Source organism: Balaenoptera borealis (genome assembly GCF_965194805.1).
Source record: "Balaenoptera borealis genome assembly, chromosome: 17".
Taxonomy (NCBI): domain Eukaryota; kingdom Metazoa; phylum Chordata; class Mammalia; order Artiodactyla; family Balaenopteridae; genus Balaenoptera; species Balaenoptera borealis.
The window spans coordinates 53,663,224-53,948,190 of NC_138876.1; the positions used below are offsets into that span (position 1 = coordinate 53,663,224).

Below are 284,967 nucleotides of genomic sequence, written 5' to 3' on the forward strand. Positions count from 1 at the left end.
CTTGGTACATTTTACTTTTCTTACAAAGTACTTCTTAAATAATAAGTGAGAATTCCACAAGTGTGTCTCATGAGCAAAATGAATTAGAAGAAATCCACACTTCACAGTTGAAGAAATCAGCTTATTTAACTGCACACTCCAGTGAAGCTGATTTGAGTGGGGAGTTGTTTTGAAGTTCATGGAAATATTCAGGGCAACATGCCAAGTATAAAGTCTGTCCTCAGTTTAGTCACTGCAGTCTAGACAATCAAACTGAAAATACTGGTAATTAATTATTTATTTATAGGGTACTATTAAGTTTTCTATATCTATGTTTACAAATCTTGAGCCCAATTTCCCAAACCACTGGTAAAGAGTCAGTTTGGGTTTTTTTATGGCATGTGGATTTGGGCAGCCGGGGGTTTGGGATAAAAGTGTTTCCCTCTCATGCAGTGATTTTCTAAAACTTCTTCAATGAATACAGTACAAATGATTGAGCAGGGAGAGGTTCATAGCAACAACTGTAATGTTTCTGCCCAGATGTTTTCCCAGTTACACAACTCTAAGATCACTTCCAATCAACATCAGTTGCAACCTAAGCCGTTCTAAAAGCTACATAAAACCAAAAGGATATAGACAGAATGCTGGAAGACTTATCATCACCTTTAGTTTATATTTTTATTTTTCTAATAATAATGGTGATGATGATGATAAAAGTGATCATTTACTTAGCACCTATTAGGTGCTGGAGACCAAGCTAGGTGTTTTATTGTCTCATTTAATTTACATAACAATCTTAAAATATGTTATCATTCTGCAATGAAGATAGGGACACTGAGGCTTAGAAAGATTAAGTAAAATTTCCCAAAGTTACAAAATGGAAGAGAAAGAAGGAAGAGAGTCTCCAAAGTAAATCTTTGCAAACTGGGAGCCATATTGACAAATTCTGGTCCCCTCTTTCTAGCTGCTGGAATTTTATACTGGCTGATCCCTTGGCCTAAAATATTCTCCAGCAAGCTTTTCCCACAGATACATCTTTCTCATTATTGGGGAATGTCTTTTCAGAGAGAGTTTTTTCTTGGCCTATGGTGTCCTCTCCTATTGTACCTCATCACCTTACTTATTGCCCACAATGTACTTATCAGTGTCTGTGAGTATCTTTAGCTTTTTTACTTGTTAAATGTCTATATCTCCCTCTTGAATGAAAGCTCCATGAAGATTGGGACCTCACCTTTCTTTTTCTCTATTGTATGTCCAAAACTGAGCATACTTCTTGATACATATGAAAAGTGTCTAAGAGTAAGGATGGCCCTTAAGGCCAAGACAATGAGACCCTGTATCCAGGATATCACACTCATGGGGTATTCAAACACAAGTTCAAATACACAAAGCAAAGAGGATGGCTGAACAAAAAGCTAGGTTTTCTTGAGCTACCTGACTGACGAGCTTGATATTTACGGAAGTCAGTCTCCTCTTTGTGGGACTATCCAACCACGAAACATGAGATGAGCAGCCCTTGAAGTTTCATACCACAAGGAAGACTTGTTCATTGCATGAGCACATAGCCCCCAAAATCTGACCCCAGTGTCAGGATGCATAGCAGTTGACCAGCCGAGTAGGTAGGGAGCAGAAATTCTCTTGTTCTCTTAGGCTCACTCCTGTCCACGTGTGGTCTTCCAATTATAAACCTCACATACTCATAAAACTTGTTTGAGCCATAACCCCTGTGGTTCAATTCAGGATCAATATTCCATTTAAAGAAGTACAGTCCAAAGATGCAAATAATAACATTACTAATATCAATAATTAATAAAGCAGAATTTCAGTCTCCCTCGTGTCTCTCCAAAGGCATTAAAGGAACACAGGTCATATCACTCACTAATCCTTTTTCTTCCAACATTTTTCACCCTCCCCACACACTCTCCAGAGACTCCTGTTTGTCAATTCCTCTCTCTCCCAAACACTTCCCTACTCTGTCTTCTACCTAGACTGCCTATGTAGTGTTTACAAATATCTTCTCCCTATCCTGTTACTGACAATTTCAGGGTCAGCAAAGCTAATAAACTATGATCGGTACAACATCAACAAATTTTAGCCTATCACACTCACAAAAGTACAATTTTCCCTCCAAGAACAATAGTGGGAAGATCTGTTTATAGATAGCTATTATTCATACAGGTATTCTATCATCTTTTTTTGTGACTCTCTTTCTAAATCCATTAGGAAATAATATTTTCTCTGGGAAATAAAATATATTTAACTTCCGTATGTTGATAGCTTTGACAAGTGTAAATTATTAAATATTTGTAAATTATTTATTATTTAAATAATGGTCAGTGTCAGGAAAATAGTATTTTTTTCTACAAAAGGAACTTTATTATCCCCCAAGTATCAGCAGTTCTGTATGTTACCGTGAAAGTTCTTGAGGTATGTGTCATACTTGGAAAACCATCATTGGTACAAGCAAAGAAGAATCATATGCCTGTAAGTAACACTAGTAAGTTATTTCAACGTTCTGATCCCAAAGTTATAGTCTCTCCCTAAAGCAAAAGGAATAGTTTTAAAAATGATTTGTATTCATCATACGTTCCTTTCAAAAATAAAACTCTTTCAAGCCAAAATATTTCCCTGAGGTGAGTTTTTGTCAGAGTATAGCCACACCATTTTTTTCATTTGAAGAATTCTTTCAATGGCTCGAATATCATGTTCTCTCCTACAGGATAGTCTAATGAATAATTACTCAAACTACTGTTCTTGGCAAAATCAGAACTGTATTATGCATAGATGAGTTACATACTCAAATCACCAGATGAATAAAAACACCCAGGAGGATTTTTTTAAATTAATGCAATCTAAAATAATTGGTGAAAATAAAGGAATTAAAAGCTGTGGAAATTGTTATGTATTAGATTGTCGTTAGACTCCTGGCACCATTTCTGCCCACCTGCCCCACGCTCTCCTTGGTGTTGCAAAGCTAGAAGCCCGGAAGCTACATTTCTCAAAATTCCTGTGAGCAGGATTGCAAGCTAGAGAGTGCCAGCCAGGAGCACTTGCATAAAATTTGAGAGGCAAAAGAAAAGCAGAAACCATGTTATTGTTTATCCACTGGAGGCAGACAAAGCCACAGAGCTTCAGTAGATGGGATACTTTACATCTGCCTTTGGGTATTTTCCTGGGAATCACCGAGTCAGCTCTCGAAGCAGCTGTGAACATAACCTGTAGTTTCCTGTAATTCCAGAGATTTTCTGAAAACTACAACACCTGAGAGTAAATGGTCCTGTTCTGACTTTCACTCTTCCAGCTCTGCTAATGGTTTTGTAAGCATCTAATTACCTTCATTATCTAGTCTAATCTATTAAATTAAATGTGTCTAATTTAATTCAATTCATCATCTGATTTATAGAATCCTTTTCTGATTGAAATATCTTGAGTGGTTTTTGTTTTCATGACCAAACTTTGGACAACGTATGCTATACTTTTCTGAGATGACATATGGCTTGTTAGCAGATTTTATAAGTTCAAAAAAAATTAATGGAAATGTGTCCTTAGCCTTATATCATTCATATCACATTTGATTATGTCACAAAGCTTTGGTACTGAGCTTGTGGGTGGTGTTATGTGTTCTTCTGCTGCTTCGATTGAAGTACCACGTAAATACATATGTATGGACACTTGCTAGGTTTGTTGGGCTCTTCTTTTCCTGCCAAATAACAGAAAAATGAGAAAATGCTGAGGCCCTTGCCCTCCAGATGCACAAAACCTAGTAGGGGAAGTAATAGTAGTATTCATTAAAAATATTGATCAAAACAAGACAGAACATTCAGAAAATGTCAAGGAAAAGACATAGAATGTCTTTTTACTCATCCATACCATTTCATCCCATCCCATCTTATCAGCAAATTAACTAGATGGCAGTCTCGAAGGTAAGCCTTTAATGGCATAACAGATTTTCTAAAGGCAAAGAGGAACAAGACAAAGCACAAGGAACAGAGTAAGAAAGTGGACTGGGAAAAAGGTCACAGGGAGAGATACTGTGGGCAGAGACACATTTCCTAATCGATAATCTTGCTTGGAGGAAATGTCAGATGTAGGGATTGAAATGCTTATCCCTGAAGTCTAAGAAAGCCCAAAGATTACAAAACATCAGAAATGGCATTAAACAGGTTCCCTGGAAGCCTGGATTTTGATCTCATTTCTGCCACTAAATCTGACTTTTTATCTCTTCAACTCATTATCACTAAAATTATGGCCTGGACTGGATTATTACTAGAGTCAATTCCAGCTCTCACATTTAAGCATTGGAACAACAGTTTATCCAGGGTGTGTGGGATCTTCCAGTATTTTCCAGGTAGTCACAGAATTCCCCTGGGCACCAGGCAGTATTCCATTCACTCTATGTGGATATTTTAAAAATAGATATGTCAAATTTCAAAATTCAGATATTCAATATTTGAAGCATTATGTGCAATCATAAGGAATAAGAGAATAAATTATTTTTGTGCATTTAAGGCCAAAGCATCCTGATCCATTCCATTTGACTCAGGAGAAAAACTCCCTCACTGCCACTCACTACCTTTTAAATGTACAGAAAGCAAGAAAGACATATTCCATAGCTCTCCCAGAGCTCCACCATGGGGAAAAAGATTAACTATTCCCTTTATAAGAAATGTGAACATACCTTATCTTTAAATACAGCCATCTAAATTTAGAGACTTTTTCTCATGAATATTTAATTAATCAGTAATAGTAGTAATCATTCTCACTTTATAATTAAAGTAGATGAGTCATTTTTAATTTAGGATTGGGTTTTCTTCCTCTCTGTTAGGCAATCACAGCAATTCTTGATGAATGTGTGCTTTATCTGGTAAGAAATGTCTACCAAAATAAAAAGTCACTCTGCTTTGGAAAAAAAAAAAAATTAGTGGATTAAATCATGTGAAATCTTTTGGCTATAATTAAGATGATGTATAATTTTTAAAAATTTCCTACTATGGATATACAAGCCAAAATATGTAACATTAGTATACACACCTGCAAGAATTCAATTCAGTGCAAAATAGAAGTGTGAAATTGCCTTGCATTCATGAAGGAACCCCATTCTTTAACCCAAGTCCACTTTCACTTTAACTACTTTTCCCACTCACTCCAAAGCCTGTTCTTGGGCACTATTCCTGCAAATTAAACATTTTAATGAATATACACAGTTTTTATATGACTTCACCCTGACATGCAAGAAGAAGAAAAGACTTACATTAATTTCTCTTTTCCTTAAAAAGTAGCTGTGTAAGTTCTCTTTTCCTTAAAAAGTAGTAGTAAAAGCATTAGTAATAATTTTTTTCTGTGCTTGGAACACTTTGTTCCCAACCAATTGTTCTAAACCAAGGTAATGCCCTCTAGGGTAGACTGTACTTTATACTTGGAAGCAGGTGATTGGTAGAGGTAATATCAGTCCTTCCTACTCCTTGATTCTGTGTCTGTTGACTTGGCATCATGTGGATACTTCTTCCAGCATAATCCGAGTGTGAAGAGCATCCTTTAATATAAAGTCCCATCATAAAGTCTTCTACTCAGCCCTTGTCACACCCTATTGTACCTGTTGAATACCTGGCATTTCCACAAGGTCTTACATTCCTTGAGGATAGACACCATGCCTAACACATGTTCTTCTCCTAAGCACTTGTATAACTCTTTGCATATAGTAGTGTTCCAGAATGAATAACTCTTCATCAACATAAAGATTGCCTAAAACTTGGCTCAAAATAAACCACCCCATCTGTCACTTCTTTTTCTCTGCTTCCCTGAATTTCTCAGACATTGAAGCATTTGTCAAGTTTTCTAGGCACATAACGTGAATTATTTTTGTTAACCATCTCCCTGTCATTCACAGCTATTGGATGGCATGGAATATTTATGTTGGAAGGATCAGGGAGACATATGTGAAAAGGTAAATTGGGGTTAATACAAGTTAAAAATAGCAATAAAGCCAAATAGTGCCTTCTCTTTTTATAGTAGTTTCCTTGAAATATGTTGTGGGGTTTGGTGGGAGGTTTTTTTCAATTATTTTACCAATTTATTTGGTATCATAAATATACTCTGAATGAGAAGTAAAGTGACATCATATAAAGGTCATGGATTTCAGAATCCAAAATGCCTTGGATCAACTCAAACTCAACCTCTTTCATCCATCCATTAAATACACCTCTTCTGAGTATCTGCTCAGAGGTTGGCCCCGGGCTAATCATCAGGAAAACATTGATCATTAGCACATGATTCCTGTTCTCAAAAAGTTTGAAATACAGAAGTAGTGAAAGAGGCATAAAAATGTAAATGCAATACATTTGTGGAAACATAGAGGAAGTGAGCTTAAACGTGTGGGGATCCAATGTTACTATATATGGAATGTGCTTTGTAAACTAAAAGCTCTGTATAAGGATGAGTCATTTTATTTCTGTCCTTAGTTTAATGACATAGAACACGGTTGAAAGTAGGAGCGGACAGAAGAATCAAGAGATAGTGCAAATATCTTCCTTTGAAGAAGAGATTAGTTGCATCCAACTAATTTTAAACTGTATATGAAAAGCTCTTCCACTTCTTTGTATTGAAAATCTGCCAGTGCTTACTTACCAAGGAAATCTCCAACTACTTTATTCTAAAAACTGTAAGAGTACTAAAAAAGTTATAAATATTATATAAGTATAAATTATTGAATAACTGGTTTGACTTACCCATTTTAATGACCCAAATGAAACATTTTAAGACAGTAATTGACACTAATGTCTTCATTCATTTTCTAACCATTAAATATCTTGTGCAAGGAAACAAATTATAAAACCCATATCAAATAAAATATTCTTCCTGAGAAAACGTGTGTAGAGCAATTAGGAGTCAGGTCAGAAAACCAGAAGCCAGTCTAAAGTAGTTCATGCAGAAATAAATTTAATAAAATGAGGTTTACAAAACCATTAGAGGGTTGGGGCAGTGCAGGTCAGGAAAAGCCTCTGCTGATTTTCAGGAGGTGAGGAAGTGCAGACTTACCACCACCAGTGAGCTCAACTGCCCACAACCTCAAAGTGGGTGATTCACAGGAGGATGCTGGAAAGCGGCTGGCAGGGTTTCACATATGCCCCTCTGCTGAAGCCCATGAACTTGCCTGCAGGAGCATTAATGGCTTCTGCTGCTCTTCCACCTTCCAAATCTTGCACAAGATCCTCTCATCAGTGGAATCTAATCCCTGTTGGCATAAATTTGGAAAAATATTACCAAGAATTCAGGAGAAAGCGTAGGAGGGGAAAAATGGTGTTGAGTTTCCATCAGACCATCTGGCACACATTTCTTAAATGTCAACACTCTTGCTTATTAAGAATAATTTTTCCAAGTTCATATTTTTAGAAATTTATAAAACTAGCCCTTATCCTGTTTCTCATTCTGTGCCATCGTATGAAGCTTATCCACATGAGAGTTACTCCCTTCTTTTCTCTCATTCTGGACTTACTGGAAAAAAAGAATAATCAAGGTAAAAATGAATATTCTTTTCTAATGAATACACCAGAAAGGAAACAATATTTAACTTCTCTAACAATTAATAAATGCTCAGTAAATTTTCCCTCTCCCATAATTTTATCCAGAAACTCCTAATAAAACTTTCAATAATATTAAAGTTCATTTAAGTAAACAATTTGTTATCATGTTTAGAGCAGTACTAAATTTTAAAATTTAATAGCATACTATAGTGTATAGTAATTTTTAACATCCTTCAATAAGCATTAAAAAAATAAAAATACAATGTGAGATTAAACGTGGATGAGTGTCAGCTTCTGAAGCCACATTATCTAGATTCAGACCAGTTCTGATGCTACTAGTTGTGTGAGTTTGGCAAGTTACATGGCCTCCCCCTGCCTCAGTTTTCTCATCTGCAAATATAGAGAGGATGAAATGAGTTAATATACTTAGAGTTTTTAGAATAATGTCTGGCTCATAGAAAGTATTTGATCAATGTTTCCTGTGTGATTCATAGAAGTAAATTTGCCAAGTCTTTCCTAGGATCCTTTCATTTAACAAGTGTATATTGAGCATCTTTGTTATGCCAGACACTTCTACACCTGGTGGTAAATGGTATTGAAGTCAAAGACTCTGCTATTCTAGCAGAAAAAGTAGAAAACAAATGAACAATAATGTGATGTCAAGAGTGGTAAGCACTAGGAGGAAAAAATAAAACAGTAAGGGTAAGAAGGGGATAAAAAGTGATGGAGGCTGATATTTCAACTAGGATCATCAGGAAGGCTGTTCAGAGAGGGTGACATTTGACCAGAGATTTAATGAAGTGAGGAATTAGGCCATTCCAATATCTAGGTGAAGAATGTTCCAGAGCTATGAAGCAATAGCATGTACAAAGGCACTAAAGCAGGACTGTGTCTGGCATGCTCAAGAATCAACGGATTGGCCAGTGTGGCTTGAGTGGAGTGAGCACAAGGGAAAGACACAGAAGATGAGGCTGGAGACACAATCTGGCAGGGCCAGGTCTGGGATGAGGCTAGTGAGGTATCAGGTGCAGGAACCTAACACTGAGTGACTCCTTAAATTATACTCCCTTTGAAGTTTAAGCTCAAAGCCCTTACCGGACCTACAATTTACTGCTTGATCTGGCTACTCCTCCAAATATATCTCCTACTGCTCTCCTTCACTCACTCTATTCCAGTAAACCTGGCCTCTTTCAGCACCTTCAAACACACCAAGCACACTCCTACCCACACTTGCTATTCCTCCTACTTGTCGAGAGCTGCAGACTTCACTCCATCAATTCACTCAGGTATCAATTCAAATGTTACCTTCAGAGGAGTCTTCTGCTATGCCATCTAAACTAGCAGCCTCCTACTCTACCCTCATCCCCATCCTCTGATCTGCTCTATTTCTCTCCATGACAGTTACCACTATTGGATATTACATTGTATTTTTAATTTATTGTCTGACTTCCCCAGCAATTCCCCACATTAACTACTTAAATGTTGACATTTGGTCTGTTTTGTTCCCTGCAATATCCCCAGTGTCCAGTGACTCCCTGGCACTCAGCAAATACACAATATTTGTTCAATGAATGAATGTGAAAGAGAAGATAAGTGACTATTTTGAAGCATAAAAAACTAACCAAACTGGCTAGAGTCACAGGAAGATATATTTGTTAGGATTAAGAGACATAGCCATGATTTGTTGAGGTACCCAATCTATTCAATTGACAACAGATTATAGGTTACAAGTAAGAATTAATCTCAGACTTTCAGGATAAGTATAGAAAATGTCACTCTACAAAGCTAAAGTCAATAATGAACAAATACTGGACACATATCTACACACTAGACTATACATAGACATATGTTAGACATATATAGAAGCAAGGCATGGCCCCACCTCACCCTTACCCAGTCCCTAAAATGGCTTGTGCAGGCCTTGCTCTTTGTACTGGAAAACAAATAACATACTGGAGAGGCCAATCTTTGCAGCTGAAAGTTCTAGATTTGAATTTGAACTCTGCCATTTCCTACTTGTGTGGTCTGCTGGGAGAACCTCCCTTCCTTCCTCCTTTCCTTTCTGTTCCTTCCCTTCCCTCATTTGACTATATTTATGGAATGATTTCTTTGAACCAGGAGTTTGCCTGGGAGCAGGAGGAGAGTGCATAGAGTGGGGACAGGAAGGTCATGAAGCAGAGGGTTTGAAAGGAAAGGCAGTCCAGGCTGAGAGAGGATAAGCAATATCAGGAAGGTGAGAAAGAGTGGACCCTGTGAGAAGAAGTATAACTACCAGATCTCTATATCTATCCAGACAGCTAGTAGTTCAGGAGAATATGTTCAAATCCAAGAGGAGAGTATGAAAAGTGTGAAAAGAATGAGAACAGTTAAGGTGAAGGAATAGCAAGGGACACAAATAAGCAGCACTCAGAGAGCTCTGGGGACAAGTAGGAGATCCTGGCCTAAAGAAGTAAGCAATTAGAGGGAAAAAACATAAAGAGTGCAAATATACCCAGTAATGATTAGGCTGAAAAATACACACCAGACAAGGCAACTAAGAACTGCAGGAGAATAAAGGAAGCAGAAATCAGATCACACTAGGTGAGGAGGGAGAAAGACACAAGATTTCCCTGAGCAACAGTTAGTCATCTATTAAATGCTGGAAAAGAATACTTACCAAATAGGGACGCTGTGGCACCTAAAGTTGAAATAAAGATGATAGATGATAGAGAGAGAGATGATAGATAGATTAATAGATAGATAGATGTAGATAGATAGATAGATAGATAGATAGATAGATAGATAGATAGATAGGTAGATAGATAGATATGATGGAAGGAAGGAAGGGAGGGAGGAAGGAAGGAACAAACGAAGGGAGGGAGGAAGAAACTTTGCAGAGATGTACAGACTTGGCACAGATACCTAATACATGGAAATGATGACAAAAGTATTATCCCTTCTATAGAGAGTGAAATCCCCTTAAGTATGCCATTGTTCTGACTCTATGCTCACAAAGTAATTTATTTTAAGCCTCAGTTTATTTACACATCTGTCTGAACAGTGTCCCTCTTCATTCATTTGTGTATTTATTGCCTTTCTCAATCCTATTTCCCTAACTTCGCATAAGTATCCAATCTAATATGTTTAATTAATGCATACCTTTTTACTTGTATGTGTAAAATATAAAATGTCCCATCTTTTTTCTCTGACAATTAGTTTTCCTACTCCTAGATCTCTATTCTTCCACATAAATTTTAGAATTAGTTTATCATGTTCCTCAAAAAAAAAACTAGATGAATTTTTATTATGATTGTATTGAATTTATACTTTAATGAGAAAATACATGCATTTTTAATGTTAAGCCACCCCATTAAGGATATGGAAATCTTTCTTTTTATTCTGATCTTTTTCGCATACTTTAAAAGAATATTTAAGTTTCCTTCTTAGATGTCTTGTGTATTCTTTGATATATTTATTTCTATAAGCTTCATGAATTTTGTTGCTATTGTGAATATTTTATCTCTGATTGTATTTTCTAGATACAGTGTAGAGGAATGTCACTGATTATTAAATATTGATTTTTGTGTCTGACAATGTTGCTGAAATTTTATATTCATTCTAAATTCATCTTTTGATTCTGTTGGATTTTTTATTCTATTCAGACATACTGAATTAGTGTTCTCAAAAAATTCATATTCACTTAGAATGTCAGAATGTGACCTCATTTAGAAATAAGGTTGGTGCATATGTAATTAGTTGACATGAGGTCATACTGAATTAAAGAGTGCCCAAAATCCAATGATTGTTGTCCTTCTATAAAAGTCACGTGAAGACACACAGATGAAGAAAAGGCCATGTGATGATGGAGGCAGATTTTGGAGCAATGCAGCCATAAGCCCAGGGATGTCAAGGCAACCAACAGAAGCTAGGATAGGGGCATGGAACAGATTCTCCATTAAAATGTCCAGAGAGAATCAACCCTGCTGATTTTGGACCTTGATTTTGGACTTCTGGCCTATTGAACTGTGAAAGAATAAGTTTTTGTTGCTTTAAGCCAACCAGCTTGTGTTGATTTGTTATGCCAGCTCCAGGAAAATAATACAATAAATAATCATATATCTGTAAATAATGACATGAATTTCTCTCCTACCAATGCTTACGACTCATCTCTTTTTTTTTTTTTTTTCTTTATTCATGGTATTGGTCCGAACATCAAATATTGTGTAAAACAGTGACAGTGAGAGTAGAAATTCTCATCTTATTCCTGATCTTCAAAAGACTATGTTTATTTTTTCCATCAAGTGTGCTTGCAATAAGAATTTATATATAACCTCTCCAAATTAAGGACCTTCTCTTCTATTCCTTGTTTCTTAAGAGTATTATAATATATAGAATTTATCAAATGTCTCTTTCTGCAATTTTAAGATAACTATGATTTTTTACCTTTGGTCAATTAATGGATAAATTAAATTCTTAGGTGTTTTAATATATTCAGACATCCATGCATTTCTAGATAAAATCTGTTTCATAATGTATTATTTTTATACACTTTTGAGTTGAGTTGGCTAATGCTTTTTTATTAAGGAATTTCACATCTGTGTTAGTAAGTAATGTGGGCATCTTTTCTTGTGCTATCATTCCCAGTTTTAGAATCAAGCTTAAGCTAACTATATAAAATAGGCTTGGCATCTTTTTCTACTTTTTATGTTTTGGAAAAACTTTTATAAGTTTTGAATTAACAGCTTCTTGAAAGTTTGGTAGAATTTTGGCCCAGGTTTCAGAAAGAGGAGTCTTTGATTACCATTTCAATTTATTTACATGTTTATTAGTCTATTCGATTTTCCATTTCTTCCAATTTTGTGTCCTTTTATATTTTTTCAAGTATGTATATATTTCACATTGAATTTTAAATTAGCTATAGTTGTTTTAATTTTCTTTTAGTTTCAATCTCTGTGTTATTCTAACTTTTCCCTTTTTCGTTCTGTATTTTGTCTATCTGCATGTCATTTTCTTTTTCTTTTTTTTCTTTATCAATCTTGCTAGAGATCTCCATATCTTATTAATCATTTCAAAGATCCATTTTGAAATCTTCTTTATTGTTTTTGCTGGTGTTATTTTTGTACTGTATTTCACGGATGTCTGGCCCTTATTATTTCTTTCCTTCTTGCTTATTTGGGTTTGCTCTATTGCTCTATTTCTAACTTCATGAGCTGAATGCTTAGCTGGTTTGTTTTCAATCTTTCTCATTTTCTGATAAAATTTTTAAAGCTATAAATCACCCCCTCCCTAGAGCTGCTTTAACTATTTCACATAGGGGGAAGAATGGTATAATGTGACTCCATGTGGAGCTCGCCTCTGGTTAGAGAATGTGCCAGTCAGGGGTTGAAAGTGCAGGATACCTCCAGACAGCTCATCATTAACAGTCAGATATCATTAATGTAAGGTATGGAAAAACATGAAGTAGAGAATGGAAAAGCATGAACTGCTTAGGTTAACCCATCCATGTTGGTGGCTAAGTGGGGAGAGAAGCAAGCTGGAGGCAAGATAGATGCTGACTTTGAGATATTATTAGAATTTTGGTCAGTAGGGCCACTAGCTTTTATAGGATAGTTCTTCTTACAATAGGCTCAATAAAATATTTCACTGGTTTACCTACTTTCTTTTCCTTCCATTCTTACCAAGTATCTTCTGATCCCCAGTGAGATTCGGTGAGCCCTTACTATATGCCAGGCACCATGCTAAGAACTGGAGAAATAATAGTGTAAAGGGTCAGCAGAGTTCTTGCTCTCTAAGTGTTAAATCTATAACATCTCAGGAAGAGCACCAGCTATCTTTTCTTAAATATCTTATTTCTAAGAAAACATTTGAATTCTTGTTAATTTTCCTGTATTCAACAAATATATTCTTTGTTCATATGATAAGCCCCATAATGTTTTGAAGCTACATTGATTCTGTCTCTCATAACCACAGTGAATAGACAGATGTTTTATTGGGGTGAGAAATGGTAATCTTCTGACTTGGGCAGTAGGTAAAGGAGCGTTCTGGTCCCTCCAATAGAAAATATATAGAAGGAGTAATTTGGGGAAAGAAAACTAGTTCAACTTTTTATGATCGAGTTTGTGTTTTCTTTATGAAATCCAAATAGAAATATGTAAGAGTAGGTCAGTAGATATATAGGTCTAGACCTCAAAAAAAAACTTAAGCTGGGGAAAAAGGTTTTGGAGTCGCATTTTAATGAATGTCCAATAGACATTCATTAAAATCATGGGATGGATGCTCTCACCCAGGAAAAGTGTACAGAATGAGAAGAGCACAGGGCCAACACTAACTTCTTCGCCCTGAGCTATCAGTCCTAGTACTCACTTTCCATTTTCTACAAACCTGATAGATGACTAGTCAGTACTTGTTTATTCTGCTTCATTTTCTGTGCTTTCTTCCACCTTAGGCTAAATAAAACTGTCATATTGGAGGATAACCAACGTTCTATTTATTTCCAATTATATAAACCTTTTTTTAGGATACGAACTAAGCTTTTTTTTTTTTCTATTTCAAATCTACAATCTCCTGGTTATTTTTTTTTATATATATATATATTTATTTTTTTGGCTGTGTTGGGTCTTCGTTTCTTTGTGAGGGCTTTCTCTAGTTGCGGCAAGCGGGGGGCCACTCTTCATTGCGGTGCGCGGGCCTCTCACCGTCGCGGCCTCTCTTGTTGCGGAGCAGAGGCTCCAGACGCGCAGGCTCAGTAGTTGTGGCTCACGGGCTTAGTTGCTCCACAGCATGTGGGATCCTCCCAGACCAGGGCTCGAACCCATGTCCCCTGCATTGGCAGGCAGATTCTCAACCACTGCGCCACCAGGGAAGCCCCTCCTGGTTATTATTTATTTATCCTTACAGTGAATATTTATTGAGTACCTACTATATGCCTATTACTGTTCTAGATATTAGAAATACAGCAACAAAGAAAACAGCTATTGTGCTACCCAGTGGAGATTACATTCTTCCAATTATCTGATCTCTTCTCCATTTGGTCTCTGGATTTGCTTCTTCATCTAAATGTAGGTGTACTACATAGATCTTTCAACTTTTTTCTTCTAAGAACATCCATTGCAAAATCAATTATTGTAACATATTCCCAAATCTGCCTCTAGTCTTTACCTTTTTCAAAATCTCTGGACCAAAACCAAGCAAAAGTAATTAATTCTGTAAAGTATTTTGATGTTTACTATATATATATGCATATATATGTATGTATATGAATATTCTCATCCTTATTTTAGAAATTAAGAAACTGAAGCTTTAATAGGTGTAGTAACTTCCCTAAAGTAACAATTTATTAAGTAGAATAACCAAGTAATAAGCATAAGTTTTCTGTCTCCAAAATCAGTGTTTATGCCATTATTCTATGATAGATAGATTGCCCCTTAAGAGGAACAGACTTATTATATATAAGTAGAATGTATTAAGTCCACCTTTGAAATATTTCTCCTATGAATATCAGAGTCATTTTCATACTTTCCCCTCCCTCACACTGCATCAAACCATCATAAAATTCTTTAAATATTCTACAGTCTCAATCCACCTCCTCCATCTGACTTCACTGACATTGCCATAGTTTATGCCCTTGTTACCTCTCTCAGTGCCACTCACTCATACAAACAAACTCATCTGATCAACACTATCAATGCTTTCCCTATGGACAATCATACAAATTTTGTCACCATTCCCCTAGCTTGTCCTACATACATGTCTCAATATCTTTGCTCAAGTTGAAATTTCCTTCATTTAAGAAATATTTATTTAGCCCTTTTCATATGCCAAACACGGTATCCCAGGTGCTGGAGCTTAGATTGTAGTAATAGTTATCATGGAAATTTATTGAAAGTCTATTTGGCACAAATGTTTTCCCACTAGTCTTCCCCAAAATCTGTATAGTATTCATAGTATTTTTCTATTATTTAGAAAAGGAAATTGAGATTTAAAGAGTTTATGAACTTAGATCATGGTCAGAATTGAGAAAACCCAAATTTGAACCTAGTCTGTCTAAATCCAACATCCTCACACTTAATCTTATGCTGTAAGACCTCTCCTCCTGATACTCCTCTTATCTGCCTATTGGATTTTTCTCTTCCTTTAAGATGTAACTCAAATCTTGACTTACCCAAAAAACCTTTCCTTATCAAAACTAAATTCATCTTATCCTCTCAATGCTCCCAGAAAACTTTCTTAAAATTTTTCCTTGTCATAAGTTGCTTTTTTACTAGCATTTGTTATATCTACATGGGTATAACTTTAGTGCATAAATTATAAGGCCCAGCAGGAAAATAACTCTGTTCTGTTCCTATTTATATTAAAGCAACAAGATGAAGAATGTGTAGATAGTAGGGGATAAATAGGTAGGAGGGTATGTTTAATTGAAGAGAACAACAGCTTACTAAAAGCTTCATTCTTACAAGATGCTAAATGAGAAAGCTTATATATATATAAAATATATATAATGATATATAAAATCATCATGAACAGCTTGCAAGAAATATCTATACACCTTTAAGTGGGGAATTATTTCATAGAATATTTAAATCTAGTCATTTCAAGATATATTATTAAAATAAAAAATGAAGAATATTTATTAAAGGTAGAAATTATCATTTGGAGAAAAATTATATCCTTCAGTAAGTGTGGAAGTTCAGAAAGAAAGAGAAGTCAACTATATTTCAATTTAAAAAAAGAAAATGAAAAAAAGCATTTTACCATCTACTTATGGTATATCATGGTTGCATAAACTAGTTCTAGTTCTAGTTTACAAACTAGTTCTAGTTCATGAATGGTATGAACTACTTACTTGTCAACAATTCCATATGATTATATAGACTCAAGATTAAACAACTTTCAAAATCTGATCTTTATTCTTTTGTCCTTACACAATCTGTTTGAGTCTAAAGTTCTCTAGAATGATTAATAGCTCCAGATTTCCAAAAGGCAGAAAAATACACAGTGGGTATGTTTCAGAGTCTTGCCTAAGAACAAGTCAGTGACAAGGGTCCTTGTGGTTCTTTTCCTTAAATCTGTATGAGTGGTGAAGAAAACTGTATCCCATTATATATTATTATCATCTTCATTCTTTAACCTGAAAGATAGCACACTTTATTTTCTAGTATATCTTGCATACAAGCAACATATAATTAACCCCTGAAACTTTTCTTTCTCCACACATTTTAATTCCCTGTTTGTATAAACACAGTCTAATAATCAAAGTTCAAGGTAACTAGGACCAGTTTTAGTAAGTTTTCATTTCATTGTAAACTGTTCAACATTAAGGAATTTAATTAATTTGTTAAATTCATACAATTATTACAACATTGGAAATAAGGTTGTAGTGTAATATTTACTGACACAATGATGTTCATGATGTGTTATTACTAAATAAAAAAGTATAAAACATGTACTCTATAATCCCAAATATTACATCTATTTATCAATTGATATCTATATTCATATCTACCCATATGAAGAGAGAGAGAGATTGATAACTAAGGTTTTTACAGGAATTAGCTCTGAAGGGTAGAAGCCTGAGTTAGTTATAGCCCTTTCAACTTGCTTGTGTTTCTAATATTCACGTGTATTTATGCACTAAACATGCTTTTGAATTCACCTTAAATGCTATTTATTTAAGAAGCCATATTGCAAAGCTGCCTGCTTTATACCTTGTAAATAACTATCAAATTTTTGTGTTAATTTAGTTCCAAAATACAGCAATGAAACGGAAGTAAAAGTTTATTATTGGCTTTTTGCTAAAATCTCAAAAAGACCTGCTGTCCTGTAACCTTGTAATTATACAACAGACAAGCTTCACAGACATCTTTCAAGAGAACCAGTTGAATGCAGTAGTGTAACATTACACATTAAGGTAAGCAAATAATATCCAAGTAGGGTCCCAGTTGATGCACAGATAAGTTTCCATCCAAATGTTTCAAAAAGATAATGATTTGGGCTAAAATAAAGCTGCCTAACTCTTTAATAATGTAATTACAATAAACCCACACTGTTTTCAAATTTTGAATTTCATATGTAAATGACCACCTGATTATTTTGTTTTTTTTTTTTTTAATTTTGACTATTCCCGTTCCACCCTTTGACAACCAAGTACCACCTATAACTAGCTAATGTGATTTTTATAGTGACAAGCTTTAAATATTCACAATAAAAGAACTGGAGTCAGTGTCAATGCAGAATAAAGAAGTATTGGCGAAGTGCAGACAACGAGAGAGAGTTAAAGAATACATCTCTTTGATAACATGGCACATTTTAGCTTCCCAGGGAGCTACAGGTTACTAAAGGTCGATGCAAACAACAGGTCTCCTATTTTCATTCTCTACGGAAAGAAAAATACATTATTTTTCTTTCTTTGATGTGTAAGAGCCCTGAGGCTTACAGGACCTTGTCCACAAAATGGATGTGTATTTTTCCCCCAGTAATTGTTGACTCTAAATATAAAAATATCTGAATAGAAAAATAAATTAACAAGGATTATCCAGTCAATTTGAGAAAATTAAATCTAGTAGATATTATATGGGTTACCTTTCAGCACGAATATTATCCTAAAGATTTTGAAAGACATAGTAAAGTTCAGAAGGATACATTTTTCATCAATGCATGACATACAGGTCAAATTTGCCCAGAAATGTTACAGAATTTCAATGAGCAAGGCATTTGGTAACACAAAGGGGGAAAAATGATTCTATGAAAATTAAAGAGGCATTTAAGATCTAGAAGCTTTCATGTGGATGAACTTGAATTTTCCTATGCTCAATATTCCAACTTTTTAGTGTTTTGACTATACTGTAGCCACAAACCACTTGAGAATCTGCCCAGAAAAAAATATGAAGTAAGCAATCTAACATTTCCACACTAAACTGAATCCACATCCCTGTTTTACTCCAGCCAAATTAATTTGATGGGCTTTTTATCTCTGGCCTTAGACCCTGAGCCACTCTGTAGGACTAGCAACTGACTCTACCTGATGGCATTGATGGCAGTGCAAATATCAAATGTAAGAAGCCGATCCAAAGAGCCATGGAAATTCTGGAGAAGTGAGACCTATGACTACAAGAGAGTAGGGGAAATTGTTATTGCTGTGTTGAGAATGAATGTTAAAATTATTTTCACAAACTGGCTCTGAAGACATAGGCTTGATCTGCCATCCTGAAGTCTTCTCCCAGTCTTCCGTATTCCTATCTCTGCAGAGTCCAAGAACTCTCATCATCTAAACATAACACTAAACTTATAATCTCAACTCCACTGCCATCTCCTTTCTTTCAGGATAAAAGAGTGAAAAAACAAAGGGTAGGAAAAACCTAGAATTTAATGAAATAATTACCATATTTCATTAACCTTAATGCACACACATTTTGTTCATATTTTAACATTCTGAAAGTGACTTACATCATTTTAAAATCACTCTAGGCCAGAGATAATAAACATAAATGTGCATATTGTTATTGTTTCAACTGAATTATGTGCACTATTGGTACTAGGAGTGGAATTTAAAACGTCTTAGACTGGGGCTAAAGGCAGACTCCCAGAAGGCTCACACCAAGGAGTACTTCCCAGAACTTCTGCTATCAGTGTTCTTGTCCCCACGGTGAGCCACAGCCACCTCCCACCTCTGCATGAGATCCTCCAGCACTAGCAACTGTATGGCTGACAGGGTCTTGCTGCTCTGGCTGGCTGTCAAGCCTGAGCCTCGCAGGTGGAAGACCCGAGTTCAGGACATTGGACCACCAGAGACATCCCAGAACCACGTAATATCAATCGGTGAGAGTTCTTCTGGAGATTTCTGTCTCACTCAGATGCAGCTCCACGCAACGACCAGCAAGCTCCAGTACTGGACACCCCATTCCAAACAACTAGCAAGACAGGGACACAACTCAAAGCATTAGCAGAGAGACTCCCTAAAATAATGTTAAGTTCAAAGACACCCTAAAACACATCACTGGACACGATCCTGCCCACCAGGAAGACAAGATTCAGCCTCATACACAAGAACAGAGGCACCTGTACCATCCAACAGAAAACCTACACAACCCACTGAAACAAACTTACCCACTGGGGGCAGACACCAAAAACAACGGGAAGTAAAACTTGCCACCTGCAAAAAGGAGACCCCAAACACAGTAAGTTAAGCAAAATGACAAGACAGAGAAATATGCAGCAGATGAAGGAGCAAGGTAAAAACCCACCAGACCAAACATATAAAAAGGAAATAGGCAGTCTACCTGAAAAAGAATTCAGAGTAATGATAGTAAAGATGATCCAAAATCTTGGAAATAGAATGGAGAAAATACAAGAAACGTTTAAAAAGAACCTAGAAGAACTAAAGACTAAACAAACAATGATGAACAACACAATAAATGAAATTAAAAATTCTGTAGAAGGAATCAATAGCAGAATAACTGAAGCAGAAGAACAGAGAAGTAACCTAGAAGATAAAATAGTAGAAATAACTACCACAGAGCAGAATAAAGAAAAAAGAATGAAAAGAATTGAGGACAGTCTAAGAGACATCCGGGACAACATTAAACGCAACAACACTCAAATTATAGGGGTCCCAGAAGAAGAAGAGAAAAAGAAAGGGACTGAGAAAATATTTGAAGAGATTATAGTTGAAAACTTCCCAAATATGGGAAAGGAAATAGTTAATCAAGTCCAGGAAGAAGAGAGAGTCCCAAACAGGATAAATCCAAGGAGAAACACAGCAAGACACATACTAATCAAACTGTCAAAAATTAAATACAAAGAAAAAATATTAAAAGCAGCAAGGGAAAAGCAACAAATAACATACAAGGGAATCCCCATAAGGTTAACAGCAGATCTTTCAGAAGAACCTCTGCAAGCCAGAAGTGAGTGGCAGGATATATTTAAAGGGATGAAAGGGAAAAACCTACAACCAATATGACTCTAAGCATCAAGGACCTCATTCAGATTCGACAGAGAAATTAATATTTTACAGACAAGCAAAAGCTAAGAGAATTCAGAAGCACCAAAGCAGCTTTACAAAAAATGGGAAAGGAACTTCTCTAGGCAGGAAACACAAGAGAAGGAAAAGACCTACAATAACAAACCCAAGACAATTAAGAAAATGGTAATAGGAACATACATATTGATAATTACCTTAAATGTAAATGGATTAAATGCTTCAACAAGAGACATAGACTAGCTGAATGGATACAAAAACAAGACCCATATATATGCTGTCCACAAGAGACCTACTTCAGACCTAGGGACACATGCGGACTGAAAGTGAGGGGATGGAAAAAGATATTCCATGCAAATGGAAGTCAAAAGAAAGCTGGAGTAGCAATACTTATATCAGACACAACAGACTTTAAAATAAAGACTATTACAAGAGACAAAGAAAGACACTACATAATGATCAAGGGATAAATCCAAGAAGATATAACAATTGTAAATATTTATGCACCCAACATAGGAGCACCTCAATACATAAGGCAAATGCTAATAACCATAAAAGGGGATATCAACAGTAACACAATCATAGTAGGGGATTTTAACACCCCACTTTCACCAATGGACAGATCATGCAAAATGAAAATAAATAAGGAAACACAAGCTTTAAATGATACATTAAACAAGATGGACTTAATTGATATTTATAGGCCATTCCATCCAAAATCAACAGAATACACTTCCTTCTCAAGTGCCCACGGAACATTCTCCAGGATAGATCATATCTTGGATCACAAATCAAGCCTTGGTAAATTGAAGAAAATTGAAATCTTATCAAATATCTTTTCCAAACACAACGCTATGAGACTAGATATCAATTACAGGAAAAAAAAACTAGAAAAATTACAAACACATGGAGGCTAAACAATATGCTATTAAATAACCAAGAGATCACTTGAGAAACCAAAGAAGAAATAAAAAAATACGTAGAAAAAATGACAATGAAAACAAAATGGTGCCAAACCTATGGGATGTAGCAAAAGCAGTTCTAAGAGGGAAGATGATAGCACTACAATCCTACCACAGGAAACAAGAAAAATCTCAAATAAACAACCTAACCTTACGCCTAAAGCAATTAGAGAAAGAAGAACAAAAAAAAAAACCCAAATTTAACAGAAAGAAAGATCATAAAGTGCAGATCAGAAATAAATGAAAAACAAATGAAGGAAATGATAACAAAGGTCAATAAAACTGAAAGCTGATTCTCTGAGAAGATAAAATTGATAAACCATTAGCCAGACTCATCAAGAAAAAAAGGGAGTAGACTCAAATCAACAGACTTAGAAATGTAAAAGAAGTAACTACTGACACTGCAGAAATACAAAGGATTGTGAGACATTACTACAAGCAACTATATGCCAATAAAATGGACAAACTGGAAGAAATGGACAAATTCTTAGAAATGCACAACTTTCTGAGACTGAACCAGGAAGAAATAGAAAATATAAACAGACAAATCACAAGCCCTGAAATTGAAACTGTGATTTAAAATCTTCCAACAAACAAAACCCCAGGACCAGATGGCTTCACAGGAAAATTCTATCAAACATTTAGAGAAGAGCTAACACCTATCCTTCTCAAACTCTCCCAAAATATAGCAGAGGGAGGACCACTCCCAGACTCATTCTACAAGGCCACCATCACCCTGGTACCAAAACCAGACAAAGATGTCACAAAAAAACTACAGGCCAATATCACTGATGAACATAGATGCGAAAATCCTCAACAAAATACTAGCAAACAGAATACAGCAGCATATTAAAAGGATCATACACCATGATGAAGTGGTGTTTACCCCAGGATGCAAGGATTCCTCAATATATGCAAACCAATGTGATATGCCATATTAACAAAATGAAGGGTAAAAAGCATATGATAGTCTCAATAGATGCAGAAAAAGCTTTTGACAAAATTAAACACCCATTTATGATAAAAAACCCTCCAGAAAATAGGCAGAGGGAATTTACCTCAACATAATAAAGTCAATGTATATCAAACCCACAGTCAACATGGTTCTCAATGGTGAAAAACTGAAACCATTGTCACTAAGATCTGGAACAAGACAAGGTTGCCCACTCTCACCATTATTATTCAACATAGTTTTGGAAGTTTAGACACAGCAATCAGAGACAAAAAAAGAATAAAAAGAATCCAAATCAGAAAAGAAGTAAAACTGTCACTGGTTGCAGATGACATGATACTATACATAGAGAATCCTAAAGATGCTACCAGAAAACTACTAGAGCTCATCAATGAATTTGGTAAAGTAGCAGGATATAAAATTAATGCACGAAATCCCTTGCATTCCTACACACTAATGATGAAAAATCTGAAAGAGAAATTAAGGAAACACTCCCATTTACCATTGCAACAAAAAGAAGAAAATACATAAGAATAAACCTACCTAAGGAGACAAAAGACCTGTATGCAGGAAACTATAAGACACTGATGAAAGGAATTAAAGATGATACAAACAGATGGAGAGATATACCATACCGTTGGTTTGGAAGAATCAACATTGTGAAATTGACTATACTACCCAAAGCAATCTACAGATTCAATGCAATACCTATGAAACTACCAATGGCATTTTTCACAGAACTTGAACAAAAAATTTCACAATTTGTATGGAAACACAAAAAACCCTGAATAGCCACAGAAATTTAAGAAAGAAAAATGAGCTGAAGGAATCAGGTTCCCTGACTTCAGACAATACTACAAAGTTACAGTAATCAAGACAGTATGATACTGGCACAAAAACAGAAATATAGATCAATGGAACAGGATAGAAAGCCCAGAGATAAACCCATGCACACACTGTCATCTTATATTTGATAAAGGAGGCAGGAATATACAATGGAGAAAAGACAGCCCCTTCACTAAGTGGTGCTGGGAAAACTGGACAGCTACATGTAAAAAAATGAAATTAGAGTGCTCCCGAACAGAGCTTCACGATGATGGAAGAGTAAGACGTGGAGATCACCTTCCTCCCCACAAATACATAAGAAATACATGTACATGTGGAACAACCCTTACAGAACGCCTACTGAACACTGGCAGAAGACCTCAGACCTCCCAAAAGGCAAGAAACTCCCCATGTACCTGGGTAGGGCAAAAGAAAAAAGAAAAAACAGAGACAAAAGAATAGGGACAGGACCTGCACCAGTGGGAGGGAGCTGTGAAGGAGGCAAAGTTTCCACACACTAAGAAATCCCTCCACGGGCAGAGTTTGCAGGTGGCAGAGTGGGGAAACTTCAGAACCATAGAGGAGAGCACAGCAACAGGGGTGCAGAGGGAAAAGCAGAGAGATTCCTGCACAGAGGATCGGTGCAGACCAGCACTCACCAGCCCAATAGGCTTGTCTGCTCACCCGCTGGGAAGGGTGAGAGCTGGGAGCTGAGGCTTCAGGTTCGGAGGTCAGATCCCAGGGAGAGGACTGGCGTTGGCTGTGTGAACACAGCCTGAAGGGGGCGAGTGCACCACAGCTAGCCCAGAGGGAGTCCGGGAAAAAGTCTAGAGCTGCCAAAGAGGCAAGAGAATTTTTCTTGCATTTGTTTCCTGGTGCGCGAGGAGAAGGGATTCCAAGCGCTGCTTAAAGGATCTCCAGAGACGGGCGCGAGCCACGGCTATCAGGGTGGACCCCAGAGACTGGCATGAGATGCTAAGGCTGCTACTGCAGCCACCAAGAAGTCTGTGTACAAGCACAGGTCGCTATCGACACCACCTCTCCTGGGAGCCTGTGCATCCTGCCACTGCCAGGGTCCCGTGATCCAGGGACAACTTCCCCAGGAGAACACATGGCACGCCTCAGGCTGGTGCAACATCACGCCGACCTCTGCCGCCCCAGGCTCACCCCGCATTCCATACCCCTCCCTCCCCTTGGCCTGAGAGAGCCAGAGCCCACAAAGCAGCTTCACTTTTAACCCCGTCCTGTCTGAGCGAAGAACAGACGCCCTCAGGGGACCTGCATGCAGAGGAGGGGCCAGATCCAGAGCTGAACCCCAGGAGCTGTGTGACCAAAGAAGAGAAAGGGAAATATCTCTCAGCAGTTTCAGGAGCACAGGATTAAATCTCCACAATGAACTTGATGTACCCTGCATCTATGGAATGCCTGAATAGAGAATGAATCATCCCAAATTGAGGAGGTGGACTTTGGGAGCAACGATATATGTATATTTTTTCCCCCTTTTTCTCTTTTTGTGAGTGTGTATGTGTATGCTACTGTGTGTGATTTTGTCTGTATAGCTTTGCTTTTACCATTTGTCCTAGGGTTCTGTCTGTCCATTTCTTTTGTTTTTGTTTGTTTTTTGGGGTTTTTTGGGGTTTTTTCTTAGTATAGTTTTTAGCACTAGTTATCATTGGTGAATTTGTTGATTTGTTTTTGGTTTGGTTGCTCTCTTCTTTCTTATTTTTATTACTTATTAAAAATTTTTTAATAATTATTTTTACTTTTTATTTTGATTATTTTATTTTATTTTATTTTATCTTCTTCTTACTTCTTTCTTTTTGTTCTCCATTTTATTCTGAGCCGTCTGGATGACAGGCTCTTGGTGCTCCAGCCAGGCATCAGGGCTGTGCCTCTGAGGGATGAGAGCCAAGTTCTGGATACTGGTCCACAAGAGACCTCCCAGCTCCACGTAATATCAAATGGTGAAAATCTCCCAGAGATTTCCATCTCAACACCAAGACCCAGCTCCACTCAACGACCAGCAAGCTCCAGTGCTGAACACCCTATGCCAAACAGGAACACAACACCATTCACTAGCAGAGAGGGTGCCTAAAATCATAATAAGGCCACAGACATGCCAAAACACAACACCAGACGTGGACATGCCCACCAGAAAGATAAGATCCAGCCTCATCCACCAGAACACAGGCACTAGTCCCCTCCACCAGAAACCCTACACAACCTCTGAAACAACCTTAGCCTCTGGGGAAAGACACCAAAAACAATGGGAACTAGGAACCTGCAGGCTGCAAGAACGAGACCCCAAACACAGTAAGTTAAGCTAAATGAGAAGACAGAGAAACACACAGCAGATGAAGGAGCAAGGCAAAAACCCACCAGACCTAACAAATGAAGAGGAAATAGGCAGTCTACGTGAAAAAGAATTCAGAATAATGATAGTAAAGATGATACAAAATCTTGGAGATACAATGGAAAAACTACAAAAACGTTTAACAAGGACCTAGAAGAACTGAAGAGCAAACAAATGGTAATGAACAACACAATAAACGAAATTAAAAATTCTCTAGAAGAGATTAATAGCAGAATAACTGAGGCAGAAGAACGGATAAGTGACCTGGAAGATAAAATAGTGGAAATAACTACTGCAGAGCAGAATAAAGAAAAAAGAATGAAAAGAACTGAGGACAGTCTAAGAGACCTCTAGGACAACATTAAATGCAACAACACTCAAATTATAGGGGTCTCAGAAGAAGAAGAGAAAAAGAAAGGGACTGGGAAAATATTTCAAGAAGTTATAGTTGAAAATTTCCCTAATAAGGGAAAGGAAATAGTTAATCAAGTCCAGGAAGCACAGAGAGTTCCATACAGGATAAATCCAAGGAGAAACATGCTAAGACACATATAATCAAACTATCAAAAATTAAACACAACTAAGAAATATTAAAAGCAGCAAGGGAAAAACAGCAAATAACACACAAGGGAATCCCCATAAGGTTAACAGCTGATCTTTCAGCAGAAACTCTGCAAGCCAGAAGGGTGTGGCAGGACATATGTAAAATGATGAAGGAGAAACACCTACAATCAAGATTACTCTACCCAGCAAGGACCTCATTCAGAATTGACAGAGAAATTAAAGCCATTACAGACAAGCAAAAGCTAAGAGAATTCAGCCCCACCAAACCAGCTTTATAACAAATGCTAAAGGAACTTCTCCAGGCAGGAAACATAAGAGAAAGAAAACACCTACAATAACAAACACAAAACAATTAACAAAATGATAATAGGAACATACATATCGATAATTACCTTAAATGTAAATGGATTAAGCGTTCCAACAAAAAGACATAGACTGGCTGAATGAATACAAAAACAAGACCCGTATATATACTGTCTACAAGGGAAACACCTCAGACCTAGGGACACATACAGACTGAAAGTGAGGGGATGGAAAAAGATATTCCATGCAAATGGAAATCAAAAGAAAGCTGAAGTAGCAATTCTTATATCAGACAAAATAGACTTTAAAACAAAAACTATTAAAAGAGACAAGGAAGGACACTACATAATGATCAAGGGATCAATTCAAGAAGAAGATATAACAATTGTAAATATTTATGCACCCAACATAGGAGCACTTCAGTATATAAGGTGAATACTAACAGCCATAAAAGGGGAAATAGGCAGTAACACAATGATAGCAGTGGACATTAACACCTCACTTTCACCAATGGAAAGATCATCCAAAATGAAAATAAATAAGGAAGCACAAGCTTTAAATGATATATTAAACAAGATGGACTTAATTTATATTTATCGGGCATTCCATCCAAAAACAACAGAATACAATTTCTTTTCAAGTGCTCATGGAACATTCTCCAGGATAGATCATATCTTGGGTCACAAATCAAGCCTTGGTAAATTTAAGAAAATTGAAATCCTATCAAGTATCTTTTCCAACCACAACACTATGAGAGTAGATATCAATTACAGGGAAAAATCTGTAAAAAATACAAACACATGGAGGCTAAACAATATACTACTTAATAACCAAGAGATCACTGAAAAATTCAAAGAGGAAATCAAAAACTACCTAGAAACAAATGACAATGAAAACACAATGACCCAAAACCTATGGGATGCAGCAAAAGCAGTTCTAACAGGGAAGTTTATAGCAATACAATCCTACCTTAAGAAACAAGAAACATCTCAAATAAACAACCTAACCTTACACCTAAAGCAATTAGAGAAAGAAGAACCAAAAAACCACAAAATTAGCAGAAGGAAAGAAATCATAAAGATCAGATCAGAAATAAATGAAAAAGAAATGAAGGAAACGATAACAAAGATCAATAAAACCAAAGGCTGGTTCTTTAAGAAGATAAACAAAAATGATAAAATATTAGCCAGACTCATCAAGAAAAAAAGGGAGGAGACTCAAGTCAATAGAATTATAAATGAAAAAGGAGAAGTAACAACTGACACTGCAGAAATACAAACGATCATGAGAGATTACTACAAGCAAATATATACCAATAAAATGGACAACCTGGAAGAAATGGACAAATTCTTAGAAAGGCACCACCTTCCGACTGAACCAGGAAGAAATAAAAAATAGGAACAGACCAATCACGAGCACTGAAATTGAAACTGTGATTAAAAATCTTCCAACAAACAAAAGCCCAGGACAAGATGGCTTCACAGGTGAATTCTATCAAACATTTAGAGAAGAGCTAACACCAATCCTTCTCGCACTCTTCCAAAATATAGCAGAGGGAGGAACATTCCCAAACTCATTTCCATCACCCTGATGTCAAAACCAGACACAGATGTCACAAAGAAAGAAAACTGCAGGCCAATATCACTAATGAGCATAGATGCAAAAATCCTCAACAAAATACTAGCAAACAGAATCCAATGACACATTAAAATGATCATACACCATGATTAAGTGAGGTTTATCCCAGGAATGCAAAGATTCTTCAATATATGCAAATCAATCAATGTAATACACTATATTAACAAATTGAAGGAGAAAAACCATATGATCATCTCAATAGATGCAGAGAAAGCTTTTGACAAAATTCAACACCCATTTATGATAAAAGCCCTGCAGAAAGTAGGCATAGAGGGAACTTTCCTCAACATAATAAAAGCCATATGTGACAAACCCACAGCCAACATCGTCCTCAATGGTGAAAAACTGAAACCATTTCCACTAAGATCAGGGACAAGACAAGGTTGCCCACTCTCACCACTATTATTCAACATAGATTTGGAACTTTTAGTCACAGCAATCGGAGAAGAAAAAGAAATAAAAGGAATCCAAATCGGAAAAGAAGAAGTAAAGCTGTCACTGTTTGCTGATGACATGATACTACACATAGAGAATCCGAAAGATGCTACCAGAAAACTACTAGAGCTCATCAATGAATTTGGTAAAGTAGCAGGTTCCAAAATTAAGGCTGAAATCCCTTGCATTCCTATACTCTAATGATGAAAAATCTAAATGTGAAATTAAGAAACCACTCCCATTTACCATTGCAACAAAAAGAAGAAAATATCTAGGATAAACCTAACTAAGGGGACAAAAGATCTCTAGGCAGAAAATTATAAGACACTGATGAAAGAAATTAAAGATGATACAAATAGATGGAGAGATATACCATGTTCTTGGATTGGAAGAATCAACATTGTGAAAATGACTCTACTACCCAAAGCAATCTACAGATTCAATGCAATACCTATCAAATTACCACTGGCATTTTTCACAGAACTTGAACAAAAATTTTCACAATTTGTATGGAAACACAAAAACCCCGAATAGCCAAAGCAATCTTGAGAAATAAAAACGGAGTTGGAGGAATCATGCTTCCTGACTTCAGACTATACTACAAAGCTACAGTAATCAAGACAGTATGGTACTGGCACAAAAACAGAAATATTGATCAATGGAACAGGATAGAAAGTCCAGAGATAAACCCACACACATATGGTAAACTTATCTTTGATAAAGGAGGCAAGAATACACAGTGGAGAAAAGACAGCCTCTTCAATAAGTGGTGCTGAGAAAACTGGAGAGCTACATGTAGAAGAATGAAATTAGAACACTCCCAAACACCATACACAAAAATAAACTCAAAATGGATTAAAAACCAAAATGTAAGGGCAGACACTATCAAACTCTTAGAGGAAAACCTAGGCAGAACACTCTATGACATAAATCACAGCAAGATCCTTTTTGACCCGCTTCCTAGGGAAATTTGAATAAAAACAAAAATAAACAAATGGGACCTAATGAAACTTAAACACTTTTGCACAGCAAAGGAAACCATAAACAAGATGAAAAGACAACCCTCAGAATGGGAGAAAATTTTTGCAAATGAAGTAACTGACAAAGGAATAATCTCCAAACTTTCCAAGCAGCACATACAGCTCAATATCCAAAAAATAAAAAACCCAATCCAAAAATGGGCAGAAGACCTAAATAGACATTTCTCCAAAGAAGATATACAGATTGCCACAAACTCTTGAAAGAATGTTCAATGTCATTAATCATTAGAGAAATGCAAACCAAAGCTACAATGAGATATCATCTCACACCAGTCAGAGTGGTCATCATCAAAAACTCTACAAGCAATAAATGCTCTAGAGGGTGTGGAGAAAAGGGAACCCTCTTGCACTGTTGGTGGGAATGTAAATTGACACAGCCACTATGAAGAACAGTATGGAGATTCCTTAGAAAACTAAAAATAGAACTACCATATGACACAGCAATCCCACTACTGGGCATATACCCTGAGAAAACCATAACTCAAAAAGAGTCATGTACCAAAATGTTCATTGCAGCTCTATTTACAATAGCCAGGACGTGGAAGCAACCCAAGTGTCCATCAACATGTGAATGGATAAAGAAGATGTGGCACATATATACAATGGAATATTATTCAGCCATAAGAAGAAACGAAATTGAGTTATTTGTAATGAGGTGGATAGACCTAGAGTCTGTCATACAGAGTGAAGTAAGTCAGAAAGAGAAAAACAAATACTGTATGCTAACAGATATATATGGAATCTAAAAAAAAAGGGTCATGAAGAACCTAAGGGCAAGATGGGAATAAAGACCCAGACCTACTAGAGAATGGACTTGAGGATACGGGGAGGGGCAAATGTGAGCTGGGACAAAGTGAGAGAGTGACATGGACATATATACACTACCAAACATAAAATAGATAGCTAGTGTGAAGCAGCCGCATAGCATGGGGAGATCAGCTCGGTGCTTTGTGACCACATAGAGGGGTGGGATAGGGAGGGTGGGAGTGAGGGAGACACAAGAGGGAAGAGATATGGGGGCATAAGTATATGTATAACTGATTCACTTTGTTATAAAGCAGAAACTAACACACCATTGTAAAGCAATTATACTCCAATGAAGATGTTTAAAAAAATAAAATAAAATAAAACAGACAAACAACAAGGTCCTACTCTATAGCACAGGGAACTATATTCAATATCCTGTAAATAATTATAAGGCAGACACTATCAAACTCTTAGAGGAAAACATAGGCAGAACACTCTATGACATAAATCACAATCCTTTTTGACCCACCTCCTAGAGAAATGGAAATAAAAACAAGAATAAATAAATGGGGCCTAGTGAAACTTAAAAGCCTATGCACAGTGAAGGAAACCATAAACGAGATGAAAAGACAACCCTCAGAATGGGAGAAAATTTTTGCAAATGAAGCAACTGACAAAGGATTAATATCCAAAATTTCCAAGCAGCTCATGCAGCTCAATATCAAAAAAAGAACAACCCAGTCCAAAAATGGGCAGTAGACCTAAATAATCATAATCACTAATCATTAGAGAAATGCAAATCAGAACTACAATGAGGTATCACAAAAGACCCCAAATAGCCAAAGCAATCTTGAGAAAGAAAACCGGAGCTGGAGGAATCAGGATCCCAGACTTCAGACTATACTACAAAGCTACAGTAATCTATACAGTATGGTACTGGCACAAAAACAGAAATATAGATCAATGGAACAGGATAGAAAGCCCAGAGATAAACCCATGCACACTGGTCAGAATGGCCATCAGCCAAAAATCTACAAACAATAAATATTGCAGAGGGTGTGGAGAAAAGGGAACCCTCTTGCACAGTTTGTGGGAATGTAAATTGATAGCACCACGATGGAAAACATTATGGAGGTTCCTCAAAAAAATACAAATAGAACTACCATATGACCCAGCAATCCCACTACTGGGCATATACCCTGAGAAAACCATAATTCAAAAAAAGTCATTTACCACAATGTTTATTGCAGCACTATTTACAATAGACAGAACATGGAAGCCACCTAAGTGTCCATCAACAGTTGAATGGATAAAGAAGATGTGGCACATATATACAATGAAATATTACTCAGCCATGAAAAGAAACAAAATTGAGTTATTTGTAATGAGGTGGATGGATCTCGAGACTGTCATAAAGAGTGAATTAAGTCAGAAAGAGAAAAACAAATACCGTAAGCTAACACTTATATATGGAATCTAAAAATATAAATGGTTCTGAAAAACCTAGGGGCAGGACATGATTAAAGACTCAAACCTAGAAAATGGACTTGAGGACATGGGGAGGGGGAAGGGTAAGCTGGGACGAAGTGAGAGATTGGCATGGACTTACATATACTACCAAATGTAAAATAGGTAGCTAGTGGGAAGCAGCCGCAAAACACAGGGAGATGAGCTCCATGCTTTGTGACCACCTAGAGGGGTGGGATGCCAGGTGCAGTGGGGAAGACACAAGAGGGAGGGGATATTGTGATATATGTATATGTATAGCTGATTCACTTTGTTATACAGCAGAAACTAACACAACAATGTAAAGTGATTATACTCCAATAAAGATGTTAAAAAAAAATAAATTAAATAAAATAAAATGTCTTAAAAAAACTAGACTATGATTTATCACTAAAACTAACATATTAAATGTGCAGAAAGACATAGAAATAGAGGAGTGGGTGAAATGATTAAGTAAATAATAATCATTGTTGGAGGAATTACTGGAAATCCATATTTTCTTGCAAAGGAGCAATCAAGAACATTACAGAAATTAAGAAAGGAAGAGTCCCATAAATGGATAAAGTTGTAATGCATTGCAATGCATGGATAACTTGAATCATCTAGGCATCTTGTTAAACATGGAGGTTCTAATTCAGTGAGTCTGGGTGGGGCCAGATATTCTACATTGCTAATGAGCTCACAGGTGATGCTGATGTTGAAAAGTGCTATATTCCCTCTCCATACCATGCAGTACAACTGAAGGCGGGGTAAATCGCCAGTTCCCTCCAAGTAAATGGAAAAAATTCAAAGCAATGAAAGAAAGGTGGTGTGATCAATTTATATGTTGCATAAGACTATCATTGGTCAAAAGCTTCCTGCTGAGACAAATACTGTATGATTTCAATTATATGTGGAATCAAAAAACAAAACAAATGAGCAAACATAATAAAACAGAGTTATAGATACAAAGAACAAACAGATTCTTCCCAGTGGGAAGGGGGTGGGGGAAGGGAAGAAATAGGTGAAAAAGATTAAGAGGTATAAACTTCCAGTTGCAAAATAAATGTCCTGGGCATAAAATGTACAGTGTGTAGTATAACTATTAACTATGTAACATCTTTGTAAGGTGACATATGATAACTAGACTTATAATGGGGATCACTTTGAAATGTATAGAAATATCAAATCACTATGTTGTTTAACAGGAACTAACATAGTGTTGTAGTTAATTATACTTCAAAAACAAATAAACAAACATAGCAAAAGAGATCAGATTTGTCCTACCAGAGACAGGGGCTAAAGGGAGGGAGAATTAGACGAAGGCAGTGAAAAGGTACCAATTTCCAGTTATAAGATAAATAAGTGCTAGGAATGTAATGTACAACATAATAAATATAATTAATACTGCTGTACATTGTATATGAAAGTTATTAAGAGAGTAAATCTTAAGAGTTCTCATGACAAGGAAAATTTTGTTTCTATTTCTTTAATTTTTTATCCATATGAGATGACGCATGTAAACTTACTGTAGTAATTTCATGATGTATGTAAGTCAAATCATTTTGCTATGCACCTTAAACTTACACAGTGCTACATGTCAATTATATGTTAATAAAACTGGAAGAAAAACAAAACTTCCTGCTGTCTTTGATGATAAGCTCTTACCTTCCAGCTACTTGTGATTCAATGGAGGAAAAAAAGTATAATTATGAGTAGTCAGATAGAAAAAGATCAGCATCAAAACTTATAAAATGAACAACAGGGTCCTACTGTATATCACAGGGAACTATATTCAATATCCCATAATAAACCATAATTAAACAGAATATGAAAAAAATATGTATATGTATAACTGAATCACTTTCTTGTACAGCAGAAACTAATGCAACATTGCAAATCAATTATACTTCAACAAATAAATTTTAAAAAAAAACATAAAATGACTACCAATGGAGCACCTTTTAAATAAACACTGCATTATCAATGTTTTTGATGGCACTGATGATGATATTGTATTGAAAACACACCTGTCAATGGCTCTAAGTTGAAAAATGATTGAGAAGAATAGGATTCTATTACTGAGCTCATTTTAAAATATTTTAATCAATTTATGTTTTATATTATTTCAAGTACAGAAAGAAGTTATATATGATATTTTTCAATTATGTTTAAATGAGTCTAAAATTGCTCTTTCTATAAATATAAAATAAAGGGTCTAAGTGCTAAAGCATTGTGTCATGACTGGCAGAGCTTTTTCCTTAGTACTACAGTACATTTTTTCTCGATAACAGTGTCCTAGATTTGATAAAACACAGCATAATGACAGTCAAATATCTTATTCACCTCCATTTCCACAAGCAAGCATGCACACACACACATGCACATTCAAAGTATACTTTGAACATAAAATGAAAGTATAGAAAATCAACATGCAATAAATTAGAATAGTTTTCTGTAAAAATCATCATCATCATCATCCACCCTAAAAAACAGCCTATAAACTGGTGACTGGGGAATTAGATAAATTTCAGATTGTATTCATTGAGATTAGTATATAGCCTCAGCAGACAAGGACTATTAGAACATATAATCAAACAAATTTCATTGTCTCCATTAAGAAGAGAAAATATATTAATAAAAAGTGAATGATCAAAAAGCAGAAGAGGATGGGGACTCTAAAGAGAAAGCAACCAGGATGATCCAGAGAAGGGAATATCCTGATTTTAGAAATAAGTACCGGTTCACCTCATAAACATACCCCAAGTGAAAGAAAGATATAATAGACATTTATCATTCAATTCATTCCCTCTGGACTGGCTCCTTGCTCACCAAGCATCCTTTTAATTATAATTTGTCTTTTCTTGTAGCTTTGCTGAGAGGAAAGAGAATTCACTCTACCCTATCTGAAAGTTAAATATTTAAAATGATAAGTTAATAAGTTAGAACTCTGGACAACACACTAGTCTCTTAGGAGTTTGGTGTGGTAAGACTGCCCAGAGGATGTCACCAAAGGGCAGGCTTGAAAAATTAATTTCTCAGCCTGCAGAGCTAAGAACCAGACCTGGTAATGTGGTGACCTTATCAAATAATGATTCCAACCTTGTCTAAGCCACCAGCTAAATTCCCAAGTGTTTATCTTCCTAACTGCAACAATTACTGTAATTCACATAACAAAAAAAGTCAGAAAAGTAACAGGAGACTAGATTTTATATACTAGTTTTTACCTCCCGACTTATTCCCCAGAGGTATTTTCTTAATCAAAAGCTATTCTGTTTTCCTACATTTTAGGTTAATTAACTAAAATATTATCAGCCTATTGGTAGATGATTAATTATTCATAATTCCTATGTGTGTCTCATCAAGGGAAAATGCAGTATAACACTTAAGACGATGCAGTCTTGTACAAACCAAATCTATTAGCATGAATTTACAAGGGACATATTGAGAACTTATCTAATAATGTCGAAAATTAGATGGGTAAAATACAGAAATAAATACAAAATGTAACCTAACAATACTACTTTTCAAAAAGGGGGAAAATCATTTGGGCAAACTAATATTTAACATCAATGACTTCAAAATAAAACTTATATACAAGTGAGTTTTGGTAATTGCCTAAGATCAGTGGTTCTCAAACTTTAACATGCATCAGAATTACCAAGAGAATTACCAATTGAAACACAGATTACTGGGCCCCATTCAGGAGTTTCTGATTTAGTAAGCCTGCGTAGGGTCAAAGGATTTCCATTTCTAGCAAGTTTCCAGTACTGCTGATGCAGTCGGTGGTCCATACTTTGAGAACCACTGACTTAATCATTCAAGGTATATTTAACTTAGTGGAAAAAGTCTTGTTAAGACAGCACTTGTGAACACTGACTGCAAATTGGAATCCTCTGGGGAAATTTTGAAAACTAGATTTCCTGGGAAGTACCCCAAACTAACTAAATCATGATTTCTGAGGGACGGAGTCTCATCTTTCACACATTTTTTTTTTAAATTTATTTTTGGCTGCATTGGGTCTTAGTTGCAGCACGCAGGCTTCTCTCTAGTTGCGGTGTGTGGGTTTCTCTCTAATTGTGGTGTGTTGCCCCGCAGCATGTGGGATCTTAGTTCCCTGACCAGGGATCGAACCCGTGTCCCCTGCATTGGAAGACAGATTCGTAACCACTGGATCACAAGGGAAGTCCCATCTTTCATACTTTTTAAGTTTTCTTTAACCTTTTTTTTAATAAAAGCTCAGTTTGCAGAGTTTGGGCAACAGTGATGGACCTAGCTCAATACCTGCATGTAGTCCATCACCGGATGCTGCATTGATAAATGACTTTGACGTTCCTGAGTTCTTTATGTGAATTCATGAATCTCACTGCAGCGCGGTGGTTAACAGCATAGACTCAGACCCCACTTCAGCCTCCCTTTGCCTCATACATGCCTCATCTGTAAAATAACACCTACCTCATAAAGTGGCTCAGAGATTATATGGGTTCAAATACATATAACGCATCTAGGGCAGCCCCTCGCATGTGGCAAATGCTACATAAACATTTGCTATTAGTAGTATCTCAACTGTATAACACTCAAGTGCCCCCTCTAGTGTCACAGCAGCATCTCAGCCCCTCTCAAAGGCCTTTCCTTGATCTCTGATTGTCCCAAAAGTGGTACATCATAATAAAGACTGTCAACAGAAGTAATTCAGCCTACTCCTTATAAGTTATCCCCTGCTCTGGCTCACCCTTATCCCTGTGCACTGTTACAAAAACTGCCTATTTCTTCTTACTGCTTCACTCTGCCATTGCATTTCATGACAATTGCATTGTCCATGCCTCAGACATGGATGGACTCTAGATTCTCAAGGTGAGAGAGCTCATATGTGGAATCATGCAGACTTTGTTCCCTGGGCCCCAGCATAGCCCTCTTTGTGCCGGTCCCACAGAACCTCCTGCACAGAGCAGGTTCTGTCCCTCCCAGCCAACCACAGATGATCATCTCTACTTCATATGGCCAGACCAAGAGGCATTTCCACAACTTCCCCATTTTTCTACTTTTCCTTTCCCTTTTATCATTGCAGAGTGGAGGTAGGGGGAGCACTTTCTCTCAACCAAAATCTCTTCTGTCTTTATTCAGTTAAAAAATAAAACCCCTTACGCACCTTCTTATGCATCTGAACTGTAGCTAAGTTAACAAATGGCAGGGGTTACATTTGGGGGTCTACACTAAGAAGAATTAGTCCAAAAGCTTGAAAAATATTTTTTTTTGTTAATATGTTATCTCATAATTGTTACAACATTGTAAAAGTGCTATTATAGCTCTCATTTTATATGAGAGAAAACTGAAGGTAAGCGAGCAAACCCTACCAAATGAATTTGACCAGGGAGGCTGATTAGCATATGAAAAGTACTCTCTTGGAAGTATTGAAAAATAGCTGACAAATAGTGGGAAATTGTCAGGCCAAGTTTGAGGAGAAAATGGGAATCTAGAAGAGTAAACAAACTCAGAAGATACCTTTACCTTGAAGGTATTTGTCTATGCCAGAAAATTTGAAATTTCATTTGGATGGCTTCTCTGGGTGGTCAAGATCAGAACCCAGGAACCACAATAAACTGGGACACAGAGACCATGCCTTGGTGTAAAGGTGAACTGTTAGAGAAAAAAATTATTCATGACACTGTTAAAATTGTAAAGCAGACTTTGTTCAAAGGAACTGTCATGATAGGTAGAGTTTTGCAGTAGGGGAGAGACATTAGGCTCAGTTCCAAATATAACAAGGAAAAGTGGGGATTGTATAGTCAAGGAACAGGCTGGGGGAGTCAATGGATGGAAAATTACTAAGAGGGTAGGATAATTCTTGCTAACTGATCTAACAGGATTATTGGTGAAGGAAGGCCAGAGTGATCAGATACTACCTGGAGGACAGTGAGGGACGAGGAAGATGATCAGATATAAAGATAATCAGATATTGGAGGCGGGGGATTCTGGCTAAACTGACTTAGCAGGATTCTTGCTAAAATTGGGCTCTTGAAAACGTGCCTAAGGCCAAGGTCTACTTAAAAAAGAGCTCAAAGGAGCCTGACTAAAATTTGGTCAAGGAGAGAATCTTTGTCAGTACGAGAAGTAGAATAGCTCTTCTTCTCAGGTTCCAGTCACCAGAGTCATCCAAAGAATTCAAGGTTTGAGTTTAGTTTAAGATGGTCCAGGACAGAAGCAAAGCAAAAGCAAGTCTTTTCTAAAAGAAGTAATTTCATCATGGGCCTCAAATTAGTCCTACAAAGTACTCTTCAAAAACAATAAGAAACTCACAGATAACCAGGAACAGCACAAAGATAACCAGGAAAGTAGATCCCATGAGCAAGAAGCAGCAAAATCAAGAAACAGTGTACCTAAAACAACGCACAAAGTCTTCAGACATTGAGTACATGCAAAAAATAGTTAACATAGCAGGCCTGAGTGCAATTCTCTGAAGACCTGCTTAGAAGGTTGGCTTTTGGATCCTGTCCAGAAATTTGGATTTTAGAAGGGTTCCCACCACCATTAATTTATAAGAGGAACTCACTGTGCCTAAACTGTTTGTGTAAACAATATGGCTTAAGCCAAACTCCTGTTCTTTCTAGGAGTGTCAGTATTTGCCAACAGAAGGTGCCCGTATGATCAGCCCCCAATAAAAGCCCTGGGCACGGAATCCTTAATGAGCCTCCCTGGTTGGCCACATTTCACAAGTGTTGTCACAACTCATTGTTGGGAGAATTAATCTCGTCTTGTGTTTCTCCACTGGGAGAGGATCCATGGAAGCTTGAGCTCGTTTGTCTCCAGACTACCCCATGCATCTTTTCCCTTTGCTGATTTTGCTTTGTATCTTTTTAGTGTAATAAATATTAGCTATGAATACAACTATATGATGAGTTCTGAGAGTCCTTCTAGTGAATTACTGAACCTGGGGGTGGTTCAATGAACCTTCAACACAGACTATAAAATAGTTTTGCTTATAATAATACATATATACTAATAGCACAAATAAAATACAAAATTAAAGATATCTACAGAAAAAAAGGAAATATAACAAGTGACCTAGGATACTTGAAAATAGAATAATATAAAACTTCTAAAATTAAAATTTAATTAACAAAATTAATATTTTGATCATTCAGTTTAAAAACAGATGAAACACAGCCGAAAATGGAATTTGTGAACTGAATGTTAACATACTTTATTTTTTTAATGGAGTTATGTTTTATTTTTTTATTGAAGTATAGTTGATTTACAATATTGTATTAATTTCTGCTGTACATCAAAGTGATTCAGTTATACATACATGATATTTGTCTTTCTCTTTCTGACTTACTTCACTTAGTATTATAATCTCTAGTTGCATCTATGTTGCTGCAAATGGCATTATTTCACTCTTTTTTATGGCTGAGTAGTATTCCATTGTATATATGTACCATTAATCTGTCAATGAACATTTAGGTTGTTTCCATGTCTTGGCTATTATGAATAGTGCTTCTATGAACATAGGGGTGCATGTATCTTTTTGGATTGTAGTTTTGTCCAGATATATGCAGGGGAGTGGAATTGCTCGATCATATAGGAATTCTATTTTTAGCTTTTTGAGGAGCCCCATAGTGAGAATGGGCACTTTTTTCCAGATTTTAGCAGAAAGGCTTTCAGCTTTTCACCATTGAGTATTATATTGGCTGTGGGGTTGTCATAAATTAGCTTTTATTATGTTGAGATATGTTCCCTTTGCACCCATTTTCCTAAAAGTTTTTATCATGAATGGATGTTGAATTTTGTCAAATGCTTTTTCTGCATTTGACAAAATTTCTATTGAGGTGATCATGTGGTTTTTGTCTTTTCTTTTGTTGATGTTGTTTATCATGTTGATTGATTTGCATATGTTGAACCATACTTGTGAACTTGGGATGAATCCCACTTGATCATTGTGTATGATCTTTTTTATGTGTTGTTGGATTTGGTTTGCTAATATTTTGTTGAGAATTTTGCATGTATATTCATCAAAAAAAGAGAAAATTATAGGTTAATTTTAAAAGAAATATTTTCCACTTCAATATCTTTGAAATTGTATATACATTTCATCAATGTGATAAGAAAACATTTTGTCAGACTTTCTTTTAAAATCAATGGTGTCAGATTTCATGAGGTCCAGTAAGTCAGAAGAAATTATCTAGAATGCAGCACAATGAGACAAAACAAAATGGAAAATAAAGAGGGAAAGAAATAGATTTTTAAATGAGAGGATCAAAAGAGGCAAGAGAACAGAGCAAAACAGGAATATTAGAAGAGATATAGTTGGGAATTTTCCAGAAATTATGAAAAACATTGTACTAGTTATCTATTGCTGCATAACAAATTACTCCAAAATTTGGTGGCTTAAACAACAAACATTTACTATGTCACAAAGACAAGATCAGGAATCCAGAAGTGTCTTAGATGGGTAGTTCTGGCTCACAACATGTCATGAGGTTATAATCAAGGTGTCTGTTGGAGCTGCAGGCATCTGAAAGCTTGATTGGGGTGGAGACTCTGCTTCCAAGATCATCAGCATTGCTGTCAATGAAAGGCTTCAATTCTTCATCACATAGGTCTATCAGGAGGGCTACTCACAATATGGTAGCTGACTTCCCCAGAGAAAATGATCCAAGAGAGAGAAAGAATGATATGGAGAGAGGGGCTAAGGCATAATCTCAGAAGTAACATTCCATCAGTTCTGCCATAGTCTATTGGCCAACACAAGCCAACTTGGTAAATGTGGTAGAGGACTAAATAAGGGCATGAATACGAGGAGGCAGGGACCACTGGGAGTCATCTTGGAGGCTGTCTGTCACAGACACTAATCCATAGTTTCAAGATGCCCAAACAATCTCATAAAAATAAATAAAAAGGTGCACCTAGATACCACATTGTGAAGCTGCAGAATAACAATACGAGATAGAAGATCTTTAAAGATTATCTTCAAAGGGCAAGATTTAGAATAAAAGTTTACTTCTCAGAAGCAACACTGGAAGCCAGGGGATAACAACCTGTCAATGTGCTGAAAGAATATATCTAGGAAAAATTTTTCTCAAAAATGAAGGTGAAATAAAGACATTTTCAAATAAATGAGAGAATTTGCCTTTAGCAAACTCTCATGAAAGGAACTTCAATAAATGTACTTCAGGAAAAAGAAAATTATGTCAGATGAAAAGTCTAAGATGCAGGAAAAATTGAAGGGCCAAACATGATAAATAATGTGTGTAAATTAAAAAGAACTTTGAATATGCAAAATAATAATATGAATAATGTTTCATGGGGTTTTAATAAAAAGATGAGAGATAAAACAACAATAACATTTATGTCATGAAGAGAGTAAGTGTAGTTAAATATTCTAAGGTCGTTGTATTGTCTTAGAGAGGAATGAAAGCATTGTGTAACAAAGTTTGGTAGATTGAGGATAAATGAAGGAATGTTTAGGGTAACCATAAAATGAATAGAAACAGAGTGAATATCATCCAAACCATTAGTGGAAAAAAAAGAAAGAAGGAGAAGAATATAATTTAAAAATAGTACTAAAAAATATTACAAGGTAAATGGATGTATCAAGGAGGAAGGGGTGATACGAGTTGACAGGCTCTTATGGGCAACAAGAGGGCTGTATTGTCTTTAGATAATTAAAAAATAATAATTTTATTTTTATCATATACTGACAATGCTAAATAATAATCTATAATAAAATAAAGTCCTCACCAGCAGAGCAAACTGCTCTTGCTACTCTCCTTCTCCGTGGCAAAGAAATAGGTAAATAAACAAAATAGGACAAATAGAAAGCACAAAATAAGATGGTGCATTTCAAACTAGTATATTGCTAATTTACATTAAATATAAATACACTAAATGGTTCAGATAAAAATTGTTAAGACTGGATAAAAAATAATATCCAGCTACTGTATATGCTGTTTATGGGAGACACATCTAAAACATAATGATACAGATAGTTGGAAGTATAAGAAAGGAAAATATATATTATGCAAAGCAAAAAAAAAAAAAAGAAAGAGGAGAAAAGAGGAGAGGAGATCAAGATGGCAGAATAGGAAGATGCTGAGCTCACCTTCCCCACCATGGACACATCAAACAGACATCTCCATGTGGATCAATTCTCACTGAAAAAAAATGGGAGACTGGCAGAAAGACTCTTAACAACCAAGGCTATAAGAAGATCCACACAGAGTCAGGTAGGAAGAGAAGAGAAATGATCAGGTCAGGACCTGTGTCCCTAGAAGGGGACACAGAAGAGGAGGGGGATTACATGGGCTCAGAGATTCCCTGGGAGTGAGCAGTTTGAACCACATACTGGGTTGGGGTCCTGGGGTCCAACGCCAGGAGGATGAGTCCTCTTAGCTGGTTTAAAAACCAGTGGGACTGACAGTGGGGCTTTAGAAAACCTAGGCTACACTCATGAAGAGTACACACGTGCTGACTTACTCCCCCAAAAAAATGCAGAGGAAACAGACTAAAACTGCTCTGTGGCCCTGAGCAGTTTCCTGCAATTGCCCTAGCACCCACCCTAGCCCAAGGCAAGCATCTACTCTGGCCCCTCCACAATGCAACTCCACACTAGGGTGAAGGCTACCATGGACAAAGAGAGTGCACAGTTGTGAGGGACAGAGCCATCTTGGACCTGGCATAGCATCCAAATGGGACAAGGACAGACATCACTGGTGCTCATGGAAGCAGCAGACAGGGAGCAGTCTGGAATTCTGACTGGTGTTCTAGGAATACCCCAACATGCACCGCAGCCTGTATAGGGCACCTGCTCTGGCCTCTCTTGCTCCAGCACTACTCTACACTGGGGCGAAGGTACCAATGCTGGGAGGGGGGAAAACACACAACTTAGAGGGAGCAAGGTCAGCTCAGACTCAACCTTCAGAGCTTCTGCTCCAGCAACTTGGGACCTGACCTCACCCCTGACAGGATGGTGTTGCCACTGAGCAAAGAAGAAGCCCAGGCTCATACCTGGCTCTGGCTCTAGCCACTCTATCTCTAGCCCCATTGCCTGCCTAGAAGATAGCTGTCAGCACACCCTGGGGGAAGACATGACTGATGCTCACATCAGATCCAGCTCTCCCACCAAAGCCAATGGGCACATGCAGAATGCATAAAGATGCTCCCAAACAAGGACAATCCTCTGAGACCAGGATAGGTAATGGTTTCACCTAATCTCACCAAAACAGAAAAAATTAAGCAAAATGAGAAGACAGAGGAATTTGTTTCAAAACAACAAAAAACCTGGGGAAAAAACTAATGAAACAAGAGATAAATAATTTACCATATAAAGAGTTCAAAGCCTTAGTAATAAGAATGCTAACTGAACTAGGGAAAACAATAGATGAATGCATTGAGAATTTTAACAAGGAAATAGAAAATACAAAATAGAACCAGTCAGACCTGAAGAAAAAGATAACTGAAATGAAAAACATGCTAGAAAGAATTAACAGCAGACTAGGTGATATAGAAGAATGCATAAGTGATCTGGAAGATAGAAGAATGGAAACCACCCAATCAGAACAGCAAAAAGAAAAACAAATTTTTAAAAATGAGAACAGTTTAAGGGACTTCTGGAACAACATCAAGCATACCAACATTAACATTATAGGGGTCCCAGAAGGAGAAGAGAGATAAAAAGGGGTCAAAATGTACAATATTTGATGAAATTATGGCTGAAAAATTCTTGAACCTGAATAAGGAAACAAATACCCAGGTGCAGGAAGCACAGAGGGTCCCACACAAGATGAACCCCAAAAGACCCACATGAAGACATATCATAATAATAACTGCAAAAGTTAAATATAAAGAAAAGATTCTAAAGGCAGCAAGAGAAAAACAGTCACATACAAAGGAAGTCCTATAAAGCTATCAGCTGATTTTTCTGCAGAAACTTTGCAGGCCAGAAAGGATTGGCATCATATATATGAAGTGCTGAAAGTGAAAAATCTACCAACTAGGATACTCTACCCAGGAAGATCATCATTCAGAATTGAAGGAGAGATCAACAATTTCACAGACAAGCAAAAATAAAGAGTTCATCAATACTAAACTGACCCTAAAAGAACTGTTAAAGAGTTTCTCTAAGAAAAGAAAAAGATACAACCAGAAGTAAGAATCTATAGGAAAGGAAAAATCCTACTAGTAAAGGCAAATATATAGTAAAGGTTGTTAATCAACCACTTAAATAAAATAGTACAAAGATTAAAAGACAAAAAAATATAAAACCAAATATAACTACAATAAACAATTAAGGGATAAATACGAAGATGTGAAATATGACATCGAAAACACAAAATGTGGGAGAGGGAAGTAAAATATGTAGATCTCTTAGAATGTGTTTAAACTTAAATGACTATCAATTTAAAATGAGTAGATATAGTTATAAGTCAACATAGATGAACCCCATGGTAACAACAAATCAAAAACCTACAACAAATAAACAAAAACTAGACAGAAAGAAACATAAGCATACCACTAAAGAAAATCCTCAAAACATAAGGGAAGAAACTAAAAGAAGAATAAAAACAGAGAAGAACTACAAAAGCAAACAGAAAACAAATAACAAAATGTCAGTAAATACATACCTATTTGTAATCACTTTAAATATCAATGAACTAAATGGTCCAGTCAAAAGACATATGGTAGCCGACTGGATGAAAAAACAAGACCTAACTATATGCTGCTTACAAGAAGTTCACTCCAGAGCTAAAGAGACACACAGAGTGAAACTGGAGAATGACAGGGCACATGCAAGAGAATCAAGGGAGCCAGATCAACATCTTACCAACCATCAGACTAAATCCACCAGCTGCCAGGGCCAGCTGACCACCTGTTGACCACAGATGCATGAAAGAGCCCAGAGATCAGTCAAACCAGCCCACAGAATTGTGAGATAAATTAAATGATTGTGGTTTTAAGGCATTAAGTGCTAAGGTGATTTTTGTATCACCTTAAAAAGGTAACTAATTCAGAGATTTAATCTGCTTTCTTTAATAGGACCAAAAAACAAATAGGAAATTTAGCCCAGAAATGCAAATTCTAGAGGGTAGCTTGATCTAATCTTCATTTATATTCAGCTCAGTCCCTCACAATTCATAATCATCCCTCTTCTGCCTGGAATGCTCCCCCTCAATACCTCCATACAACAGAGTCCCTCTTTACGTCTCTTCCTTGCCCCTACTTGACTTCCCCACAAGTCTGTATTCAGCCATCTAGAATCAGCTTCTGGGAAAACTTCTGAAAACTTCATGCAACAAATAAGTAAATCGTTCCATCCTTTGTGCTGTCCCTGTACAGTATACATCCCTCCATTGAAGGATTAGTATAATTGAATATCTACAGCTGCTCCCTCACTCTCCACCTCCACTAGGATGTGACCAGAGTCCAGGAGTCTATCTGATTAATCCAGACAGAAATGTTGCCTCAAAGAAAACAGAACTCAATATAGATATAAATGTAGCTCATAGTACTTTATTGAACTATAATTAATATATAATAAAATGCATATATATTAAAAGTAGACAGCTAAATTTTGACAAATACAAAAACCCCATGTAAGCATCACCCAGATCAAGATATAGAACGTTTCTGTCACCCCAGAAAACTCCCTCCTGCTCCTTTCCGGTCAACTTCCCCCCAACCCCCAATCCCACCCCGCCACCTAAAGGCAACTGCTATTCTAATTTGTATCAGCATAGATTAGCTTTGTCTCTTCTTTCACTTCATATAAATGAAATCATTAATTACATTATTATTTTGAATACAATGGTTTTAAGATACATTCGTGTTATTGTATACATCAGTTGTCTGTTCCTTTTGACTGCTTTGAGATATTTTTTTGTATGACTAGGCCACAATTTTAGCTATTTTCTCAATGGACATTTGAGTTATTTCCAGTTTTGAGCTAATTATGAATAAAGGGGCTCTGAACGTTACCACACAAGTCTTTATGTGGACAAGAGCACTCACTTCTCTTGGGTGTGTTTCTAGGAGTAGACTTGCTGAGGCAGAGTACATATGTAAATCAAACAGTTTTCTAAAGTGGTTGTAACATTTACACTCCCATCAGTAATATATGAGTGTCCACAGCTTCACCGCAATTCTAGTGAATATGTAGTGGTAACTCACTGTGGTCTCAATATGTGTTTGTAGAATAAGCTACTGGTCTTCAATAAATACTGAGCAAATCTTGGTGAAAATGATGTTAAAGTAATTATCTTGATGTACTTTAATAACAAGGGTTAACAAGATTATCCATTAATCAGTATATATATATGTATACCAGAATAACCTATTTTTAGTGTTCCTGATATAAGGTGCTCAATATTGTGCTAATTTCTATTTTTAACCTATTGTTTACAATTACCATTAAAACTTCTATTGTCAAGCATTTTCAAAGTTGCAGATTACTATCACAAATATATTATTTAATTAAATATCAAAATATTTAATTATGGATGGAAATATTGTGAAGGAGGCACACATCTCCTTTGTACACAGGAGAAAATTACAGTTCATGTAAGCTGTGAGTTGCCAAAATCCACACAGTAAGTGCTGGAACTGGCTCTTCAATCCACGTTCTCTAACTTCAAATACTCTATTTTTCCTGCTAGGTCAGGTTGCCTCTTTCTAATGATTCATGATGATGTTTCAACTTTATGAAAATAATATGTACTAAATATCAAAATGTTAAGAGAAAGCGTGATAGATTTACAGATTTCCACAATAATACAGACAAGTTTCTTTTGGGGACGCAGCCTAGGAAGAAAGGAATAGACTAATTGACATTCATAAACCCTTTAGTTACAACTATTCTGTGAAATCAGAAATGGGCATAACAGAAACTTTACATAACTTTACATAACTGAAATTACATAGCTGGTATTACTGTATAGAAATAGAGTGAGGAGTAGAATTTGGAAAGTATTTTATGAATTAAATACAATAATTTAACTCAATATAGACTCCCACAAGAGGATTCATTTAATAATTTATTATACAAATTTACTAGTAACAATCAAAATTCTCTACATTTTTGTCTGCCTGTGTAGACACAGTTTGCAACTACTCATAAAAGTGTCAATTGTTTCAAAATTACATACAGTTTTAAATGTAGGCTATTTTCACTGAATATTGAAATTAAAATATACTTCACATTAAAATGGATTTGCAAATCTTAGGTATAATTAAGTAACTAAACAGGGTGTTTTTTAACCCCTTCCCATTAATGCATTTATTTATTTAGCTGGGTATACTGCATGCCTTCATATTAGAGAGTGGTGCCAGGGCTCAAAATGGATGAATTATATTCCCCGCATCTAAATACTTACATTATTCATCTGCATGCCTGTGTCCTCCACTAAGCTGCAAGTTTTTGGAGAACAGTGTGTCTCAATTTCTACAGCTCCAATGCTCAGTAAATAAGTTCTTGAAAGCATTATAGCTTTGGCATCAGAGTCCCAGCTTTACTGTTTATTAACTATGTGACTTTTGGCAAATTACTTGATTCTTGTAAGTTTCGTTTTTTATTTTTTTATCTGATTATTGGGGCCAATAATAAAAACTATCTGATAAGGTATCCTGAACATTAAGTAAAATAACACATGTAAAGTGACTGGCCTTCATTGTCTCTATTGCATTTACTAAATCATTTAATGACTGAATAAATGAATCCATAAATCAACAAATGGATGAACACAAGCATAATTTGTGGCAATATCTAATAAATGACATGAGTTACAAAGGCAACTTTGGAAACTCCTTGACGTCCAAACTCAACTGTAAGCATAAGAGAGGCAGTGTTTTGATTTGGACTGATACTATCTGAGAGATTTGATTAAACTTTTTAGAAATATTAATTGGACAGTGTTGTATAAAATAGATGGTGCCATTCTATGGAAAGACAGGCTGGTACTTTTTTAAATTGTCAAGGCCATGAAAGACAGGAAAAGACAAAGGACTCATTCCAGATTTAAAGAGACTGAAGAGGCATGACAATTTTTTTTTAATAAATTTATTTATTTTGGCTGCATTGGTTTTTCTTTTTTTATTAACATTTTTATTGGAGTATAATTGCTTTACAATGATGTGTTAGTTTCTCCTTTATAACAAAATGAATCAGTTATACGTATATATATCCCCATATCTCTTCCCTCTTGTGTCTCCCTCCCTCCCACCCTCCCTATCCCACCCTTTTGGCTGGTCAAAAAGAACTGAGCTGATCTCCCTGTGCTATGCGACTGCTTCCCACTAGCTATCAATTTTACATTTGGTAGTATATATATGTCCACATATACACTACCACTCTCTCACTTTGTCCCAGCTTACCCTTCCCCTCCCCATGTCCTCAAGTCCATTCTCTACTAGGTCTGCGTCTTTATTCCTGTCTTGCCCCTATGTTCTTCATGACCATTTTTTTTTTTAGATTCCATATATATGTGTTAGCATACGGTATTTGTTTTTCTCTTTTTGACTTACTTCACTCTGTATGACAGACTCTAGGTCCATCCACCTCACTAAAAATAACTCAATTTCTTTCTTTTTATGGCTGGGTAATACTCCACTGTATATATGTGCCACATCTTATTTATCCATTCATCTGTTGATGGACACTTAGGCTGCTTCCAAATCCTGGCTACTGTAACAAGAGCTGCAATGAACATTGTAATACATGACTCTTTTTGAATTATGGTTTTCTCAGAGTATATGCCCAATAATGGGATTGCTGTGTCGTATGGTAGTTCTATTTTTAGTTTTTTAAGGAACCTCCATACTGTTCTCCATAGTGGTGGTACCAATTTACATTCCTACCAACAGTGCAAGAGGGCTCCCTTTTCGTCCCACCCTCCCCATCATTTACCATTTGTAGATTTTTTGATGATGGCCATTATGACCGGTGTGAGATGATATTGCATGGTAGTTTTGATTTGCAGTTCTCTAATAACTAATGATGTTGAGCATTCTTTCATAGGTTTGTTGGCAGTCTGTATAATTTCTTTGGAGAAATGTCTATTTAGGTCTTCGGCCCATTTTTGGATTGGGTTGTTTGTTTTTTTGATACTGAGCTGCATGAGCTGCCTGTAAATTTTGGAGATTAATCCTTTGTCAGTTGTTCATTTGCAAATATTTTCTCCCATTCTGAGGGTTGTCTTTTCATCTTGTTTATGGCTTCCTTTCTTGTGCAAAAGCTTTTAAGTTTCATTAGGTCCAATTTGTTTATTTTTGTTTTTATTTCCATTTCTCTAGGAGGTGGGTCAAAAAGGATCTTGTTGTGATTTATGTCATAGAGTGTTCTGCCTATGTTTTCCTCTAAGAGTTTGATAGTGTCTGGCCTTACATTTAGGTCTTTAATCAATTTTGAGTTTATTTTTGTGTATGGTGTTTGGGAGTGTTCTAATATCATTCTTTTATGTGTAGCTGTCCAGGTTTCCCAGCACCACTTATTGAAGAGGCTGTCTTTTCTCCAATGTATATTCTTGCCTCCTTTATCAAAGATAAGGTGACCATATGTGCATGGGTTTATCTCTGGACTTTCTATCCTGTTCCATTGATCTATATTTCTGTTTTTGTGCCAGTACCATACTGTCTTGATTACTGTACCTTTGTAGTATAGTCTGAAGTCAGGGAGCCTGATTCCTCCAGCTCCATTTTTCTTTCTCAAGATTGATTTGGCTCTTTGGAGTCTTTTCTGTATCCATACAAATTGTGAAATTTTTTGTTCTAGTTCTGTGAAAAATGCCAGTGGTAGTTTGATAGGGATTGCATTGAATCTGTAGATTGCTTTGGGTAGTAGAGTCATTTTCACAACGTTGATTCTTCCAATCCAAGAACATGGTATATGTCTCCATCTATTTGTATCATCTTTAATTTCTTTCACCAGTGTCTTATAATTTTCTGCATACAGGTCTTTTGTCTCCTTAGGTAGGTTTATTCCTAGATATTTTACTCTTTTTGTTGCAGTGGTAAATGGGAGTGTTTCCTTAATTTCTCTTTCAGATTTTTCATCATTAGTGTATAGGAATGCAAGAGATTTCTGTGTATTAATTTTGCATCCTGCTACTTTACCGAATTCTTTGATTAGCTCTAGTAGTTTTCTGATAGCATCTTTAGGATTCTCTATGTATAGTATCATGTCATCTGCAAACATTGACAGCTTTACTTCTTCTTTTCCAATTTGGATTCCTTTTATTTCTTTTTCTTCTCTGATTGCAGTGGCTAAAACTTCCAAAACTATGTTGAATAATAGTGGTGACAGTGGCAACCTTGTCTTTTTCCTTATTTTAGTGGAAATGGTTTCCGTTTTTCACCATTGAGGATGATGTTGACTGTGGGTTTGTCATATAATGCCTTTATTATGTTGAGGTAAGTTCCCTCTGCCTATTTTCTGGAGGGTTTTTATCATAAATGGGTGTTGAATTTTGTTGAAAGCTTTCTCTGTTTCTATTGAGATGATTGTATGGTTTTTCTCCTTCAATTTGTTAATATGGTGTATCACATTGATTTGCGTATATTGAAGAATCCTTGCATTCCTGGGATAAACCCCACTTGATCATGGTGTATGATCCTTTTAATGTGCTGTTGGATTCTGTTTGCTAGTATTTTGTTGAGGATTTTTGCATCTATGTTCATCAGAGATATTGGCCTGTAGTTTTCTTTCTTTGTGACATCTTTGTCTGGTTTTGGTATCAGGGTGATGGTGGCCTCGTAGAATGAGTTTGGGAGTGTTCCTCCCTCTGCAATATTTTGGAAGAGTTTGAGAAGGATAGGTGTTAGCTCTTCTCTAAATGTTGGATAGAATTCACCTGTGAAGCCATCTGGTCCCGGGCTTTTGTTTGTTGGAAGGTTCTTAATCACAGTTTCAATTTCAGTGCTTGTGATTGGTCTGTTCATATTTTCTATTTCTTCCTGGTTCAGTCTCGGCAGGTTGTGCATTTCTAAGAATCTGTCCATTTCTTCCAAATTGTCCATTTTCTTGGCATAGAGTTGCTTGTAGTAATCTCTCATGATCGTTTGTATTTCTGCAGTGTCGGTGGTTACTTCTCCTTTTTCATTTCTAATTCTATTGATTTGAGTCTTCTCCCTTTTTCTCTTGATGAATCTGGCTAATGGTTTATCAATTTTGTTTATCTTCTCAAAGAACCAGCTTTTAGTTTCATTGATTTTTGCTATCGTTTCCTTCATTTCTTTTTCATTTATTTCTGACCTGATCTTTATGATTTCTTTCCTTCTGCTAGCTTTGGGGTTTTTTTGTTCTTCTTTCTCTAATTGCTTTAGGTGCAAGGTTAGGTTGTTTATTCGAGATGTTTCCTGTTTCTTGAGGTAGGCTTTTATTGCTATAAACTTCCCTCTTAGCACTGCTTTTGCTGCATCCCATAGGTTTTGGGTCGTCGTGCCTTGATTGTCATTTGTTTCTAGGTATTTTTTGATTTCCCCTTTGATTTCTTCAGTGATCACTTCGTTATTAAGTAGTGTATTGTGTAGCCTCCATGTGTTTGTATTTTTTACACATCTTTTCCTGTAATTGATATCTAGTCTCATAGCGTTGTGGTCGGAAAAGATACTTGAAACGATTTCAATTTTTTTAAATTTACCAAGGCTTGATTTGTGACCCAAGATATGATCTATCCTGGAGAATGTTCCATGAGCACTTGAGAAAAATGTGTATTCTGTTGTTTTTGGGTGGAATGTCCTATAAATAACAATTAAGTCCATCTTGTTTAATGTATCATTTAAAGTTTGTGTTTCCTTATTTATTTTCATTTTGGATGATCTGTCCATTGGTGAAAGTGGGGTGTTAAAGTCCCCTGCTATGATTGTGTTGCTGTCGATTTCCCCTTTTATGGCTGTTAGTATTTGCCTTATGTATTGAGGTGCTCCTATGTTGGGTGCATAAATATTTACAATTGTTATACCTTCCTCTTGGATCGATCCCTTGATCATTATATAGTGTCCTTCTTTGTCTCTTGTAATAGTCTTTATCTTAAAGTCTATTTTGTCTGATATGAGAATTGCTACTCCAGCTTTCCTTTGATTTCCATTTGCATGGAATATCTTTTTCCATCCCCTCACTTCCAGTCTGTATGTGTCCCTAGGTCTGAAGTGTGTCTCTTGTAGGCAGCCTATATGTGGGTCTTGTTTTTGTATCCATTCAGCCAGACTATGTCTTTTGGTTGGAGCATTTAATCCATTTACATTTAAGGTAATTATCGATATGTATGTTCCTATTACCATTTTCTTAACTGTTTTGGGTTTGTTATTGTAGGTCTTTTCCTTCTCTTGTGTTTCCTGCCTAGAGAAGTTACTTTAGCATTTGTTGTAAAGCTGGTTTCATTGTGCTGAATTCTCTTAACTTTTGCTTGTCTGTAAAGATTTTAATTTCTCTGTGAAATCTGAATGAGATCCTTGCTGGATTGAGTAATCTTGGTTGTAGTTTGTTCCCCTTCATCACTTTAAATATGTCCTGTCACGCCCTTCTGGCTTGCAGTGTTTCTGTTGAAAGATCAGCTGTTAACCTTACGGGGATTCCCTTCTATGTTATTTGTTGTTTTTCCTTTGTTGCTTTTAATATTTTTTCTTGGTATTTAATTTTTGATAGTTTCATTAATATGTGTCTTGTGTGTTTCTCCTTGGATTTATCCTGTATGGAACTCTCTGTGCTTCCTGGGCTTGATTAAATATTTCTTTTCTCATATTAGGGAAGTTTTCAACTATAATCTCTACAAATATTTTCTCAGTCCCTTTCTTTTTCTCTTCTTCTTCTGGGACCCCTATAATTCGAATGTTGGTGCATTTAATATTGCCCCAGTGGTCTGTTACATTGTTTTCAGTTCTTTTCATTCTTTTTTCTTTATTCTGCTCTGCAGTAGTTATTTCCACTATTTTATCTTCCAGGTCACTTATCTGTTCTTCTGCCTTAGTTATTCTGCTATTGATCCCTTCTAGAGAATTTTTAATTTAATTTATTGTGTTGTTCATCACTGTTTGTTTGCTCTTTAGTTCTTCTGGGTCCTTGTTAAACGTTTCTTGTATTTTCTCCATCCTATTTCCCAGAATTTGGATCATGTTTACTATCATTATTCTGAATTCTTTTTCAGGTAGACTGCCTATTTCCTCTTCATTTGTAATGTCTGGTGGGTTTTTGCCTTGCTCCTTCATCTGCTGTGTGTTTCTTTGTCTTCTCATTTTGCTTAACTTACTGTTTTCAGGGTCTCCTTTTCACAGGCTGCAGGTTCATAGTTCCCGTTGTTTTTGGTGTCCACCCCCAGTGGCTAAGGTTGGTTTAGTGGGTTGTGTAGGCTTCCTGGTGGAGGGGACTAGTGTCTGTGTTCTGGTGGATGAGGCTGGATCTTGTCTTTCTGGTGGGCAGATCCACGTCTGGTGGTGTGTTTTGGGGTGCCTGTGACCTTATTATGATTTTAGGCAGCCTCTCTGCTAATGAATGGGGTTCTGTTCCTGTCTTGTTAGTTGTTTGGCATAGGGTGTTCAGCACTGGAGCTTGCTGGTCGTTGAGTGGAGCTGGGTCTTGGTGTTGAGATGGAAATCTCTGGGAGATTTTTGCCATTTGATATTACATGGAGCTGGGAGGTCTCTGGTGGACCAATGTCCTGAACTTGGCTATCCCACCTCAGAGGCACAGCCCTGACGCCTGGCTGGAGCACCAAGAGCCTGTCATCCACACGGCTCAGAATAAAAGGGAGAAAAGAAAGAAAGAAAAATTTAAAATAAAATAGTTATTAAAATAAAAAACAAAAAAATATTTTAAGATTTTTTTAATAATTAAAAAAAAAAAGAAAGAAAGAACAACCAAACCAAAAAACAAATTCACCAATGATAACAAGGGCTGAAAACTATACTAAAAAAAAAACAGAAACGGACAGAGAGAACCCTAGGACAAATGGTAAAAGCAAAGCTATACAGACAAAATCACACACAGAAGCTTACACATACACATTCACAAAAAGAGAAAAAGGGAAAATATATATATATATCTCTGCTCCCTAAGTCCATGTCTTCAATTTGGGATGATTCGTTTTCTCTTCAGGTATTCCACAGATGCAGGGTACATCAAGTTGATTGTGGAGATTTAATCCGCTCCTCCTGAGGCTGCCTGGAGAGATTTCCCTTTCTCTTCTTTGTTCGCACAGCTCCTGGGATTCAGCTTTGGATTTGGCCCTGCCTCTGCATGTAGGTCGCCTGAGGGTATCTGTTCTTCGCTCAGACAGGACGGGGTTAAAGTAGCAGCTGCTTCGGGGGCTCTGGCTCACTCAGGCCGGGGGAGGGGAGGAGTATGGAGTACGGGGCTTGCCTGCAGTGGCAGAGGCTGGCGTGACATTGCACCAGCCTGAGGCATGTCATGTGTTCTTCTGGGCAAGTTGTCCCTGGATCACGGGACCCTGGCAGTGGCGGGTTGCACAGGCTCCCAGGAGGGGAGGTGTGGCTACTGACCTGTGCTTGCGCACAGGCTTCTTAGTGGCTGCAGCAGCAGCCTTAGCGTCTCATGCCCATTTCTGGGGTCTGCCCTGATAGCCGCCACTCCCGCCCATCTCTGGAGCTCCTTTAAGTGGCGCTCGGAATCCCCTCTCCTCACGCACCAGGAAACAAATAAGCAAGAAAAAGTCTCTTGCCTCTTCGGCAGCTCCATACCATTTCCCAGACCTCCTCCGAGCTAGCCGTGGCGCAGTAGCCCCCTTCAGGCTGTGTTCACGCAGCCAACCCCTGTCCTCTCCCTGGGATCCGACCTCTGAAGCCTGAGCCTCAGCTCCCAGCCCCCACCCATCCCGGCAGGGGAGCAGACAAGCCTCTCGGGCTGGTGAGTGCAGGTTGGCACCTATCCTCTGTGCAGGAATCTCTCTGCTTTGCCCTCTGCACCCCTGTTGCTGTGCTCTCTTCCGGGCTCCGAAGCTTCCCCCCTCCGCCACCCACAGTCTCCGCCCGCAAAGGGGCTTCCTAGTGTGTGGAAACCTTTCCTCCTTCACAGCTCCCTCTCACTGGTGCAGGTCCTGTCCCTATTCTTTTGTCTCTGTTTTTTCTTTTTTCTTTTGCCCTACCCAGGTACATGGGGAGTTTCTTGCCTTTTGGGAGGTCTGAGGTCTTCTGCCAGCATTCAGTAGGTGTTTTCTAGGAGTTGTTCCACATGTAGATGTATTTCTGATGTACTTGTGGGGAGGAAGGTGATCTCCACGTCTTACTCTTCTGCCATCTTGAAGCTCCTCCGAGGCATGACAATTAATTGCAACACATGATTCTGTATGGACCCTGGACCAGGAAGGGAAGGGGAAATGGTTGAGACAGTTGGCAAAATTTAAATAGTCTGTGGATTGGAGGGCAGGGTTATATCAATGTGGAATCCCTGATCTGGAGGTTTGGACTGTGGTCATGTAGGGGAGAATCTTTGGGAAACATGCATTGAAGACTGAGGAGTGATAAGGTATCATGTTTGCAGCTTGCACTCAAATGGTTTAGGAAAAGAATGTGATAATTAGTATATATACAGAGAAACACTGAGACAGGGAGGGAACAAATGTAGTAAAATGTATTCCAGTTGGGGAATGTTAATGAGGCACATACTGATTTACCTGTAGTGTCCTTGTAACTTTTCTGTAAATTTTAAATTATTTCAAAATAAGTTCATTTTTAAATTTCTACTGAGTGCATTGGGAGATTCAATGAGAGATATTTATAAATCAATTTTAGAACTTATATTCAAAGAAATCAGTGACTTCTTTGAAATTACAGAAAAATATGGATAACATTGCTCCAATAACTGTTCTGTGGGACTCTTCATTACCTTTCAGTGGTGGGATTCTCCCTCCTCCACATACACAAGCTAACCATCTGGACTCCAGACGCATTACTCACAGCTTCCACTGGCCAACCCAGAAGTTATTACAATAATAAAGCAATCTCTAAGTGTTTAGATACAATGGTGAAAATGGGAATGAAGTAGAAAGGATAAGAGCAGAAATTGTAAAGGAGGAATTAAAGAAACGAGTAAATAATTCACATAATTAGGATAAGGGAGGAAATTAAAATAATGATACTGCCTTTAATAAAACAGGAAATCAGAAGAAGCTTTGGTGGTAAAGAAGATAAATTCGTTTTTTAAGTAGATTGATCATGAAATGCATATAGGCATTTCAAATTAAACATCCAGCAAACTGTAGGAAACATAAGGCTAAAACCCAAGCATGAAATGGATTCTGGCTTCTAAATAAAGAACTAATAATCATTCTCAGAAGATTTTCAAATTGCTATATATTACATTCATCCCTCAGACCTAAGCAATCAATAAAGTTTTCACTGTTGGTAAATTTGAGTGTTGAAAAGTAGTAACATCTTCGTGTTGGGTCAAGGATTAATATATTTGCTTTTAGTATTGAGGTAACCAACAGCTATTATTCATAAACCAACCTCCACCTCACTAGTAGCTGGATGTATTTTTTATTAGGATTAAGAACATCCTAGTAGCTCGAAAATTCCTAAAACATTCTGTTTAGATCACCAATAAATTTAGAATATAAAAAACCAAAAAAATCCAGTTAAAACCAGCTTAGCTAGGGAGCTAATTGTATATAGACAATCTTCTTTATGAAATGCACTATTAATCTCCTTACATAACAGTAGATCATTATGTTCAATTAACTGAAGTGCTTTCAGTTAGCTCACTTGATGATAAAAAATAAATAAGTAAGCAATGATAGTCCATAATTAGAACCAAATACTGAAACAGGCTAATCAACTTTGTAAAAGACTGTAAAAGAATGAGGAAACTTCACATAGTTACCCCATCCATATTCACATAACAAATCCATCATGACCTGATTACTGTTTATAAAATACCAACATAAGGGTTTTTTTCAAAATATTTATTCTATTAGTCACATTCTAAACCAATATAGCTTTCAATAGTCACAGATGCCACTAGTTATTAACAATTTCTTGAAGGTATTTTTACCCTTAATATTTGTTACATTTGCTGCTCATGCATTTTAATTATAAATTAGAAGCAATGAAAATACTATAATCAGAGAAACAGAGAGCATTTCTACTCACTGAAATACTATATTTAAAATCACATAAGTTGGAGAAATTCTTCATGTCAGCTGAGTTGCATTACACCCACAGGTGATCGAAAAAAATACCTACTCTAACTTTGTCATCACATAAAATCACACTGGCAAATTTTTCTAAATAGTGTTATATATATATTTTATGACGGAAAATTTTCTTTAAATTAAGTTGTTATAAATCTACTTTGATAGATCATTAAATAGTCAATGTCATTAACTCAAGAAAAATATTTGGAAGTTTTCTTTGGATATTTATTCTTTTAACTTAACGTTTTGCTAACCCTACAAAAATGAAAAGAACATAAAATCAGTGTCTTTGGTCCCCCTTGGAAATAATATGGACTATGGCTAATATTTAATGTAAAAAAATTGTGTACACTGTCATATTTATTGTTAATATTCACCAGTAGTTTAATAAAGCTTTGTTACATGTCTACTAAGGGCAATGTGTTGTCCACATTAACTGCCATTTACTGTAATACCTTCATTAATTGATGCTGTCTCTACGTCTGGAGTGTCTCATCTTTCCACATCTAGTCAGTGAATTCCTCCTCCTTGAAACCCATTGTGAGCATTAACTCCTCTGCAAAGATTTACTCTCCAGTTTATTGCCCACTTACACCTAGGCAGACTCGGTCACCTGCTCTTCTGTGCTACTATAACATGACTCACATTCGTCCATTAGAGAAGGCGAATTGAGATTGTTCATATATTTCTCAAGAATCTCTGTGTGTCACAGGGTATATGTGAGTCATCTCTATATACCCCACAGCAGCTAGCAGAGTACCTGAAACACAGAAAGAACTCAAATGTTTAGTGCACAGTAAAATTATATAATTCAGTAAGCAGAGCATTTTAAATCTTAGTGCTCTCCAGAAACACGATTTGTTTTATTCAATTAACAAATATTTGTTGAGCACTTTAATTTTTACCAGGTACCTTTTATATGTTATCATATTCCTTATCTTTTGTAATCTTCCCCAAATCCTAAAAGCTTGTTGTTCTATCTTCTGTTTTGTGGATGAGGGCCAAAACCGGCTTCACAGGTGACCTGACAATGTGCCCAGTACTTTTTCCTCTAAAGTCTTATAAGTGAAAAAAACGCTCATAACTTACCTACTTCCCTGCCTTACTAAATATGATGTATTCAGTGCAGTGAACTTTTCAGGACTTAGTCAAAGTTCAGACTTATTATCAATTTATGATCCTCTCCTAAAAATAGAACAGCCCCCAAAAACTGGAGAGAAAAAATTTATGGTTGTTTCCATTCAAGTTATTGCTTGAGGTTATCTACTGTAAACTAGTCATTCCCTTTATAACTTAGTGGCTACTATTCTCCTATTGAAATAATACTCAGATTATTTAAATTTAATTCAGAATTATCTCAGAAAAATATCTAAATGTTACTTTCTTTGGTAGACATAAGGGAAAATATAACCTTAGCTGTTTTGGGGGTTTTTTTAATCTTTTTTTTTTATATTGGAGTATATCTGATTAACAATGTTGTGATAATTTCAGGTGCACAACAAAGGTACTCAGCCATACAACCTTAGCTGGTTTTGTACTTTATTTCCAAGAGTCTGCTGAAAGAAAGGAAGGAAGGAAGGAAGGTCCAACCCATCCCCCCCTCAGGAGCAAAGGAAGCTGTGACCTTAGAACTACTAGGAATTCCTCCTCATTCAAAATCACTCTTCAATGGGAATGTCTGAAATCTGATCAATAAAGATTCCCTCAAAGAAAATTAGAACTCAAACTTGTTTTCTATTAAGTGGAAGTTTTATTATGGATGCTCCATCGTTGATTTGAATAATTTTATAGGAATAAGATGTAAATAGGTTCAAAACTGGAACTAGATATAAACTCCATTTGCCTGTATCTTTTATATAACTATAAAGCTAAAACCTATTTGTAAACTTAACATAAAACTCAAAAATCAGTAAGATTAATGCAAACAACATTGCTATGATGGATAATGTTCTGTTGAAACTAAACAAGAAGAATATGGTACTAGTTGCCACTGATGATTCTTTTTATTTTAGTATGGCTTTGTTACCGTCTGTGTGCATGTGTACAATTACATATATTTGTATAGATATATACAAATATACATGTGCAGAAAGACACAAAACCATAGAATTTAGAGTTATATATAAAATATTACTGTGTTCCATTTATAAACCATATTCATCGAATCTAAAACACCATTTATTGTAAAATCCACCATTATTTTATGCATGCTTCTCTTAACCTAACCCATTCTCAGCCTAAAACGAAGTCTTGTATACAGTGACTACTGATAAAAGTTAACGAGACCATAACATCTCTGTCCTCCAGAGAAGTTTTCTCCACTTCTTACACGCTGCCTCTGCCACAGAGAATCTCTTTATTATTAATCCTGAACTAAAAGATTGTCTAAACCATCATTCTCTCATCATTAATTCAACCAACATGCATTGAGTACCTAGAACCAGACAAAGGGGATATGAAGGTGACCAAAGCATAGTCTCAGCCTGAAGAAGCTTACTCTCTGATAGGAAAAAGAGATCTGGAAATGGTCTTAAAATGAGAATTGATAAAATGCAGGTGTGCATATGGCACAAGCTACAATCAGGACAACAAAGAAGGGATTAAATACATACCTGTTGAGAGGAAAGGGGGAAAAGGCGGGAGAAGAAAATACCCAGCTTAAGCTAGATTCACAAGGAGTGGAACAGCATTTTAGGCAGGAGAAGTACTTATGAGCAAAGACATGGATAGAGGTAAGACAAAGCAGAGTAACTCAAGTTACCACAAGTTAATTTCATTATGGTAAGAGCTGAGAGTGGGAAGAAGTGCGGTTATAAATGAAAGAGAGTTAGGCAAGGGTCAATTATAAAGGGGCTGAAATGTCATGGTAGGAGTTTGGACATGATGCCAAAAGCAGGAGGAGTCACTGAGGGCCTTCATCTAGACACATGATCAGATTTATATTGGAGAATGGTTGCTTTTATTCATGTTGGCAGTCACTGCTGCAGCAATGTAGTAACTTTGCACAAAAACTTAGAGTGAGACTGGTGAAATTCTAGTAGCCACTTCACCCAAAAAAACAACCCTCTTCTTTCCCTTGTCTTCTTCTTGCTCACTGGAAAGCCTCTCTGCAGAACACAGAATCACAAAATTTAGAGTTAGAAGGAAGCTTAAATATTATTTTGCCCACCTTGTCATTTCCAGATTAAGGCAAGAGATTCAATTTAGCTCACACATCCATCCAGTGAAAAAGAATGAGCTAAAATTCACATCTCTCATTCTAGAATTCTTTCCAGTTGCCCATTTTCTGAACTTTCAGGCCCTTGATCTAGATAAAGTGAAAGTATTCATCCGTAATTTTAATGCCCATGTTAATACCAATCTACTGACAAAAATAAAAATGTTGGAAGTACTTTAAGCCATTGATAAAGATGCTTGAATTAATATCTGTATCATTTTTCTTATGACCTGTGATAAATCCTAAGGGATGAATTGTCAAAGCAGACTCCCCCAAAATCATAGAGCTTACCTCACACCAAACTTCATTAATGATTCAATTGATGCAGGCCACTATCAGACATATAGATAAAATATCCTTTTTGGGAAAAACCCAAAGCCATCAGACACAGCATTTAAAACTATCCACCTTCTCCTGCATTTTGGCACACTTTGGTTTCAGATGTACAAGGAGTTTTTGAACATAGTATGCAAAGGTATTTCTCACAAAAGCAAGGCAGTTTGGATTGAGGACATCTCCATTTTACACGTCCTTGCAAAGCTTACATACTATTTCCTTCCCCCATCTCCAGCCAGCCATGTCACATAAATCCATAAATTGCAGGCTTATTTGCAATAAGCAATCTAGACAGACCAAAAATGTCCTACTAAACACATTTCATATATAGGGACTCCCTGGTATCTTTCCATGAGTAAATACCATGATCAGATTTACAAAGAGGTCTGATGAGGACTTTTATTCCTCTGAGGGTCCCAGGAAGGGAGAGAATCAGTCACAAGCCTGATGTTAACTTTTCCTTTGATGTTTATATCCTAAATTTAAAAATATAATCAACTATAGGCTTAGAGGATTATCTGAGAAGTTCCTAAAATGACCCCATACATATTTGATAATTCATTCAGAATTATTTCTGAAGCAACAATGTAACAAAAAAGAAAACTTTGCCTTTTAAAACAATGAACACCCATATTTTAACAAAAGTAATTTTGTATTTTCAAGACATACAAATCAAATTATATTCATAATCAATCAAGTTATTTATTATATGTTTCTTTTTGAGGAAATGATTGAATCTAAAATTAAAACTTCTAATTTCTTTTAAAAATCAGTAAAGGACTTATGATTTTGGTAATATGAAAAACTAAATTTAAATTCTTCCTTAATTTTTTTTCCTCTGTATTTTTTTCTACAACAAATGTACTTTAAAATGCATAATTATTTTTTAAATTTTATTGAAGTATAGTTGATTTACAATGTTGTGTTAATTTCTGCTGTACAGCAAAGAGATTCAGTTATACACATATATATTCTTTTTCATATTCTTTTCCTAAAATGCATAACTATTATCTTAAGGAAATCTCCAGGTTGCAGAAATACAGAGGGAAGAAGTATTAGATGAGTTAACTCAGGCTGCCCTGGTGTGGAGGGTGTGGAGGGTGGTCTTGGTGCTGAAAGTCTTTCGTTTTAATTGGAAAGTGCACAAGAGAAGAGGTCCCATTAAAAAAACAAACAAAAACAAAGACAAGACTCCCTTAAAAAAGTGCATCCTTGTTGGACTGAAAAAAAAAATCTGTCCAATGGCACAGAGCATCAAGGAAGTTTGTCCGGGCTCTGGGTAGGAAAATTAAGTTCTCCTTAACAATTCTTAATGTTGAACTTGTGTCTCACACAGGTTTGGGGTCCAAATTTACACACACAGAAAGAACAGAATAAGCAGAGTTTTTTAACAATGCAGAAAAAACCAAACAATGTAGAAAAACCAAAAGTAACTATAGTTAACAGTACTGTATTGTTAAGCTGCTACGAGAGTAGAGCTTAAATGTTCTCACCATACTACACAACTAAATGATAATTATGTGAGGTGAAGGATGTGTTGTTTAAGTTTATTGTGATAGTCATTTTGCAGTATATACGTGTATCAAATCATCATATTGTACACCTGAAACTTACACAATGGTGCATGTCAATTATATCTCAAAAAGCTGGGGGAAAAAAGGAGTAATTCAAGTCAATTTTACTTTTTAAAATAAGGCAAGTTAAGGAATAAGATTCCACCAATTAATAGGGCTGAACATTGACAATTCTTGTCAAAATATGCAAGTATTTTTATGCCCCCAACCGCAAGCCTGGATTTTTTTTAAAGTAACTTTTTTTACATTTATATAAAATATTTATTATCCATAAAAACAAGTAAGATGTAATTAATTCATTAGTATTTTAATGTCCTTGGAACTCCATGTAGTAAGCAATATCTCACTTTAAAAAGATTTTCATTTCATGGAAAGAGCATTTTCTATTACATAAATTGCTTCAATTCTTTTTTAAAAGAGCAGAATAAATTTCTACAATTGAAATACACATTTTATCTTTTTTTTAATGTTTGATATTTTTTATAAAGCTAAATGGTTAAAAGATAATACTATGACTCGATATTTTGTATTGTAGAAGGACATTGAATCCTGACTGTCCAGCTGGGTCTTTGAGATGTTCTGGAAAAAGGATCTATTAAAGATAAGAATTGGTGATCTATAAACATTTGTATGTTTCGACCTACAAGAGATGGATTGTGAAGAAAAACTAGTTTACAACAAAAAGTAGCCATTCCAATGATCTTATTGCTATTGCTGGATGGCATGTAGAGCTAAGGTATGCAGACAATCAGAGGTTATCTCAACTCCTATTCTCTCCTTGTGTGATAACTGTATTTTAATAATCAAAATGCTGTTAAGGTCTCACACTGGGATCTCCTTGCATCTAGTAGATATGTCACTACCAGGATGGAAATGAGAGCTCCATGGCTCTCCTAGAGACTGTGATCCTACCTTCCTCTACTCCTTCCTTGATCTTGAACTTCCAAAAGGAAAAAGAGGAATTCTTCACTGCAATTTCATAGACCTCTGCTGTAGACTCTGGTGACTTGGACCTTTACAAGATTTTGAGTTTCTCAGAACTCTAATATTTTTTCAAAAACAGCTAAATGTTAGCCAGTCAAATTGTGAAAGAAATATTAGAATACACTACATATCTGTTTAAAATGATACAGATACAATGAAAGGATACTATAGTAGATGACAAGGTGATACTAAGAGAAGTGACAGAGCAAAGGTTCTGATGGTAATGATCTTTCCATCTATTTAGGGAGAAGACACAGATATAGGAAAACATTAGTGAAAGAAATGGCATATTGTGGTGCCAAGTATTAAGAAATGCGTAAACTTAAATGCTGCAAGTGTAATATATTTAATTAGTTTTGAATTAAAGCAGAGATATAAGTGAGGACTAGAGTTCTCAGATCTCTTAAAGAACTTTCAACTAAATTCTATTCAGCAGAGGCTTGAGTTTCTCTCCATATAAAGGCGCTGTGGGGGTAAAATAAGTGATGCATGGTGTCCTCCTTCAAGGAGTTTAGGCTTATTGGTTAAAGGGTGAATCAGAGAAAAAAATTCATGCTGGAAAAAGATACATTTTTTTTTTACAATTTATGAAATTAATAATCCAATAGAATTATCTAGACTTATAAAACTAGTAATCACATATATAGCTTTCATAATATTTCAGCAATTTGTAAGAAAATAGTAAACTTGTAAGAAATTTTGGAACAAATTGCTTCTGAGCAATGAATTACATTTCCTCAAAGTGATATTCATCAAACATACTGCCTCTCTGTTATGGGCTGAATAGCAACTCTTCAAAAATTCATGTTGAAGTTCTGATCCCCCTACCTCAAAATGTGACCTTATTTGGAGATAGAGTCTTTAAAGAGGTAGGTTAAAACAAGGTCACTGAGGTGGGCCTTAATCTAATATAACTGGTGTCCTTACAAGAAGAGGAAATTTGGACACAAACATGAACAGAGTAAAGACACTGTGAAGACACAGGAAGAAGACCATCTACAAGCCAAGAAGAGAGACTGTTCCTTTACGCACAGCTTTCAGAAGAAACTACCCTTGCTGACATCTTGATATCAGGCATCTAGCCTCCAGTATAAATTTATGTTGTTTAAGTCACCCAGTCTGTGACTTTGTTATGGCATCCCTAGCAAACTAATACTCTCTCTCTGCTTAATTCTAATGTAATCATCATTATGCATCTGAGGTGGATGTTTAGGCTATTGGGAATGGGAAGCATTATGTCTCATTTTTCACTATATTTTCTAAGAATATCATTAATCTAATCAAATGGTAAAATACTAATTTAAAAAAAAAAAAAAAAAGAATCACCAGAAGAACAGAAAAAGGAAAAAGTAGTTACTTCACAGTGCAGAACTACATGTGGGGACTTTGGGAGAGTTGCTTTATATTATATGCCTTCATGCACATTTTGTTTTTTCAATCATTTGCATGTATTACTTTGACAAAATTTAGATAGAAGAGATAGGTGGGTGGGTAATTAGAAAGAAAGAAAAATAAACAAACCAATGGGTAATGTGATCACATTTAAACAATCATTTAAACAATTTAAATCAACAACGGAGTTTTGTTTAATTCTCACTTATAAATTATTCACAGGGGTATTTTGACTCTCTAAAGTTCATAAACAGAATTCGAAACATCCAAGCAGAAGTAATTTGCTGCTTTTAAGCCAAAGCCCTGACTAGCTCGAGAGTTGCCTCTAGGAATTAACCAGAACGAAATCCTGATTAAGCAACTAATTGGCTTGTCTACTAATGAAAAGAAAAACAAAGTACATTTCTCTACCTCGAGACATAGAGTCATAAAAACAGAAGTTTTCAGAACCACCTTTAAGATGTTTAAATCGCTGACAGTAAGATTCAACAAGGTGAAGCCTAGTGAAGGGAACAATGAGAATAAACAAGGTTCTGATCCAAACAGCGAGCCACAGCAACCCACGAGACAGGTACGCTCCCCACGTCCCAAAATCAGTCTTGATTCTCATCATTTCTTGTCTGGGGAGGGATTTTAATAAACACTATGATATGTGATTTCTCTGCAGTTTTACCTGCTACCATCTGGGTCGTGGACTGTTTGTCTTTGGGTTTTATCCCTATCATTTTATACATACTGCATGCATTGGCTTTAGAATGGAATAATAAATGTTTAGAAGACCCTATTATGATTTGGAAAAACAAAGACTTCTCCTTGCTGATTTTCACTTCTACCATCATCCAAAATGAAATCATTTCTCAAATATTAAACTGGTTATATGATCTAGTTCCAATAGAGAATGTCAAACATCCTGGTCTTAGGAAACTGCATTTTAACAGTAATTTCTCTAGACCAGGAGTTTTCAATAGGGAGTAGTTTGTGCTCAGGACAATCAGCAACATCTGAAGATATTTTTGGTTGTCACAGCCCAGGGGTAGGGAAGTTACTGGCATCTAAAGGGGAAAGGCCAGAGATGCTGTTAAATGTCCTAGAATGAACAGGAGAGCCCTTTACAACATAGAATTCTCCAGTTCAAACTTTTAATATTGCCAAAGTGGAGGAACCCTGCTCTGGACAAATATTTTCACAAGTTCTAAGTCTGTTCGTCTATACAATGAGGATGATACCTGCTTTGTAGCCTTGGTATACAAACTAGAGACAGTACAAATAAATCATATAGTAGGGAATTCCTAAGTGGTAATTATTATCATCATCATTATTAATAATCTGTGTTCTTATGACAGATTTAAGTCCAAATGATAATTATATGATCAATATTCACTTACAGCTATTTATAGAACAATTTTCATGAATTGCTCACTAGATTTACCTAAAAGCACTGTGTAAGATTTTTAGAGCAAGAATTATTTTCTCATCTAAGAGAACTGGATGAGAGATGTCAAATACAAACAGGAAGGTACCTCAAGGACTAGCATAGCATGGTCTAATGATTCAGGTTTAAATGAGCCTAAAGTATAAAAAATACCAAGATTACCTAATGTTGGCCCGAGAAAATTTGCCTTCCTTTTCTGATTAACACTGACTGTTTTTGCAGTGGAAAGAAGTGGAGAATGTTCTTTATGAGAGTGCCCTTGACTTTTCTAATACTTGTGTCAAAATAAATAATCTCACACTTTAAAAGTTATTTATATGTTTAAAAACTTATAGAATATCACAAATGTTGAGCTGGGTACTTCCCTTCAACTAGCCTTGTTGTGTTTTTCTCTGGGAAAGTCATTACAGTGATGTATGCCAACTTACCATCATGATTATTTTCCCGCAGAGCACATAAAAATAGCTAATACATTATTCTCTTGGAGAACATAGTAGCTAAGAGCAAATACTATGTGCCAAGCAATGTGTTATCCCTTTCGAAGCACTGCTGTATTGAATTCTCATGGGCCCTGTTATAATTTGCTACTTACACACAACTTACAAATTTCAGAGTCTGGATCAGAACCCTGTTCTATCTGACTTTAGTGCCTGAGAGCTAAATCACTAGGTTATATCGCTACAAACAGAAGGCAAAATGAGCAGAAACTCCTTAAAGAGTTGTCTTTCCTTCAGAAACATTAATATTGGAGAGCTACTCAGACTAGACACAGGTAGGGCAGCTCTTAGACACATCCTGTGCCATTCCTGACAGCCATAATTTGTGGATGTTAATCAGGAAGTCTGCTGGCATCACATATCTTAAAAGTCATACTGGGGAATTTTTTGCAACTACTCTTTCCAGTAACATGTTGGTAAAAGAAAAATAGTTTTTCTCCAGTTTCAAATATGCTAAATGTTAAAAATGACACAAAATTAAAACCCTATTTTCATCTACAGAATATAACCTTTTAAAATGACATTTAAACAACATGTTTCTGAAATACAAATAGATTGAGTCCTATAAAAAATCTATGAATGAATAAATCAATTTACATTGTATTTTAAGTGTCATTTAAATAGTTCTCAAACCAAAATATCATATGTAATTCAAATTTGTCAATAACCATGAAATCAAAAACTGCAAACTCAGACTAGTACAAACTCTCTCTCATACTCCAGAATTAGACACTATTCACATAAAACTACATTTATGTACACATAAACCTATGATGGAAATGTTTCTGAATAACATGATGTAAAAGTATTTGAAGTCAGAAGGTTTTATCACTACTTCATAATCTATCCAAGGATCCATACTTTTCTAGCCATTTAATCAATTTCCTATTCAATAATATAAGAATAATAATAGCTTATTTGCCTGACACATATGAGGCTTAAATTAAATCATCTGATTAATTTGCTTTCCAGTTTAAAATGTTTCCGACATACAGTGTCTAAAAATAATGTCAAACTCCACATCAAGGCTTAAAAGACTCTCAAAACCCCTTCCTACTTCACTAGCCTCATCTTCTCACCCTTTTTCCCCTTCCAAGCACTTCTGTAGTCTCCCTTCACCTACATATACCTTAGGCTTTTGCTAAACATACATCCTCTGCCTGGAATATTTTCCATGCCTGTCCCTCTGGAAAACAAAAATCTCATCTTGATTTGTAAATCCAGGAGTCACTTCATTTTTAATAGTGTCCTTCCTTTCCCTTCAACTCCAGAAGAACTGACCACTCCCCTTTATGCCCCACCTCTAGCATCTACAAACATTGTGTCATCACCGATAACATTTCGTGTCAGTTGCATTGGTGTGTGTTTGTTCCCCCTATGAGACTGAGCAGCTTGGGAGCCAAACTTTCTATGCTCTAACCTTATTTTACCCTGTCCCCATGGGAAAATCTTCAGGTATACACTGGCCACATCCAGTGAGATATACTTACATTTCAAAGGAAAGCTTAAATGTTAAGATAAATGATGAAGTAGAGACAAATGAAATCATGGAATGTAAAAAGAAGAGAGCTATGAGTAAAGACACCAAGGTGCTTTCTTCTTTCCATCATTTTACATTCTACCTCTAAAGACCTAGACTGGGACCAATGCTCTGGCGGTAGGAAGTAGAACCAGAACTGGGAGAAACATATGCCTGGGAGATGCAGCAACCACAGTGAAAATAACAGACCATGGTCAACAAACTGTGGAGGTTGAAGTTGATTATTCAATAGTAGGGCCAAGAACATTCATTTAAGTGCAAGAATTATCATTTTTAGTATATCATAAACAAATGATCAATTTTAATGACTGGCTTGATAATGGAATGAAAAACTCTTATATTTTACATTCAACTTCATTTTATGTAAAATCACATGTACTATCTCTATTTTTTCCTCAAAGGGAGAAAACAAAAATGAAAAGAAGTCTCTCAAAACCAAGATGCCTCCAGTTTCAGCTGAAGAGTCATACATCACAATTCAAGGTAAGAACCCAAGTCTGTAGAAAAAAAAACTAAAAAGTAAAATGTATATTTCTCTGAAATGTATTGTCTGATGAAACACCTTCCCTTGGCTAGGTAAATTACATAGGGTCACACTTGAAATTATTTGAAGATCTGGATATTTATAAAAATTATTTCTTCATTCAGTCACTTATTAAATAGATGCCTTTTTGTCACCTACCACGTGCCAGGCCCTGTTCTGTGGATTGGAGATACAGTGGTAAAGAATATAGGCCAAATTTGTGTTAACATAAGTGTATAGTGAACAATGAAATTTCAGGTAAGTGTTATAAAAACATTAAAATAGATATGGGTTGTACATGTTTAAAGGTTCTGTTCTCTTCTCCCTTGAAACTCCATTAGAAATCTTATCTACTCCTAAGGCTGCCACATTCACTTCTACATTGATGATTCCAAATTCATATCAGACCAATTTCTTTTTTAAGACCCTGTCTAATATTTTCCAAGTAACCACTGGACAAATATACCTGTATGTTCTGCTGCCATCCTAAAGAAAGCATGTCTAAAATTTAATTCCTTATCTTCCCCTTCAAATAAGCTCCCTCTCCTGATTTATTTCTATTCCTGGTTCTATTATTTTTTCAGTTTCTCAAAACCTAATTCATGTTTTATTCCTCTATCTAGGCTGTCCTATAAAGGAAATTAGTCACCAAATCTCTTTTCATAATGGCCCTAAAACTCATTTCATTCCTTTCCAATTCCACCACTAATACCATCCTTATTAGTAACTCATGCCTACACGACTCCCAGGCTCTAAGTGATCTCTTCTGATTAGGACTCTTTCACCCAATCTCTCCCTTTTTCATCCAGCCCCAACAGTATTAGCAGATTACTTTCCATTAATCATTATTTTGATCTCACGTCTCTGCTAGTCTCTTCTAAAGAGCCTTAAGTGCCTCAATATTGCCTGCAGGACAAAATCTAAATTACTTCATCTGACTTGGTAGGATCTAATGAAATCTATTACCAGCTTTTCTCCTATTTCTCCTGAGTATTAACACTACATTATCACCAAGAAAACATAAAAATGATAGAAGAATCACTAAAACAGAATATGCTACTGTTAAATAATGAAAAATACAATTATTGTTACAAAACTAGAGTAAATGTTTTTGCTTTTCATCTATTAGACAAAGGTAAATGTATGATAACTTTTACTAGAACGAATTTTGGGGCTGAAGCACAATTGAGTTTCTGCTAGCGAGAATTTCTATCTCTAAGGAGGAAAAATAAGAAACATGTGAAAATTACAAGCAAGATTGTAAAGAAAGGAGCAAATCACAAGAAAGGTTGTAAGTAAACAAATTCCTCTGTAGGAATATCCCCACAATCAAATACTGAAGAAATATTCCCATTGTCATTATACTTGACTGCTCTTATTTAAAAGAAAAACAAAGAACCTATGTGAAGAAAATAACAATTTAACAGAGAAATGTAGAATAATCTTGAATAACTGGAGGAAAATAATATGTTCCCAGTTTGGAGGGTAATATTATAAAGATATAGATCTATTTTTGTAAGCAATTCATATTTCTATTTTCATGATCTCCTCTCTACCTGCTTTCAACAATATATTTTAAAAAACAAGGGAAGAAAATTCACTTTAGTTTTCTTGATTTTATTTATTTATTTATTTACTTATTTATTTGGAAGTACAGATCTAGGTTTTTATTGTTCTGATTAGAATGTAGAGAATACTTACTGTGTCTATAGAGATCAGCTGTTTTTTTTTTCACTTTCTTTTGCATTTTCATCTCAGCCAAGAAGACAGCAAAATAGTGTCTTCCAAACAGTCATCATTTACTTACGTGAGGAGAAAGAAAAAAAAAGCAAATGTTCTGCAATGTTTTTCAACATGAATGCAGTTTAATATTACCTCCTAACTGATTACTAAAGCTAGGCTCTTCAATTGTTAGATTATCTGATTTAGAATGTTTACAATGATGTATCACTGAAAGGGAAGCATTTAATAATCATAAAGGCTCCATTTCTGGTAAATGTTCACACACATATATTACTTCCACAGATAGTAAGACTCCTATACCAAGAGGATATAATAAAAAAATGTGTTCTTGACATTTTTTCCCTCCCACCTTAACAAAAACAAAACATCAACCAAAAGACACCTCTCTTGATTCCACTTCCTCTTTGGCTATTGCCTCATTCCCATATTCTCCTTTAGAGTGAGACTGCTTGAAATGCTACCTATACTTGTAGTCTCTGATTCCTGTTGTCCCTTTCTCTTTTTTATTTTTTTATTGAAGTATAGTTGATTTACAATGTTGTGTTAATTACTGCTGTACAGCAAAGTGACTCAGTTATACATATATATATACATTCTTTTTCATATTATTTTCCTTTATGGTTTATAAGATATTGAATATAGTTCCCTGTGCTACACAGTAGGACCTGTTTATCCATTCGGTATATACCAGTTTGCATCTGCTAATCCCAAACTCCCAATCCGTCCCTCTCCCATTCCCTCCCCCTTGGCAACCACCAGTCTATTCTCTATGTCCCTGATTCTGTTTCTGTTTCATAGATAGGCTCATTTGTGTCATATTTTAGATTCCACATATAAGTGATATCATATGGTATTTGTCTTTCTCTTTCTGACTTACTTCGCTTAGTATGATAATGTCTAGGTCCCACCATGTTGTTGTAAATGGCATTATTTCATTCTTTTTATGGCTGAGTAGTATTCCATTGTATATATGTACCACATCTTCCTTCTCCAGTCATCTATAGATGGACATTTAGGTTTTTTTCATGTCTTGGCTATTGTGAATAATGCTATAAACATAGGGGTACATGTATATTTTTGAATTACAGTTTTGTCTGGATATATGCCCAGGAGTGGGATTGCTGAATCATATGGTAATTCTATTTTGAGTTTGCTGAAGAATCTCCATACTGTTTTGCACAGTGACTGCACCAACTGACATTCCCACAAACAGTGTGAGAGGGTTCCCTTTTCTCCACACCCTCTCCAGCTCTTGACATCTTTTTATCAGCAGCATTATTTAATCTTCAAATTTTTCAAAAGGAGTAGAAGGTTCTTCTGTAGATCATATAAGAATTTTCATTGCATACACTGAACTGTTGGTTAACAAATGGAGGTATTGAGGAAGAGAGAAACACCCTACAGTAGAAATCAAATCTACATATCCAAAGGAAGAAAAAAACACAGAATTGTCAAGATAATTCAAACTATAATTCTGTTTTATTTTGAGTTATTTTAATTTTTTTATTGAAGTATAGTTGATTTACAATGTTGTGTTAGTTGCTGGTGTACAGAAAAGTGATACAGTTATACATATTTATACAAAAATAAAGAATATTTCACATTCTTTTCCATTATGGTTTATCACAGGATATTGAATATAGTTTCCTGTGCTATACAGTAGGACCTTGTTGTATATCTATTTTATATACAGTACTTTATATCTGCTAATCCCAAACACCTAATTTATCCCTCCCGCAGCCCTTTACCCCTTTGGTAACCATAAGTTTGTTTTCTACGTCTGTAAGTCTGTTTCTGTTTTGTAATTAAGTTTATTTATGTCATATTTTAGATTCCACATATAAGTGATACCATACGGTATTTGTCTTTCTCTTTCTGACTTACTTCACTTAGTATGGTAATCTCTAGGTCCCTCCATGTTACTGCAAATGGCATTATTTCATTCTTTTTTATGGCTGAGTTGTATTCCATTGTGTATATATACCACATCTTCTTTACCCATTCATCTGTAGGTAGACATTTAGGTTGCTTCCATGTCTTGGTTAATAGTGCTGCTGTGAACATTAGGGTGTGCATGTATCTTTTTGAATTAGTGTTTTTGTTATTTCCAGAATTGCTGGATCATATGGTCATTCTATTTTTAGTTTTTTAAGGAACCTCCATACTGGTCTCAATAGTGGCTGCATCAATTTACATCCCCACCAACAGTGTAGGAGGGTTCCCTTTTCTCTACACCTTCTCCAGCATTTGTTATCTGTAGACTTTTTAATGGTGGCCATTCTAACTGGTGTGAGGTGATACCTCATTGTAGTTTTGATTTGCATTTCTCTAATAATTAACAATGTTGAGCATCTTTTTGTGTGCCTATTGGCTATCTGTATGCCTTCTTTGGTGAAATGTCTATTTAGGTCTTCTACCCATTTTTTGATTGGGTTGTTTGTTTTTTCATTATTGAGTTGTATGAGCTGTTTGTATATTTTTGAAATTAAGCCCTTGTCAGTCACATTGTTTACAAATATTTTCTCCCAGTCTTGTAGGTTGTCTTTTTGTTTTGTTTATGGTTTCCTTTGTTGTGTAAAAGTTTGATTTGGTCCCATTTGTTTATTTTTGTTTTTATTTCTATTGCCTTGGGAGCCTGACCTAAGAAAACATTGGTACGATTTTTGTCAGAGAATGTTTTGCCTATGTTCTCTTCTAGGAATTTTATGGTGTTGTGTCTTATATTTAACTCTTTAAGCCATTTTGAGTTTATTTTTGTGCATGGTGTGATGGTATGTTCTAACTTCACTGATTTACATGCAGCTGTCCAACTTTCCCAATATTACTTGCTGAAGAGACTGTCTTTTCTCCAGTGTATATTCTTGTCTCCTTTGTGGAAGATTAATTGATTGTAGGTGTGTGGGTTTAGTTCTGAGCTCTCTTCTGTTCCATTGATTCATATGTCTGTTATTGTACCAATACCACACTGTTTTGATTACTGTAGCTTTGTAGTATTGTCTAAAGTCTGGGAGGGTTATGCCTCCTGCTTTGTTCTTCTTCCTCAAGATTGCTTTGGCAATTCTGGGTCTTTTATGGTTCCATATAAATGTTAGGATTATTTGTTCTAGTTCTGTGAAAAATGTCATGGGTAATTTGATAGGGATCACACTAAATCTGTAGGTTGCTTTGGGTAATATGGCCATTTTAACAATGTTAATTCTTCCAATCCAAGAGGATGGTATATCTTTCCATTTCTTTAAATCACTTTCAATTTCATTTATCAGTGTTTTATAGTTCTCTGCGTATAAGTCTTTCACCTCCTTGGTGAGGTTCATTCCTAAGTATTTTATTTTTTTGATGAGATTTTAATATTATGAGTTATTTTATAATAGTGATGGTTTCAAATCTGTAGTTCTCACATAAAAATACAACCTTGATGGAATGAAACCAAGAATCACATCTTTGGGATTACAAGTTTATTCTTATTCTTGTTATACTCTATTCAAAGTGTGTGTGTAATCTTAATTTTTCCTGGCTGGTAATAAAAACTCTTTCATGGAAACTTCATTTAATAGAGGAGCTATTTGAGTGGAAAGGAAAAAAAATAGTTTCGTTTAAATTTGCAGACTTAGCATGTCTTCAGAAACTTTAATAGGAATAACAGTTATATTTGAGATATTTTGTTTTGAAAAAGCAAAAGCAAAATTATTACTGTTTAAATATAGCCTCTTATACATGGTTGGTATTTCTGTGTTCTTCACTTCAAAACATGCAGGTGCAATGTCATAATATCTGCAGATGTTGATTTCTGATTATAGAATTCTTATCTTCTGCAGAGCCTGGTTTAATTTATATCTGCCATAGAAATGAAGAACGCAACGTATTTTTGATTCAAATAAAGATAACTTACTAAAGTCCTCTTTTGATTACAATCATCTTTCTTAGGCTTCCACTTCACTTATATTACATTAAATATCTCTTTAAATTAATGTTTTGGTACCAGCATAGGATATGTAAATGACTTACCTAGTGATTTATGATGCCGTAAAGTGACTCTATTTGTGTGGAAGTGGATCAAAGTTAGGTGCCCATAACTAGTTTGGCTTGGTAAGATCAATAATGCCCCTCAAGGTATCCATACCCCAACTCTGCAAACCTATGAATTTGTTACCTTACATAGAAAAAAATTGCTGATGTGATTATATTAAAGATCTCGAGATGGTAAGATTATTCTGCGTTATCCGGGGGCCTCAATGTAGTCAAGGGTCTTTATAAGAAGAAGGCAAGAGGGCCAAAGGCAGAAGAAGGAGATGGGGTGATGGAAGCAGAGGTTGGATTGATGCATTCTGAAGATGGGGGAAGGGACCATGAACCAAGGAATGCAGGCAGCCTCTACAAGCTGGAAAAGATGAGGAAACAGATTCTCTCCTAAAGCTTTCAGAAGGAATGCAGCCTGTCTTAGACTTCTGACTTACAGAACTGTAAGTGAATAAATCTGTGTTGCTTTAAGCCATTAAATTTGTGGTAATTTGCTACAGAAATAGAAAACTAACATATATGACTTTAAAATACTCCATACTTTCAAAGTCACAATTAGGAAAATGAAATTTTCAGTTCAAACAATCATACAATTAATACTAAAGGCAGTATTTTGTACTAGAAAAAACAGAGTTTGACATCCCTGAATTCAAATTATTACTCTGCTACTTAACTAGTTTTGTGTGACCTTAGTCAGTCAAGATATTTAACATCTCTGACTCTTAGCTTGCTTGTGTATAAAATAAGTATAATACTGTTATCACTAGGTTGTGGGTATGAATTTAATTAATATACATAAAGCATTTAGCCTCGAGGTTGGTAAATTCCAATGTTGACAGAAGTCAGATAGCTTAAATGAGGATCACGTATGCCCTGTCTAAAGAGCCAGAGGTCACTCGGCTCCTACCAATCGCTGCCATGTGGGGAAGAGGGTTAAGTGCTGCCAGACATTTCATCTTCAGTCTAGAGAGACTGCAAATACAAATCTTAACTTGAAATTTCCCAGTTTTTAAACGTTGACTTTTTAATGTTTAAATATTCCCTTATTTTACATCATTGAAAGAAAACTGAATTCTTGTCAAATTTAGCCCACACTACCATTCTGTGGCCTCTAACCAACCACATGTAGGTACTCCATGTAGTTCAAAGCTGTGGACATTGACAGCCCTTGACAAGATGTTTTTAGTTATCCTCTTAGTCTTCCCTTCTTCTCCAGTCATATTCTCCAGCCCAAACTTTGTGTTGCAAACAGACTACAAGTGTGGGCTCCTCCCTGCACCTTCTGAGCCAAATAGCTCTCCACAGCCAAGATCCCAGCGTGCCAGGTTCACCACAGTTCCAGGTCTGCAGAGGCATCACAGGCCTTGCCAGTCCCCCACCGTCTATCCAAACTGACCTAGCCTTCATCTCAGCCAACTCTTAGTTTGAACAGACATCCAGAGAGCTAAAAAACAAACAAACAAACAAAAACTGCTCTAGAGCTAAAACTGCTCTAAAAAATAAATTATATTAATTTTTTAAATATAGACAGAAAAAAGGAGGGAAAATCCTAGCTTGTTTAAACAAGAGACCACTCTTTAGTCCTTGGTAGTAACAGTTAACTTACTCAACTTAACTTGTCTTATGTGGAATAGGAAAATGGGCAGACTATCTACTGAAATTTAATTTACAAGTATCAGTAAAGGCTTCCCTATGTAAAAGCAAACAGCTGGACTGGCAGGCATAGTATAGTCCACTCTGTGACTATTGGTCCTATTCACCAGCCAAGGGTTAAGGTGGGAATATAGAAACTACATCAACAACAAAAAAAGAATGAAACTTTTTATCAAAATTACTCAAGCATATTTCTCTGCTTCATCCCAAAAGAAAGTCTTATACAGTATACAATTAGAAGTATAGAACTCAATAAGAAATATTCATTCAAAAATAATACCTAATGTGATGATGAACAAAAGAAATGAGAAATGAATAAACTTGGCATGTGAAATTTCTGAAAACTTAGTCTAGAAAAAAGATAAGTAACATGGGCTTTACAGTTTGAAACGATGAAGAAAATTCCCAACCATGCTGAGTTGGCAAGGGACATAGGCATAATCAGGGCACCTTGGGTGGCAAGGGCTCATCGTAAGAAAACTTGTGGATAACTGGAACTGAAAAAATGTTCAGGGGATGGAAGCAGCCATAGGAGCTAATTACTGTCTCTGACTCTTGTTCACAGTCAACATGGCTTCGTTTCTCAAGACTGTTGTGTTTCTCTCTATATATCTACTCTGGACTGCTCTCTTTCCATCTACTCTTTTCCCAGTCCATATTCCAGAGAGAGCAGTCTATCTGACTTAGATAACAACCATTGTTCCCATGAGGCAGAGGCTTCATGGTGACCATATATATCGGTCACCAGCCAGCATGGATTGCTACCTTCTTCAGGTCAGGTGCCCAGCTGTGTGCACAATCAGGAACCATTCCTGCATGTGATACAGCAGAGATGGAAAGAGCAATATCAGCTAAAAGAAGAAGTTAGGCAGAGAAATCATACACTGTTTTAATATCAAACAGAAGAGGAGACTATGATAAAATACCTCAGTGTCCACTTATTTTTTTAAACTAGAAACTTGAGACTCTAACCAATGTGGGTGTTTTCGTTTTTTTCTTTTTTTTTTTTTTTTTGGATAAAATGCCATTTCTTTTGCAGTTTGCATGATTTAAATATATTTGCATAATTCAATTACATCAGACTCTGTGTTTTTAGGCTTCTTTCTGCTAAAGAATATATCTGATTTGCAGGAAATCACATTCTGCTTTCTTGATCCCTGGAACTCTTTTAAGTAAATAGAAGTTCTTGTATGCCCCACGTACATCAATGCTGTGTAGAGCTGAAGGAGTTAATGTATATTTTTTGAAAAAAAGATCATTTTAATTTACCCTAGTCTGGCTGATGGAACACTTTGTATTTATATTGCATTTTTCTCAAACAGAGTCTTTATCTAATTCTCACAGAAATCCCCATGACAAAAGTATTCCTCATTTTATGGATGAGGAAACTGTTATAGAAAAGCGACTTATCCAGAGTCAACCAGAGAATTAGTGATGTTAGGATTAGAGCTCTCTCTTCGGTACCCAGCACCAGTAACTCACCACATTCCTTAATACCTGTACATAAAATGCATCTTCTAGATGAATTAATCCCAACAAAAAGGTCTCTGAAACCAAGCATGCCATTTAGAGAGGACAGGATTCCTTGATCCTGACACAGTACCAAAGCTACCTTATATGGATCTGTATTCTTTTTGCTTTGCAGTTATTCATTTCTTTACTTGTGATGATGTACCTTAAAGCAAAATCTGCCTAAATGTAAAAATTCCTTCAGGACTTTTTAGCATGTTAAGGCTGCCTGGAGGAACTCTAACCTCTGACTAGGTTCAAGGACCCCATCCTAGCTCTCTTGGCACAGGCTTCTGCCTGTACACCTCCAGCAATGGGGTTTTCACAGCCTCACAAAAATGTATGTTTCACTGTTAGACAAGTTGAGTTGTTAGAATGTTTGGGGTTTTGTTTGTTTTTCTGTTTTGTAAATCCCATTGATGGATCCCTCTTCTGCCTTCTGGAATACATGAAATAATTTTATTTTCCTGTCTATGTAACAGCCCTTCAAAGAATTGGAAATAACTGCTAGGTCGCTAGTTAGTCTTCAATACCTTAGCTAAAGAACATAAGTTCCTCAACCATTCTTCTAATAGGATGGTTTCCAGAACTCTCACCTACTCTGATTCCTTCTAGATTTTTATAGATTGCATGAGCACTTCTTAATATAAAGTACTCCATTTTTCTATGCTATGGCATTTAAGGCACTCCATCAGATTCCATTGTGTATGCACTGCTACAATATTTGTCAACTTCCTCCATGTCATTTGACAATCTACAAAGATGTAATAAAATATCAAGTGTGATCAAGGTGCTGTAATTAAAATTATTCTAAGAACACATATATTCTAGCAACTACAAAATTAATCACAAGCTGAGTCAAAAATACAATCTTGGGTGCCAGAGAATAATCATTAATCATACATTTCTTAAAACTGTGTTATTCATTTTTTTAACTCCAAATGTTCATTCATTAAGATGAAAATAATAGTATCATTTATGTATCTAATCAAAGTACTCAGACTTAGTCTTTATTAATTCATCTAACATCTAGCACTCAGGTATTGTTGGTGTCTAATAAAAGGAGATTTGTTTTTGAGACAGAGCCCACAATGTATTTGGTGTTTTAAGAATTAGAAATTTAACTAAGTGATACCATCACCTGCACAAAGTATTCCAACCAATGAAAGCATTTTTAGGTCTTCTTTTTACATTCATCCAAAAAAGGGCCAATTGAACCAATGCCTAATTAACAACCTTATTCCCAAATTAATTTCTTTCCTTGAATCCCTCCTTTTCCAGCAATTATTTAGTGCCACTGATAAAATATGGAAGGTTAATAGCTTTCTGTATCAATTATTTCCTCTCTTAAAGAGGAAAGCATGTGTTTCACACCTGTGCAGGCCTCCACCATGTGCAGTACCATGGGGTCAAACAGTCTGAAAGTGTATTACAGAGGCCCAGAGTGAGATGCTGCCAGGCTGGAGACAGAATCAGCCAGGTGTGTGGAGAGCAAACTCAGTACTCACTCTTGCACATTAAATAAAAGCAACCATATCAGAACACTTTGATCTGCCACGGGCACACATTCCAGGGCAGAATTTGACCAAGTGCACTGATGTGATCTGGCAATTGCTACACAATGTGCAAAGAGCACAGTTGTCAGAAAGACTTATTCTATTCATTTGGGCAGCAACAAAAAAGGGAATCCTGCTGTCCATGTGTGAAGCTGGGAAGTACCATGCGCAGTTCACAAAACTTTACCCAGATGCCAAAGCAAGATTTGCCATGTATTTTAGATTTCTGTTTCATGATGAGGATGATGCAAACAATCTGACCATCTGTTCCCACAAACAAATAACATGCTGCATGGATAAAAAGACACCCATACTGACGATAGTTGATGGAGATCCTTTTGTTTTAAGTCCTCATGGATATTTTTTCAAGTTGTTCTGCCTTGAATCCAAGAATGGAAATAACTGGTTTCTCATCTTCATGGGAGTTTTAACTTCATGGGAGAATCACAGATTGGAATCTGCCTACCAGAATCACCTAATTCTGAAAGTGTTAGTGTTCAACTTTTTAAATTGCTTTGCCTCACTCTTCTACATTGTCTTTGTCCTGAGGGATATGAAGCTTTTGCGTCAGAGCTTAGCTACTCTCCTGATTACCTCCTAGATCCTTAACCAATTGTAGAATCTCTTCTTTCTTACTGGTTCCAAAAGAAGCACCATGTGCAGGTGAAGAGGAAGGTGCAGGCTTTAAAGGCAGTCATCGATGCTACATTATATGAACAGGTCGTTCTGGAAAAGGAAATGGGAACTTACTTGAGCACCTTCGATGATTACTTGGAGTTATTCCTGCAGTTTGGTTATGTGAGCCTTTTCTCCTGTGTTTACCCACTGGCAGCTGCCTTTGCCATGCTAAATAATCTCACCGAAGTTAATTCAGATGCCTTAAAAATGTGCAGGGTCTTCAAACGCCCATTCTCAGAACCTTCAGCTAATATTGGTGTATGGCAGGTAATTATTTGAGAAAAAATTATTTCTTTAAAAAAAAAAACAAAATGAGGCATTGTGATTTTTTAAAAAAGCTATGATAGAAGAATTATTTTATAATAAAATGCTTATCCACAATGCAAATTAGGCTATAATTAATTTCTAAAATAGCCTAGATTTGTCATAATCATTTTAGAAGGGCTTGGTAATGTCTAGAGGAGACCTGGTAAGGTGTGAAGATCTACTTAAAGTTAGTTTAATCCAAATGTTATGAGAATAAACAAAGATTACTTATTAGAATGGAAGAAAAGAACTATTGCAAAACAATTGGTCATGTAATTGGTACTAGCAGAAAAGTAACACAGCAAATGTAATACATATGCTGTGGCTTGAATGAGCGATGGAAGAGGACGATGCAGCTTATACTCATGTGCCTCTATAAGAAACAGTCACTAAAAGCCTCTTAAGGAATACTCTGTTTTACACATTCTGCCTGTTTTATATTCAGGAGGGTTTTTTCTGAATTATTTTACTCATTTTTTCATGCTCTATTTCAATCCTAATATTCTTTTGGGGACAGGTGTCCCTAGAAATGTATATGTGCACAAAATGGCTCATAGCCTTTTTTTTTGGTCAGACTCCTTTGAGGAGCTCATGTTAACCCTAGATCTTCTCCATGGAAAAAAATGCATATACAGCATACAGTCTCAAGTGTTCCAATCCATGATTGTACAGGACATCCATGGCCAGAGGTTAAGAACTCTGCTTTAAAATATCGTACAGTTATTGGCCCCAATATTTGTAGATATAGGAAAAAGATTTGGCTATCACTTTCTTAGGCAGCAATACATGGAACAATGTCAAAAATCTGAAAAGTGATTGGGGGGGGTGGATTAAAAAAAATGGAAAAATATAGCTTTATCCAAATACACAGGGAAAATTCTCTCATTTCTATCAAAACCCTCTTCGTAAAAAATGACATATGGAAAGTGTGTGTTTCCTATCTTCCAGCCAAAATTAGTATAATTCCAAAATAAAGGTAGATAAGAGATGTAAAATGAAGAAAACTTTTTGGGAAATTCAGGGGTTTATTCTTTCTTATTCATAATTTTTTTTTAAATGGTAAGTAATGACTTGACTTTATGATTCACTTTATTCTTGAAACATGTTCCTGAAAAGTTCAGTATATTGAAAACTTTTAGATGGATCATAGAAATTTTCATATTAAAGGACTTGTATGGTGAAAACTTTTGTAAAGTAAGTGATCATCCCCTGATTTATCAGTTTTGTAAGCCCAGACTTTTGATACTGTGTTGGCTTAAGTTTTAAAAATTATAATGTACTACAATAAAATAAGAATTATGATTTGGGCCTTCATTTCAACTTTCTAAGCACAGTACATCCAATTAAAAATAAATTAGAAACTGTGGATAATGGATTAAATTGTGTTCATTGTATTTCTTTGCTCCCTCTATATTTTCTTTTTAGATTAAGTAATTTATTTTCATTAAAATCTTCTCTAAAATCCAAATATTTAGCAGTGAATTGATTATTCTCTGGGTAAATTACAGTTTAAACTATATTAATTGGAAATTGTATTTGTAGGTTTGAAGGAAAAAATTCAATCCTTGTACTGAAAATGAAGCTAGTACATATTAGTTTGCATTGCTTCTTCAGAAAAGATGTCACAGCTGAAGATGATCAAAGGAAAAACAAAGATTTTTATCAAAAAACGAAATTAGAATGCAAAATTTGAAAATAATATCAATGACATCATTTCTGCCTATTTTATTTTTCTGAATTTTATGATGCATCAATTTCAGCCATAAATTATACTTTAGCAGAACCAAAAATGCCTTATGAATGATGGCTCCTTATTAATCTCAGCCTTGCTAATGTCAAAAAGAAATATACCATGTGAAACTTTTGTTGCACAATACACCAAATTTAAGCATATTTTTTCATCAGTGTGAAGGTGTCTGCAGGTTAACTCCTCCTGCATAAGGTCTTACTTTGTTTAGAGGAATCCTAGGGGAGGTGTTCCTGAGAAAACTATTCTGGAAAAACAAGCAGCATCTCTGCAACTTATGTTGTCCAACATAGCAGTATTAAGAGTGGCATATAGGGACTTCCCTGGTGACACCGTGGTTGGGAATCCGCCTGCCACTGCAGAGGACAGGGGTTCGATCCCTGGTCCACCAAGATCCCACATGCCGCGGAGCAGCTAACACCGGCATGTAGCAGCTAGCCACAACTACTGAAGCCCGCATACCTAGAGCCCGTGCTTTGTAACAAGAGAAACCACCGCAGTGAGAAGCCCGCGCAGAGCAACGAAGAGTAGACCTCGCTTGCGCAACTAGAGAAAGCCCGCTCACAGCAACAAAGACCCAATGCAGCCAAAAATAAATTAATTAATTAATTTTTTTTAAAGTGGCATATATTCTTCTATCTATATGTTGTTTCTTTTCCATAGATAAAATCTGCGAGAAAAATACACTCGAAGACAAGACCACAAACCCTGACTCTCAAAATCCAGCAGAATCAACTGGAACAAAGCCAGAGCAGAAGGAAAAGGGGACTGGGAAAGAAAGCCTGGTCAGGTGAGAACTCAATAAAACACATAATACTGCACTTAAAAATTCAAACACCTATCGCCCACTTTAGCTGAGTAAAGGTCAGGAGAACTACAGTAGTCACATAACATAAGGGATGTGGGCCAGAACTAAAAGGTTGTTTCTGTCCAGTTCATTGTTCCTTACCAGCCTGCTATGGCCACTAACTAGGATCTCTAGGCAGCCATTTGGCCATAGGCCATAGCACACCAACAAAAACATTGTAGTCACATGTCTGAGTCATTAGTATCAGCTTGAAAACAGCTTACATATTTACTAGGCATGAATTTTTTAAAAAGGACTTGAAGAGAATGTATGATTCTTCTCTGAATTCACAAAGAAATGGCTATTCCAATTCTGTAAACATCTTATTGTTCCAGAAGACTGATTATTATTTCCTTTCATCTGCTAAAGAAAGTGTGGTATGATAACCAAGAATAATTACAGAAACAGATAATCTTTTTGCCACTGAAGGAATACAGTTATATAAATACTTCCTACAAAATTACTGGAAATAACACAAAGGAGATGGCAATGTCAGTGTGAATCAGTGAATCCACAATAAAACCCAACAAGAAGCTCCTTCATTTGGCCACTTCTTGGCATGTTTATGTGCCTGCTGATCCAATTTGAATTGCTTGACTATAGTTAATATAATTGCAATAAGTGTACTCTTCTTATTTAATAGGCAAGAGGAGTTGTCATTTATAAAGCAGTTAAAAGTACCTATTCCTCCCCCTTACCCCCCATTCCCACTTCTCTCTCAGCAGCTCTACTGTATTAAACTGTGTGCTGCCAATAGGTGTCACCATGACCCGGTGTATTAGGTTGAACAATAGGCATCAGAAAGAGTGCATTTTCAATAGGTATATATTTGACTATATGAAAATAAACACAAGCTCACTCTACCGCACATACAAAAAAAAAAAAAGTTTGACAAAAATTAAGCCTGACATATTATTTAGGCAGAGGGAAGGTACTTAAACTCCGAAGTAAAGATTAGACTCTCACAACTGGGGTAAGTAATTATATTATTTCTATAACTGTTGGTGATTACAGATGATTTACAGTCCTGTTAGTGAGTCATTGTTATCTTTACTCCACAGATAAGCAGCCAAGGCACAAAAAGGTTAATTAGTTTGCCTATAATCATAGGTCAGCTCTGCCAAGATCAGACTGCAAAAGACTCAGATCCCTGAGTGGAACTTTTTCCTCGCTCCCACCAATACACTCACTTTCCATCAACATCTTAACCTTCTGAACTGATCTCTCTTTCTAGCATTTATTTTAGTATATTTAATTTTTTGTAACAACCAGGGTGATACATAGGTTTTCAAAGGACTGAAGTGGAAGCCATAACTAACACTTTTAGGGATGTATTCTTCTTAACCCAGTATAGTACTTTCACTCTTCTGAAATACGAAAATGCAACCATTTCAATTACACAGAAAATGGGTCATATCTCAAAAACACAAAACTCCTTGACACAGCCTTGTATGCTTCCCACCTGTTTTTACTTTGTCTTCCCCAACACACAGTTCCTTCCCTGTTTTCCCATCTCTCTGTTCCAGTCATACCTGTCCTATTTCAGACTCTTGTACTCATGAATTGATTATTCTCTGGAATGTTTGATTATTCATTTTGCAATATAGGTAGCAAAGTCGCTTGAGAATTATTGACAAACTGAGTAGACGCAAGTTAGTTTAAAGCTCTGGCTTTATGGCTGGCCACACTTCTCCTCAAGATTGAGGGAGAACCAGCTGCATTGAAGGAGCAACTTAAAAGGGTCACTGGAAGTTCCAGTGTCACTTTTGACTAATATTACTGGGAATCTTAATTTCCAATACCATGGAGGACTTACCAAAGCCCTCCTGTTTTGATTTCATGGGTATCAATGATACCACATCTTGAATCCTAGAGAGCAGAGTTTCTATACATAACTAGAAAATATCAATGATAAAATAACTTTCTATTAAAAGTGTTATTTCACAATACTCTCAATGAGTAAAGATGATTTTGGTATTTGCAGTTATTAAAAATCAACAATTTTAAACTTGGGCAAGGCCAGGTTTTAAAAAGCTCTTTCTCCTTGAAAAACATTAAGGATTTGATTGATTGCAGGTACTAAATACAGATGCTGTGTGAGCGACTGATTCTCACTTCAACTTTCTGAAGTAACAAAAAAAGTTAATTATTACTAAATAAAATTTAAAGGTAGGTCTTTTATTTTAAGTGCATTTACATTATCCTCTGACCTAAGCCATGGCTTGAATAGGAATTATGTGTTTAGGATGATCAATATGTATTGGGGAGAATGCATGTTGTGGATTTTGCAGTCTCTGTGTGTGAAGTGCAGTGTGATATTATTGATTATGCCTTTAGTTTCTGTCACACTCAGCAGAAGATAGGCAGAGGTAGATACCAGGAGAACCAACAGGATATAGGTATAGATAAAGATATAGATATAGATATAGATATAGATATCACAACAGGATATATTTTTTTAACAACAAGATTATATATATAAAGAGATTTATTATAAGGAATTGGCTCACATGATTGTGGAGGCTGGGAAGTTCCTAAGATCTCCAGTCAGCGAGCTAGAGACCCAAGAGAGCCAATGATATAGTTCCAGTCTGAGGCTGCAAGTCTCAGAATCAGGAGGACTGATGGTATAATTCCAGTGTGAAAGCTGCAAGCTGAAGACCCGAGAAGAGGCAATGTTTCAGTTCGAATTTGAAGGCAGGAAGAGCTCATGCCCCTGCCCAGTCAGGCAGGAGGAATCCCTCTCACTCATGGGAGGGTCAGCCTTTTTGTTCTATTCAGGCAGGCTTTCAACTGATTGGATGACGACCACTTACATTAGAGAGGGCAATCGGCATTACTTAGTATACAGATTCAAATGTTAATGTCATCCAAAAGCACCTCACAGACCCACCTAGAATAGTTGGCTTTTTTTTTTTTAACGTATCTCTGTTGTATTTTATTGCTTTGGCACAAAGATTATTGCAAAGTGCACAAGGAAAGATCAGCCATGATGTAATTTTCAGTTAAAATGAGTTTCTGCTTATAACATAACAATTTTCTAGAGGGCATTAAAAAAAACAATTATCTGAGTCATGTAAAAGCATTTAACTTTTTTTTAAATATCTTTATTGCAGTATAATGCTTTACAATGTTGTGTTAGTTTCTGTTGTACAACAAAGTGAATCAGCTATAAGTATACATATATCCCCAAATCCCCTCCCTCTTAAGCCTCCCTCCCATCCTCCCTATCCCACCCGTCTAGTTGGTCTCAAAGCACTGAGCTGATCTCCCTGTGCTATGCAGCAGCTTCCCACTAGCCATCCATTTTACATTTGGTAGTGTACATATGTCAATGCTACTCTCTCACTTCATCCCACCTTCCCCTTCCTCCCCTGTGTCCTCAAGTCCATTCTCTACCTCTGCGTCTTTATCCCTGCCCTGTCACTAGGTTCATCAGTACCGTTTTTTTAGATTCCATATATGTGCTTTAGCATACGGTATTTGTTTTTCTCTTTCTGACTTACTTCACTCTGTATGACAGACTCTAGGTCCACCCACCTCATTACAAATAAATCAATTTCTTTCCTTTTTATGGCTGAGTAATATTCCATTGTATATATGTGCCATATCTTTTTTATCCATTCATCTGTCAATGGACATTTAGGTTGCTTCCATGTCCTGGCTACTATAAATAGTGCTGCAATGAATATTGTGGTACATGTATCTTTTTGAATTATGGTTTTCTCAGGGTATATGCCCAGTAGTGGGATTGCTGGGTCATATGGTAGTTCTATTTTTAGTTTTTTAAGGAACCTCCATACTGTTCTCCATAGTGGCAGTATCAATTTACATTCCCACCAATAGTGCAAGAGGATTCCCTTTTCTCCACACCCTCTCCAGCATTTACTGTTTGTAGATTTTTTGATGATGGCCATTCTGACTGGTGTGAGGTGATACCTCATTGTAGTTTTGATTTGCATTTCTCTAATGATTAGTGATGTTGAGCACATTTTCATGTGTTTGTTGGCAATCTGTGTGTCTTCTTTGGAGAAATGTCTATTTAGGTCTTCTGCCCATTTTTGGATTGGGTTGTTTGTTTTTCTGATATTGAGCTGCATGAGCCCAGAATAGCTTTTGACCAAATACCTGGGGACCCTGTGGCCCAGTCAAGTTGACACATAAAATCAACTACCACACCATCTCCATTACTCACATAAAGGAACTGAAAGTTTTTCTGATGCTAAAATGAAGTCTTTTCTTACCATTTCACAGTCCTCTCATCTCACCTGCAATGGACTGAATGTTTGTGTTCCCTCAAAATTCACGTTTTGAAGCCCTAACCCCCAATGTGGCATTATCAGAAGATGGGATCTTTAGGAGGTGGACCCCATCATGCATGGAATTCGTGCCCTTATAAAGAGAACTTAGAGAGCTCTCTTGTCCTCTTTCCACCATGTGAGAATACAGCAAGAATCCTGTAAAACAGAAGACAGCTCTCACCAGAACCCAACTATGCTGGCACAGTGATCTCAGACTTCCAACTTCCAGAACGATGAGAAATGAATTGCTGTTGTTTATATGCCACCAGTCCATTGTATTTGTTATAGCAGTCTGAACAAGTAAGACATCACCCAACCCAGCCTTACCCAAAACTCTTTAACATAGAGCCTCAGTACTCTTGGGCATACATAATAATGACCTTCTTCTTCATCATGCCACAGAACAGAAATTCTAATGTTAACTATTTACAAAGTTGGGCATCCTGTTTAAAATATTCCCTTGTCTCAAATATTGTTTTGTAAGGATACAAGAGTATGGATATATGCCTAAGCCAAATTCACATATTATGTCTATTTAGCTCTTTAAATAAACATAAAAAAGAAGGGGTAAGTAAAGTTGACATTATTATTATAAAGACGTGAATTTCATAAAACAAAATCACTTCTGTGATTCTGTGATGTTTTTTCATCCAACTCTCAATAAGATTCTAAATAGAACCTAAAACTAATTTTCTGGCCACAGTAATAATACTTATCTCAAATACATGTCAGCCCAGGAGGAGATTTCTTTTCAAGATATCCAAGTATTACATATCCACATTTCTGACTGGAATCCATTTGTATTAAACTAGCTTATTTATTTATTCTTTTTTATATCCTTTCAGAATGTTTTCTAAGTTGTTTATCCAGGGGAAAAATATTCTTTGCAAATCTTCCCAGAAAAAAGCAACCAATTCATTATCTTGTCAGATGAATCATTTAGCTTCTGAAAGACATGGGGTTCACCCCTGGAAAGTCCCATTGATGCCATTTGTCCATTACCGAGAAAAACAGCCTGTTTCTGGCATTCCATCTCAGCACATTCTTATTTTTTAATATAAAAAAGTGCATTTTGATGGACACTAATGAATAGCAAGCAAAAGATGTGTTTTGTCTGGAAATGTCAAATAGCTATGCCTGAAAAGGAGACAGAGTTGAACTCCTGATAGGTTAAGTGGTTAAATGATGAACAAGCGAGTGAAAAGTTCAATGCCTGTGACTGGGGTGCACTACAAGACTGACTTTTACAGTATAGTATATGGCTTTTCATCACTGTTGCTACCCATAACGCCAAGAAGGAAGGTTATTTCTATGAATAGTCTTCTTTGTTTATAATAGCAATCAGTCTCTATTTGGGTGGTTTTAAAATAGGCAGTCATATCACAGCAGGAACAATGAGAGCAGAATAGGATTCAGAATCTTATCAGCACTCATAAACACTGACGTGTATTGTCTTGTAGCTAGAAAAAGCAAGAATCACTGCCGTAAAGATGCTTAAAAATCCATATGTGACTTTATAGTTGAAATAGAAAAGGAATGTCAGCTACCAAGTTTATAAAAATAAAATACAATTTATACTATAATAATTTATAAGCATGTAAAAAAATAAAATCAGCTACACATGTGCTAATTCTGTGGGATGCATAATAAAAAAATGATGCACTATTATTTTTAGCCCCAAATTAGAATTTTTCTCTATGGTAAGCAATACTTTTATAATTAGGCATTGCAAACACTTTTAACAACAGATTGGCATCTCATTTTAATAATGATTGCTAACTTATATTTCTAGCAATATGGCAGACTAAACATTTGTAGAAAACTCTTTGGGGAGAATGTAATTTAAACTACTAGGTAAAATATAAAACCTACATTTGAATGCATGCCTGAGCTAGTGAAAAATAAATTCTACTGATAGAAAGTTTCAAGAACTGGTGTTTGCCCTGAGGATTTTTCCAAACTCTAGAGCCTAGATCTGAGTTGAAATGTGTCATTAGTGAAACAAAACCTGGGATTAAACTGGTTGGAAAAAACAGGTTGGAAACTCTTTCATAAAACTAGGATTCCACATGGTAACCCACTGGAGGGTAAACTATTTCTCAGAGGGAAACAGCTTGAGTAATACTTGCCTTTGTCCTGGATTTGAGTGGGAAAAATGGAAGAAATTTAAAATTGGGGGTGTGGAATGAAGGAGGAGAGGACAGAGGAGGGAAGGGGCAGAGAAGAAAGGGAAGGGGAGAAAAAGAAGGGGAAGAAAAAAAATTCTTAGCCATAAGCCAATATTCAAATAGACCTAGAACCAGAATTCTTATACTATCTATATTCTGAAAAAAAAATGAGGCTAAAAAAATTTAAAACAATTAAATTTGAGAGCCCAGACATCTGCCAAAACCCAGCACAATCTGGAAGAAAACAAGCTTTAAAACCACGTCTCAAAATATCCCTATTGATAAAGTTTCAATTAACATGAACTCACAGTCAAAAATTACTAAACACGTGAGGAAATAAATCGCTGTGAACAAGACAACAGAAACAAAAAACTGCAGAATCAGACTCTTGAAAACCTACAGATGATGAAATTATCAAAAACAGTATTCTGTATAAGTATGTGATGTATATTAAAAGAAATAAAAGAGAAGATTGAAAATAAGAAACAACAAACCAGAAATTGTCAGAATTGACAAGGTATTTCTGCAAGTTAACTGAGAAGAACATCTAGAATTGAAAAATATAATCTCTAAAATTAGAAAGTCAGTGAGCTAGACAGCAGATTAGACAGAGTTGAAGAGTTAGCAAAGTGGATGACAAATCTGAAGAAATCACCCCAACTTCCACCATAAAGAAAAAAGATGGAAAATATGAGAGATTAAAATTAAGAAGTGTGGAGGAAAGTGTGAAAAGGTACAAAATGCATATAATCAGAATTCCAGAGAAAGATAATAAATAGAATGGTGGAGAATCAATATTCAAAGAGATAATACAATTGATAAAAGGTAGTAGTCCTCAAATTCAGTAAGCCAAATAAATTCAAATCAGCATAAATAAAATGAATTAGCCCTAAATATATTCTAATAAAACTTAAAAGTATAAAACACAAAAGAAAGATTTTTTAATTAGCCAGAAAGTAAATACAGACCACATAAGATAGGAGAAGTAAACCAACATCTGACTTCTCAACAGTAACAATGGAAACCAGTAAACAGTAGAATGGCATTATCAAGATTCTAAAAGTAATAGTCAACCTGGAATTCTATACCTGGTGAAATTATTGTTCAAATAAGAGGGTAAAGTGTAGATATTTTCAGTCAAGCAAAACTGAAGGGAGCTTAGAAGTTTTTTAACGTATACTTCAGGAAAATAAAAATTATCTGAGGAGGAAAGACTCAAATTGGGGTAGTCAGGGATCAGTCAGGAAAAAAGAATTTATTCTAAATATTTCAATGAGAAGTAATTAAATACAAGGAATTCTGTAGTTTAAAGACTTTTGTAAGCAGTAGGAGAGCAAAGTTCAAGGGTGGAGACTGCAACACAGAAATTAGAAAAGTACAGAAACTAGCTGCCAAAGCCACAGCTGCCCCTTAATTTCAAAGCTGGAGACTGGCAGTAGAATATAGAGTCTGAAGAAAGTTCAGAAAATCTGCTGCTTCTAAGGAAGTATGCTCTGGTCTTCTGCCAGATGACAACTGAATTGTGCCTTCCTTTTAACTTTCAAATCACCTACAAATGTGTCTCATTGGTGGAATTTAAATCAGGACCCTCCTGGCAAGGGATTCTTAAAGATAAGGTTCCCAGGCTTTCAGCCACTGCAATAACATGGGAAAGTGTAAAAAGGAACAGAAATGCCACTGATTGCAAATAGACAATCCAGCACAGAGATTCAAGAAGAAATGAGTGGAGAAAATGGAAAGCATGTGGATAAATAGAAATAAACATTAACACCATGAAATAATTATAATAATGTCTAAATTGAGGGTAAAAAGTGAGATGGAACTAAACTAGTCCCTCTACAGTAGGGTGATTGGCATAAAAAAGAATTAAGAATCTGATCAATTTTAGAACTTCTTAATTAAACATGCATGTTAAAATATATTTGAAGAACACTAATTTAATTAAAAGAGTATTTAACCTCCATACACTAAACTTATATGATTTTAATATTATAAGATGATAGACAAGAAACAGAGAGAACACGGAGCAATTCTATCAATTACAAAATGAAACTGATGATTCCATGCTCCTAGATGGGTGATTTCAAAATGTTTTTTTTTTGTTTTTTCATAGACTTAACATTTAAAAATTCATTAAGGATATATTATATTTGAACAACACAACTGACAATTTAAATCTGAAAGAAATTTAGAGAACCCTTATATCCAGTAACTGAAGAATAAACAGTTATTTCAAGTTTACTTAGAACGTTACAAAAATTCACAATATACTGTATCAAGGTACACTGTAAAATCTCCCAGGATCTCTTTAAAAATACAAATGTTTGTGTTCTACCCCCAGTGATACTGATTTCATGGGTCTGGGGTGGGTTCTAGGCCTTAGTGTGTCTGAAAATCACTCCTCAAGTGATTCCAAGGTCCATCCAGGACAGAGAACCATTTCACTAGGAGCGACCATTTCACAAAATGAGACCTAAAGTAGGTCTTAATAAATTTTAAAGATTTCACATTGAATATATTTCTAATCACTGTGCAATAAAGTTAGAAGTTAATTTTTTTTTAACTAAATTTTTGAAAAATCTCACATAATTAAAATTTAAATCACACTTTTAAGTGGCCCTTGGGTCAACAAATACATCATTAGTGAAATTAGAAAATATTCAGAAAGGAACTGCAATGAAAATATTGCACACCAAACTTATAGAATAATAAAGATACCAGCAGGTATTTGTTTTGTGTTTCTTTCTTTTTTTTTCTTTTCCTTTTTTTTTTTTTAACTAGAAAAGTTGGTTATAAAATTTCTTGGAAGAACAAACAAGCAAACATAGTGAGGAAAACGCTGAAAATGGAGTTTTTAGAGTAATGTAGGTGGTATAAGTCCTACCAAATATTAAAACCTATTTAAAAACCTCTGTAATAAAAAAAAAAAAAATAGTGTGGCATTGGCACACGAATAGCTAAACCAATAGTATAGAGAATACAGAAATAGACCTAACTGCATATAAAAATGTAGTGTATTATAAAGTTGGCATCTAAAATCAGTACAAAAAATGTAGATTTAAATAAGTGGTATTAGAGTAACTGGATAGCCATATAGAAAAAAAGTAAAATTGGATCTGTCCCTCATGCAGCACACAAGGATAAATTCCCAACGAATCAGAGATTTAAATGTAAAATAGTGAAACAGCACAAGTACTAGGGAAAAAGGTTCAAATCCCTTCATAACCTGGAAAGGTACGTTAATCCCCAAATTCAAAATTCAGAAGGAAAAAAGCAAGAGCTTAATACATTTTACTATGTAAAACAAAAAAAGCAAACAAACAGAAAACTTTTCATTACGAAAAAAATTATTAAAAAAAAAAAGAAAGAGACAATATCAGCAAAATATCCAGATATGAAAATTCTCACTGCTATTTTATTTGGGGATTGATTATTTTATTTGGGGATTAACAGACATTTAAATTTTTTTCATTAAGATACTTTACAACTGTTAATGACTCAATCAAGTTGATATCTTTGTGATATGTTACTACCACAATTTTATTTTCCTCTTTTTAAAATCTAATACCAGAAGTACAATGTACTTACCTAATAGCATAGAGCAAAACCACTATGTCATGTAATCCCAGGAGTAAAATAATAATCCTGACACTCAATATGGTGCAATCTGAAAGTCCATCTTGACCTCAAAAAAAGTAATTATTAGTAGTGTATATATATGCATATATTATATATAATATAATATACCTTATGTATACATTATTCATATACATATAATATATGTGTATATTTGGTGACAAATTACCTGCTAAAGTCTCCACCTGTGCTTTCTACTCTTAAAAGTCATTACTATTGTGCCAGAAATTATATGTGGCACATGAAGATGAAACAGACCAGTATCAGAAACATCAAGAGTGATTTACTAGTAGGCAGTTAGACATGAGTCAGCAGACAGAAGACTAAAATTTTATGAATATGTGTAGTTGCCTTGAGAGAAGAACGAGCCTATGGACACAGTTTGTGACCCTATTTAAATCACTTCTGACATGTCAGTTGCCTGTTGCCATAGAAAACCAGAGCAGACAGAATTTGTGTCTACTTTCTTTTTTTTTTTTGGCATAGAGAGAAGGAAAATAGACAAATTTTGTATTATTTTATGGCACCTAAATTGTGACTTCTAAAAAAAATAGATCTTCTTTTTTACCTAGTACAGTGAAGGGAACCATAGAATAATTGGTGGATTTTTTTAAAGTTTTAAAAAATTATGCAAGTGGACAAATTCAGATTACTATGAGGCAGGCAAATAACACCCATGTATAAAGCACATGTGATATGGAAACAACAGAGTGAGCAAGATGATAAGAGACAGGAGAAGAGTGGATACTGAGGTGAACTGGAGTGCACCCAGGGATTCCTCTTTCCCTTAAAGAGCCAATCCAGCTGAGAGATGCCATAGGGAAAAATGAATCCAGTGATGCCAATATTATCTGATTTTTTTAAGAAAACCCCAAAATGAATACTACCAAAATAATTTGAAATTCTTTTAAACTATAGGCCAAACAAAACACAGCTACCATCTCTGCCTTTAAAGGGTAGACTAGTTCTAAACAAGTTGACTGTTAAAAAATATAATTCCATTATAAAATTAGAGATGTGGTCCACAGGAAAAATATTCATTATTGCTGTTCCCAATGTGAAGCACATATAGAGAATAAAATCAAAACTATAAGACTATTTTGTGGATTATAATTAATAACTTTGTACATTTCCTTTCAGTATTTTTGTTATTTTTAGGATTGGGGTTTATACTGTAGTATTTTTTTAGATATTATATTTTAGTTATTTTAGATATCTTTTGTCTGATATTATTTAATAAGCAGTCTTTCATTTGAACAGCATGTTTTTATAGCCAGTCTCTTTAATGCACTCATAATAGTCCAAATAGCATAAATAGCAAGAGCCTAGAAAAGAGGTTTTGTTGATTCTATCTGAAAGTTAATTGACTGATGGAAGTTGGAAGATTTGGTAAAAAAAAAAAAAAAAAAAAGGTAAAATGGAAGCTCCCTAATGGGAGAGAATAACTAGATGACTCATTGTGTTTTTTAAAATCTTTATCTCCTTGGGAAGAGGAAAATGATGGGTCTGCCTAACTGGCATTAGCAGGAGACAAGAATATGATGAGACAAAGGGGTAGAGATGAAGGAGGGGGTACCTCCCTACCTGGTGACAGCAGCAGACAAAAGAGCTGAATCACCTGAGAAAGGAAAAGAAAAAAAAAAAAAGTTTCCCACCTAGTGAGAGACAATTTCAGCCATGGGGAACAGCAAAACTAGCACAGTGATTTGCAGCATATCGGTTCTCAAAAAGCAGCAAAAATACTATGCAGATGAGCTGGGGGGAGCAAACCCATAAGCAACCTAAAACTAAGCTGGCCTGTGGGGATCAGGATGGGAGAAATGGAAGCTTATCAGACACCCCCATATTCTCTCCATCCTTCTTGAGGAAGGAAGGTACTTGAATGTTTCAGCAAGTCAGCAAAGTTATGGGGAATTGCTCATTTACTAGAGTGGGGTAATTGCCAGAGAGGTTGACAATTTTATCTCAAATGTTTAGCACAGGGTCTGGCACTTATTATATGCAGTTGAAGATAATTGCTTTGTGAATAAAACATTGTATATTTTACTCTACTCCCAGTAGATTTCAAGAAGGGGGGATCACAAAGTGAAACATATATATATGTTTTAAACTTCTGATAGAAATTTTATGAGTACACATAGTTTAATGCCTGAAAACTGTTCTCATTTTAAATATAGAAATCTTTTCAAATATGGCTGTTTTCACTAATCATGATACGTCTTGCCAGTTTTTCCTTTATCTTTATATGAAAGGTAATGTTTTCATTTATTGTTACCCTTTTCCAGCATCCCATAATATCCAGTTTGTTATATAATGTGGTAAAAAATGCAACTGAGAGCTTAAATGTCTAATAATTCTATACCAATAAACGTTCACCCTAATTCTGCTGAAGCAAGGAATAGTTTCACAACTAGTTTATGTGCCAACCATCAGCTAGGTAAATCGCTTCTACCTAGCCTAATGATTCATTTTATTCTAACTTTTTTTATGCAACTGTTTACCAGAGCCCTTATCTGGGCATCCAGCTCACAAAAACAGGCCTGTTTGAGCCCTCCCAAACCCTGGTCATGGTAAGACATCGACAGACAGTAGAAAAACAACTGTGCAAAAAGGAAAAAGCAGCAAGAGGACAAGCCAACAAAACAGAAGCCATCAGAAGTTCCACATGCTTCCACCACCAAGTGTAATGTGTGTCTGGGTCTGTACCCTTTTAATTAGCCTTTGCTCCTATTACAGTGGGTGAGCTGAACACACCATGTTTCAAGGCGGATTCCTCCAGGAGTGCCCATCCCCCTCACCTACTCAGGACGTCACTCCGGCAGTGTTCCCTTTCTCTCCCTCACCATCTCTCTGTTGGATCATTTCTATAAGCATCTAAACATGTTGTAGCGGTTCTCACATTTAAACAACAGCAGCAAAGTGCCTCCCTTAGTTCCACGTGAGCATCAGCTATTGTCCTATTTGTCTGCTCCTCTTACAGCAAATCTCTTCAAACCAATTACCTATATTCACTTTCTCTATTTCCCCTCCTCCCATGTCTTCGTGACCCTGTTTCAACCAGGATTTTATTCCTTCATTCCACCAGTATTTTTTCCTACTTTTATGAACATTTTTATTGTTTTTTTCCACTTTTACCAAAGTCAGCAATACCTCCCATGTTGCCAAAGCCAATGGCCAGGCCTCAGTTTTTTCCACCCATCAGAAGCAATCCAGGGTTGATCCCTCACTCCCTTCTTGAAATACTATCTTCATTTGGTTTGCCAGATGCCTCTCTCTCTGATCCTATCTCAGTGGACATCCTCTTCCTACATTCTCTTAGTATGTGATTTTATCTGGTCCTATGGTTTTAAGCAACAATGATACCCTGATGATTCCCAAATTTATATCTCCAGTCCAGATCTCTCCCCAGAACCTCAGTTTCACATACCAATTGCCTACTTAATATTTCCACTGTAGTGTCTATTTGACATGTCCAAAACCAACCCTTAATTCCCTCACTTCTTCCAAATCTGTTCCTCCTACGTCTTCCCCTTCTCAGTAGAAGGCACCTTCATTCTTCCATTTGCTCAAAAATTCACCCTCTTTTCTCTCTCATACAGTACAGCCAATCCAATAGCAAATTCTGTTGGCTGTTCCTTTGGGACATATTCAGAATCTGACCACATCTCAGCATCTCACACACAGGTGCTACAATGTCTCCTAACTGGTCACCTAGCTTCCACTGTTTGCCCCCTATAATCTGTGTTCAACAGAACAGCCTGGGTGATTGTGTTGAAATGCAAATCATCCCTTTCTCCTCCAGATTCTCCAGTGGCTTCCCTTTTCATTCTGAGTGAAAGCTGAAGTCCTCATAATGGCCCACAGGGCCCTACGTTATCTCCCCTGCCACCAACCTCTCCACTGCTCCTCTGACCTTAAGCTCCCACCACTTTCACTCTCTCACTCTGACCCAGCCACACCAGAACAGGCTTCCCTCAGATCTCCACATAACTTCCTCCCTCACTTCTTCCAAAGTTTCTGCTTAAATGTCACCTTATTGGAGGGACCTTCCCTGACCACCCGACAGAAAATAGCAGTGCTTTTCACTTCTCCAACTCCCTTACCCTGATTTTTTTTCCTTTGTTGCATTTACCATCACCTGACATAGTCTGTATTTTTTAAATGTCTATGTTGTCTGTCTCTCCCTACCAGAAAGTAAGGACTTCATTATGTTTACTTCTATATTCCCAATGCCAAGAAGACTCCTGGCATATAGTAGACATACAATAAATGAATGAATGAATAATTGAATGATTGAATGAGATCCCCAAATTATATAATTTTGGAAGGAAGATAATGCTTTTCCCATAAATATTTACTTCACTCTTAAAATTCTTTAAACTATTGTCAAGTTAATTTCTCTTAAGTGACTGCACATCTTCTTCCGTGAATATATTTGATCAAGCTCTATGTCTGATTTCACAAAATTTTTATCACAAAATACCACCAAGTCTTTTCTGATGGCTCATAGCAAATTCACAATTTAATGTGCTTTTAAGCTATTTTGGGTCAAAAACAAAATTGGACCCTCATGCTTTAACTGATTCCACAAGTATAAGAAGTAGAAGTTATGCACTTGATTTCCTCTCTACAATTGTTGATTTCAACTGCAATCATTCTAATGACTCATGTGACAACCAGATTTTGAGAAGGCACGGTAATCCGGAGGTGATTGCACTCGGTAGTCACCTCCAGAGTCTAGGACATAAGTTAAGACTCAAATGAAAGGAAAACAATGGTTAAAGTCTGGACTTCGGTAGGCATCTGTCTGTGTAACAAAAGCACCAGGCTATGGGACACAGTAAGCTTTCTACTCAGGGCAACGCTAATTGGAGAAAGGTCTGCTTCTCCCAGGATTAAGATACAAATGGTGGCCACATGAAAGAGCTCTCAAGGCTGTTGCACTTTTCCCCACTTGGAGCTCAATGCAGTGTTTTTCTCCCACTAATGAGCAATGCATTTACTCACATGCTTTTAAAATTAGAATCAGGGGGTATTTTTTAAAGTAATGAATGTTTTGCTTAAACGGTACCAACATGTGTTTTGAAAGGAACTGGAAATGTAACATATGGTTCACGTAGACTGAAACAGGCTTTGTTCAGACATTAATCTGAGGGGAAGAGGGGCTGTTTGCCTAGTTGGCCCCCTTAGGCACAGCAATCTTTATTCGATCATCAATGTATTCTTCTTAGATCAAATATTTGGTTTTAATGGAACCTGACAAAGTACTTCACTCCCGACTTTACAAAGACAATTTTGAAAAGATTCACTGAGGAATATAAACTACAATATGGAAGGAACTGTGTTCTGATTAACAGGCAATGTATACAGGCAACTACAATTAAATTACCGTACTTAGCTCACTATTAATAGAGGGTTTCAATAAAGTTCTGAATTTAACAACTCTTGCTCATCAATAACTTGGTGAAAATTTAGCCAGGTTTAACAACCAGTTTCTGTTTTAGTTTCTTCAGATCAGCATCTGGTTCTGCATCTGCCTGTTCCTATTACATGTCTCACTGTGTCCACAGCATTTGAATCAATTCCATGCATTGGGATAAATACAAATTTAGCAGGCCTAGCATTTCACCATCTCACTGCCCACTGGAGGCCAAAGCCTTTGGTGCCGTATGTAAACCATCTGCAGCTTCATCCCAGAAGCTCAGGCTGTAATTTTTCTCTGAATCCTCATACGCTCATGTCAGGTATGTCCCTGATATCAACCAGCCCTCAGTATTTGGATTTGACAGTCTCTTCTGCTTGCAACCAGAGAAGTTTTTCTGCTTTTAAGGGCTTATGTGATTAGACTGGGCCCACCTAAATAATCTCCCATTTTAAAGTCTGTAAACTGCCAAGTTCCTTTTGCCATTAACATAACATATTCCCAGGTTCCAAAGATGAGAGCACGGACATCTTTGGAAGGGCCACCTTTTCTTTTATTCATACCTGAGGTTTATCCACTCCGGAGAATTCAAAAAGTTTACAGACCCTCAGCATAATTTTGGCAGGCAAATAGAGTAAAAGACTGAACAAAAATTAAACAATGACAATGAAATCTTTCCAAGACCTGAGTTTTAATTGGCCAAAGAAGAAAGCTGCCTACTCACTGACAGAAATACATATGAGAATTCTACTCAAAGCAAAATAGTGGCAAACAACTTAAGCAGATAATTAGAATTCCTAGGCAACTTGCTTCTTCCAAGATGCTTTTTGAGAGGTATGGGGAGGGGTTTATCGTCTGTGGCTTTAAATGCTTAGACATGGGCTAGTTTAAATGAACTCCAAATCTACTTTTAAGTCTAGTATGTCCTTAAATGTAGCTGCTGATACCACATGTCTAGTTCCTGGGATGCTAGTGACCCCTGAATGAAGGAGACTTATTACCCCTTGTCATTTGCTCATACAAATGATCCCCCAAATTAAAAAAAAATATATATATATATGGTGTTTTGAAAGTCCTAATGCATTTTTCCATTGTAACAATGTTAAAAGTAACACATGCAAAGTAGACCTACAGAATTCAATTTAGATCATCATTTATTTAACACCAGTGCTACTTGAAAAGGACTGTAGAACTAATCGTGAGAAATTGTATTCTGTGTTCCAGCTTGGAACACATCACTGCTAGGGTGCCCCCCGACACAGAGCTCCTGTCTCAACTCCCCGCAGTGGATCAAATCACCTAGAGAGTAGCCACCAGGTCCCTGTTGTGGTTCCAAAGTCTGGGCAGAAAGTCCTTCAGAGCAATACCTTCAAGGAAGTGGCAAAAGCGACAAAGCTTTCATCTTTTGGCGGTAAGGCAGAACTTCCCACCTAGGCAGCTTCAAATAAACCTAATTTCCAGTGATTTGCATTTTTCTTTTCTTCTCTACCAACACTTTCCTTGGCTCAGTGCCTGAGCCAAATTTTCAGTATCCCTGCTTAACAATATAGGAAAATACAGCTTGACGATCTCTTTTCCCCTCTCTCTATCATTAAAGCACAATCCTTTAATAACTGACAGTAAGTTTTCACTGCTAGAGACAGTAAGACGTCTTAATTTTTATAGCATTTATTCTTTCTCATATTTTACACATTTCCACTGTTGGAAATCTGAAAAATAGCACAAACTAAAAGTAAAAACCACTCATAATCACAAGAGTCAGATATAACACCAGAGCTACTCACTCTTTGTTGAAAAATACAAATGAATGAATGAACAAGTTCATAGTGTAAGACCAAAAGGAGGTTTTACTCCGTTGTACAAGCTCCGTGGCAGTCTGCAATAGTCTGCCTAGCACTGGCTCCTACTGTACTGTGGGCTGCTGAACCAAAGCATGGATGTTAAGAAAAAGAGACACAGCAGCAATCAGTCACAGCAAAGCTTGAACTTTCCTCAGAACTGCCTTTGAGCAGCATGAAGGTTTACACCCGAAAACATGCACATACACTGCCCTCTAGTGCCCATCCACCAGATGTAATGCCGCAACATGCGTTATTGGAATAATTGCAAAACTGAAAAAAGATCAAAGTAAAGCAATGACTAAGGGGTAGAAGAAAATGATTAGAAAAGAAATTAAATCGCGTGCACTCAGCGAACTTCTATTATGGAAAAATAAATGATCAAAAAGCTCTCGTTTTCTCCTCCTCCTCCTCCCCACGCCATCCCTACCCCTATCTCTCTTTACCAACCCAATACACACATACACACTGTTTTTCATTCTGACCATGGCTGTAAGTGGAAGGAAAAGGATGCTGCAATAAAGCTATGAATTAAGAATTATATTTTATTTATAAATATTTGACGTATGTGAAGGATTAAGTAGTTTTGCTTAAAATAGAAATCTGATTAATAGAAAAAGAATGACACATTAATGGAAAATGAAGATGACATCATAAATCACAAGAAAAATGAAAGATTATTCAAAGAACTGCGTTAGGTGGTGTGCTATTCTGAAGGAAGGGAGGTGTATTTAGATCCTCACATCAGTCCAAGGAGCCAACTAGATTTCAGATGCATGAAATTTAAACCAAAATCAATTTTCAAAAATTATGAGAAAATTAAAGTGAACTTTTATCAAGTACATGGAGAACTTTCTATGCTGGAAGAAATGACAAAGGAAAATGTGGATAATTTAACTATCAAAATTAAAACTTCATTATTTAAAAAAACTAGCAGGGACACAATAAACAGAGAAAATGTTTAATTTATATAACATATGAAAAGCGCATACAAAAATATAAGAAACAGAATATGACTTCAAAACTGGCAACTAACAAGTAAAAAAATAACTTACAAGTAAATGTGAAAGCATTCACCTTGAGAGTAATCAAAAAAGTGCTAAAAAATGGTCTGTTGGAAATGGTTCACATATGCAATATTTTGACATTAAATAGTCTTAATTCTATTGTTTATTTTTTTTAAATAAGAGCCAATTAATTTATAATTAAATTATTAACACAGTAATATAAAATCATGATGAAGATGATTTTTAAATTCTATTATAATTTCCAATATGACACTAAGGTGCAATAGTTGGAATAGGAAAAGAGGTTCAACTTGAGAGGAGCTTAAAACATGCTTTCAGATAAAAAAATAAATTACGGGAGTATTCTACTTCACTAACCTTCAAAATGCAAAGCTGTACCCAAATGATCACCTCCCCTGTCATTGCTTACTTATTTTTAAAAAGCTAATATTAGCTGAGAAAAATAACCCAGCACCCAGGACAGTAAATTATATGCCAAAGTAGATGAGGAGACAATAAATAAGGACTGTGGGGTGGGGGGCAGGGAACACAGAAGAGCCCAGAATGAGAAAATTTGAGAGAGGAAAAGAAGTAAGAGAGAAGAGAGAAATACCTTCAATGACAAACTATCTTTATCACCTTAGTTGTAAACTTGCTGTGGTCCAGAGTGACCCAGTGTTAAACTGTGAAGTAGCTGAAATTTATCATCATGGTCCATAGAGGCTCTTGACTTCGCCCTGGTAGTGCTTTTTTAACTTATTTTCACCCTCTTCACCACAGTGAAAAGCCCAAGCTCTTAATACTCTCTCCATCTAACACCCTACCCCTTCCCACTAACCACTACCACTCACCCCATCATCTACACCCCCATGCCTAAGTCTACTTCAGGAGATAAAACAATCTTGGTAATTTATATCTTAACATAAATTATATAATACTTTTCCAAAAAAAACAAGTTGACCCTAATTCTAATTGTGGAATAGAAAGATTTTCCCCTATTAAGAAATTTTGAATATCATCGAACATGAGGGGAAGCGCTAGGAAGGGAAGGGAACAAAGGAATCAAACAATAGGCAATTTTTTCCTCTCTTTCTAAAAAGATGTCCTTGACTCAATCAAAGCCTCCACCCAGTACAAGCTTGAAATATGCTTTCTATTCCACTCACTAAAGAGAATTACTTACCCTTGACTATAAGGTCATAATAATGCTCACACACAGGTAGATTCAGAAGCATCATTTGTCCTGATAAAAATTATATTTATATTTAATTTCTGAGGAACATCTAAATAACAAATAACATTTAGAAGAATCTTCAACTATAACTGATTTGAATCTGCTATATAAAAATATGCACATGTATTAATTTTCAAAGAAGGGTATGATGTAGAATGTGGAAGCTATAGACCACACAATTCTATGTTGGTCCCTGGCAGAACTCTAGAATGGATTGTTAAATATGACTTTTAGCACTTAGAAAATAAATGACATTCCTTAGATAGCAAATGTGGGTTGCTAAAACTCAAGTCCCATTAACCTCATTTTAAAAAAGGATTTGACAGTCTCTTTTTATATCTTCTCAAACAAGATAGGGAAATGTGTTCAGTGAATTCACAGTTCTCTGAAAAAGTATACCTACTAAATTTTAATAAATGAACCAATATAAATCTGATCTCTAATGACATAACTACAGACTCCATGTGTTATATTGTGCTGCTCAACATTTTTTTTCAGTGATTAGGAGAAAGCCATAAATGATACAAGTCCCAAATCTATAAATGAAACAAAATAAGACAGGATAGTAGATATAATTGTGATTGGGTTAAAAAAAAAAAAATAACAGATTGGAATAATAGATTAAAACAAATGAAACTAAAGGAACTTGATTCTTCTCTTCAAACTTTCACTTACTTTTCTTATAGACTTGGACAAACCTCTTAGTTTACTAAAACCTCAGTTTCCTCATCTGAAAAGGAGGATAATCACAAGTAGCTTCATTCATGGGGTTGTTGTGAGATTCAAATGAGGAAAGAATCATAAAAACCATTTTAAAATCATGAACTGCAATTCAAATATTCTTTTGAAACATACCAGAAAGAAATGTAGAGTTCCTAGCAGAGGTTTTAAACATTCAACCATTTGAACACAGATTGAGGGAGAGCCCCTTAGGGTGGGAGGAGAGGCAAGACAGGTGAAGAAGATTAAGAGGTACAAACTATTAGCTAGAAAATAAATAAGATACAAGGATGTAATGTACAGCACAGGGAATATAGTCAACATTTTATAATAATTTTATATGGAGTATAATCTATAAAAATATTGTCACTATTATGTACACCTGAAACTATTATATTAAGTCAATGATGCTTTAATAAAAAAAAAACTCAACAATAACAGAACAACCAACTCAATTATAAAAAAAAAAAAATGGGCAAAAGATCTGAACAGACACCTCATCAGAGATAAACAAATGGAAAATACTCGACATCATTTGTCATTAGGGAAATACAAATTAAAACAAAGAGATACCACTATACACCTATTAGAATGGCTAGAATTCAAAACATTGACAACACCAAATGCTGACAATGAGGTGGAGCAATAAGCACTCTCGTTCACTGCTAGTGGGAATGAAAAATGGTGCAGTCACTATGGAAGACAATTCAGCAGTTTCTTACAAAGCTAATCATAGTCTGAATATATGATCCAGCAAACACACTTCTTACCCAAATTTACCTGAATGAGTTGCAAACTTATGTCCACACAAAACCCTGCATACAGGCGTTTATGGCAGATTTATTTATTCATAATTGCCAAATTTTGGAAGCAAACAAGATGCCTTTCATTAGGTAAATGGATAAACTGTGTATATCCACACAATAGAATATTATTCAGTGATAAAAAGAAATGTGTAGTCACTAAAAGTCATAGAGGACCCTTTAATGAATATTGCTAAGTAAAAGAAGCCAGTCTGAAAAGCTACACACTGTATCATTCCAACTATACAACATTCTTCAAGGCAAACTATAGAGACATAAAAAGATCAGTGTTTTCCAAGGATTTGTGGGAGGGATGTAGGGATAAACAGGTAGAGTACAGGGGAGTTGTATGACAATGAAATTACTCTGTATGATATCGTGATGATAGATTCATATCATTATGCATTTGTCAAAACCCACATAACTGTATAGCACAAAGAGTAAATCTTAATGTAAAATATAGCCTTTAGTTCATAATAATATTTATTCATCACTGTAACAGATGTACCACACTAATACAAGATGTTAATAATAGTGGGAAACGGAGGGTGGAGGGTGGGGGAGTGGGATAGAAGGCAGGAGCTCTTTGTATTTTCTGCTCAATTTTTCCGTAAACCTAAAACTGCTCTAAAAAATGGAGTCTTTGTTAAAAAATAATGATAATAAAATCTATTAATAAAAAAATCTTCCCTTTTTGTTGTAGATAAAAATTACAGTAAGCTTAACCCCAGTAAGGCAGAACTTCTGGCTCTATGAAGAACAAGAGTTCCTAATGTGTGAAAAGAAGGATAGTGTTTGCTAGCAACTTTTTTAGCAACATGTGAACTTTGCTAAATCCTAACAGTTGAGGTGCTACCCTTTGAAAATCTACTAAAAATATATAGACATTTTCTCCAGAAAAATATGTATGCACATTTTTAAATTGTATGCAACTTCAGGACTTCAAGGAATTTCTGAAACCAAAAGAAGAACCTTTAAATCAGTGAAGCCTAAGAACTTTTACAGGAGTATACTGAGCACATAACTTCATAGTTCCCACCTCTGTACTTTTTCTCATGCTATTTCTTCCACTAAAATGCCCTCCCCACCTCCCTTCTGCTAGGTCACCAATTCTATTATCTAACCCCATAGTAACTAACCAACTTTACACCCAAGTGCCACCCAAAACATTTCTCTGCTGGTCTTCTCTTTAGCTCCCATGAGACCCACACTCATTCATATCTTCATGCTTCTGCTAACTCTTTTACCCCCTTAGTTTCCTCCATTACTTAAACCCACATACTCTTCACAATCATCTCAAGCCTGTCTGCTTTTGAAGCCTTGTCTAATCATTCCTTTATCACACATTGTGAATATCACACAATTCTGTAAATATGTTAACAATTATAGTTTTTTAAATTTTTATACTAAATTATTTAAGAACAAGTAATGTGGCTTACCTTTATAGCATATCAAGATACCTATTTCATAATAGGGACCCTATAAACATTCGATCAGTTCTCCTTGGAGCTTAGCACACTGTAATAGAAGGTAATATTGTAATGTTACAGCACTAGTAACAATTAGTTACTAATTGAGTCATTGAATGGATTGTGGACTTTTTTAAAAATGTGATTGTGGTGAAATTCATACAACATAAAATTAACCATTTTAAAGTGAACAGTTGAGTAGTATTTAGTACATTCACAATGTTGTTCAACCTCAACCTCTATCTAGTTTCAAAACATTCTCATTACTTTAAAGTAAATCTTTTACCCATTAAACAGTTTCTCTCCCTTTTTTTTTCTCCCTCAAGCTCCTAGCATCCACCAATCTGTGTTCTGTCTCCATGGATTTATCTGTTCTGGATATTTTGTCTAAATGGAGTCACATAATATGTGACCTTTTGTTCCTGGCTTCTTTCACTTAGCGTAATGTTCTCAAGGTTCATCCTTGTTGTGGCATGTAACAGTACTTCATTGTTTTTCATGGCCAAATAATATTCCATTGTATATATATATATACTATAATTTGTATCCACTCATTCACTGATGGACATTTGGGCTATTTCCATCTTTTGGCTCTTGTGAATAGGGCTATTATACAGGCTTGTACAAGTATTTGTTTAACTACCTGCTTTCCACTATTTGAGGTATATACCTAAGTGTGGAGTTGTGAGTTCATATAATAATTCTGTGATTAACTTTTTGAGGAACTGTCAAACTACTTTCCACAGCAGCTGAACCATCTTATGTTCCCAATAACGTATGGGGTACAAGGGTTCCAATTTCTCCATAACCTTGCCAACACTTATTTATCATTTTTTTTAAATTAAAACCATTCTACTGGATTTGAAGTGGTACCTCTGGATGGTGACTTTAAAACATTGGACGGTTTTGAACACATCTTTAACATCTGTAGAGGTAAATTTATTGTGAAGCTAATAAATCTTATGTTTCAGAGTCCTTCACTGAAGACTGTGTTGAAATTAGAATTCAATTTTCTATTCTTTTTCATTAAAAGAGGCCTATAAATTATGTTTCCAGCCCCACAAAACTTGAATTCTCCCGCACACAAGCAAATAAGAATATCTACTGTTCAAGAGTATAACAACAATATCCCTATCTCCACCTATGGTGGTGTATTCTCTTGCTTTCAAAGTCACCGTGCTTGACTTAAAGCCTTTATGACAAATAATCTTACCACCTGAGAAAGATGTTTAAGAACCTAGTATTACAGGTAGCATGACATAAATCATAATAATCCCAGCCACTTATCAATTGCAGGACACCCTGAGACCAGCTTATTGCTAGAAAGCCAAACATAAATTTCTGTTTCCAAAAGGATACATACACAGTTCTGCTGGCAATTACCTCTTCTTCTCAAATATCAAATTAAAAAGAACAGAGCCATAGGGAGTCTGCAATATTTTAAAGCCATAATCTCTTTTACATTACTTCTGCATTTTGCTTGTAGCCAATAAGGTGATTCTGTCACATTCACTAAGAGGAATCAAATTTATATGACTATTGATGTCCCTGATTTACATAAAAATCTGTGATGCACATCCAAGATCTGTACTGACTACAAATAGATCAAATGGCGAGCTCCCTCAACCATGCTCATATGATTTATGAGTCAGATTTACTGCTGTGTGCTGTTATGCCCTTCAGAAACTAGGTTATTTGAATTGAATATTCAGTGTAATACAGTATGTGACAGACTATGCAAATTATTTGCACAAGACATGACATGGTAAGTAATTTTGACTGTAAAGCTTGATTACAATGTTCATCAGGAGACTGGCCTGCCTCTCCAAAAAGCCTTGGAAATTTATGTTATTGTCCCATATGGTGTTCTTTGTTTTCCACATTTTCCTCTTAAAGATCCAAGTGTATTCCCATAATTTATCATTTATTCTCCCCTGCAAAATATTCCCTTTACCTTACATATAAGCAAACTAAGTTTAAGTTAGTGTCATTCAATTTTAACAAGTTCACTTTCCAGTTCATTTTGTTAAAATAGGACCAAATGACTAGATTCTTACTCAGTTGTGTTGATGTACTCTGAATATTCTCCACTTTTTAAGAGAAGTAACTCACTATAAGACTAGTTTGGCTTCTTAAAATCAAAATACTTACCTTTCACAGATCACCAAACATTGAGTTCTAATTATTTCCATTTTTTTTCTTCTACAATTCTGTCAAAATTTGTTAAGAGCCTTCTATCACTTATTTTCATACATGGTTTTTTATTTTCATACATGGTTTTTCAGTTAGTTCATCAGGAAAGGGATATAATAAAGCCCATCTCATTGAGTTTTGTGAGAAACATGTGTGATATTGACACAGCTAGCATTCAAGAAAAGTTAGGACTTTTCCCCCTTCCCTTCAAGAAGAGAAAATGGGTGCTTAAGCAAAGGAAAATGTGTGACTTCTGCCAACATTTACAGATTTAATCTTGTAAGACTACTCTCATGGAACAATATTTCTCACACTTTACTGTGCATACAAATTATCTGAGGAGCTAGTCAAAATGCAGATTCTTTTTCAATAGATCTGGGGTGGGGCTTGATATTCTGGGTTTCTGAAAAGTTCTCAGGGGATGCCAATACTACAGGTCCACAGACCACTCTCTGAGTGACAAGGTTATAAAACTCCATGTTTCTACCTAAGTGTGCTAAATGTAACTAAGCAGGTAACTTGCTGTTTTTTTATTTAATGAAACTTTTAATTTGGGATAACAGTAGATTTATATACAGTTATAAGAAATAATATAGAAATCTCCCATATACCTTTCACCCAATGATAACATCTTGCAAGCTATAGAACAATAGCACAACTGGTATATTAACATTGATAATCCACTGATCTTACTCAGATTTCCCTGGTATTCCTTGTACTCATTTGTGTGTGTGTGTGTGTGTGTGTGTGTGTGTGTGTGTGTGTTTTATGTAATTTTATCACATGTGTAAGTTCACGTATCCATCACGAATCAAGATACAAAAGAGTTCTATCAAGGATCTCTCCTGTTGCCATTTATAACCACAAGCATCTCTCTCCCTACCCAGCACCCTGTCCCTTTCCTGCCCCCTGAAAATCACTAATCTGTTTTCCAACTCTATAATTTTGTCATTTCAAGAATGTTATATAAATGGAGCTGTCAGCATCTAACCTTTGGAGACTGGTTTTTAATCAGTATAATTCCTAGAGATTCATGCAAGTTATTGTGTGCATCAATAATGCATTCTTCAGGGTATATTGCACCACTATTTACAATAGCCAGGACATGGAAACAACCTAAACATCCAATGACAGATGAATGGATAAAGAAGATGTGGCACATATATACAATGGAATATTACTCAGCCATAAAAACGAATGAAATTGGGTCATTTGTAGAGATGTGGATGGACCTAGAGTCTGTCATACAGAGTGAAGTAAGCCAGAAAGAGAAAAACAAATACTATATATTAATGCATATATGTGGAATCTAGAAAATTGTTACAGATGAACTTATTTGCAGGGCAGGAATAGCGACGAAGACATAGAGAAGGGACATGTGGACACGCGGGAGATGGGGAGGGTGGGACGAATTGGGAGATTAGGTTTGACATAAATACACTACCATGTGTAAAACAGATAGCTAGTGGGAACCTGCTGTATAGCACAGGGAGCTCAGTTTGGTGCTCTGTTATGACCTAGATGAGTGGGATGAAGGGTGGGAGAGAGGTCCAAGAGAGAGGGGATATAGGTATACATAGAGCTGATTCACTTCATTGTACAGCAGAAACTAATACAACATTGTAAAGCAATTTTACTCCAATAAAAAAAAAAAGAAATTAAAAAAAATAATGCATTCCTTTTTTTCCCATTATATGGCTGTACCATAGTTTAATCATTCAGTCACTGAAGAACATCTAAGTTGTTTTCTGTTTGGGTTTATGACCCCAAAAAATCTGCTATTGAACATCTGTGTACAGGCTTTTGTGTGAACACAAGTTTTTAGTTCTCTGGGATAAATGCTCAAGTGTGCAATTGTTGGTCCATATGATATGATAGTTTTATAAGAAATGATGCAGTTTCTCCATATTATTGCCAACATTTGGCGATGTTACTTTTTTTATTTTAGCCATTTTGATAGATGTGTAGTGATAGATCACAGCAGTTTTAATTTGTATTTCATAATGGTCAGTGATGTTCTAGATCTTTTCATGTGCTTATTTGCCATCTGTATATCTTATTTTGTGAAATGTCTGCTCATGTCTTTTGCTCAATGTATACTTGGATTCTTTTGACTTTTTGCTAGTAAGTTTTGAGAGTTTTTTATGTACTCTAGATACTAGACCTTTGTGAGATATGTAGCTTGCAAGTATTTTCTCCCACTCTGTTGCTTGCCTTTCATCCTTCTAACGGGATCTTTCACAGAGCAAAAGTTTTTAATTTTAATCAGGTACAATTTATCCATTTGTTTCTTTTATGGACTATGTTTTTGGTGTCCAAGTTAAGAATTCTTTGCCTAGTCCTAGACACAGAAGAATTTCTCCTTTTTTTCTAAGAGTTTTATAGTTTTATATTCAGCACACAGTTTATGATCCATTTTGAGTTAATTTTTATATAAAGTATGAGTTTTAGGATAAAGTTCATTTTTTTGTCTTGGATGTCCAGTTGTGCCAGAATGACATGTTGAAAGGGCTGTTCTTCCTCCTCTGAATTGCTTTCATACATTTGTCAAAAATCAGTTGGTGCATTTTTAATGGTAGCATTAATGTTTTGTCCCCAAACATGAAGGTCTGTCCCCTGCAACAGAAAACTGATAGCAATCAAGACTAGGGCAGTGGGAATTTCCTGGCAGCCCAGTGGTTAAGACTCGGTGCTTTCACTGCCATGGGCCCAGGTTCAATCCCTGGTCAGGAAACTAAGATCCCACAAGCCATGCGGCGTGGCCAAAATAAATAAATAAATAAGACTATGGCAGTGAAACAGTCAATACAAATTTCCTTATGAAAATATAATTGCTAGAAGAGAAGGAAAATTATTATGGCCTGCTTTCATCCTAAGGAAAGTTTCAATATAGAGCCAGACTACTAGCACAGTTCTTTCACTGAGTTTCAGCAGTTATCAGCAACTTGTTTAGTTTCATCTTGCTCTTTATTAATCTACTTCTAATAGACACTTTATCTCTTCATTTATTGGTTTAAAGGTCAAAAATTATTTAAGTTTTAGCCACATGCTAAAATTATTTAAGTTAAAGCCTCTTGCTTTAACATGTTTAGTTTGGCTTTTTAGTGCTTCAGTTCAACTTGATGTCTCTTTTAACATTTAGAAGAAGAAGGGAAAGAAGAAACAATGAATTGGGCATTTAGCGTATCTCTTAAATACATGCACCACTCTCTCCTTTATTTCAACATTAAACTGAATACTCATTTTTTATTCTTTCATTATTAGATACTATTAATTATATACCTGAGATATAATTGATGTATCTCTATACTTTCAGAGAAAAGAAGCTGGGCAAATATTTTCCAATCAAGGAAATGTATCTCCGCTAACCATTTACTACTCAATCACTCTTAAGGAAGAATCTATCCAAGAACTTTGCCCAGCCAGACACTGAACTGCCAAATTTCTAAATGGGCAGGGATGGGCAGCCTGGTGCTCCAGGGCTTTAAAGTCTGACCACAGGACAGGGATCAAGATAGCGGAGTAAAATGATCCTGAGCTCACCTCCTCAAATGGACACACCAAAACTACAACTACGCATAGAATAACTGTCCTCTGAGAATGACCTGAAAACTAACAGAACAGCTCTTCTACAACTATGGATATAAAGAAAAAACCACATTGAGATGGGTAGGAGTCAGGACTCACATCTCCAGGGTGGTGACCCACAAGCAGGAGGGGTATCACAAACGTGAAGGTCCTCCTTCAGGAGTGAGAGGTCTGAGCCCCACATTGGGCACCTCAGCTTTGGGGACCTTCACCAAGTAGACAAGCTCCCATAATATCTGGCTTTGAAAACCAGCAGGGCTTACATCTAGAAGAGCCAGTGGGCTATGGGGAACCAAGACTCTGCTCTTGAAGGGCTCACATGCAAACTCACTACAAATCTGAGCATAGAGGCAGCAGTTTGAAAAGCACCTGACCATAAGTGAAGAAGATTTATTGACTAACTTTAGGGCAAGTGCCAAAAAGGCAGGGGTCTGCTGGAACTTTATCTGGGGACCAAAGTGCTGGTGGATGCCATTTTTATTCTCCTCTACCTAGCTGGCCTGGCACTGGCATGCTCCATTTCTGACATTCACCATCTACATTGCTAGCACCCCTTGCCCCACCTTGGCATTCCCCTCCTGACCTGCCCCACCCAACCAGCCTGCCCTAGTCAGCACCCGTCCAATGCAGCTCCCACATTGCCACATTTTGTTGGTGGCCCAAGACCAGACTAGCACCCCTCAGATTAGCTACTGCCTCTCCACACTCAGCCGGTGGCCTCTGCCAGGATAGGTGCCCCTCCTAGAGTGGTTCCCAACTTACCACACCCAGTTGGCATCCTTGGATCAGACAGGCACCTCTCCAAAGTGACTCCCACCCCAGGGGCAACCCTACCCACCAGTGCACCCACAACAATCATGGCACCACCAAAATAAAGGGCACATGCAGCCTACATGGGGGACACATCTGAAACACCAGGATCTAGTAACGAGGAGGGATTGCTTTTCTAGGCCCCAACTTTCTACATAAGGCCACTCCTTCAAGACCAGGAGACATAACTGATCTACCTAACACATAAACAAACACAGAGAGGTAGGATAAATGAGGAAACAGAGAAATATGGTCAAAACAAAAGAACAAGACAAAACCTCAGAAAAAGGATGAAACGAAATTGAGATAATTAATCTAATAAAGAGTTAAAAGTTATGGTCATAAAGATGCTCACCAAAATCAGGAGAAAACTGGATTAACACAGTGAGAACTTCAACAATGAGATAGAAAATATAAAAAAGAACCACTTAGAGGTGAAGAATACTATAACTAGAATGAAAAATACACTAGATAAATTAACAGCAGATGAGCTGATTCAGAAGGACAGATCAGTGAACTGGAAGACAGAGTAGTGGAAATCCCCTAATCAGAACAGCAAATTAATTAATTAATTAATTAATTTTAAAAGAATTTTAAAAAGACAGGATAGTTTAAGAAATCTCTGGGACAACTTCAAGCATACTAACATCCACATTATATGGGTCCCAGCAGGAGAAGAGAGACAGAAAGGGACAGAAAACTTATATGAAGAAATAATGGCTGAAAACTTTCCTAACCTGAAGAAAGAAACAGATGTCCAGGTACAGGAAGCAGAGTCCCAAATAAGATGAACCATAAAGACACACTCCAAGACACGTCATAATGAAAATGTCAAAAGTTAAACACACAATCTTAAAGGCAACAAGAGGAAAACAACTAGTAATGTATAAGGAAATTTTCTGCAGAAACATTACAGGCCACAAAGAACTGGAACAATATATTTAAAGTACTGAAAGGAAAAAACTTACAAGAATATGCTAACTGCAAGGTTATTATTCAGATTTGGAGATATAAAGAGTTTCCCAGAGAGGCAAAAGCTAAAGGTGTTTATCACCACTAACCTGCCTGTAGAAGAAAGGTTAAAGGAACTTCTTTCAGCAAAAAAGAAAAGGCCATAACTACCAATAAGAAAATACAAGAAACAAACAATCTCACTGGTAAACACAAATATATAGTGCAGATAGTGGATCAATGACTTACAAAGCTAGTATGAATGTTAAAAAACAAAGGTAGTAAAATCAACTATGTCTACAATAATTAGTTAAGGGATACACAAAATAAAAAGATGTAAAATATGCTATCAAAACTCAAAAACCTATAAAAGATACACAAAAAATAAAGAGAAAATAATCCAAATGTAACACTAAAGATAGTCATAAAATCACAAAGGGAGAAAACAAGAGAAGAAGAAAGGAACAGAGAGGAATTATAAAAACAAGAAAACAATCAACAAAATGGCAATTAGTACATATGTATCATTACTTTAAATGAACTAAATGCTCCAATAAAAATACATAGAGTTGCTGAATGAACACAAAAACAAGACCCATCTATATAATGCCTGCAGGAGACACACTTCAGATCTGAAGATACACAAAGACTGAAAGTGAAGGAATGGAAAAGGTATTATATGCAAATGGAAACAAAAAGAAAGCTGGGGTAGCAATACTTATGTCAGACAAAACAGACATAAAAACAAGGCTCTAAAAGAGATTTTTAAAAGGATATTGCATAATGATACAGGAATCAATCCAACAAGAGGATATAACACTTTAAAACACTAATGCACCCAAAATAGCAGACCTAAATATATAAAAGAATATTAACAGACATAGAAAGAGAAATTGACAGTAAAACAATATAGTAAGGGACTCTAATACACCACTTACAGCAAAGGATAGATCATTCAGACAGAAAATCAATACGGAAACACTGGCCTTGAATGATATATTAGACCAATAAACTTAATAGATATATAGAGAACATTCCATCCAAAACAGCAAAGTACACATTGTTTTCAAGTGTACATGGAACATTCTCTAGGATACAACACATGTTAGGCCACAAGACAAGTCTCAATAATTTGAAGAAGATTTAAATCATGTGAAACATCATTTCTAATCACAACAGTATGAGACTAGAAATCAACTACAATTATTATTTTTTTTAATTTTATTTATTTATTTATGGCCATCTTGGGTCTTCGTTTCTGTGCGAGGGCTTTCTCTAGTTGCGGCAAGTGGGGGCCCCTCTTCATCGTGGTGCGCAGGCCTCTCACCATTGCGGCCTCTCTTGTTGCGGGGCACAGGCTCCAGACGCGCAGGCTCAGCAATTGTGGCTCACGGGCCTAGTCGCCCCGCGGCATGTGAGATCTTCCCAGACCAGGGCTCAAACCCGTGTCCCCTGCATTGGCAGGCAGATTCTCAACCACTGTGCCACCAGGGAAGCCCCTACAATTATTTTTAAAACTGAAAAAAAAAACAGATGGAGTCTAAACAATATGCTATACAACAACCAACGGGTCAATAAAAATATCAAAGAGGCAATAAAAAAAAATACCTGGGGACAAATGAAAATGGAAGCATAACATTACAAAATCAATGTGAGGCAGCAAAAGCAGTTCTAAGAGGGAAGTTTATAGTAATACAGACCTACCTCATAAAGCAAGAAAAATATCAAAAAAAACATTATATTCTTATACCTAAAGGAACTACAAAAAAAGAAGAAACAAAGCTCAAAGTTAGAAGGAAGGAAATAAAAAAGATCAGAGCAGAAATAAATGAAACAGAGACCAAAAAAACAATAAAAAAGATCAATGAAACTAAGAGCTGGTTCTTTGAAAAGATAAACAAAATTGATAAACCTTTAGCCAGACTCATCAAGAGATAGAGAGAACCCAAATAAATAAAATCAGAAATGAAAGAGAAGTTGCCTCTGACACCACAGAAATACAAAGGATCATAAGAAACTATCAAAATGGACAATCTGGATGAAATGGATAAATTCCTAGAAATGTACAATCTTCCAAGACTGAATCAGGAAGAAATAGATAATATGAACAGACCAATTATCAGTAAAGAAAGTGAATCAGTGCTAAAAAAATTAAAAAAAAACAAACCCCCAACAAACAAAAGTCCAGGACAAGAGAGCTGTACACGTGAATCTTACCAATCATTTAAAGAATAGTTAACACTTAACCTTCTCAAACTATTCCGAAAAATTGAAGAAGGAACACTTCCAACCTCTTTCAACAAGGTTGGCATCATCCTGATACCAAAACCAGATAAAAACCTCACACACACAAAAAAATTACAGTCTAATATACTTGATGAACATAGGTGCAAAAATCCTCAATGAAATATTAGCAAACCAAAGTCAATGATACATTAAAAGGATCATGCACTATGATCAAGTGGGATTTATTCCAGGGACTCAAGGAGGGTTCAGAAAGGCTATCATCAAAAAGACAAAATATAACAGGTGTTGGTGAGGATGTGGAGAAAAGGAAACCCTTGTTCACTGTTGGTAGGAGTGTAAACTGGTACAGCCACTACGGAAAACAGTATGGAAATTTCTCAGAAAATTAAAAATAGAACTACCATATGATCCAGCAACTCCACTTCTGGGTATTTACCCAAAGAAAATAAAAACACTAATTGGAAAAGATATATGCACCTCAATGTGCAGCACTATTTACAGGAGCCAAGATATGGAAGCAACCTAAGTGTCTATTGATAGATGAATAGATAAAGAAGATGTGATATACATGTATATCACATATATATGGTGGAATATTGCTCAGCCATAAGAAATAATGAAATCTTGCCATTTGGGACAAACTGGGTGAGCCTAGAGGGTATTATGCTAAGTGGATTAAGTCAGATAGAGAAAGACAAATACCTTATGATTTCACTTACAAAACTAACTAAACTAAACTAAAACAGACTTATAGATACAGAGAACAAATGGATGGCTGCCAGAGAGAAGAAGAGTAAGGGGATAGGCGAAATAATTGAAGGGGATTAAGAGGTACAAACTTTCTGTTATAAAATAAATAAGTCATGGGGATGTAATACACAGAATAAGGAATATATTGTATTAAAAATATACAATAATATTGTATTAATTTTAAATGGTGACATCTGGTAACTAGACTTATCATGGTGATCATCTCATAATATACGTAAATGTTGAATCACTATGTTGTACACCTGAAACTAATATAATATTGTATGTCAATTACACTTTAATTTTTAAAAAGCTGATCAAAACTACACACAAGCCACCAGAGTTTAGGCTTCTGTTCAACAGTCCTGTACCCCAGTGTGCAGAATATAACCTAACTCCACTTATTTGATGATCAGCACCCTGAATTCTCCTCCATTGCCTAGTCTGATTTATTTCTGTGCTATTTTCAGCTTCTCTGAGGCTCTCTTGTGATTTTGCTTCATTGACCCAGACAGTCTTGGTTTCTCTCTTTTTATAAATTATCTTTCTTCACACTTAAATTATTGAATTGCTCCAAAGGGAAGCCTTTCCTGCCAGGAGCTCTCCACTGGCATCCTTATGGAGGAAGCCGATCTCTGCATCATGAGCTTCTGTTCCATCCTCAGGCCACAGCAACATGTACTGCTGCTAAAACAATTACAAATCTGCCTCAAGGTAACTGACATTTTTGAGGGGGGAGTTGAAATTGTTCTACACTATCTTTGTCACACCTGCCTCTTGCTATCCATGATCTCATTCCCAATTTGCTCATAGCAGAAGAAGACAGAACCCAAAACATTCATCTTCTGTGGTTTAGTAATGATTGGTATTACTGTGCCTTAAAGAAAGGAAACCAAGCCTTGTCCTTTCTCTAGATTTTGTCCTCTCTGATGCAGTAAAACTAACTGGGTGCAGATATCTACTTAGGCAATATTTTCACTTAAGATTAGTAGGTGGATGAGATTAGTAGGTGGATGAGTAGACCCACAGTCTGCCCTGAAGAAATAACATATCTCTCTTCAGCATGTGATTTCAAAATTTAGATTCAGGGAAAAGTTGGAGAATTTACTTTAGTCTCAAGGTCTAAACTGAATTTCTCAACATAGCTTTTATTGGAGCTCTATATTCTCCACCAGCGAAAATCCCAACTCCTTCACCTGCTTCCTCTTTTTAAACTATTTTACCTTTTAAATTATGTTCCTACCATCAGAGGAAGAGACCTCCATACAACGCCTGATATGAATATTGAATTTACTGCTTTATAAGCAAGTCAGAGCTATGCTTGGAAGGTTAAGTCTTCCTGATCAAAGCAAAGAGCTGGTCTTACATAAAGTTTGACACCATGGAGTTCAAGAAAAAATCATTTTCCCTTAGAAATTTCTAAGTCTTCTAATATTTTCTAGAAATTTCTAGTATCCAGTAGTGCCAATGAGAAATCTCATGCCAATCTAATGCTTCTTTATTTATAGGCAATTTTTTCCACTTCTGGAAGCTTTTAGGATTTTTCTCTTTAATCTTAATGTTCTGAGATTTAAACAGTTTGCTAGGTTTGGGTTTTCTCTTATCTCACTCACATTTGGTGATCCTTTTAAATCTAAAGACTTGTGCATTTCTTCAGCTCTAAAAAAAAGGTTTCTCTATAGTTTTAATTAATTTATCTCCTTCTTTTTCTCTCTTCTCTCCTTTGGGAACTTATCTAGCTTTTGTTAGAACTTCTAGATCTATCTTTCATGTCTTACTTACCTTTTTTACCATCAATCCTCTTACCACGTCTTGCATGCTTTTATATTTCCTGTCCTTCTGTGTTATATTCTGGGAGAATTCTTCAGCTTACTAATTCTCTCTTCAGTTTTGTCCATTCTGCAATTTAGCTAATCTCATAACTTTTTTGTTTTTATTGTTGTTGCTATTTTATTTTTGATTTTTGGATGATTAAAATTTTTATCTCCAAGTCTCTAGTTGATTCTTTTTCACAATTAACATTCTACGTAACATAAAATAGATTCCCTCTCTTATCTCCATGAAGATATAAATCTTTTATAAAAATTATTGTCTGTTTTGTTCATTTTATTTCCTCAGGTATTAGTTTTTATTTTCTTTAATGCTTCTCATAGTGCTGATTTTGCACAATTGTTTGACAATCTTTGGCTTGTGTGATCATCATTGTATTGAAATTCTCCATAACTTCAGTAGATCAGCTGTATACAAAGGGAGATAATAGACGTGGGCTACCTTAGGGATGGAAGTATTTTATAATCAACATTGTTTATTATCAGCACATAGTGACAATAAAAAGACTGACTTTTAGTTATGTATATTTTTTTAATTATCTGCAGACATTGCCCCCCTTAATTGCCATCATCTGGGGAAGATCAGTCCCACTAAACCCTCTCTCACTCCACCTCCTCAATTCATCCCACCACGTGATAAGCCATTGCTATGGATTCTGTTCCATTTACTGTCTTCTTTCTACAGTGATTGTGGGGAAAAACATTGCTAAGAAAAAAATAGATAAGCAACAAGGATTACAGTAAAGCACTATGAATTATACCCAATATCTTGTAATAACCTATAATGGAATATCTGAAATTACATCAGCCAAAAAACTGAATCACTATGCTGTACACATGAAGCTAACACAATTTTGTAAATAAACTATATTTTAATTTAAAAATTGCTAAGGGTATAACACTAACTCATTGTCTGGGCATATAGTCCCTTATTCCCTCTGAGTTTTGCCATCCACCTGGGATACAGCTCTGTTTCTCCAGTCCAAAACCCGTATTACTGCCCCACCCTAGAGACAATTGCTTCTGCTTTCATCCACTCCATGCAGACTTGGTGAGAAAGAAGTCAACCTACTTCACTTACTGTGAACATTGTTCCTCATATAATCACCCTAATGGTAGACTGTGGCTCTTGAACCACCCTCTTCAAGGGTAGAGTACTTCCAGAACCCTTCTCACTTTGCAAGAAATATCTGTGAGGGTTTTAGGCAGTGGTTTTCTTCATTAATAATAACAACAGTGGCCTGCTCTAAGCGCTTCACAATTTGTGAGAATTTGTGAGAATTAAATGAGTTAATGAGTACATGAAGCCATGTACCTTCTGTCACTAAAAAACTTCTCACATTTCCTATTTTCCAGCTAGCAATTTCCTGTTTTCCATCACTGTAGATTTTCTTAATCATCTTTTCTGTCATTTCTAGAGATTTATGGCATTCAGCATATTATCTTGATCTAATTTTTTATCTGCTTCTTAAAATAGATTTACCCTTTTTTTTTCTAGACATGTAAGCATTCTGTAATAGTCTGCTCAGGCTGTCATAACAAAATACCACAGACTGGGCAGCTTAAACAACAGAAATTTATTTTCTCACAGTTCTGGAAGCTAGAAGTCCAGACCAAAGGGCTGTCATAGTTTGTTTGTTAAGACTTCTCTTCCTGGCTTGTAGACAGCTACCTTCTTATTATGTCCTGACTTGGCCTCTCTTCTGTAAATGTACAGAGAGAGAGAGAGCTCTCTGGTGTCTCTTCCTCTTCTTATAAGGACACCAATCCTGTTGGATTAGGATCTCATGACGCTATTTAACTTTAATTACCTTCTTAAAGGTCCCATCTCCAAATAGTCACATTGGGGGTTATGATATCAACATATGAATTTGGGGGGGACAATATTCAGTCCATAACACATTCTAATAGATCAATTCTTAAAGAAAACAGCAATTTACTCAGAGGAAGCTAATAAGTAAGGACAAATGTAAGGACACGTGTAAAATGAAAGAGAAGGATATTAACTAAAGAATCTTCAAAGTGAATACAGAGTATGGTATCTTTCCTGATGAAAACTACTGTGCAAAAATATCTGTAGCATAAATGAATGTGACATTCAAAACGCACCTCAACTTCCCCAAGACACCAATTTTCAGGAACATTTGTGAACATATTCTTTGACTCATTCAGGCTGATATTGTATAAAAGAAATTATAAAAACATAGTTGTTGCTTACTTTACTCTCAAACCTGAAACTCTTTAGGGAATTTAAGATGTTTATTAAAATGAAATATATTAGTATTAAGACGATTTCATGTTGATATTGATATGCTATAAAAGAAATCCAAATTCTCTTTCCAATTGGGTAAAGATTTGGAAAGGGTTACTATTCTTATGTTGTTGATGTGTTTGTATGTGTATATGTGTGCATATACATGTACATATGGGACTTATGGATATAAATTTAAAATCTATGTGGCAATATTTTTGTAACTTTTTGGTGACTTTAGTCTTAAGTAGTCACTTAACTTTTAACAAACTTAGGCACCACCACACTTATTATGGACCATTAGAATGTGATTCATAACAATAAAAATAAGCGTTATGTACACAACCTCCAGCACTTACAGATTAACAGAAGAAGAGATCTAGAGAGTAGACTGCTGGAAGAGGTTTGCAAACAAGATTTGGAGCCATAAATGTATCGTAGGCTGTTCTACACAGATCAAGAATAATTTAGGTTAGGAAATTGTGTATCATAATATCCATATGTACAAATTAATGTGTACAAACTATACCATATGTAGAAGTGAAATGTGACAACTCAAAATTTTCACAGTATTTAGAGGTAAATGTGAGAAGATAGCAAAGTGAGAATTGGTTAAGTTATATATTAATGACCCAAGTTTTTGCTTAAAATTTGTAGATTTTATGATAGAGCACAAGATACATTGTTTAAAATCAGAATTTTGTCCAAATTTCAAGTATTTTTGTTCAGAAATTTAATCCTACAAAATTTTTCACTTATTCAAATCAGATTTCTTTTCTTCAAATGTAAATTTTGAGGACATCTCTCTGAATTTATCATTAATTAATACAAATACAAGACTGAAAAAATGACCTGCTCCTCTCCCCGTCCCAAACTTCCCATATTAGAAAATAATATTCTTTTTTATTGAAATATAGTTGATGTACAATATTATGTTATTTTTAAGTATACTACATGGGGATTTGACATTTTCATAAATTATGAAATGATCACCACCATAAGTCTGGTAGCCATCTGTCCCCTAATAAAGTTATTAAATATTATTGACCATATTTATTATTATGTATATTACATCATGTGTCTTATTTATATTATAACTGGAAGTCTGTACCTCTTAATCCCTTTTATCAATTTTACCCACCCCTACCTCTTCCCTTCTGGCAACCACCCATTTGTTCTCTGTATCTATGAGCCTGTTATACTTTTGTTTATTTGTTTTTAGAATCCACATATAATTGGGATCATACATTATTTGTCTTCTTCTAGCTGATTTATCTCACTTAGGGTAAGGCTCTAGATCCATCCATGTTGTAAAAAATGCCAATATTTTATTTTTTTATGGCTGAATAATATTATATTATGTGTGTGTGTGTATATATATATATATATATATATATACCACATCTTCTTTATCCACTTGTCTACCAATAGACACTTAGGTTGCTTCAATATCTTGGCTACTGTAAATAGTGCTACAATATACATTGGGGTGCATATACCTTTTCCAATTAGTGTTTTATTTTCTTTGGGCAAATACCCAGAAGTGGAGTCTCTTGATCATATGATAGTTCTATTTTTAATTTTTTGAGAAACCTCATACTGTTTTCCATAGTGGCTGCATCAATTTACACTTTCATGAACAGTGCATGAGGTTTCCCTTTTCTCCACATCCTCACCTACTCCTGTAATTTTTTAATAGCCATTGTGATGGGTGTGAAGTGATATCTCATTGTGGATTTGATTTGGAGTTCCCTGATGATTACTAATGTTGAGCAACTTTTCATGTGTCTTCTGGTTATCTGTATGTCTTCTTTAGAAAAATGTCTATTCAGATCCTACACCTATTTTTTAATCAGGTTTTTTGTTCTTTTGATGTTGAGCTGTATGAGCTCACTTTATATTTTGGATATTAATCCCTTATTGGATATATTGTTTGCAAATATATTCTCCCCGTCAGTAAGCTGAATTTTTATTTTGTTGCTAGTTTCCTTTCCTGTGCAAAAGCTTTATAGTTCGACGTAGTCGCATATGTTTATTTTTGCTTGTGTTCTCCTTGCCTGAGGAGACAGATCCAAAAAATATTGCTAAAACCAATGTCAAAGGGCATGCTGCTTATGTTTTCTTCCAGGAGTTTTGTGGTTTCAGGTCTTACATTTAATTCTTTAATACATTATGCGTTTATTTTTGTATATGGTGTGGGGAAGTGGTGCAGTTTGATTCTTTTGCATGTAACTGTCCAGTTTTCCCGACACCATTTATGGAAGAGTCTTCCATTGTATAGTCTTGTTTCTGTTGTCATATTTAATTGATCATATACGTGTGGGTTTATTTCTGGGGTCTTTATTTCATTCCATTGTTCTATGTGTCTGTTTTTGGTCAGTACCATAATGTTTTTATTACACTAGATTTGTTATAAAGTTTGAAATCAGAAAGCATGATAAATTCATCATTTTTCTTTTTCAGGATTGCTTTGGCTGTTAGAGACCTTTTGTGTTTCCATACAAATTTTAGAATGATTTCTTCTAGTTCTGTGAAAAATGACATTGATATTTTGAGTACAAGATTTTTGCCTCCTTGGTAGGATATTTTTCCATGGGTAATTTTTTTGTTTTGTTTTGGATGCAATAGTGAGTGGGATTGTTTTCTTAATTCTCTTTCTGATAGTTCATTATTAGTGCTTAGAAATGCAACAGATTTTTGTATATTAATTATGTATCCTACAGCTTTACTGAATTCATTAATTAGTTCTAATAGTTTTTTGCTGGTGTCAAAGATTTTCTATATATATTACCATGTCATTTTCAAATAGTGACAGTTTTACTTCTTCCTTTCAAATTTGAAAGCTTTTAATTTATTTCTTGTCTGATTGGTGTGACTAGGACTTCCAATAATATGTTGAGTAAAAGTGGCAAGAGTATACTTATCGTGTTCCTGAACTTAGAGGAAAGGCTTTCAGCTTTTCACCATTGAGTAAGATGTTGGCTGTGGATTTGTCATACATGGCCTTTTTCATGTTGAGATATGTTCCCTCTTTACCCACTTTGTTGAGAGTTTTTATCATAAATATCTTGTCCTGGACTTTTGTTTGTTGGGTTTTTTTAGTACAGACTCACTTTCATTATTGATAATTGGTCTGTTCATATTTATCTATTTCTTCTTGATTCACTCTTGGAAGATCGTACATTTCTAGGAATTTATCCATTTCTTCCAGATTGTTCATTTTATTGATGTATAATTGCTCATGTTATGATCCTTTGTATTTCTGCAGTATCAGAGGAAACTTCTTTCATTTCTGATTTTATTTTATTTTATTTATTCTGATTTTATTTATTTATTTCTCTTTATTTCTTGATGAGTCTGGATAAAGGTTTGTCAATTTTGTTTATTTTTTCAAAGAACCAGCTCTTAGTTTCATTGATCTTTTCTATTTATTTATTTATTTGTTTGTTTGTTTGTTTGTTTAGTTTTGGTCTCTCATTTATTTCTGCTCTGAACTTTATTATTTCTTTCATTCCATCTTTGAGCTTTGTTTGTTTTTGTTTTTTCTAGTTCTTTAGATTTAAAGATAGAGTGTTATTTGAGATTTTTCTTGCTTTCTGAGGTAGGTCTGTATCTCTATAAACTTCCCTCTTAGAACTGCTTTTGCTGCCTCCCATTGATTTTGGAATGCTGTGTTTTCATTTTCATTTGTCTTCAGGTATTTTTTTATTTTCTCTTGGATATTTTTAGTGACCCACTGGTTGTTTAGTGGCATATTGTTTCGACTACAAGTGTTTGTGTGTTTTGCATTTTTTTAAATTGTAGTTGATTTCTAGTCTTATACTCTTGTGGTCACCAGAGATCTATGCTCTAAGCGTACCCCATGTGGGCTGTGAACCCCCGTCTGCTGTGGTAGGTCTGACTTCTGTGGGCACACTGTTAAGCAAGGCTTTCCCCAGCCCACTTGACTGCAAGGCCTTGCTTCATGCAGTGACTGTGGCCCAGTGGTAGGTGAGGCTGGGTCCCCACATGCCTGGCTGCTAAGCCTGGGGGCCATGGGGCCACAAGACTGGTACCAGCCTTCCAGTGGTCACAGCCAGATCCCTTCGTGGATAAGAGGCAGTGGGTCTGGTGCCCATCCACTGGTAGGCAGGTAAGCCCCCAGTGCTAATATGCTAGAGGGAGGATTCCTAAATGACACTTCCCAGCACCAGTGTCCACACAGTGCAACAAGCTCCCAAAAATGGCTGCAGCCAGCATTTCCATCCGCAGGGGGAGGCCCAGTTGCCTCCTGCCTCTCCAGGAGACTTTTCAAGATGAGCAAGGGGATCTGACCCACGTTCCTCTTAAACTATTGCCTCTGTGCTAAGACATGTAGAGAGTGAGATTTTACATGCACCTTTTTAAAGCAGAGTCGTTGTTTCCTGTAGCCTTCTGGCTCTCCCAAACATAAGCCCCACTGGTTTTCAAAGCTGGACACTTCAGGGGTTCATCTCCCCAATGCAGGACCACCAGTCTGAGGAGCCCAATTTGGGGCTCAGATCCCTCACTCCTTGGGGAGGACCTCTCTGATTGTGATATTCCTCCCATTTGTGGATCACTGACCCAGGAATGTGGGTCCTGACTGTACCATGTCTCCACCCCTCCTACCCATCTTGTTGTGGTCCCGTCTTTATATCTTTAGTTGTAAAATTATTTCTGCTAGTCTTCAGGTCTTTCTCATACACAGTTGCTCTGTTAGATAGTTGCTTATAGATAGTTGTAATTTGGATGTACCTGTGTGAGGAGGTGAATTCAGGGTCTTCCTACTCCTCCATTTTGCTCACACCTTTCCTGGAGTATAATTTTCTTTACCTAATTCCTGTCTGTTATTCAAGACAGAAATAGCAAGTTTTAAAGACTTTGACCAACTGGAATTTTTTAAATGAGTTAAGTCATTGAAAAATGAATTAATTCTTAATTAAGCATTAATTAAGAAGAATCTAGCAAAGTTTGCAAAAGCCAAAAATTATTCAAGAAGATCTTATTATAAGAAATAAATACTACTTTTAAATGAATTTAGGAACTAATGAATGGAAATCTAAAATATTATTTAGAGAACAAAGGCAGGTTCTAAGTACTTCTTTTACAAAATACTTGTTAAGACAAATGAAGAGAAAAATGACAAAATTTGATGACATTAAAATTTTCCCCAACCAATTTTCTTAAAAATTACCAATGAAATCTTACTTGTTAAATTTAAAGTCCTCCCCTAGTCCCCATCTTACTCACTTTGTGTTATGACTTCTTTTGTCAAACTCTTAGCTTCCCCAACTTCTGTGATATTTTTCTCTCTCAGCTTTACTTCTCTAACTGCTACTTCTCGGTTCCTTTACTTGTGCTACTCTTTAAATGTCAGCAAATTCCAAGGTTGTGGCCTCCCAGTCTTATGTTTTTCTGTATAATTTCCACCATCTCCCCTAGATAGATGATTCTTAGTTCAACTTCTCCAGTTCAGTCTCCCCTACTGATAGGGGAGACTCCCTTCTCAACTGCCCGATACACTGAATGTATTATTATTCACACCTCAAGTTTACCATATATTAATATATTTCTATTTATCTTACAACTTATGTCTCCATCTGAGTTGCCCGTGTGGTATCACAATTATCCACTTTGCTAATTCTATTAGTTTCCTAAGGCTGCCATAACAACTTACCACAAACTGAGTGGCTTAATACAACAGAAATTTATTCTCACAATTCTGGAGTCTAGAAGCCTGAAATCGAGGTATTGGCAAGGTTGGCCCTTCTGGAAATTCTGAGGGAGAATCTGTTCCATGCCTTTCTCCTAGCTTCTGGCCATTGCCAGCAATCTTTGGTGTTTCTTGGATTGTAGAGGCATCACTCCGATCTCTGCCTCTGTGGACACATGGCACTCTCCCTGTGTGTTTCTTCCATGTTTTCACTTGGCCTTCTTATAAGGAAGGACTCCAGTCATTAGATTAAAGGCCCACTCTACTCCAGTATGACCTCATCTTAACTTAGTTACATCTGTAAAGACCTTATTTCCAACTACAGTCACATTCTGAGGTTCTGGATGGACATGAATTTCGGCAGAACACTATTCAATGTAGTACATTCACCAAACTTGACATTTCCTGCTGTTACATTAATCCACATATTTTAACTCAACACTCTTCCCTCTTCAAGTCACACGTCTTCCTCACCACAACTAATTATCATCTTTCTTTTTTCAATTACTTTCTAAAACATAGCTAAAAATGTACCTCTTCTTCTTAGAATTCTGTTACGGTTCCTCATTTGTCTCAACGGAAATTTCAAGCCAAATTATAGGTGATTGGAGATCTTATATTAAAAGGTTTGTGCCTTTATTGTCCTCTACAAGGCAGCAGCTAACACATCTTTTCTCAGGCTTTTTCCTTCTTCTTGAATATCTTCCCTTTACATTATTAAAGTATCATTCCTCCTCCTCTGACCACCACCTTCTCATTTTGCCCCATCAAAATTTGTCATCCATTTGTGTTATACTAAAGCAACAATCTTAAACTAGAGAACACGTATCACAGGGTGTACATGAAAACTTCCCTGGAGTCCTAATAAACACCAATAGTTTTAAAACAATCAAGTTCAAGATCTACATTTTACATATGTGCTCTTTCTTAAAACTGATATTCCTGAGTACAGCTGCAGACCACGAGTTTTTCTCTCCTACCTTTCTTTTCCCATTGGCTTTTCTCTCACTTTACCAAAGAAAGGCCTACTTCTAACCCATCCCAATACTACTATAATACATTGCCGTGGAGTGCAAAAAATTTCTACAGTCCCAAACACAGGGACAATTGTTGATTATGTGATTTTTTTGCCTGTATCTGATTGAATTTAGGAAGTAATGAATACTGTCATAATTATCTTATTTGCTATCAAATGTTTTTAAAAATGTGTTTTCTCTGATCCTTATCAAAAAAGAAATAAATTGCCTTTTAACTATAACTAATTCTTTATTCTTCCATAAGTACATATACAAATTTAAAAAGTCTTGTCCATCTCAATCAGAGATGGCTACCAATAAAACTTTCATGCTTGTTTATCAAAATTTGTAAAATATACTTACTGTTTCCCAAATTCTTCATCAAGGAATTATGAGGAATAATTCTTTTAAAAATATACATTATGAACTAGAATTATCAAATATAGCTTAAATGAAGCATTGTTATAAAAAGCATATACCTTTTGTTCCCTCTTATACTTCCATTCGGTATTTTGTTTTATGAAATATATATTTCTTCATCTCCATTTTTTTCATTCACAAAATTACCTGAGGAGAAATACATTCATAACTTCTGTATGTATATAGATGGGAAAGAAGATAGGCAAGGATTACTGTAGAAAAAAGCTGTAAAAAAGAAAAGAAGGTGGAATAGATTGACATATTAATGCTCAGCTAATATAAAAAGAAAAATACATAGGTGAAATATAGCTATGGATTAGAAATGCTGACATGCTTTCTCATACAATTTTTAGCATGTTAACTGTGAGGTATGTTTGCACAGTACAAACTGGTGTTGTTAATTGGCAATTATATGGTCAAATAGGACTTACAGATAATTCAGGAAAAGAAAAACATTCTCCTTAAGTCTTAGGGCTTGAATTAGACATTTTGACAGTTTGAATACCTGACTTTACAGTCAATGATTCACCAATCCTCAACTTTTCTTTTTATGGATTTTTTTAGTGCATTGAGGTACATCAAATAAGGTCAAAAAAGATTGGAAGTAGTGGGTTTATTTATTCAATAAGCATTTATTGAAAACCTACCTTGTCCTAGATCTTGTGGAATATAAAGAAAACATACAGTTCCTGATCTTGAAAATGTCAGTCTATGATAATGTCAAATATAAACATTGCTTTAAACACCCCATATGCACTGAATCACCAAGATCTTGTTGCCAGAACTGTATTCCTGAATGTTTCCTGGGTATCACAAGCAAGGTCCTATCACACAGTGTCCTATAAACACCATGAACTGAACACACACACACACACATACACAAACACACGACTCATTTTTTCCATATGCCCACTACATACAAACATCTCCTTCTGAATTTCAATTTATATTAATGTTTTCATATATCTGGTCTCTTGTAATAGTAATCGTTGTGAATTTAGTCACTTGTAATAAAAACTTAGAAATTATTCTTGATTCTTTATTTGGATTTATCCAAAAAACCCAGAAAGTTCAAATTCTTTGATTTCTGCCTCTAAATAAGTTCTTTAGTCCCTCTCTTTTTCCCTCATCCACTCTAACCTAGTCTATTAACTTCTTTCTTTGCCTCCGTGCATTTACACTGCTCCTCTTCAACTCTCCCACTATTGTTACTTTTCCAAAACTTCTATCTGCTCATACCCCTCATTTGCTTAATATTCTCTATTGGTTCCTATTAGCCCATAGGCCAATGTTTAAACTCCTAAGCAGATCATACAGGAACCATCATAAGCTGACCCCACTCACCTTTCCAGACCTAACCACCATCACTCCTGACACACTCCACCACCTGGTGCCCTCCACGTACACACTGTCTTCCAGTCACACCAAAATACTTGCTGAACATGTCATATTTTTTTCACATCTTTGAACATATTGTTCTCAAGGCCTGGAAGGCCCTTATTTCATTTTGCTGTCAAAGACCTTCTAATCCTTCCAGACTTAGGATGCTTTCTCTGTGAAGCCACTCCTTGATACCCCAGGCCAAGTTCAGTGTGAGCATAGCATTTTGTACATATTTTTATTACTTACTATTAGCTACTTATTTACATCCTTGCCTCTCCCAATTAAACTATGAACATCCATAGGGCTAGTATCTGTTTAACTTATCTTTCTATTTCCAGTATAAAAAGTAGAAACTCAATAACTGTTTGATGGATGAATAAACTTCTAAGCAGACTAAGATTTTTAAGCAGAAATTTATGAAATGATATAAATGACAACACATCTTAATCAGAAAAAAAGGTTTTCTTGGTTTTGTAGACTGAATGCCCTCCTATTTCTGTATTGTGTATGATGTATCAGATTTTCTTCCATTGCGGCTCCATCTTCTCCATTCTTGAATGGTTTATAGAGGTCTTAGTGGGACACACTTGAAGAATCTTGATGCTGAAGCAGAACTTTAGACATTTGAAAGAGGTATAAGTTATACTATGATAATTATAAGGAGAGAGAGAAAGACACCGATGGTTGGGGAATTTGTAAACAACTAGATTTATGATATATTTGTAGACCTGGTGGAAAATGGATATTAGTGGACAGGGGCTCTTTAAATGGAATCCACAGGTTACCCATTTCCAATGTGAACCACATGGGTTCCAGTTTGGAAGTGAGATGGAAAGGGCAAAGATGCGTGTGAGGAGGTGAGAACGGATAGAACTTATGGGGGCCTGTGTAGACCCAGTGTCATACTCAGAAGGAAAGTAGAGAGTGAGTTAGAACTTTGAGGAAAAGCTGTGAGGAAACTTAGATCATTATGAAGTATACTAGTTTATACAGTAAGTCCCCTACCTATGAACTTTCAAGTTGCAAAGTTTCAAAGACGTGAACATACGTTCACATGTCCAATCATTTAAGTTAGTTCGTGTGTCTGGCGTACATTGTCACATGCATGCATTCTCTACAAGTGGTTGTGCTTTTGTGTATTTTACTATACAGTATTATATAGAGTACAGTAGTACAGTATCTTTATTTCAAGCCCAGGATGTCTGGAAGCAAGCGTAAAAGCAGCGATGATGTAGCTGTTATTGCTAAGAAGTACCAAGCAATAATGATGGAAACAAAAGTGAAAATAACTGAGAGAGGGGAGTGAGGCGAAAAGATGGTAGACATCACTCATTCTTATAACATGAATCATTCAACCATTGGCATGATTCTAAAGAACAAGGACAAGGTCATGGAACATGTGAAGTCTGCTGTGCCGATGATGCTGACAATAATATTGAAGAATCGTGGGAAAGTGATGGAGGAGATGGAGAAACTTCTCCATCCTGTGGATGCAGGATCAGCATCAGCACTGAGTCCTGCTCAGCTTAATGCTGTTTCAAGAGAAAGCTAAAAGCCTTTATGAAGACCTGAAGAAGAAACACATTGAAGAATCAGAGGGCGCATCTTTTAATGCCAGCCATGGCTGGTTTCATCGATTCAAGGCTAGAGGCAACATTCACAACATAAAAGTAAGTGGCGAGGCAGCGCGTGTAGATACGGTAGCTGCCCAGGAATTTCCTGAAATGCTTCAAGAAATTATGGATGAAGGCACGTATTTGCCCAAGCAGGTTTTTAATGTGAATGTGGCAGGACTGTACTGGGAGGGGATACCAGACCAAAGTTACATCAGTAAGGAGGAAAAGTTGATGCCAACCTATAAAGCAGCAAAGGATAGGCTAACTCTGTTGTTTGGTGGCAATACTTCTGGTGATATGAAGCTGAAGCCTCTCTTAGTTTATCATTCAGAGAACCCAGGAGCCCTTAAAAACATAGCCAAGGGTTCTCTTCCTGTTGTGTGGAAGAGTAACCCCAAAGCCTGGGTTACACAGGCCATTTTAAAGGACTAGTTTTTCCACCCTTTATCCTGGAGGTAGAGTAATATTGCTTGGAAAAGGATGTCCCATTCAACATTCTTTTGTTGCTGGACAATGCTCTGGGCCACCTCCCATTCATAGACGACTTTCATCCCAGCGTCAAAGTAGTGAATCTGCCACTGAATACTTCGTCGTTCATTCAACTTATGGACCAGGGAGTTATAGGGACTTTCAAGAAATATTTATGTCACAATTTTCATCACGCAGTAAAGGTGAGTAACAAATCAGGAACAACCTTGCAACAATTTTGGAAGGACTATAACATCTACAAGGCCATAAAAAAAAAAAAACCATTGACTTTGCTTGGCATGAGGTTACAGCCGTCACCATGAATGGGGTTTGGAAGAAACTTTGCCCGCAGTTTGGTCGTGATTTTTATGGATTTGAGAAGGTGGATGAGGAGTCCAAAGAGGTCTTCAGAAACTTAATGACTCTCAGTGAGAAGCTGGAGCTAGATCTGCAGGAGAACAATTTCACTGAACTCCTTGCTGTGCAACACAAGGAGCTTACTAATGAAGACCTGACGGAATTGGAGGCCCAGAGGAAGGACAAAGAGAGACAAGAGGAAGAAGAAGTAACTGAAGAAGGAAAGAGATTCACGATGCAGGGAATAGCAAGGGGATTTTCTTTATTTGAGGAGTCACTGTTAGCTTTTGAGGCACAGGACCCGAACATAGAACGGTACACGAAGGTTGCAGCAGCCATTCAGAATGCAATCCAGTGCTACCGTGTCATTTATGATGAGAAAAAAAGAGCTACTACCCAGACGTCACTGGATAATTTTTTCAAAGGGGTAGATAGACTTGAATCCAGCAAGGAACCAGAACATGTGCCATCAACGTCAGGTGTGAGTGAAATTTCAGCTTGCCCTCTGTCTCCTATTGTTCACAATCCTTCAGCTCTACCATCTCCCACCTCCTTTCCCTCCTCCAGTCAGTAACTCTTCTTGCCTGTTCACTCGATGCCAGCCCCTATATGCCAGCTGTTGTACTGCACTACTGTACTTTTTAAGGTACTGTACTGTAAAACTGTAAATGTTTTCTTTATTTTTTGTTTGTTTTTAATGTATTATTTGTGTAAAAAAAAAGGTATTATAAACCTAATACAGGACAGTACTATATAGCCAATTGTGTTAGTTGGGTACCTAGGCTAACTTTGTTGGACTTATGAACAAATTGGGCTTATGAACACGCTCTTGGAATGGAACTCGTTCGTATGTAGGGGACTTACTGTATGTTATGCTTTATATGTTTTCTTAGAAGGGAAGTTCATTAAATCACACAAGATATATTAGGTTTCTACTGCTGAATAACAAATTATGGCAATTTTAGAGACTTAAAACAACACCCATTTACTAGCTCATAGTTCCATAGGTCAGAAGTCTGGTTGGGCTTGTCTGGGTTCTCTGCTTAAGGTCTTACATAGCTGATATCAAGGTGTCAGCCAGGCCTGGCTGGGCTCTTACTTGGAGGCACCAAAGAAGAATCTCCTTCTAAGCTCATTCAAATTATTGGCAAAATGCAGTTTTTTATGGTTGCAGGACTGATGTCCTTGTTTCCTTGTTAACTAGCCAGGGATCACTCTCAGCTCCTAGAGGCCTCATGCAATTCTTATCAGGGGACCCTTTTCTCCTTCAAAGCCAAAAACGGAGAATTTCTCTCAAGTAAAGTTCCCCTTGTGCTTCAAATCTCTGACATTTTCTTCTGTCACCATCTGGAGAAACTCTCTGTTTTTAAAGGGCTCATTTGGTTACATCAGGCCCAGCTATATAATTTCCTTATCTTAAAGTCAACTGAGCCACATAACACAACTAATTATGGGAGTAAAATCCACCATATTCATTTTCCCTGGGATTATGCAGACATGTACACAAAGGAGCCATCTTAGAACTCTGCCTATTGTGTCAACTATAGCTTTTTTTCTTCTCACTATACAGTCTAATGGCAGAACCACAGTCAAGAACACTCATTTGCTATTTCTGGATTCTAATTTTTCAATGGCAAATCTGTATTGCCCGAGCACTATTTCCATCAAATTTAATGCTTAAGTTGTTCTATCCAATTGCAGAAAGGAACAGTTAATAATCTTGGGTATATAAGGAAGGTGAAGAGACTTAATCCCTTCCCTGTATGTTTCTCCTCATGGGTCCAACTCTGTCACCATTTTTTTTTTCTCATTTAGTCCAAAAAGCAAACCACTTGGAGCCCCTGTTATTAATGAGTATGCCGATGCCCAGCTACACAACCTAGTGAGGAGATTGTGTCAAAGAACAGATTTCTGCAAGAGAAAGTTGGTGGAAGGTGATATGTCCTCACCTGAAGGCAGCCCCCAAACTGGTGAGCAGTGTGACCTCAAAGTACCAGGAAGAAGGAGGTTATGAGTGGACATGTATTTTGCAAATATTTTAGTTTGGGGTTCCCCAAAAGCCAACCCCAAGACAGTGATTTAGCTATAAATATTTTATATTGAGGGTGCTCCAGGAGGTGAGCGTGAGCAAGAGAGACAGAGAAGGGAGTTAAGACAATAAAGGTGTGTTAATGAAGCATTACTGCTGTGGGCCACTGGGGCTTGAGCCAGCTGAAAATCTGTATGGATGACACATCAGAATTATCCTGAAGGAGGAGGAAGCTGGGGTATCAACACATCAACTCCTGTCCTTCGTTGGCTGAGGGTTGCTGCTGGGGAATGTTGCTAATACTCCAGCATTTTAAGCAAGCCAGCTGGGAGAAATCCCCGAGGCAGAGAGATGCAGGAACCTTCTGCACATGACCTCTGGCCCACAGAATATGCACAGGCCAACAACAATATCTGTTATAGCAAGTTGTATTGTAAATATTAATTAATAATACCCATAATAAACAAAACACTTATAATAAGAATACAAGAATACTACCTGAGTACACAACAGAGCAAAGGACATCAGTGAACTAATCACATAAGGAGAGAGAAAATTATCAGTCTATCTAATAATTACAGAAATGTGCTTATGAAAAATTAATAAGTACAATAAAGTAGAGCACAAAAGTGATATATATGTCATATATACATAGATATATGTTGTATATATGTATATATATAGTATATATACATATATATACCATGATTATATCTATATAAAATGTTTATAAATGTATAGAAAAAGTAGAGAAGAAAGTGTGTTGTTTAATAACAGATAAATAAAAACTAAATTGTTAATTACATGGGATGGAGTTGAGGATTTCCTTATAATTCTGTATGAAGAAAGTTGGATTTTCAAAATGAACTATGTATTATATATAGTTTCTTTTTAAAGAGAAGGGTCTAAAATATAGTCATTATAACTTGATAAAGATTTGTTGAAAGAATATTTTGAACTTTACTTACCCATAACTGGAAGGATATAAATGAAGCTAAAGAAGCATGAAACTAGGGGACTTCCCTGGTGGTCCAGTGGTTAAGACTTTGCCTTCCAATGCAGGGGGTGCCGGTTCAATCCCTGGTCAGGAAGCTGAGTCCCACATTCTTTGCGGCCAAAAAACCAAAACATAAAACAGAAGCAATATTGTAATAAATTCAATAAAGACTTAAAAAAAAAAAAGAAGCATGAAACTGAAACCTGTGGAATGGTGCACATTTGTAATGTTTCTGTTCAATGTAAATCCAAAGCACTAACTATTTATGCTCCAAAATATGTGGGAATGAAACTTGTATTTAAAATATCCTATTTGTAACATCTTTGGGACACTTAATTTAAACTTTAAACCTGCTATTTATTTCCAAATTTTGATGTTTTCATTACTTGGATATTTTCACAAATGGCAATATTTTAAATGTCATGAAATGCCTCATCTGCCTGTATTGAGAGGGGAAGATTTTGGAATGTTTTGATTCCAAGAAATCCAAGCTTTTTCCTCATTAAGCTAATCTAACCTCTTAAAAAATGTTTTCATCTCGTTTTTCCTATAAAGCAAAGCCCACAGTTTTATCATCAACACAAGAAAGCAGTGCTAAGCTAAAAGAAGAACATTATCAGAAGGTGCCTCTGACAGAGTACCTGAAGCGAATCAGACTTCCAAAAAGCATAGATTCATACACAGGTACCATCAAAGGGTGGACTATCTCAGTGGGAGGGCTGGCTATTACCAAGAACCCCTGAAACCCAAAGTCACAGATGGCTTCCATTTTCTCTAGCCAGTGTTCTGAACCTATCTAGAAAGCAGAATTTAAACTGTATTATCTGCAGTGGGTTGTTTTCCCCTTTCCAGTGAAGAGATAAAAATATTCCTGTGTGTTTTTAAAATAGTCCAGGGCCTGTCCTGTCCCTAATTAACTTCCAAAAGAAGTCCCAAAGCATTAAGTAATATGTTCACTGAACACCCCCCAAAAAAAATAATCATTATAAAATGTCTGTCACCTTCCATGGCTTCACATTGTTAATTAATCCAATTGAACAAATCCCCTCCTACAGCTTCCCTTGGGCAGAGGAAAGCCCTGTGTGCAGGGTCATGGACTGCCTTCACTGGCTGATTTGCCCCCTCCCCACTTCAGTCACACCCCTGTGGGCAAGATGTGACCTTTGGCTCACAAGCCCTGGGTGATCCTGCAGCTTAATTACCAACCAGCATAAAGCCCTTTGAGTCAGTTCTCCTGGACACGGTACCTCTGACTTTTCCTTGGGTTCCCCTTTCCTGATCTAAATAGTACAGTCACTCATGGGGACAGACTCAGTGGCCACTTCTCTAGGAGACAGGAAGAACACTCTCTAATGTCAGAAAAGCTGATTAGATGACTTATCCCTCGTAAACCCCAGTGCCTCGGCTCTAGGGGCAGAATTGTGCTGAATGTTTTAAACAGAGTCTCTTACACAAATTGCTAATTTCCAGATGGTAGTGCCCCAACTTTACCAAACTAAGCAACAGAATTATTTTAATGTTTTTTACATGCCATGTGGATTACTCCAGTCGCTATTTTTCTAGATCGATTCTATCTCCTGTGGCTCTTGCTTGTCACCATTGCCTTTAACTGGAACTGCTGGCTCATACCGCTGAGCATCATTTTCCCATATCAAACACCAAACAACGCACGCTACTGGCTTATTACGGACATCATATGTGATACCATCTACCTTTTCGATTTGCTGTTAATCCAGCCCAGACTCCAGTTTATTAGAGGAGGAGACGTAATAGTAAGTAGGGCTCGGGAGAAGCACAAACTGACAAAGGAATATCAGATTGAACTACAAAAAAACCAAATTAACAGCATTGTGTTATTTAATGTCTGACTGATTGTCTGCATGTGTGGGTCTTTAACCACTGGAACCACCAGTATAATAACAATAATAATAACAACAACAATAACAAAACAACCACTGAGCAATCACCATGTGCTGGGGGCCATGCATCTCCCTGTGCCTTAGTTTCCTCATTTAAAAAATGGGAATAACAATAGTACCTTCATAATACTGATGAGAAGACTGAATGAATTAATGCAGGTAGGGTGCCTGGAACTGTGTCTGGTGCCTATCCTCTTTTCACGCTTCACTTTCCAGATTCATCACACCTCACTCCTCATCATCAAATGCAGTGTTTTGTCCACTTCAGAAATATCATTCTTACCCTTAGGAGAAATCATCTTCTCCTGGATTTATTCTCACTGTTGAGGGAATTTCAGAGCCAATCCAATCAATCTAAGACAGAAAGAGAAGACTATGTTTTCACAAGTACACACCCAAATCGTACAGCCTCTTATACCCTGCACCCCACCCCTGGGCCCTTCCCCAGCTAACTAGAACAATGCTTCCTTTCCAACTGATGTCCACTGTGATATCCTCGTCACAGTTGCAGTGAGGGCTGCATGGAACAGATCTTCCAATGTCAAAGTAGGAAGAGCAGAGCAACCAAGTGTATGGCATCTTGGGTTCATATATGTTTTTGAAGAAGAGGGGTAGTCTCCTTAATCTCCTGAATATTTTCTTTTGAATCTCCAGATGATTTTAAGTTATCAAAATGCTGAAAGGAGTTTGGGTCATTTTTTTCTTTAAAAAATATTATTTGTTGAGGAATGCCCCCTATATTTGAAATCTTTGCTAGGAAGAAATTCTAAAGGCAAGAGCTAAAGCTATAGCAAAAATCTATTCAAAATATTCCTTGTGTGGACTTCAGAGCATTAGGTAACTCACCAGCATGATCCCCTAAGTTCACTGACAGTTTGATGAATGAAGATGTGTACAAATAAGAAATAACACCCAAAAAAGGGGACACTAATTTCAAAAGGGGGCACTAATTTCAACCTGCATTAGGTGCACAAAGGGGGGAGAAAATCAATGTTTGACAAATGGAAAATGACAAAATCAGTAAGGAGAGACTTTTATTTTCAATTTTCTAAGAGGTCTTTGCACACAATGGAGTGTTAAAACCAAGAAAAATAACCAATAAAAACACACTCAATGGGCTCTATTTAAAATGCATTATCACAAGCTACAAATATAGAGCAGGAACTAATTGCTTTGTTTGTTCAAATAAAGTTTAATGGTTTCTTTAATGTAGAGTAGGTAGTTTTAGACTTTGAAACTTGATTACATTTTGCTAAAAGGACTATGCAAGTTGAGTACCCAACCTGAAATTCTCACTACATTTAGCTATCTATGTGAAATTTGTTTTACACCATCAAATTATTCATTCATTCACTCATTCAACAAACATTTATTAAATACCTATAGTTGACAGATATTCCAGAACTGGAGGATGGAAATATCAATTCCCCAAGGGCTTGAGGGAAAACAGATACCAGATTGAGGTGCTGGAGGCCACAATAGAGGGAATTGGGAGGGTTTACAAGTTTTCCACAGCATTTATGTGCTGTATGTTTCTTCTGAGAATGGTGTTGCACAGAGAACAGAATTTTGATTCAAGGACCAACAAAAAGGATTGCTTATTTAAAATGTCCTTTATAGACAGCAGGAATAGAGCTGGGAATGACACCATGGAGGTTATGTAGATATGAGACTTGCACCCACAACACTTTACTAAGACTGCCAATCACAAGGATCCACGGAAACGCTCAGAGCCTTCTAGTGACCACGTCTATCAGGCCTGCCACTATAGTCAACTGCTTTTGGTCCATTAGCTACTATTTATAAACTGTTCTAGAGAAAATTAACAACTCCCTTCTCTGTGCTCTGCACATTTTACTCACACTTCTGTTATTTAATTGTTAAATAACAATTAAGTTCACTATGTTGTAGCAGAAACAAATAGCCCAGGGTCAAATTTTGCCTCTGAAACTAACTTACAGCAATACTTGAGAAAAATAAATTTACCCTTTCATTGTGTACTATCTTTGTCATCTGTAAAATAGAACTAGTACCACCGACCTCATAAACTTATTGTGAAGATTAAGTAAGACAATGTGAACACCTAGCCTAGGGTCTGGCTTCTAGAAGACGTGCAGTGAATTGCTGACTGAATCAAATGAATGAATGTCCACACACTAACTTCCTCTTGTCTCTTATTTGTATAGGCAGCTCGCTTTCTTACCTGATAATAAGTTTCTTGAGAGTAGGGACAGTATTCAATTCATTTCCCTATTTATCCTAGGAATTCAGAGGGTATACTCAAAAATGTTTGAAGGAGTGAATTAATGGCAATCTTGGTTCAAGGATTTTCTTCCCTTGAATAACAGTTTAATGTACCTTGTAGTTGTATTATATGATATTATTATCTTGAAACATTTATATCTGTTCTATGTGAAATTATGGAGTTTCTATGAATTATTTAAAAGAAGAGGTAAACAATAAATAAATATAATAATACCTTAGATGAGGGTCTTCAAAGACTATCTGTTTGAAAAAGATTTAAGTTCAATTATCATACCCTTTCTAAAGTAAGCTTCCTCAGAATAAATGTTGCCTGCGTAATAATGAGGCTTAAAAGAGACAGAGAGAATTAAATAGGGTTACATATTAAAAATAAGTGCCTACAGAGAGACTTCAAGATGGCAGAGGAGTAGGAACTGGAGATCACCTTCCTCCCCACAAATACATCAGAAATACATCTACATGTGGAACAACTCCTACAGAACACCTACTGAACGCTGGCAGAAGACCTCAGACCTCCCAAAAGGCAAGAAACTCCCCACGTACCCGGGTAGGGCAAAAGAAAAAAGAAAGAACAGAGACAAAAGAATAGGGATGGGACCTGCACCAGTGGGAGGGAGCTGTGAAGGAGGAAAGGTTTCCACACACTAGGAAGCCCCTTCACCGGCAGAGACAAGGTGTGGCAGAGGGGGGAAGCTTCAGAGCCACGGAGGAGAGCTCAGCAACAGGGGTGCAGAGGGCAAAGTGGAGAGATTCCTGCACAGAGGATCGGTGCCGATCAGTACTCACCAGCCCGAGGGGCTTGTCTACTCACCCGCTGGGGTGGGTGGGGACTGGGAGCTGAGGCTCAGGCTTCAGAGGTCAGATCCCAGGGAGAGGACTGGGGTTGGCTGCGTGAACACAGCCTGAAGGGGGTTAGTGTGCCACAGCTAGCTGGGATGGAGTCCAGGAAAAATTCTGGAACTCCCTAAGAGGCAAGAGACCATTGTTTCGGGGTGCACAAGGAGAGGGGATTCAGAGCACTGCCTAAACAAGCTCCAGAGACGGGCGTGAGCCGCGACTATCAGCGCAGACACCAGAGGCAGGCATGAAAAGCTAAGGCTGCTGCTGCAGCCACCATGAAGCCTGTGTGCAAGCATGGGTCACTATCGACACCTCCCCTCCTGGGAGCCTGAGCAGCCCGCCACTGCCAGTGTCCCGTGGTCCAGGGACAACTTCCCCAGGAGAACACACTGCGCACCTCAGGCTGTTGCAATGTCATGCCGGCCTCTGCCGCCGCAGACTCACCCTGCATTCCATATCCCTCCCTCCCCCTAGCTTGAGTGATCCAGAGCCCCCTAATCAGCTGTTACTTTAACCCTGTCCTGTCGTGGTGAAGAACAGATGCCCTCAGGCAACCTACAGTCAGAGGCAGGGCCAAATCCAAGGCTGAACCCCAGGAGCTGTGCGAACAAAGAAGAGAAAGGGAAATTTCTCCCAGCAGCCTCAGAAGCAGCGGATTAAATCTTCACAATCAACTTGATGTACCCTGCATCTCTGGAATAACTAAATAGACAACGAATCATCCCAAAATTGAGGCAGTGGACTTTGGGAGCAACTGTAGACTTGGGGTTTGCTTTCTGCATCTAATTTGTTTCTGGTTTTATGTGTATCTTAGTTTAGTATTTACAGTTTGTTATCATTGGTAGATTTGTTTATTCATTTGGTTGCTCTCTTCCTTTTTTTTATATATACATTTTTTTTTCCTTTTTCTCTTTTTCTGAGTGTGTATGTATATGCTTCTTTGTGTGATTTTGTCTGTATGGCTTTGCTTCCACCATTTGTCCTAGGGTTCTGTTGGTCCATTTTTGTTTTTTGGGGTTTTCTTTTTTTCTCTTTTAGTATAGTTTTTAGCACTTGTTATCATTGGTGGCTTTGTTTTTTGGTTTCATTGCTCGTTCTTTCTTTTTCTTTTTTTAATTACTTTTAAACTTTTTTTATTTTTAATAACTTTTATATTCTTATTTTAATACCTTTATTTATTTTATTTTATTTTTTCTTTCTTTCTTTCTCACTCCCTTTTCTTCTGAGCTGTGTGGCTGACAGGGTCTTCGTGCTCCAGCCAGGTGTCAGGCCTGTGCCTATGAGGTGGGAGAGCCAAGTTCAGGACATTGGTCCACAAGAGACCCCCCAGCTCCATGTAATATCAAATGGCAAAATCTCTCCCAGAGATCTCCATCTAAATGCCAGTACCCAGCTCCACTAAACGACCAGCAAGCTACAGTGCTGGACACCCTATGCCAAACAAGTAGCAAGATAGGAACACAGCCCCACCCATTAGCAGAGAGGCTGCCTAAAATCATAATAAGGTCACAAAAACCCCAAAACCCACCACCTGATGCAGTCCTGCCCATCAGAAAGACAAGATCCAGCCTCATCCACCAGAACACAGGCACCAGTCCCCTCCACCAGGAAGCCAACACAACCCACGGAACCAACCTTACCCACTGGGGGCAGACACCAAAAACAATGGAAACTACAAATGTGCAGCCTCTGAAAAGGAGACCCAAAGACAGTAAGTTAACCAAAATGAAGAGACAGAGAAACACACAGCAGATGAAAGAGCAAGGTAAAAACCCATCAAACCAAACAAAGAGGAAATAGGCAGTGTACCTGAAAAAGAATTCAGAGAAATGATAGTAAAGATGATCCAAAATCTTGGAAATAGAATGGAGGAAATACAACGAATATTTAACAAGGACCTAGAAGAACTAAAGAGCAAACAAACAATGATGAACAACACAATAAATGAAATTTAAAATTCTCTAGAAGGAATCAATAGCAGAATAACTGAGGCAGAAGAAAGGATAAATGACCTGGAACATAAAATAGTGGAAATAACTACCTCAGAGCAAAATAAAGACAAAGGAATGAAAAGAATTAAGGACACTTTCAGAGACCTCTGGGACAACATTAAATGCACCAACATTCGAATTATAGGGGTCCCAGAAGACGAAGAGAAAAAGAAAGGGACTGAGAAAATATTTGAAGAGCTTATAGTTGAAAACTTCCCTAATATGGGAAAGGAAAAGGTCAATCAAGTCCAGAAGCACAGAGAGCCTCATACAGGATAAATCCAAGGAGAAACACGCCAAGACACATATTAATGAAACTATCAAAAATTAAATACAAAGAAAAATATTAAAAACAGCAAGGGAAAAAACAACAAATAACATAAAAGGAAATCCCCATAAGGTTAACAGCTGATCTTTCAGCAGAAACTCTGCAAACCAGAAGGGAGTGGCAGGACATATTGACAGTGAGGAAAGGGAAAAACTTACAAACAAGATTACACTACCCAGCAAGGATCTCATTCAGATTCAACATAGAAATTAAAACCTTTACAGACAAGCAAAACCTAACAGAATTTAGCACCACCAAACCAACTTTACAACAAATGCTAAAGGAACTTCTCTAGGCAGGAAACACAAGAGAAGGAAAAGACCTAGAATAACAAACCCAAAACAATTAAGAAAATGGTAATAGGAACATACATATCGATAATTACCTTAAATGTAAACGGATAAAATGCTCCAACCAAAAGACATAGATTGGTTGAATGGACACAAAAACAAGACCCATATATATACTGTCTACAAGAGACCCACTTCAGACCTAGGGACACATACAGACTGAAAGTGAGGGGATGGAACAAGATATTCTATGCAAATGGAAATCAAAAGCAACCTGGAGTAGCAATTCTCATATCAGACAAAATAGACTTTAAAATAACGATTACTACAAGAGACAAAGAAGGACACTACATAATGATCAAGGGATCAATCCAAGAAGAAGATATAACAGTTGAAAATATTTATGCACCCAGCATAAGACCACCTCAATACATACGGCAAATGCTAACAGCCATAAAAGGGGAAATCAACAGTAACACAATCATAGTAGGGGACTTTAACACCCCATTTTCACCAATGGACAGATTATCCAAAATGAAAATAAATAAGGGAAAAAAAGCTTTAAATGATACATTAAACAAGATGAACTTAATTGATATTTATAGGACATCCCATTCAAAAACACTTTCTTCTCAAGTGCTCGTGGAACATTCTCCAGGATATATCATATCTTGGGTCACAGATCAAGCCTTGGTAAATATTAAAAAATTAAAATCGTATCAAGTATCTTTTCGGACCACAACGGTATGAGACTAGATGTCAATTACAGGGAAAAATCTGTAAAAAATACAAACACATGGAGGCTGAACAATACACTACTAAATAACCAAGAGATCACTCAAGAAATTGAAGAGGAAATTTAAAAATACCTAGAAACAAATGACAATGAAAACACGATGACCCAAAACCTATGGGATGCAGCAAAAGCAGTTCTAAGAGGGAAGTTATAGCAATACAATCCTACCTCAAGAAACAAGAAACATCTCAAATAAACAACCTAACCTCATACCTAAAGCAATTAGAGAAGGAAGAACAAAAAAAACCTCAAAGTTAGCAGAAGGAAAGAAATCATAAAAGTCAGATCAGAAATAAATGAAAAAGGGCTTCCCTGGTGGCGCAGTGGTTGAGAATCTGCCTGCCAATGCAGGGGACACGGGTTCGAGCCCTGTTCTGGGAAGATCCCACATGCCGCGGAGCAACTAAGCCTGTGAGCCACAACTACTGAGCCGGCGCGTCTGGAGCCTGTGCGTTGCATGAAGAGAGGCCACGACAGTGAGAGGCCCACGCACCACGATGAAGAGTGGCCCCCGCTTGCCACAACCAGAGAAAGCCCTCACACAGAAATGAAGACCCAACACACCCAAAAATAAGTTAATTAATTAATTTTAAAAAAAAAAGACTAACTTCCTTAAAAAAAAAAAAAGAAAGAAAGAAACGAAAAAGAAATGAAGGAAACAATAGCAAAGATCAATAAAACTGGGGCTTCCCTGGTGGCGCAGTGGTTAAGAATCCGTCTGCCAATGCAGGGGACACGGGCTCGAGCCCTGGTCCCAGAAGATCCCACATGCCGCGGAGCAGCTGGGCCCGTGAGCCACAATTACTGAGCCTGCGCGTCTGGAGCCTGTGCTCCGCAACAAGAGAGGCTGTGATAGTGAGAGGCCCATGCACTGCGATGAAGAGTGGCCCGCACTTGCCACAACTGGAGAATGCCCTCGCACAGAAACGAAGACCCAACACAGCCATAAATAAATAAATAAATAAAATTTAAAAGAGATAAGCAAAACATTCTCTCTATAAATTTTATCTTTCAAAAAAAAATCAATAAAACTAAAAGCTGGTTCTTTGAGAAGATAAACAAAATTGATAAACCATTAGCCAGGCTCATCAAGAAAAAAAGGGAGAAGACTCAAACCAATAGAATTAGAAATGAAAAAGGAGAAGTAACAATTGACACTGCAGAAATAGAAAGGATCATGAGAGATTACTACAAGCAACTCTATGCCAATAAAATGGACAACCTGGAAGAAATGGACAAATTCTTAGAAATGCACAAGCTTCCAAGACTGAACCAGGAAGAAATAGAAAATATAAACAGACCAATCACGAGCACTGAAATTGAAACTGTGTTTTAAAATCTTCCAACAAACAAAAGCTCTGGACCAGATGGCTTCACAGGCGAATTCTATCAAACATTTAGAGAAAAGCGAACACCCAACCTACTCAAACTCTTCCAAAATATAGCAGAGGGAGGAACACTCCCAAACTCATTCTATGAGGCCACCATCACCCTGATACCAAAACTACACAAAGATGTCACAAAGAAAGAAAACTATAGGCCAGTATCACTGATGAACATAGATGCACAAATCCTCAACAAAATACTAGCAAACAGAATCCAACAGCACATTAAAAGGATCACACACCATGATCAAGTGGGGTTTATACCAGGAATGCAAAGATTCTTCAATATACACAAATCAATCAATGCAATACACCATATTAACAAATTGAAGGAGAAAAATCATATATTCATCTCAGTAGGTGCAGAAAAAGCTTTCAACAAAATTCAACACCCATTTATGATAAAAACTCTCCAGAAAGTAGGCATAGAGGGAAATTACCTCAACATAATAAAGGTCATATATGACAAACCCACAGCCAACATGGTTCTCAATGGTGAAAAACTGAAACCATTTCCTCTAAGATCAGGAACAAGACAAGGTTGTCCACTCTCAACACTATTATTCAACATAATTTTGGAAGTTTAGCCACAGCAATCAGAGAAGAAAAAGAAATAAAAGGAATCCAAATTGGAAAAGAAGTAAAGCTGTCACTGTTTGCAGATGACATGATACTATACATAGAGAATTCTAAAGATGCTACCAGAAAATGACTAGACCTAATCAATTAATTTGGTGAAGTAGCAGGATACAAAAATAATGCACAGAAATCTCTTGCATTCCTATACACTAATGATGAAAAATCTCAGAGAGAAATTAAGGAAACACTTTCATTTACCACTGCAACAAAAAGAATAAAATATCTAGGAAAAAACCTACCTAAGGAGACAAAAGACCCATATGCAGAAAACTATAAGACACTGATGAAAGAAATTAAAATGATACAAACAGAGGAGAGATATACCATGTTCTTGGATTGGAAGAATCAATATTGTGAAAATGACTATACTACCCAAAGCAATCTACAGATTCAGTGCAATCCTATCAAACTACCAATGGCATTTTTCACAGAACTAGAACAAAAAATTTCACAATTTGTAAGGAAACACAAAGACTCCGAATAGCCAAAGCAATCTTGAGAAAGAAAAAGCGAGCTGAAGGAATCAGGCTCCCAGACCTCAGACTCTACTACAAAGCTACAGTAATCAAGACAGTATGGTACTGGCACAAAAACAGAAATATAGATCAATGGAACAGGAATGAAAGCCCAGAGATAAACCCATGCACATATGGTCTCCTTATGTTGATAAAAGAGGCAAGAATATACAATAGAGAAAAGATAGCCTCTTCAATAAGTGGTGCTGGGAAAACTGGACAGCTACATATAGAAGAATGAAATTAGAACACTCCCTAACACCATACACAGAAATAAACTCAAAATGGATTAAAGACCTAAATGTAAGGCCAGACACTATAAAACTCTTAGAGGAAAACCTAGGCAGAACACTCTATGACATAAATCACAGCAAGATCCTTTTTGACCCACCTCCTAGAGAAATAGAAATAAAAACAAAAATAAACAAATGGGACCTAATTGAACTTGAAATGTTTTGCACAGCAAAGGAAAACATAAACATGACAAGAAGACAACTCTCAGAATGGGAGAATATATTTGCCAATGAAGCAACTGACAAAGGATTAATCTCCAAAATTTACAAGCAGCTCATGCAGCTCAATATCAAAAACACAAACAACCCAATCCAAAAATGGGCAGAAGACCTAAATAGACATTTCTCCAAGGAAGATATACAGTTTGCCAACAAACACATGAAAGGATGCTCAACATCACTAATCATTAGAGAAATGTAAATTAAAATTATGAGGTATCACCACACACCAGTCAGAATGGCCAGCATAAAAAATCTACAAACAATAAATGCTGGAGAGGATGTGGAGAAAAGGGAACCCTCTTGCACTGTTGGTGAGAATATAAATTGATCCAGCCGCTATGGAGAACAGTATGGAAGTTCCTTAAAAAACTAAAAATAAAACTACCATATGACCCAGCAATCCCACTACTGAGAATATACCCTGAGAAAACCATAATTCAAAAAGAGTCATTTACCACAGTGTCCATTACAGCTCTATTTACAATAGCCAGGACATGGAAGCAACCTAAGTGTCCATCAACAGATGAATGGATAAAGAAGATGTGGCACATATACACAATGGAATATTACTCAGCCATAAAAAGAAACGAAATTGAGTCATTTGTGTGAGGTGGACCTGGAGTCTGTCATACAGAGTGAAGTAAGTCAGAAAGAGAAAAACCAATACTGTATGCTAACACATATATATGGAATCTTAAAATAAAATGGTTCTGAAGAACCTAGGGGCAGGACAGGAATAAAGATGCATACATAGTGAATGGACTTGAGGACACGGGGACTGGGAAGGGTAAGCTGGAATGAAGTGAGAGAGTATCATGGACATATATACACTACCAAATGTAAAATAGATAGTTAGTGGGAAGCAGCTGCATAGCACAGGGAGATCAGCTCCGTGCTCTGTGACCACCTAGAGGGGTGGGATAGGGAGGGTGGGAGGGAGAGGCAAGAGGAAGGAGATATGAGGATATATGTGTATGTATAATTGATTCACTTTGTCATAGAGCAGAAACTAGCACACCATTGTGAAGCAATTATACTACAATAAAGATGTTAAAAAAAAAAAAGTGCCTAATTTTTAACCAGTAAGTATGCTGATCCTCAGATGGCTAAGGATGCTGAATATATTTAGTGCGCCAAAGAAAAGGGGTTTTAGAATCACCAGATAGCATTTTTCATTTAATCTAGCAAGTTTTAGTTTCACTTACATTTTTCAGTTATAGGATCACCGACAACCCTGAAAGTAAAGGGATAAATATGCTAAGAACATTCTTCCAGAGTTGGAGGATGGGGTCATACTTCAACTTAACTTCTTAGCACTTGATACGTCTGTCTGTTCCATATGTCTGTTCCCTATAAGCTTTGAAGGAGCTCTTGATATGTGCACTTGGTATGTCTGTCTGTTCCATATAAGCTTTGAAGGAGCTGACTCATCTTACTCAAGCTTGGTACATGATTCAGCGTAAACTTGTACATATACCTATATCTGCCTGTGGCTCAGTAAGACATTTTGTTTCAGGGAAAAGTATCATTAAATAAGCATGTCATATATTTTCTAATATATTTCTGTAAAATTTAGTATGTGCACGTGGGTAGAAATTATAGCCCAAAATATGGGGTGGTGAGGCAGGAATTGGGAACTTGGCTAACAAATCTTAAACACTGTTCAACAGCAATTTAAAATTTCTGAACATGGACAGCCTGGATAATAATTATTAGAAGATGCTGCTTCCATGTGTCCAAGTTATAATACTTTGGTCAAATAATTAATAGTACACAGACAATTTCCTCCTACCTATAAGTGAAATAGAAAAATATAATCCCAATATTAACATTAATTCTGAATGTTAACAAATGCCTTCCTATTCCTCTATCTCTTATCACACATTTACTGAGCACCTGTTGTGTGTTAGACATTGCGTTAGGAACTGAGAAACACAGGATAAATATATTGTCCCTACCCTTTTAAGTAGCTCAGAGTATGAAGGATGGACAGACAAAAGAAAAATGGTGGAGTTTTGTGATGTGAGTCATGACAGAGGTGAGCCCTTGGTGCTTTTTGATGCAGAGAAAACCATATAAAGGAGGCAACACCTGGTCCAAATTTTGATGGATTAATTGAAATTATCTGCACACCTTCGTCCCCATTAAAAAAGGGAAAAATATGTCCTAAGTTCTGGGAACAGCATAGGTAAAGGCATCAAGGTAAGAAACTCTGCTATGCACTGCTAAACAGAATGAGTATGAGGTGCTTCAGGAGGTGAGTGAGACAGAGAAAGTAGAGCTTTGTATATCATGAAAGGGAGCTTGGATTTTTTTTCTTTAAGTCATGTGAAGTCATAGGATTTGACATAAATAGAATTGTTAATGATCTGATCTAGAGAGATCATCTCACTGACATTGTAGAACTGATCAAGGAAAGCAAGAATAAAGGCAAGGAAACCAAAGCCAAAAGGAGAAGATAGGCATGAGAAAATTTTAGAAAGGAGAATCCGTAGAACATGGTTGCTGGTTGGATGAGGGCTAAAGGAGAGTGAGTGGTGTAGGATCACTGACTAGTGTAGATGAGGATTCTCATAGGATACTCAATAAGAGGAGGAGCATGGCTGGCTTTAGGGGAAATGGAGAATGATGATGAATTCAGGTTTGTTGTAGGTTAAATTTGAGATGAGCAGAACTGCTAAGTGAGGAAGACAATAAGCAGCTGTTGGACAGGTCAACAGCTCCAGATACTAATATTAAGTGGAGGTAGAGGTCTGGTAGCATCCACATACATGGTGATCTTTGAAACAATGAAAGTGGATGAAATTTCCCAGGAAGTAAATATGAAGAGAAAAGAGAAGAGGGCTGAATCCTGGTAAATATTTATTTTAAATGGCTAGCCATAGGATGCAAGAAGGACCCTGAAAACTGGAACTGAAGAAGTAAAGTAAACCAAGAATGGCATTACAGATTCTTTGGAAAGAGAAAGTTCCAAGGACAAAATTGTCCCAAAAAAGTCAAATGCTTCAAAAGTTTTACTCATCTCTTCAGGCCTTTACCTATTCATCCACTCAAATATTTATTGGGCTTTTAATATATTATAGTCACTAGTTATATACAGTTGCTAAACAAAATCAACCGTGTCCTGAGATAGATTATCATTTCATGGAGTAGACTGATCTTAAATAAATGGGCCAAGACATATATGTGTGATTTCAAAACGTGGTGAGTGCCATAAAAGAATGTTAGTGTATAAAGGATTCCCTGGGTATGATCATTAGGAGGTTATTGGTGGCTTTCACAATGGTAGTCTTGATGGAATGAGAGAAGTGAGCAAAAGTCAAATCACCACCAAAATTGCCATGAGTTGAAGAATAAATATGGAGGAAGGATGTGGAGCAAAGCAAGGTAAATAACTCTCTTAAGAAGCGTTAGTGTGACAATTAGAGCAATACAAAAAAGAAAACAAAGCCAAGGAAGGTTTTTTGATTTATGATATGGGAAGATAGAGCATATTTATAGGCTGATGTTAGAAGGAACTAATAGAAAGAAGTAGCTATAAATTTTTTAAAGTGAGAAAATGTTTAATGAAATTGGCTAAAATTAATATGAATTATAAATATAACATATTTCAGGTGGATTCAAATGAACTAAAGAGACACTACAGGAGTTCTACAAAATTTCAGGTAGGTGACTTACAATTCCAAAGTTGTTCAACTAATCCATTCCCATTTTGACTTTAAGTTCCATCTATAAATTTCTACCAAAAAAAAATCTGCTTCCTTTAAAAATTGTAGCCTTTGTAACAAAGTTTATACAGATGAAGTTTTATTAGGTAGAGTTTTTGCTTCTCAATAATTATACAGTATACTTCCTAGTATGTGCAAATGTGTAATTCAATATATGGGTCTTTACTAGGCAGAACAAAATCCTAGCGCCCACATTTAAATTCCAATTTAAATGTCAACAAAGGAGTATGGGGTATACTTTGTCTTGTCCATACATAATTCTAGCCTCCAATTCATGTAGCATGATGATGTAGAAGTCTACAAAATTGTTTCTACTCCTATTTCTTTCTTGTTCATATAAGCAAAATATATGCTACGGTATAGCACAGGAAACTCTGCTCAATATTCTGTAATAACTTAAATGGGAAAAGAATTTGAAAAAGAATAGATACATGTATATGTATAACTGAATCACTTTGCTATACACCTGAAACTAACACAACATTTTTAATCAACTATACTCCAATATGAAATTTTTTTAATAAAAATATTTTAAAAATAAAACCACTGGAAATTGTTAGAATGGCATAGAGCAAAAAAAAAAAAAAAAAAGAAGCAATTATTTAGATAACATGGCATCTTCCTTTTCTCAAATAACAGTATAATATTATTTTTTCACCCATGTGTAGTTTTTTCACCCATAATTATTTACAAAGTACTTTATTATCTTTTATTGTTCCTCCTAACCCCGAGAAATAGGCAGAGATTTGAGGATGTTCCAAGGTTACCCAATCTGTATGAGTGAACTCCAACCTCCCATTTCAAGGACAACACTTCAGTGGCCTCAAATATTGTTAAAAATACAAATCTGGGTTTAGGTGCCAAATTGTCCCTACTGGCGATCTATAGTGATTAAAATTTCTTTCAATTCGATTTTATCTCCAACTAATTTTCTCTGTAAAAAACTGCCACATACTTAGACATATTCATAAAAGATCTAAACTACTTTGATGAACCCTACAAAGAGGAAGAATAGTTTTGTAAGTGCCACAGGCCTTATTCCAAACACTTAATCACTTTCTTTAATTTGAATAAGGGCAACTTAACTCATATATTTAGTTTGGGTTTATAAATGTAAATTTTACATGTATTTAATTGCAGTCACGTCTTTTGAATTTCCTTAGCACATCCTGTACGTCTTATGGCATTGTGTTATAGCTATTTCTGTGCTTGGTTATTCCACCATTAGATTGTTAACTTCTTGTGAACAGAAACAATATCTTACTTCTATTTCAACCCCAACATGTTTTGCAAAGTTCCTTATACAGAGTACAGTGTTGGTCAGTACTTAATTCAATTTTCTACAATTCACTGAGAAATAAATCATCTCTATCTATACAAATCCACATTGATGTATTAATATCAAACATGATTAATAACTGCATAGAAAAGTCAAGTGAGTATTTGAGCAATTGGGTCCTGAAATAGCACTAGACAAATCAACAGTCCTGTGCTCCTGCTTCCTTATTTATAAGACATTATTTTAGTAACTGCTCTGTGTACCTCTCAACTTGTTATAAGGCTCAATATCTGTAGGGTAAAATCAATGAGATTTGATGATATTATGCAATTTTTAAGCCACTTATTTTAGTAAGTAATTTGTTTATAGCAGCCAACGTGTGTTCATTCAAACTGAAAGTCCCATTCCTTTTCAATAGCACTAGGTTTTGAAATTGTAGTACACAATTAATTACCTCAATTTTCCATTTCATACGTATGGCCTTACACAAAACTCTTAACTGCTCTTAATTGTCTTAAATAAATTAAATATTTTTTAATGTACCCTATTTTTCAAGATGATGTAAAAAATAATGAAAATGAATAATTATCTTATGTAAAAGAATTTTTTATTGTTATCATTGCAATCAGGAAAGTATGCAAATGTTATGCTGTCATTTCACAATTACCAGAGTAATCAAAGGCCAGAATAATTTAAATACATCACAAATGTAAAATATATTATCTTTAGCTATAATAGTATTTTCAATACCTTCTCCCATCAGAACTGATAATTGTAAATGGGACTGATTTCTTTCCTCTCCTCTCTGTTAGCCTGTACAGTCTCTGATAGATACGTTCACAGCAGTTTATTGTTAGCAATATGATACAAAGTAGACAGCAGTAGAAAGAACTGAAGAGTCTGGATGAACCACCAACAATATAATTAGCCCTGAACACTGGAGAATTGTCTGAAACATAAAAATATATCATTACAATATCATTCATTACAATGAATGCCCAATTTTTTCACATAAAATCACATAAAATCAAGAATGGGCTTGAGTTTCAGTCCAAAAGCCCCAAGTTTAAAACACTATTAAAATGTATTTTATCAGTAGCAACCATGCCATCTCTTAAATATATGTGACAGCTCAACAAAATCCCAGAAAATGCAGTGTCTAAGGCAAGATCAGATGCATGAAGCTGGAAATGAAATTCATTGGAAGTAGGCTATGAAATAGTGTTTTCAGGGTGCTAATACACCTTTCAGTGACACCATGCATATGAAACTGAAGACAATTTTGTATTAAACAACAAATAATTCATGGTGACTGGTCAGCCTTTACATACATTGGTATAAATCAATTCGTGTCCTTAAAAGCATAAACACAACATAATTGTGAATGTGTTCTTCCAACAGTTGGATGTGGCATCAATAATGCCATTTGATGTTTTCTACCTCTTCTTTGGGTTTAATCCAATATTTAGGACAAATAGGATGTTAAAGGTAAGATAACTATACTTAACTGTCTTATTATAATAATGGAAATCTTAAAGTACTTTAAAATATCCTAAAAGTATCATATTCTTAATTTTTCCCAAACTATCCTCCATTTTTATGCCCTCATCAATGCTAAGAATTTTAAAAGCTGAATGAATGAGAAACATCCCTATTTCTAGTGATGGAAGTTGATTTTTGTTGTTTTGAGTCTATATCTCATAACATCTATTTTTATAACTTAAAATAGGAATGGCTTTGTATTTTGAAATACAGCTATAATTACAAATGAATATTTTATAATTTTATTCTTTTCCACTTGTCACTGTTTATTACATAGTCACTGAATGCCTGCAATACTGGCTGTAAAATGAGACTATTAGTTTAGATGACCTCTAACTTATCTCACTCATCAAAAATTCTATAATTATAGAAAAATACAAGCACAGTTTTGCATAACAAAATTATTTATATACTTAGATACAACTCAAATGTCCATCAAGAGGGAAATAGTTAAATACATTGCAGTATATCTATAGAGTACTTTGTAATGCAAAAATAAAGAGGAAGTTTTCTATGAAAGACCTCCAAGACAAACTGCATAGTTAAAAAAAAAAAAAGCTAGTTAGATAACAGTTTATAGAACAATACTAACTTTTGTAACAGAAAGGGGAAAATATTCTATTTTTCTATATTACATAAACAGTGGAAGACTACCCAAAAAAATCTAATAAAAATGGTCAACTGAGGTAAGGATGAGAAGCTGGAGGGAAAAGCAGGATGGGTAGGGGCAGGAATAGGAGAAAAGACTATGAAGGTATATATTTCCTATGCTTTTTGAACTATGTGAATGTATTACCTATTCAAAAAGATTCTAAGACATAAATATTTTATAACCCATAGCTTTATCCGATACCTAAGAGGAATCTGAGGAGAGTCAAGATGTGAAATTTCATATAAATTTTTAATAATAGCAATGATAGCTTGTATTTCCAAAGACAGCCTTCTTAAAAGGAACACCAAAGATTTTATCAGTTTTAGGTGGTTATCGCTTTGACACCTTGAGAAGACAAGATGACATAACCTGGAGGCTTGGGTGGATCCTGACACAGCTGCAGCTGATATTTATTGAATACATACTTGTAGCTACATACTTTGTTAAACTTCATATTCATTATCTCATTTATTCCTCCAAACAACCTCATTTTAGAGATGAGGGAAATGAGAATTAGCAGGGTAAAAAAAATCTGTCCAGACACACTCTGGTGAGTGGCAGTATCTGGATTTCTATCACATATTTTTCTGACTCCAAATTCCTTACTATAATCAGATGGGCAAATAAACTTCAGGCTGAAGGAGCTTTCCTTCCACGCCCATGATTTTTCCAAGTCAAGAGGGACCTTACTCTATATTCTCGTCCATCCAAGACAACTCTAGAGACTTCTGTTTTGACCACAGAATGTAGGTCTAGATTGAGCAGAACTTAACGTTCCCAGCAGCTTGGTGGCCTGGCCGTCCGTCATCAAATTTCTAGTGTAGGATAGACGTTTCTGGAGGCCACTGCTCAAAGGCAAACAACTCTGAGACAGACTCAGGTCCCTATGGATTTGAGTGTTTGTCTGGCATTATAATAAAAATTATAAAATGCTAACTCTTCACACCCCATCTCTGTGTCCCTTCAGTGTCCAAAAACCTACTCACTATATTAGGTAGTTTTTTTTATAATATAGGAGATCCTGAAAGCCAACATAGCCCCACAGTCCAGTCATCTTCACATAAGTGTGCCATTTTAATGTGCAGTTCTCTAGGGAAAATATCATTTACCTATCTCCAAATTATATATGAGAAAACAAATTAAGAATATAAATTTTCTCTACAGTGAACACTTAAGCTAAATTTTAAAATGTGCCTTTGTGCAAACTTCTGTTAAGAGCACAATAAACAAGTTACCACAAATTGAAATTATCTTAATCTGAATGCTTAATGGATGTTTCCTACTCAGGAATTCTGGAAAAACAAATCATTTGTGTATATTTCTAGTTAAATAGTCATTGCTATTATAGCTGTTTTCTAATTCCAAATGTTCTATTACAGTCTTATCTACATTGGATGAAATTTTGAACTAAATAATCTTTGAACTAAATAATCTCTAATAGCCCTTCCTATCTGTAAGATCCTATGAGTCTAAGTACATTCTCTATTGTCCCCAATTTACAGATGAGGAAACCAAAGTACAGAAATATTAAGTGACTTTTCCAAGGTCGCACAGTTAATAAGTGGCAGAGAGGAGATTGGTGTTTGGCTCTGGATTTCATGCTCTTGCTCTTGCATTTTACAGCCTATAGATTAAAAAGAGAAAGTAGGGGGTAAGAGTGCATGTAGGGAGTATCTGTTGCTATAGAAGTGGGTGTAAGCAGAAGAAAACCTTGAGGCAAATAGCAACTGTTTGGATTAGATGCATATAAACTCTCTATGTCTTTGAACAATGTCAAGAATAGATAACAAATGCTAATATTAACTGGACTTTAAATTTTGTTGAAATAAATACACATTTAATGCAACTTGCTTAAAAACAATGCTAGTGTTGAGCAACAGGATTTAACACCTATTTATGATTTCAATGTATTTTTTACTATTTTACTTATGTTTTGGGGGGAGGTATGATTTTTAATTATTGTAAAATAAAGTTCTACTACATGCTTTAAAAAAGAAAAAAAAGGAAAGAAATGTTTTTAAGTTTGATTTTCAACAAGCATTACAAACAAGATTATAACTAGAGGGTAGACATAAAATAAAGCAAGAAGCTCTGGAAGTTTGGCGCCTTGTTAAAATGCACTACCCGGAGGAAAATGCCACTGACAGACCTTAGTTTTTTTAAGACATGAATAGAATTATTTTCAGTAACAAATAAAGTCTATTTTATATTGTTTTATTTAAATATAATAGATGTATTTAAGACTAATGCACTTTTGGATTTCTTTTGCTTGTTTTCTACATAGTACACATCATTTTTTGAGTTTAATCATCACCTAGAGTCTATAATGAACAAGGCATATATCTACAGGTAAAGTATAACTCAATGTACTTCAGGGCTGGGAGAGAGAGCAATGGTGAAATATTTTAGACAGGACTTGGGAAGAATATGGCCTCCCTGCAAAAGAGAAGGGAATAATCTCAGATTTGGGGCTATGCAAAATATTGGGTTGTGTTCTAAAGTAGATTTGAACATTTTGAAGTGAGATAAAAGTATGAAAGTTATATTAGATTTTAGAAGAATACAACACTGAAAAAGAGGACGTATTACCTGCTTCAGTCAGAACAAGGACAGAGAAATGTGCCCTTTCACAAGTTTTTACATCTCTCTCATGACAATTCATTCTAATCTGAATTTTCATTCATTTGCTGTTCTGAACTTAACTTGCCCAGAGACCTCTAGTCAGTTAATCATAGCATAAAATCCCATGAGCTTTTTAGAGATATCCAGTGAAATCAGCATGGTGTATTTTATGGGACTCAAAGTGGAGAGGTGACCCTGGAGGCATATCTTTCAGGGAGTTGACTCATACCATCTGTGAAAAGAGAGGATTTCTTTTTTTCTACCCTGTCAGTCCCAGTCAAGACACTGCAGTCAGAAAACATGTGAAGGCACCATCATTTTATATTGTACTAATGAGAGTTAACAGTTCACAAATTTAAAACAAGGAGATTCAGCAGAGACTTTAAGGAAAAGAAAATGTTAAAATAGGCTGTATTCCAGGAAAAACATGAGTCTTACTTTGCATTTATTCTCCTGTCAGAGCCATTCGAACAACTGGATACTTGCTCTTTACTCTGCACATTAATGCCTGTATGTATTATTTGGCTTCAAACTATGAAGGAATTGGAACTACCAGATGGGTGTATGATGGTGAAGGAAACAAGTAAGTTTTAATTTTGAAGGAAACGTTTATTGATTCTTCTTAATTTTATGTTTCAGTGTGAGCTTTCTTAAGCTAGTGTTTTTTGAAACTGTAAATCACAATCCATTAATGGGCAATAAAAACTCTTTATTAGTAGGTCAGTATGTTTTTAAGTGAAAGAGGATAGACTAGAGGAGGACAGAATAGAAAATATCCAAGTCTGTCATACCTAGTAGGGTGCGTGGGTGTGTGTGTGTGTGTGTGTGTGTCCTGGATTAACCTGTAAAATGCATTTCTTACTCAGGATCATGAACAAAAATGTTTGAAAGCCTCTGATTTAGACAGCTGAGTGGTAAGGTAACTTTTAATAACTCCTATGCTGATTGTTAGTAATGAACAATGTTAATTATTTAGAGGGCAGATGCAGTGGCTAATTAGTTTACCACTGAAGAGTTTTATGGGTTTATGAGTCAGCTATAACCACTAACTCAATTAAACACTTACAGAGTAACAAGTATCATATACTAAACTTGACAATTAGATATGCAAGTACCCTGAGAATAAGAGATTGTCTGAAAATTTTAGTACAGTAGAATCAGGGCTCAATAACGGCAACTTAGTTATTTAACAGTGAAATTTCCTTTTGGTAGATACAAAGGCCTGGCATAAGGTAGATTCCACTAACTTTCTGCTCCAGTGAAATGACATTGAGCCTATTATAAAGCAATGTCCTTACTGGAAAATAACAGGTCCCAGCATGACTTTGAAGGGCAACTCACAGCAGCCTTGGGGAGAAAAACAATTATAAGATAGAGCAAAAAGAGTAAAAATAGCTCACAAAATTACACCCTAGCTAGAGTGAGCAGGATCTGAATGAGGGATTATAACATTTTTTGAACTTTTAACCAGAACTAATTTTAGAATTTTAAAGTCAGAAGGCCCACTGATCAGGGAAATACACACACACACACACACACACAACAAGAAGAAAGTGTATAACCAAATCTATAAGTAATTCCCTTTAGAATGTGAATTAAATATGTATTTAGTTTAATATAAGTAGCTACAAAGAAAACTAAGATACCAACTATATTAAATATTGCCTAGAAGTATGTAATTCAACATCATTAGACCCATAAGTCTGATAAGTGTTTTTATCAAATTAGCAAAATAATATACAGTTGCCATCCAGAAAAAGTGGAGCTATTTCTCTTTTCATACCTGGATGTCTTTCTGCAGCATTTCTAGAGAATATATCTTGTTCCCAGTGCCTAGAACATTGTTAAGTATATAACATACACTCAGTATATGTTAGGTATTTAAAGAAGGCAAGAAGGAAGTTTCTTTACTTTCTCTTCCTACTTGCCTTCTTTAAATACCTAACATATAGTGAGTGTATGAGAGAGAGTAAAGAAAAAAGGAAGGGATGACCAAATCTGTATTATAACAAGAAGAGAGAAACCTCAGCTTCAACCCATAAGAAACTGAAGCTATATTGTTCTAATACTTTAGACGTCTAATTCCAGCTATAGTGCAGGCCAGATATTCAAAGCCCTCTCACTAAAATACAAGAAGATAAACTACTTGAAATTTTTGTTGTATTAGTTATTGTAGTTACTTGTTATAAGATACATTTCTATATAAATTATAATTACAACAGTTTTCAATGATTGCTAAACTCTCTAGAAAGTAAAAGCAATCTCCAAAGTCTAAGAAACAAATGTGTGTACTGAAGCTGGAGTAGAGTGGTAAGATAATCACTAAGGAACAGAAATAGAGAAGATAACTTCTGAATCAGTAGAATAAAAAGAAGATAAGATTGTAGAAACAACTTAAACTATATCAGTAAGCAGAATAAGTTAATATGAATTAAATTCACCACCTAAAAGAGACTGTCAAATAATATTAGTCAAAATAGACTTTAAAACAAAAATTATTTTAGGGAAAAATAAGGTTATCATATAATGGTAAAAGTTTCAATTCACTATCAATATTTACCAGTTCTAAATGCACATGCATCTAATGCAAAGTACATGATGAATCAAAGAAATTCATAAAGCAAAAATTATTAGAAGGAAGAGAAATTTGCAAATACACCATCAAAGTGTGAGACATCAACACACAACTATTGACTGATCAAGCAACCAAAGACAATCAGTAAAGATATAAAAGATTTGAGAACCCATTAAAAAGCTTGATTTAACAAATACAAATGGAACTTTGTACCCAAGAATTAGAAACCACTCATTAATTTTTAAAAATTTTTTGTTGAGTTATTGTTGCTGTACAATATTATATGTTACAGCTGTACAATATAATGAGTCACAATTTTTAAAGGTTATCCTCCATTTATAGTTATTGTAAAATATTGGCTATATTCCCCATGTTATACAATATATCCTTGTAGCTTATTTTACACATAATAGTTTGTACCTCTCAATTCCCTATCCCTATAACGCCCCTCCCTCCTCCCCTCTCCCCACTGGTAACTATTAGTTTGTTCTCTATATCTGTGAGTCTGCTTCTTTTTTGTTGTATTCACTAGTTTGTTGTATTTTTTAGATTCCACATATCATACAGTATTTGTCTTTCTCTGTCTGACTTATTTCACTTAGCATAATGCCCTCCAAGTCCACCCATGTTGTTGCAAATGGCAAGATTTCATTCTTTATCATGGCTGAGTAGTATTCCAGTGTGTGCGTGTGTGTGTGTGTGTGTGTGTGTGTGTGTGTGTGTGTGTGTGTGTGTGTATCACATCTTCTGTTTCCATTCATCTGTTAATGGACACTTAGGCTGCTTTCATAGCTTGGCAATTGTAAACAACATTACTATGAACATTGGGGTGCATGTGTCTTTTTGAATTAATGTTTTTCTTTTTGTTTTTGATATATGCCCAGGAGTGGAACTGCTGAGTCATATGGTAGTGTTATTTTTAACTTTTTGAGAAACCTCCGTACTGTTTTCCACAATGGCTGTACCAATTTACTTTACCATCAACAGTGTACAAGGGTTCCCTTTTCTCCACATCCTCGCCAACATTTGTTATTTGTGTTCTTTTTGATGATAGCCATTCTGACAGGTGTGAGGTGATATCTCATTGTGGTTTTGATTTACATTTCCCTGGTGATTAGCAATGTTGAGCATCTTTTCATGTATCTGTAGGCCATCTGCATTTCCTCCTTGGAAAAAGAAACCACTCATTCTTCTTAATTACTCATGGAAAGATTACAAAAAGTGATCATTTTCTAGGCCAAAAAGCAAGTCTCAATACATTTCACAGAACTGGTATGATACAGCCCATTCTCTGCTCCTTTAGACAGGAGGGTTCTCACCCAAAACCAAAGCTCCAATAATCCTGTTACCAGCTGTCAGGGACACATCCTTACAAATAAAATGTCTTTAAAAGCAGCATTTATATGTATTTTAAGATAATTTGCAAATGGCAGTTATTAACATACTTACATTTTCCCACAGTTTTTAAGCCTCACCTGCCCCTTCTATTATTCCATATTACCCTTTGACCATGTAAGCTTAAAGCATTTTTTTAGTTAACCCTCGTGATGGTTTCTGATGACCTATAAATTGAAGGTTGCTTATGAAATCACTGGACTTGTAAACTTTCTCCTAGTTAGAATTATGCAGCAACTGTGGGGCATAAGTGGAGCATTGTGAGCATTTAAAATGAGTCATTTATTACTATTTTATTAATCCTCATCAGAATAATAATGTCTGTTCATTTCAATAGAAGACAAGAAGTCATTTTCATTTATACTAAGTAGATGGTATCTTTCATTTGACTGTGAAATTTGACAAAGTAGGAAAGGGCTTACTTAGCTCAAAAGGAAAACATAAGTAGTTAAGGTTATTTGGTACCCAGAAATGTTCCCAATGTCCCTTAATCCATATATACCCCAATTTATTTATTTTCTGACATAAATTTCCCAGCGTGCACAAACCTCTTAGCAAATACCTAGCCTCAATCCCTAACACATAGACTGTCAAAAGAAAGAGTAAAAATAGCAAGCAAGTTTGTCATGGGAATCATGACTTTAGATGGGATGGAGAAAGAGTCAGAATGTCCATATCTTAGTGCTAGGGAAATTTAAGATAACTTACTCCCTTCATTTTACACAGGAGGAAGATGAGACCAGGGTAGATGAAGGTATTAACTCAGGGTCCCCTGGATACTTCAGTTCAGACACTGACAAAAAAAAAAAAAAAAAAGAATGGTCTTTACACTAGACACTAAGACAAATGTAACAAAACCTCTCCAGGGGCTTCCCTGGTGGCGCAGTGGTTGGGAGTCTGCCTGCCGATGCAGGGGACACGGGTTCGAGCCCTGGTCTGGGAAGATCCCACATGCCGCGCAGCGGCTGGGCCCGTGAGCCACAACTACTGAGCCTGCGCGTCTGGAGCCTGTGCTCCGCTACAAGAGAGGCCGCGATAGTGAGAGGCCCGCGCACCGTGATGAAGAGTGGCCCCCGCTTGCCACAACTAGAGAAAGCCCTCGTACAGAAACGAAGACCCAACAAAGCCATAAATAAAATAAATAAAATAAACATAGAATAATCATTTAAAAAAATAAAAAAAAAAAAAAAACCTCTCCAGAACAGCAGAATTCAGTAGACCAGAAGGGAGATGAAAGGCAGCTGGCAGCATGTCTGGAAGGGGATTGCATAGATGTGCTCACAGATACAGCCTTCCTATGTTCTTAAGTCTAAGTATGCATAACCTTTCACTTATTCTTTCAGGTCATTTAACAAATATATTAAGCTCCTATTGTGTAATACCTGTCTTTGAGGAGTTTATCTTCTAATGAGACCGTTCTCCTCCATATTCGGTGCCTTCAGTGATAAATTTACAGAAACCTAGAACTAAGATGGATTGGGGTAGTTTAAAAGTCCATTCATAAAGTATCAAATTGGGTACTTTTAAAAGTTGCATGTCCCACTACACATCCACCACAATGGCTAAAATTAGAAAGACTGACAGTACCAAGTCTTGGGGTAAGAATACGGAGGAACTGGAACTCATACATTGTTGGAGGGATAAAATCTGACAGTTTCTTTTACAACTGAATATAACACCTACCTTAAAAACAAAAATTGCAAGCCTAAATATTTACCCAAGAGAACTGAAAATATATGTCTAAAAAAAATTATATAAGTATATTCATAGAATGTCTATTCACAAGAACCAAAAACTTGAAACAGCCTAGGTGTTCATCCGCAGGAAGATGGATAAACATACTGTGCCATAGTCATGCAAGGGATAGTGCTTAGCAATAAAAAGGAATAACGTACTGATACACACAAAAACACAGCTAAATCTCAAAAACATTATTCTGAGTGAAAGACATCTTACACAACAGTGTATATACTGTGTAATTTCATTGTGTGAAATTCTAAAGCAGGCAAAAGTCATCTGAGACAGAAAAAAATTAGAACAGTAGTTGCCTGTGCGGGCAGGGATTGACTGGGAAAAGAGAGCTTTTTGGAGTGATGGAAATGTTCTCTGTCTTGATGGGTTTCTGGGTTACACAGGTGTATGGGTTTGTCAAAATTCATCAAATAGTATCAGATAGTATACTTAAGATTTGTGCTTTCAATGTATGTTCAAGATTTTAAAATAACTCTTTACCAATACTTAACTCTAGTATATATATATATATTTTTCTGAAGTATATTCTAATTTTATATATATATATATATATATATATATATATATATATATATATTCTGAAGTATATTCTGAGTTTTATATATATATAAATATTCTGAAGTATATTCTGAGTTTTATATATATATATACTCTGAAGTACTGTATTTAGGAGGAAGTGTCTACTGTCTGCAAATTACTTTGAAATGCATCCAAAAAATAAGATGGATTGATGGATGGAAAATGGAGGAATACTTGACAAAGAAGGTAGAGTAAAATGTTCATAATAGAATCTAGGTCGTGGATATACAGGTGCTCACTGTGAAGTTCTTTCAGTTTTTCTGTTTGTTTGAAATATTTCAAAACAGAATGTTGGGGGAAAAGTTTAATGCTGCATTTGTTTCACAGAGGAAGAATTTCTATTTTCACACTAAATTTTTTTTATGGTTTTATGTCAAGTTCTGCCTTAGTGCTTTAACTTGGGGCTGTATATATAGAGCCTGTAAGATAGCTCAGGTATTACATCGGCCGGATAGAATCTGCTTGAAAAGATCTATCTGCCCAGGGTGTAAATATTAGAGGTGGATACACTTGACTAATTAAGCTAATCCTAGAAAATCGATAAGATGCCATCTAATTAAATTACAAATCTTACCTTTGGTTGTGCATGTCTGGCTGTAAGACATGACTGAGAAAAGAATCCCAAAATAAACCTCAAAGCATCCGGGCAGAAAACTTCCAATTAACATAGCAGACTGTTTCAGTATGAAAAAATAGTTCGAGGCTAACCCTTCAGATGTGGAAAATCAATGCCTAAGTTTTACATTTAATTGTTATTTTCTAACATCCATAAATAAGAAAATGAGAGAAAATAATTCATGTGTTTGTTCCTCTTAACACTGGAGGGACTTTGCAGGGGATAGTAATCCCAACACTTGAAATAGAGTTGCCATGTAGGGAGAGAATCTGGTCCCTGTCTCACTCTTGGGCTGTACTGGGGTCAATAAATTTCCTTAATTCAAAGAGACCCACAGGTCCAGGACCTGTGATAACACTAAATCAGGTAACAGGAAATTATAAATTGGAATTGAAAAGTTAAAATGCAATCCATAAAGTTAATTCCATACTTCTTCAAGGTGGTTCTCTTTGACATCAAGTTCACTATAATATTTGTAAGTCCAAGGAAGCCTGCTAGAAAAAATATTGCAGAGTAGTAATATTTTTATTCTCTTGACACAGAGGTTTCAAACCTTACCAAAGAGTTAATTCTTTGTCTGTTCCTATATCTACCAGGTAAAACAAACAGATAAAAAACTCATGTCCTTCAAAAAGGTATTAAATATCAAAACAAGTGATTTCTTTCTAGATCTGTTTTTATTTGAATACTGACTTTAACTGCAGTTTAATTCTTTCTTTGTAAACCTCAACTTCTTAGTATTTGAAGATCTGAAAATTGTAATCTATTTTCACAAGAAAAAGACCATCCTTGTTCAAAGACAAATGTACCATTACTTAAATTGCAAATGTTTATGTCTCACACGCAGACAAGAAATAAAAGCCTGACTAGGGCAGGATTCTGTAAAAAGTGTTGCTTTTCTGTATTTACTCTGGAAACTAGAATAGCTAGCTGGAACCCACTAAATCCAAATGTCTCTCTGTAACAACATCTGAAGATGTTCTCTATATATGGGACATTTTTCTTCAAGGATTCAGTGGAAATGTCTGATCCAGACCATGTTAACAGAGCTGTATGGAATATACCCAGTAGTATACCTAATTGTGTACCAAAATTACAATATAAATATATACAATGGGGTTGTAATACTAACTTCTATTCCCACCTCACTCTGGATACATGAAACCCTTGACCAAATATAGCTAAGTGAATCTTTTATGTTCTGTCCTAATCTTTATCATATTCCTTTCTGTTGCCCTGGTTCCTGATGTTCTTCCCATCTGGGCTATTATGATCTGTCTCTCCATTTGCAACTGCACGAGTTAGGTACAGAATCTTTACCAAGTATATTTCTGAGCATAATTGGTTTTCTTCAATACTAAATTTCTAGATAAATTACCTATTACAACCAAGAGTAATTCCCCTTTTAAGATATAACTAAGTTCTCCTCTGTCTCTGCCATGGTTTATATATTCAATAACATAATAAGATATGAGTAGAAAATAGAGACGTATGTACCTACTTGCTCTACTTCCCATCAGTAAAAAATAACTGGTTCTAAACTATAAAGGGCTCTCCCATCTCCATAAATACACTTGATGTCTACGATATTCCACACTAATCACTAGTGGGGTAGTTTAAAGGTAGCCTCACATTCTTTACTGCTCCTCTTATTGAGAGGTATATTCAAATATCCCTTCCCTTGAATCTGGGCTGGTCTTAGTGACTTGCTTGGCAAATATACATGGCAAGAGATTAAGACATTGCAGGGCTTCTGAGTTATAAGAAGCCTTATAGCTACTGCCTGGGCTGCTATCACTCTGGGGGAAACCAGCCACCAGACAAAAAGTACATCTACCCTAAGACTTCCATGCTGTAAGGAAGCCCAAGCTAGTCATATGGAGAGACCGAATGAAAATATCCAGCCAGCCCCAGCTGTTCCAACCATTTCAGCCCAAGATCAGACTGTGAGAGAAGATACCCTGGGCATTCCAAACAGATACAACATGGAGAACAGAGGAACCCAGTCAACAGTTAGAACCAAGTCCTCCGAACTTTGGCCTCAATCAAGTCCTCCCAGTTGTCTCTAACTATTCAAGTCACCTGAGGGTCCACTCATCATAGAGCATGGATGAGCCATCTCTGGGGGGCTTCTTACAAAATACCTGACCCACAATATGATAAGCCTAGTAAAATAGTTGTTGTTTTATACCACTAAACTTTAGGATGATTTGCTTTGCAGGGAGAAATAAGTGGAACAGCTAGTAAATACCCCCCTTGGGTTTGTTTAATCATTTCACGATGTTTATCAAGAAGTTTACATTAAAAAGGAAGTTTACATTAGTATACATGGTATTTGCTAATGCTGCCTACAGAAAGAAAATCTTGATTAGCAGGAAATGCGTTAAAATCTTGTAGTAATCTATAATTCCAAGCATAGTGGCATTTTACTGTTATAGTAAAGAGCAAAATGTATATCTTCTCTTTTCACAGGTATCTGAGATGTTATTATTGGGCAGTTTGAACTTTAATTACCATTGGGGTCCTTCCAGAACCACAAACTTCATTTGAAATTGTTTTTCAACTGTTGAATTTTTTTTCTGGAGTTTTTGTGTTCTCCAGCTTAATTGGTCAGGTAAACTGAGATGTGAATCCCTGGATACACAATGCTGTCATTTTTGAAAGTCTAACAAGTCTTTATAAACTCTACAGAGAAAAAATCAAAATCTATCTGGTGTTTTTTTTACTAATTTCCATCTATTTTGATGAATTGAATGGGGATGTAAATGGATCAACATTGCCTTTCAATTTTTAAACCATCAAATTTTTCAGAAGACTTGTACACAATGAGTGTTGGGTTAGACTCTCAGAGACTCACGTTTCTAAGTTAACTTCTTACTTGGTGTTTCCTGAAAACTTTAGAAGCTCTCTTTTTTTACTTAAACTTCAAATATTGTCATAAAATCCCTGGCTTAAAATCAACTTAAAAAGTCATTTAAACCAGAGGCTACCAAATGCCGTCTAAATTAATTTAATTAAAAAATCATTGGTTCATAAATGTTTATTATGGTATCTCCTTGTCTTATTCTCAAGGAATCACAGTCTAGTAAGAAAGTAAAACAAATACCCAAATAACTCTATTGCAAGGTATTTGCCATTTGCAAGGGATAGAGCCCAACACCTTTGTAAATTCCCAGATTCACAAGAAATAAAAAGCTCGCAGCATAGCATCTTTAGAAGTTATACTTCCTTGTAAGGCACCTTACATATTATATGTCTGAGAGCAAAAGCCATGTTGAGATTTGTGTACGGGGTAAATAGACGAAATCACAAAATGATTATTACCACTAGATAAATTATTGGTTCCCACTCACCGCACTGACAGTGGTATGAATAAAACTCATGCTTTAACAAAATTTAGCAATGAAAACTATTCATTATAACATTTGAAGTTGATCACAAATAGAACTCAAATCTTACATCCATGAATGTCAAGGGGCTGCTATCCTTGGTAAGTTCCAGAGGAGAGTTTGAAAGTTCTGTATTAGGTCAGAAAAGGGGAGCTTCCCAGGAGGTTTCATAGAGGAGAATGTATTTTAAAAACCAGATAGGATTCAGTAGTTATAGACAGATAGTTCAATCAATCAGAAACAGTGTGTGAAAGATAATGATAAAGCACAAGATATGTTTGAGAAAATAGAAAAAGTACCAGAACGACGGGAGTGAAGGACACCTATAAATAAGGTTAGAGATGTATGTAAGGACAAGATATTTTAAGGGCTCTGAATGTTAAATTAAAGATGTTGAACTTTATCCTAAGGGCAGTGGGAAATCAGCCAGGGAAGGATTTTTAACAAATAAGAGATTTAAGGAAGATTAATCAAATATAATATAAATTGGAAGGGTCATACAGTTTTAAAATGTAGGTTTTATTATCATTTATGGGTGGTGAGGCCAACAGATCAGGAGACCATTTACATTGAAAAGATGATCTGTTATACAAACAGATCCAAGAAGAGGGGGTCACACCTTGCCAATAGGGCTACATAAGGAGGCACAAGGAAAGGAACTGATCAAGCAGGGTAAAGGGGTTTAAGATTGGCCAGTTTGGATAATTTCAGCAGGCTCTGTGGGTGTAGGGACTGTCTCTAGTTGCCTGGTACCTGGCCCTGGAGTAATTGGGGCGGGTGGATAGTAGCCTAGAATATGAGAGCTCAATAAAGAAGGTTGTTGGGAGTATGGGCTCAGGTTTGGCTATTTTGCATATGAAAGGCACACTCCCAGTAGTTTGCTATCTTTAGGAATCAGCTAACTCTGGGAGGGATAGTCCCAGAAATCAAAGAATCAAAATACAGAAAATAAAAAACATGGTTAATACAGGTGCTCAGGGATATGGCAACTTCAGCCTGAACATGGTAATCGAGTAGAGAGAGAGAGACTGTAAAGGAAACTCTATTTAGAAAATGTTTAGGTTTGGAAAATGAACACCAAGCAGTTAAAAACTATAAGCACAAATTATAATCTTAATGCCTGGGGAGATTACATTAACAGTGATTGAAAATAGGAAGCTGGTGGGGACTTCCCTGGTGGTGCAGTGGATAAGACTCCATGCTCCCAGTGCAGGGGGCCTGGGTTCGATTCCCCCCACATACATGCCACAACTAAGGAGCCTGCCTGCCTGCCTGCCGCAACTAAGACCCGGTGCAACCAAATGAATGAATGAATGAATAAATAAATAAATAAATAAATAAATAAATAATATTAAAAAGAAAATAGGAAGCTTGTTTATAGAGAAATACAATTAATTTGAATATAAATGACAAAAATAATATTATTTAATAAATTTTTATAAAATATATGTGAGGTAGCCAGATCCCCTTCAATGTTTTCTCAGTTTTGAAGTTGAGTCAACCCCAGTTTAAAGAGATTAAGAGGCAACCCTAATTCATACATGTAATTCATGGTCATATGATAAGGCCATATCATATTGATAAAAATAGTAAAATCTAACATGTATTTAGCACTTACTATGTCCAAGGAAATTTTTACAAGATTAAAAACTATGTCCAGCTCCAGTTAAAATTCCATTCAAAGTGGTCTTTGGACTAACAGTAGAAGCATCACCTGGGAAATTCAAAATTCAGGCCTCATCCCTTACCTACTGAGTCAGAATTTGCATTTTAATAGGATCTTCAGGTGATTCATATGCACATGAAAGTTTGAAAGGGCTGCTTTATACACCACACTGCACCTGCCTTTACAGTGACTTTGAGGATCCAAGGAACAAGAAGAAATATCAAGCCGCTAAAAATGTAGGACTAGAGCCAAAAAGAAAGATTGAGGCAGGAGATAGAGATTTGTGCCTTAACTCTCACAGTGATTAAAAGATGCTGAGAAGGAGAACAGTTAGAAATGAAAGTAAGAAAGCCCTGGACAAAACCTCCACTTGTTCAAAATTCCCGCATATAACCACCCCAAGAACTACACCCTGGATGTGATCATCTCATTTTAACTGCAATATTCTATTCTCACATACAACTCATAGAGACTGACATTTTCTTCCTCTAATCTGGAACACACATCATAGAATATATGTCTTCTTCACCTGCACCATCAAAATTCAGCATTGCACATAAAACATTCAGATTACTCTCACTACAAATTCTCCGCCCCCAACACTGATCAATAATGCTTTGAATTGTCCTTGGATCCCAATTTAAAACTCTATTAAATCTCCCAACCCAATCTCTGATATCCCAATTCTCAAGGCCTTAGGTGACTGGGTAATGTTCATCATCTGTCAGAAATGGCTTGGAAAAAGGAGATCTAGGAACTGAGGTGGTTGAAGAATAGCCCTCGAGGAGTAGGTTAGAAACTAAAAAAGTATCCAATTTGACTCTCTGCATAGCTCCTCGGGCAGACACTTTCGACAAGTATAAGAACCTATTAACTCTGAAATGGAAACTGAGGAAGGCATCACAATAAAAGAGCCATTTGATCTAGATCTCAAAGAATGAGTAGTTTTTCCATAAGCAGAAAAGGCTAAGCTACTAGAATGAATGAGCAGAAGTGAGGCTCAGGTTTTCCTCAGTATTATAAACCCACAGTCAAAGCAAATTTACAACCACTTGCTTCCCTCTATGTGAGAGGAAGAGTCAAGCTATATATCTTTTCTGTGCTGAGACCTTAAAGATCAGCTTTTAACCTAGAGTGGGTTTTCATGGCTGAGTTATAAACATCCGAGAACTAAAACCTGACAGTTCCTTAAGTATTGTCACAGCAGTAGATGATGCTTCAGTAATTTCAGCACATTTCAACTTCTGCTGAATACTATGCCTTAAGCATAATGAGATTTGATCTTATCTGTCTAAACAACACAAAGGGAAGTATAGAGGTTGCAATTTCGTGATGAATTGAGTCTATATAGCCAGCCACACTGCAAAATCTATGAAGGATGCTTTCTAAGCAAGACTCACCAAAATGGACTAGCCGTTCTGCCAGGTAATTGCTCAACTTTCTTTGCACATTTCTTGCATAAGCACAGCTATATAATTTTTAAAATATCAACTAACATCTTTGCAGTAATATACAAGTTTGCAAAGAAGATTGGGTGCAGTCATATGCATTATGTGACTGAATCCTCACAAAAACCTCACATGGTAGGTAAAACAGGTTCTATTGTCCTTGTTGGGTCAGAAAGAGGATATGATTTGCCCAATATCTTATAGGTAAATGGCTGAAAGTAGGACCCAATATCAGTGTGTTAAAAGTCAAGTAGTCAGGGATAAGAATAGAATGTATCATGTGAGAACTCTTAATTCAACTGGGCTTATAGTAACTCTGCTAATTCCTCTGCTGGGTGTGGAGTGACCATGTTTGTGGTTTTAGATGCAAGATGTAATTGGGGCAGCTACAGCCAATCAGAACAACTTCCGCATCTGCATGGATCATACCGTTGCCTACATGAACACTTACTCCATTCCTAAGATTGTGCAGAATCGGGTCAGGATTTGGTATGAATATGCATGGGAGTCTCGAAGAATGCTAGGTAAGCACGGCAAATTACTGACTAAAACCCTGTAAAACATGTCCTATAATGAAAATCCTATAAGGTAGCAGTGGCAACTAATTGGGTTTGAAAAAGATTGGGAAACAACCAAATAATCTTTAAAGCATTAATTTAATATCACGGGCTTTTTTTCCTTAAATATTCAGACATAACTTACGGGTTATGCAAATCCTTCAAGAGCAAAGGCTAAATTTTATTCAGTGCTCACCAGATGCTAGATATTATGCACATTAGCTCATATAATCTTCATCAAAAAAAAAAAAAAATGGGGAAAATTTGGTGTCATCAACCCCCTCTTAGGAGACAAGGAAATGGAAGCTCCTAACTGAAAAAATTGGCCAAGGACACAGAGGCCTTAGGCAAATGGCCTAAATGGAACTGAGACATGCACCTGTTCTCCTCTAAACCCTTGCTCCCTCTGCGATATCATCCTCTTCCCAGAGCACAGTGAGTGCTCAGAACAGCAATCTTTCAAGCCACTTTCAACATGCTACAGGTCTCCTCTAAGAGACCCTTAATCATTCGTGGTGTCTACTATTAGGACTATAACACTGGAGTTAAAAATAATGTTTACTAAAGATGTAAAGTGAGGTAAAGATAATGTGCTAGCTGACAATAATCAGATTCAACTTTTAGTTTGCTCCTCACCATATAAAAATAGGAATTAGTGCTACTGAGAAGCCAATAAAGCTACTGCTCTCGGAATGCAAATCACAATGCGAATCCCAAATTGGAAGAATCAATATTGTGAAAATGACTATACTATCCAAAGCAATCTACAGATTCAATGCAATCCCTATCAAATTACCACTGGCATTTTTTACAGAACTAGAACAAAAAATTTCACAATTTGTATGGAAACACAAAAGACTCCGAATGCCAAAGCAATTTTGAGAAAGAAAAAGTGAGCTGGAGGAATCAGACTCCCTGACTTCAGACTATACTACAAAGCTACAGTAATCATGACAATGTGGTACTGGCACAAAAACAGAAATATAGATCAATGGAACAGGATACAAAGCCCAGAGATAAACCCATGCACCTATGGTCAACTAATCTATGACAAAGGAAGCAAGGATATATGATGGAGAAAAGACAGTCTCTTCAGTAAGTGGTGCTGGGAAAACTGGACAGCTACATGTAAAAGAATGAAATTAGAACACTCCCTAACACCATACACAAAAATAAACTCAAAATGGATTAGAGACCTAAATGTAAGACAGGACACTATAAAACTCTTAGAGGAAAACATAGGAAGAACACTTTTTGACATAAATCACAGCAAGATCTTTTTTGATCCACCTCCTAGAGTAATGGAAATAAAAACAAAAATAAACAAATGGGACCTAATGAAACTTCAAAGCTTCTGCACAGCAAAGGAAACTACAAACAAGACAAAAAGACAACCCTCAGAATGAGAGAAAATATTTGCAAATGAATCAACAAAGGATTAATCTCCAGAATATATAAACAGCTCATGCAGCTCAATATTAAAGAAACAAACAACCCAATCCAAAAATGGGCAGAAGACCTAAATAGACATGTCTCCAAAGAAGACATACAGATGGCCAAGAAGCACATGAAAAGCTGCTCAACATCACTAATTATTAGAGAAATGAAAATCAAAACTACAATGAGGTATCACCAGTTAGAATGGGCATCATCAGAAAATCTACAAACAACAAATGCTGGAGAGGGTGTGGAGAAAAGGGAACCCTCTTGCACTGTTGGTGGGAATGTAAATTGATACAGCCACTATGGAGAACAACATGGAGGTTCCTTAAAAAACTAAAAATAGAATTACCATATGATCCAGCAATCCCACTACTGGGCATATACCCAGAGAAAACCGTAATTCAAAAAGACAAATGCACCCCAATATTCATTGCAGCACTATTTACAATAGCCAGGTCATGGAAGCAACCTAAATGCCCATCGACAGATGAATGGATAAAGAAGTTGTGGTACGTATATACAATGGAATATTACTCAGCCATAAAAAGGAACGAAATCGAGTCATTTGTTGAGACGTGGATGGATCTAGAGACTGTCATACAGAGTGAAATAAGTCAGAAAGAGAAAAACAAATATCGTATATTAATGCATGTATGTGGAACCTAGAAAAATGGTACAGATGCACCAGTTTGCAGGGCAGAAACTGAGACACAGCTGTAGAGAACAAACGTATGGACACCAAGGGGGGAAAGTAGCAGGGCGCTGGTGGTGGTGGTGTGATGAATTGGGAGATTGGGATTGACATATATACACTAATATGTATAAAATGGATAACTAATAAGAACCTGCTGTATAAAAAAATAAATAAAATAAAATTTAGAAAAAAAAAACAAAACAAACAAAAAAACACAAAGTTTCTTAGAAGCAGATAAGAATCACTGGTTGTTGATGGTAGGACCTTATCTTCTCCTTTCTGCCAGTCTTAAGAGGTTCCAACCACAGGTTTAGAACCTCTTCCTGAATCTAAATAACAAAAACAACAAACTTTTTTCTTAAACACACACAGCTATTCCTGCGGGCATCTCAAGCAGAGAGGAAGAGGAGGAAGAGGGGCAGTAACAGGCTCTTTTCCTCTCTCCCCGTGGACACTGCTCCAACTCCTTCATTTAGGAAGGAACTAGAGACAAACAGCCCTTGGAAACAAGGAGCTGTGTTTTTATAGAAAAGATTTTCATATTTAGAATCAATGTTGGAATCAAAATAAGGATATAGTATAGAAATTTTTTTCTTTTCTAAATGGATGCAAGAAAACATCAAAAGTAATCAGCTCTCAGAAACCCATAATATACTGTAGACTAAAAATGGGCAGTTTTATTCATGGACCATTTTATCAGCCTGAAGGCCCATCATTTAATTCACATGTAGAAAAATCTTTAATGTATTCACATACTACATTGAGTTAATAAGTAAGTAAATAACAATAATTTGAATTTACTCACTTAACAGATTTCTTCTTTAGATTCCATTCCCAGCTCAGCCACCCACCACTTATGCACAGATGAGTAAGTCACTTACAGCCTCTCTGAGTTTCAGTTCCCCTTTTGTTTCTTCTTTCCGGAAAGTAGAAATAAGAATACTTATCTTTAGGGTTGTCATGAGGGTCCAATAAGATCATGACAGAACTCTGTAAGCTACACGGTATTCATTATTCTTTGCCATCCTTAGGATGTTAGGGCTGTCTGCAGAATCAGAAGATAGGAACTAGATCCTTTTCCCATCCCAGTTTGTTCGCTAGCCTTTGTCCCATCATCACTAAGCTTTAAAATTTCAGCAAACAAAAAATTCTGGAATTATTCAGAACTATTATGTTACCAATATTGAAAATACTTCTTTTCTTTCATGAAAGTAATAGTGCTATTATGAGAAGTATGTACGTCCAATAGAAGCAATGAAAATATAGACTGTGATGCAGCTGTTTATAAAAAGAGTTGACATTTTGTTTCCTTTATTTTTTTAATTGTCCTTGAACTTTGATTTTTTTCCTTAATTATTCTCCTTTATGGATTGATGTGTTATCTTTATGAAGATGAATCCAACCTACGTGAGACACTGCCAACTACAATGCAGTTAGCCCTCACCATTGATGTGAACTTCAGCATCATCAGCAAAGTCGACTTGTTCAAGGCAAGTGTTTTTTCAATTCATAGGAAGGCACCATATCAATTTCTCTGTAAAAATCAAAGCTCTTGTTGAATTTTTGGTTGATAATTTGTTCTTTGAGCATTTACACTATATTGTCTCCCTGTCATCTGTCCTCCTTTGTTTCTGATATAAAATAAACTATTATTCTTATTGAAAAACAAACAAAAAAAGCTCTTGCTGAATACAGCATTTATTGTTTTTTTGCCTTTATGTTTACAACATCAAAATAATCTGGAGAATTTATGTGAAATTAGAGTCAAATAAACTATGGCTCTCTCTTCAGCAGATGACTTGTTCTTTAGAAGCCTCTCTCTCCTAACTGGTGTCAAAGAAGAAGAGTTCTTCAAGGTCTTCTTGCATTAATTTAAATATAATTAAATTCTACAGCTCTATGTCTTTGCTACTACACATGTCATCTCCCATTTATGAATACGCCTTGGCAATGCATGGCAAATCAGGTCCCAGATTAGCTCTGGATTGGCCTGACAGTCAGAGAATCATGCCTAATCATGTCTCCAATACAAATGCTTAGGATTTAGATCTTTTACATGGCCAAATTCAAATTTAGAGGGTTTTTTTAAAAGAAAAAATGTATAGCAAAGAAAATTTTAATGTTTTGAATGTTTTTAATTTTCTGCCCTCTTCTCAATGCATTATACTATATGGAAGTTTTTCTCACCTAACACTTATTCTGTGTGTGGCATTCACTGATTCATCTATTTAATTAATTCATTCAACAAACATTTATTAAGTTCCTACTATGTTCCAGGCACCATTTTAGCCACTAGGAATTCAACTTCTAAAAACAAATACTTGAACACATGGGGCTTAAATTCCAAAAGACAGGAATGAAAAATAAATATATAATATGTGTGAAGGTGATAATGCTATGAACAAAATTAAACAGATTAAAGAGGATGAGGGAGGTACTGGGCATGAAAGGTCTGCTCTAATGAAGTGCAGTTGAGCATCTGGGCAGAGGACTGCAGGATGCAAGGTAGTGAGCCATGCAGATATTGGGAGTGGGAAAGGAGGGATGGACAGAGAGGGAATATTACAGGAGGATGGACAAGATGAAGCCCTGATCTGGGAGGCTGGAGCAAAGGCAAAGTGATGTAAAGCAAGAGTAGTCAGAGGAAAGTAAAAACAGGAAGGATGAGTCAGGGGGCAAGTTAATGGAGGACTTTGGAGGCTGTAGCATAAAATTTGGATTGTACTCTGAGATGCAAAACCCACTAACGATCTTGAGCAGAAGATGATCTACTTGAGATCTGTTTGAAAGGGATTTTTTCCTACTCTGGAGAGTAGACCATGGAAGCAAATATGGAAGTCAGGGAGGCCAAAGAGGGATAACATCTATAGACGTCTATAGGGATGATGATGATCAGACCCAGAATAGTAGGAGCAGAGTTAAAAAGTGGCCAAACATTGGATGTATTCAAAGGAAGAGCCCACAGTTTTTGCTGTTTGATTTTGTGAAGGGAGAGAGAGACAGAAATGAAGGATGTTTCAGGATTTAAGCTGAGGAACAGGAAGAACAAAGATACCATTTGCAAAATAGGAAATTTTAGAGTAAGTGTAGGGTGAGGAGGGTAGAAATAGACTGTTTTTGGATGTGTTGGTTTGAGGTGAGAGTTAGACTTCAGATGGAATGTCATGTAGGCAGTTTGATAAATAAATCTGAGTTTAAGGGAGAGGTCCAAGCTGGAGCCATAAATTTGGGCAAATCAACATATTGATGGATTTTAAGCTAGGGACTAGATATTATCCCCTGTTATGTAACCCAGACAGAAAGATATGCCTTGAAAATACGTAATCGATACCATTTTGGGCAAGATGAAGAAGCAAACGCTGTATGGTAAAATGGTTAGGCAGAGTCACCCTCGATGTTAGGTTACCGTACAGTGTCCTAAACGGCCTTAGGAAGGAAGAGAGGGGATGGGAGGGAGGATGCCCTGGGGTCAATTCCTGGAGATTATAGGAACGTAGTTTCCTAATTGGAAAGTGGTTCCCAATTTCTAGTGCGAGTGCCACAGTGGAAGCTCTGGTGAGGGAGAAGCACCACGGAATGTATTCAAACAGTTTTCTGATCTTCCACCAGGGAGACTGGGAAAGGGATTTCTACCTTGGTTAACAGGTTCATCTAGATAAATGGTTTTCAAGCTGCAGCTTGCAATTCATTTAGGGATCATGAATTCAATTAAATGGGTCACAAACAGCATATAAAATAGACAAGAAAATATCAGAGTGCCTCACACATAAGTAAGGGTAAGCATTGTATTACAAAATTTTTGTTTCAGTTATTTATTTTTTTAATACACATATACATATTTATGTGTGTACTGGGCACAATGTAAATGTCTTTGTTACTATAAGTTATGGTCAAAAAAGGTATGAAAGCCACAAGGCTAAATTAACAGTATTTTTAAATGCTATAAAACTTTTTACAATTTAAGGACTAGCTTAATTGAGAATAAATGAGAATAAGTGAGAACCAGCTACATTTTAAAGAAAACAAAAGCTTTAAATTATATACCAGTGACTTTTATGGGATTATCTCTGATCTGGGAAGTTATCAGTTTTCAGCCTCAGAGTTTTTTCCTTTGTTTTTACATATATTTTTGGAAATCCATAAAATCAGCAGCATCTGATTGAGAAAAAAATGTTAAACCTTCACATGTTGCTAACGTACATAAACATAGATTCATTCTTTCCTGACGTTTCCATTAAAGATGTAGCTCCTTCCAGAAAGAAACCATTTCCATTTATATTCCTGTTAAATGAAAAAATTATTTTTTTACCTAAAGCCAAATGAAGTAGAAAATAAGCAGGTATGGAAGCTTTCTAAATTTATTTCTTTTCTAAATCTTGCTAAGACAGTCTTAGTGGTTTGTACAAATCTGTTATTTTCTTAGGGAGGAAATATGCTGACTAGGGATCTTATATGCTTACCTCATAAATTATACTCAGTTGACTCGTGTTGCTTCTGATTCAGTCACCATTCACTGAGAGCCACCTATGGCCTCAAGGGGCTGAGGCACAAAGGAGGAAACCTTTGGAGCGTGTGTGCCCAGAGGATGCCCAGGAAGCTTCAGAGTGAAAAGGGGGAGGCTCCTGGGCAGGAGCCTCATTATCACTCATTAGGACCAAAGCATGGGGTGACAACAAAAGATGAATCTAGAAAGGTCAACTGAAGCCCGGCTATAGTGTGTGGGCCCAATCCTATAGGCCAAGGAAGCTGGAAAGGAGGAAACTGACAGCACAGATTTCAGTTTTATAAAGACAAAAAATGGGGAAACTTTGAAGAGATCAGAATATCCAGGGATAATAAAGAAGGGTGACTCAACTGCTGAGAGCCTCCATATCTTGAATTCTCCCTGAAAATGAATCTTCCATATCTTTAAAAGGCAGGCAGGCAGGAAGAGAGAGAGAAAGAGACAGAAAAAAGAGACAGAGAGAGAGAGAGACAGAGACAGAGAGATCTGACACCAAGATTGGAGGCTAGCAGACATGCTTTGTGTCTTTCCAATCTTCAGGATTAGGATAAATTAAAGGTACTTGAAAATCATTTAACTCACAAATACCTAGTTTAAGATGTCCTAAAGAATATTTTAAGTTTATATCATGAACCTTCAGTCAAAAATTTCACAAGGACTTTTCTCCATTTTGTAAATTTGTGAAGGGATACAGATATAGTAGAATTTGTTTGCAATGCAGCACCAGATAATAATTCTATGCTAAGTAAACTTGCTTCAGTTTTTCCAGAAATATGTCTGTAACTTTAATTGTGCATTGTATTCAATTTTTAAAACTCCAAAAAAGACAATGTGCTTATACTTCTTTCCTTTTAGCCTTGTGAAACTTGTGTATATATTAGTGGAACAGTGAGTATCCTAATGCTTTAACAAAAGTAATGTAAGTAATGCTGGAGTATCACAAATTATAATATGGACAAGGTTACATGAAGGAGGTCCATACTGTCCATGATCCTTCATTCCCAGTATTGTCACCATATACCTTGCTATACCCAATGCTCACATGGCCCCTGTATTAGTCAGGGTACTCCAGAGAAACAGAATCAATGAGATATGTGTGTGTATATATAGAGAGAAAGAGAGAGAGAGAGAGAGATTTATTTTAAAGAATGTCTCATGCAATCATGAGGACTGACAGGTCTAAAACCTTCAGGACAGGTCAGCATGTTGGAGAACCTGGGAAGTGTTAATGTTGCAGCTCAAGTCCAAAGACAGTCTAGAAGCAGAATTCCCTCTTCCTCAGGGAACTTCAGACTTTTTTCTCTTAAGGCCTTCAACTGATTGGATGAGGCTGACCCACATGATGGAGCGTACCCTGCTTTACTGAAAGTCTACTGATTTAAATGTTAATCTTAACTAAAAAATACCTTCACAATGAGATTTAGACTTGTATTTGACCAAATATCTGAGTACCATGGCCTAGCCAAGTTGACACATAAAGTTAACCAGTACAGCCCCCAAACATTGTCAAGCTGTATGGAATATAATTGACAAAGAAACCAGGCTGTTGCTAAGCCCAATTTTTTTTTTTTTCTCTTTTTTTTTTTGGCCGCACTCTATGACTTTTAGGATCTTAATTCCCTGACCAGGGATTGAACGCAGGGCGACGGCAGTGAAAGTGCCAAGTCCTAACCACTGGACCACCAAGGAAGTCCCCCAAATTTTAAAATTGATACATGTATCTTCTCAAAACTAATAGCTACTATTTACTGAACTCTCATTGTGTGCTACACTGTGTTTTCTTCTTTGTTACCTTCTGTCAATTAATTCTCACAGCAAGCCTCTGAGAAAAGGTTTATGACCACCCCCCCCACGCCCATTTTCCAGAAAGTACAAACTACTTACCTGACTGAGGCCAAAGAGCTAGAAGCAATGGGACTGGGTTTGAGCACTGATTTTTCTTATGCTACAGTCTACAATCTTAACCACTCAGTGAAGCCACCTTTCAGTTCTCCACCAGCCCTGTCTGGATAAGTGATAAGACGCTGAGAATTTTCCCTAGAGTCAAAAAACAATGTAAGCTCAAGGCCATATTTTGGTGGTTTTCACAGACTTAGACTTGGCATGCCAGTTAGTTTCACACCAGATATCTAAATTCACACACACTTTGCTATTCTCCTACTAAGAAAAGACCTTGAATCTCATGTGTTTTTTTCTCCCTCTTAAACAAAGCAGGTAGAATTAAAGTCACAGAATTTCACTAAAACTTTGCTTCATTCAACTATGGTTAATTAGTAAGACCTGCTGCTTCTACATGGGGTGATCAGAGTTTCTAAAGAGCTTAGAGATGAATAGTCATTTTTAAAATTTTTTCACAAAAATAATTCTCTTCCTTTCAGATTGCGTGTTTTTCCAGCCCAAGCTCATGTATTAACCTAATAAGGAGTGATTCATTTCTATGAGGTTGGGCAATTTCCCCTCATTTCTGATGATTTATTATTTTTATGTTGATTTTTAAATATGTTTTATCAAATTAAATGCTAGGGAAGTCACATTTTGCCTCTACCACTAAATTACCAGAAATAGGAGAAAATTTAATAAAAGTTCTGTTGCGCCACCTAGTGTCTAGAATTTAAATTGCATCCTTTAGAAACTGAAAAAGAGCGCCCTGCTTAATGGTAGGAAAGGAAAGACACCAAAATGGGAATGTTGGTACCACCAGTCTGTCAAGGAAAGCACAATACGCTGCTTTAGTAAAAATGGAGAACCCATCCCAAAGAGGACACCTCACTGGTATCTGTGACTCATTGTCATTATATGGCAAGTAGAGCCTGGAAAGGCTGTGACTTCAGTGATAGGAAATATGTGGAGAAAGAATTTTGTATGTGAGTGGCAGACTGAGCCAGGAATGAAATGCGAATGGCAAAATTATTTCTTTCCCTCACACAAGGATCCCCTGGCAGTGACATCCTAATCACATATTTCCTCCCAAGGGCCTGAAATCAGCATTACAGGGAGGCTTACTACATTTCATTTTTAACTTTACTTTTAACCCTGGTGGTAAACGTAATATTGTGGCTAGACTTTTTAAAGTATTTTGAACAATAAACTTATAACCCAGGAGAACTCCATTCAACTACACATGCTGAGCAGTTACTCTGTCCAAAGCACTAGTGGGGTACCCCAGATACTACACGCATATAGTCCCTGCTCTCCATTGCCTCCCAGAAGTGTGGGGAAATTCTATATAAATAAGATGACATCCTTAGCTGTTCTGTGATAATTCAGTGACTCAAAACATATAAAGTGTTTATCTCAATACCTCAGATATAGTAAGTTATATTGTTATTATTGCTACTATTACTGAGAAATAAAACTGATTCAGTCACAGGGGAGTCTTCACACAGGTAAAATCAGTGTGTAGCCGTGCTTGATCATAGGAAGATGGATTAGATTCATCCTCAGGGTTTCATCCAACTTGTGACTTCTCACTTTGACTATGTGATACTGAGGCTCCTAGAGAAATAGAATTATTGTCAGTTCTCAGGAAAGCTTGATGGAGATGACTTTACTTGTGTTTGCAAATGTTAAGCATAAGGTTGGGTCTGATATCACTTAGAATTCAATAAGTTATGACATCATAGTACCTTGAAAATTATTTGTCACATTTGACTTTAGCATGGGTAACTGGATTCAGAATTTCTGCCCTAGACATATTACCCATCACTTGCGTAGTGGGAATGGAGTTTAAGATGGGACAAAGCATGTCCTTTTATAATAAACAAGGCTGAGCTGAGAAGAGCCATGAAGACTGTTTATACTTGAGGGTGACTTAAAGTTACAGTGAGTTATATATTACTGATAATATCTTAAGTTCTTTTTCGAAGAACTTAAGGAGGAATGAGCCTAGAAATGAAGAAATCCTTAAGGACTGAGAAAGTAAACATCCAAAGGTAAATTTTACCAACTTTACAATTGCGTTCAGAGCTTGCAAGTATTAAAAGAACTTCCTGGGTATAGGAACCATCATCTAAAGTATAGGTTATGTTTTAAATAAAAATAAAATTTCTCCCAACTTCATTCAAATCTCCAGAAGCCTTATTCAAATCTGTAACACAGTTTTTATATAGCACTGAATTTCCCATTGTTGAAAATGGAATAATTTCTAATAATTTCATTCTATACATCAAGCCTTATTTATTTAGTGCCTGGCATGCCCCATGCCCTGGCAAGACCCTGGGCATATGGAAGCAACTAATATACAAATCTTGCCCTTGAGTTGCTCAGAATGTAGATCAAACACACACACACACACACACACACACACACACACACACACACACACACACACACAGATGAGTCTCTTCCTCTGACACCTCTTGCATGTGTGACCTTAGTGAAATAGTCAATAGACTGCCTGAGCCTCTGTTCCCTCATCTAAAAACCAAGAGTGTTAACAATATATTAATTAATGCCAAGCATCACAGGGAGGATGAAAGAATTAAACAGATGAAAATAAGAAAATAAAATGTAATACAAATGTTGTGTTAATACAATGTTAATATTGACATTTACACAGGTACTCTCACTTTACAAAAAAAAGGAACATTTATGAAACAATGACTGTGCTCTGACTTTCTGTGAATCAGAAGTTTTCCTAATTACTTCTATAAAGGAAATGGAGCTGCATTATAAAGAAAAAAATGCTAGCTCTAGGATGTAATTCTTTTTTATCATACGATAATGGAGCACACTGTATCTCAAGAAAATAGTCATTTTGGGGGGAGGGAGGGGATAATTGTTCTCAAATACATCATAAAACATAATGACTTCATAAGGCAAACTTGATTTCACTAAGCCAAAATACAGAAAGGAAGGATCTAGTCATAAATCACAGCTGCCCCAAGGCTGGTGGCACCTGTCCACAAAGACATCATTAGGGGAAAGAATTATTTAGTTGATGAAGCTTAAATTGTAATTTTTTTATTACATACAACTGTTATGTTCTGCTTACATAGTTAATACATATTCTATGCAAGTACATTGATAAAAACTCATATTTATAATGGTTTAAATGTTTTTCTCTGAGGAAATCCAAGCCATAAGCTAACAGCTCTCCATGTAAGTATTTGGGCATTTCTACTGAGGAAAGTACTAATTGTTTGTCAATCTATTTCAAGGCTTATCTCCTAATTTGGTCCAACACTTCCATTAATTGGGTTTCTTTATAGTGCTTTCTGCCAGTGAGCTAACCTGAAAGATAGAAGAAAAAAGATGAAATGTGTTCCTTCTCAAAGAGGATTTTGTTCCTACAGACAATCTTGGGATGTGTGCTTTACTTTATTTTTATTAATATTAATAAAAGTTGAAGTCTCGTCAATTCTTCTTGCCAGTTCTATTCTCCTTTCTCCCTCCTCAGAGGTGGCCACTAAGATGATTTTAAGCATATCCTTCCAATCCTCATTTTTATTTTACTTTTTATCTATATAAACATCAATGACAGGTAGTATTATTTTGTACAGATTTTTTCATAGTTGGAGTCATAATGAATATATTCTATAGCTTGCTTTTGAGCAGACCACATTATTTGTTGAATTCAATCACATCTAGAGAGAGAGAGAACTGATTTATTGATTTTAACCATTTTGTGGTATTGCAACCTTCAAATCTTCAATATTTTTACCTGTCCACAGATTGCCATTTTGTTGTTTCCAGTTTTTTCAATACTGAAAATAATACTGCCACTCACATCTTTGTACATTTATGGAATTATTGCCATAGGAAAACAGCATTTAAAATCATTAGTAATTCCTATGAATACAATTTAATACAGTTGGGAATTTTCATTAAAGTTCATTCCAGCAGGAATTGTTCAAGGAATGAAAACTTTATTTTGGCCTACAAATTATAATTAAAATTTAATGCCGAAAAAATCAAACTGTGCTTGTGAAAGTAAATGTAAGTGGGTTTTTTTTTTAATCTTCTCTTTCTGATCATTTATAATGCTATTATTCTCCATGGATATGAATGATTGAGAGTTACGTTCATTGCAATGATATTCTAGATATGTTTAAGCTTAAGAACTTCCAAATATATTTCTAATGAATTTTCTCTGAAATATCAAGGACACTAACTTTCTTTAGTGGGTGGAATCTTAAAATCAAGCCAAAGTTTGTGTTTTTTCCTAAGAGAGTTCTGAGTGATCAGAACACCAGTTTCTGAAATGAAATTACTGTGAATCAATGACAGCATTAAAAGAAGTAGGGCACATGAGCCATATATTTAGAGAATTTTTACTAAAAACAAAATAACAATTTTTCAAAGGAAATTAATCTTTGTCATTTGCCTTAGCAAATATGATAACCTATGAGACATGGTAGGGATAAAATAAATATAAATAAAAATTATATACTTTGCACAAAACAAATACATGACAAGGAAAGAAAATGTACATTTCACTATGCCTAAAAGGACCTTTGTGCATCTTTGCAGATACAAATCATACTCATCTTCAAATGACTCAAATTGTGTCACCCACACGAGCACCTTCTTGATGCTTCCCCTCTCTCTCATCCCCACACCAAGATGGAAGTAAAAGCCCCACCTCTTAAAAGTTTTATGGATACTTACCTGGGATAACTTATGATATGATTAACTTTTACCACAAATTACAGCTTTTCTGTTTACTTAAAACCTTATCCCAACTAGACTTACTCTCTGTCATCTCTGATTGCACCAAGGGCATTGTTGAAAGCCTTGCTCATAGCAGCTTTCATGAATATTTGTTGGACTGTATTAAGAAGGTATTCCTGTTGGCTTTTGCCTTTCTTTCTATCTGAGAGAACCAAAAGCTATAGTTGCTCAAATAAATTTTTAAAATTCTAACTTCAAGTTCATCTGAATGCTTCTCACCTATGGCTACTTGAAAATACTTCAATCATAAATCATTAACTCTCCTTATCAGTCAAGCAACCCCAAGGTTTAAATTTCGTATGGATCTAGGTCAAGTGTTTGCTACTAAAATCATTATGGAAACCTGTGATTGCTAAAGGAATGATTAGCCAATCCACAAACTGGGGGTAGGTCCTTTGCTTTTCTGCCTCCTTCCTCTGCTACTGATTAGGATTAGTTCTCTGCAAAATAATAATTTCCCCTAAGGGACAGACAAAAGGAAAGCTGCTACATGTTAACAGCTCTGAGAGGAAAAAATAAAAATATTTGATGAAAGCAGAAGATTCAAAATCGCTATGTAAAGTGAGATTTTTGAAGCATTTACAGATTTTTCTTTAACCTATCATATAGATAAATTACAATTATTTAGACAGAAAACAAATATAGACTCATTTTCTAACAAATCAAATTTGTTTCTTACTCTGTTGAAGTGGATATGAACAGTCATTCGTTTAACAGATATTGTTTTTGTATGTCTCATGTACAGTTACGCTGCCTTTAAGAAGATGACAATTAAGTTGGGGAAGAAAAACATACAAGCTTGCAAAGTTAAATAATAATATCTAACAATAGTATGAAAGATGTTATTAAAAAGAAAAATATTCAGCAAAGATTTTTATCTGTCAGTGTTAATATATTAATAATCATTCACTTATATTACCATAATCTTTAATACCTATCATTTACTAAGCATCATGTTAAGTTTTATATGAGTAAAATTTTACCATTATGAGATTAGTAACATTTTCACCCCCATTTAACAGATTAAGAAAATGAGAGCATGAGATACATAGAAACATAGCAATAAGTAGTGGAAACAGGATTAAAACCTGAATATATCTGACCAGGATCTAAATTCTAGCCATCATATCATAGGCATTTTTTTTCTAAATTTTGGGTCAAGACAAGTCCATATCCACCGGCAACTAATATTTTAATGTTAACACAGACAACATCTATTACTGTTTATTTCCATTGCATTTTAAAATCAATTGGAATATTGGCCTTTTAGCTGTGTCTATGAGAATTATTTTTCTCTGTTATTTTTTCTTTAGGGTTGTGATACACAGATGATTTATGACATGTTGCTAAGATTGAAATCCATTGTCTATTTACCTGGTGACTTTGTCTGCAAAAAGGTGAGTTCATGCTATTTTTCTAATGCATGACTAATAAATACATCTGAGGAGTTCAGACATAAGTCAAGAGAACAGTTTAAACAAAATTTGTCCAGGGTGAATTCCATAGTATGGAAATAATCATGAGATACAATTCTGTAAAACTATAATGTGCTCTCAGAGTTCAAAATGGAACAAGACAATATGGATTTCATTACTTATAGGATATAAGTGTGGGTGGTCTGAAAAGTTGCTTTTTGTAAATGTAAATCATCAATTGTCACACCCCATTAATTCCAAATACTTAAGGTGGAGGGAAAAGTTACAGAAGTGAAAGGTGGTTCTGTCCTTTTTATGTCTTCAGCAAACTATCAGTTACCTCCATTTAGCTCACCCAGTTAGTAAATAATCAATGCCATTTTTTTTTAAATTTTACTGTGCTTTTTATGATTACAAAGTAATACATGTTCACTATTTTTAAAATGGGAAACACATAAACGCACAAAGACAAAAACTCCACCACCCAGAAACAACCACTATTAATATATTTCAACCTATCTTTTTATATCGATTGATGGATAGTTAGAGCTTGTTTTATAAAATTGGCACCAAACCTCGCTTATGTTTGAAACTTGTTTTGTCATGTCACAATATATCATGGGAACATTCTACATATTATTAAGTAATCTACAGCATCCTTTTTAAAGCTGCATAATATTCCAGTCTATGAATATATCATAATCAATTTCAAAGTGTTTGCTATTACAAATAACTCTAAAATAAACAATTTTGCACATCTCTGATTACTAACTCAAAGGGGGAGAGAAGGAATGATGACCTTGGGACCCTGAGATACATCTTGAGATATTAAATCAATAGTGAAGGCAATAATCAAAGTAAAAAGTAGAGAAAGATGAACAGTTCAAAGAAATGAGAGATGATCCAAAACCCTGGGGAGTTCACACATGAGTGAGGGTAAGAAGTACTTATATCATTCCAAAATAATGTGCTAAGTGTGATGGTAGAAGTAAGCACAAGCTGTGGTAGGACACAGAGTAAGGACACTTCTGCACTGGGGTACTGGCAAGATTTCCTGGAGAAGATGCTGGTCAAGCTAAGTCTTGAAAAATGAATCAGCATGAACCAGGAGAAAGAAGAAGCAGGCATTCCAGATAGAGGAAAGAATTCACATGAGTCAAGGCAGAAAGGAAGGGACTCTGTCTTCGGAGGGAGTGTATGGAACTACAATAAGTCAAAAGCTAGAAAATTTTAGTATCATTTATTCAGTGAAACTCAATAAATAATTTTGAAATACTATGGGCCAGGCGCTGTGCTGGGTAATAGATATATTCAGCAGTGAGCATAAAAAGGTGGTTCTTGTCCTTCAAGGGCTTACAATCTAGTGCCAGGGTATTCAATTCACAGTGTACATCAGAATCACCTGAATTTAGAAATCTGGGCTCCATCTCCAGCAACTTAACTGGTCTGGGTGGAGACCACATATCAATATTTTTAAAGCTCCCAGATGATTATAAATTGAGCCAAAGTTGAGTTATCACTGGCCTGATGGAAGAGACAAACAATAAACAAATAAAATTAATGTGTAACTCCAAAATGTGCTAAGTTCTATGCAGCAAAAACAATTTTCCAGGAGAGGGCGTGGTGGCAAAGGCACTTACTTTAGATTGGGGTACTCAGACAGGGGGAGATTGTCAAGCTGTCAGGCATGATCTTTGTGAAAATCTGAAGAGAAATAGTTCTCTAGCTTAAAAAACAAAACAAAACTGGAGAGGACACTATTTTAGGTGAAGACTTGGGACCATGAGGCAGGACAGAACTTGACATACTTAAGGAATGGAAGCAAATGGTCAACTAGGATAATGGTGAAAGACAAAGTCAAATAGAGTGAAGGTACTTTAAGGCATCCAGGTAGAGATACCTAGTGCACAGGTGGAAATCAGTCTAGTCCGTGAGAGAGGACAGAACTGGAGGTAAATCTTTGGAAACCGGCATATGATGGAAACTGATATCATAAGAAGCTCAAGAAAAGGTAAATAAAGAAGACCAAGGCTGTAACTTTGAAGAATACTAGTATTTATGGAAGAGGTCAATGAAGAAGAATCACAGAGGGCAACTGAAAAGCTGTCAGAGGTAAAAGAGGAAAAATATAGGAGAGATTGTGATATTAATGAAACTAGGAATCTAGAATCCCACACAAATTAGTCCAGATTAAATGTGGGCATACTGATGATATAAAATCATTTTCATTAAAATGGGAAATACAAACCACAGCTCAGTTTAAGGACCCCTTTAGGGCAGTGATGCATTTAGGATGACATGGCCTTAATGCACCAAAATGGCCTTTCAATTTGTTCCAATAGCAGCAGGGACTGAAAATTGAGATAACTCATAGAAACTTTAGCATCCGGGCCCACAAGCAGTGAAAATTTGCTTAACAAAGTGTGAAATGCAGAGTAGATGCAGCGTTCTCATTTCTAGTTTCTTCCTCACATCGCATCCATCACTCAATAATAAAAACAGATCAGTGAACACAAATGAAGGAAGGAAAAAAATAAGCAGGGGGAAGAGCAGAAATGAAAAGACATGAGACTCCAAGCCACATTTCTTTGTTTCTGTTTTTAAGAAGGGATTTAATTAAGAGTAGACATAGACAGAGATGAAAAGTTGTTACTTGTCCAGATTTTATACAGCCAAATTCAGCTTTGTTTTTTATCATTTCCCCAAATCATTGTAGGAAAAGGGAACAAAAAAAAAAAAAAAGGAAAGAAAACATGTTCCATTAGCAGTTGTTTAAATAATTGAAGAAATGGCAGGGCTCAGGACTGAGTTTGCTGACTTACCTAATCCTCCGGATGGCTCCTAAACTTACCAAGTGGGTAGCTTGGACTGCTTCAAAGAGTACTTAGGAATTTTCCCAGGATTAATTTGTAAGAATTAATTTGAGCGTCATAATGCCCCTGTCAGCCTTGGAAATAGCCTTCTACACAGGAACCCTGAAAATTTGAAGCGCTCCCTCACCAAGTGTTACCCCATTGTACATGAAGCGCTTGCATTTCTACACTTTCTCCAAATTAGTACATAAACCAACCAGAAGAGCTTGGTTTGATCTTATTTTGCACATGCTGTCAGCCCTTGCTCTCTAAGGAATGTCTACTTCATTTGAATGCCAATTAAACTTGCAGGAAAGTCTTAAATTAGCCTAGAAATATACAAGAAATAGTGGAAGTTTTGGTTCGTTGATTATGCCAGATCTCCTTGGAAAATTACTGAAATGATCATTAAAAAATAATTAAAAGTGCTGAACTATATTTAAGTACCCATTATGTACTTCTACCTCCAGTCAGTTGTAATAACTGCCTTTGAAAAATCATTCCAGTTCCCTGAGAATTACTTCATGCAAAGAAATAAGGAATATGACCCTGTCCTAATCATTACTTCTTGGAGTATCTCTTGAAAAACTAATTTTCAGACACTTTCTCTCATTTTTAAAATAATTCATAGATATTGTGTTGGTTTTAAAGAGATCAGTCTTGATATTGGATTCATTAGATATGATCTGTACATATTATATAGTCAGGTGACATAGGTGTTGCTAGTTCTAATGCTATCATCTGCCAGCCTCGTAAGTTTGCCCAAGACACTTAACTTTTCAAGTCTCTACTACCAATTTTTAAATAAGAATAATGATATGTTTCCTATTTGACCTCACTGGGATTTTTGCAAGAAATAAGTGAGTTAATATCTATGAAAATACTTTGCAGCTATAAAGTAACATGTTCCTTTTTTTTTTAATTTATTTATTTTATTTATTTTATTTTTGGCTGTGTTGGGTCTTCGCTTCTGTGCGCGGGCTTTCTCTAGTTGCAGCGAGCAGGGTCTACTCTTCTTTGCTGTGCGCAGGTTTCTCATTGCAGTGGCCTCTGTTGTTGCAGAGCACAGGATTTAGGTGCTTGGGCTTCAGTAGTTGTGGCGTGCGGACTCAGTAGTTGTGGCTTGCGGGCTCTAGAGCGCAGGCTCAATAGTTGTGGCGCACGAGCTTAGTTGCTCCGCAGCATGTGGGATCTTCCTAGATCAGGGATCGAACCCGTGTCCCCTGCATTGACAGGCCGATTCTTAAACACTGCACCACCAGGGAAGTCTCAAAGTAGCATGTTCTGATAAAACAAACACAGGCATTAAAATAAGGAACAATGTAAAATCTGATATTATGATTTTAAAAGTACTTTGCAAATGCAAGATGTATTATTAGCACTGATAAGATGGAAATAACTATAATTAGATCCATCTGTATTGGAATTTCTACTTAAATCTACATTTGGGAATAAATATACCTATTTATAGAAGGTATAAATACACAATGCAAAATTTAAATATACTTTTTGCGTTGCTTAGTTAGGAGATGTGCATTCTAGGCTTCCTTTTGCGTCTATTTACTATCATGGAGCAACAGTTACTCAGCCAAATATTAGCCAGTAAGCCAATCTGTGCCTTTATTTTCTTTCTGTAAAATAGAAATAATAATACCTACTCTAGCTTCCTCATAAAAGTCATGGGGAGATAAAATGAGAATTTCAGTGTCACAGATGTTAACTAAGAGGTAGAGTCTGAAAACTTAAAACTTAACCTAACAATTATAATACGACAATAAGTAATGTTCAGGAAAATAACCCTTGGTATTAAAGAACTTCAAAACTTCCCAGGGAATAGCTGAATTATAAATTATTCATAAATGAGTGCCTATGTCATAATTCCTATGCTCAGCACTGGAACAAAGTAGACATTGTCTCAGCCATTGCAGAGCATAAACTATAATCAACATTGTTTAATCCTAAATTAATTTTAGTGTATTCTACTCCTTTGAAAATATGGTTAACAAGAATGTTTTATGAACTCAAATAATCCAGTCCCCTCCTGAACCAAATATAAGAGAATTTATTGTAATTATGCTATTTTTAATAGCTCAGGGTGATCAAGACTCAACTCACTAAGACATATAGGCACTGTTATCCAAATAGTCTACCTAGTATTATGATAACTGGCTTATTTAAAGTTTAAAAACTTTTCTTCACCCAAGTGCCACTTAGATCTCTTGTAAAACATATTTATGTTTTTTGGATCCTGGAGTGAGATGTGTTCCAAGGGTCCCACAACCACCCACTAGTTTGGTGATTTGCATGACTCAACATAAAGTTATATTTATCACTTAAGATTTATTAAGGCAAAGTATACAGTGCAGGAACAGCATGAAAAAGATATGCATAGGCAAAGACTAGAGAAATCAGGTGCAGATTTCCTAGATCCTACTTCTGAGAGGCTCACATGGATGCATTTTTATCTCCTACTGTGGACCATAGAGACAAGGGCAAAATATCTCTGCCTAGGAAAGCTCATCTAAGTCTTGGAGTCCAGAGTTTTTAAATGGGGCTGGTCACACAGCTACATGACCAGTCATTGTTCAGACTCCAAACCAGATACCAAGCACACACCATAAATCTTTGTATTTACATTAAACAGTGTTGACAGCCTGGTACATCCTGCCACACTACCTGAGGCATACAGAATAACATCATTAACCAGTGTCTATGTGAACATTCCAGGAGCTTAGTTCTCAAGGCACTGAACAAGTGTCATTGCCTTGGCTCCAGAGTCCCCAGAGATAAACAAGAACTGAATAAAACAACCTGCTGAAGGGAGGAACACTCCCAAACTCATTCTATGAGGCATTACCCTGATGCCAAAACCATACAAAGATGTCACAAAAAAAGAAAATTACAGGCCAATATCACTGATGAACATAGATGCAAAAATCCTCAACAAAATACTAGCAAACAGAATCCAACAGCACATTAAAAGGATCATACACCATGATCAAGTGGGGTTTATCGCAGGAATGCAAAGATTCTTCAATATATGCAAATTAATCAGTGCAATACACCATATTAACAAACCAAAGGATAAAAACCATATGATCATCTCAATAGATGCAGAAAAAGCTTTTGACAAAATTCAATACCCATTTATGAAAAAAACTCTTCAGAAAGTGGGCATGGAGGGAACTTACCTCAACATAATAAAAGCCATATATGACAAACACACAGCCAACATCATCCTCAATGGTGAAAAACTGAAAGCATTTTCTCTAAGATCAGGAACAAGACAAGGGTGCCCACTCTCACCACTATTATTCAACATAGTTTTGGAAGTTTTAGCCATGGCAATCAGAGAAGAAAAAGAAATAAAAGGAATCCAAATTGGAAAAGAAGAAGTAAAACTGTCACTGTTTGCAGATGACATGATACTATACATAGAGAATCCTAAAGATGCTACCAGAAAACTATTAGAGCTCATCAATGAATTTGGTAAAGTAGCAGGATACAAAATTAATGCACAGAAACCTCTTGCATTCCTATACACTAACAATGAAAAATCAGAAAGGGAAATCAAGGAAACACTCCCATTTATCATTGCAAAGAAAAGAATAAAATACCTAGGAATAAACCTACCTAAGGAAGCAAAAGACCTGTATGCAGAAAACTATAAGACACTGATGAAAGAAATTGAAGATGATACAAACAGATGGAAAGATATACCATGTTCTTGGATTGGAAGAATCAACATTGTGAAAATGACTATACCACCCAAAGCAATCTACAGATTCAATGCAACCCCTATCAAATTACCAATGGCATTTTTCATAGAACTAGAACAAAAAATTTTACAATTTGTATGGAAACACAAAAGACCCCAAATAGCCAAAGCAATTTGAGAAAGAAAAACAGAGCTGGAGGAATCAGGCTTCAACTATACTACAAAGCTACAGTAATCAGGACAGTATGGTACTGGCACAAAAACATAAATATAGATCAATGGAACAGGATAGAGAGCCCATAGGTAAACCCACGCACTTAAGGTCACCTTACCTTTGACAAAGGAGGCAAGAATATACAATGGAGAAAAGATAGCCTCTTCAACAAGTGGAGTTGAGAAAACTGGGCAGCTACATGTAAAAGAATGAAATTAGAACACTTCCTAACACCATACACAAAAATAAACTCAAAATGGATTAAAGATCTAAATGTAAGGCCAGACACTATAAAACTCTTCGAGGAAAACATAGGTAGAACACTCTATTACATAAATCACAGCAAGATCCTTTTTGACCCACTTCCTAGGGTTAGGGAAGTAAAAACAAAAATAAACAAATAGGACCTAATGAAACTTAAAAGCTTTTGCACAGCAAAGGAAACCATAAATAAGATGAAAAGACAACCCTCAGAATGGGAGAAAATATTTGCAAACAAAGCAACTGACAAAGTATTAATCTCCAAAATATACAAGCAGCTCATGCTGTTCAATATCAAAAAAACAAACAACCCAATCCAAAAATGGGCAGAAGACCTAAATAGACGTTTCTCCAAAGAAGACATACAGATTGCCAAAAAACACATGAAAAGATGCTCAACAGCACTAATTAGTAGAGAAATGCAAATCAAAACTACAATGAGGTATCACTTCATACCCATCAAAATGGCCATCATCAAAAAATCTACAAACAATAAATCCTGGAGAGGGTGCGGAGAAAAGGGAACGCTCCTGCACTGTTGGTGGGAATGTAAGTTGAAACAGCCACTATGGAGAACAGTATGGAGGGTCCTTAAAAAACTAAAAATAGAACTACCATATGATCCAGCAATCCCACTACTGGGCATATCCCTGAGGAAACCGTAATTCAAAAAGATACATGTACCACAATGTTCACTGCAGTGCTATTTACAATTGCCAGGACATGGAAGCAACCTAAATGTCCATCGACAGATGATTGGATAAAGAAGCTGTGGCACATATATATGATGGAATATTACTCGGCCATAAAAAGGAGTGAAATTGAGTTATTTGTAATGAGGTGGATGGACCTAGAGTCTGTCATACAGAGCGAAGTAAGTCAGAAAGAGAAAAACAAATACCATATGCTAACGCACTTTTATGGAATCTAAAAAAATAGTACTGATGAACCTAGTGGCAGAGCAGGGATAAAGACACAGATGTAGAGAACGGACTTGAGAGCACGGGGTGGGTAGGGGAAGCTGGGACAAAGTGAGAGAGTAGCATTGACATGTATACACTACCAAATGTAAAATGGATGGCTAGTGAGAAGCTGCTGCATAGCACAGGGAGATCAGCTCCATGCTTTGTGAGGACTTAGAGGGGTGGGATAGGAAGGATGGGAGGGAGTTTCAAGAGGGAAGGGATATGGGGATATATGTATACTTATAGCTAATTCACTTTGTTGTACAACAGAAACTAACACAGCATTGTAAAGCAATTATACTCCAATAAAGATATATATATATATATATATCCCCATATATATATATATATATAAAATACCTGCTGCATTAACACTTTCTTCTCAATATGGAAAAAGAATAATAGCTTAAGGGTCTCATATGCCCCAATTACTAAAATCAGACCTCAATGCTATAGGCAGTAGAGTTCACCTTTAGATGACTGTAACCCATGTTTTTTGGATAAACTAAGCAACTTCTTCAAAGCATAGCAGAGGTCACCAAAGCTAAGGTGAATATGCTTACAATCTGTTATTTCCTCTCTCCAATCCCATTCTTAAAACAATGTGCTGACTGAAGTATCTTTGCCTGTCCAGTGATGGCACACAGTGCTCAGGTTCTAGAGGGTATCACTTTCCTTGTAATTTCCTTTCACATATTATGTCAAACTGATGTCCATAACTACCTCAGGTCTTAAGATAATTATTATTACACTTATATTCCTTGCTTCCTTCATTTACATTTACTCCTCTAGAAGAGTTTATATCTTTTAATTTGGGGCATAATTGTCAAGAATAAAGTGACTACCATTTGCTCTTTATATTTGGCATATAGGGAGAAATCGGCAAGGAAATGTATGTCATTAAGCAAGGAGAAGTCCAAGTTCTTGGGGGAGCTGATGGTGCTCAAGTTCTGGTTACTCTGAAAGCTGGGGCAGTGTTTGGAGAAATCAGGTATCTAAAAGACACCTTGTAATATTGAAGTCTGTCATTTGTTATAAAAGAAAAGTCTTGGGTCATAAAATAAGTAAAGTTCCCGCTCAAATTCACCAATGGTTTGATTGTGCTGACAGCATTGATAAAATAAGGATTTTCACATTTCTATTTATCCTTTCCCTTCCCCAAAAGACCTAGCTCATTCAGTCCTTTAGGCCCAGGACTTAGGTCAGTGCCTAGCATAAAGTAGATGCTCAATATATGTTGAATAATGAATGTGTGAATAAATGAATGGATGAATGATGAAAGAAGAGATTGGGAGAGTTAGTCGTCAGATTTTTGGAGAACTTGAATGCCAGGCTAAGACAATAGTTTTGAGTAGGTGAGTGATAATGATTATCACTGTGGGACCAAATTGCCTGAGTCCAAACCCCAGTACCACCACTTACAATCTTTGCTCCTTTGTTACTTGACCCCTCTGTCCTTCATCTTAATAATTAGAAGAGCAATAGTGAATATCTTAGAGGGTTGGTAAGTGAATTAATTCATGAAAAGCACTTAGAACAATGTCCAGCATCTATTAGGAGTTCAATAAATATTAACATTAACTATTGTTATTATTATTTCCTATTGGTCAGGAGAAGTTTATCTTACAAGTAAGTCCCCAAGAGTAAGAATAGTTGCCGCTTAGTATCTATGAGGATATTGGTTCCAGGACCCCCACAGATACCAAAATCCACCAATGTTCAAGTCCTGTGTATAAAATGGCATAGTAGAGTCAGCCATCTGAGTCTGTGGGTCCCTCATCTGAGGGTTCCACACACCAGGACTCAATAAACCATATTGCACAACCCATATGTGAATGCACAAGCCATGGATACAAAGGTCTAACACTATGGACAGCAAATTTAAGCATTCTGTGGGCTAAACATTCCATATGTATTATTGTATTTAAACATATTCATGTATTCATCCAATAAACACTTATTTTGAGTGCCTAGTACATGCTAGACAGTCAGGTATTGCTCTAAACTCTGGGAATGTACTGTGAAAACAGTAAACAAGAGCTTACAGTCTTGTGGGAGAAAGCTAACAAAAAATAAACTAGACAAGATAAATTCACATTGTGATAACTGCTATAGAAGTAAAAATTGTTAGAGACTGGGGAAGCTACTTTACATATAATGGTCAGGGATACCTCTCTGGACAGATAATATTCCAACTGAGACTTGAGAGAGTAAATGGAGCAGCCATCCAGACATGTGGGAAGAGCCTCCCATATGATGGAATAGCAAGGGCAGAGGCCTAGAGGTAGAGCAAGCGTATCTGACTGAACATCACAGAGGTCAGTATGGCTGGAGCTCAGGGAATAAGGGGCACTGTGGGGAGATGAGGCCAAAGAGGTGAGCAAAGACAAGATTGTACAGGCCTTTTAGGCCATGGTAAGGAATTTGTATTTTATTCTAAATACCAATGGATACCAATGGAGAATTTTAGGCAAAAGAATGATACAATTTGAATTATGATGTTAGAAGACCACTCTAACAGCTATGTGGAAAAGAGGCAGTAAAGAAACGAGAATGAAATAGAGATCAATTAGAAGTCAGTTGTAGTGGTTCAAGTGAAAGATGATGGAGTCTTGAACTAGGATGCTGGCTCTTAGGGTAAAGACAAGAGTGCACTGTCAGGCAGTTATTAACATATCCATTTCATGATTGGAAAAATTGCAATTCCAAGGTGTCAATTATCTGGCCCAGGATAACATAGCTAGCAAGTGAAAGGGACAATATTCAAACATGAGTTTCATGGATCAGGGCCTAGTGATCTTTCCACCACACCACAGAAGAAAGGTGGTTCATCCAACCTCTGATTTCATAGCTGCTAAGAAGTTATCTTGGAGAGGATTAACCAAGATGGCAGAGTAGAAGGACGTGCTCTCACTCCCTCTTGTGAGAGCACCAGAATCACAACTGGCTGCTGGACAATCATTGACAGGAAGACACTGGACTTCACCAAGGAGGATACCCCACGTCCAAGGACAGAGGAGAAGCCACAGTGAGACGGTAGGAGGGGCGCAATCAGAGTAAAATCAAATCCCATAACTGCTGGGTGGGTGACTTACAGACTGGCAAACACTTATACCACAGAAGTCCACCCACTGGAGTGAAGGTTCTGAGCCTCACGTCAGGCTTCCCAACCTGAGGGTCTGGCAATGGGAGGAGGAATTCATAGAGAATCAGACTCTGAAGCCTAGTGGGAATTGATTGCAGGACTTCGACAGGACTGGGGGAAACAGAGACCCCACTCTTGGAGGGCGCACACGAAATAGTGTGCGCATTGGGACACGGGGGAAGGAGCAGTGACCCTGGGGGAGACTGAACCAGACCTACGTACTAGTGTTGGAGGGTCTCCTGCAGAGTGGGGGGCTGGCTCTGTTTCACCATGGGGACAAGGACACTGGCAGCGGAGGTTCTGGGAAGTACTCCTTGGCGTGAGCCCTCCCAGAGTCTGCCATTAGCCCCACCAAAGAGCCCAGGTAGGCTCCAGTGTTGGGTTGCCTCAGGCAAAACAACCAACAGGGAGGGAACCCAGCCCCACCCATCAACAGTTAAGTGGATTAAAGTTTTACGGAGCTCTGACCACCACAGCAACAGTCAGCTCTACCCACCACCAGAGCCTCCCATCAAGCCTCTTAGATAGCCTCAACCACCAGAGGGCAGACAGCAGAAGCAAGAAAAACTACAATCCTGCAGCCTGTGGAACAAAACCACATTTACAGAAAGATAGACAAGATGAAAAGGTAGAGGGCTATATACCAGATGAAGGAACAAGAAAAAACCCCAGAAAAACAACTAAATGAAGTGGAGATAGGCAACCTTCCAGAAAAAGAAGTTATCTTCAGAGTTCCAGAGATATGAGTAATTTCAGATGACTTTATATTAGCATAATTAGGGTTTCCTTAGAATCTTGAATCATGTTAATTCTCTGTTGATAATGTGCCTTCTCTTTTTTATTTTTCCTCCTTGCTTAAAACTGGGTGGGCACTCCTATGAGGGTCTTGCTCTGGGGCAGTGGTGGAAACACTTCTCAGAATGTCCAGATCTGTGTGTTCTTTGCCTATTTTCTATTGCTTCCTTACTAGGAGTACTTGCAAAAGTGATTTAATATTTTGGTGACTTAATAATCACTGTAATCTTCAAGGTCATAAAACAAGCAACAGTCTAATCTCAAACGTTGCAGAAATTAATTAGCTGACCTCTCCCAAGGGTTGAGTACTCCCTGAAGAACAAAGCTTTATAAATACAGATATGTTCATTGCTGATATTATCATCACAGTAGGAAATACTCTAAGAATACAATCCAGGTGCTGCTGAGTTGCAATTGAAAGGAATCTTAAATTCTTGACAGCAGCTTCTCAAATAAATCTCCTATTACCCATTGGGTTTCTAAGGCCAAATTAAAACCAGTAGACCAGACAAGCTCTAAATTCGTTCATAATCTAGCTGATTCAAGCAAAAGGGAAATTTTTGCCTTGATTCTCTTCTTGGCTGTGGTTGAAGAGAAATACGATACCCCCAGGCTTCACAGGCCCACAGCTGTCATACGCCCCTGGAGCTCTAGTTATTTATTCCAGCAATGGAGGCATGCCTGCCGAACATCTAGATACTGGAAAGATCTAGTAATTGTGTTTACTAGTCAAAAAACCTGTGACCTTTGTTAAAATGAGCTAAATCCAGCACTATCATGTAGCTTTTTAACGAAGGTTCTTTTTTCTTAGGAAAAAATGAGAAAGAAAAGAACTGAGGGCTTTCAAGGACATTATATACTAATCCAAAAGAGCAAAGCCCTGACTAAAATATAGATTTACAGCCTGTCATGGAGAAAACCCAGACCACATTTCCAATTAACATCTGAGGAGTTCAGACACCCCATTTTTAATAGAGAGACTCAGGGTCTGCCGGGGGATAGCCTTGTAGTAGTACTGACTCCACTGTTTGTTTTTACAATTACAATTATTGCCAAGTCTTATTCACCGAATGTATTTAACCACTTCCTATCCTCCTTCTGCATCTGTTAAAATCTCACTTTTCCTGAAATGCATCTGAATTTTTACCCTTGCTAATGCTATTATGATTTCAATAGATATCCCTACTGGTTTCATCTCCCTTTGGAATGTTCTCCCCCAGGAAAATACCTATTCACCTTTCAAGACTTCAATTCAGATGTCACCTCTCTGAAGCCATCTCTAACCAACCCCCAAACAACTAGTTGCTCCTTGTTCTATGCTTTCATAGTATTTCATTCGTGATTTTACTACAGGAATTACCACTAATTTATAATCAATTCATTCAAATGGATCTCCTCAACAGACTAAGCTATTAAAATGTATGAACTAAAACTTTCCGTCTTTATGTCACCAGCAGCTATATAAAAACTGTACAATGTGTTGATTTTCATTGATATTCTGCCTCCATTCAAAATAATTTGCAGGTGCTATTCAGAAATTTCTGATTAATTAAGCAGTTAATTGTGATTTGATAGAAAAAAAAAAAACAGAAAATTATATTCATGACCCCTTACAGTATAATGTGAAGTGCCTCAAAGAAGGCCATGCCTGGCATGGTGAACAAGAATGGTGAGCAAGAAACAATCACTTCCCTCAAGGGCCTTACAAATAAAAGACAAGGAAACAAAAAGATTCCAATACCAGGTGATAAAATGTATGGATTGCATTCAATGATGGAGCATGCAGGATGTTATGGAGTACAAAGCCTTCACAAGGACCAATCCTTCAGATTTAGCAACTGCTTGAGGTTATGTGAGAACTGAAGGCAGACCTTTCAGTGCTTAAATGACATGTGGAGAAAATAATGTGTGCAGACAATATGTGTGCACAAAGGTCAGTCCTGATAGCCTGTAGAAGGGGGTATGTAAAGGAGTATTCACATAATGCCTGTAGTGGGTTGAATGTTGGCCCCCACAAAGATATATCCATGCCCTAACCCCTGGAACCTGTGAATGTGACCTTATTTAGAAAAAAAAGAAAAAAAAAGAGTCTTTGCAGATATAATTAAGCTAAGGATCTTAAGGTGAGTTCATTCTTGATTTTCTTGGATGGGCCCTAAATCCAATGACAAGTGTCCTCACATGAGACAGAAGAGGAGAAGACACACAAACACAGGGAGAAGAAGGGAAGGCCGTGTGAAGACCGAGGCAGAAATTGGAGTTATGCAGCCACAGCCAAGGAACTCCTGGAGCCACCAGAAGCTGGAAGAGGCAAGAAAGGATTCTCACCTAGAGTCCCTGGAGGGAGCACAGCCCTGCCAACAACCTGATTTTTGACTTCTGGCCTCCAAAACTGTTAGAGAATAAATTTCTGTTGTTGGTAGTCACCGGTTTTACAGTAATTTGTTACAGCAGCCTCAGGAAACTAATATAATACTAAACTTTTTACATTGTTAACTTTTGAAATTTACTGGGGAAAAAAAAAGTTCTGCTTGACACTCCTTCAGTTCACACTACATGGCCAGTCCACCTCTAAGACTTCAAAGTGTGTCTCCAATTGTTTGCACCTTGCCTTCTCCACTGACCCCACTTCCATCCACACCACCTCCCTCTCTCACTGGACAACTTCAGGGCTGCTCCAAGTCTCCCACTCCAACCACCACACCCTCTGTAATCCAGGCCCCACTAGCAGCCAGAGGGATCCTTCACAAACAGGTATGATCATGTCATTGCCCTCCTGCTTAAAACCACTCAATGCTTTCACATGTTCTTTTTTATCTAAAAGTCCTTGCCTGACCTACAAGATCCTGCAGAGTCTAGCCCCTGCCTACCTCTCTACTGCAGGGTGTACCCCACTACCCTTGCTCTCTTTAATCCAGACTTCAGTTCCTTGAATGTGCCACATGCCATCCAGCCATGGAGAGTTGGTTTATTTTTTCCTAATTTTGGAACTAAAAAACTTTTTTATTCAGGTAATATTGGTTTATAACATTATATGTATCATGTATACATTTTGACTTCTGCATATACTGCAGTGTGCTCACCACCAAAAGTTTAGCTTCCATCTGTCACCATATAGTTGACCCCCTTTACCCATTTCGCCTTCCCTCAACTCTTCTTCCCTTCTGGTAACTACTACTCTGTTCTCGGTATCTATGTTTCTGTTTTGGTTTGGTTTGGTTTGTTCATTTATTTTGTTTTGTTTTTGTTTTTTATATTCCACCTATGAGTGAAAACATGCAGTATTTGTATGTATCTTTCTCTCTCTGACTTATTTCACTTAGCATAGAACACTCAAGGTCCATCCACGTTGTCACAAATGGCAGGATTTCATCTTTTTATGGCTGAGTAGTATTGCATTGTGTATATACACCATATCTTCTTTATCCATTCATTCATTGATGGATACTTAGGTTGTTTCCATATCTTGGCTATTGTAAATAAAGCTGCAATGAACATAGGAGTGCATATCTCTTTTAAAATTAGTTTTTGTATTCTTTGGATGAACATACGGAAGTGGAGTAGCTGGATCATATGGTGGTTCTAATTTTTTGACGAATCTCCATACTGTTTTCCATAGCAGCCATGGGGAGTTTCTACCTCTGCCCATACAGGTTTCCCACCCCTTTAACCTAATCTCAGCTACTTTCAGGACTTCTTTTTCTCCATTATAGGGACCACCCAGGTCTCCTTGCTATATTCTCTAGTTGGACTACATTCCTATCTTTCGGAACACGTACCTTTGTAATCATGCACTTGCTGGTGCATTTATTTCTTCAGTGTCTTCCTTCCTTCCTCACTAAATCATAAGCACCAGGACTACTATGTATGCTGTGCCAGTCGTGCTCTGCATCAGGATGTCCAGGCAGGGCCTGGGAGAACTGGAATGCAGCCTGCACTGCACTCCTGAGCGTGAGCCCTGCTGTTAAACTCCCCCTCATGCACAGGTGCCTTTTACTTTGCAAAAGGGGGCATTTTTCTGGCCAAGCTTTGCGCCTATAGGACTGCATTTGCCCAGAGAGGTTGTATTTTTCCATTTTGTACACAGACACAGTCCCTAGCAGACGCCACACCCGATCTGCACTTGATCCCCAGCCCTTAGGGCAGTGCCTGGCCCACATAAGTGCCTAATAAATAGTCATTGGATAAATAAGTTAACGTAATTATCTTTCTATCTTTGCAAATGTACTAATACATGTTCATTTTTGTCATGAATATGCATATCCAGCCTTGTACCCTTTTTGTCAGTTTTTATTATTAAGAATAGGACTGCTACGTTTATCTTTGTAAAATCATTTTGCTTTTCTTTTATTTCTTTGAAGTTTATTCCCCAAAATGAAATAACTAGGTAAAAAGGTAGAAACATTTCTATAACTCTTGGAATATATGGGCAGATGATTTTCTAGAATAATTGAACCAATTTAAGATACAACATGCAATGTATAGCTATTTTTCTCTAGTATCAGTGATATTACCTCATTATTCTCAGTTGGTTTTGCACTTTAATAGTTGTTTTAATTTGCATTTCTCTAAATAGTGCCTAGAAAATAATAGGTCCTCAATAAATATTTGCTAAATGAATTAATTTCCTCTGGGCCTATTTATTTTCATAAATGTGATCATTTATTTTCTGCGTTTCTTTCTTTGTATAAAATCCTTTTTTCATCATACATAACAAGTTATTGAGCAGAATTTAGGCAGTGATATATCATATGTTTTAGATAGTCTGGCTTTTATTTAAAGTATTTAAGTTCTGACTTTTCACCAGCTATATTGGTCAAATCACCCATTCTGCATATTTAACAAATATTTTCTCTATACCATTGTGAAAACGCCAAATATTTTGAAAAATAATTTTAAACCTCTTTGTTCCCTCCAAACAATGTTTGCCTATTTTTCCTGAGCACTCAGTTTTCAAAATGAGAGTACCAAGGTAGACTTTTAGTTTTTTGGACTATTTTAATTCCATATTCTTATTCTTCATCAGAATAACTCTGTTATTCCTTCACCTACTACCCTGCCTTTCCTAAAAGATAGAAATAGTAGATACATTGGGAGTATGAGCAGAGGTAAGAAGATTGATAAATATTGAGGGAGAAAACTTTTCATTTCCATTTTCTTCTGGCTCAATCCTGTGAATACTACCTGTGTTAAAATGTGTTTCTATTTTCACTACCTTCTTTAATATACAGTCTCTTTGTTTGTGTAGCATTTTTTGCTTAGAGCAAAAAGCAAACCTCATCTAAGTTTCACAATATTCCTGTGAACAACTACATTATCAGTACCATTGCTTAAACATGTATTCAAATATTCTCAGGACTCCTCCTAAACTGACTTCATCTGATGACTCTAATTCTATGAAAATCAAGGCTCTTTACCACCATTTGGAATAGCAGAGAGGGAGTAAAGAATCTGATTGTCAGACATTGGTAGATCTTATCACGACCAGCCCAACTGGCTCCCTCCCTGATTTTTCTAATATCCATGGGCAAATCTGTATCATTAGAACAATCACAATGGCTTCATTAGCAGCATTAGAGTTTAGGGTGTAAAGAAAAGACTCCATGACTTGAAGTCAGTTCTGGTCTTGGATTTGAATTTCTGCAATGAAACTCATAAGTATTTGTTCTGGAATATGTCACTTCACTAGATTTTGGACCTCAATTTCCATGTCAGTAAGTGTAGGTAAGAACCTACCTCAACAGTTTCATTAATATATGACATTGTTAGCTATTTTGACCCCAAAAAAACACAGAGTTAAGCTAGAATATTAGTTTGTTTGATACAGTATTTTCTAGTCCGAGTATCATATATCCTCCTGGGTATTTGATATAAATAAAGAGGGCATGGAATAAACTGTGCATGTTATTCTTTTTTTCCTCTCCTTCTTTAGAATTTTTACCTAGATTCTTCATCGATCATCCACTTCTTTTTTTTTCTTTTTAATACGTTTATTTATTTTTGGCTGCATTGGGTCTTCATTGCTGCATGTGGGTTTTCTCTAGTTGCGGCGAGCGGGGGGCTACTCTTGGTTGCGGTGCACAGGCTTCTCATTGCGGTGGCTTCTGTTGTTATGCGGGCTCAGTAGCTGTGGCGCACGGGCTCAGTTGCTCCGTGGCGTGTGGGATCTTCCCGCACCAGGGCTCGAACCCGTGTTCCCTGCACTGGCAGGCGGATTCTTAGCCACTGCGCCACCAGGGAAGTCCTGATTATCCACTTCTTCTAAGGCCAATTCAACTCTGAAATCAAGACTTCCTGGGGGAAAGAGGACTACATGTTTTGTATCTGTGAAATCTGAACTCTTTAACTCTGATAAAAATCCATACATAGAGATTTTTCTCAAAAATCTAGGTTAACATGTGTTGCCTTGCAGTAGTTTTATGAATATCAAAGTATCTGCAAAGAGCGAGCAGTCTGCGCAGAGGTGACACTAGAACATCCTCTGATATTTGCTCACCCACAAAAGTTTTGTCAGGATTTATATTTAGTGAAGTGGTAAAAATTTTCAAGCAACAAAGTGTTTTCCAATAACATTGAAAAGAGTAAAAGAATATCTCATAAAAGTCTACACAGGTGACCTAACCTCCTACACTCCAAATATAATCCAGTTGGAAATTTGCTTAATGATAACAGATATATGAAGTTGTAGTCTCTCACTCAGCATTGGATGTGATTGATCTTCTTTCCATAGATAGTATTCAGAGTTAGTGTTATTTCTATTATAGGAAACAATTCTACATATGAGAGTATGCTTTTAGACAAGAAACTTCTTCATTTTAGGAAACATTCTCATTTTTTACAGTTATCAAAGCATTAATCATTCTGAATTGTGTTTATCTGTTTAAGAAGTCTGTCTAGGTTTGCATCCAACTCCACAACAATGAGCTGTGTGACTCCGGGTGAGGTCCTCAACTGAGGTTTCATTTCTTCATCAGTTAAAACAGAGTAATAATAATACATAATTACCTCATAGGATTGAAAAGCATTATATGTATTGATACAAAAAAGAACTTAGAAAAATACCTGGCTCATAGAAAGCACTTAAAAATATTAGCTAGTAATACTACTATTACTAATGTTATTATCAATATTTGTTAGTCGACTAGACAACCCTTGCCCACACTTATCCCACTCCTAGATTACAAACAGCTTGAGGGCAGATTTTTTTTTTATTGAAATATAATCGATTTACAAATATTGTGTTAGTTTCAGGTATACAACAAAGTGATTCAGTTATACATATATATGTGTATATCTATATTCTTTTTTCAATCCTTTTCCATTATAGTTTACTACAAGATATTGAATATAGTTCCCTATGCTATATAGTAAATCCTTTTGTTTATTTTATATATGATAGTATGCATCTGTTAATCTCATACTCCCAATTTATCTCTCCCACTTCTCCTTTGGTAACCATAAGTTTGTGTTCTATGTCTGTAAGTCTGTTTCTGTTTTGCAAATAAGTTTATTTGTACTAATTTTTAGATTCTACATATAAGTGATATATTTGTCTTTGTCTGACTTAACTTCATTTAAAATGAAGTTCTAGGTCCATCCATGTTGCTGCAAATGGCATTATTTCATTCTTTTTTATGGCTTTTTTATGGCTGAGTAATATTTCATTTTATATATCTATATCTGTATCTATATCTATATCATCTTCTTTATCCATTCATCTGATGATGGCCACTGAGGTTGCTTCCATGTCTTTGCTACTGTAAATAGTGCCACTATGAACACTAGGGTGAATGTATCTTTTCAAATTAGAGCTTTTTTCTTTCACAGATATATGCCCAGGAGTAGCATTACTGGATCATATGGTAACTCTATATTTAGTTTTTTCAAGGAAACTCCATACTGTTTTCCACAGTGGCTGTACTAATTTACATTCCCACCAACAGTGTAGGAGGGTTCCCTTTTGGCTTGAGGACAGATGTTAATCATCTTTATAGCCCCAGAACTTGGCATCGTATCTAGGTCATTGTGGAGTATGTTATTTCTACACACTTCTAATTTATCACTAATTTCTTTTTTTCCTTTTCTTTTCAATTTATACAGTGAATTCCTTATATGCTTCTGCATGATTGGCCTCCAAAGTAAAATGGTCTGTAAAATCTCAAACTCATAGAAAAAAACTATTTATCAAAAGTTCAGCTGAGAAAGGTAATGTTTAAGAGGATTATTTTTCTCTAGATATCCTAGATACCACTGAAAACAAAGAGAGAGATGAATATCTGATATGCAATGTACTGACTGACCTTCCCACCCACAGCATTGCTCCTACAGAACTGGACTTTGGAGTGACACACAACCTTTACTGAGGACCACATCACAAACAGTGCTGGCAAACTTAGTTTTGCATCTATAATAGAATATGAACATGTTGTCCACCAATTTACATAGTGGCCTCTCTACTAAAGCCCTTCAGCAGATATTTCTGTCTTAAAACTAAGAATCCATCGATTTTTATGATATAAGAGACTTAAAGCCAAATTCGAAGCCCTCTTGTAACAAAGTTTGCATTTTTGTGTGAACCCCATTTTATGTTTCCATTCTTGTTTTTCTTCTGCTCTTCCTTTCAACTTATGCTCTTTTGTATTCTACTTAACCTTGTCAGTGCTTTCTGGATAAACTAGCTCTGTGAAAAAGGGCTGTGCACATTGTGTTCCAGTCACATTATCGTCTGTGTATGCAGTGCACAATTTATGATGCTGTATGTGGCAGCCCTGGAAAAAAGCTGGAAATGGATGACTGACTAGGGACTATCTGAATATTCTAGATCTTTCTGATATATACACACATAAATGTATATGTATATGTAAATACATATACATTTGTTTATATGTATATATACATTTGTTTATATGTATATGTGCACATGTACATATTATATGTATATGTATGTACTGTATGTGTATATGTGCATATTATATACATATATAGTATACATATGTGTATAGTATATATATTATACATGTATAATGTATTATATGTATATATGTGTTACATATATAATCTTCATATTGCTATTTATACCTGACATTTACAGAGTTTTGCACATACAGGTCATCTCACACTAAATATACCTTCTCCCTCTGACATTCACACCACTGATTTCGTTCACTTATCCACTTTTGGCACACTAGTAATATGATGGTTAATTTTTTGTGTCGACTTGGTTAAGGGATGCCAAGATAGCTGATAAAACATTATTTATGGTGTGTGTTTGTAAGGGTGTTTTGGGCAGAGATTAACATTTGAATCAGTAGGTTGAGTAAGGAAGATCACCCTCACCAATGCAGTAGGGATCACCCAATCCACTGAGGGTCTGAATAGAACAAAAATGTGAAGAAAGGGCAAATTCGCTCTCTCAGCTTGAGCTGGCACATCTATCTTCTCCTGCCCTCAGACATCAGACATCAGGCTCCTGGTTCTGGACTTTCAGACCCAGACCTGGACTTACACCAGAGGCTCCTCTTTCTCCCCTTCTCAGGCCTTTGGACCCAGACTGAATTATAGCACCAGCTTCCTGGGTCTCCAGCTTGTAGATGGCAGACTGTGGGACTTCTCAGACTCCATAACCATCACAACAATGTGAGCCAATTCCCATAATAAATCTCCTTTTATATATATCTGTATATGTCCTATTTTTTCTGTTTCTCTGGAGAACCCTGTGTAATAAAATTTATTGTACTTATTGTTACTTGTTACAGTTACATACCCTAAATTAGGGTTTAAAACTCCTCAGCCAGGAGTTTTACCTAATTACACCTTCATAATTGAATGTCAGGAGTCTATAAACACCTATCTCTCCCTAAAGATAATCAGATACCTATAGTACAGAAGGTACTAAAAAGTGGTCTTGTTAACCCAAAAGAGAGATTAAGTATCTTGCTCAGAAATACACTTAATAAATGGTAGATTTCAACTATAGTTCAATTTAAATTCTTTTAAATTAAACATTATAAATAAATAAATAAATAAATTTAAAAAATGGTAGAGTTATCTGGTTCCAAAATCTGTACTCTTTCCACAAACCATACCATGCTTTACTATTTTTCTTTTTGCACTACTTTACCTGCTGAATACATGATAGGCACTTAATAAATACATGATTGGAGTAAAAATCTAAAAGGTCCTTAAGTTCTTTTTTAAGGTCACAGCAAACAAAAGTGGACCTAGAATTAGAATCCATTCCCTTGTTTCCTGGGCCATTGCTCTGTTCAGTATTTTTGACCTGGGGACACTTACCATTAACCTCGGCTGTTTGTCCTCCAGCATGTGCTCTTTCAGAAACTATGTGGGCTTGGGAATATTTAGGGATCTTCTTACTAAGCTATTTAATGAGTGAAACTTTCCATTGGTGGAATGCTGGAGAAGCATTTTGTGGACAGGAGGGGAAAAAAAACATGCTATTTTAAACATTGCTGAGAGAGTTTGGGCAAAATCCATCTGGCAGACAGACTATTTCTTCCGTTCAAAAACTCATCAAGCACTCCAAATGTGTAACCTGTAGGCAAGTTTAATTAAAGCTTGAGAAATCTCAAAATAACTTGACATTTAAATATGTTATTTCCGTTCTGCTCTCATAGTCTGACACACACAGAGACAGTCTCAGGTCCAAATTAAGCTCCCCAGTGCCATCCAGCCTTTCCTAACTACTGGATTGCCCTATGCCCAAGGCAACAAGAATGTGAATGAAATAGGCTCATCCAATCATTGTCCTTCAAATATTAACATCCATTTCATACATAGATAGGCAGGAAGATAGGTAGATAGATAGATAGATAACAGATGGATGACAGAGTAAAATTTATTTCTCTTACTTAACAAAAAAGGTGAAGGCAGAGATTGTCTTGGGGAGAACCTCAGGAAAGGAGATTCCATTTTCTCTTTTCTCTTAGTTTATCAATTATAATTCTTTTCAAAAAACTTCAGTGTTTGCCATACACATTTTAAACTAAGTTTACCTTCACATTAACACTATACCACTTCACACGTAGTGCAGGAACATTATAACAGCCCTTCCCTACCAGCCCTTAAGAAACTGATATCATTCATTTCACTTATCCATATGCTACAATCACCCAATGCAGTGTTACTTTATTATTTAAAGTCATATTTTAGATAAATTAAGAATAAGGAAAATAAAAGACTTTCATTTTACCTCTGCTTATTCCTTCTGCCATGTCTTTCACTCTTTATGTAGACCTAAATTTTTAATCTGTGTCATTTTCCTTCTTCCCAAAGAATTTCTCTCAATATCTTTAAGGATGTCTGCTAATGTTAAAGTCCCTCAGTTTTTGGTTTTCTGATAAAATCTTCATCTCTCCCTCACTTTTGAAGGATAACTTCACTATACATAGAATTCTAGGTTGGTGATTTTGTTTTTCTCAACACTTGGTATTTCACTCCACTCTCTTCTTATTTGCAGTGTTTCTGATGAAAAGTCCACTATAATTCTTATTCCTGTTCCTTTATATGTAAGGCTTTTTCCCCCTCAGCCCTTTTCAAGATTTTCTTTTTTAGTTTATTACACTTTGAATATGATGTGCCTAGGAATGGGCGGCGGGGAGTATTTATTCTGCTTGGTATTCTCTGAGCTTCCTGGATCTGTGGTTTGTTGTCTGTCATTAATTTGGAAAAGTTCTTGGCCATTATTACTTCAGGTGGTTCTTCTAATACTAGAGAATGATGTATGTTTATGTATATATCATATATATATATATATATATATATATAATAACTTTTGAAAATGTCCCGCGGTTCTTGATGTTCTGTTCTGGTTGGATTTTGGGGTTTTTTTTTTTTTTCATTCCTTTCTTTCTTTTTGCATTCAATTTGGGAACTTTCTACTACCTATCTTCAAGCTCATCTATTCTTTTCTTGACCATGCCCAGTCTACTGATGAGCCCATTAAAGTCAGTATTCATTTCTGTTATAGTATTTTTTATTTCTAACATTTCCTTTCAAATCTGTCTTAGAATTTCTATCCCTCTGCTTACATTACCCATCTGTTCTTTTATGATGCCTACTTTTTCCAATAGATCTTTTAACATATTAATCATAGTTATTTTAAATTCTCTGCCTGATAATTCCAACATCTGTGTCATATCTCAGTCTGGTTCTAATGCTTTCTTTGGCTCTTCAGGCTGTATTTTACTTGCTTTTTAGTGTACTTTGTAATTTTTGTTGAAAGTTGTACATGACATAATGGGTAGTAGGAACTGAGGTAAACAGGTCTTTAGAATGAGGTTTTATATTAATCTGGCCAGGAGTTGGGCTGTGTTTAATCTTTGCTGTAGTTGTAGGTGCTACAGCTTCTAAATTTCTCTAGTGACTTTGTTTCTATCTCCTCTATTGACTTTGGCCTTCCCTCAGTACTGCTCTTCAGAGAAAGTCTGCATTTTGCAGTTATAACCCAATGTTACTATACAGAAGCCCCTTTGGTATAGTGCTAAGGTATGGGAGAGAACTCTAATTTTATGATTAAATCTAAGTCTTTTAATGGATCTATTTTCCTGGGGTCCAATCTTCACAGGTGTTTCTTATCCCCTTAGGCAGGAAGGCCAGAGGCGCCTGGGGTGAGAGAAATGCCCTTCCTCCAGGTAGGATAAGATTCTGGTAATCTTTTCCCCTGGATAGTAGACCTTTGTAATGGAGAACAAATATATTCTGGGTGTATTTTACAATGATTAATTATCCCCTTCTACTGCCAGAGCAACAAGCAGCTCTTTCCTGGCTCTCAACCATGAGAATCTGCTAAAGTTTCTCAAGGTAAAACCTATAAAAGTATCAGTTTCCCCATAATTGTGGGCCTCAGAGTTTCTCCCTCTCTTGATAGTTTACTCTCAACCTACAGCAATTTGTCAAAATTACCATTTAGGTATTCCTACCAGTTACAGTTCCAAGGGCTTCTGTTCCAGGTAAGCAGGTTTGGCTGTGGCTTTCTGGATTCACCTGTCTCCCCAGATTTGGATGGGAGTTGACCCTGCAACTTCAGTTCTTTGACAGTTCCGAGAAAAGTCATTGGTTTTCAGTTTGTTCAACTTTTTCGTGTTGTAAGGACAGGAGTGACAACTTCCAAGCTCTTTACATGTCAGAGCTGAAACCCTATGTTAGTTTTTTAATGATTAACAGCCAGTGAAAATGTTCCCTTTTCTGCAACAACAGCTGGAGAAATACACATGGTCTGATATCAATCTTCAGGCACAGCACCCATGCAGCTTCTCACATCTCATTGCCCCCAAAGGCAGGGCTGTGAAAACGTGAACATTCCTATTGCCAGAATGCTTTCTCGGTCCATTCCACCCCTGGAGATTGTTTTTATTAATGTGAGCCTTCTTTCTCCATTTCTAAATGGTGGACTCCGAGAGATTGATTCTCGTGTTACCATCTCACTGCAGAGCCTGTAGTGTTTTTTTTAAACATTTGAAATGTGTTTTTTCTTGTCTTGCTTTCAAAGACCAACCCTTATTTTCCGGATTATTGGTGAATGACAGAAGTTATATTCATTTGTTTTATTCACTCGAGTGTTCATTTATTTTATAACTATTTATTGGTTACTTCCCAAACGCAGAATGCCCCAGCTATGTCCCTGAGAGATATAAAGCCCAGAATTCTCTGACATTCCAAGTGGGAAGCTGTATGAGAATGACTATACTACAGAGCAATTTATGATACTGAGAAACAATTTGATCTGGGAGTTACGTTTAGGAAGAGATTAAATTTACCTAATGTAACTGGGGTATCAAGATTTGATGTCAGAGCTTGATCTGTCAGAGTCCAGACAAAAAACTGAAGGTACACTTAAGTAAGTTAACTAAGAAGACTTTAATAAAGGGATTACTGACAGAAGTCAATCAAAGGAAATTAGAAGGAAAATCTAAGACTACCCAACAAGAGATGGTGATACATCTCAAAGCTAGCTACAAGGGAGCTGTTTCCACAGCCAGGCCTCAAGGGGAAAAGGGCAGGGCACATTACCAGAGCCCAGAAAGAAATCTGTGGGAGTTGTACTTCCAGGAGATGGCCAGGAGCTGTGGATTTTGGCAGGAACTGCAGCCATTGCTAACCTAAGGCCTGGCAGGGAAGAATGGGGGAAGAAACGTGCCAACCCCACTCTCTTCCTGCTTTCTGACTTCCTACTGGTATTTCCCATTGGCTGAACCCAAATGAAAATCAGAGAGCAAGCCCACAGAGGTCAGCTTCCTGGAGTGCAAAGAGGATCGGGAAGGATGAAAAGTTAGTCTGAAAGAGCAAATGGAGGATACCCAGTCCAAAGAGAGTCTGCACTTCTGGAATCTGGGAGGAAGAATCTCCCAGGGCTCTGATGGCTACAAGGCCTTGATTTGAGGTGGGAGTTAGATGCAAAACGCGTTGAAATCTGTTGCCACTTCTATTGCCACCACATCTTGACTCTCTCTGCACACTCATCTGAACTCTCACATCCAGGGAATGATCTCTGAAGCAGTATAAATGGTTCTAATATTTGATTTTTTTTTTTTTAAGATTTTGGTGGAGGAAGATTGAAACTGGTGGCAAAGATTCATTTTTCTCTCTTACAGCCTTCTAGCAGCAAGAGGAGGAAACCGTAGAACTGCCAACGTGGTGGCCCATGGCTTTGCCAATCTTTTAACTCTGGACAAAAGGACCCTCCAAGAAATTCTAGTGCATTATCCAGATTCTAGAAAGCTCCTTATGAAAAAAGCCAGGTATAACCTTTAAAACCCCATTAGAGAGGAGTTGGTTTTACTTTGTAAAATCTAAGATGAGAACTGTGCTATGGTGGGTACAATCAACTTTATCCGTGAGATTCACTTAACAAACAACTGTTTATGCAGTTATACATTGAAAACTTCACTGATTAGGAGAAATGATAGTATTTCTCGTAAGTTTTTCCATAACTCTCACAGTGCTATCTGAAATGGCCTTTCTGTCTTGTCCACAGAGTGCTTCTAAAGAACAAGGCTCCAGGCACAGGGACAACTTATCCAAATAAAGGACTTGCCTTTCTCTTTCCACCAAAGCAAGAGACACCCAAAATGTTTAAAGGTCTCCTGGGAGGCTCAGGAAAAGCAGGTCTTGCAAGACTACTCACACTGAAGAGAGAACAAACCGTTCTGGTAATAAGGCAGAGGGAAAGGAGGGCTGTAACAGAGACCACTGGACTAAAGACACCCAGACAAGCTCCTTCTTTAATTCCATTTCAGACACTGGGATAATCTGGATTCATCTAATGCAAATAATTAATACTTTGTATATAGCACTTACTATTTTACTGTATGCCCATATAACATCACATTTAATCCTCACGGGTTTATTATGGATAGTTTTAATGTATATATACATAAATACAGTCGACCCTCATTTTTGTGGATTCTGTGTTTGCAAACCTGCCTACCCACTAAAATGTGTTTGTAACCTCAAAATCAATATTTATGGTGTTTTGGGGGTCATTCACAGACATACATGTGCAGAGCAGCAAAAAATTTAAGTTGCTGGAGGCACATGTTCCCAGCCGAGGTTGAACAAGGAGACACTCTACCTTCTTGTTTCAACTCTCACACTGTAAACAAGTGACCTTTTCATGGTCTATTTATTGTCATGTTTTTTGCATTTTTGTGCATCTCCCCCCACAACAATGTTAAAAATGGCCCCCAAGCATATCGCCAATGCAGCACCTAGTGTTCCTAAGCACAAAAATGCTCTGATGTGCCTTACAGAGAAATATGTGTGTTAGATAATCTTCATTCAGGCATGAGTCATAGTACTGTTGGCTGTGAGTTCAGTGTAATGAATAAACAATATATATTAAATAGGGTGTCTCAAAACAGAAATGCACATAAAACAAGGCTATGTATTGAGCAGCTGACAAAAATGTTGTAGCCAGAGGCTTGTAGGAACCTAAACCTGCATTACCCTTAGGGGACATAGGTCAGGGTTTGCTAACAGTGTTTGTGGCAGCTTTATAGAACAAAACTACCATGAATAATGAGGATCAACTGTATATGTATAGACATACATATACACCTATAAATATTTGACATTTTACCAGTAAGCTAATAAACATTTTCACTAATATTCCTTCAATTACTATCACTAATGTTTAAAGTCAGAAATAACCACATAGATTGCATCCAAGATTTTATGTTATAGATGAAGAAACTAAGATCCAGATCAATGTATTTGGATAAGATCACAATCAATGACAGAGCAAAAGCTATTACTCGGGTATTCAGACTTCCACACCTACACCAAGCTGTCTCCCAATTCCTAGAAATGTCAAGAAACTCAAATGTTATTGCTTTTCTCTTTTTTTTTCATATTTCTTTGATTCTCATGATAAGCTTATGAGGGCAGATACTGAAAAACAGAGCAGGAATTCAGGTTTTCTGAATCTAGTCCTTATGCTAACTCTAAAACTGTAAGAAATGGGAGGCTGTGGTTCTTTCAGGAAATTGGTAAAGCAAATATTATAAAAGTCAGTCACACTCAAGAGGCTAAAACTTGCCTCCTCCTTTGCCACACACACAACACTGCGATGAAAATCAGTGTATACCAAATGCCTTATTTAATCGGCATAGAAGTAATACTTTGTGTATAAGGCTTATGGGGTTAAAGAACTATGTAAGTCAGTATGTTAAGTAAGGCTCTCAACTTCATATGTACACATTCATACCCGGTACAAGCTTCTCTCAAACTGATCTCAAGCATCACCAGTAAAGAGCATAGTATATTTTTCACTATGAAATTTCTACAGATGACACTAAATACAACAGGTTCTAAAGCCATATCAAACACCCATGGGACAAATGGAGAAGACTGTACTAGGAAAGAGATATGAATTTCTCCCTGAAGTTCTCGCATAAACTTATGCAGGAGGAACACCAGAGATTCTAGAGTATTTATATGGTATTTGGTTAATACATTGTTATTAAAAGATAAATATTTAAAATTTCATCTTCATGAAATAAGTAAGTAAATATTTAAAAAGCAAAGAGTCCTGAGCACTAAGTCTAATAATTCAGAGACCATGAGGGTCAATAGGAAGTGAATTCCTTGGCAGGGACAAAAACGTGACGTGGACTAACACCGAATTCAAATGTGACAGCTCAGCCCCATTCTCCAGCACATCAGAAAACTTAGTTAAATGATAGTCAATGGCAGACATGATTCCCTTATTAACTTAATTCAGACAGTCTTTGTCTTAGTGGTGATCCTTAGCTATTGCATATTAATCAAAAGACTCCAATGTCCTTGATTATGATTTCAATACCAATTCTTTTCAATAACTGTTGCTTCTAGAAAAAAAGTGAAAACTCCGAAGGAGAAGAGGATAAAGGAAAAATATATGAAGATAAAGGAAGAGAGCCAGCAGAGAAACCACTTGAAACATCCAAATGTCGAACAAGTTCTATTACAGCAGAGGAAGCGCCCCAGTCAATTAGAAGGGCAGTTTTACCCAGAGGAACTACCCGTCAATCACTCATCATCAGCATGGATCCTTCTGCAGAGGCTGGGGAAGAGGTTCTGATGATCGAAGTCAAAGAAAAGGCTAAGCTATAAATGTTTGATTATCTTCAGATACAATCTAGTTAGTTCCCAAAGAGACTGTAGTCAGGATGGTAGCTTAAACTAATGAGAGGAAAAGACCTTGCCGGGACCCTTGAGAAACCATAGGCAAATCCCTAGCTTAGTTTCTAGGATTTATCTGAGAGTGTGATCTTCTGCAGTGGCAATAAGAAGATTATTAAAAAACCATCCCTATTCTCCGTTGTCATTAGCTTTGCGCAATTGGTATTTCTCCTAATTGTATATAGTAGGTTATTTTTCTTCCGTTCTTTCTTGATGATGTTTCTTCTCTGATTAGGTTGGTCTTGGCTCTGAAATGATTCACTAACTTTTTCTTTTAATTGTGTGTGTGTGTGTGTGTGATTGTGTGTGTGTGTTAAAGTCTTGCATCGCACTGTTAGTCTTGGTTAAATGTTCCATGTATATGAATTTGTCTCTTACTTTGGGAGTATGAGATTTTAATAAAATGTCAAAAGTTGGGTGATTTTCATTCAAGGCAGGGTGATGAGTCAGTCAAGTATCAAATCAACCCAGCAGCTGGGACTGAAAGGAAGCAAACAAGGGAGCCGATGGATGTAAAACCCAACTTGCAGAGGAGTCCCCTGAAGAGCACTGCTGGTCAGCAGTACTAACAAACCCACAAGCAAAATCACATTGCAGCAACATGTTGGAAAAACTGTACCCTTTACTAAAGAAACAAACTTTAATATTTTCCCTCATATCAACTTAAAAGGCTCATCTGGCTCAACAGACTCAAAGAGGAGGAATCAGATTGTCCCCATCTTCATGGAGGCTAAAGTGACATTTCTCAGAAACTTCTGCAAGCATTTACTTCAGAAGATGTCAGATTTCAGCTTCTTGTTTTCAGCTTTAGTAAAAAGTGACGAGGTTAGGAAGGCAGACTGTACACATGTCAGATTGACATATCCCTGCAATTTGCAGAACCTACATGTACAGCTGTTTACAAAATCTCCGAGTTAATTAAGTGCGCTTTAGGAAGTTGTCCTCATGAATCAGCTAGCATTAGCATAATTACCAAAGTCTCAAGCTGTGAAGAGGCTAAAAGAGCCAGGCTGCTGTCAGAAGTAATAATACATATAGAATTCCATTCTAATAAATGCCCTTAGGGTATAATATTAAGTTCTGTATAATAAGGCTATTTCCAAGTCCCAGAAGATGGTCATTGTAACAGCACTCTGCAGAGTGTTTTAACAAATTATATTAGCCAAAAAGCCTACAACATAGATGCATTCAGCAAACCATGTAAAATTAATCACTAGAATAAAATGTATCATTTGGTACTCACCATTTTTTAATATAGTGTTCAAGTATCACAGAAACATGACAACTTTTACAAAAGGTTGGGTGGCGTTTTTCAGGATTTAAGGGAATGGAAAGAAACTGTTAAATAGTGTTTACTTTATAAGTGGGAGTTTATCAAGCGTGATTAGAAGAGCCAGAAAGAAAAGGTAAAAACAGGGCCTGAAAAAAGTCTGATAATAGGAAAAAAAAACAAAGGAGAAAAGTCCTGAACTTGTGAATAATATGTTCTCTCCTTACATTCTGTGTTCTTCCCCTGTCATTTATTTCCCCTCCTAAACTATCCTTTTTTAGATATCTTCATTCTTCCAGTCTCTCAGACTCAAATCTAAGAATAATTAGTAACTCTTCCTTTGCTTATATAGTGTCACCAAATCCTTTTTCTTTCTTAAATCTTTCTAATTGTCTTTTCTTTTTCAACTTCAATGCTAACAACTCAGTTCATATTTTCTGTTCAATTCAAATAGATGATCACTTTTTACCAACTATCAGCTCTAATCATCACTTGTCTACCTTTCTCAATCCTTTTGCCATGGGTAAAATTAGAGCTTTATAAAATACAACTATCTTAGTCCATTCAGGCTGCTATAACAAGAATACCACAGATTGGGTACGTTATAAACAACAGAAATTTACTTCTCACAGTTCTGGAGGCTGGGAAGTCCAGGATCATAGCCCAGCATGGTTCACAGCAAGCTCCTTCTCACTGTGACCTCACATGGTGGAAAGGAAGGGGTCTCTCTGGAGCCTGTTTTATGAAGGCACTAATCCTATTCATGAGGGCAGAACACCTCCCAAAGGCCCCACCTCCTAATACTATCATCTTTGGGGTTAGGACTTCAATACGTAAATTTGCTGGGGAGGGGGAGAGGCAGAGGTGAGGGACACTAACATTCAAACCATAGCAACCACTTTTGACCATGTTACTTTTCTGCTCAGGGACCTATTAATCCCTCCTAGTGATTAAATCTTATTTGTGCAAATTTAATTGCCACTATCCCAACCATACCCTCCACTGAAGCTGGTCGTCTTGCTTTTTCTGGAACCACCACCTACCTTTCTTCCTCTGGCATTTGTCCATGCTACCTACCACAGTATGGAGCATATCTCTCCTCCATCACTTACCTCTTTCCTATGCTTCCAAATCTCTCCACTGCCTCTAAAAACATCAACCCATGATAGTTCTAATTTCAAGGGATTATCACATAGTACAGCATTCCACTGTTCTCTAACTTCTGCTTAATTTTAAATTATAACAAGGCAAAGACTAGCTCTTATGCTTTATTTGTAAATATAAAGACAGAAAGCCCAGGTTTTTTTTTAAAGGAGAGAGGATAGTAATAGTCAACTCATGGAAGCAAAATAAATAGGATATCAACATAGAAAAGATGCTTGACTTTACTTGTACTTAAAGAAATACAAATCAGAACAAAAATGGAATACTACTTTATACCAATCAAACTGGAAAATATTTGAAAATAGACAATAATACCAAGTGCTGGAAAGTATGTAAATTGGAGCTACTATTCTGACAGTACACCTTATAACTTGGCAGTACTACTTCAGATACATATCCCAGAAAATCCTCAAGCAGGGCCGTAAAAGAAAATGCAAGAGGAAATGCATTGTTTGTAGTACAAAGGAATGGAAGGCAACTGGGGTGTCTACACTAGGAGAATGGATAAAAAAAATATGGCATGTAGCATATGGATGTGTTTTTAAGATGAAATTCTATTCAGCCATTGGAAATAATGAATTAGATTTACACATAACAACATGGATAGATCTCTTTTAAAAACTAGTGTGGATTTTCTTAAGTAAGAAAAAAGAATGAGATCTTTAGTCATACCATGCATGCATATTTTTATAAAGCCTATCTGATCAAGACTATCAGAGACAAATCTGTAGCCCAACAAAGCCAAGTTTATTAACCTGCGGCAACAAGGGAGACCATTCACCAGAGGAAACGTGAGTGTCCCACCAAAAACAGGAAAGGACAAGTTATGATAGGATATTGGGGAAAGGTAGAGGTTAGGTAGAGTTTAAATGATGTGATGTTTTGAGAGGCTCAGATTAAATCAAGACTGTATGTAAAGGGGTTAACATCAGTCCTGGGCCAACAAGCAGACTCAGGGTCCTGTTTTCTTGGAAACTACTCAGTTAAGAAAAACATAGACTGCTGTGTCCAGAAACCCCTTATCTGAAGGTGTATACCAGGCTGCTTCTCGTGTCAGAATGACTTAGATTCTCCAGGCAAACGTGGAATGTTTCAGTCTGACTGATAAGATTTCAAATAGAAAATTTCTAACAATCTGTGATTTTAGGGAACAAAGTTTCTCAGCACTGTGTCTCTTTGTTGATTAGCAAAAGTGGTGTTTACAGTTTCACAATTTAAAAATATACAAAACAGGGACTTCCTTGGTGGCGCAGTGGTTAAGAATCTGCCTGCCAATGCAGGGGACATGGGTTCGAGCCCTGGTCTGGGAAGATCCCACATGCCGCGGAGCAGCTAAGCCCGTGCGCCACAACTACTGAGCCTGCGCTCTAGAGCCCGCGAGCCACAACTACTGAAGCCCGTGTGCCTAGAGCCCGTGCTCTGCAACAAGAGAGGCCACGACAATGAGAAGCCCGCGCACTGCAACGAAGAGTAGCCCCCGTTCGCCGCAACTAAAGAAAGCCCGCGCGCAACAACAAAGACCCAACGAAGCCAAAAAAAAGTAAATAAATAAATAAAATAAATATACAAAACACTATGTATTTCAAAAATATATACATATCTAACAAACTATGTTAAATGCATTAGAGATGATGGCTATGGGGAGGAAGGAATGTGGAAGTGGTAATAGCAATAGATGAAGTGAGAAAAAATAATAAATCAAGAGCCTCAACTAATGAGGATTATGTGCCATGAACTGAGAAGCATGATTAACTCAATTTTATGGACTTGAGTTCAGTGTTGTGTCTAGAAATAGGCTAGTGGAGAAGTGAGACCCCCATTAATCAAGGGTCTTTCCTTCAGCCTCTGCTACATCTGAGCCACACAGGCAGCCACTACAGATACAGCCGCTACTTCATCTGCTCTCTGGGGCCTGTCCTGCCAATGAGGCTTTTCTTCTGCATGTGGGTAGGTCTCCACTTGACGCCAGCAGTGACTACTAAGCATGCTTAGGGACCAGCAGAGACTACTAACCATGCTTAGTGTTAGGGACTGAATTGTATCCTCTTCAAATTCATGGGTTAAAGGCCTAAACCCTAATGTGACCACATTTGGAGACAGGGTCTTTAAGGAGGTAATTAAGGTTAAACCAGGTCATAAGGGTGGGGTCCTAATCCAATAGGATTTGTGTCCTTGTTTTTATAAGAAGAGGGAGAGATACCAGGGGTGCTGGTGCACAGACAAAAGGCCATGTGAAGACACAGAGAGGGAACTCTCTGGCAGTCCAGTGGTTAGGACTCCAAGCTTCCACTGCAGGGGGCATGGGTCCCCTGGTTGGGGAACTCAGATACCACATGCTGTGCCATGCAGCCAAAAAAAAAGACACAGTGAGAAAACAGCCAGCTGCAAGCAAAAGAGAGAAGCCTCAGGAGAAACCAAAACTTCGGGTATCCTGATCTTGGACTTCCAGACTCCAAAACTATGAGAAAATAAATTTCTGTTGTTAAATACCCATTCTGTGGTATTCTGTATGGCAGCACCAGCAGACTAATACACTTAGTTTCATGAACTATGGCAGAAAATAGGTGTTGGTTGGAGAAGCAGGAAACAAGAATGAGGAATACGTTGTGGAGAATCAAGAGGCAGTGATAAGACAGGCCCATGGAGGTGTAAAATAACCATACCCAGGGAGCAGCTGTGAGTGACTGTACTGAGGCCCAGCCTTAAATTATATCAGCTCATTTGTTAGGTACATGCAAGAGTTCCCAGCAACTTAGCTATGAGGAAGAACAATAGTTGAAATATGGATTTGCAACCTCCATAGATGTTGACCACACTTCTCTCAACAAATCTTAATATTACATTCATTCATTCTTCATAAAACCCCAGAGTATTATCATCTATTTCCTAACAGACCCCAGGCCCACAACCCACTCTTGATAATATTAACTTCATACTTTGCTTAAAGATGTGAAATATGTGAGGGGGAGGGTGGGAATATGGTAAAACATGGATGGTGCAGACATTTTCCCCTATGAATTTCAAAAATATTTTCTGATTAAAAATGAAAATTTTTTATAAGGTGGGGTTCCCCCCTCCTCCCCAGGATAGCATAACTAACAGTGTGTATTCAATAAAAGGTAGCTGAGTGAATGGAATCTCCAAAGTAAATGTGGTACCCCTCTGCCCAGTGCTGGAGCCAGCCCCAGCCTCCTTTAGTCTGCCTTTATCACTCTGCCAGGCCTCAGTGTTACCGCTGAGTTTTCTGCTGAAATAATCTGGCTTTGCCATGCATGGGGTCCTCCAGGTCTCCTTCTTCTATGCTCTCTTCACTTTTCTCAGCTGAGGATTTATAAATTCCCAGGAACTGCTCACCCAAGCTTTCTCTTCCTCATCCAGATCCCCTCAAAAGGCAGGGTTGATCTTCCAGCATTCTGTACTTGATTTCAAGTAAAACTAAGTCTCACTTCTGTTGACCAAGTCTTCCAAATGCTATTGGTGCAGAACATCCACCCAACCTCGTCCCCAAATTCCCCAAGGGTGTGCTGTCTCCTGCCAGCTATCTGCATTAGTGACGCAGCCCTGGTTTCCACTTGCTCGGTATGAGTTAGCACTGACATCCTTCCCTGCAGAACCTCCTTCCTCCACCCATCTCCTTGCCTAAACAGTGTGCTCTCCAAGGAATGCAAAATAAATCTCACATTAGCTCAAATCAAATATCATTAAGAGGAGGCAGAGTCAAGATGGTGGACTAGGACATGGAATTCGCATCTCTGCACAACTAGGGCACCTACCTGGCACTGGTGGGGGACCACGGACACCTAAGGGGACGGGATGAACCCCCAGAAACCGGGTAGGATGTGGGGCATGCAGGGGAGTGAGGGGGGAGGAGAAGTGGAGGCGGGATGGGACTGGCGTCCCTGAGGGGCAACTGGGGGAGGGAAAGGGATCCCATGTTCGAAGGGGGAAATTGGGGGACCACTGGGAGGACAGAGGATCAAAAGGGAGCGTGGCCAAGCTTCCCCTGCCCACTTGAGCTCCTGGGAGCCTGCTGAGATCCTGGGCCTGATCCTCTGCTCACCTACACCCCCTCCAACTGCACAGGTCCTAAGCGAGTGGGAGGGAGGGAAGGGGGAGCAAAAGTAAAGGCCGGACCTACAGGACCGGCACCCCTGAAGGGTGGTTGTGGGAGGGAAGGAGTTCCTACACCCAGCAGGACCCACCCACAGTTATGGGTCCAGTGGGGTGGGGGAGATGGGGGGGTGGGATGGTGCAGAGAAATGGAAGAGAATGCTGCCAGCACTTTCCCTGTCCACTTAGGCACCCAGGGAGCCTATTGGGCTCCCAGGTGTAATCCTCTGCCCTCAGAGCCTCCCTCCTGCCACGCAGAGCCCAAGCCCCACCCCTACACCCACACCCAGGGCCCTACCTCTACACTCAGAGACCCCCTGAGATGCACCCCAACATGCTGGGCCTAAACTCCACCCACACACCCTCACCCAGGGCCTTACCTCCAAACTCCAGAGCTCCACACTCAGGAGGCGCCCCTTTGGAAATGCTGCCTCTCCCCTTCCACACAGGTCCTAAGCAGAGGCCCCAACCCACGCTTGAACGTTGCCCCGCCTAGGCCCCACCCCCAAGGCCTTTTCTGGCTGTGTGGGTCTTTAGCCGAGGCCCCGCCTCACGCTCAAACATCACCTCCCACCCGCCTAGGTCCTGTCTCACCCTAAATCCCACCCCTGCCTAAGTTCCACCCCCGCCTAAACTCCGCCCCCATGGCCAAGGCTTTTTTTTTTTTCTTTTTGCCTCTTTTAGATGGGGTTCTGTTTTACCTTGTTGATTCATTGTTGTTGATTCATTTATATATTTTTTTCTAATAAATCTTTTATTTTTCTAATTTTATTTTATTCTTTGTACTTTGTTATTGTTCTGCTCCTTTTGGCTTGTTTCCCTCCCACCCCCCTTTTATTTTTCTTTTTTCTGTTGTGGTTTTATTTTACCTTGTTGCAGTTGTTTCAATTATATTTCTATTTTTCCTAATATATTTTTTAATCTTTCTAATTTAATTTTGTTTTTTATTGTTTGTTATTGTATTGCTCCTTTTTTACTTTTCTTTTTTTTTTTTTTTTTTTTTCTGTGCCACATGGCTTGCAGGATCTTGGTTCCCAGGCCAGAGGTCAGGCCAATAAGACAGGAATACAGCGTCACCATCAAAAAAAAAAAAAAATGAAACAACAAAAAAATACGTTACAGACGAAGGAGCAAGGTAAAAACCTACAAGACCAAATAAACAAAGACGAAATAGGTAACCGACCTGAAAAAGAATTCAGAGTAATGATAGTAAAGATGATCCAAAATCTCAGAAACAGAATGGAGAAAATACAAGAAACCTTTAACAAGGATCTAGAAGAACTAAAGAGCAAACAAACAGTGATGAACAACACAATAACTGAAATTTAAAATACTCTAGAAGGAATCAAGAGCAGAATAACTGAGGCAGAAGAATGAATAAGTGAGCTGGAAGATAAAATGGTGGAAATAACTGCAGGGAGCAGAATACAGAAAAAAGAACGAAAAGAATTGAGGACAGTCTCAGAGACCGCTGGGACAATATTAAATGCACCAACATTCAAATTATAGTGGCCCCAGAAGAAGAAGAGAAAAAGAAAGGGTCTGAGAAAATATTTGAAGAGATTATAGTAGTAACCTTCTCTAACATGGGAAAGGAAATAGTCAATCAAGTCCAGAAAGCGCAGAGTCCCATACAGGATAAACCCAAAGAGAAACACGCTGAGACACATTAATCAAACTATCAAAGATTAAATACAAAGAAAAAATATTAAAAACAGCAAGGGAAAAGCAACAAATAACATACAAGGGAATCCCCATAACGTTAACAGCTGATCTTTCAGCAGAAACTCTGCAAGCCAGAAGGGAGTGGCAGGACATAGTTAAAGTGATGAAAGGGAAAAACCTATAACCAAGATTACTCTACCCAGCAAGGATCTCATTCAGGTTCGATGGAAAAATCAAAAGCTTCACAGACAAGCAAAAGCTATGAGAATTGAGCACCACCAAACCAGCTTTACAACAAATGCTAAAGGAACTTCTCTAGGCAGGAAACACAGGATAAGAAAAAGATCAACAAAAAACCCCCAAATCAATTAAGAAAATGCTAATAGGAACATACATATAAATAATCACCTTGACTGTAAATGGATTAAATGCTCCAACCAAAAGACACAAACTGGCTGAATGGATACAAAAACAAGACCCTTATATATGCTGTCTACAAGAAACCCACTTCAGACCTAGGGACACATACAGACTGAAAGTGAGGGGATGGAAAAAGATATTCCATGCAAATGAAAATCAAAAGAAAGCTGGAGTAGCAATACTCATATCAGATAAAATAGACTTTAAAATAAAGACTGTTACAAGAGATAAGGAAGGACACTACATAATGATCAAGGGATCAGTCCAAGAAGAAAATGTAACAATTATAAATATATATGCACCCAACGTAGGAGCACCTCAATACATAAGGCAAATGCTGAGAGCCATAAAAGGAGAAATTGACAGCAACACAATAATAGTGGGACTTTAACACCCCACTTACACCAAGAGACAGATCATCCAGACAGAAAATAAATAAGGAGACACAAGCTTTAAATGACACCATAGACCAGATAGACTAAATTGATTTTTTTAGGACATTCCACCTGAAAGCAGAAGAATACACTTTCTTCGCAAGTGCCCATGGAACATTCTCCAGAATAGATCACATTTTGGGTCACTAATCAAACCTTGGAAAAGTAAAGAAAATTGAAATAGTATCAAGCATCTTTTCCAACCACAATGTTATGAGATTATAAATCAATTACAGGAAAAAAACAGTAAAAAGCACAAATACATGGAGGCTAAACAGTGCGCTGTTAAATAACCAAGAGATCACTGAAGAAATCAGAGAGGAAAACAAAAAATACCTAGAAACAAATGACAACGAAAACATAACAATCCAAAGCCTATGGGACGCAGCAAAAGCAGTTCTAAGAGGGAAGTTCATAGCAATTCAAGCTCACCTCAAGAAACAAGAAAAATTTCAAATAAACGAATTAACCTTACACCTAAAGCAACTAGTAAAAGAAGAACAAAGAAAACCCAAAATTAGTAGAAGGAAAGAAATCATAAAGATCAGAGCAGAAATAAATGAAATAGAAACAAAGAAAACAATAGCAAAAATCAATAAAACAAAAAACTGGTTCTTTGAGAAGGTAAACAAAATTGATAAACCTTTACCCAGACTCATCAAGAAAAAAAGGGAGAGGACTCAAATCAACAAAAGGAGAAATGAAAAAGGAGAGATTACAACTGACACCGCAGAAATACAAAAGATCTTAAGAGACTACTACAAGCAACTATATGCCAATAAAATAGACAACCTGAAAGAAATGGACAAATTCTTGGAAAAGTACAACCTTCCAAGATTGAACCAGGAAGAATTAGAAAATATAAACAGACTAATCACAGGTAATGAAATTAAAACTCTAATTAAAAATCTTCCAATAAACAAAGGTCCAGAACCAGATGGCTTCACATGCCAATTCTATCAAACATTTAGAGAAGAGTTAACACCTCTCCTTCTCAAACTCTTCCAAAAAATTGTGGAGGAAGGAACACTCCCCAACTCATTCTACGAGGCCACCATCACCCTGATACCAAAACCAGACAAAGATATCACAAAAAAAGAAAATTATAGACCAATATCACTGATGAACATGGACGTAAAAATCCTCAACAAAATATTAGCAAACAGAATCCAACAACACATTAAAAGGCTCATACACCATGATCAAGTGGGATTTATCCCAGGGATGCAAGGATTCTTCAATATATACAAATCAATCAATGTGATACACCATATTAACAAACAGAAGAATAAAAACCATATAATCATCTCAATAGATGCAGAAACAGCTTTTGACAGTATTTAACACCCATTTATGATAAAAAAACTCTCCAGAAACTGGGCATAGAGGGAACCTACCTTAACATAAGACAAGTCATATATGACAAACCCACAGGAAACATTATTCTCAATAGTGAAAAACTGAAAGCATTTCCTCTAAGATCAGGAACAAGACAAGGATGTCCACTCTCGCCACTATTATTCAACCTAGCCACAGCAATCAGAGAAGAAGAAGAAATAAAAAGAATACAAATTTGCAAAGAAGAAGCAAAACTGTCACTGTTTGCCGATGACATGATACTATACACAGACATTCCTAAAGATGCCACCAGAAAACTACTAGAACTAATCAGTGAACTTGGTAAGGCTGCAGGATACAAAATTAATGCACAGAAATCTCTTACATTCCTATACACTAACAACGAAAGATCAGAAAGAGAAATTAAGGAAACAATCCCATTTACCATCTCAACAAAAAGAATAAAATACCTAGGAATAAACCTACCTAAGGAGACAAAAGACCTGTACCTAGAAAACTATAAAACACTGATGAAAGAAATCAAAGATAACATAAACAGATGGAGAGTTATACCATGCTCCTGGATTGGAAGAATCAATATCATGAAAATGACTATACTACCCAAAACAATCTACAGGTTCAATGCAATCCCTATCAACTTACCAAAGGCATTTTTCACAGAACTAGAGCAACAAATTTTACAATTTGTATGGAAACACAAAAGACCCTGAATAGCCAAAGCAATCATGAAGTAAAACGGAGCTGGAGGAATCAGGCTCCCTGACTTCAGACTATACTACAAAGCTACAGTAATCAAGACAGTATGGTACTGGCACAAAGACAGAAATATAGATCAATGGAACAAGATAGAAAGCCCAGAGATAAACCCACGCACATATGGTCACCTTATCTTTGACAAAGGAGGCAAGAATATACAATGGAGAAAAGACAGCCTCTTTAGTAAGTGGAGCTGGGAAAAATGGACAGCTACATGTAAAAGAATGAAATTAGAACACACCCTAACACCATACACAAAATAAACTCAAAATGGATTAAAGATCTAAATGTAAGGCCAGACACGATAAAACTCTTAGAAGAAAACATAGGCAGAACACTCTGTGACATAAATCACAGCAAGATCCTTTTTGACCCACCTCCTAGAGTAAGGCAAATAAAAACAAAAATAAACAAATGGGACCTAATGAAACTTAAAAGCTTTTGCACAGCAAAGGAAAACATAAACAAGATGAAAAGACAACCCTCAGAATGGGAGAAAGTGTTTGCAAATGAAGCAACTGACAACAGATTAATCTCCAAAATATACAAGCAGCTCATGCAGCTCAATATTACAAAAACAAACAGCCCAATCCAAAAATGGGCAGAAGGCCTAAACAGACATTTCTCCAAAGAAGACATACTCATGGCCAACAAATGCATGAAAAGATGTTCAACATCACTAATCATTAGAGAAATGCAAATCAAAACTACAATGAGGTATCACCTCACACCCGTCACAATGGCCATCATCAAAAAATCGGCAAACAATAAATGCTGGAGAGGGTGTAGAGAAAAGGGAACCCTCTTGCACTGTTGGTGGGAATGTAAATTGATACAGCCACTATGGAGAACAGTATGGAGGTTCCTTAAAAAACTAAAAATAGAACTACCATATGACCCAGCAATCCCACTACTGGGCGTATACCCAGAGAAAACCATAATTCAAAAAGACAAATGCACCCCAATGTTCATTGCAGCACTATTTACAATAGCCAGGTCATGGAAGCAACCTAAATGCCCATCGACAGACGAATGGATAAAGAAGATGGGGTACATATATACAATGGAATATTACTCAGCCATAAAAAGGAACGAAATTGAGTCATTTGTTAAGACGTGGATGGATCTAGAGACTGTCATACAGAGTGAAGTAAGTCAGAAAGAGAAAAATACATATCGTATATTAACGCATGTGTGTGGAATCTAGAAAAATGGTACAGATGAGCCGGTTTGCAGGGCAGAAGTTGAGACACAGATGTAGAGAACAGACATATGGACACCAAGGGGGGAAAACTGCGGTGGGGTGGGGATGGTGGTGTGCTGAATTGGGCGATTGGGATTGACATGTATACACTGATGTGTATAAAATTGATGACTAATAAGAACCTGCAGTATAAAAAAAACAAACAAAACAACTAAACTTTCATTGGGTTATTTGTATGGAAATATGTTAATATAAATGTTTCAGACATTACATAAAAAAAAAAAAAAAAACTAAAAATGGAACTACCATATGACCCAGCAATCTCACTACTGGGCATATACCCTGAGAAAACCATAATTCAAAAAGATACATGTACCACAGTGTTCATTGCAGCACTATTTACAATTGCCAGGACATGGAAGCAACCTAAATGTCCATCAGCAGATGACTGGATAAAGAAGCTGTGGCACATATACACAATGGAATATTACTCAGCCATAAAACGGAACGAAATTGAGTTATTTGTAGTGAGGTGGATGGACCTAGAATCTGTCATACAGAGTGAAGTAAGTCAGAAAGAGAAAAACAAATACCATATGCTAACGCATATATATGGAATTTTAAAAAGTGGTATGGGGCTTCCCTGGTGGTGCAGTGGTTAAGAATCTGCCTGCCAATGCAGGGGACACGGGTTCGAGCCCTGGTCTGGGAAGATCCCACATGCCGCGGAGCGACTAGGCCCGTGAGTCGCAATTACTGAGCCTGCGCGTCTGGAGCCTGTGCTCCACAACAAGAGAGGCTGCGATAGTGAGAGGCCCGCGCACCGCGATGAAGGCCTCCACTTGCCGCAATTAGAGAAAGCCCTCGCACAGAAACGAAGACCCAACACAGCCAAAAATAAATAAATAAATAATTAAAAAAAAAAAAAAGTGTGGCTGTTTAAAAAAAAAAAGTGGTATGGATGAACCTAGTGGCAGGGCAGGAATAAAGACGCAGACGTAGAGAACAGACTTGAGGGCCTGGGTGGGAAGGGGAAGCTGGGATGAAGTGAGAGAGTAGCATTGACATACATACACTACCAAATGTAAAATGGATGGCTAGTGGGAAGCTGCTGCATAGTATAGGGAGATCAGCTCGGTGTTTTGTGACGACCTAGAGGGATGGGATAGGGAGGGTAGGAGGGAGGCTCAAGAGGAAGGGAATATGGGGATATATGAATACATATAGCTGATTCACTTTGTTGTACAGCAGAAACTAACACAACATTGTAAAGCATTTATACTCCAATAAAGATGTGAAAAACAGAAAAAAACAAACAAATATCATTAAGAAAGCAAAAGTTACCCTGGTACTACTCTCTGAACATACACAAGGGCGTTTGAATGTGACCAATAAAAATTCTAATGTTGCATTGCAGAAAAACAATAAACTAATTTTTAATTATTATGTGCCCTATCACAGGGTGACCCACTAATATGAACAATTAAGAAGCAACTATTTTAAAACATGATTTTTAAAAATAATACGTGAGTGAACAGGAAACAATTAGCATATACACACACATGGGAAAAAAAGTTGAGGCAAAAGTAAGTCTTCCATGCTAAGTTTTCAGATAGGCTGAAAATAATAATATAGCATTTACATTATTTATAGCATTTATATGTGCCAGATATTGTTCTGTGTGCTGTGACTTTATTAACTCATTTAATCTTAATAACCTTATGAGGTAGTTATTATTTTTACCATCCTCACCCTTTTCCAGATGAGGAAAATGGGACATGGTAATCATTAACTTGCCCTGGATCATTTTAAGTACAAAGATTTCCTAAGTTAGGATATTGGAAAGGGCTCATCACACTCCACAGAGCATACTCATACTCAATAGGGATTTTATTTAAAGGTAATTGATACATGCAGAAAAAGAGCCCAGGCAAGCACTGAGGGGTCTGGCTAACATCCCATGAACAAGCTCCCAGTGTCCTTAGTTACACAAGGATCTGATCACATTGTTTCAGGACTGAACTACCCATACTTTGTAAGGAATCTAGGCTTCAGGAGAGTTCAGAGCTGAGGTTCCCAGTGGGGGTCTTATACCCCTGGAGCCACAGATTAAAGGCAGGCCGACTAACCAGTTAGGTCACTTGAAAATCTTCAGTGAAGACTGATTCTGGGGGTCACCAGCAGAGTTCAGCACTTTAAATACCACCTCATAAATCCTACCGCCCTTTTCTTGACCAAGAGTCAAAACCCAGATATCTAGGGGTCTCCAGAGATAAAGACTGAGCTTTTCCTTATTTCTTCTTTCTTCTCCTACTACTGCTAAGCCACCTCTCTTCTCTGGACCCTTGAGATCCCATGTTCATTTATCATTTGACTAGTCAACAAGTAGCTGTTGACTAACTGGCTAACTGATGATGCAGAGATATATGAAAGTTCTTCCCCCACCCCCACCTGGATCTCACTTCAATAATCAGTCACCAAAGGTGTAATGCAAAATGAGCTGGTTAAAAGGAAGGTATCCTAAAAGGTCTGCAGAGAAGGAACTAGAAAGTAGGGAGCCACTCAGCAGACGTTCTACACTTTATAAACATTAAATGGTTAAAGAGGCAAAACAAGGTCTCTGTACAGAAGTGATTTTTTTTCCTGTGGGCCCAGGTGTTTATTCAACAAGCAATTTCCTCTGATTGCAAGTGTTATTTGCTCAAAATGGATTACAAAAATTACCTCTTATATTACTTTCATCTGTGACCCTCAAAACTCAGCACAACCTATGAGCTGTTCTCTAGTCTTAAAAAATGCCCAGCTCCACTTTGCATTGTTAGACTGTATCAATTTGCTTTGCTAACTAAAACTTAAGGACTTAAAATAGGAATCATGATTCTGTAGGTTGCCCATTTGGGCTAGGTTCAGCTGGTGGTTCTTGTGGTCTTAGCTGGGGTAATTGACGCTCTATAGTCAGCTGCTGGACTGGCTGAGGGGTGCTGGTCTAGGAAGTCTCAGATGGGACAGCTTGTCTCTAATCCATGTGGTCTCCCATCCTCCAAAAGGCAAGCCTAGGCCTGGAGTCTGCACAGGGTTCCAAGAGAGAGAAAGCAGAAGTGAGCAAGCTCTTGAGATCTAGGCCCAGAATTGGCACATAATTACTTCTGCCAGATTCTACTAGCCAAGTCACAAGACCAGCCTAGATACAAGGGGTGGGGAAATAAAATCCACCTCTTGATAGGACAACTGCAAAGTCACATTGCAAAAGGGGTAGATATAGACAGAGGAAGGATTTTGGCCGTTTTTACAATCTGTCACCCAGGTAGATTGCCAGAAAAAATACAGGACACCCAGTTAATGAATAATTTTTTAGTATAGGTATGTCCCATGCTATATTTAGGACATGTCTATACTAACAAATTATTCTTTGTTTACCTGAAATTCAAATTTAACTTGATGTCCTGTATTTTTGTTTGCTAAATCTGGCAACCCTACACACAGACCATGCCAAAAATAAATAAAACCTTTCTTTATCTAAAAGAGAAAGAGAACTTTGAACTTGAAATTATTTTTTAAATGTACAACTATACCAAATGCTGTGTTAAAATGAGCCAAAAGCTCTAAGTATACCCACAGGAAAGGAGTAACTTGGCCCCTCTCCACAGTCTAGGAACCATCTTGGCTTAACTGGTATTAACTAACCCTAAAATAAAATATAACAGACTATGTTTCATTTCAGTTAAGCATTAGATGAAAAAATGTCACATTGAACACTAACAAAAGAAGAGTCTGTACTTTCTGTAATTTGGACCTCTTCTATACTTACAATAATTCTTTTACCTACCTAGGAGGAATTTTTAAAAATCTTCAGAAGATATTAATCATTATGCTACCCTGGAATTTATTATATCTAATCATACCAAAGATATCTGAAAGTCATATTTAAGCACCTTACCCATACACTGTAGTAAAATTTGATGCTTTCCTCTATGAGTTTTTACGACTGGCTGATTTTCTCCCACTATAACTTTTGTAACTAGAAGTGACAGTGCAAAGGTCAAATAAATGTGCATCATTAAGCAATACAACCTGACATTTCTAGACAATAACTCCCTCAGATGAGGAAAGAGAAGCATACCTGAAAGGTCACAGCCCTTCTTACTGTCCCTTTGCTCCTCTGGTCATCTCTGCCCACTACATGCAATGATTGTGCTACAAATTTACAAGGACTTTCTGTGCTGGGACTCCTATGAAATACAGAATTCAGCACACAGTGTGTGCTAATGGTTGTTAAACAAGCTCGTGATGTAGTTTCTTGCACCTAGCTCTAAATAAATCAGGCTCTGTTGTTTATTCCAAAAACCTCAGACTTGAAGAGAAATTTAGAGATTCCTACTCCATGCTGCCATTATACAAAACACAAAACAAAATACTGTGTCCAGGATCACCTCAGCAGATGTGTGTGTGTGATGGCAGAGCCCAAGAGCAAAGATACCACACTGTTTTTCAAACATGAAGATGATGGACAAGCTCGATGAAAGTAGCATCCACCTGAAGAAGGACTTTTTCCAATAAACAAGTACATTTCCTGAGATTTCATGTAGCAAAATGATGGTCAAGTCTGCCATGTTAGGACCATATTTATATTCCAAATTTGACAGGAAACATTCAGATTTAGTTTGTCCTTCAGAAATGGACTAACCACAAATTTCACTAAAATAGGGATGTGAAAGATTAATACAGTTGTAATTTTGATATGCCATTTGTAAAAGTGAGTAAAGAGATTCAGTTATGAAATAAAAGGATTATTACAAGTACATATTCATTTCCCTGTACCAATAATGTTCCCAGCTCACCCTACTTTCTGACTTCAAGCCATGGACAATGTCTATTTCTTTGCCTGGAGCCTCTTCTTTACAATATAAAACCCTATGTAACCATCAAATCCCAGATGAAAGTGCCAAACCACCCATGAAGCTCTCCCAGCTCTCTCCATTGTTCTAATTGCTCCCCACATTTAGAAGAAAATCTCTCCACTCTAAGCTTCAATATTTTCTCATATAAATTAATTTCTATCCCTACATGTGCTTTTATACATACCTAATTCATTCATTCTTTTGGTGTCTATTAGGGAGTTCCTACGTAATGCCAAGTTCTCTTCCAGACAGGGAACAAAATAAACAAAAATCCATGATTTCTTGAAACTGACATGCCAGTGGATAAAAAGGACAACAAAATAAATAAAATCCAAACAAGGAAATAAAACCTAGGAATAAACCTTCCTAAGGAATCAAAAGACATGTAATCTGAAAATTATAAGATGCTGATGAAAGAAATTGAAGATGACATAAATAGATGTTTTTGGATTGGAAGAATCAATATTGTCAAAATGTCAAAATGACTATACTACCCAAGGCAATCTACAGGTTCAATGCAATCCCTATCAAATTACCAATGGCATTTTTCACAGAACTAGAACAAAAAATTTTACAATTTGTATGGAAACACAAATAGCCAAAGCAATCCTGAGAAAGAAAACAGAGTTGGAGGAATCAGGCTCCCTGACTTCACACTATACTACAAAGCTACAGCAATCAAAACAGTATGGTACTGGCACAAAAACAGAAATACAGATCAATAGAACAAGATAGAAAGCCCAGAGGTAAACCCATGCACCTATGGTCAATTAATCTACAACAAAAGAGGCAAGAATATACAATGGAAAAAAGACAGTCTCTTCAATAAGTGGTGCTGGAAAAAATGGACAGCTACATGTAAAAGAATGAAATTAGAACACACCCTAACACCATACACAGAAATAAACTCAAAATGGATTAAAGACCTAAATGTAAGACTGGATACTGTAAAACTCTTAGAGGAAGACATAGGCAGAACACTGTTTGACATAAGTCACAGCAAGATCTTTTTGGATCCACCTCCTAGAGTAATGAAAATTAAAACGAAAGTAAACAAATGGGACCTAATTAAACTTAAAAGTTTTGCACAGGAAAGGAAACCATAAGCAAGACAAAAAGACAACCCTCAGAATGGGAGAAAATATTTGCAAATGAATTGATGGACAAAGGATTAATCTCCAAAATATACAAACAGCCCATGCAGCTCAATATCAAAAAAACAAACAACCCAATCAAAAAATGGGTGGAAGACCTAAATAGACATTTCTACAAAGAAGACATACAGAGGGCCAAGAGGCATATGAAAAGATGCTCAACATCACAAATTATTAGAGAAATGCAAATCAAAACTACAAAGAGGTACCACCTCACACCAGTCAGAATGGCCATCATCAAAAAGCCTACAAACAATAAATGCTGGAGAGGGTGTGGAGAAAAGGGAACCCTCCTACACTGTTGGTGGGAATGTAAATTGGTACAGCAACTGTGGAGAACAGTATGGAGGTTCCTTAAGAAACTCAAAATAGAGCTACCATATGATCCAGCAATCCCACTCCTGGGTATATATCCAGAGAAAACCACAATTTGAAAAGATACATGCACCCCAATATTCATTGCAGCACTGTTTACAATAGCCAGGACGTGGAAGCAACCTAAATGTCCATTGACAGAGGAATGCATAAAGAAAGTATGGTACATATATACAATGGAATATTACTCAGCCATAAAAAAGAATGAAATAATGCCATTTGCAGCAACATGGTTTCAACTAGAGATTATGATATGAAGTGAAGTCAGAGAGAGAAAGACATATATCACTTACATGTGAAATCTTAAAAAATGATACAAATGAGCTTATTTACAAAACAGAAACAGACTCACAGACTTTGAAAACAAATTTATGGTTACCAAAGGGGAAAGGTGTGGGGAAGGGATAAATTAGGAGTTTGGGATTAACATATTAAAACTACTATATATAAAATAGATAATCAACAAGGACCTACTGTATAGCACAGGGAACTCTACTCAATATTCTATAATAACCTAGATGGGAAAAGAACCTGTAAAAGAATGGATGTATGTATATGTATAAGTGAATCACTTTTCTGTACACCTGAAACTAACACAATATTGTAAATCAACTCTACTCCAATATAAAGTAAAAATAAAATTAAAAAAAAAACCTAAACAGGGAAGAGGGAAAGAATGTCCTGAGGAAAGAGGTACAATTTTAAATAGGGTGATCAGCAAAGGACTCACTGGCTGATACTGGAATGAAGACTTATAAGAGGTGAGGGAGCAAGGCTCACAAGTGACCAGGAAGTGTTCCTCAGGAAGGGGAACAGCAAGCAAGTGCAAAAGCCCTGAGCTAGGAGGATGCCAGGCATACTCAAATAAGAGCAAGAAAGCCCAGGTGGTTGCAGCAGAATGGCCAAGGCAAAGACTAGTAAGAAGTCTAGAAAAGAAGTGGGGTGGGGGGGAGGTCACACCATGAAGGCCATTGAACACTTAGGTTAGTGGATTGAAGGTACTGATGGAGAATGATCTGTTGGAGTTTTAGTACTAGAGGGAGTAAACTGGAAAAGTGGATTGTTACTGGAAAATGGAATACTTGAAATTGAGATTAGGGAGGGATTTGCAATCAATAATGATAAGGTCTAGTATATGTCCTTAGGAGTGAAGGCTGAGGTAAGGGGGAGAATAAAATTATTAGGATGAGGGATAGAGCATGGTCTAGTCTAAGGATATGATATTCAGAGCCGGTTGTTTTAAAGAGTAGGGAAAGCTTATCTGAAAGCAGAAAGGAGGACATAGGGGGACACTTAACCTGCTTCCAAGCCCAGTGGTGGATCAGGAAGAGAAAATAACCACTTTGAGAAGGCTGCAGAGGAAGTAAGGTTCTTCAAGAGAGTCAGGTTTTAATTAGAATAGAAACATGAAGGGATTGTTCAGAAAATGCACTGATATAAAGATTTTGCTAATGAATGACTCAGTTCCCAAGGGCAGAGTGAAAGTGTTTGGGGAGTTGGAGAGAAGTAGGGTGTGGTCAGAATATGGGTTGCACAGAGGAGCCATATGGAGATTAGAGTGAGGGAGATCATGACCGAGCTTCTTGTGAGGACAGGCAGGCTCCATCCTGGTGGTCCTAGGACTGTGGTGGGGGAGCAACGAATGCTGGAGGGCAGGGAGGGAGGAGCATCTTGCCAGAAGCAGTGTTCAGGGTCCCTTCTGTACTCTCGACCATAGATGACTGAAGGCATAAGGTATAGTCTCACTCTAAGCACAAAAGGCTGCCTCAGCTTGCTCATTCCTTCTTTGTTTTAGCATCACATACTGCCTCCTTTTTCATATTAGATCATAAGCTCTTTAAGGTTAGTAAGAAATTTTACTCACTTTGGCTTCACCTGTTGATTACCAGTACTAAGCTATTCAATAAATATTTGTTCAAAAACAAGTAAATACTTTTTACTGGATGGAAGGCATGGCTGAAAAGATTATTTCATATTTAGTCTTCTCTCTGAGAACTCTCTAGAGCTCCCCAACCCCTGACATTCTTGAGTCCAGTCCTAGAAGACCAAGTGCTGTTATTAAAACCTGGCACATTGTGAGTTTATGAAAAAACCAAAGATATTAGGGGTCTCCTTTCCCTATTGTAAGAAGTCACAATTCTGCTTGTAATATTTGCCTCACTGATCATTTCCTTTTAGAAAGAAGAGAATCAATAGCCAAGACAGAGTATAATTCTCCAAGGACAATACAATCTGCTGTGAGTAGTCTGGAGAAGTTGGCCGAACACAGCCATGCTTAGTGACAAATGACAAGGGTGATGGTCTTGCTACAAGCAAGGGTTTGGCAATCCTGCAGATCTGTGTCATCATTAGGTGTGAGCCAGCCTTGGAACCATTAAGGAATTGATGATATGGGGCTAACAGGTGATTTGATGTGGAGGCAGGGTTGTGGCAGGAAAAGCCCAGCATTCAGAAACCGACCTAGAACCAGAACTTAGCAAGTGTGTAACCAAACAGCTGAGTCTCTGCCATAAGGTGACCACCACCAAATCCCTCATCAGGGTTTCACCAAGACAAAGCCATTTTGGCCACGCAACTTTGGCAACAGGGTCCCTCCTATCTGCCCTAAAATGTAAGGCCCTCCAGTTTTTCAGAAACACAACTCTGATCACATCAGTCCTTTGCCAAGTCCATTCAGTGGCATTCCATTACTTTTAGCCTAAGTATGAACTCCCTGTATGCCCCAGAGGCCCTCACAGGATGTAAAATCCACCCATCACTCCACCTCATCTCTCCACTCTTCTCTCACCACTTTCCCTCTAGTACTTTGTATTCCAGCAAACTTAAATTCTTTCCATTCCTGAAACATTCAATGCCATAGTTCATAAATGCTTTAAACTTTCTTTATCCAGTGAACTTTCAGGTCTTATCTTGCAGCACATCTTCAAGAAAGGTCTTATCTTTCAGCACATCCTCTAGCTCCTTGACAGCTAGATGGTTCAGGTCACCCCCCCTACAATATGTTATATCACACACTAATCTCATGTCTCTCAATTACTCATTTAATGTTTTCTCTCTCCTCCAATCCTTTATTTCTATGAAGGTGGCAATTTTGGCTGCCTAGGTCACCACTGTAACCCCAAGACCTTGCCCAATGACTGCAACATAATAGTAGCAACTTTTTAAAAAGTTAGGTGAATATACTGTCCTGCTTAACACAACTGATAAAATGTGAGCACCATAATTCTCCGGCCACTCTAGTTAAGCTGAGAACCTTTCCCTTGGTTCCTCTGCACCCTGAAAAGTATCTTGAATGCATTCAATATCTTTTAAGTGAATACATCCCATAAAATAATAACATCCCCCCAAACTGTTTAATTCAGTAAAATACGGAACACAGGCTGATTAAAATACTAACTTTATTTCTAACTTTTCAATGAATAACATTTAGAGAAAGAATAAAAATGAAAACAAGACACTATTGTCTCACACCACGAAATAATTATATCCAAAGGAAATTCAGATGCAAGATACATTTAACATCAATTCATATATTAGTAACTTATACATTTATTATCAAGTATGAGATCCATAAAAGCACAAAATAGTCTCTTGAGATCTCAACCAAGCTTCTAGCTTACCTTATGTGTCACTTCCACGACTATCAATCACACACATAAAGAAACTAGGAGAAATTTACTGAAGATGACTTTCCAGAAAATTTACAAAATGAAAAAGGCAAAGTATGTCAAATAAGGCAGAGGCAGCAACACGGCCCTGAATTTACTCTGGAAAGGTTGCCTAAGGCACTACCAAAACGGATAGTTGTAAATCCCTGATCTGACTTTAAATTTTTATGATCTTAAAATTTTCAATTCTAACTAAGCACAAGGTGACATGACCATGCTAATTGCTATTTTCTCAGTACAGGCAGATGTCAGAAATATTACATCTATCCATGGCACTGTCACCCTAATATATGTTTGTAATATATCTGTTTATTCGAAGTGTGAAAGTAAACTTGGTTATTTTTTCTTTAAATGCATTTTAAGAACTAATGGCACTTGCATGAATGGTGGCACAATAGGGAAAAGGACTATTTTAATATAAAACAATACTATATCAGCATGTGATGAGGTAAAATGTTGAAACTATAAGAATTTTATAAAATGATAATTTAGAAATTATAAATGCTTTTATTCGAAACTGAAAAAGGTATCAATTACTCTAATTTGCTGGAATCACAGGTCTTATGAATAATAGCATCTACTGATGAACCAAATCAAGAATGCATAATACAAAATTAATTTTCAAATGGGAACAATTCTGGTTAAAATCAATATAAAATTATGAAGACCAAATCAATTTGACAGTGGTGACAGAAGTACTGTTATTTGGCCAATAAAAACAATGAATGCTCATGACCAGTGGTTCCAGGTGTCCTGTGCAGGTGACTCAGGTGCTGCCAGGATCTGGTTAAGGAGAGTGAGGAGAAGGTCCAGTGAGTGGGGCTGTGGACCCTGCCCCAGCTTCAAACAGAAAACCTCTACTTCTGTTTTACCATACATTGAGAACATATGTAAATCGTTTCTTTTAAAGGCTTCATGTGTTTAAAAAAAAAAATTCTGAAAACCACTGTAACATACATATGCTGTTTCCAAGCACACAAAGAGAAATGAAATTAGGACATCTTAGACAACAAAGGCTCCGAACTATTGGAAGAATCATCAGTTTTTTTTCTCCCCTAACTGATGTCAAGATGACTTGTCAACTAATGAGACATACTATAGAGCAACAGACTACTAGTTAGGTACCTTCAGGTTAACAACATATATCCAGAGGAGAGCTAGCTAAGTGGGAAATTGTTAACTGCTCACCTGGGCTAAGCAACCACTGTGGCGAGCAGATCCCCTCTCAGCCTGACCTTGGCAATGAGCAGTTTCTGAGAAGCCAAAAGCTGTTCGTGGCTGAGAGCTCACTTGCTTCAGACATTTCAGGGAGCAAGAGACCTGAGCTGTGGTGCAAGTTTTCAGTAAGACTGATAGGCTTAGGGTGCATCCATTTACAGATCCGTAATAAACACGTAATTCTCAATGTTAAATTGTTCAAGATGACTGGCCAATACACAGATATGCATAGTACTTGGCACACAGCTCCTCAATAAAACGTTACTGAATCTATTCTGAAAAGGTAATGTTTGCGAAGTATTATTTTCTAAAGGGTAAAAATCAGGAAAAAAATTCTACTAAAAAAAAAAGCATATAAAGTCCACTCTATCCTATGCAGCAGTTGGATCTTTTTTAAAGTTATAACAGGTTTTAGGCTTAATACAATACATTCTGGATTTATGAAATAGCACATTATTAAAATGTAAAATATGATTTTGATTAATAACCACTATCATGAGTTTAAAAAAATCAGACTAAAAATAATGTTGCTTAAAAAAAAAAGAGAGAATACCTAAATGAATCTACACAAATGTACAAATCAATATATGGGACCTTAACAAGGAAAGTATAAACATTGTCGTTTTTAATAAGTAAAGTCTTTCATTGATTAAAAGGAAGTAGAATTCTGAATTTCCCCTTATATATTTCGTCCTTATAATTTTCCTGGATAAACCAGTCCTAACCATTTTAACAAACTCCAATTAAAATAATCTAATAATGTTGAATCTAGGGCTACCTATCATCAATGCAGATATAGAATCCTGAGTGTTACATACAATTAATGAAAAGGTCAAATCTGACCATGTTTATGGTATTCAATAATGAAAACGAAAGATCTAGGAAGGCAAATAAAAATGGCTTACTTACATGAGGTTCCTTTTACTTGTTGATTGTACAATTTTAAGAACTGAATATGTGCCTTCCCTTCTCATTCGGTACTTTTCATGAAGTCCTATGAGGATGCGTGCTGTTTTGAACTGTGCATGTCTAAATTGCAGCAAAATTCAGGCACAAGTAAAGGTAGTTTTATCCCATGGAATAGCACTAAGTATAGTTCTAGAAACAAATTCAATGTCATCTAATTTAAGAAGCTCTTGTCGTCAGGCATGGACATTGGCTTATAAAACATATATTGCCTAGAGCAAAGCACAGCAACCTGTAAATCGCATCATTCCAACAATTTTCCGCTCTTTCTTATTTACAAACATTCAAAAACAGCATTTTCATCATATGAAAGTAAACAACCACAAGAACAAAATCCGCTTTTCTCACACCAGTTTCTAATCCAAATAGCCTCACTGCAATTACTGTAAATCACTAGCAATCACTGAATTGACTGGGCAAAGATTAAGTTAGCACTTTCCTCCAAAAAAAGTAAAAAAGAATGCTTTAAATAGACATAATCCATAGAGAACTAGGTTTGCATCATAAATGCTGGGGTTCGTGAGAAGCATGTAAAATGACAGATTCATGATTTGGGGTCAGAGAGAAATCCATTGCTCCACACATCACAAAAGACTTCTTTCTGCTCAGGCGACCAGAGCTCCTTTCATTTCGTAGCTGGGTTCTTGGGAGGAAGGAGTTTGTATGTGTTGAAGTAGCCTACCACCTGCTGGGGGATCTCCGCCAAGACACATTGAGCAAGCGCTTCTTTTGGAGCCTTGTGAAAAAATAAAATCAAAGCAATTTTATTAGCGACCAAATTTTTACTGGCATTTTGATAAAAGACTAGGAAAAAGCAGTTAGTTTCCAATTCCCAGCTTGTATCTTGTCTCAGGTACTGTCCATGAAACATGGAATAAACCAATGTTACTTAAGAAAGCTTGAGTATGCTCACGAACATTTATCAAGTACTTTTTTGGTGCCTGCATTTTGGCATTTAATGATAATTTTTTTGCTCTTTAACTTTTAAATGTGGGCCTTTCATTCACTTGGTATTAATTTTTTTAACTTTTTATTTTGAAATAATTACAGATTCATAGGAAGTTGCAAAAATAGTACAGAAAGGTCCCACGTACCCATCACCCAATTTCCTCCAAAGATAACATCTTATATAACTTTAGTACAATATCAAAACCAGGAAACCAACATTGGTATAGTTCACAGAACTTATTCAGATTTCACCAGTTTTACAAGCACTCATTTGTGTGTGTGTGTGTGTATGTGCGCACATGTGTAGTTCCATGTAATTTTATCATCTGGGTAGATCTGTGTAACTACCATCACAATCAAGATACAGAACTGTTTCATCATCACAAAGATCCCTAACATTACCACCTTTTTAATACACACCCACCTCATTCCCCACACCCACCCCCACTCATACATTGGTTGGTGGGAATGTAAAATGACATAACTGTGCCAGAAAAGTTCAGCAGTTTCTTTAACAACTAAAATGCAACAACTATACAACCCAGCAACTGCACTTCAGGGTATTTATCCCAGAGAAATAAAAACTTATGTTCACACAACAACCTGTACACGAATGTTTACAGCAGCCTTTGTATGTGATAGATGAGAACTGGAAACAATTGAAGATGTCCTTCATTGGGTGAATGGTTAAACAAACTGGTACACCCCCACCATGGAATACTACTTAGCAACAAAAAGGAATACATTTAACAACTGGGAAGACTCTCAGAGAATAAAGCTGAGTGAAAAAAAGCCAGTGTCAAGGTTATATACTGTATGATTCCATTTATATAACATTGTTGAAATGACAAACATATAGAAATGGAGAAAAGATTAGTGGTTGCCAGGGGTTAAGGAGGGAATGAAGGTGGGAAGGAAGTGGGTGTGGTTATAAAGGGGCTACATGAGGGAGCCTGCTATAATGGACCTTGACTGTATCAAAGTCAGTATCCTGGTTAGGATTCTGGACCTATAGTTCTACAAGATGTTACCATTAAACTGGGTAAAACAGTTTACTGCTTACAATTTTCATCAAATCAACTTCTAGTTTGGTAAATTCATCATATACTTGCATAGAGTTTTTCTGTTATTACACAGGTAAAGATAAAATATATCCTAAAACATTCACAACAACATCTTTTTAAACAATTTATCACATGGACTGCAAGAGGCACAAAAGTATACAACCTGAAAAAAACCTGCCAAATTTAATCAAGGCTCTTAAAATGGAAAATTCACACACTCTAACCCCAGACACCTACTCAACTGTCTGGTTATGGACCGGCAAAGGTCTGTGTTCAAACACCTTAGAGTGCATGAAGAGTAGGGAGGAGTGGTACTCACGTTCTGGAACTGTCTGAAAGGCACAAACTGGACAATATCCCTGATGGCTACCTCGCCCGACGGGGAGCGGAGACTTCCGCCATCGCCATCCAGAAACTCCATGGCACCAAAGTCAGCACCTCCAACTCCGACAATGATGATGGACATAGGCAGCTTGGCAGCGTTAACGATAGCTTGTCTGGTCTCATCAAGGTCTGTGATCACGCCATCAGTAATGATTAAGAGCACAAAATATTGCTGCCAAGAAAGACAATTATGTCCGCTGAGCCAGCCGAGCTCCCCAACAATAAAGGCAATGGTTAGACTCTAACAAATACCATGTGCTAACACATACATATGGAAACTAAAAAAAAAAAAAAAAAATGGTTCTGATGAACCTAGGGGAAAGACAGGAATAAAGACACATGTAGAGAATGGACTTGAGGACACAGGGAGGGGAAAGGGTAAGCTGGGACGAAGTGAGAGAATAGCACTGACATATATACACTACCAAATGTAAAATAGATAGCTAGTGGGAAGCAGCTGCATGGCACAGGGAGATCAGCTCAGTGCTTTGTCACCACCTAGAGGGGTGGGATAAGGAGGGTGGGAGGGAGGTGCAAGAGGGAGGGGATATGAGGATATACGTATGCATATAGCTGATTCATTTTGTTATACAGCAGAAACTAACACAACACTGTAAAGCAATTATACTCCAATAAAGATGTTAAAAAAAAAAAAGCAATGGTTAATGACATCTCCAGCCTGATGAGTCATTTAGTCTCTTTCTTGCTCATTTTCCTTGTCAGTCTCTACCCAGGATACCATCTATATGAAATATTCTAAGATTCTCTGATGACAAGGAAATTAACTGATACAAAAACTGTAGTTTCATTAAAAGTGCAACAGACCACAAAAGAGGGCTGGCATAAATACACAGAAGCAAGACACCTACATGTCAGAGATTAAACTTTCAGTTAGCACTGAAACATTTTGATTTAACTCAAGTACTGAATATGTCAAAGTACCTATCAAGGGAGCAAGTGGCAACTCCGTTCTTAAAAGATCAAATACGGAGGAAGTAGAATCGTTCATCAAACTAAAACATACTTTTTTAAAAATGGATATGGTTCAAGGTGGGGAAATCTTTCTCTCAATCCCATCATCTCTGATAAATCATTTTAGAGAGTGGTAAAATGTTACATAAAGTTGTACTCCATCATCTGGGCCATTTAAGTCTAAAATGGAAATAAGGTTTATAATAGTAGCTATCATGTGCTGAGTGTTTGCTCTGACTCAGGCACTGTGCACTTTATATGAATTATCTTCTCTCACTCTTTCAACAACTGCCTGAGGTACTTATCCCTTATTTCTGAGGATACTGAAGCTGAGTGGGGTTTGGTATCCAAGGTCCAACAGGTAATGACTCTCTAATTCAAACTTCTTTAGTATGGTAAGTAATTTTGCAACAGCTACTGAAGTGGTAGGTCTCCTGAAGCCTAAACTTGCTAAGGCTACTTCAAAAAAAATTTTTTTGAGAACCTACCTGAGAAAATTATTTCAAAAGACAGAGAAAAAACTTATAAGTATACAGGTTGTTTTGCTGTTATCTTGTTCTTAATGATCACTAATTTAATAACAGATGTTGCTCCCAAACCAAGGATGACATATCATTGCTTCATGCCCTGTCTTTGTATCTCAGCAGACCAAATAAACAGAAAAATGGCTCTGGGAACAACAACCAATCCACATTCTCCCTGCCCCCTGGCGACAGGGCACTTACAGAAGCGGTCTGTTGTTGTGTCGCTGCAGCAGCAAACCTGGCCACATGATTTATGATTGGAGAAAAATTAGTTGGTCCATAGAGTTTTATCTGAGGAAGGCAGGTCCGATATGCCTCTATAATGCCTTGAATTCCTAGACAAAAAAAGCAGGATTAAAAATTCTCAAGCACAATTTAATTGTTTACTATTCACCATACTGGCTAATTTATATACCAACATACAGTGCTTTAAACAGTCAAAAGTTCTATATTCAGGAGTTCTCTAAGGTATATAGTATTACAAAACTCCATAGCTATGCTCTATCACAAAAAAACCCTATAAACTTTACTCTCCCCCAGTAGAAGGCATTTGTTTTCACCTCAGCCAAATTATTCATTAGTCTAAAGTAGGGTTGTTATATTGCTTAATTTTGATATGTTTTGGGTATAAGACTCTGATGGAAAAAGAACCATACAAAAGATGCTGCAGCATACAACTGATGACAAGGTAAGAAAAAGTAAATGATAAAATGGAAAAACTTTTGCATATATGACCAGAGGTTCTACAAAAATATCATATAAGGTTAAGCATGGTATAGTAGACTATATTAATTGCAAATATTCACTTCCAGGTTATTTATCACATTTTGCTGCAGAAACACTAAAGCATTTATTTATGGGGTGCACCTTAGGCCTGCCGGGTATTATGTAATGGAAGACTGGGCAGGCCCATTTGACTAGCTTTGTCCAGTGCATATGAATGGATATGACATCCATGTCTAAGCAGATGTTTTAAAAATCACGGCCTGTTTTTGCCAGCTCTCTTGCTTTTTCCCTCTGCCATGGGAACAGCATATCCCAGACAGCCTGAGACCCAGAATGAGTAGAAACAGAGCAGCGCAGCAGTCTAGCCAAGCATCAAGTGATTTGCAAAGTGAGCAAGAAATAAATTATTGTCATTACAAGTTACTGAGATTTAGAGACTGTTGATTACAATAGCACAACTTATCAAAAGTTGAATGGCATTCCTGATTAAAGCACTGCTGATGAATCTGCCCCTAATACACAACAGAGTGTCTGGGATGTAGGTAAGAGACTAGAAATCCTAGAAATTCCCAACAGTGCTTTGCTAAGATTAACAAGAAAATCTTAAAAGACTTTTAATGTAAACCAAAACCGGTCTCTTGCTTACCAAATGTCCAGCAGGACATAGATCAATAAGGAGGAAAAGCATATACTTGGTTTAAAAGCTTCACAAGACCAAGTCTCTCCACTTGCCAATAAACTCCTCTTAGGCACTTTGAGTTTAGGAATAAGTGGTCTTATGAACAACCTTTGAGACTGTAACTAATTCATATGTAGAGGTGATTTTACATGCATAAGGTGAGGCTGGAACTAGAGGTTAGTCGGTCCAGTAGTTACAAAAATAATATTAACATAGGCCAGCAGCAGGATCTTACTGTAATGATATATGCTATAGAAAAATTGAACTCATAACCACAGCAATAGTAATATTTTCTTCCATTTCTATCATCTAGCTTGCTTTTCAATCTGAAGATATACAAAACTGTTAATTAAATTTCTTCATAAACATCAATTGCCTTCCATTCCTCAACTAAAACTAAATTATGCTAAAATCTTTCCACTGCATCAAAGGAACAAGTTAGACATGTTCTTTCTGGGCAGCTAAGGTCGATGATTAATTAGGAAAAGGGGATTAAACTTCCTTGTCTTAAAATAAGGCTGTATTTTTTCTGTGTAGTATTTCCTCTGTCTAACATCAAATTGATTATTTTTTCCAGACTAAACCAAAAGCAGAAAAGCTGTGGCAGCTTTGGGTGGCAGCCCAAAGATGGGCTCATGTTACTCACAGAGTAAATGAACTTCTAAAATGAATTATCCCATGGTATGTTATCCATATTTTCTTGCAATAAATAAAATCTAATTACAACAAATTCCAAAAATTGTTCCAATTTCATCATAAGCATGAAGCACATTTCTTGAAAAGAAAAATATTCCCAGTTTCATATGCTTAGGGATACAAAAGGTCACAACCAGCCACTGAAAGTGCATTAAAGAACACTGAATTAGTACAAGAAAAGAGTTTCAGAAAAAAGGAGAAAATCCTAATGCAAACTACTCCCAACAAAATGGTCATGCTCTTCTACTTTATGAATATTATTTAGGAAGGGAAGGAAAGAACACTCTCCCCTGTTTTATAGTTGTTAAAAGGACCCTTTGCAGAAAATTAGCTTATTGTCTACAATTTTATGTCCCTACCTCTTTTCCTCCTCCAACCTGTTCAGTCTTACATAATTTTGTGGGAGATTTGGCATTTTAGGTTGATTGCTCAATGTGGCAAAAAGGAAGAGGCACTGGAATATTTGAGGGATAAACAGAAAAGTGAAATGAAAGAAATGCCTGTCCCTGTTTTCCACACAAAGGAAAGCCACTCTTGGAGCTTAGTTCTGTGTTTCTTTAGCCCACCCCATCTCCTTACAGAACCCTGTGTAACAAGTAATTTGATGCTAGACACTTTTTCTTTAAAGAGAGTTAACTGCTAATCTGAGAAAAGCATCTGTATACTGAATGACCTGTTTCCATTGAAGGTTTATTTTAAAATCAACTTATATGTGAAAATAATATGCATATTCTTATGGATCTACCCTCAAGATTGAGAATCTTTTGTTCTAGTAAAACTCTTAAGGTAGAAGAATTTAGCCTGCAATCTTCATCATCATCATAGTGATTTGCATTATCATCATTACCATACTAACCACCAACTTGGTATAAAATTCTACTACTTTACATGATAGAAAATTCAATATGTCACAAAAAGAAACCCAGAGAGGAAATCTGAGTAACTTTTTTCAGTTTAAAAATTCATGTTTATTTTTAACTTACCATTACAGTTGGGATTGGATGGATTAAAGTTTATTGGAAATTCATGAGAAACCTGTCAAAAGATGAAAGAAGGACTGATGAGGCTTGTTTTGCTTTGCTAGGAGGCAAAGCTTCGCAATGAGAGTTCTTCTTACCTGCCACTGAGGTGGGATCTGAGCTCCAAAACCAAAAGCTGGAAACATCTTATCACTGAAAAGAAAATTTGAAAAAAGCAAAAGGTCATTTTTATCTTTATTCATAACAAAACCAATATGAGCTTATTTTCTAAAAATTTGAAATCTTAGAAAAATATAAAAATAAAACAAAGATTAGAACCAATGTTAATATTTGGCAACTCTCATTCTAAATATTTTTCTGTGCATTGAATGAGAAAAATTTCTCTCTCTCTATACTTATTAAAATGGACTTTATATTAATATTTTATAACATACTCTTTATACACTGTTTATCATTTAACTAAATAAATATATAAATAAATTCATAAAGTTTTAAAAAGCACAAGTTTTTTCATTTGTTTACAAAAACACTCATTTGGCAGCAAAATCTGACCTCAACTGACATGAAGTTATTTATAGCCTTTATTTATGTCGCTTAATATGAATATTCATACATTTGGCCACAGAAACATGGTACAAATGCCAAACATTGTAAAACTCTCACATTTCTGCAGCAAAGTGTATGAATATTTGGCCCAAGCGTTTAGAGACAATTATGGACCAGAATATATAACATCATGTGAATGGCTGTTAAGTATTCCACTGTATAGATATTCTCCCCCAACTGATAGACATCCTATGTCTTGCCATTATAAAACATTGTAATGATTACACTAATTTTTCTACTAGGGATATTCTTTTTTATCTTAATTCTTAATGGTTCTTTTTGCATTGAGGATAGAACCTATATCTTATATGTCACGATATTTTTCCCAGTCAATAGTCTGTCTTTAAATTTGTTTAAAATATCTTCCCTTTTTTAGTTATTAATATTAATAAATGTGAACACATAAAAATTCTTTCATGATTTTTGCCTTCTCTGTCTTGCTTAAAGGCTGTCCTCACTGCAAGATTATAAACAATTCACATATATTTTATCCTAGAACTTCCAAGCTTTGTTTTTGATGTTAAGCTTGAAATTCATCTGGAGTAGGATATGAAGCAGAAACTGCTACTCTACACCAGTACTCATTCTCTTCCTTTTTAATTATGGATCCCCTGGGCTACTGGCAACCACACTAGCTGTACTCTAGCTTCTCTGGGCTGGCAGTGGTTAGGTGGCCAGAGATGTGAGTAGAGGGATTTGTCAGCCACTTCTCAATCACACTCTAAAAGGGAAAGCACATGCATTCTCAGTTCCTTGGTCCTCTTCCCACTGGCTAGAGAGCATGAGAATCACAGCAGCTGCCTCGGACCCAGGGTGGAAGCTATAAGCGGCAGAACTGCCCTCTCAGTCCTGAACTACTTACCTCTAGAGATGCAACATGAAAGAGACATAAACCTCTATTTTGTCAAAACCACTTTGTTCTGGGGTAGCCATTTCAGCAATTTTGTCTATAGTCTATACAGAATAGTATCCTAACATACACAGGCATGAGTCAGGGATCCAAATCCAGTTCCTGTCCAGTTTGACAGCTGTTACAACCCCTTTCCCCCAAAATGCCATCTCTATCATACACTAAATTCACATACACTTTTGGGTCTATTTCAAGACTGCTTACTTGTTTTTACTGGTCATGTACTAGTTCCATACTCAATTAATATATGATACTGTATATATGAAACTTATATAATGTTATAAACCACTAAAAAATTAAATTAAATTAAATTATATATATATAGCTTTAAAATAAGTTTTAGTACCTGCTAGAACAAATTCCCCTTCATTCTTTTTCCCTGAAAAACTTCTTGACTATTCTCATTCATTTTACCCTCTAGAAAATTTTAAGAATCATTTTGTCAGGGTTCCACTGCAATTCTGATTAAAACTGACTAATATAGGGAGAAATGTTATATTTTACATCATTGTGACATCTGCCTATCTAGAATCGTGGTATATCTTTCCATTTAAACAAGTTTCCTTCTTTGTCCCTCAGTACAATTCTGTAGTTCTTCCTCACTAAATATCCTAGACCTTTTACTAAATTCATTCTCATTTTTTATTGCATTATGAATTGTGATCTTTTATCCACTATAATTTCTTCATTTGGTTTTTGCTGGTTAGTGAAAAATTGTTGATTTTTTATTTTATGTTGTATCTGACCACCTTTTAAACTTTCACACTTTCTAATATTTTTCACTTGATTCTCTCAGGTTTGAATTCATTCCTCATAGGTTTGGTAGAATTTATGTATGAAGGTTGTCTTGGCCGGTGCCTTCGTGAGGAGAGGCTCTTTGACCAGCCACTCCATTCCTTCCACGGTTCCTGGTCTATACAGGTTCTCTGCTTCTTTGAGTCAAATTTGGTAATTTACAGCTTTCTAAAAAAAATCATCCTTTAACCTAGATTTTTCAATGAAATAGCATAAGCTTTTACAGAACATTAACATCATTTTTAATTTTTTTCTGAATTTATGCTTATAATCTCTGTCTCATAACTAATATTCTACATGTTTTCTCTTTTTCTTGGGGGGGGCAGTGTTGCCAAAGGTTTGCCTAAGCTTTGCTGAACTTGCAAAGAATCATCTCTTCATTTAATTTATTAATTTGGTGACTTTCCAAGGCATTACTTTGTGTGTTTGGAGGAAGCACAGCACAGCAGAGTTGTGAGGGCCTGTCTCTGGAGCCAGACAGCCCAGGTTCAGTCCTGTCTCTGCCAGTTACCAGCTGAGTGACCCTGGACAAGTTACTTTATCACCTATGCCTCAGTTTTCTAACCTGTAAAATGAAGATGATAACTGTACTTATCTCACAACTAAGTATGAGGATTTGATGAATATCATATAGAAAGGATTTAAAATTTTCTCTGACACATAATAGCTAACATGTATATGGAATCTCCTACTATTGCTATATCTATATTTTTCTTCCTATTCTTTAATTTTATTTTGTTGAAAAGCTAGTTCATTTTATATTCAATTCTTGTTTAAAAATAAAACACATAAAGCCAGAAATTTTCCTCTATAAAGACAGGACCATGTACAGTCGCCTCATTACCCTTTATTTCTAGAGAGTCTGTTATTACACTTTGATTTCCTCTTTGATCTAAGAACTACTTAAGAGTTTTTTTAATTTCCATGTGGTAAACTTTTTTTAGTTAACCTTTTGTTTTACCTTCCAGGAAGCAGTCTGAGAAAGTAACCCTGTAAATTTTCTACTTTTTATCTAAGTCCCATTACAACTGTGTTACTTTGAAATTTTTATTATATTTCTAGCTATTTTCAATTGAAATATTTTGACAGTCTGTTACTAAACATGTCCACCGTTAAATTTTCATTTTGGATTATATAACAAAGTAGCCTATAAAGTAATTTTTAAATTATATTTAATGAATTTTGTCTTAAATTCTATTAGGCTGATACTGAAACTGCTACCCCTGCTTTAGACTTGTTTGCATTTGCCTGAAAATTTCATCTCTTTAAATGTGATAACAAATTAATGAAAAGCTCCATCAAATATGTAAGGGCTTTTATCATAAAATAATAGGCAAAAACAAGTGAAAATTTTTACTGTGCCCTAACAGATTGAGAACAAAAAATTAATAATGTGGATTTTTTTCCTGTTGTTTACTAAACCTTCAAGAGGACCTATTTAAATCTAGTCAAAATCTATCCATTGAGAATCTATTCAAAATATTTTATAGCAATTATGTCAAGTTATCCTTCAACACTTGTTGAAAATCACCATTAAGAAAATAATTTGACAATGACTGCCAAGGAAATAGACATGTTAAGAAATAGCATCTATGAGTGTTTACAAAATGTGTCTTCCGGACTTCAATTACACAGATAACTTATCCCAAATGAGTAAACCCCAAGGAAACCAGATCAAAGAAACAAAAGCCTTGCCAGCTTCAGTCAGCTGTTAAAGAAGCAAGCTATATATAATACATTATAACTAATCACAGCCAGAGATTAGAGGTCAAAGGTAAACACTAACTAAGACTGTCACAAAGGGAAAAATAGAAAAGATAAGACAAGAGAAATTTTAGGGAGAAAGCTATTCCTCCCCAGCACCCTTATCCCATCAACTACATCAGAGAACCACCAGACGATACAGAAACTGCCCTTTCTGGGGAGTTATGTGTTGGAGTCATACTCACGCATCATAATCTTGAATGACCAGTCCCACAGACCAGATTGCAGTCAAATACTCATTAACACCATTGGGGCTGATGTAATGAAGGGAGTCGGGAGACCTTGGATCACCATTGGAGCCAGTGAAGTCCACTCCCACCTGCCAAATAACAATTGCAGCCCTTACTGAGATGAAGGCAAAGACACCCTTGCTTGATGTCCAGGAAAACACAAACATTGAATTTTGAGACAGAAACATTCATCCCAGAGCCTGCTACTGCCATTTCCTAACAAATGCCTGAGCCTATGGGTATTTCCAGAGACAAACAATTAAAGCTGCAGCATGAAGCAATCTGCTACCCCTATTTTTCTAGATGTCTTAAATCATGGATTATTACATCCATGGCTTTAGGCATAGGGCTTGTTTTTTTTGTATGTTTGTTTGATTACTGTTTTTTATTATTTAAATTACTGCAGGATACTCACTGATTTGTACATATCCTGCTTTCTTGCAGGAGAAAATATTTAACAAGGCCAAAAGCTTCAGGGTGAATCTAGACAAACTCTCTGAGGAGACCATACACAACAGATTGTATAAATTTCATCACAAAGTCAATTTGGCAGTGAAAGAAAGAACACTGCAAAATGGAGGGAAAAAAAAAATCACATGTTACAGCCCTATTTTGAAAAATTCAGTGTGTTACTCACAGTAAAATTCAGTTGACATCCTCCCATGATATAGTCAAGGAATGTACATTCCACTGTAATCTAAAAACAAATAGTAAACTTAAAATTAAAACTCTCCTACTATATAAGAAAAGCAAAGAGCTCTCTGGCATATATTTTTAACCATCTATAAACTGAACAGCATATGATACAAACATATGGAAAACACCCCTGCATTTGAATTTAAGGCACCCTGCCCCTACATGTCATGAATCTGTAAGATTTTACTTCAAGATAATTATAGCAATGTGAAGATTAGAATATTAATGGCCAAAGATGAAATACACTTACTGTAAGTTTTAAGAAACTAGTAATGAGTCTAATATGTTGAGAGCTTTAATAAGTATAATAAGCAAGATTAAAAACAAAAACAAAAGCTCCCACTTGTTTATAAGAAATCTCTTGGATTTTTTTCCCTTCACTCATAACATCTCATCTTGAAATAATGACCAGGATAGATGCACTAAGTCAAGCCATTTCCACTAATGTGATGGAAAAATGCCAATGGTGCCTTATATTTCCTAAGATAATGAAAAACTTTGATATTCTTTGTCCTTTGCTAAAAAGTTGTCAAACCTTGGAAGCAAAGTTACTTGGAAGATTTCTCTACTATTTCCTGTTCTCTTCTTTTGCCTAAAGGTGCCCAGTTGCTCATGTAATTTTCAACTGTCCAAACAAACTGTTCATTTAGAAGAACTCGAAATGTGATCTCATTACACTGTAAGTGGTCAAGAGAAACTGACCTCACACTGTTTCACACTGATAACACCTGAATTCTTGTAGCTTTTCTTCTTTTGCCTCTTTTTTTCATTTATGCATTCAAATTCAACCTGTAGGAAGAAAAGACAAAAATGTTCATTATTACTAGTGATATAAGAAATGCCAATGTAAATTTAAATGAATGACTTTTTTCTCTTGGAATCAAACCACCTACTGATGTAGGTCTGTTACAAAACACAACTCTGAAACAACTGCATACTATGTCATATATATGAAATATTTATCAGTGATATTTCCAAAAAGCACTTCTAAAATTGTGTACCTTTTAAAATAGTTCCTAAGTATAAATTTTGCCTCTGTAGATCATTTCCTTACAAATGCTCCAAGTAATAACCTTTTTTCTTTATAATAAAGGAAATAAAACATTACTTCTAGCTGTTACCCACACAAAGTATAAAAATACACTGCTTAGAAAAGAAAAAAACCAACCATCAGAAGACAGAAATATATGAAGCCCAACTCTATGGTAAAATATGCAGCAAAGATCATCTCTTTCCACTGGGAATATGTATAGAAGTAGATCTAGTATCTTACATCTGCTCAGTATAGTTTCTTCCCCCAAACAGATCATCTTCCTTTCTACCTCCTATCCACTTATCCCTCTGTAAGGGTTGGCTAAAGTCATCCTCCTCTATAACATCAACTCCTGTTCTAGTCTTCTCTGATCTCCATCTATCTCATTAAACTTCTACAACCACATAAAATTTAGTTACATACTTGGTATTGTTGTCAATTATTTCATTTCATTAATTTTTTTTCCATAGCTAGGGTATAATCACTTCCAAGTTATACCTTCAAATTCTCACTGCCTTGCCTAATAATAAGAGATACTCAATGAATACTGGATAAGTCACCTCTTCTGGTTAACAGAAAGCAACTTATATACTTTGGACAGAGGCATTACTAATTTTCGAAGAATCAAACATTTAAAAATACTTTTGATACAATGATACAAAACAAAATGATGTTAAAAAAATTCCTTGATAGTTCAGGATCTTGCCAGAGTCTCAGCCTTTATCATACATATTAATTATTGAATATTAGAGATGCAGAAATGCCCTAAACAGAATTGTTATTGGTAAAAAGCTGTATTACTTCACCTCATTTATTCACATTTTTACAGTGTCTACCCAAGTGGCAGGCACTGTTCTAGGCACAGAGAACACAGAGTTGATAAGACAAAGTCCTGCCTTTGAAGAACAAGAGTGGGTAAACCTTGTCACTACAGCAATATTAAAAGCTTCATTCTGTCATGCGGGAGGGAAAGATCAAGTTAGCTGGACTTAGGAGAACTTTATATGCCCCATAAAGTATTATACAGTTAGCTGTTGGTTCATTATCTTCTAAAAACAGGTCACTGACTGGTTCTGGAAAATAACAACAAACTGAAACCAGTGAAACAACAATCCAAGTGACTCTTCATATTTAGTTCTTTTAGGTAGCTTGCTTTATTTTAAATGTTCAGATTCTCATTATTTTCCATTATTTCTGCCTTTAAAAATAAAAAAAAATCTTTAAATAGAATATTTACAGCTGAATTTTGCTGTTGTTTTAATTCAAACTGTTAACCCAATTCAATCTCTGCATTTAAACCACTGAGTGTGATTTGAAAGCCTTCCTTACTTCACACAAGCACTTCTGTTATTTCTAGTATCTGGGCTTTGTGACCAGGGTGTAGGGACAGGACTAGAGATCTCTACATGACCTACTGAAAATTCTAGTCCCACTACGTTTGTTCAAAACTCATTTCTCCCAATTATTTAAATCAAACAGCTAATAAGGTTTATTTATTCATTTAGTATTTAAGTTTTGATCTAAAACTATCAGTATCCTCTTTTGGGTCACCTCACTTACATGACTTCATAAAAAAGACCTTCCCACCTGACCATAATCTCTTACCTTTTAAACCTCATGTTTAGATTTTCAGAAGCAAATGCTGTATACAGGAGCATTATTCAGGTCTCTAAGCAGGTAATAAACATTTCATATTATTCTAAGTAAGCTATAAAGAGAATTAACAACTTATCTTATTCAAACTAGAAACGTAAATAAGAGGGAAACAACACTCTGGAATAGTTTTTAGGCACTTTGCCTTACAGACAGAAAAGTTTCAAGAAATAATCTTAGAAATGTGTGGGGATGATAACTAATAAACTGAACGTAATTAAGGTAGACAAATGATCCTAACAAAATTAGTACCATTAGATGGCAGCTTAATATTACATAATTTGAAATAGCGTAACTATGCTTTTATCCTTCCCTTGGGCGAGGACAAGTCAGAGAGGAAAGCCACAGGCAGAATGTAAAAGCCAATTTGTAAAATGTCCAAAAGAAGAATAAATGAACCCAATTCAAGTCCAGGTATTTGTCTAGTGTAGATATTAATTATTGTGACCAATGAAATGCCAAGATCTTTAAAACAAAGGATTTTCAATCAAACCATATAAATTGTCTGAAGACAAAGGAAACCAAACCTCTAAACATAAATGAAAGCTCATCCCAAGTAAGAATTTTGGATCATCCAACTACTAAACAAATAAAATCCACAGATTTCAGAGCATTACATAATATAGAGTAAAAGCATGGAAAACTATTTTCTATGCCAAGAGAAAAAAATGAATAAATACAGGGCCAAACTATAAGGTATATGCAAATGACAAGGATGCAACTTACAGGTGAATTTCTGGAGGCTCCTTTCAGTTTTGTCATGGTGGTTTGAAATGTTCCAATGAGATCATGGGACCCATCATTGTCATAATCATAACACTCTACCTAGAAGTAAGTATAATAAAAATATATAAAAATCAATATAATTTTGTTAAAAAGTATTGGCTGCAATAAATGGGACTTACCAAGAAGTGTACTTTTCATTAAAATTAGTGAAAATGTTTAACATACAGTCCTACTTGGAGAAGTAGGAACTAACTTCCTAGAGGAACAATACTGAAACACTTTCAAACACTCGCTATTCTTGGAATGGGGTTCTAGGACACATCACAGGCAGATGAAAAACACAAATACTGTTCAAATTCCACATTAAGCAGTTTCCAGTCCCTGTACATGCCTTTACAAGTGCTGATAAAATCAAAATGGAATTAGACCTTCTTACTCATCTGCTTTTTACCTTGTTATCATTTTACAATGGCTAAAAGCCACTATCTATCTGGAAGAAGAAAGGAAGTCAGTATCCTAGGCAGCTAAAAATTGTATAATTAAATTCTAGATGATTAGTAACTATGGAAAACGTATTTCATTAGTGGCAATTTGGTGAGGTTAGGCTTCTATTAGGAGTTAGATATGATGAAGTCAGATTTGCATTATGCTGAGGATCACAACTCTCACAATGAAAAGGAAAATTCCAGGAAAACTGTTTTTAATCCACTGAGGAAGTATCTATACTGGGTCATAACTATTTTATTTCGATGTAAGACAGGAATCTTGGCTATGGCTCTCATTAAAGGCTCGCTCTTTCTTGAAGCAGACAGAAGAGAGCTGAGGGTATTTGATTTCCATGTAGTTTTGCACCAGGTTGACAGATGTAGCCAAAGAGTAAATATTCACAAGAATACCTGAATATTCATTGCAATGAGAAAATAAGGTGGTGTGAACTCTTAGCAAACAGAGGTGTTCACTGTGATCATAAATAACCGATGTTTTTATAGTGCTTTGTAATTTCATACATTTCTTTCTGCAAACATTTATTGCATGCATTGCACACACTGTCTACTGAGGCTTGTCAGGTAGGAGAAGAATTAAATAGTTTTAGAAGATGACATATCTTGTGTGGTAACCAACTAAGTAAATCTGTACCAAGGAAACTTTTGAATCCTTCTAGAGCCTATGATTTAAAATAAGCCTGTAACTGAGAAGCAATTTGCATCTACCCTATGCCAATCTTCCATCCTGCTATAATCCTTTACAAAGTTATATTAATCACCAAGCTAAAATGCTCAGGATTTATATATATTCACCTAGCAAAGTGATTTATTTTCTTCTCAGTTCTCTAAGAAGTGAAATGAGTGTTTATCATAACAGGAAGTCTTTCACCCCTTATATTTTCATTATTATTCAGGAAGACTAAAAATCAATCAATAAATAAAAACAAACAAGGTCTAGAACTGCAATTTTGAGCAACAGTAAGGGTTTTTATTTGTTCCCAGCACTTCAGTCACTGACCAATTCTGACCCGCTAACTCTTGCCCTACATATCCGACACTCAATTTTTAAACCAAAAGCCCTTTATCTGACAGAAAAGAAAATTAATGACCTTAATAATTTTTTCTAGAGGAACTAAAATTAAGAAAAAGTCAAAACAATCTTAATATTTTAATAATTTCATTTTTAAGAGTCTTTTTTTTTTATTATGGAAAACAGAATGTTACATTTTAGACTTGCACTCAGGAAACTCCAATTTATACCTAAGACAACAAGATCAAGCTTTGATAAGGCCAAGATTTTATTTAAACAAAGCTTATGGAGGAGCTAAAACTATTCATGTTTAGACTGTCCGAAACTTCAGGGAGTGTAAAAACATTTTTAAAATGTAATTCCCAATAACTCACTACAATAAATATATAAGAAAAGTTCACAGTTGCCTCATTAAAGGCAAATGTTTGATGCTAAAGGAAAATGTGACATTTATAATGCTGGCATATGTTCAGATACAGCTTGAGGTAAATGATGTAATGATTTGTGTCATTTAATTTCTCTTCTCAAGAATTTAAAAACTAGTAATATTGGCCGTTTTAAACAACACCATCAGCAGTGTTTGTGAAACTGAAATGTATGCATATATACATATGTGCATATGTATACATGTAAAAGAATGCACACATCACACAATACTACATTCACTAAGGCATTCCCCGTTTAGGCATGCATGATTATTTTTCTTATTTGCAGGATTTTATGAAAATAATAATACATGCTAGAGTGATAACACTGGCACGTTCATACTGCAGCAAAGAAACTGATGATTCTGACTCTATTCTCTGCTCTATAACTCTTTACTACAACTCTAACCAATTTCCAAACACCAAGAGAATCACTGATGTACGACTTTCTGATATTGCAAAGAAATATAGAACTAAAGAAATAAAGACAGTGATGGTGTGGCAAACCAAGTTGTATATAGTTAAAACAAATGGAGAAACTTTTAAGAATTGGAAGACATTCATCAGAGAAAGCTTAGAAAATCAATTTACTTACTATAACAAAATAGCCCTGTAAGCATGCCACTGTGCATAAAAAAAAAAGTTTAAAAAAACATTGTTTCATTGTTAACATATTATTACAATCAATCAAATAGTTATGGTTTAGGCATCTTTTTTCCCCAGCCTTTCTTGCTTCTCAGATCTAATGAAGCTTCAACTTACTATTTTTAATGTGAAAAGCAAAAGTTCTAGATTTAATATAACAGTAAAAAGTAATTTGTAAAGCTACTTTTCTATTATTTACTTTGTAGCTAGACATTCACTGCTATTTGAAATACCACACAAATCACACTCATTGATTTTTAAAGTTCTCTGCAAACTGAGGACAAAATTTATGGATCTAAGAAATGAAGTAGTTTTCAATAATAACAGCACCTCTACTGTGTTTAAGAGTTTATAAAAAAAAAAAAAAAAAAAAAAGAGTTTATAAAACTTTTCACTTTCATTAATTTAATCCTTACGTTATTTTGTTATGGAGACATTATTTTCTCTCTATATAAGTAAAGAAGTTAGATAATCTGCCCAAGATCCCTTAGCTGGTTAAGGGCCTAAGTCAAGTCTTGGACTACGGTTTGACTCTAAGTCCTTTGCTTGTTCCAGGCCATCACCTTTCCTGCTTTCACCATACTAATTATCAAAACAAAAACAAACAAACAAAAAAACCAAATAAACAAAAAACTCACCTCAGTTTGCTGACTTCTGAACATAAGAAAAGGGTTCTATCTGGAATCTTATGTAAAGAAGTGACTCTAGTATAAAAGTATCTTAAAAACAATGTATCTATTTTGATAAACGGCTATAAGCGAAAACATTAAAAAAAATTCTTAGCTATCTGCTTCTGCTCCCTGTTCCCACTCTGCTTTCCTCTAAAAACTCTACAACTAAAGCCATCCAAATGTTTTAATAAATTTTATCTTACTGTGAAAAAAATCAGTGACAGAAAATGTCACCACTATTCTGCTCTGTGCTAAGGGCAGGAGGAAGCTCTGGGTTCTCAGTTAAAGTAACATCTGTTTTTATCTGCAAAGGACACACCAAAGGCAAAGAGTGTAGTTAAAGGTTCCTATTCACAGAGCAGAGGAATCTTATTAAAAGGAAGACTTAAATTAAATATTTTATTTAAAAAAATAAAAATCACAATGTTTGATTAAGCAACAGGTCAACAGATCACTCAAAATGTCTGCTCCTTCAAACTGACTACTTACCAGAAACATTTCTATTTTATTATTCATAACGTAAATAAAATTTAAACATTTCTTTCTTTAAATACTATCTAATGAATTAATTTATAAAAGCAGTGAGTGTGTGTATATATATAAAATATATGTATAATTTCAAATTACCTTAATAGTTTTATCCATATCTCCATAGCACAGGGAGTTAAGAGAGATTTTAAAAGGCCTCCAAACAGGATTCAAGTTGTTTTTAATAACCTATAAAAAAAAAAGATTTAAAGACAAGTTAGAAAAATATTCCATTCATTAATGCTTTGTTCTTGCCTTTCTTAGAGTCCCACCACTCTCATCATTCATCCTTCACCTCTTCACCCACCCAACTTTGTCAATGAAAACCTAGCTAGGATAATATTATATACCTGTTATATGAAAAATGTGATAGATTGTCTAATTGTGATACATTATGAGAAAGAACAAAACTGGGAAGTATATCCACCCTTTATAAGGTGTACTTAAAAATTAGAGAAGATTATTGGTTTTGTTGGAAACCAGAGTTTTCACAGCAGGACATAAGATTCAAATATGGAATAAGAAAGGTTGAGAAAGAACCTTTCTATGTTGGTTGTGAATTGGAAAAATAGTCTAAATTCATAATTTAAAATTTTAAAAGTATGTATATATAATAAACATATATACACAAATATACATATTTCTCAGTTGTGTCCATTGAAAAGGTCTAAAAACAACGACATCCCAGTAGAATGAGCACTCATATACCCTACTGTCCAAATACTACTACCCTCTTAAAGGAATAGGGTTCCATAAGAGAAATAGCTCATTCCAGACTTGGGATAGGTTAAGTACACATTGAATTAAGAACATAATTTCACATAAAATAAGAGACTGCTTAAAGACTAATGGAGTCATGTTAAAAGAACCCAAGAACCATTTGAAGGAGCTCTTCCTGGTCAAATTTGGATTAATATGAGCAGCAAAATTCATGACAGTAATGGATTATAAACACAGTGAATATACTATAACAATCCATGAGTCTATAATGATACTAAAAATAAAAAGTGAGAGAGATAAGAGTATCTGCAACCCCCAATATAAGTGATTCAGGTATGGATCATCAGTGGATGCGAAGACCACTGGGTGAAATGGAGGTTATTCATGCAGTCTCAAAGAATCACACTGCTGTCACTTATTAATTACAAAAGGAAAAAAGTGAGACTTTATCATGACACAATCTGGTGGTCACCAGCTTAACCTAGTAGCCCAGACTGGAATCATCAGTACTGGGCATCCTGACACATCCTGATGATGGAAGATACACATACTGTGTTCTTGATGGAAATGTTTGATCTGGACCTAATTGTGAGGAAACAAAAGAATCCAGTATGTTGGACATACTGATCTTGATTACTCAAGAGATTCATAGCCTGAAGGTATAAGGGATGTAGGGAGAAGAGGACTATATTGGGAACATAATAGCCAAATGCAAAACGTGAACCTTGATTGGATCCTGTATTAAACAAAACAAAACATATATAAAACGTGGGAAAATTGGGGAGATCTGAAGATGAATCGTATATTAGATGATGTTACTAAATCAATGTTAATGCTCTCAGTTATGGAGGTGTAGAGAAATGTCCTTGTTCTTGAGAAATACCTACTGTAGCATTTAAAGGTGAAAAGCCATGATGTCTGCAGCCTACATTAGGATAGTTTTGCAAAAGGGCATGGATATGCGTGAGAGAGAGATAGAGAACACACATGTATGCAGTTATGACCATTTGACAAATCTAGGTGAGGGATACACTTGTATACATTTTAGTGTTCTTTATAGGGTTTTAAAAATTAAGCATAGTAGCACCTTCTCATTAAAAGAAAAGAAATGAGCATGCTGACTTTGTGTCTCTGGCAATTATATATGTCTGAACTCAGATTAATATTTTTATAAATACATAATTTTTAAAAATTCAGATTACTACAATTCCAAAGGAAACCTCAACCCTACTTTTCAAATTCAGATATTCACCTCTGTTCGATGAACCATTAGCCAGTTTCCATCAGACATCTGCTTGTGGAATTCCAGGTATGGATCTGACTTTCCAAATAGATCCTACATTAAAATAAAAAAGCAATTATTCTCCTCCTAAACCATGTGAAACCACACTTTATACATGTTACATGTTAGCAGTACCTGAAGTTTAACTCTATAGTAAAGATATATACAGTACAATACAGTAGTAAATACAAATCCCAACACCTTCCTCACAAACATATGAGCCTGCTCAAGTCTACTAGGAGAACTTTTAAGGCACTTGTGATAAATGCTCATAATCCTGTGTATCACACCCTTACATGATGGCTTTAAAATACAATGATCAATAGGACCCGTTATCAATACGTTTTTAGCTTGTTTTCATTATTAACAGTGTTCATTCATTCACATAGCACTGAGTAGTTTTATATAAATGATCCCATACATTAGTCATACTAACGCCATGAGAGACAGAAAGAGAAAATGGATTCAGAGGACTTAAATGACTTTGCCAAGATCACACAACTAATTAATTGATGGATCTGAGTCTTGAGTTCGTATCTTACCCTTCTATGTCCAATACTCCTTCAGCAATCCCACACATTTCTTTACACACACAAGGAAGCACACACGTAGATATGTGGAATGCACAACAGAAGTACTTCAAGGGCACAAAGTGCATTCCCTATTTCCTCTGTAATTCACCACAGCACAGCACTCCTGTATAATGCTCAAGTACAATGAGTGTTCAAAAATACCCTTATCGCCATCTTACACACACACACGCACACACACACACACACACTCTTACACAGGGAGATAAAATTCTGGAAGAATGTACAAATCGTTCCCAGAGGTAAAACTCAGTTAGTAAGACTGTGGATGATTTTATTTTCTCATTTTTATTTATCCTCATTTTGAAATTTCTATACTCCTTAGCATATATTACTTATTATTTGTGAAATCGAAAGGACACCTGTTAATCTCACAGTAATATACGCAGATATGTCGCTAAACTGAAGATTTTTTTCAGTCCTGAATTTACCTCAGTATTAAATTAAGAAGATAATATTACTTCCTTCCTCAGCACAGTCTAATGTTAAGAAAGTAGCACCTTCAGCACAGTCAAAAATATAAACACAAAGACTAAGCAGAACTTTTAAAATTTAATCTTATCTCTAAGAAGAACCTTAAGTAATGTAATAAGCCTCTCTATGCCTCATTTTATAGAACTAAGAACAGCATTATACATAGAGAAGTTAACTTTCCAAAAACACATTAACATGCTCTGTCTCACTTATCTTAGAAGTAATCTTTTGAGAAAGGCAGAATATCATTATTACCATACTGAAGGTCAGAAAACAGACCTTGTTTGAAAGTTCATTAATATGACAGTAGTAGAACTAAAATAAGAATTAAAAGTCCCTGACTCTGGGATAAGTTAAGTCAAAAAAGCAAGGTAGAGGAACGCATGCATAATATATTATGCTACACTTACTCACGGGCTGAGACTGGGGAATATAAATATAAATACATACATACACACATGCACACACATATCTATCTATATAGATATACACATGTATGTCTATTTGTATGTTTATATATACACAGACATACATATACATATGCACATGTATAGACACACCAAAAAAACCTTTTTTTTTTGGAATATGAAGGATTAAACCATAAAATATAAATTTTAAAAAAGTATTACATACAGCCAGGAAAGAGAAAAAAATATAGAGCGGACAGGGGAAGAAGCTAAATTTCTTGAACATACCTTGTTTTGTAGATTTGGCTTTGGAACCATCTTATACATGATGGTAAAACAAAATTAAATCAAAAAAACAATTGTAAAGCAATCCCTAAATATCAAAAGCAAAATTCGATTATGTGTTAATGTTATAGCATAACCATTCAGAGAAGAATTATTTGAAACACAAGAGTTGAACTGTAGAACTCAAGTGGAATATATAAGCCTAAAGACAAAAAGAACTTCAAAGAAAGCTCAAACTGTTTTCAGTAAAAATATTTTAATTATAACATGAATATTTATATTCTTAAACTATTAGATATTATATAGGACAAAACAGGTAAGCAATTATGTTAGTATCTTTGGGAATCAACATTTTTGAAATAAGTGAAAAGAGGTGTTAACTACAGAATTAAAGAAATACAGCCTTGTAATTCTACATCTGAATTGGAAATTGTTGTACAAATTTATGATTTAGTTTCCCTTAAAAAAGAAAAGACTTTCCTGTATCTGTCCACTGAAAAATCCTAGAAACGGGGCTTCCCTGGTGGTGCAGTGGTTGAAAATCTGCCTGCTAATGCTGGGGACACGGGTTCGCGCCCTGGTCTGGGAAGATCCCACATGCCGCGGAGCAACTAGACCCGTGAGCCACAACTACTGAGCCTGCGCGTCTGGAGCCTGTGCTCCGCAACAAGAGAGGCCACGATAGTGAGAGGCCCGTGCACCGCGATGAAGAATGGCCCCCGCTTGCCGCAACTAGAGAAAGCCCTCGCACAGAAACGAAGACCCAATACAGCCATAAGTAAATAAATAAATAAATAAATAAATAAATAAATAAATAAATAACAAAAAAAAAAATCCTAGAAACGATGAGTGACAACCATCAATAAATGTTAAGCACTTCTAGTACCACATTGTGGACTCATTGTAGAAAGGCTCCCTTTCATCTGTCAATCTGGAGCAGAAATTAGATAAAATAAGCCTGGAACATTTGTCATGCCACAGAGCAGGAAGCTATCCAGAGACCTCTGGGGTCATGCCAAATGGTCTCATGAACAAACTTAAATAGGTTCCCTCCCAGAGGCTAAAGTTGGGATACTTCAGGCATCAATAAGAATTAATCAATATAGTTCACAGCAATACTAAGAATTAAAAAAAAAGTCCTCATTGGTCACATATAGAGGAATTTATTATTTTGAAAAATGGTAAATATGATAAAAAAAAATCAAACATTTCAACTTGCCTTGTCTGGACAAACTGTATCTCAGAATAAATAAATACCTAATGTGAAGAAGAATATTTCTCTCTGTAGAAGTATTCTCACAAGTAAATGAAGAAGGAATGATAGCATGATAATATCACTATTTTAAGACCCTTAATAAAATAATATATCTAGGTAGTTGTCATCAATGGTCACTAATACCCCAAAAGACAGAACTTGACAATATGTGCCTCTTGATGGAATTAATGCCACCACCTATGAACCTCATACCAATTCAAGATACCACCAGATCATACCTCTATATTCAATTCCAGCTTACAGAAATCAGGAAATAAAGGTGGAGAGATGAACATGTTACATGACACCACAGGGATTTAATTAGCTTATACAGTGTGCGGAAACTTCTATAGGACAAAGGAGTCAGTTTATTGAATAAATTCCATGGATGGATGGATGGATAGGAGGGAGGGGGAGAGAGAGAGGGAATAAGAGAGGAAGAGAGGGAGGAAGGGAAGAAGTAAAAGGAAGGGGAGAATTTATAGATTAAAAAAATTTAAGAGACATATTAACAAATTATATTATTTTAAAAGTCCTTAGAGATACACCAAAACATATATGGATGAACTGATGCGACGTCTGGGAGGAGAGAAAGTAGATATGGGTAGGGATGAGACAAAATTGGTCATGAGTTAAAACTGTTAAAGATAGGTGGTGGGAACATGAGATTTTTTAAAAATACTTTTCTATTTTTGTATATGTTTAAACTTGTCCAAAAAAAAAAGATACTGGCTACTAGTCTAAGATATTTGCACACTGAATTGTAAAGTATATGAAAATGATGAAGACTATTGATTGGATTACAGGATTATATACAAAAATCACTCAAAGAATTATTCCAATCCATGCTGTAAACTAAACTGTTGTGTACTTATGTACTGGTACTCATTCTTCAAAAAAAATTGACTGTTGAACGCAAAGAGGAAAATCTAATTAATAAAGCATGGAATTTTCACTTTTTTCCTTAAGTAATCCAAATACACTCTCAAATGCCTCTTACAGCAACATTAATGATTGTATTAATTCTTCTTTTAAGCTATACAAACACTTTGATTACATCTAGAGGAAAGAGGTAAAGAGAAATGGCTTCTGCTTAAACATACACACAAACAGAAAGCAGAATTTGGGAGTAACTAACACTCAAAGTGATGCTTAGATGACAGAGTTCATAATATTAATTCCATTATTATTTTCTCAAAAAGGAATCAATGTGAGGCAAAACATGATACCCTTGTTGAAATCTGTATCACCTACCTACCTTATTATCCAGTTTTCTTGCTTCCATTTCAAACAAGACAGCTCTGTTATCCTTTATTTCTTCAGCTGAAATCTATGAGTAGACAAGGTAAGTGAAAGAAAATGTTTTGGGGATTTTGATATACTCAGGAAGTACTGAATTATTCTGTTATCTAATGGTATATAAAGTCTATACTAATATAAGTGAATTCTAAAATGTTTAATAACAAAATGGTACCATTAAGAAAGATTTATCACTATTTCTTTTATGCATGTGAAATAAATATTTTCCCAAAATATGCCTAGTCTGCATTATGCAACTTCCTTTTCAATGTTGTTGCCCAAACTGGATCTTCCCTCTTCCAGTGAAAAATCAAAGCCCTGGAAGATTGCACAACACTAGTGAGAGCTCTCCAAACATTGAGAAGCATGAGTAAATCACACACTATAAATTCAAATATCGGATCAATATTTTTCATCCAAGGTAACTGAAAGACTTATTCTACTTAAAAATAAATTCCAGGCTATCATGACCCCAAAAGCAATAAAGCTAACTACTGATAATGATCTCTGTCCCACACACATAAGTCAACACCCTCAAAAGACTGAACATTCTTATGCCTCAGGAATCTAAACTAGGGCAAAACAGCTGCTCAGAGAAATGTGTTTGATAATCGTAATAATCTTCAAACATGGCTTTCTCAGAGAGCCAGCCTTCTCAGGCAGAGCTAAAGTAAAACAACTATCTCTTCAGGCAGTGACTACCTGGACAGAAACTCTAGAAGATAAAATATATAAAAGCATGGCATTATATAATTTGAAATCTGAAACAAGATAATGCATATATTCATTTGCCCAGGTCCAGTAATCAGCAATGGAAAATTTGGACAGCAAAGTGCAAGCACAAAAGAAACATGGTTAAGAGTTAAGAGGTTCAATGGCCATGTCATAATATGAGATCATTCTGGAATCAAAACCATTACGGAAAGTCTCTGCCATGTTTGCTTTGTTGAGAGCCAAATTGATCCATTCAGATTATTAAGTAATTTCTTTCTCACTTGGGAATTTACACTTCCATCGGGGACAGGCAAGCATTACCAAGATGTGCCTGACTCTATAGGCAACTTAAAAAACTCAAAGAAGGGATTCCCACACTGCATTTTTCTTTCTTTTTGGCACAACACAGTTTCCAGTTGTGATCACTTTAAGGCAAGGCAACATTTGGGATCAAACGATAAAGCACGGCTGTAGAATATCTGTCTGATATATACAGTTTTAGCATGTCCTATTATGCTAAATCTTCGGAGGAAAAAAGACAAATATCTTATCGTTACCGTAATGCTTCCTTTCCCTGCAGGTCTGCCATTTTTAAGCACCAGTGGTCGAGTTAGTTTCTTACTGGAAACAATCTGTTAAAATTGGAAAGTGATAGAAAGAGCTATTTCACTTCAACATGTGAATGTTTAGACTGAATGGTTTCAAAAAGGGTTGAGTATAAAGTTCACTTAAAGTCATCAGAAATGGAAACATTAAGTCCATTCCTTAAAGACTTAGAGATTATAAAATGCATCTACACCCACTGAAAAAGATTTCCAAGGAGCCAATCCTGATAGATAAAATCTCCCCACCCACTAGTTTCTTTATCGACTACTTCAAAGTTAAATCCTTCCTTGTAATGAAAAAAGAGGGCCAGATTCTCATCACATACACAAATCACTGAGCTGAAATGAAACCCCTGTAGGTAAAAGGTGGGTCTTAGAATACTCAATAAATGGGATTCAATTTTTCAGCTGACACGTAACTTCAGTATATAATCCCCACAAGATATCATTTTGATTAAAATAATATAGTAGACCTAGGTACTCTCAAATAGATATATTTCTCAAATTTATTATAATTTTAGATACAGTCTGATTTCTTTCCAAACAATAAATACTTCTTTAATTTTCTCTTTGATACTATTTATCAAAGTTTGAGAAAACTGATCAGCTCCATGTTGTCCTTGAGACACAGGAAATACCATGATCTCCAAAAAATTCAACACTAAAAAATAAACTCATAAAAGACAAATCTTACAAATAGATGTCACCCACTGAAAAAAAATGACTCCTCCCTCCTGAAGCCTTCCTCATTCTATCATAAATGGTCATGATCTCTCCTTACAAGTCAAACTGAGCTAGAAGCACAACGGTGAGCCCACAGACACACCCCTGCTCTGACCCAACCTGTCATATCTTAGAAAGACAGACAACTAAGCAACTACAATAAAATATGGTGAGTGTTAGGTAGAAGCGGTAGAGAGGACCAAGCGAGCACATGGAGGTGATCCAAACTGCTCTAGGGCATCAGAGAAGGCTTGCTAGGGGGAGTAAGGTCTATACCTAAGGTTAGAGGAGGAGCAAGCCAGGTAAAGGGATGGTGCTGGGGCCGGGGGGTGGGGGGTCAAGGGGCGGGGGGTCAAGGGGCACCAGTCATGCTAGTTAGAACATAGGAGAAGCTGCTGTTACTTTGACAGCATTTATGACTTAAACATAAGAACAATACTGTACTGAAATCTGTAAACAGCAGACAAGCAGTTAGAGCAATGGTATTATTTATTGAAATGTTGAATGAAACACCCATACACACATGGTCCCTACCCTCATGAAAAATAAGATAAATTCTATAATGTTCCAGCCAAACATACTAATATATGAACTCAGTCTTTAAAGCGATTACAGTGCTTTTCAACTTTAGCAATTAAACTAATGAGCACTTATCAGAAACACCCAATTCTTTGGTTCAAGTTTAGACAAAACATTTATACTATATATACTCACTTGTCCAAGGGTACATTCACATTCTCCTAAGAAGTCGTCATCACTCAGCTCGATAGTTTTGTTGTCAATGTCATAAATCCCAAATTTCAATTTCTGAACCACTTCAAAGTAGTAATCAATAATAAATGTCTTGGAAAATTTGGGATTCAAGCAATTCTTAATCCTCTCTGTGCGCTCAACCTATATTCACTCCCCCAAAATAAAAAAGTTTCTTCAGATCAAAGGTGCATTTGTTTAATATCTTTACATACTACATGTAACTAAATACAGGCATGGTAGCTAAAGGAAGTGTCTATACGTGTATGAAAAATTTCACAATCAAGGACAAATTTGCCCAAAAAACTGCATTAACAGATGAGATGGTTTTATTATTTTTAACATTTTTAATAAACTCTTCATATTATCAAAAGAGCAATACAGATTGCTTTTCACCTACAAGTATTTAACATTACCTCATACCACTGTTGACCACTCGTATTCAAAAATAACACACATAAAGGGTCTGACTTTGACCCTACATCTTTATCCAAAAGATTGTCACAGGAAATATTCAGCTCCACCTTTGTGACACACTGGGCAGCCATCTCTTGAGCTGTGAGAAAAACAAAGAAATGAGAAAGCCAGTGAAATGGTGCCTTTAAGAAGCACATGCATTCCTTGGGAATTCCCTGGCAATCCAGTGGTTAGGACTCGGCACTTTCACTGCCAGGGCCTGGGTTCGGTCCCTGTCAGGGAACTAAGATCCTGCAAGCTGCGCGGCATGGCCAAAAAAAAAAAAAAAAGAGGCACATACATTCCTAATGAAATATCTGATTTCTTAAGACAAATTGTCAGAATAGGATAACAGAGTGAACTTGCTAGAATAAGACTTTGTTATACGTGCTTCCAGGCAATTCAGATGTCTTATTAGCCCATGCCAGTGATTGCTTCAGTCAGATTCTCTTGCTGGGATAAAACTCATTTACTGTGTGACAATAAAATGAAGCTTTGAAGATGGCAAAAAAGACATATTAATCTTTTCATCACTACAAATTTTACCATTCAGAAAAAGTCCAAGTATAATCTTGACCCCTCTTTTAAACATAGCCTTCTGCTACAAAACAAAACAGATTAAACCTCAATCTTAATTTTATCTTTATTTGACAAGATACTGAGTAAGATATTTGCCATTTTCAAGGAAATTCTGGCTAAGACCCAAGCCTGGGGAATAAAAGACCCCAAACACCTCTCCTCTCCTCACCCCATCCCCACACATTTTACAGCAGTGGTTCTCAAGCTTTGCTGCTTTTGGAATCACCTGGGGAGCTTTCAAAGCCACTGATGCTGGTGTCCCACTCAAAGAGATGTAATCTAATTGGTTTAGGGTGTAACCTGGGCATTGGCTCCTTGGATGATTTCCACGTGCAGACAAGGTTGACAAACCCTTTCTACAGAGAGCATCCAGCAAATAGGCATGGCTCATCTTTCGTCAAGACTTGCTAAGAAACACCAGAGTTAGCCTAACTTTCACCCAACTTTCACCCAGCCCTCCTTGCCCCAACCTCCAATCATTATATGAAGAGGACTGGGGAGAGGGAGGATTAGCTGGGGACTGGCCCTGAGAGATGATGCAGTGTTGAGGGTGAGCTACTTTCCTTCCTGAACCCAGGGAAAGAAAGGGCCTGCAGGTGTCACCAAGAAGAGGAAGTAGGCATTACATGCCCCAGCTGGAAGTCCACTTAGCCAGCTGTCTAAAGCAAAGTGGAGGTTGCAGGTTCTGGAGGCAGAAAGGTACCTCCTCCCCTTGAGCTGCTGGCAACATCCTTAGAATGTGGAGTAGTTAGTGCCCTTGTCTTCCACTCTGAGATTTAGCTGACATTCTGGGACTACAGGAACAAATCTACTCATCATCTTGTTATATTCAAACAGGATTTCTGTGCTGTACAAAACGTGTGATCAGTTCTGAAATAATAAGCATCACTATTAGAAGAGCTCTTTGGCAGTGTCAAAAAACAACTCATATCTTATGGAAACTAAATACTCTGTTAGACTCTAAAAACAGCAGCAATCCTCGATATGTGTCAAAAAATCCAATACTAGCATTTAAGATTCCTAAATTAAACAGAATAATAAGGTAGGTTTTGTAGTCTTAGTAGCTAAAAATTCCTTTTAAAAGCCATGATATATGTATGTCCCTTCACCTGAGAAGAGAATTATTCCCTAATAAGCAACAAACTTCACAAATTCCCAATTTGCTTCCTAAATTCCCTACGTAGGGATGTTGTAGTAAGACTAAAACTACTATGGCCTTTTACTATGAAGTCAGATTTTTTTTTTTGGCCACTTTACATGCATCAAAATTATTAAGTGGTAAAATACACAGTACTGACAACCTGTAAGAAAGATACTAAGGTCAAGGAGAAATCAATAAAGCAGACAGAGGAGAATTAACAGTATTAAGAGTGCAGGTGAGACTAACACTGCCCGGGCTTTGAAATCTCATTTAAACAGGTGAAGAGGGAAACAGCACAGGAACAGGAAAGAACAAGACAAGAGAAGCGAGCATCTGTGTCGGGGAAAGCCAAGCAAGACAGAAAGCGGGGCAAGTTTAGAGTGTCCTGAGAGCCAGGTTGAAGGACTCAGTAGGTGCCTAATAAGGCACTACTGCAAGTTCTCAAACTGGGGATAACAGGATGAAATGGCTTATTTTAAAATAAAATAAATAAAATAAAAGTAAATAAAATAAATTCGACAGACAAATGGATAAAGAAGATGTGGTACATATATACAATGGAATATTACTCAGCCATAAAAAGGAACGAAATTGGGTCATTTGTAGAGACGTGGATGAATCTAGAGACTGTCATACAGAGTGAAGTAAGTCAGAAAGAGAAAAACAAATATTGTATATTAACGCATATATGTGGAACCTAGAAAAATGGTACAGATGAACCGGTTTGCAGAGCAGAAACTGAGACACAGATGTAGAGAACAAACATACGGGGGGAAAGTGGCGGGGGGGGGGTGGGAGGGGTAGTGTGATGAATTGGGAGATTGGGATTGACATGTATACACTGATGTGCATAAAATGGATGACTAATAAGGACCTGCTGTATAAAAAAATAAATAAAATAAAATTCAAAAAAAATAAAAATTAAATAAAATGTCACTTGTGTCAAACCTCTTCTAATTTTATCTTGGAATTTAGAACACTCCAACATATGAAGAAAGTCTCTTCATCCAGTAATACGCAAAATACAGAATTTACCAAAATTAGCATGTCTTCACACCAATTTAATTAAGATGATTAGTTATTTATTTTCTGAAATATATACAATACTAGAGGGCATTTGAAATAATAGTGTGAATACAATCACCATTCCTTCTCACTTTGATTTATGAAAAAGTGCTAAAAACATAATAAGAGGCAAGAAGAAACTAGTAGGAAAGGGGAGATACCTCAAAACTCAAAAGCACAGAGACAATGGTCCAGGGACTTTGAAGCTATGCACATCCAGGAAGTCTCTGGCATATTGACACTGGGGCCTCATCCTCAATCTCTTCTTCCTTTAGATTGTGCATGCCTAATTCTCCTCTTCTCTGCCTTTGACTAGTACCTCTTCCCCTCCCATCCAAGAAACTGTAAGCATCCCTTTAGGCTCTGTCACCTCCTGACCTTTGTCTACCTTTACTTCTTTGACCTGACCCCTCTCAAGGCTTCAGCCATCCACTTGGCATAAGGTACTCCCAAACCTATATCCTTCACCTCATCCCTATGCACGATTACTTTTCCCCTATTTTACATCTACTGTTTTCAGCCCTGAAGCATCCTCCCTTGATTGGCCCCTTCCTCTTCATTGCCTCATTTCATAGGCTCTGGAATCAGACTGCTGAGTTCTCATCTGGATCCCACCACTGGCTTAATGTGTGACCTTAGGTAAGAGCTTTAACCTCTCCGTTTCCTCATCTACAAAATGAAAATAATAACTGTTCATAGGGTTATTGTAAGGACTAAATGAATTAATACATTTAAACAGTGCCTAGAACATGGTAAAAGTTGTTTTATCATCATTATTATTATTATAATTTTTATTTTAAGACTACCTGCCTCCAGGGACTGATCCTCTCCTATCTATCCCATGTTTCATATTTTTTATTATTCCATTCCATGTTTCCCAATTATTCCAACCCACACCAAGTCCCTTGTTTGAATTACTGCTGCATTAATAGTAACAGATTACTACAGTACAGAACAAGATCAAATTTGGAGCAATACATACCTGGGTCGAATCCTGCATCTGGCACTAGCTGTGTGACCTCGTATAGGTTACTTTCAGAACCTAGATTTCCTCATCAGTAAAAATAAAGACACTGCAAGTGAACTCACAAATCTGACATGTGCCAGGCATCTTGCTTTTCATATTTAACACAGAATCTATGGAATAAATGTTAATTGTGTAATTTTTTTTCTTTTGCATAAGGTAATTTAGAGTCTCTTAAGCTGCATGGATAATGCAGTACCTTGCAGAGGGACTTAGAATGAGCAAGGACCTCTAAGGCTCCCACAAAACAACATGTAAAGAATTCTCTACTAGCAGCCAGAAAGCCCTCAAATTTCCAAGGATGGGGAACAGAGAATGAAGATAATACCTATGTGTAATGTCAGTCTCATAGCAAAGAGACACAACACATCAGAAGAGCATTATTTTTTTTCCTTAACCATGCTCATACAAGAGCTACAAAAATAACGTGCCAGGCACACCTGATTATTTAGTAAATTGCTGACAGTTACATTACTGCATTGTAGCCGGGACACAAATTTCCTCTGTTAGCAGCAATCTCCCACTGAAAATGACTCTTAGGGCAGCATCATTTTTATCTAGAAACCCATTATGGCTGAATGGCAAATGGAAGAAATTACATAAACACTTGGGTCTGAAATGTTCTTAATAGCAACATTTATGAAGATTTTCTTTTCATTTCCTTTCTAAGTAATTATCCAGCACAGGATAATTTTTATTATATTAAAATAACCAGTTTTTAAAAGAGCAATAGGTATTCTTTTATGATGGAAGAAAACAAAACAAATATTTTATACCCTTTAGTATGGAAAATAGGAGATTTGGCTGGGATGAGTGGCCAGGCAGAGGAATGCATGTGCAACTAAAGAGCAATTCTATGTATTTCACTCCTCAAAGAGCAGGATGATGGAGAGAAAAGACAGAAATAGCCTCTAGGATTAGACAACAGCTTCTCTACTGTATAGATTACTTACTGGAGAATTGTTTGGTTTCTAAATGCAATTAACCCCTAGAAAGCATATGAACCATTGTCCCAGTCACCCTAACTTTCCTGAATCAACACAACACAGATAATTCAAAGGAATTAAAAATTAAGACCTAATATCTGAAGTAGGACCTGATGTGTGAAATTTAAGGCATATGGTTATTCCCATGCCCTAGCTGAAAATCCTCAAGTCCTGTCTGCTACCTCTTTTCCCATCTTCCCTTAGACTCACTCCTTAGATCTCTTCAGTAAAGGAGATTCTGCCTACTACAACCCCAAATCTCTCCAATGCGGAGGTGCGGAACCTTCCCTATACCCACAGTCACAACTACATCATGTCTTCTGTAGCTCTCACCTGCTACTGTAATAGTCTCCCAACTGGTATTCCCACTGCCATTTTCTTTCAATTCACATTATGATTTTATCCCTTCTGATTTAAAAAAAAAAAATCATTACTGGCTGCCCAGGGTGTACCCTAGTCCAATCAGCTACACCTAGAATTTATGGCTCTGTCTATATCTGCCCCAGCCTACCCAAGCAGCTACCTCTGATAATGACAGGTTTGCAGCATGCTCAGCATATATGACACACTACGAATTGTAGCAATTATTATTTTATTAAGTAGTCAAATATTTTAATTGACTGTCTCAGCATTGATGGCCTATTATTAAATAGTAAGACACAAAGCACTTTTTTCATCCTTGTTTATAAAAAGCTTCTTGAAACAATAATAAAAGAGCCTCTGGGATTTACATAAAATGAATTTGCCAAAGTAGCCAGCCTTGACTATACATAAGTGTAATTCTCCTAAATTCTCTCAGTAGAGTTTATTTATCTGAGCTACTTCATAGTTGCTGCGTGGGGACCAGTGACCAGTGACAATGTCTCATTATTTGCCCTAAAACAATTGGGAGGGAAAAGTCGGTGCCCATCCACCAATGCCTTTAGTAAACATCAGTCTTTAGCTACAAAATGAGAAGTTTGGCAATATTAAAATGTGCTCAAAGGTTTCTTCTGGTTCTAATACCATGACTCCCTAATTGCTATCCATAGAGTGTCCTGCATGACCTCCACTGAAAGCGAGCTGGGGTCACCCTGGGGTAGCTGGAATGCATCCCAGCAACATCAGCAGTACATGCCTACAGTGTTTCTCAAATTGTGTGGCTCACAACAGTAATAGGTATCCCCCTCCTAAAAAAAGTGGGAAAAGGGTAATATGTCAGTAAATCCAAGAGCTGCTACACTACTTGGAAGTCCCAAATCAAACCAACAGGTGTATATATTAAGAGGTTACTGTATACCCATTACTATGCTAAGGATGGGGGTGAGGGGCATGATACAACAATAGAAGACCTTAGTGCTCATTATAAGTGTATCAGGTGATCCAATCACTCAACACTGAATATCTTCTATGCGTTGTAAATACAGAGGGTGGAGGGATGCAAAAAAAAGGCAAAATAAATACCTAGCTATCTCTGTATACATAGAAGTATAAAACTGTGTGGTGCAGACAGAGAGCAACAAAAGGCCTCAGAGGTTTTTAATCCTCAGAAGCCAAGGATTAAAACTATATTCCATTACAAATGAATTTGCATTCATATTGTCACTTGCTACTGGATTTTTTTTCCCCTTAAACTTAAAGGTAGAGAGTGTGGGAACGGAGAAAGGGAGGAAAGAGGGAAAGGAAAGATAGTTAATTCCATACATCTGGATAATTTTGGGGTTTGCTTTTTGCAACTTTCAAAGTGCTTCCAAATAACATATTATATTCTGTGCTTTACCAAAAAACCCGAGAGAATTGGCCAGGCTAAGGAGAACTACTATATGGTAAGAGGTCAATACATCATAGCTATAACTATAATACTAACCATGCAAATATCTGGATTGTCCCAAAATATGTTCATAATTTTCAGCACATTGTAATTTTCAAAACAATGCATAGTGTCTATTAAAAAAATGAATTTCTCCAAAAAGGTTAAATTAGTTACCCAACATAAACAAGATAATAAGCGGCAAGGCCAGGGCAAGAACCCAGGTTTTTTTCCCCCCTCATGCCAGAATGCCCTGAGGGCACTAGAGCCTCTAATTAATCATTACTTAATATAACAGCAATATTCTCTAATTAATTTCCTTATGACTTTTTAGTAAGTATATCAAATGTAATATTCAGCCTGATACAACTTAATGAATAGGATCTTAAAAATTACAAGATTAATATTTATACCATAACTATCACTATCTTTCTTAAACAAATGTAACCAGAATAACAGTAGCTTGCCAAAGGAGTAGAAGAGCTGAATGGTTTATAGTTACATCACAGCAGTTCCTCTTCAAGAGAGCCCATTAGATTGTAAATTACTTAAGGCTAAGAAAGTATTTGCTCTGTGCTAGAGAGTCTCCACACACACAGATCTACATGGGGGTCACTGGATCTCAGTGTTCTCTGAGCGCACTGCTGGACCATCTTAAGGGAGCAAAACTAATTCTCAGGAACACACCACATTTAATATCCAAGACTCTGATATCGAAAAACTTACAATAAAGAAAATTACACTACGTTTGACCAGTATTCAGAAGACAGTGATGCCCACATTTTTACTTAATCCCTACCACGGGATACTAGCGATGGGGATACAGAATTAGGTCAAGTACAGAAGCATAAAAAACAGAGAAAAGGGCACGCTTTCTTTTCAATGTGCAAAAGGGACCACAGGAGGTCACTGGCTCAGGAGTCAGAAAAACTGGACTGCAGTTCTGCGTCAGTCACACCATAGGTGGGTAAGTGCTGCAGCTTCTCTAGGCCTCGGGTTTTTTCAATCGTTAAATCTAAGAGTGAGTCAATCATTTTAACCTGTAAGGCTGCTTCCAGTTAGTGTTCTATGACCCTAATTTAATTACAGTGAACATGACACTTGTTTAGGAACTGGTAGTAAAGGAGTAGGAACAAAAATTTTTTTAAAGGGGGGAAGAGAAAGTTTATAATCACCAAGAAGAGAAATAAAAGGAAAAGGATAAACTTTTGCAAACTCAGCCTCTATCTCCCACTATAGAAAAAGTTGTATCTGAAAAAAATATTTATTCAGTTACTCTCCCACTGAAAGAGGTACCTTTGCCTGAAATTGTTATTCAATCCCCCAACCCAAGATGACTGGAAAAAATAATGCATATCAACAAACAAAACAGAGGGCCCAGTCTATTAGGTACATGCAGCGTAGTAAGGAAGTAAATTTTACTACCAACCATGGAATCTCACATTATTAAACTCTCAGTTCATATCATGGCAGCAAAGGGAATCAGCTTTTGGCCACCATGTGTTTTTTTAATGAATTTCCAGATTCTTCAATTATACTGAATAAAATCTAAATAGATCTATTGCTGATACCTGAACATGCAGAATTGGAGACAGCAGGAGTTAATATGAAAGTGTTGACACTTGATCACTCTTTTCTTTCCTTGAACACAAGGAGTAAGTGCAGTTCTACCCTGTCCTCATTGCTACAAAGTGAGCAATCAACTAAGGCCCCTTCCTTGATTTCTCTATGAAATCTCACCTGTTCTATGATTCATAGCAGGCTACAGAATTTACTTAACATGTGTTTCAGGTTATACTGCTTTACTAATCCCTTGGCTGCTGTATATACATTTTAGAAATGTAACATTATATTTTCAAGCATATCAAATGAACAGTTCATCATAGGTGCAGTGAGTGATGTGTTAATAAAAATTAGAAGCAGTGACAACATCTCAGTATTGCCTCACCTTATGAAACATGCATCTTGGCAAAGTTAGCTACACAGTACATACCTTACCTACTTAAGTGAATCATCTTTTACCAAAAACTGCCTTGATAAAAATCAGAGCTGCATCCCCTAGGAGAAAATTCCAGGATGCTCAATTGAAAATTTTGTTAAGTTACAATAAAGACTCAGTAAAGCTGCTGGCCAGCTGTGCAGCAGGCAGTTAGACATTATATTAAGGCACAGCAACCTGCTGAGATTGAATTCCCTTGGGGTTCTCATTCCCCTCAGGGCATTTTAAGAACTTCCCACCTTCTGTAATCTCCCAGATGTTGGACCAGAAATCAGAATGTCTCACCTACCCTTATTATCCAACTATGCCCAACTCTGAAAGAATGCTTTCTAACACTTGGCTCCCTTCCTCCTCTTCTCAGTTGGGCACATGTACTATCTAATTGGGCAAGACAGGCATTTCACATTTTAACACTACATGCTCCTTTCTAGTTCATGGTGAACAATGACATGAAAATTCTTTCCACTCAAAACTGCAACAATTACAGAGTTTAAAAGCTTGGTTTGTCCTCAAGGTTTAAAAGTTTGTATGTTGAGAAAGAACTGTTGAGATGTTTATACATTTCCTGATTTCAAGAATATTCATTTTATGGTTGCTTAGCATACACATTCCAGCTGTTTTTAACTTTCTGGCAAATCGCTTTATATTTCCCAATCATGAACAGTTTAATAGTACTATTCATTCACTCAACACTCATTCAACAAATACTTACAGAATGCCTGTGTGTCAGACACTGTTCTAAGGGATTAGGAGTCAACAATGAACAAAACAGACAAATATCCCTGCCCTCATGTGGTTACACTGTAGGGAGATATATAGTATGATAGGTGATGGTAAGGGCTAAAGAGAAAAACAAAGCACAGAAGGGGAGCAAGAAGTATTGAAGGTGGAGCATCATTTTAGTATTTTATCAACTTATTTTGACAACACCATTGAAAAATACTTTTTTAAATTTTCCCTTCTTTTTAAAAAATTCTGACCCCTAAGTAGATTGTACACTGGTTTTTCCATTAAGTGTTTCTAGGGAAGACAAAAGCTTAAACTTGGGGTGTGGATAAGTTAGATTGTGTCTAACAAGCAGTGCATTATGAAGCCATGTGATACAGGCCCTGCTGGTGAAATGACCTGTTGGAAAGTTGGAGGTTTGGGTGAGCTTCCTGCATGGATCGCTCAAGGAGTGTTCTTCCCGTGGACCGGGAACGCAGAACCTCTAAAGAAACCCTTTGCTCTTAAAAGACGTAATTTACATATTTGCTTTCAGTTGAAATAACTGAAAATATTAAACCTAACAGTTGTGTGTCTAATATAGAGAGTGTCATATGTATTTAAGTTGTGTATTTTTATAAAGTAAGCCAAATACCAAGAAAGGGGGGAGAGGGAGCAGACAAATTTCTCCTTACAGTTGCAGATATCTATTTTAACATCTACTATCACCTTAGGGTCTAGAGGCATGGTAAACTAAATGCTCAGAGTATTGAAGTAGCCTGATGACAATGCATATTGCAACCACACCGCTGCTTTGGTAATTTTCACAGGAACCGGACATAATACATCCACTTGGTAAGAGGACATTTCAAAATTATTTGCCAAGATGAGTATGTAGTATGTCACATTTTTCATGGAGAAACAGTGTTAGTATGCTATCCATCTAATTTATATTGGTAAATTTGACTATTACATTGACTATTTTAATGTCCTTTTAAAAATTATGATTGCATACTCATAAGCTGTTATATATTAAAAGAATAAACAGTCTCTCCAAAAGAAGCCCAATACCCTCCCCCCACAACTTCCTCAAATACATTTAAACCAGCATAACTGGCTTAAATGTAGTTATCATAATCTTATCAAAAAGTAGATCGGTGATCATTCTGTAAAGTATAAAAATATCAAATCACTGTTGCACCTAGAACTAAACATAGTATTGTAGTACTTCAATTTAGTAGCACTTCCTCATATTGTAATACTTCAATTGAATAAATAAATAAATAAAAACGTATACATAATGTCTGCCTTCGATCATCATATTAGAAACTTAAATAATGTAGTCAAATAAAATCTATGATACATTACTTTTAGGTGCTAATTTAAACCTCCTTCTAGCCAGTCTTTTAATAAATCTTCTACCAAGTATTCTACCTAATTGTTTGGACTTTAACCCGATTAGCAATCCTTATAAGGTAAGTAAGAACATGAAGGGAAAATATTGGTGGGAAGGAAGCTGGCCTGTAGGTAATAATGGGTACATTAAAGGAATGGCCAAGTTTGGACTCTTCAAACTTGTTGAGTGCCACCAATGAAAGTAGTATTTATCCTTGCTAAAAGATCCACCTAAAAGATCATGCTTTTGATGAGCAGTGGTGGCTAGTCACAAATCCTTGAAGGTCAAATGTTATTTAATCATATTTCACATCCTGCACTCTCTTGGTTTTGCTGACAGGCATACTTTCTAGCATAATAAATCACTGGCTAAAGAAAGTTTTGAAAAAGAAAGAGAAAAGAAAACTCTAATAGTAGGAAAAAAGCACGGCAATCGCCAAGAAAGAAAGAGGGCAAGGAACACTATGTCTAAAGCTATACCAAAACTTGACAGGAGTTAGGGTACAGTATGAATCGGGTATCTGAACCCAGGCTACAAAGGAAATATTCAGGGCAAGAGTGATACCACTGTAAAGAGTATATAAAAATATGTAATACTTCGGTTGCCTTAAATTTATGTGGAAATGAAGACCATTGTCTATAAAGTGTTCACAGCTGTAGGTAAAATTAGGAAGAGGTGTTCAGTCATTAAGCAACCCTTAAAAGGCAAAAAACCATTTTGTTTCCCCCGTCCTGAAATCTCCTGTCCTTCTCCTTTCTTAGGGGCTCAGTCTGAGAGAAGAAATCCTGAAAGAGAACTGCACACTTGACTGTGGGGTTATGCCAGGCACTGTGCTGAATGCTGTGCAGTGCTGAAATGCGGCTCCCCCTCAGAGGCAGAGAGCCTCAGCATGGTCCAGTCCCAGACACCTACCTCTCAGAATGTCTTCAGCCCAGAGTGGGATGCATTTCTCCAATTCATCAGCTAAGAGGAACTGCCTTTTTAAAAATTCTCACAAAGGCAAAAGAGTGGCCCTGGGTACCATAGATTAATCTATTGATGTGCCTATAATTGCCATCATACATGTCATCTGTTCTCAGTTCTCCATTCTTTTCTTATCCTTTCCTGCCTCCCTCTACCTATGTTCTAGGCCCACACAAATTGTGTTTGGCTCTAGCTGGCAGCGCTCAGAGCTGGAGTTTGCTGTCCTCAATTAATGACAACAGCAGGATATATGTAGTTATATATAGCTTACCACTATGTGCCTGGCACTTTGCTAAGTGTAGTCCAAAAATGATCTTATTTAATCTTTATAACAACCCTATGACATAGGAGGTATTTTATCTCCATTTTACAAATGCAGAAACAGGCCCTAAAAGATTAAGTAACCTGCTCAAGGTCATACAGCTAACAAATCTCAAAGTATAGATCTCATACCTAGGTATCCATCTTATCCCAAAGAGTAATAATCTTCTTTACATTAAGCCATAAAGCCTGTGCTCAGAAATCATACAGATCTGAATTTCAACTCTAATGCTATCACTTAACCATTTGTGCAGTTTGGTAAATTATTCAATCTGAGTTTCCTCGAGTATGAAATAGAATAGCAATACCACTTAAGTTGGCAGTTGTGAGCACTAAATGAGCTAACATATATAAAAGTTGTCGAGCAATGCTTGTGGGATACTGTAATCAATACTCACTGCGTTCAATCCCGCCCTTCCTTCTATTTGATTATCAGTTATAGAGGCAGACACGAAAAGATAACACCAAGGATAAGCAAAAATTGTGGATCATCATCAAGCACAACGTCAGTGGTAGGCTTGCTCGGTCTCCCAGAGGTTCCGGCACTGCAAAACTAATGTAACCGCACTTCCTCCACGCCCCTGGTTGCAGTGAGCCCCAAACAGAAGAAATTCGAAGCTGGAGCCTGAACTGGAGCTGCTAGGATACGCCATCTCGCAACCTCCTGCTTTACACCAAAATCAAGAATCACCTTTGCCCACCCCACCTACCTAGCAGCTTCCCCTGGAACCATCGCCTACTCTGAGGCCCACCCCATTCCTCTGGGTATTCGCTAAGCGCAGAGCGGGGCGCGTGACCCAGGACCTCTCCCGGCTAGGAGCTGCGGCAATTTCTGGGCGTGTCACCCTTCCCTGGGCCGCAGGCCTGACGCCCCGCCTGGAGGATCCCGGGCACCGCCCGCCCAGGTGCACGAGCACCAGGTCCAAGATGCGCCTCGCGGCCCGGAGCTGAGCCCGGAACGCTGGCTACACCGGGAGGCGCGGGGCAACCCTGGGTCTAGGCAGGCCGCCGACCTCGCGTCCAGCGGATCCAGAGGCCCCGCGCGCCCCGGCCTATCCCTGGCCGCGCGTAGCCCAGGATGCACTTCCAGCGCGAGGACACGGCAGGCCGAGTCGCGCCGAGCCTGCGGGCCCGATTCTCCCGACCCGGACTCTTCTCCTCCCCCAGGGGACCTGTGGGTTGCGGGTGCCCCGCCACCCCGGGCCCAAAGCAGAAAGAAGTCTGCACTCACTTCTCCGTCTAAGGGGTAGAAGTCGCTCCAAGGTAGAGACCAGACAGGCACACACCGCGGAACCTCCCGGCCGCCTGGGATTCACGGAAACCTGGGGCGGATCCGGCTGAGGGGCGGGGCGGGGCAGGGCTGAGGCCGGCTCCGCCCACCCCGGCCACTGCCTGCCCAGAGCTCGTAGACACTGATCTGTTCCTGTAGGTTGATGCTTCAGGGCTGCGTAGATCGCTTGCTTACCGAAAACTCCAAGTTGACTTCAGGCGTTTAAGTTATTTGGTGCACCAAAATAAATTCCTGAAAATAAAAGAAGTTATATTTGAGAAAATTTATACCGCGAGCTGAACCAGGAAAGAATCAGCTTCAGCATGAAAGTAGTGAAATGCTAACTACTAATCATTCTTATTTAGAGCGCTTTCAATGTGCAACTATCGGAGTCATTTGATATTCTTAATTTCATTTAATCCTCACAATTTTGTAACGGATTAGTGCCATTATCCCCATTTCGCAAGTGAGAAAAATACGACTGAGAAACTGGAGATTTGATAGCTAAGTAATTGGCCTACTTGCCCAAAGTCACAGATTCAGAGTAACCTCTAAGCGCCCCACTTGACTGCGACTTGATGCTGCTTGAGATTAAACTACTACGGAAAATATTGCTCCATCTGACTGCTTGAAATTTGAATTTCTGCCCAAAAAAACAGGGACAAAATCAATAGGCAAACACATGAGAAACAATATTTGCCACAAACCTGACATTCAAAAAAAAGGGTTAGTATCTTAAGTATAATTGCCTTTAAAAAATAGAAAAATGGGCAAAAGATAACTTTTTTAATTACAGAAGAAATGGAAAAATGAACCAAAGAAGAAATATAGACTTTTCTAAGCCAAACTTTTCTTTTAATCCAAAAAAATGCAAAGTAAACACTTCTAAATAACTGTATCAGTGCAAGTGAAGATTCATTCCTTTATTCAACACCTCCTGGGTGCCTGTTATGTGCCAAACATTGTTCTATAGAGACTTGTGATAAAATAGTGACAGACAGAAGCTTCTACCCTAGAGGGAGAACAAATAATAAGTTATTAAAAAGAAGCAAAATGACTTCAGATAGTCATAAGTACTGTGAAAGGAAAATCAAAATGGAGTCATTATTGCTAAAAGAGCTTTCTAAAATGGAGCCAGGAGCCCACTGAGGAAGTGTGACTTATGCACATCTCAGCTCAGGTGGAATCTTAATAGGCGCATCCAGAACATCTGCCCAATGTTCATGAAACTCAAGATACTTATTAGACCCTTGTGATAGCCTATCCATTAGGAACAAGTATCTTCTTTTTTGCATCAGAATCAACCATAATTCTTGCCAGACAACTTTAACAACCTCGTAGTATCTGCCTTTATAAGCCCCTGGCTCTTTCTCTTTCCAGAAACACTCTTCCGGTTTTACTCAAGTCTGTATCTCCCAAATTGCAATTACTTAGACCCCCAAATAAAGCTCTTTGTTCATTGCAACCTTGATATTGATTATTGTTCACAGTACCATGAGGAAAGTAATACAGGGTAATGTGATAGAAAGGGACTTGGGGATAATAAGAACCTTTTCAGACAGGGAAGGTCTCTCAAAGGTGGTGATACTTTATGTGAGAACTGAAAAATAAGAAAGACCCAGTCGTGCAAAGATCTGAAGGCAGAGCAATGATAGCAGGGACAAAGGCAGGAATAGACTTAGCAAACTGCAGGAACAGAAACAAGGCCTTTGTGGTTGGAACATAGTAGGGAGGAAAGAGAAGTGTTTTATTTTGTTTTTACTAAAGGTTGGTAAAAACAACCTTTTTATTTTTGATTCTGTTTTTACATTAAAGCGAAGGTCCTCAGGTACCACTAATTTAGTTGCAAGTTTCAAAATTTCCAGAATACATAGTATCAATACCCAATTTTCATCACCTTTGTCTCCACTAAAATAGGGAGTAGAGACAATGAAATGGTTTTGTACTTTTAGTACCCAATAAGCAATCTCTCAATTAAATAGACAGTGCCATAGCTATTCAATGTACTTATTCATTTTCCTCAAACTATAGTCTAAATTCCATTCTACTTTTGTACATATTCATTCTCCCATTTATTCAACACATACTGAATGCATACTATGTATCAGGCATAACAAGGTTCTAGAAACAAAGAACAAATAGGCATGGGACTTAACACCTGGTGGAGATTTAAAGGGATGCTAAAATGAATGAGATATTCACAAAATAGTCTCTTGGCGTTCTTCTACCTCACTGGTTGTTCCTTTTTATCTCCTTTGCTTTTTGATCCTCATATTCCCAGTTCTTACACTGGAGTACCCCAGGGTTTAGTTCTTGACTTTTCTTTTTTCTATCTTCATCCACACCTTTAGTTACCTCATCTAGCCTTACAGCTTTGAAATCCATCTATATTCTAAAGGCTCCCAAATTTCCAAATCCTGAAACTCTAGATTCCAACTCCCTACTTGTGAGTTGTATTAGTTATCTACTGTTCCATAACAGATTATACCAAACTTAGGGACTTACAACTAAGTAGTCATTTATTATACAGCTTCTTTGTTTCAGGAATTTCAGAGTGGCTTAGCTGGGTTCTGGCTTATCATCTCTCACAAGAGTTGCAATCAGGTATTATGCAGAGTTGCAGTCATCTTATGGGGCTGGAGGATCTGCTTCCAAGGTGGCTTACTCGCACGTTAACAGTAGTGCTCTTTGTTGGTGGGAGACCTCGGTTCCCTCTCCAACGTGTACCTCTTACTAGAGCTGCTTGAGTACCCTAATAGCATGGCTGCTGGCTTCCCCCAAGGCAAACAATCTGAGAGATCAAGGGAGAAGCTTCATGAGTTTTATGATTTAGCCTCAGAAGTCATATACCATCACATTTGCAGTATTCTATTGGTCAAATAGACAAGCCTATATCTAATGTGAGAGGGAATCCCACAAAGGAGTAAATCCAGGAGGTAAGAACCACTGGGGGCCATCTTGAAGGCTGGCTACCACAGATGCCTAATAATCATTTCAAATCTCAATGTACAAGTAAACCCTCCTGATCTTCCTTCCCAAATTCGTATCTCCCACAGTCCTCTTTATCTCAAGTAGTGGCAAAGCTTCCTTCCAGTTGTTTGGGCCAAAACACTTGGAGACATCTTTGTCTCTCTCATACCCCATCCCAACTGGTCCAGTGTGTTGGCTAATCCTGTCAACTCTACCTTCAAAATACACCTGGATTCTGACTACACCTATTTTCCAGCCTAGTCTGAGTCACCTCTATTTCTTTCTACATTTCTGTAATACCCAGTAACTGCTTCCCTTCCTGCTCCCCTTCAGTCTATTTTCAAAACAGTCATAAGGATCTAATTAAAATGTAAATTAGACTGTGTCCCACATGATCATACAAAGAAAAAAAGCCAAAGTCCTTACAATTGCCTACAAGGTCCTACATTACTTGGTCCCCATCTCTTCTCTGACCTTATCTCTTAAGGTCACTCAAGACCTTAAGAGTCTCCTTCTTGCTCACTCAATCTAGAGCGGACTTATGTTCAGAGAAAATGCCACTTGCCTTCCCAATTCATGCCTTTGCACTTTTATTTCACTTGGCATGATATGCTCTGCCCCCAGATATTTTCATGGCTCATTCCCTCTTCCCCCTCAGTGAGTTCTTCTGTGGCCACCATCCTATTTAAAACTGTAATGCCTACGCAGAAATACACTCTATACTCCTTTCTGCTTTATCTTCCTTTTTCAGCATTTATCATCATTTATTATATCTTTTATGATCTATTATATCATTTACCTTGCTTACTATCTTTCCCCAACTGGAATATATACTCCACTAGGAATTCGCATCTAGAAGAATACCAGGCATATTATAGATAAGCAAAATATATTTCATTAGTGAATGAAGAAATTGTGCCAGGCCCTGTTATAGGCAAAAGCAGACATGTCATTGAGTTTATAGTACAGTGAAGGCACACATTACTAATTCTTATCAACTCTACCTCTAAAATATACTCAATTGACAAATAATCACAAATATAAAAATGAAATTATAAAATGTGCTTAGAGCTACAAAGAAAATGAAAATATATTAAGGGGAATCAAGAAAAATTTCTCTGAGGAAGTAACATTTGGACTGAGAGCTGAAAGATGAATAGGAATTAGCTAGGTCAGGAATAGTGGAGTGGGGTAGGGGGAAGGAGGAGAGTGCTAAGGTAGTGAAATGGGAAGGAATCCTGAAAGAATATCACATAGGGAAGTCTGAGGCTCATGGGAGGCAAGAAAAGATACTGTGCCTGAAGCCAAGAGAGAAATATTACAGACTTAAATAGACTAAAGAAACAGGACAATTAAATGCAACACATAATCAGGATTTGATACAAGTTGGGGAAAAAATGGTTGTTATAAAGGACAGCATTGGGACAATAAGCAAAACTTGTATATTAAATAATAGTATTCTATCAATTTCAACTTCCTGAATTTGGTAACTGTACTGGGACTAAATAAGAGAACGTCTTTGTTTCTGGGCATGAAGAATCATGATATCTGTAATCTATTCTAAAAAGTTTCAACAACAGAAAATAATAATAGGAATAGAATATGCATATTATATGTAGTATATGTAAAGAAAGATAAAGAAAATGTGGCAATATGTTAACAATGGATGAATCTAGGTGAAGAATATATGGGATTTCCTGCAACTTTCCTAAGGATCTAAATTTTTTTTCAAAATGAAAATTTTAATTAAAATTTTACTCTGGCTGAAATATCAGAAACTCAATCTCAGGATTATGATGGCATTCAGTGGTATAAACATATTATTTAGCAATACTGAGAAAACTACCAGTAGAAATATGTAAAAAAAGAAAGTTTGGAAGAGGATCTATGTATCTTTTAAAATATATGTTAAAAACAAAGAAAATAGGGATATCACTGATATAATCATAAAGAAATATGGTTGATTTAACGGGAAGTGGTGGAAGGAGCAATCAATAGAAGAAGCATTGGACTTATCGTTAGAAGACATGGATTCTAGTCTTCTACCAATACCTACCAGCTAGGTAACCTTGGTTA

The 284,967-nt window shown here is 36.6% G+C and overlaps 2 protein-coding genes and 2 long non-coding RNA genes across 11 annotated transcripts; 1 reads left to right on the forward strand and 3 right to left on the reverse strand.

Moving 5' to 3' along the window:
• Positions 1-54,686: 54,686 nt before the first annotated feature.
• On the forward strand, positions 54,687-216,330 carry CNGB3 (cyclic nucleotide gated channel subunit beta 3). The gene is given in 20 exon segments (XM_082363686.1): positions 54,687-64,959; positions 68,259-68,340; positions 82,253-82,379; positions 132,442-132,596; positions 134,208-134,336; positions 135,216-135,424; positions 148,750-148,800; positions 151,544-151,630; positions 154,621-154,685; positions 155,419-155,541; positions 164,348-164,375; positions 164,379-164,489; positions 168,743-168,902; positions 172,465-172,562; positions 183,562-183,645; positions 192,546-192,664; positions 210,223-210,369; positions 210,606-210,780; positions 211,814-211,888; positions 212,963-216,330. Coding segments are annotated over 20 exon segments (2,397 nt in total). The 5' UTR covers positions 54,687-64,848; the 3' UTR covers positions 213,224-216,330.
• Positions 115,314-172,432, reverse strand: LOC309614833. 3 transcript variants are annotated; one of them, XR_014236409.1, is made up of 4 exons: positions 171,878-172,432; positions 135,855-135,925; positions 133,624-133,761; positions 125,488-128,799 (listed from the first exon to the last, which is right to left on the reverse strand). It is a non-coding gene; the product is annotated as an uncharacterized lncRNA (long non-coding RNA). The 3 variants fall into 3 exon arrangements; XR_014236408.1 differs by lacking the exons at positions 135,855-135,925; positions 171,878-172,432 and adding an exon at positions 115,314-124,497 and having other exon boundaries at positions 126,862-128,799; positions 133,624-134,173; XR_014236410.1 differs by lacking the exons at positions 135,855-135,925; positions 171,878-172,432 and having other exon boundaries at positions 133,624-134,173.
• LOC309614835 lies at positions 186,243-206,449 on the reverse strand. The gene is made up of 2 exons (XR_014236412.1): positions 205,907-206,449; positions 186,243-187,799 (listed from the first exon to the last, which is right to left on the reverse strand). It is a non-coding gene; the product is annotated as an uncharacterized lncRNA (long non-coding RNA).
• A 19,152-nt stretch (positions 216,331-235,482) lies between the features above and the next one.
• Positions 235,483-280,079, reverse strand: CPNE3 (copine 3). 6 transcript variants are annotated; one of them, XM_082363501.1, is made up of 17 exons: positions 279,883-279,993; positions 279,050-279,315; positions 266,644-266,783; positions 266,192-266,371; positions 264,707-264,781; positions 263,395-263,466; positions 259,096-259,179; positions 257,223-257,312; positions 253,340-253,438; positions 250,630-250,716; positions 249,869-249,928; positions 249,187-249,320; positions 245,064-245,118; positions 244,930-244,981; positions 242,047-242,180; positions 240,285-240,521; positions 235,483-238,689 (listed from the first exon to the last, which is right to left on the reverse strand). In XM_082363501.1, exons 3-17 carry the CDS (start codon positions 266,773-266,775, stop codon positions 238,579-238,581), a joined length of 1,602 nt encoding a protein of 533 aa, XP_082219627.1. In that variant the 5' UTR covers positions 266,776-266,783; positions 279,050-279,315; positions 279,883-279,993; the 3' UTR covers positions 235,483-238,578. The 6 variants fall into 6 exon arrangements, with proteins under 6 accessions (XP_082219627.1, XP_082219628.1, XP_082219631.1 ...); XM_082363502.1 differs by having other exon boundaries at positions 279,050-279,318; positions 279,883-279,980; XM_082363505.1 differs by lacking the exon at positions 279,050-279,315 and having other exon boundaries at positions 279,883-280,079.
• Between the last annotated feature and the right edge of the window lie 4,888 nt (positions 280,080-284,967).

What these genes read in the sequence shown, in the direction of transcription:
- CPNE3 (XM_082363505.1), bottom strand. Translation starts at nt 266,775, where the DNA reads ATGGCTGCCCAGTGTGTCACAAAGGTGGAGCTGAATATTTCCTGTGAC. An exon ending in TCAGTGTGAAACAGTGTGAG is followed by an intron (nt 249,929 to 250,629) that starts GTCAGTTTCTCT and finishes ATTTGTTTTTAG; the next exon opens with ATTACAGTGGAATGTACATT. An exon ending in GTCATTCAAGATTATGATGC is followed by an intron (nt 245,119 to 249,186) that starts GTGAGTATGACT and finishes TTTTCTTTTCAG; the next exon opens with TGATAAGATGTTTCCAGCTT.